The sequence below is a fragment of the Mya arenaria genome, chromosome 11, assembly GCF_026914265.1.
Source record: "Mya arenaria isolate MELC-2E11 chromosome 11, ASM2691426v1".
NCBI classification, from domain to species: Eukaryota; Metazoa; Mollusca; class Bivalvia; order Myida; family Myidae; genus Mya; species Mya arenaria.
The window spans coordinates 2,191,739-2,480,096 of record NC_069132.1 but is presented as its reverse complement, the minus strand read 5'-3'; the positions used below and the strand labels follow the sequence as shown (position 1 = coordinate 2,480,096).

General features: G+C 36.5%; 20 protein-coding genes and 1 non-coding gene across 50 annotated transcripts in view; 9 read left to right on the top strand and 12 right to left on the bottom strand.

Moving 5' to 3' along the window:
- Positions 1-12,756: 12,756 nt before the first annotated feature.
- LOC128207490 (uncharacterized) lies at positions 12,757-16,246 on the bottom strand. Its single transcript, XM_052910440.1, has 3 exons — positions 15,589-16,246; positions 14,623-14,842; positions 12,757-13,529 (listed from the first exon to the last, which is right to left on the bottom strand). Exons 1-3 carry the CDS (start codon positions 15,825-15,827, stop codon positions 13,122-13,124), a joined length of 867 nt encoding a protein of 288 aa, XP_052766400.1. The 5' UTR covers positions 15,828-16,246; the 3' UTR covers positions 12,757-13,121.
- A 3,717-nt stretch (positions 16,247-19,963) lies between these two features.
- LOC128209966 (uncharacterized) lies at positions 19,964-26,269 on the top strand. 3 transcript variants are annotated; one of them, XM_052914243.1, is made up of 2 exons: positions 19,964-20,011; positions 23,104-26,269. In XM_052914243.1, exon 2 carries the CDS (start codon positions 23,105-23,107, stop codon positions 25,577-25,579), a length of 2,475 nt encoding a protein of 824 aa, XP_052770203.1. In that variant the 5' UTR covers positions 19,964-20,011; position 23,104; the 3' UTR covers positions 25,580-26,269. The 3 variants fall into 3 exon arrangements, with proteins under 3 accessions (XP_052770203.1, XP_052770205.1, XP_052770204.1); XM_052914245.1 differs by having other exon boundaries at positions 19,991-20,006; XM_052914244.1 differs by lacking the exon at positions 19,964-20,011 and adding an exon at positions 22,181-22,238.
- Positions 26,270-34,355: 8,086 nt separating this feature from the next.
- Positions 34,356-50,056, top strand: LOC128208244 (uncharacterized). The gene is made up of 4 exons (XM_052911726.1): positions 34,356-34,456; positions 41,289-41,978; positions 43,206-43,308; positions 43,859-50,056. The coding sequence occupies exons 2-4, from the start codon at positions 41,297-41,299 to the stop codon at positions 43,941-43,943; spliced, it is 870 nt and encodes a 289-aa protein (XP_052767686.1). The 5' UTR covers positions 34,356-34,456; positions 41,289-41,296; the 3' UTR covers positions 43,944-50,056.
- A 4,187-nt stretch (positions 50,057-54,243) lies between these two features.
- Positions 54,244-66,363, bottom strand: LOC128207182 (dehydrogenase/reductase SDR family member 7-like). The gene is made up of 8 exons (XM_052909965.1): positions 66,212-66,363; positions 61,736-61,885; positions 61,260-61,366; positions 60,131-60,323; positions 58,974-59,020; positions 57,666-57,785; positions 57,277-57,443; positions 54,244-55,262 (listed from the first exon to the last, which is right to left on the bottom strand). Exons 1-8 carry the CDS (start codon positions 66,333-66,335, stop codon positions 55,208-55,210), a joined length of 963 nt encoding a protein of 320 aa, XP_052765925.1. The 5' UTR covers positions 66,336-66,363; the 3' UTR covers positions 54,244-55,207.
- A 2,118-nt stretch (positions 66,364-68,481) lies between these two features.
- On the top strand, positions 68,482-98,178 carry LOC128208259 (forkhead box protein N3-like). 4 transcript variants are annotated; one of them, XM_052911756.1, is made up of 9 exons: positions 68,548-68,570; positions 79,313-79,366; positions 85,176-85,782; positions 88,052-88,191; positions 90,594-90,646; positions 91,355-91,405; positions 92,045-92,098; positions 92,581-92,632; positions 93,812-98,178. In XM_052911756.1, the coding sequence occupies exons 3-9, from the start codon at positions 85,213-85,215 to the stop codon at positions 94,347-94,349; spliced, it is 1,458 nt and encodes a 485-aa protein (XP_052767716.1). In that variant the 5' UTR covers positions 68,548-68,570; positions 79,313-79,366; positions 85,176-85,212; the 3' UTR covers positions 94,350-98,178. The 4 variants fall into 4 exon arrangements, with proteins under 4 accessions (XP_052767715.1, XP_052767716.1, XP_052767717.1 ...); XM_052911755.1 differs by lacking the exon at positions 79,313-79,366 and having other exon boundaries at positions 68,482-68,570; XM_052911757.1 differs by lacking the exons at positions 68,548-68,570; positions 79,313-79,366 and adding an exon at positions 78,016-78,150.
- A 7,100-nt stretch (positions 98,179-105,278) lies between these two features.
- LOC128209374 (uncharacterized) lies at positions 105,279-120,536 on the bottom strand. 2 transcript variants are annotated; one of them, XM_052913394.1, is made up of 16 exons: positions 120,375-120,536; positions 117,276-117,367; positions 116,854-117,038; positions 116,443-116,519; positions 115,304-115,422; positions 114,949-115,013; positions 114,538-114,629; positions 114,153-114,246; positions 112,940-113,087; positions 111,446-111,728; positions 111,107-111,257; positions 110,568-110,801; positions 110,273-110,381; positions 109,575-109,685; positions 109,245-109,415; positions 105,279-107,453 (listed from the first exon to the last, which is right to left on the bottom strand). In XM_052913394.1, exons 1-16 carry the CDS (start codon positions 120,395-120,397, stop codon positions 107,362-107,364), a joined length of 2,046 nt encoding a protein of 681 aa, XP_052769354.1. In that variant the 5' UTR covers positions 120,398-120,536; the 3' UTR covers positions 105,279-107,361. The 2 variants fall into 2 exon arrangements, with proteins under 2 accessions (XP_052769354.1, XP_052769355.1); XM_052913395.1 differs by having other exon boundaries at positions 116,443-116,516.
- Positions 120,537-120,560: 24 nt separating this feature from the next.
- Positions 120,561-147,956, top strand: LOC128209371 (golgin subfamily A member 5-like). 2 transcript variants are annotated; one of them, XM_052913391.1, is made up of 16 exons: positions 120,561-120,641; positions 122,163-122,680; positions 123,405-123,467; positions 124,084-124,311; positions 124,543-124,762; positions 125,811-125,934; positions 126,092-126,188; positions 128,249-128,355; positions 141,167-141,334; positions 143,062-143,190; positions 143,424-143,522; positions 143,678-143,827; positions 144,222-144,297; positions 145,677-145,773; positions 146,095-146,158; positions 146,967-147,956. In XM_052913391.1, exons 2-16 carry the CDS (start codon positions 122,176-122,178, stop codon positions 147,069-147,071), a joined length of 2,232 nt encoding a protein of 743 aa, XP_052769351.1. In that variant the 5' UTR covers positions 120,561-120,641; positions 122,163-122,175; the 3' UTR covers positions 147,072-147,956. The 2 variants fall into 2 exon arrangements, with proteins under 2 accessions (XP_052769351.1, XP_052769352.1); XM_052913392.1 differs by lacking the exon at positions 123,405-123,467.
- Positions 130,273-138,039, bottom strand: LOC128209372 (uncharacterized). Of its 5 annotated transcripts, none has more exons than XR_008256984.1 (6): positions 137,902-137,977; positions 137,716-137,767; positions 132,136-137,519; positions 131,680-131,866; positions 131,318-131,456; positions 130,273-131,067 (listed from the first exon to the last, which is right to left on the bottom strand). XR_008256984.1 is itself a non-coding variant. In XM_052913393.1 (6 exons), the coding sequence occupies exons 3-6, from the start codon at positions 132,235-132,237 to the stop codon at positions 130,950-130,952; spliced, it is 546 nt and encodes a 181-aa protein (XP_052769353.1). In that variant the 5' UTR covers positions 132,238-132,626; positions 137,308-137,519; positions 137,716-137,940; the 3' UTR covers positions 130,273-130,949. The 5 variants fall into 5 exon arrangements, 1 of the variants encoding a protein (XP_052769353.1); XM_052913393.1 differs by having other exon boundaries at positions 132,136-132,626; positions 137,308-137,519; positions 137,716-137,940; XR_008256985.1 differs by lacking the exon at positions 137,716-137,767 and having other exon boundaries at positions 137,902-138,039.
- A 2,994-nt stretch (positions 147,957-150,950) lies between the features above and the next one.
- On the bottom strand, positions 150,951-183,253 carry LOC128207441 (uncharacterized). Of its 6 annotated transcripts, XR_008256700.1 has the most exons (6): positions 183,051-183,253; positions 176,896-176,986; positions 176,047-176,202; positions 152,794-152,874; positions 151,765-151,903; positions 150,951-151,452 (listed from the first exon to the last, which is right to left on the bottom strand). XR_008256700.1 is itself a non-coding variant. In XM_052910363.1 (4 exons), exon 4 carries the CDS (start codon positions 167,573-167,575, stop codon positions 165,446-165,448), a length of 2,130 nt encoding a protein of 709 aa, XP_052766323.1. In that variant the 5' UTR covers position 167,576; positions 176,047-176,202; positions 176,896-176,986; positions 183,051-183,253; the 3' UTR covers positions 158,268-165,445. The 6 variants fall into 6 exon arrangements, 4 of the variants coding, with proteins under 4 accessions (XP_052766323.1, XP_052766322.1, XP_052766324.1 ...); XR_008256701.1 differs by lacking the exons at positions 176,047-176,202; positions 176,896-176,986; positions 183,051-183,253 and adding an exon at positions 169,719-169,770; XM_052910363.1 differs by lacking the exons at positions 150,951-151,452; positions 151,765-151,903; positions 152,794-152,874 and adding an exon at positions 158,268-167,576.
- On the bottom strand, positions 152,884-158,042 carry LOC128207442 (uncharacterized). Its single transcript, XM_052910366.1, has 2 exons — positions 156,243-158,042; positions 152,884-155,909 (listed from the first exon to the last, which is right to left on the bottom strand). The coding sequence occupies exon 2, from the start codon at positions 155,155-155,157 to the stop codon at positions 153,772-153,774; it is 1,386 nt and encodes a 461-aa protein (XP_052766326.1). The 5' UTR covers positions 155,158-155,909; positions 156,243-158,042; the 3' UTR covers positions 152,884-153,771.
- Positions 173,777-182,879, top strand: LOC128207444 (bifunctional peptidase and (3S)-lysyl hydroxylase Jmjd7-like). Its single transcript, XM_052910368.1, has 8 exons — positions 173,777-173,975; positions 175,071-175,224; positions 175,540-175,793; positions 176,123-176,179; positions 176,580-176,675; positions 177,740-177,813; positions 178,254-178,413; positions 182,183-182,879. Exons 1-8 carry the CDS (start codon positions 173,912-173,914, stop codon positions 182,263-182,265), a joined length of 942 nt encoding a protein of 313 aa, XP_052766328.1. The 5' UTR covers positions 173,777-173,911; the 3' UTR covers positions 182,266-182,879.
- Positions 183,254-183,309: 56 nt separating the features above from the next.
- Positions 183,310-186,219, top strand: LOC128207443 (uncharacterized). The gene is made up of 3 exons (XM_052910367.1): positions 183,310-183,622; positions 184,287-184,434; positions 184,794-186,219. Exons 1-3 carry the CDS (start codon positions 183,568-183,570, stop codon positions 185,710-185,712), a joined length of 1,122 nt encoding a protein of 373 aa, XP_052766327.1. The 5' UTR covers positions 183,310-183,567; the 3' UTR covers positions 185,713-186,219.
- A 514-nt stretch (positions 186,220-186,733) lies between these two features.
- LOC128207440 (uncharacterized) lies at positions 186,734-193,370 on the bottom strand. The gene is made up of 11 exons (XM_052910360.1): positions 193,270-193,370; positions 192,863-192,951; positions 191,965-192,019; positions 190,950-191,331; positions 190,481-190,569; positions 189,907-190,141; positions 189,345-189,589; positions 188,955-189,081; positions 187,747-187,877; positions 187,053-187,468; positions 186,734-186,924 (listed from the first exon to the last, which is right to left on the bottom strand). Exons 4-11 carry the CDS (start codon positions 191,266-191,268, stop codon positions 186,879-186,881), a joined length of 1,608 nt encoding a protein of 535 aa, XP_052766320.1. The 5' UTR covers positions 191,269-191,331; positions 191,965-192,019; positions 192,863-192,951; positions 193,270-193,370; the 3' UTR covers positions 186,734-186,878.
- Positions 193,371-194,660: 1,290 nt separating this feature from the next.
- LOC128209407 (alpha-soluble NSF attachment protein-like) lies at positions 194,661-205,934 on the bottom strand. The gene is made up of 8 exons (XM_052913430.1): positions 205,754-205,934; positions 202,363-202,442; positions 201,415-201,531; positions 200,890-200,936; positions 199,724-199,857; positions 198,987-199,071; positions 197,637-197,810; positions 194,661-196,818 (listed from the first exon to the last, which is right to left on the bottom strand). The coding sequence occupies exons 1-8, from the start codon at positions 205,843-205,845 to the stop codon at positions 196,672-196,674; spliced, it is 876 nt and encodes a 291-aa protein (XP_052769390.1). The 5' UTR covers positions 205,846-205,934; the 3' UTR covers positions 194,661-196,671.
- Positions 205,935-215,175: 9,241 nt separating this feature from the next.
- Positions 215,176-217,238, bottom strand: LOC128207504 (uncharacterized). The gene has a single exon (XM_052910455.1). The coding sequence runs from the start codon at positions 217,156-217,158 to the stop codon at positions 216,019-216,021; it is 1,140 nt and encodes a 379-aa protein (XP_052766415.1). The 5' UTR covers positions 217,159-217,238; the 3' UTR covers positions 215,176-216,018.
- A 4,122-nt stretch (positions 217,239-221,360) lies between these two features.
- On the bottom strand, positions 221,361-247,529 carry LOC128208287 (ATP-binding cassette sub-family G member 8-like). Of its 7 annotated transcripts, none has more exons than XM_052911810.1 (15): positions 247,407-247,495; positions 235,174-235,236; positions 234,469-234,605; positions 232,439-232,606; positions 228,095-228,203; positions 227,598-227,764; positions 227,220-227,458; positions 226,489-226,621; positions 226,066-226,189; positions 225,338-225,483; positions 224,812-225,043; positions 224,339-224,538; positions 224,024-224,100; positions 223,455-223,722; positions 221,361-222,373 (listed from the first exon to the last, which is right to left on the bottom strand). In XM_052911810.1, exons 1-15 carry the CDS (start codon positions 247,478-247,480, stop codon positions 222,108-222,110), a joined length of 2,403 nt encoding a protein of 800 aa, XP_052767770.1. In that variant the 5' UTR covers positions 247,481-247,495; the 3' UTR covers positions 221,361-222,107. The 7 variants fall into 7 exon arrangements, with proteins under 7 accessions (XP_052767770.1, XP_052767774.1, XP_052767771.1 ...); XM_052911814.1 differs by lacking the exon at positions 247,407-247,495 and adding an exon at positions 246,665-247,040; XM_052911811.1 differs by lacking the exon at positions 247,407-247,495 and adding an exon at positions 235,847-235,993.
- LOC128208289 (ATP-binding cassette sub-family G member 5-like) lies at positions 231,593-257,633 on the top strand. 8 transcript variants are annotated; one of them, XM_052911821.1, is made up of 13 exons: positions 231,593-231,741; positions 249,329-249,613; positions 249,780-249,910; positions 250,500-250,601; positions 251,560-251,692; positions 251,822-251,976; positions 253,214-253,331; positions 253,491-253,722; positions 253,958-254,157; positions 254,627-254,765; positions 255,144-255,329; positions 256,059-256,180; positions 256,467-257,633. In XM_052911821.1, the coding sequence occupies exons 2-13, from the start codon at positions 249,358-249,360 to the stop codon at positions 256,628-256,630; spliced, it is 1,938 nt and encodes a 645-aa protein (XP_052767781.1). In that variant the 5' UTR covers positions 231,593-231,741; positions 249,329-249,357; the 3' UTR covers positions 256,631-257,633. The 8 variants fall into 8 exon arrangements, with proteins under 8 accessions (XP_052767781.1, XP_052767784.1, XP_052767780.1 ...); XM_052911824.1 differs by lacking the exon at positions 231,593-231,741 and adding an exon at positions 234,148-234,324; XM_052911820.1 differs by lacking the exon at positions 231,593-231,741 and adding an exon at positions 235,139-235,259.
- Positions 257,634-265,423: 7,790 nt separating this feature from the next.
- On the bottom strand, positions 265,424-265,496 carry Trnar-ucg (transfer RNA arginine (anticodon UCG)). Its single transcript has one exon. It is a non-coding gene; the product is annotated as a tRNA-Arg (tRNA).
- A 289-nt stretch (positions 265,497-265,785) lies between these two features.
- Positions 265,786-271,477, top strand: LOC128207246 (ATP-binding cassette sub-family G member 5-like). The gene is made up of 10 exons (XM_052910064.1): positions 265,786-266,795; positions 266,940-267,172; positions 267,365-267,497; positions 267,767-268,036; positions 268,379-268,592; positions 268,817-269,016; positions 269,297-269,435; positions 269,903-270,088; positions 270,348-270,481; positions 270,655-271,477. Exons 1-10 carry the CDS (start codon positions 266,483-266,485, stop codon positions 270,819-270,821), a joined length of 1,989 nt encoding a protein of 662 aa, XP_052766024.1. The 5' UTR covers positions 265,786-266,482; the 3' UTR covers positions 270,822-271,477.
- A 29-nt stretch (positions 271,478-271,506) lies between these two features.
- Positions 271,507-272,782, bottom strand: LOC128207248 (acylphosphatase-1-like). The gene is made up of 4 exons (XM_052910065.1): positions 272,599-272,782; positions 272,457-272,473; positions 272,071-272,180; positions 271,507-271,730 (listed from the first exon to the last, which is right to left on the bottom strand). Exons 1-4 carry the CDS (start codon positions 272,669-272,671, stop codon positions 271,607-271,609), a joined length of 324 nt encoding a protein of 107 aa, XP_052766025.1. The 5' UTR covers positions 272,672-272,782; the 3' UTR covers positions 271,507-271,606.
- A 13,473-nt stretch (positions 272,783-286,255) lies between these two features.
- Positions 286,256-288,358, top strand: part of LOC128209872 (MAD2L1-binding protein-like) — a 5,246-nt gene continuing 3,143 nt past the window's right edge. Inside the window, exon 1 of the mRNA XM_052914128.1 lies at positions 286,256-286,438. Within this exon, the coding sequence (XP_052770088.1) occupies positions 286,268-286,438 (171 nt within the window). The 5' untranslated portion in view covers positions 286,256-286,267. The remainder of the gene's footprint in view (positions 286,439-288,358) is intronic.

The following is a 288,358-nucleotide window of genomic DNA, read 5'->3' as shown; positions in this document are numbered from 1 at the left end:
GTTCAGTGTTTGTTGCCTTGTGACGGTGTGTCCTTCGTTCAGTGTTTGTTGCCTTGTGACGGTGTGTGTATCTTGTTCAGTGTTTGTTGCCGAGTGACGGTGTGTGTATCTCGTTCAGTGTTTGTTGCCATTTGACGGTGTGTGTCACTCGTTCAATGTGTGTTGCCTCGTGACGTTGTATGTCCCTCGTTCAGTGTTTGTTGCCTTTTGACGTTGTGTGTATCTCGTTCAGTGTTTGTTGCCTTGTGACGGTGTGTGTCTCTCGTTCAGTGCGTGTTACCTTGTAATTGGGTGTCCCTCGTTAAGTGTGTGTTGCCTTGTGACGGTGTGTCTCTCGTTCAGTGTATGTTGCCTCGTGACGTTGTGTTGCCCTCGTTTAGTGTTTGTTGCCTTGTGACGGTGTGTCCCTCGTTCAGTGTTTGTTGCCTTGTGACGGTGTGTCCTTCGTTCAGTGTTTGTTGCCGTGTGACGGTGTGTGTATCTCGTTCAGTGTTTGTTGTCATTTGACAGTGTGTGTCTCTCGTTCAGTGTTTGTTGCCTCGTGACGTTGTATGTCCCTCGTTCAGTGTTTGTTGCCTTGTGACGTTGTGCGTATCTCGTTCAGTGTGTGTTGCCTTGTGACGGTGTGTGTCTCTCGTTCAGTGCGTGTTACCTTGTAATTGTGTGTCCCTCGTTCAGGGTTTGTTGCCTTGTGACGGTGTGTCTCTCGTTCAGTGTGTGTTGCCTTGTGACGGTGTGTCTCTCGTTCAGTGTTTGTTGCCTTGTGACGTTGTATGTCCCTCGTTCAGTGTGTGTTGCATTGTGACGGTGTGTGTATCTCGTTCAGTGTTTGTTGCCATGTGACGGTGTGTATCTCGTTCAGTGTTTGTTGCCATATGACGGTGTGTGTATCTCGTTCAATGTTTGTTGCCATGTGACGGTGTGTGTATCTCGTTCAGTGTTTGCTGCCTTGTGACGTTGTATGTCCCTCGTTCAGTGTGTGTTGCCATGTGACGGTGTGTGTATCTCGTTCAGTGTGTGTTGCCTTGTGACGGTGTGTGTATCTCGTTCAGTGTTTGTTGCCATGTGACGGTGTGTGTATCTCGTTCAGTGTTTGTTGCCATGTGACGGTGTGTGTATCTCGTTCAGTGTGTGTTGCCTTGTGACGGTGTGTATATCTCGTTCAGTGTGTGTTGCCTTGTGACGGTGTGTGTATCTCGTTCAGTGTTTGTTGCCATGTGACGGTGTGTGTATCTCGTTCAGTGTTTGTTGCCCTGTGACGGTGTGTGTATCTCGTTCAGTGTTTGTTGCCTTGCGACGGTGTGAATATCTCGTTCAGTGTGTGTTGCCTTGTGACGTTGTGTGTATCTCGTTCAGTGTATGTTGCCTTGTGGCGTCGTGTGTCTTTCGTTCAGTGTGTGTTGCCTTGTGACGTTGTGTCTCGCGTTCAGTGTGTGTTGCCATGTGATGTTGTATGTCCCTCGTTCAGTGTGTGTTGCCTTGTGACGGTGTGTCTCTCGTTCAGTGTCTGTTGCCATGTGACGTTGTATGTCCCTCGGTCAGTGTGTGTTGCCTTGTGATGGTGTGTGTATCTCGTTCAGTGTTTGTTGCCTTGTAACGGTGTGTCTCTCGTTTAGTGTGTGTTGCCTTTTGACGTTATGTCTCTCGTTAAGTGTGTGTTGCCTTGTGACGGTGTGTGTCCCTCGTTTAGTGTGTGTTGCCTTGTGACGGTGTGTGTCCCTCGTTTAGTGTTTGATGCCTTGTGACGGTGTGTCTCTCGTTCAGTGTGTGTTTCAATGTGACGTTGTGTGTATCTCGTTCAGTGTGTGTTTCCTTGTGACGGTGTGTGTATCTCGTTCAGTGTTTGTTTCCATGTGACGGTGTGTGTATGACGTTAAGTGTTTGTTGCCATGTGATGGTGTGTGTTTATCTCGTTCAGTGTTTGTTGCCTTGTGATGTTGTATGTCCCTCGTTCAGTGTTTGTTGCCATGTGACGGTGTGTGTATCTCGTTCTGTGTTTGTTGCCTTGTGACAGTGTGTGTATCTCGTTCGGTGTTTGTTGCCTTGTGACGTTGTGTGTCTCTCGTTCAGTGTTTGTTGCCTTGTGACATTGTGTGTCTCTCGTTCAGTGTGTTGCCCTGTGACGTTGTGTGTCCCTCGTTCAGTGTGTGTTGCCTTGTGACAGTGTGTGTATCTCGTTCGGTGTTTGTTGCCTTGTGACGTTGTGTGTCTCTCGTTCAGTGTTTGTTGCCTTGTGACGTTGTGTGTCTCTCGTTCAGTGTGTTGCCCTGTGACGTTGTGTGTCCCTCGTTCAGTGTGTGTTGCCTTGTGACGGTGTGTGTCTCTCGTTCAGTGTGTGTTGCCATGTGACGGTGTATGTCCCTCGTTCAGTGTGTGTTGCCTTGTGACGTTGTGTGTCCCTCGTTCAGTGTGTGTTGCCTTGTGACGGTGTGTGTCCCTCGTTCAGTGTGTGTTGCCTTGTGACGGTTTGTGTCTCTCGTTCAGTGTGTTTTGCCTTGTGACGGTGTGTGTATCTCGTTTAGTGTATGTTGCCTTGTGACGGTGTGTGTCCCTCGTTCAGTGTTTGTTGCCATGTGACGGTGTATGTCCCTCGTTCAGTGTGTGTTGCCTTGTGACGTTGTGTGTCTCTCGTTCAGTGTTTGTTGCCTTGTGACGTTGTGTGTCTCTCGTTCAGTGTGTTGCCCTGTGACGTTGTGTGTCCCTCGTTCAGTGTGTGTTGCCTTGTGACGGTGTGTGTCTCTCGTTCAGTGTGTGTTGCCATGTGACGGTGTATGTCCCTCGTTCAGTGTGTGATGCCCTGTGACGTTGTGTGTCCCTCGTTCAGTGTGTGTTGCCTTGTGACGGTGTGTGTCCCTCGTTCAGTGTGTGTTGCCTTGTGACGGTGTGTGTCTCTCGTTCAGTGTGTGTTGCCTTGTGACGGTGTGTGTATCTCGTTCAGTGTATGTTGCCTTGTGACGGTGTGTGTCCCTCGTTCAGTGTGTATTGCCTTGTGACGTTGTGTGTCTCTCGTTCAGTGTGTGTTGCCTTGTGACGTTGTGTGTCTCTCGTTAGTGTGGTGTATCTCGTTCAGTGTGTGTTGCCTTGTGACGGTGTGTGTATCTTCAGGGCTTGTCCCTGTGGCTTGCATTATCTTTAAATGTTAAATGATATTGTTGCACGCAATATTATTTGACTTTAAACAAAACAAAAACATATATACCTTATTAGGAGGTACTTTACCACGTTCTTTACTATTAGTTTCTGCAAAAACCTCTCAAAACACACACGCAAAATAAATCTGTATTGCAAAGATCACATGCTATATACAGATTCTTTAATTGAATATCTTCATTTTTGCCATATACGGTTATTGATAGCATGCTACACTTAGCAGATACACTTACCACATTAAAAGGAATTTTGTAATCCATTTGTAAAACCATAAACGGAGTGGAGAAAATTGAGAGGGCGGACGTCATCAATAAAATTAAAAACATACAAACAAAATGGCTCTTAGAAGAAGAATAGTGCTGACGCCAATAGTGTTTCGATGCCGCTTACAGTGAGCTGCATCGCACTGATCAACAGCCTTTTTGGATATAGTTTGTGGTGCTGAAAGATCCACATTCAAGAATAATTTGGTAATTTTTTTCGCATGCTTCTAAACGTTTGTTCTGGGAAAGAATTTCCATGGATACATCATATCTACTAAGATTAACTAATTTCAGATAGACTTAATACTGTATTGGTACTGTTCGTCTTTACAATGTCATAATACAGAGTTTGTTGTATTCTTTTGATTACGGCTTAATTGTAATGACGACACAGAGAGGGCGCGAAACGCGTGTATATCAATCATCGAGTGCATGTATATCCTTCATTGTGTACATGTTTATCCATCATCGAGTGCATGTATGTCCATCATCGAGTGCATATATATCCATCATCGAGTGCCAATATATCCTTCACTGAGTTCATGTATATCCATCATCTCGTGCATGTATGTCTATCATCGAAAGCATGTTTATCCTTCATTGAGTACATATGTATATCCATCATCGAGTGCCAATATATCCTTCACTGAGTTCATGTATCTCCATCAACGCGTGCATGTATGTCTATCATCGTGTGCATGTATATCCTTCATCGGGTGCATATATATCCTTCAGCGAGTGCATTAATATCCATCATTGAGTGCATGTATATCCTTCATCCAGTGCATGTATATCCTTCATCCAGTGCATGTATATCCTTCATCGTGTGCATGTATATCCTTTATCGGGTGCCTGTATATCCATGATCGAGTGCGAGTATATCCTTCATCGTGTACATGTATATCCTTCATCGTGTACATATATATCCTTCATCGTGTACATGTATATCCTTCATCGTGTACATATATATCCTTCATCGAATGCATGTATACCATTCATCGTGTACATGTATATCCTTCATCGAGTGCATGGATATCCTTCATCGGGTGCATGTATACCCTTCATCGTGTGAATGTCTATCCTTCATCGAGTGCATGTATATCCTTCATATTTAATCGTGTGCATGTATATCCGTCATCGAGTGCATGTATATCCATCATCGAGTGCCAATATATCCTTCACTGAGTTCATGTATATTAATCATCGCGTCCATGTTTACCCTTCATTAAGTACAAATGTATATCCATCATCGAGTGCATGTATCATCGAGTGCATGTATATCCATCATCGAGTGCATGTATATCCATCATCGAGTGCCAATATATTCATTATCGAGTGCCAATATATCCTTTACTGAGTTCATGTCTATTAATCATCGCGCGCATGTATGTTTATCATCGTGTGCATGTATATCCTTGATCGGGTGCATATGTATCCATCAGCGAGTGCATGTATATCCTTTATCCAGTGCATGTATATCCTTCATCGAGTGCATGTATATCCTAAATCGGGTGCATATATATCCATCAGCGAGTGCATGTATATCCATCATCGAGTGCATGTGAATCCTTCATCCAGTGCATGTATATCCTTCATCGAATGCATGTTTATCCTTTATCGGGTGCCTGTGTACCCATGATAGAGTGCGAGTATATCCTTCATCGTGTACATGTTTATCCATAATCGTGTGCATGTATATCCTTCTTCGTGTACATATATATCCTTCATCGAGTGCATGTATACCCTTCATCGGGTGCATGTATACCCTTCATCGTGTACATGTTTATCCATAATCGTGTGCATGTATATCCTTCATCGATGCATGTATATCCATAATCGTGTGCATGTATACCCTTCATCGGGTGCATGTATATCCTTCATCGTGTGCATGTATATCCTTCATCGTGTGCATGTATATCCTTCATCGAGTGCATGTATATCCTTCATCGTGTGCATGTATATCCTTCATCGTGTGCATGTATATCCTTCATCGTGTGCATGTATATCCTTCATCGAGTACATGTATATCCTTCATCGTGTGCATGTATATCCTTCATCGTGTGCATGTCTATCCTTCAGCGAGTGCATGTATATCCTTCATCGTGTGCATGTATATCCTTCATCGTGTGCATGTCTATCCTTCAGCGAGTGCATGTATATCCTTCATCGTGTGCATGTATATCCTTCATCGTGTGCATGTCTATCCTTCAGCGAGTGCATGTATATCCTTCATCGTGTGCATGTATATCCTTCATCGTGTGCATGTTTATCCTTCATCGGGTGCCTGTATACACATGATCGAGTGCGAGTATATCCTTCATCGTGTGCATGTGTGTACGTAAATCCTTCATCGTGTACATTTATATTCTTCATAGTGTGCATGTGTGCAGGTATATCCTTCATCGTGTACATGTATACCCTTCATCGTGTACATCACTGTACATATCCGTCATCGTGTGCACGCATATCCTTCATCGAGTGGGTCTATATCCTTCATCCATCGAGTGCATGTAAATCCTTCATCAGGTACATGTTCATCTTTTATTGTGTGCATGTATATCCGTCATCGTGTGCATGTATATCCTTCATCGAGTGCATGTATATCCGTCATCGTGTGCATGTATATCCGTCATCGTGTGCATGTATATCCGTCATCGTGTGCATGTATATCCGTCATCGAGTGCATGTATATCCTTCATCGAGTGCATGTATATCCTTCATCGAGTGCATGTATATCCGTCATCGTGTGCATGTATATCCTTCATCGAGTGCATGTATATCCGTCATCGAGTGCATGTATATCCGTCATCGTGTGCATGTATATCCTTCATCGAGTGCATGTATATCCGTCATCGAGTGCATGTATATCCTTCATCGAGTGCATGTATATCCGTCATCGAGTGCATGTATATCCGTCATCGTGTGCATGTATATCCTTCATCGAGTGCATGTATATCCGTCATCGAGTGCATGTATATCCGTCATCGTGTGCATGTATATCCGTCATCGTGTGCATGTATATCCGTCATCGTGTGCATGTATATCCTTCATCGAGTGCATGTATATCCTTCATCAAGTGCATGTATATCATTCATAGAGTGCATGTATATCCTTCATCGTGTGCATGTATATCTTTTATTGTGTGCATATATATCCGTCATCGTGTGCATGTATATCCGTCAACGTGTGCATGTATATCCTTCATCGAGTCCATGTATATCCTTCATCGAGTGCATTTATATCCTTCACCGAGTGCATGTATACCCTTCATTGTGTGCATGTATATGCTTCATCGAGTGCATGTATATTCTTCATCGAGTGCATGTATACCCATCATCGTGTACATGTATATCTTTCATTATGTACATGTATCTCCTTCATCGTGTACATGCATATCCTTCTTCGAGTACATGTATATCCATCATCGTGTACATGTATATCTTTCATTATGTACATGTATATCCTTCATCGTCTGCATGCATATCCTTCATCGAGTACATGTATATCCTTCATCGTGTGCATGTATATCCTTTATCGAGTACATGTATATCCTTCATCGTGTACATGTATACCATACATCATGTACATGTATATCCTTCATCGTGTACATGTATACCATTCATTATGTATATGTATATCCTTCATCGTGTGCATGCATATCCTTCATGGAGTACATGTATATCCTTTAAATTGTTCATGTATATCCTTCATCGTTTGCATGTATATCCTTCATCGTGTGCATGTCTATCCTTAATCGTGTACACGTATATCTTTCATCGAGTGCATGTATATCCTTTATCGTGTACATGTATATCCTTCATCGGGTGCCTGTTTACGCTTAATCGTATGCATGTATATCCTTCATCGAGTGCATGTATATCCTTTATCGTGTAAATGTATGTCCATCATCGGGTGCCTGTATATGCTTAATCGTGTACATGTATAGCATTTATCGTGTGCATGTATATCCTTCATCGTGTATGTGTATATCCTTCATCGTGTACATGTATAGCCATCATCGAGTTCATGCATGTATCCTTCATTATGTTCATGTATATTCTTTATTGTGTGCCCTTCATCGTGTGCATGTATATCCTTCATCGTGTGTCTTTCATCGTGTACATGTATATCCTTCATCGTGTGTCCTTCATCGTGTCCATGTATATCCTTCATCGTGTGCCCTTCATCGTGTACATGTATATCCTTCATCGTGTGCCCTTCATCGTGTACATGTATATCCTTCATCGTGTGTCCTTCATCGTGTCCATGTATATCCTTCATCGTGTGTCCTTCATCGTGTGCATGTATATCCTTCATCGTGTGTCCTTCATCGTGTGCATGTATATCATTCATCGTGTGTCCTATATCGTGTGCATGTATATCCTTTATCGTGTGTCCTTCATCGTGTGCATGTATATCCTTCATCGTGTGTCCTTCATCGTGTGCATGTATATCCTTTATCGTGTACGTGTAAATTCTTCATTATTTACATGTATATCCTTCATCGTGTGCATGTATATCCTTTATCGTGTACATGTATATCCTTCACTGTGTACATGTATATCCTTTATCGTGTGCATGTATATCCTTCATCGTGTACATGTATATCCTTCATCGAGTGTCTACAGATGTTTAGAAAGTACAAGACACGAAGAGAATTGTCAGTCTTATTTTTGTTTGTGTAAAAACGGTGTAAGCCCTGCAATTTACCGATATATGAGCTGCGTTATGAATATGAGTGTTATTTATGGTGTTAACCATCTCAATTTTCAAGCAATCATATTAAATTACGGCAATCTTAAGTTTCCATATTTTAATTATTTTTGCTTGAAAATCTGGAACACCTGATAGTTCTCTTATCCAATACATGAAATTACCCCAAAGTACCCTAAACCATTACATGAGAAATGGCGGCAACTGTCCATGATCATTCAGATCACCGTTTGAACAAAGCTCAGACTCAGAAATGCATATTCTTTACTGATGTTACGATCATTTATTTTTACTACCATTTTAGAAGCAATGTGTAAACAGCAGTAACGTGCTGACAATTATACAACAGTGAGTTTCACCAAAATAAAGGTCTAGACCGTCAGGATAATTCAGTTTGTGTGTCGCCTCCATCACCACAGTATGCACTGATTTGGGCATTTTTCTAGATACATATTGTAGCATATAGATGTGCGTTCTTCCTGATCTGCGATGAGTTGAGTGTAACATTAACTACTTCCAGTAATTTTAGTAGCATTCAGAATTTTCGTTTCAGATACAACAGTGTTCCAGTTATCGAAATCAGTTTCACTGTCAAATATTGATTCTAGTACCAGCCAGTTCGTTTTGGCGTGTATATTTGTGCATGTGCAATGCTTGCAGCGGATTCTCCTTGGATGGTCGTCCATCTGCAATACGTCTAGAACAAACAAATAATAATAATAAAAAAATAACGTGACTGGGCCGAGAAAATCGGCCAACAAATCAATACCGATAAAGAAATAACCGACATTAACTAAAAGTTTTTTGCTGTAAAGGTGGGTCGGCATTGACAAGACTTACAACTTGGGCGATTTCCATTTTACATAAACTTTTTACAAAGACTTATCAGTTGTCAAGCACACCTCACAAGAACATCCAATCAGCTTCGGACCGACATATATCTGCAGTAGCTCAACAGCAAACACATACATTTCATTTTTACATGATATAGATGATTATCTCGCAGAACATGAAATAGAAAATCTGACGATAGGAACATATGAAGAACTGGCCATAAAAAAAATGCATTTAGACGCTGCCTTACTGTGACGCATGTGTTATGCACAAGACATCTAAAACAAAATCTGAACAAATATATGGAAGATCACGCAGGAAATCCCCTAAAAAGCAGAATGGTCATTGCGGAAAGCATCAGGACAAGAACACGCACGAATACAGATAAGCTGTAATAAAATAAGACAATAGATGAAGATGATGCTCAGGCTGGCGAAAAAAAGCTGCCGCCCAGATTTTTACAGATAAAAATGTTTCCGATGCTGACACGAAATGTAATAGATCCAATCAAGCGAGGGAAAATCATAAGAAATTGGACAATCAACAATTCTGAAAGTGTTAATCACGTATTCAAAACAGCCACTACGTACGTGAAAAAATACTGAACAAGTCGCATGTATACACACGTTAAATGATATTGTTGTAAATGCACACGAAGAAAGATGTCGCGAAATACATAGGAAGTATTTGCCTTCTTTAAAATTTCGGCAACACAACTGTTCGGTGGTGACAAGCCAACAATTCATATACTTAAAACTACTGAACAATGATCATTCGATTTCGACTTCCGAAACCACACACCCACTTCGGACATTTGTGGTCATACCTAGAGACTGGCAGAGTCCCCAGTCTAACACTAGTCAGCAATGTTCATCATCGGTTCTTTTACTAGCAATAATAAAACAAATGTTCAGCAGTTATTACACTGAACAGCATTGTTTATTAAGGGCCGGTGAACATTTCTAAGGCTATTTTGTATCATATTTAAATACATAACCACTAGTGGATCCAAGGCAAGGGGGTGCGCACCCCCCCCCCCCCCTTAAAACGACCATGCTTACTTTTTGTGTTATATCGGGAAAGGAAGTAATAAAGTACGCTTGATATGCACCATTTCGGACCAGACACTGTTAAAATGTTCTTGGGGGAGAACCCCCCCCCCCCCAACATTTTAAATATATCAAATTTCGGTTCTAAGGGAGGGGCAAATGTCAAAAGGCTGTACCCCTAAGCCACGCTCCCTCTAACGATAATGCCTGGACCCGCACCTGTTAACATTATCCTTTGAACAAACGAGGTGTAGGATCACCCTTCCTTGTATCAGACGTATCATGCTAAGCATTTTGTTATGTTACAGCCGAAATCGGGTCAGGAAACCGAGTCGGAAGTATAAGAACCGCCAAAATACAAGAATTGTTTATCAAAGTGAATCAGTCAGTTACCGAACCTGTACAATTAATCTTCAGTTGATCCAAATTGTGGTACTGGAACTGATACACGCTTGTTTACAGAAAATAAAACATGTCAAACCGAGAATCGAGCCGGGCAGAAAATAATTATAGACTAAATGGCCATGTCCGAATGAAATAAACGACAGCAATTATGTTATGGAAATAATTGCAGACGCTCTGGCCAAAGTATAGAAAGCCAACAACGAACATAACCTTCATCAAGTTAAAGAAGGCATTTAATAATTACTTCGATTTTCCGCGAGTGTTCTATACGAAGGGCACTGATCTAGCAATAACACAGGAATATGTGTCAACTACCTCGATACTCACTCCATCTTAACCTTTGTTTGTTTTCTTTACCTCTATAGAACTAATATTTTTATCCAATTAATGTTGCTTTCTGCTAATCCCGTGAATTACAAAAAAATGTTGCTCATTAGGTTTAGAGAAGGTGTTCAACCCGGTCTGTCCTGATTTAACATCTCGAACATTCGAACCTGTGGGAATATGATATAAATATTCCATTACTTAGGTACAAATGTTTGGCCCTACATATTAAGTTGACGAAACATGTGGATATTTCACTAGAATATATGTATATGTCGAATGATTGTAGTTTTAGACGAATAGTACATTGAAGACTACATGTACCACAGGGACTTGAATGTATGATGCAGATCCCAACAGCTGCCTCTGGCTTACTTTAAATAGTTGCCTGTGGCCTCAGCTGGGTCAAATCAGTCTTGATTCTGAAACAAATGAAAACAATACAACATTGTTTGGGCTGGTTATGACATCATAGCGTCGACAAATCATGATATATAGTTGTATTGTGTCCCATGATGTGATAAGCAACCAATAAAATGTTGTTGTTTTTTCATTTTCAGGATCAAGACTGATTTTACCCAGCCATGTGCAGCAGTTGGGATCTACATCATACATTCAAGTCTCTGTGACAGGGACAAGGCAACAGGAGGCAGCACAAATCATCAGTAGACGGAGTTAATTAATGAGCTCGTTTATCGCACATCAACGGTTTCAGTTGATATTGTATAAAATATTACTAAATTTAGAATGTCGGTGTCCAAATTGCGGCTATCTTCACATAGATTAAGCATTGAAACGGGACGATGGAGTAGACTGCAATCAACGCCCCTAAATGAACGTAAATGCATTGCTTGTTCCTTATTAGAAGATGACTACCATTTTCTTCTAGAGTGCACATTATTTAATGAACTAAGAATGAGATTTATACCTAGATATTATAGACAACATTAACCACCTATATACCATTCATTGTATTGTTAAAATTTTGATTATTGTAATTCTTGGTATGTTGTATGTTGTCTGAAGTGCACGAAAGTGCATATACATGTATATGTATGAATACCTACACATGTTTTGTACTTGTCGCCATTTTGTATGATATTCGGCCACATGGGTCTATGATCTTCTGGTCAATAAATGATCTGTTCTGTTCTATAAAATAATGAATATGGTGTCTCATTCAAGTATTGCTGTAGATTCATATAGCGTTACTTTCGGGAATGCAAATGATAACGTGCAAACATCACGGGTAGTTTTCACATCGTTAAATGGGGTAACGTCAAGAAACATTATAGTTTTATGTTATAAACACGGGAGTACAATAAAAAGACGTTTTATTTAATAACGGTTCATGACGGAAATCTATTTCATCGAGTGATCGCAGCAAGCAAAACGTTCACGGTTTCATTTGCTATTTTAAATAAATCGTGTTTATGTTTCCATGGAAACAGGAAACACAAAACCGATAGGAAGAAAATGCAAATGTGCTTTTGATTATCCTGCGGTAATTTACAATTCCAAGAACAAGATAATTGTCAAATACTTACATACAGTTGATATTGCTGTGTATACAACGCATTGAATCTTACTTACTGATGTATCACATCGCTTTCGACACGTGCATATTTCGCAGTTTTTGCGCATTTTTCCATTTCGAAATTTACTAGGGTTGTCTAACACGTAACTCCCAGTAAGTTATAAAAAATAGCTTCTGTATATGTATCTGTAGTCATAAACAAATATGATTTATGTTGGGAATCCATTTAAGCGCATTTTTAAACGGAGAAACACCGAAGAGACAGCAACATGGCTGTTGCATTCATTACTTTAACCATGTAATGTGATCGGCCTCCTTCTAACTCGCATTGACAATTCTATTGTTGTTGTTTAAGTACTATATTTGCCGAATTTTAAACCATCTGGTGTCTAGCCCCTTTAAGAATAAGGTTGTCAGAAGGACGTCGGCAGTAATCCTTAGGTTTGTAGATTAATAATTCATGTAGGGTTTCAGTAACATGACATTTTCGTATAAATTTATTTTCTGTTGTTGTTTTTCATATAACAAATTCTACAAAAAAATAGCAAGTACAACGTCCAATGGCATTATCGAAGATATAAAATGATGATTTTATTTATTAAAATGGCGTTTCACTTTCAGAAATTACCATATGCATTTCTTTTTGTGTGAACATCGAAATGCGATCGCCAACAGAAGATCCTTTGTCGACGAGTGTCCTCAAACTGGGCTCAGACAACTATGTAGAATAACTCACGTAGCATGCACATACAGGCTCAATATTAATTGTGTTGCCATTTGTAATTTTCTAAATGTAACTGAATTGAAGATCATGATAACGATTTGATTTACATGACGTCACTGACGCTAGGTGGCGTTCTCTGCACATATATCAACTTGCACTTGAGTATCGTCAACTGGAGCCACATCGTCCACTGAGGTAGCTTCGTCCGCTAAGGCTGTTTCGTCAACTGGGGTCGCTTTCTCCACTGGAGCTGTTTCTTCTATTGGGTCTTCGTCCAATGGGGCCGCTTCGTCTATTGGTGTCGCATCGTCCATCGCGATAGCCTTGTCATCTGGTATCGCTTCGTCAAGAGCAGCTTCTGTCCCCGGAGTTGTCTCGTCTATCGCTATTGGCTCATCCTCTTCTAGATATTTCGTCATTTCCTGTTGCACAAAGCCGAACAGCAGCTTAAAGTTTTCCTCTGTAGTTTCCGTAAACCGATCTGAGCCGAGGGTAATCCGAATAGTAGTAATAAAGGGTTCCCGGTAATCCTGAAAAAAGACGCCGTATTCAACCATACATTCAAACAGAACCAATGCAAGAAACGAAAACGTTATTGAAAGGGGATTTTCATTACATTGCAAGGAACACAAAACCGAATTTCAAGTAATAGTTTTTCATTATAGTTTTACTAAACCGTTACATCGACATTGGTCCGTCGGAGACTCTGTCGATATAAAGCAAAATAAAACAATAACTTCCTTTGTGCTGGCGCGAATGTCTTTATGTTAACCAGCGCGCATGTGCGAACCGTCGTTGAATAACCCACTTCTTTAATAAAACAAATGAAAGATTAAATGGAACATTGGAAGCGCAAGTGATAATTGCCATGAACGCTGGGTTATAAAAACTGTTTAAACTATGCTACATTATCAGTTTTTCAATAACTAATATTCAATTAAAATGAAACTAACTGAATCGTCAGATATTTCCAAATAATGGAACAAAGAGTGTGGCGCCGACAGGAGGGATTTGTGAGAAATTAATTGGAATCAAAGCACATTTTTGACACGATATACATTTATTTGAATTACAAATGTAAACACATTAAATACAATCCGTGAAATAAGTTCAAGTGGAAACTATTTGCATTCAAGATTGTGAAAAGGCTCCTGACAGTTTGAAGTATATGAATGAGTCCTCTTAATCACGACCTATAAATCATCGATTTCCTAATCGATGGACCTATATTGATCTTGTAGATCGTGACGAACAGATTCATGAATTCATGTATGAGCTTTTTATTTGAATATCATTCAAAATAATCAATTGAAAAAAACGAAATCCATATAATTTCTGCTAAATAGACCCAAACTAATGCAAAAAATAATGAATTCCAAAACATCGGGGTGCTATCTGCTGTCTGAACTTTCATTACTTTTTAAAGCAAATGTTTTCGTTGTTTTTTTTTTGCTTTTTTCTCAATGGCTGCAACGAAATGTATTTACATTAAATAACCGGCCAAGTTTTAACTCTTTTGGGCCTATGTGTGTCACATTTTTCGTCTATTACTAGAAATATTATTATATTCGCGGGATGTATTCTAAGCCTACATATTTAAACATTAATTAAAGACCTGCCCACCTCAAGCATCCTGGGTGTGAAGTTGGTGGCGGGGGCGTCATACTGTATCTCGTAAAGTGCCTTGTCTACCGCCTCAAGGTTGGTCACCAGGCCGTCTAACAGATTGTACATGTCCATGGATCGCTCCTGCATTGCCTCAGACTTCCGGTATTCGTCCTCGTCATCCACTTGTGGTACTTCCGGGAACCGCCGCTTATACTCAGGGTGGGCCTTTAACAGTCTAAAACATAAAACATGAATGCTGTCTTAAGCCGCAATAGGAAATAAACTGTAAGGTTTTGAACATGGTATCGCTTTCATCCTTTTCATTTCCGTGAGTAAAAAAATAGTTCGCCATTTGCTCCTTACTGACTTACATTCACGTTGGTGTCTGTACACGAGTGGTGGTTTCCGGAGATGTATACGGGAACCGATAACATCTAGTAATTTTGCACATCATCGTACAATGACTTCACACATACACATTTAATATAGACATTATTATTGATTTTAATATAATGTTCCATTAAACTTGTGTCGACCTTAGGGTGATTAAGAACTACGATCTCATAATCCATTAAAGCTTTTGTTACGAGCTATTGCATTGTAAAACTGGGAGCAAGCCGTACATATTAAAGCCTTAAGGATTTATTACTGTTTGTTTATGAATACCGCGGCCATATTATCTTACAATAAAATTGGCCATATCTGCTAACCTTAGCAAGTCGGAATATTGAGAGACGATGTTGTAAATGTTTCAATTTTGCTAACACATTCCACCTGCATCCCTCCCTATAATAAACGAGACTGTGACTACTAAGTTTTATTTTCAGTCAGCACTATATACAATATCTATATACATGAATTATACTCGACGCAAATAAGAATATAACAATTATTCGTCCCGGTTTATACTGATGATATACCTGGGGACAAATGAGGTGACGTTAAACGCGAGGTCTGACGTCAAAAATCGTCTGCACGCACCTGATCATGGTCTCCAAAGCACACTCATCCAAGGAGCGCTGGATGGCCTTCCAAGCGTTCCGGATGCTGAAGATCTGGCGGTAGTTGCTAAACGGAAGTCTTGCATCTACCGTCTTCCGCGCGGACTGGGATTCTGGGAGGTTAACGGCCCTTTTCGTCTTCTTTGACGTCTGTTTATCATCCTTTTGTCTCCGGGAAGGAGATTTTGAACGTCTAAACTTTGATTTAAGAGCACCCATATTGAGTCATCGACAGAAAATATCCAGCAAGTATCTTTAATAATTCTTTATATATCCATCTTTCCTTTTCTACAGTGCTCCTTCTCAGATAAGATTACAGTCATCATTCAGTGGCGAAACGATATTTTAAAGTCTGAATTACCTTCTTCGCAAAAAGATATTTGTCTACACTATAATCTCGGATATCCTTTTCAAATTCGCTTCGTTCCGAATACTAAACAAAATAAATATACCCTGCCGAATAGTGGCTTTGACTGCATATTGATCTCCAAATAGTAAATACACTTTAGAATTACAAAAGTAAGATTCACAAATGTAAGATTTAACGAATGGTAGACTTTAGGAGTTGAACTGTTATTGAATGTTGGAAGGATTAAACTAATAATTCAACTCTAGACGATAACACCGCGTTTACTTCTTAAGCAAAATAACTGTTATTACTGTGTGTACACAAAATACCATGTACAATGTCCTGATTATTAAGCATGGCAGTATATAATTAGCGGCATGTCAGGGTTAATTAATTTCATAGCAGCAAACTAGCCAACTAGTTGTATATCGTAAACTTAAGCAAATCAAAGCGCTGATGTGCTGGTGAAATGTGTGTTATATTATTCAATGAAATAGAGGCCTCCCCGCCCGTTATGTACGCGGTTTTCAGATGGGGATAAAGCAGTGTTCGGCAATCAAGAGAGAGTTTCGCAAAAAAGTGTTTGCGCTATTCGCATATATCTCAAAATAGTTCAATATTGTTTGTAACGCATGCAAGATCCGGGTTGGAAATGAATGAAGTCGTATTCAGTTCTAAAATCCGGGAATAACAGACTCTGATAAATCGCATTATACAAGGGAATCGTAATTGTGTGCAAGTATCCAATAACAAAGCACATTGTCTGAGCGAAGTAAAATTATTTACCCATCTCAAATATATATGTAGCATCACGAGATATGCTGTAAGATGACACGAAATGAAATAAAATGTTTGAACAGTTTTTTATTCAATGGTGCGGATAACAACGAGGGAATCTGTTTTTTATTTTTATTTTCATTTTTCATCGAATCTGTGAACGAGTGGCAACCCACACATTTTAATAAAGAATATATCAACAGCGCAGAAATATAATGGCTAATGAGTTGTAAGTTAATACTATCCATACTGAAAAAAACGAGCAGAGATTTATTTACGTGATTTTGATAGTAGAGAAAGAATGTTAAAGGTACTACAGCCATAAAATCATTAATATTTTGGATAATAGAAAATTCGCTTTAATTTAAACCATGTGCAGTTAATTTACTGTAAACGAATGCAATCAGCGAGTTCAGAATGGAAACGTAGTAAAATATATTGAATTGTTTAAGTTTTCAGATCATACTGTTCATAAAAGAAAATATATTTGATATTTATTACATGTGTCATTGTATGTGTAACAATAAACATACCACGTTTTAGCAGGCAATACTCTTAAAGGGCGAACATCCACGACAACGTCAACTAGTGTTCGAATCGAAATTTGAACTAATTGAGTTAAAGGGACTCGTCCAGGGTTTGTAAAATGCATTTTTTACGGATTTTTTTATTACGAAATAAAGTGTGGCAAAACATTAGGAGTGTTAAAACTAAAATACTGACGGCTGGAACCCTTCAACAAATGTTGATATATGCTCAAATATTGTTATTGAAGTTCACGATTTTTAAAAAACGTTTGCCGGCAAGTAACGTGATTGGTAGGTTGACATTGTCATGTGATGGTACCAGTGTTTTAAATTTCATTGTCGGTTTTCTAAAAGAAATGCCTGACTGTACCGGTGTGCGTTCGCTCCCAGCTTCAATCAGGTTTTCTTTTTTTATACTTTTCTGCAATGTCGGCTTCTGAGAGTGAGACAATTATAGCATAATAAGTGCTTTCAGATGCAAAATATGAGCGAGTCCCTTTAAAGAACATGCGATGATTTGAATGTTTACGGCGATTGTTTTGAAAAGTTACAAAATAAAATAAACATATCATTTTCGGAATATATGCTTAAATATGCTAAGAATCAGTTTTGTAACAAAAACCATTCGCGTTTTGAAAACATAGGTGTCTTTTAACATTAGCTTAACACAAACATACATGCATATATGTTGTAGATAAAAAGAAGGGAAAATGCAATGCGGTGGTAAAGTAATAGCATTCTTTATAGTATTGTTTATAGTTTACAGCTGAATTCCATTATCAATTATGTTACCATAGCAACAAGGTACAAAATAGGTAGACATTATTTTTTTTGCTTTTTGTTCACGATAATGTCATCCTTATATTATTTTATAAACTTATTAAATCAATCAATCAATCAATCAATCAATCAATCAATCAATCAACAATCAATCAATCAATCAATCAACCATAACTATTACAAATGTCATTAGTTTTCAAGGAAAGGATTCACACTAATATGAACTGTAAAGTACTTTAGCCTATCTAAGTTTTAAATCTGAAACTTTCTTTAGGTCAGATTTGCATTATTATAAAACTGGTTTAAGTATAATCAGTTTCAGTTTCATTATTTTAACAATATTAGCAAATATTTACATTCACACTTCATTCCTTAACGATGGTTGTTGTTTATCAATTGCACTTTATTTCTGTATAAAGTGCAATGGCATTTCCCATCGATATCACGTGCGTTTGTTCGATACTTCTGTCCTGTCATTGGGCGCAATAATACCAAGGGGCGGGGCATATTTACTACGGAACTATTTTTTTTTATGAAATCGTAGTACAATTATTGGCAACATGCAAAACTGTAATCTGCAGTAAAGCAGTTAAAACAAAATAAGCAACGATTATTTGATTAATTTTAATGTAGATAATTTCATGATGGATGGAACAGTTGAAGAAAAGTTTGTGTTTAAAAATGCTGTTAAATGTCACGAAAATGCAAAAACAGTTAGTTCAAAATAACCTCTATAATGGGTGCTTGTATGACGTAATGAGTGATGTCATTGAAAAAGTTTTACATTAAGCTCGATTCAGGCCGCAACATAACTCGGCAGCTGCATTTTGTTTCGACGCCATTTTTTGCAGTGTTCATTCGTTTTGAAAGTGTTGTTTTTCGAAAAGTGACTGGATTACTGGGATTATTTACACACAATACCTATTTGGTAATCAATTAATTACCTATGCAGTCCTACTTTAACCATTATTTGTTTTGATAACTAATTTAAGCCTTAAAATTTTGTAAACATGTTCTTGATAAAATGTATACAGCATCTTCACATCTGTTGTGATCTGGGAACCAGTCACATTATTCATTTATGATAACCAGTCTAATAGAAGCTGATGTAGGGAACCAGCTAGCAGAAAAACAGATAGACTTTGACTGACCACGACTGAGACCTGACGGACTTATTACTTCTTGACGATCATCTTATATCCATCATCATCCGATACATAGATTCGACGCTAGTGCTCATCTTTATCAGGTATGTTTGTATGGATATTAGTTATTATGTCGGGATCACAATAATGGCGCTGCGACTTAAACTGGTACATTTTACCTGCGTTTAAATTGTTGCCAAAAAGTCTCAATTTTGTGGTTGGCAGCCATCTTGAAAATTTGTGTTTCAAGATTTTCAAATCATTATATTGTAATTATTTCTCAATGACATGTTGAGAATACATTGGATGTATGTTATATTTATGAATTGCAATTGATTTGGACCAACTTTTGATATTTTGGTCCGTTATTTCAGGATTTAATATTCTGAATCTGATACTTTCACTTTCACTTTGAAATTTATCGGAACAGGCTTCCGTTTTATTTTCAATTGTAATATTGCAATAACTGTTCAGTGTAATGCTGAGATTACATTGAATCATTGAATTGTGTATAACATGCAATTGAAATAGACCAATTATTGGCCTTTTTGTATCATAATTTGGAATTTGAAATTTTGAAATTAGCCGGGAGATTTTCCGTTGAATATTTCTATTTCATCTATTTTGTTTGCACTAAAAATTGTTTACTGACATATTTTTTATGCATGTCTTGTAGAATTAGTGCGTATTTCATGCATATTACATTCCGACGTTAACCGGAAGTGACGTTTCATTGACCGGAAGTGGCGTGTTCATCGCCATAAGTTGGGGAATATTCAGCTCTCCTATACCTGAGGGCACCCGTTGCTGACTTTTGAAGGTGAAGTAAGTTAAAGTTAAACTAAACATCACATCCAAATTGTTGGATATTGGATGTCTGACAAATTAGAAATAATTGTCGGTGAATACTACTATGTTAAAGAATCCAACTATTGGATATAATAATTTTCACTAAATACTACTGTGTCAAAACAACGACAACAAGTGTCTGATATAATAATTGTCACCTATTAACTAGGGTGTACTTCTCTGTGTCAAAGAATCCAACTATTGGATATATAACAATTGTCACTTAATTCTAATGTGTAAAAACAACAACAACAAGTGTCGGATATAATAATTGTCTATCTATAAGTTTCCAAAGTGTTTGGAAGAGCTATTCTAAATTATTGATAATTTTGTGATATAAATATAGATTAAAGATTGAATTACCAAAAACTTGGTATATGTATTCTGTAGACAAATATTGCAAGCTGGGGAGAAAGAGTTTTACAGAGTGCTAGTTATTTATACCAATTATTTGGTAATAGTCATAATGGATGAATATAATAAATTGACAGTTTAACCATAAAAGAAAAAATTTCAAGAAGAAGTGGATTGTTCCTAAGTTCTTAGGAAACACATAGGTATTTTGAAATTGTGATTTTATAACAATGATAAATATAAGTAGTCAAACTGAATTAGGTTGTATTCTTTGAGAAAATAAAATCATAAAAAGGGTGTTAACTTGTGCAATCATTAATTATTTCCAATATTTTGGAAAATATTAATAAAAACTAATAAAGGTACTATATCTGCTTCTGGGAATAAGAATTTATTCCAAGAAATTGGATTTTCACCTTAAAAACAGCATTTGATTTAAGTTTGCTATCCGTTACAAGCATATCTATAATAAAGTTTCCAAGTAATTTGGAAAGTAATGAGATGAAATGAAAATAGCCAAAGGTTTAAATACAACTAAGAGTTTTAGGATAAGGTTTAAATTGGTGAAAAGGGGGAGATGTTTAGGGTTGTATTAAATTAGAGAACTATGAATGAAACAATTGAAAAAGTAAGGGAGGCAGAAAAGTTCAAAGCCACAAAGTTCTAATAATTAAACTATAGGAAACGCATAAAGGGACTCATGGCATATTCAGTTCCTCTTGTTGGTACATTACCACTAGTGTATCCACCAATGCAACCAACATGTGCGTACCAATTCCATCTACCATTTCAACCACCCAATCCATATCCAATGGGTTCATTTCCGACTATGATGCCGCCTTGGATGTATCCATATCCCATGAATTCATACATGACGCACCCACAAATACAACAAGGTCTGGGAATAAATGGCATGTGCCCAGGTTACATGGGTTATCAGCCAGGGTACCAATGTGTACCAAATGCTGGTTTCATGAATGGGGTTAGGAATAATGAACCTAATAATTTGAGCAGTGTACATGAGCAAATACCTCAAAGTAAAATTCAGAACCCGATTTCGGGTACGTTAAGGGATAGTGGAGAAAGTATTGGGGTTATGAATTATGAACCTAATAACTTAAGCAGTGTTCATGGGGAAATACTTCAGAGTAAAATTCAGAACCCGATTTCGGGTATGTTAAGGGGTAGTGGAGAAAGTACTTGTATAAGTGATGCCCAGGGTAGATTGGACGATTTAGATAGAGGGCCCCACTTTGACAATTTAGGTAGTTCTGGAGATAGAGAAAGTAACTCCCGACCAACAAATGGCAATGTCCGGGAAAGAAGGTCCCAATTTAATGATTTGGGTAGTTCTGGGGCTGTAGAGAGTGACTCTCGACCCACATATGGTAATGTTCGGGGAAGAAGGTCCCAGATTGATGATTTGGTTAGTTCTGGGGCTAGAGGAAGTGACTCCCAAATAACAAAAGGTAATATCTGGGAAAGAGGGTCCCAATGTGATGAATTGGGTAGATTAGGAGCTGGTGAAAGTAAATTCCGACTTTCGGAGAGAAATGGTCTGGACACAAAGTCCACGGGAGACAAACTATCACATCAGTTTAGGTACAAGGAAATAACCCAAGACCAAACATGTGATGAACGTGCCATAAGAGAGAGGCCAGCTACTGTGGCACAAGTAATGGACAAATTGACTTGCTTGTGCCGAGGGTCTAAACCCATAAAGAAGGTGTCAGCAGAGAAAAGCGTAGCTGCGGTCGCTCAAATGTCCCAAAGTAAGATGCTTGAACTCTCAAACATATCCAGACATATTGGACTAGATTATTGGAACTGGGAGAGAGTAAAATCAAAGGTACTGATGTTACACTCAATTCCAGCAAGTAAGCGATGTTTTCAATATGCACGAATGGGGCATTTCCAATCAGATTGTCCTGAACATCATCAGGTTAGGGTTAAAATAAAGTTGCAAGGAAAGCTTATGGCGTGAAAGCTAGAAAGAGTAGTTGGTAGTAGTTTTTATCTCAAGTGCAATATCGATATTTCATGAATACAACACAACAGTTCAGTTCAATGTTTTATCAACAGTATATGTTTTAATAACAATGTCCAACAAATAAACACATACAGTATACCAATTCAAGAGAAACACTATCAACAGTACATGTTTTCTCAACACTAAATGTCCAACAAATAAAAGCAGATACACCACTTCTAGAGCAACACCTTATTCAAAACATTCACCCATAATAAATGTCTAAATTAATAAAAAGGGGGAGAACTGTAAAGAATAACATTAAACAAATCAAAGCACTGAAGCACTTATAATAAGTTCAAGATTACCAAGCATGATATAAAGAATCATGATAAATTATTATACAGAAAGTTTATTATAAATGAACTTATATAACTAGAATTTATATTGCTGCAGACGCTATTGATAACGCTATATGATTAAAAGCGAAGTGTATTGAGTTGCAATTAGGTGTTCAGAATTATTTAAAATAAAAACCTGAAGACGTTATAATTGTTATATGACTTCATCACAAACAGAGATTAAATGTAGGATACACTGTGATAAATGTAAGGATATGTTTTTATGAGCGCTGTGTGAATGATAGAGGAGAGGAGTGGGTGACTTTGAGTATGTATGATTGTACGGCTTGCGAGAAGGAGAATAAGGGCATCTCAGGATAATGGAATTTGATTTAACTTTACAGGATGACAGATTCCGAGTCTTTGGAAGGGAGCCCAAAAAGGTCATGGAAAGAAACAGAACGGATAATTCCAATTAATCCCGATGATATTGTACGGGAAATGGAAACCTTATGTTCTCGCAAAGTACAGATGCCATCTGCCAAATTATTGATCTTTCAATTAGGTTTGGTCAAGGACCAAGAAAAGATTAATAGGATTGTTACAGAACAATGTCAGATTGCACAGAGTCGTAGAAATTTTAAGTTCATCCGTGAGGCCAAACGCTATGCAGATAATATTCTAACGACCGAATGTTTAAAATCATTGGAATCAATTTGGGGAAAGAGTAACCAACCTATTAAAAAGGGAAACTCCTGTTTATCAACAGACACGGGTAATGACGTTTTTTCTAGTAGGGATATTCGCTTTTTGGGAAATACTGTTAAAAGTGAACCGGTGGACTCTTTCAGTGTTCACTCTATTGTTACCCCAGATGAAGTTATCCCAAATCTTTTGGGTGATGAAGATGATATGGCAAATGACTCACTATTGAATTTAGAACCCAAAGACTTGGGTGGAACTCATACAACTGAATCAATTTCAAATGACTCACTTTTGGATTTAGAACCCAAAGACCTGGGTGGAATGCATACAACTGAATCAAGTTTAGATTTGGAACCCAATCTGTTGGGCGGTGACGAAAGAGTGGAAACTGAAATTAATACATCTGTTCCCATTTTGGATCTGGAACCCCAATTTTTGGGTGAAGAGGAGATGGTGGAAACTGAAATTAAAGACTCTATTGACATCTCGTCTAGTCAAATTAATGAGACAATACTACCTGTGAAATTAGAATCCAATATATTGGATGAAGCTATGGAGGTTGACATGAATAACAATATAAACTCAAACTCAAATGTAATAGTAATCTCAGATGATGAAACCAGTCAAGATCCACAACTTCTAAGAGATAGGACATTAAGACAGAGAGGACCCAATACTTCAGTTCCAAACAAAGGGTCAAAGGTGCGTATCAATGACCAATCGTGTCCACTGTCTTGTGGGGCTTTCAGAAATCTTCGTCAACACGTCGAGTATCATCATCTTCCAAAACAATTTCATCAAAAGAACATGAACAATTCCCAAATGCATAATTTTAGGCTTGAAAGTTTGTTTTGGCTCGCGGAGAAAATTGTTAGCAAACGTAGTATTGTCAAACTCTATCATTATTGTCAAAAAACAATTTGGATTTCCAGGAATGTTCCTATTACAGATGAAGTGAAGGAGTGGTTGGAATTATGGAAAGAACTTGAAAATTGGGATTGTCCCAAACATTTCCAGTTTAACCCAATTAATTCTTGGGCACTGGTTGGACATTGGAGGATCCTTTTAGAACTTATCCAAACTCTGTCAGTTGAAGATAGGCATCAATTTCGTAGAAACATGCCAGACACTCTGGAAGTTACTCTAACTGAAGGAAAAAGAACAGTGCATTCTACAAACACAGACGACGCTGCAGTCCAACTTTCTACTCGTTCGTCTACAGTACAACCAATTTCTATAAATACTTCAACGGCACCGGTTCAACAAGTCAGTTCCGTGCCAACAAATTCTGAAGCCATGGACAACAATTTTTCTGTTCAACAAGAGATTTCAGTGCCAACCAAACCTAAAGCCATGGATAGTCATTTCCATTTAGACCGCTCACTGTTCAAACTAAATTTAAACAAGTTCAGCTCTACCCAAGATTTGATAAATGTGTCTGTGGGTTCAATTCCAAGAAATGAAGTGGAAGTGGTAGGTGGAATAGCCAATTTTTGCGATCCCAAACACTTTTTGGGAGATTATACACATCTTGGGCACGGTTTTTCAGCCTCGGTAGGAATACATCCACGGAACGTTTCATCCATTGACAGTTTACCGTCAATTCTTTGTAAGTTAGATCAACAATTAAAACTTGCCAATGTTGTGGCTTTGGGTGAAGTAGGATTGGATCATACGGAACCAGAGGAGAAGTGGGAGAACCAAGAGAAGGTGTTGGTAGAAGTTTTAAGTTTGGTCTCAATCCGGACTCCCGTGATTCTACATATAAGAGATCAAAGGGACAAAGAACCTGGAGAATTATACCGAAGATGTTTGGATCTCATCAAAACTAGTGGGAACACTGCCAGAAATCAACCTTTTCATTTACACTGCTTTACTGGCACAACTGAGACCATGAGAAGTTGGCTGTCGGAATTTCCCAATACTTATTTTGGGTTTACTGGAATGGTCTGGTTCTTTGACAATTATCAGCAAGCAGCACTGCAGAAAGTACCACAGAATCGGTTATTAATTGAAACGGATTCTCCATATCTGAAAATGTCAAAAGCTGCTAGTATGAACAATCCCAAATTCATTGGGGATGTAGCTGCTGAAATAGCCAAATGTCGGAACTCGACTGTAAAAGACATATGTAGCATGACGATGGAAAATACCAGACGTTTATACAAATTATAAACGACAAGGAGATTGGAAGACAGATAATAAGCCATAACTCAGATTCGTTAAATAACATTCAATTTCTTTGTACTATAACCCAATGGTTGGGTCAAACTTTTACATTTTATTGCATACAGCTCCATAAGTGTGTGGACAGTTATGCATGGTAATTAGTAACCAATTTTATGTGATAACCCAATGGCTGGGTACTTTTCAAGTGAGTAATACTCAGTTGACATTCATTTATATATATATGTAGATATTTGTAAATATCAAACATTTCAGTTAATGGGGTATCATCCAATGGTTGGGTGTTTTTAAGTGATCTTTTTAATGAGAATTTGGGAAGTTTTCACAAATAATAATTTCCCAATTGGTTGGGTATATTTTAGCTTTGTCAAATTGACATAAGGCTTATTTACTATTTTCATATATCTAGATAGATAATGAAACATCTTAAAAAATAGAAGGGGGAGGTGTGTTGTGATCTGGGAACCAGTCACATTATTCATTTATGATAACCAGTCTAATAGAAGCTGATGTAGGGAACCAGCTAGCAGAAAAACAGATAGACTTTGACTGACCACGACTGAGACCTGACGGACTTATTACTTCTTGACGATCATCTTATATCCATCATCATCCGATACATAGATTCGACGCTAGTGCTCATCTTTATCAGGTATGTTTGTATGGATATTAGTTATTATGTCGGGATCACAATACATCAGAGAAAAAATATTTGAAATTTCTTTGTTCATTGCATACGACATAGTGGAATCATGTCCATATGAGTCGTATGTTCTGAATAAAATCGACAGAAATAACTTAAAGTTCGGAGGAGTTAGTCGTTTTAGACATATTTAGTGCTTTTAATAGTCAAAACAACTGCATAAAAAACTATTTGGTAAACACATCAGCTTGCCAGGAAAAGACAACTCAGCAGAAAATATGTAAGTTATATGACTTTTGTGGTTTATTTCCTGTTTTGGTATTTGTATGCAGCTACATTATATATTCTAAAGTATGTTTTTGTGCAAAAGTTTGCATCGTTGACCAACTTTCGGTCAGAAACCAGGTCGCTCAGCCTTCATTGTTATGATGCGGGCCCTGAAAGCGCATATGTAAAACAAAAACCGGGCATTAACGGCACGTGAATTTACTGAATAATGACCGTTTTCTACCGAAAACGCCCGGGTTTTTGCGTTTTAATACACCACGATAACGGACCGAAAACACACATTGTATGCAAAAATACGTATTCATAATATTCTTGACCTCGAAAAGATAGAAAATAAACATATAAATAAGGAACTATTTTATCTGTGCATTTATTGTCGTATACAATTAGGTTACGATAGCTGTTCTAATTTACCCACCGTTGAGAACAACGAAAGAAAGAAAAGAGAAAATGCTCTTGAATAATCAATTTATTTTAGCAGAAATGTAGATTTAAATGAATGTAAATATAAGTATTAAAATTCGACATGTTGCATTTTATCGGGGTATGGTAAGCAATGGCGCAGTTCAAAATGTTGGTGGAGTCCTTCGGCCAAACATAAACAGTATCATATATACACAAATGGCCACACAGAAGAATAATTAAACATATTTATATCTGACGAATATCTATAAAATATATGGATATCAATAAATAAAGCAATACATTGCATCAAATCAAGAAGCAACGATAGCGAGGCTTCAGTACATTTCTTCATAGCCTTAAATATATATTTTGAAAGATTTCTAATATTCCGACTGTTATTACTTGACATGATGGCTACAAATTTATTTATAGTATTAAAGGATATATTCAGGTTAAATTTAGTTCTCATGTCAATATATAGAGGACAAATACACAAAAAGTGGTACTCTGATTCAGCCGTATTAGTATCACATATTTTACATTTTCTGTTCCCTCTAACAATATTGTTGTATCTACCAGTTTCTATTTCCAGTGAATGTGAACTCAATCTAAATCTTGACAAAGCAGTTCGATGACACTCGTTATCAATGGTATCAATATATATTTCAAATACACACTCCTTTTTTAAATTTTACATAATATTCTAATTTACTTTGTGAATTAACAATATCAAACCATTGTTGAACATACTGATCTCTTAATCTTTGTTTAAGCATTGGGAAACAACTTGTTTCATTATTATAGTTTAACCAAATATTACTAAAACCAAATTCATCGAGTAAACCTTTTACCGCTTTTGCCCAATTTTGTTTAACATTTACCGTTACAAAGGAGTTGTCTCGAACAGTATTATAATAAACCGGTACAATTAAAGAATTTGGGGAGTTCATAACTGTACACCAAAACTTTAGAGCTCTCTCTTTACAAAGAACAGATAGTGGGAAGCGACCAAATTACCCCAGAACAGCAGCATACGATGTCTGCTGACGGACGCCTAAAATCTATTTACAAAATTTGTGATGTAACTTGTCAACTTCATTCAGATTATAAATTCCCCACACTTCAGATCCACATGTTATAATAGGCACAACTAAAGAGTCAAACAATAGCAGTTTAGTTTTAATATCCAGTTTTACTCTGCTAAATAAAGATAAAAGATTGCTAAAAGCTTTTAATGCTTGTTCATTTAGTGTTTTCACAGCGTCATTGAGAGTACCATTGTAGGTGAAATTAATTCCTAGGTACGTAAATCGGTCAACTTTTTCTATGTTGTCACTATTTAATGACCATACAAAATCCACTATTGACTTCCTTTTCTGGAAAATACAAATTTTAGTTTTATTAACATTGATTTTCAAACCCCATTTGCGAGAATAATTGTATATACAATTGAGCTGAGACTGTAAGCTTTGTGGATCTGTAGTGAATAGGGCTATGCCATCAGCAAACTTGAAGTATCATATATAAGGACAGCCTTCCAATATCATTATTAGTGAGGTTGTTAAATTTAAACTATCTCTTACATCGTTGATAAAAAAGAATAAACAACAGTGGGGAAAGTGGTTCTCCTTGTTTCACCCCTAGTGATATACACGATTTAACATTTCGGTAAATAGATTTTAACATAACTAGCATTTTACTACTTATGCCCGATTGAACTAATTTAATCCATAGCGCATCGTGAATGACCGTGTCAAACGCCTTTTCATAATCAATAATAGCACAATAAAGCTTCATTTTGTTTGCTAACACATTTTGTATGACAGAATGTAGGATAAAAATACAATCAACTGTACTACAATTGTCTCTAAAACCAAACTGCGCATCGTTAAATTTATTTTCGATTTCACACCAGCTATTTATTCGATCACGTAATGTTAACGAGAATATTTTGGCCATAATGATCATTGGTGTTATTCCTCGGTAGTTAGAGGGATTACGTTTATCCCTTTTTTATAAATTGGAATAATTACACCCTTAGTCCATGAATCGGGATAGACGCCTCTGTCAAAAATATAGTTAAAAATAATTGCAAGATATGGCGAAATAAAATCTTTGCAGTCAATAAAAAATCTGCAACATTTCCTGTTAGATTAGGGCTCTTATGTCTTGACATAGAAGAAATTGTTTTAATTATTTCACCAACAGTAATCGCACAATCTAAACAATCAATATGAACACCATCGGCTGAATCTTAGTTAATCTGATCTCGGAAACTATTATCATTCGGCGTAGAAGCCATATTCTTAAAATGATCTACAGATGCATTTATATCTACATCGTTAACATTAGGTTTTACGTCTTAATAAACTTCCAAAATATAAAGGGCTACGCGATTCCCAAGAGGTTGAGAATGAGTGTCATTTTGTATTTAAATGTACATCATATACACTAATACAAGAATTTCGTGCTTTGGTCCTGTGCTCTCTGAAGATCATTTTACTAATCTTACAGACGTTGGAAAATTAGCGTTTCTAATGAATAACAGGAGTGGATTATCGCCCTTGGTTAATGGCGGGCACGTGCTTTTTGCTCTAAGCAATTTTTTAATTACTTAGTGTACAACAGGATTATTCTAGTTTTTTTGTGTGTGGATTTATAACACAATGGCCAGCACTTCTAACAGGTTTTCTCCTTTGTGGCAAAATGAAAAGAAGCGCAAACGTAGAGGGACAAGTGCTTCATCATGCCCGGACACGTGTCCGGATATCGGCCAGTATGATGGCCAGCGTGGTCATCATGGTGGACGTGGCACCCCATCTGTATTCCCTGAGACGGCACCACCGCGTAGGGAGTTTACTTGTATGTCGTTGGACAACAAACTCGACTGTTTATTTGACCTCATCACTTACACAAGTCCAATTCACAATAAATTGGATAATATTGAGCAATGTTTGTTTCACACAAAGGCTACCACCGATGTCATTGAGAGCCGCCTTCGCCTTTTGGAGTACAAAAGTATAGATAACGAGGCCAGGATGTTGAAAGGGAACTTAATTTTCAATGGCATTGCCGACCCAAACGGGGCCGAGAACTGTGTTGACACCATCCGTAAGTTCCTTAGTGAACGTTTGTTTGAGGACGTGTCTAAAATCGGAATAGTGCAGGCGAACAGAATCGGCCGCCGGCGTGGTGGCCCGGGATCTCGCCCAAGAGGTGTGCTTGTAACATTTTCAGACCTCTGTGATGTCAATTTTATTATGAGCAACGTTGGGAAACTCAAGGGCTCCCCCTACAGTGTCATACGGGACTACCCGCTTGAAATTCGCACTGCCAGGCAGCAGCTTTGGCCGGATTTTAAGGACGCACAGAAAAGATGTGGTCCTAGAAATGTCCAATTGCTTTTTCCTGCCGCTCTTAAGGTCAATGGAGATGTCGTTCGTGATTTATTTCCTGGCTGGTACGATATCCTTCGTGGATCGAGGAATGCCAACAATGTTGCTCGTGTCGGTGAGCGTCTGTCCGCCCTCAAGATCGAGTCTGTGCAGCGACAAGTCAGGTTGGCGACATCGTATGCGTCCCAGCCCACCCCTAAACCGCCGATGGAGTCTTCACGAGTGACATCCGATGTGGACAGCAGTTCAGGCGACGAAACAGGATGCGAAGTCGACCTTGACCCGCAGGGAGGTACTACTAGACGTGCGATGCCTCGCGACGGCACAAGTCCTGTCCTTACAGCCCCCGGCTATCTCCTTAATGTCCATCCAGCCATGAACACACAGGGGAGCAAAGTGTCCACGTCGCATGTATCCAACCCCACGGAGACGGGCCTCAAAAGTAAAGCACCAAGTATCACTTCCGGTTCGAACCCCAATGGCTCCCCCGATATCGAGTTGGCTCAACCTAACAGTATTCCTCATACGGAGAGCTCCAAGCTCTAGGGTTGCGCGGGGAGTGTGGCATTCTGTGACGTTTGTGTAACACGCCCGTGCTCATCTTCGAAACTTCATTGTGCCCATATCTCTTCTGAAGAATTCCAATCTTTGATTAATTCCCATAACGAAACGATGAAAAGTGATTCTCGTAGTATACAGCATCCAGAAAATAGAAATAATAATTTGTTGAATGACCTCTTTTATGATGCTTTAGATTTAAATATTGGTTCACTCAACGTGTGTGGCCTAAAGACAAGGCTTAACTATCCAGAATTCGTTGATCTAATTAAGAATTTTAATATTTTCTGTGTCCAGGAGACTAAAATTGACATTTTGATATCATAAGTTTGGATAATTATCACTTTTATTCTAAACCAAGGTACTTTATAGTTTTTCATTTGATATCCCATAACTATATCGATTATATTGTATCCTATTTCAAATAAATGAATTTGTTTTGTTATAAAAAAATAAATAATAATAATATCTAAACTAACCACATTCCCCTTACTTACTAATTATATTTGTTTTGTATAATGATAAACTCTAAACCTGTTGTGTAGCCGCCATTAACCCACATATTTATACCTGTGTTAACATATATATATTGCGTTTTCACATGCTTTTACTTAAATGTAAACTGTGATATAATAAAAGAATATTGAGTTGAGTTGAGTTGAACAAAATAAGGCAGTTAGCGAAGTACACTGTTAAAGCTTATTCTCTAAGAAGTGCACTATATGCATAGCATTTATACTTGTTTCATTATGCATTGTCCCATTAAATTTTGTATTTAACATTTATATGTATTACTATTGTATAAACGACCAAGTATTCTCAATTAACAAAAGGAAGTTAGATAAACAGTAGTACACGTTGTTTATTGTTTGGTGTTCTGGGAAATATTATTCCTTTTATCATAATAAAACACACATGTTAAAACAACTTGAAGATATTTTAGAAGGAATACGAATACAAGTTTCGAAATGTTAATTGATTGTTTGATTGTTTTTACTCCTTAATTGTCACGATTATTTCATTTATCATGAGTGTGTATTCGAAGTACTGTTTCTCAGATAGCTGGAATAATCCAATTGATATAAACTTGAATTATTTCCATGACCAATTCAAGCAAAGGCTGTTGGATCAGTTCAAGCGGGCATGGTTTAATTCATTACTGATTAGTCCTGTTTTGTATTTGTTCAAAGAGTGTATCAATTTGTGTTCTCATTATATTTGGATAAAGTTCCGAAAACTTTCCGCATAGCAGTTACAAAACTAAGGCTATCCTCGCACTCCTTACGCATTGAAACTGGTAGATATGGCAATGATGGAATAGAGCATAAACAAGGATACTGTCTTATTTGTGATTCTGGGGATCTAGAAGATGAGTGTCACTTTGTATTTGTAAAACCTACGAAACTATTAAGAAAAATATCTTAAGAAAACTTAAACTTGTGACCAAGTGTTATGAAATTTATAGAATTCTGGCAAACAACGAACAATTATGTACTTGTACGGTTATGTAAATGAATACATGAAGCTTTTATTATACGTTCCAATATTGTTAATAATGTATAGTTGTTATAAACGATGGCACTCTTGATTGTTTTAAATGTACTTAATACCAGCCCAACCTCATATTATTTGTGATTACACTTTACTTACATGATACATAATTATATATGATATTTCTCCCACCTCAGATAAGTAGATCACAAAATTTGTCCATGCTCGAAATTCCTTTCTCCCACCTCAGACAAGTAGATCCAAAAAATTAAACATGCTAGAAATTCTTATCTTGCCCACGGGCAAAGATAAAACAAGAACCCGTATGGAACTCCTTTTTAATGGTCATCGCATTGTAATTACCTCCCTTGTTGAAGACTGTGGTCTGAAGTATCATAGAAACCTTGTCTTGTGGCAATATTTAGAATGCTAATTAATTATTTTTCGCTTAAAATGTCACCGTAAAAAAATTCACGCACCTTTCAAGAAATATTTTTTTCACTCTCCTCAGACTGACTATTTATAGACCGATTTGACTTAAAGCATAATCTGAATCACTGCACGCATATCCATGACAACCACGAATTATCACATATCCATACGCATTTATTTTCACTACGCACAAAAGAACTCCAGCAAAACTCATTTTTACTGAATTTTGTTTAACTGAGGTGTGAGAAAAAGCATTTACCATAGCCGCTTGTGTAAGATAGGTTCATCCCAACCTTCGCGCAGGGTGTTTTGCGGAAACTCTGTAAACCTCGTTTCCGCAACTCCCTATAATAAGTTCCTGGGGGGGGGGGAGGGGGTCTGTGTGCATGAAAGGTCCCCTCATTAGTATTGCTGATTTCGTTAGAGGAAGGAATCAGGTGCTAGAAAAGTGAAGGTGATCGTGTCGCATCATGGTCATAACCGACAAAATCAAGATGGCCGCCAAATTTTGAAGGACCAACATTAGCAACATTTCAGTAATTTACAAACGGATTTTCTGTACAGGTTAGGTTTATTTATAATTTTTCTTCAAGATAGTACATGGGGATAATAAATGAATCACACTTACAGTGGAAAAATACATTATTTCCTATTTTTCCCCCTTTTTTATCCAAAAATCTAAACTTATGGTTATTTTGGTTAATGTGATAAATTTAAATGTTGAGATTATATTAGTTCACATTTGATATAAATATCGTGATCAAATATGTAATTTAAATTAAAAAAAGTGGGTGGGGTAATTTGACATGAAAATGAGCCAAATTTTAATTAAGCGTAATTAGTGACAATCACGGTTTTAGGACATATTTTTCTAAACAAGTGTTTGTTTTGTTATTTTTTAACTTGATTTCCGGCATTTATTCATCCTTTTTAGAATAATAAAACAATAGTATTAATTGCGGTAAATTTTATGTGGGAGTAAGAGTGCATCTTTAAAATATATGTTTGAATCTTGAATCTTGTAAAGTTTTTACTGAACATCTATTCTCATTCATCAGAGGTTTGATAATGATAAATCAAACGCATAGTATCATCACTCTGGTGAACGAGAATAATATCTGGGAGCTCGCTAGGTTGTCGTAAACCATATCCACTTGCGGATTTAGAGGGGGCGCAACTGGCGCCCCCTCTAAAGTCGTCCAAGTTTACTTTTTATTTCAATATGGGAGGGAATAAAGTAATAAAACATGCTCAAAATGCACCTTTTTTTACTACAAATTGTTTTAATGGTCTTGAGGAAGTAGCCCCCAAAATAGTTTACCCCATATATTTTCGGTTCTTAGGAAGGGACGCATGTCAGAAGGTTGCGCCTCTAAGTTACACCCCCTCTACCGCCGCTTCCTGGATCCGCCCGCCTGAAATCAGCCAATAAATTTGACGTAAATCTTGATATATAAAACGGACTTATGCTGCCAAGTCTTTTCAAGCATTATATAGAGAAATTATATTGAAAATTAGTGAAAAGATCTTCAGCTGCCCTTTTACCTGCAACCTTAAAACCGGTTTAATCGAATATTTCGCAATAAATCCGAACAAGCACTCTAACACGGAAGTGATTCGAGAAAAATAAATTGGTAAACATATGTGTTCCAGGTAAATACTGTTTGATTTCTTTCCAATTTTTAAATAATTATGTATGTAGTTTATAGAATTTTAATTGTTATTACAATTTGCATTTGTTTAGAAGCTCAATAACTACGGTTATGAAAAGGATTACCATCGTTTTAAAAAAATGAAGAGACCAATATTTTTAGTTTAATCTTTGATTATCTAGTGATAAAAGTTCCATCTAATCAAAAATTGTGTTGTTGGTATACGTTTGACGAGTTGTGAGGAAAATCAGGAAAATATGGCGACTCAAACTGTGAATAACAAAGGGTGTGCTCAGTGCGACCTCACGTTTAAGAAAAGCCAGAAGTCTATGAACTGCAGTGTATGCCTACATTGGTTTTGCTTAGATTGTAGCCACATTTCCAACAAGCTATATGAAACTCTCAAAAACGAACCTTCAACAAAGAATCTTCCGTTCAATTGTGATGGTTGTACCCGTGTCCTGCCCAAGCTAACAGAGTTTGGAAGGGCTCTACTTGATCAGAAACAGCAGATCCAGAATTGTGAGCAGAAAGTTGAAGATCTGAAAAAATCTATGGATGTTGCTATTTGTGATAAGGTTGAGTTGGCGATTAAGAGTTACAGAGAAAGGGAGGAGAGGAAGTGCAATGTAATCATTCACAATGTACCCGAACCTGACGCAGGTAGTGAAAACAAAAAAGAAGATGATGAAATTTGTATCAAGAAAATAATGGAGGTGATAGATTGTCAAGATGTTAACATTGTAAAGTCTGTCAGACTTGGAGCACCAGGTACCAAACCAAGACTGATCAAAGTTCAGTTGGATTCTGTCTCTGATAAGCACCATGTTCTAGGGGGAACAAGACTTTTGAGAACCAAAAGAGGGGAAGAATATGCGCATGCATGGAATAAAGTGTTTATCACACCAGATTAGTCTAAGGAGGAAAGGGAGAAAAGCATGATGCTAAAACGAGAGTTAGAAAGGAGGAGGACGGATGAAGGAAATAAGAATTTGGTGATTTTCAGAGGGGAGATAATTGAAAGGGGGGCGAACAGGGGAGCAAGTGGGATCACAAATCTCATTGCTCCAGCACCTCGTTTTCAACGTTAGACCGGACCAGGAGGATGGTGTAAATATGTTAAATGTTCAAACAGTTAAAAGTTTTGAAGTTAATGTTATTTCAGTTGTTAGTGATGAAAATTCGATAAATAGTTATCGATCAGTTGATAACTGTGATATTACAGTAAATAGTGGACAAATGACCAGTGGCTCCCGAGTTAATGAGTCAATTGACAGTGATATTGAGGTGAGTGATATTTCTAGTCCAGAATCATCAGAGTCTAGTCAAGAATTTGAAGAATCATTGATTAATGAACATCGAAAGACTGAAATTGTTTTAAATAAGTGTAAATGTTTATATACTAATGCAGATCAGTTGCAAAATAAGATGAGTGAGTTGCAGGTACAGGTTACATTGATTAATCCGGATTTTATATTTGTAACTGAAGTTTTACCGAAGCTTAACCATGACAATGTGTCCTGCTCATCAGTAATTTATGCTCTTGATGGATAAACAGCATTTCCAAGCACAGATGATGGTAGAGGTGTGTTAATTTATGCAAAATCTGAGCTTAATATTTCACCAAATGCAAACTTAAACTTGATGTACCATGATGCTTCTTGGATAGACTGGATTGTTGAAGATGAGACTGTTGTAATTGGATGTATCTATAGAAGCCCTTCTGAAACGGACAATTGTGACATAATTATTGAATTGCTACGGGAAGCAGCTAGAATTTCTGAGAATTTGCTTGTAACCGGAGACTTTAACATGAAAGACATTGAGTGGGAAACATATACAACCATTCACAGTGAATCTCACCATGAATATATGTTTATTGAATGCTTGAGAGATAATTTTCTATTCCAGCATGTACAACAATTTACAAGATGTAGGAATGATCAGCCTTTGAATTTGCTGGATCTAGTACTGTCCAAGGATGAAAATAACGTTACCAATTTTGAGCATTTACCATCTATTGGGTTAAGTGATCATGTGACTTTAGTATTTGATTTTTGCTGTAACTATAAAGAAGTTTACACTGGGAATATGTCTTACAGCTACAGAAGATGTAATTTGCTTGCATTTATTCAAGATTGGGAGTCTGTCAACTGGAAAGAAACACTTTGTGATTGTGATGTCAATGAAATGTGGAGCTCCTTCTCCAAGAAGTATAAAGTTAGTGTTGATAAATATGTTCCAAAGTCGAAACCTAAAACGGGCTGTAAAACAAAGCCATTATGGATGTCTGGTGAAGTTCTGTCACATATTAAGAAAAAGCTTGGGACAAGTATTTGGCTACTAGAAGAAATGAAGACTATGAAGCATATAAAATAGTGAGAAATAGGGCAAATGACTTTGTAAAGAATAGTAAGAGACAATATGAAAGAAATATATCCCAGAAAGCTAAGAGTGAGCCGAAACAATTCTGGCGATATGTAAAGTCTAAAACAAAATCAAGAAGCAATATTTCTAATCTCAAACGTGAAAATGGGGAATTTGTAAGAAATGATAAAGAAAAGGTGGATGTACTGAATGAATTTTTTACTACTGTGTTTACAAAGGAAAATATTGACACCATACCTGATATTGAGGATAAAGATGTGAATAGTGAACTCAGTTCTCTTAATTTTTCTGAAGAAGAAGTTTTGAAGCTTTTGAAAGACATTGACCCTAGTAAATCCATGGGCCCTGATTGTGTACACCCATTCCTATTGAAAAGTATGCCAGATATTTTTGTTGAGCCATTAACTATAATATTTAACAAATCTGTAACTACAGGGAAAGTACCTTCAGATTGGAAAGATGCAAGAATTTCACCACTATTTAAGAAGGGAAAGAAAACTGACCCTGGGAACTATCGTCCTGTCAGTCTTACATCGGTTGTATGCAAACTTCTAGAGAAAATAGTTCGGCAACATATTATAAAGCATTTGAATGAAAATCAGTTACTGTCAAATGATCAATATGGTTTTAGATCAAAACGGTCATGTGCTCTTCAACTTTTAAATGTAATGGAAGATTGGACAGAATTTGTTGAAAACCATCAGAGTTGGGATAGTGTGTATCTGGATCTAGCAAAGGCCTTTGATAAGGTTCCACACAAAAGACTGTTAAAGAAAGTATCTTCTCTTGGAATCAGGGGCAATTTGCTGATGTGGATAGATGATTTCCTAGCGAATCGACGACAATGTGTATCGGTCAAGGGATGTACATCAGATTGGAGAAATGTTGATAGCGGTGTGCCTCAGGGTAGTGTTTTAGGACCTGTACTTTTTATCATTTACGTGAATGATATCACAGAGGTAGTTAACTCAAGTATCAAGGTGTTTGCTGATGACACGAAAGTGTATGCCCCAACAACAGATTCCGACAACCTTCAGGATGACCTGAATTCATTGTGTGATTGGGCTAAAAAGTGGGAGCTTACATTCAATGTTGATAAGTGCAAAATTATACACTATGGGTATAATAATCCTGAAAAGAAGTATTTAATGAACAATATACCTTTGGAATCTGCTACAGAAGAGAGTGATTTAGGAGTATTGTTTGAAAGGGACTTGAAATTTCATAAACACATATCTACAAAGATAAACAAGGCAAACAGTATATTATCTATAATCAACAGAACTTTTGATTTCATGGATAAGTACACTTTCATGAAGTTGTATACAGCTATGGTCCGACCCCATCTTGAGTTTGCGAATGTGGTTTGGCACCCATATATGAGAAAAGATATTGAAAGTTTAGAAAGACTACAAAAGAGGGCTACAAAATTGATTCCATCTCTAAAAGATATGTCATATGAAGAAAGGCTCAAGCAGTTAAAATTACCCACTCTTGCTCATAGAAGAATGCGTGGAGACGCTATACAGACTTTTAAGATTGTAAAAGGTATCGATGATTGTGACTTTGAAAGATTCTTTTGCTACGCTTCATCAACAAGAGGGCATAACTTAAAGCTTGAAAAACCCAGATTTAGGACCACTTTCTGCCAGCACCAGTTTTCTCGTCGTGTTATACAAGTGTGGAATGACTTGCCTCAACATGTGATAGATGCTGAAGATGTAGAATCATTTAAAGTAAGGTTGGACCGCCACTGGCAAGGAGACATGCTGTACCAGTTTTGAGACCTGTATCAACGTTGTCTATGGACAGCTGTAATTTAATCATATATACTCATAACTGTTACCAACAACCTTTACACGATAAGATTTTATGAGCTCCGAAGATAGATCGTGATGAAACAAGTTTAGACGAAGAGGGGTTTAAAAAGGGCACAAGTCCTTATACAGAACCCAAAATCATCCTACAGGTATCCTACAGGTTTTAAAAATTACAAAATATTTTCCAGGAAGTGGATTTAATTTTTTTTTAATGGCAGATATTTAGAAATTTACAAAAACAACAATTTACTGTTGCCATTTTAATTGATTGACATTTTTATTCTAACAAAAATAATTTTAATAGGGATATTTATTGATTTTCTGAGGCGTTTCAAGGAACGAGGCTTCCGAGGAACGCAGCGATCGTAATTCTTTGGTTGACTAATTAGCCCTCGGGGGCCAGAAAACCAAACCCAGCAGAATATAGACAGACTATACATTCATCGTTTTGCTTGCTTAAGTTAACTCTATGCAGAGAGAATTGGAAAGTGTGTCTAACTCAACGACTGCACTGTAGCTTACAAGTTACATGTACCTTCATATGTAGTGTTATTAAGTTCAATTAAGTCTGAAAATATGACAATGAACTCATTGATTCTCATCATATTGTAGTGCACACTTAGCATCATTACAATAGAATATACATCTGATCTCCAAATATCTTTCATTATAATTCTTCATCCAATATGAAGGGCCATGATTGTTACACTGTTGTGGTACCGTAATTCATATTGTTATGACTTGTGTTGGTACAACTCACTAATCATGTTCCTGATTAAAAGGCAATAGAATGATGGTAACAATAAAATGACACACTGTCAATAGGCATTTTCGGGATACTTACTTAAATGCACTTAGGTAATCCTAGGAGGAAAAGTACACTTTGTGTGGGGCTTGGACCCACGACGACCGGAACACTACCCTTGTGCCAATTGAAATAGTCAGGGGTCTAGATCGTACCCACAAACACCACACTCCTCCCCCATTTACTTTTTTACTTCTGACACTAGTAGGAAAAGTGCGCTCAGTGTGGGGCTTGAACCCACAATCGCTTGAACACAAGCATGGCGCTTAAACCGGGCGGCTGGTTTGTACCCACAAACACTACAGTGTTGCCATTATTCATGAAAATACTATTGGCATGTGCAATATCATTAATATCCCTACATATCCCAAACATATCCGATTGTTCAGAACTTTGTTAAAGTTAACAACTTGATTAATGACATTGTTTACTTTTAAGTGTGAAATATTTGATGATGTGCTCAAATATTTAACTATAAACAGTACAGCTGAAACAATTGTCTCAAATCCTGTTTGAAATACTGCAGATGTGTATTATAGGAACAAATTTATGTACAGATTTACAATCTTCTATGTTTCTGTGATACAGAACAATTTACCATTTCTGCATGTTGAACATTACTAAGTATTGACAAAGCCATTTTAACATATATACAACAGCTTCATGGTCACATCATCAAGTAGTGTTTATTAGTATGCTTACGCTTTCATTGACTGCTTAATGACCAAAAATAATCATAAATACCCGATCTTCATCAGTACATGTTCATCAGAAAGAAAAACAAATTATATGATGATGAAAAGTATCAAAACATCTAACGTTTACTTTTTGTATTCACAAGGAAAAATGTATTTGACATTAATGAATCAACTGCAAATTGAACATATAATACTATTTAGTGCTTGAGCTCATGTTGTTACAAATGCAATCTTGATTATTTTAATCTTTAAGGAGATAACATTGAATGAGGGTGAAACACAGCGAATGTCCTCATGCCTGGTTACAACAGGAAACAAAATAAATACAACCTGGTTGAATGGTTGTGTAATTTAACGATTAATTCAAATTTTAGCATGTACAGTTATTGCCAAATATATTTTGTGTTTATTTCAATGGCATTGCTTTGACCTAGGCTATGACTGAAACAAACATTAAATATATTCACATGTTAATTTATACACATCTTACCATTGACAAAGTACAAAATAATGTGTGCATATGTGCAGTAAGGCCATTATTTCTGGCTTTAACAAAACTATTGTTCAGTTATGCAAAGCTCTTGTTTCTGGCTTCAATTAATGTCCAGTTATATCTGACTAATAATTGTCTGATTATGCAAGGCTCATAGCTCTGACTGTTTGTTAAATTATGCTCGGAGCTTGGCTATAACTAAAAAGATATAAAAAAAATAGCTTGAGATTTAGCACTATATGACAAGGCTCTTGGTCATATCACAGTTAATTGTCAATCTATTAATTTGAAACGTAATACACCTGTTACCAGTGACAATACACACATTGGGAATAAGCTCAGGTGTTCTCATTGTCTTATTCTTCTTCTTCAGTAATGGCCCTCGTTGTCTAAATAAGACGTGTAAAGCATCATTCTTGATCTGGTTACTTAAATTTGGGTGAATCTTTGTACATATGTTACTAATCAGTGGCAGTATGCACATGTGTAGCAAGGCCCACAACTCTGGCTTTGATTGTTGTCTAATAGAACCCCGTGATAGACTAAAAAACAGACCAGTATTTGATATCTTGTTGACTAGTTTTATTTCCATGTTAACATGACTGAGGTATCTAATGGTTTACTTGCAGATAAAGAAATGAAGATGAAGACTCACATGCTGATGGTATCAACAACATATTTCCTTCTTTTGAACATGGCTGTAGTTGTTGAATCTGAGGTTGTTGGTCAAACAACAACAGAAGCAGCTTCAACAGCAGCAAAGATAACAACAACAACAAGTTCCAATCCTATCCCAAGTACAACCGCTGATGACAAAGGCACTAACAATGAAACCACTGTAATCCCAAGTACCACAAGTGTTACACCATCCAGTTCTAAATTTTCACAAAATAATTCAAGCACACCTGCTGTTGCTACAGCAACAAACACTTCTTCCACTGCTGCTACTACTTCAACAGCAGCACTAACTTCAACACCCACTACCTCTGTAAAAACTACTGCTAATTCAACAAGAGTAACTACAACAGCAAAACCTAATACAACTGTTACACCTGCCACTACAAAGAAAGATTATTCCACAGCCAGCACACCATCAGCTACAGCAGCAGCTACAACAATAGCAGCAATAACAACAACAACACCAACAACAACAATTAAAACTACTACCCCTAGAGTACAACCTACACCAAACGACAGTACTACAACAAAAGAGCCAAAATCAACAGTGCATTCAACAACAATCCACAGTTCTGTGACTCCAAGCCAGAATGCCTCAGCTACAACATCCCATGCATCAGCTAAAGACAACTCAAAGTCAAGTAAGTATCACTATGAGTTCAGCATCACTACTTTGATAACCAGTAATCTAATGCATTTTTGCAATCACTTGTCAAATCAGGAACAGGTATCTGCAATGGATGTTAAAATAAAGTCAATAAAACCAAAACATATTGTAGGTACATGTATGTGTATGTTTCAGCTGTTTCTGGTTATGGGCATTTTTGTAGGTGAAAATCCTACATTTCATTCAAATTTCTCAGCTTAAATTGCCGTAACAATAACTTCTGATCTTAGTTATTTTTTCTTGTTTATTTTCAACAAAGGTCAACTTTGCATAATTGGAATGTGGGACTTCAAACAAAGCCAACAGATCCCTTCAGAGAAAAGCATGCTTGACCCTGAAGGGGTCCATCCACTGGTCTTTATATATACAGTAAATTCTCTGGACCGTTACATTACTTTCCCCACCGAGAAGACCCGTCCCGAGCCTTGGTCTGGGAATCATATGGGTAAGGCAACTCCGTTCCGGCAGTTGTCAACATCCCACCGCTGCCACCATTTGTAACGTGTGATGTCAAACACGGCCAACAGATCCCTTCAGAGAAAAGCATGCTCAACCCTGAAGGGGTCCACTGGACAGTACAGTAAATTCTCAATCCACACAGAGCCAGAGCTATGCTGATTTGTATATCACCAACCAAGTAAACATACATACTATGAACGTACTTCCGTCTATGAATGTTATGAATGCACACCCGCCACCAGGACCTACAGCAGACCGTTGCATTATCATGAACGCACATCGGCTGCCTACAGCAAACTGTTACATTATTATGAACGCACATACGCAGCATACACCAAACCGTTACATTATTATGAACGCACATCCGCCACCTACAGCGGACCGTAACATTATCATGAGCGCACATCTGCCACCAACAGCGGACCGTTACATTATCATGAACGCACATCCGCCACCTACAGCGGACCGTTACATTATCATGAATCCACATCCGCCACCTACAGCAGATCGTTACATTATCATGAACGCACATCCACCGCCTACAGCAGATAGTTACATTATATCAAGAATATCTATGTATATATATACAGATGCATGCACGTACACCTTCCTCAATTAATGTTAGGTTGTGAATATTATTTTAACTTACCGGTATTATTATTTTGCATGCCGTTAAGCCTTACTTAGATTATCCTCACAGCAAAACAATTCATGTCTGTAACTTAATGATTTACATTTGCAGATATAAAGTTGACAGTTGCTGTCGTACTCACCTGTCTGGTGATCTTCCTCATCATCATTGTCATTGTATGCTTCGTCATTCGCAGAAAGAAAAAATACTTCAGGTAAGAGATTTCACAAAATTAAAGAGTTTTCTTATTTGGTATTATTATTCAAGAAAGGAAGCAAAAAAATATTTCGAAGGTAACTTATTGAATTTTAAATATGTCTTTCCATTCCATCCTTTAGAATTTTCTATGGTTTACAAACAATTCTGACCTTGTCGAGAAACATTATCATAATCGGGCTAATGTAGAAAAGTTTTAGCATGCAAAACCTTAAGGTTAGCCATAATTCAAACACTTTTCAAGATATTTAAATAAAACTTACCAGTACATGGTACAAATCTGTTTCACACAGAAATAGCGAGGCCCATAACTCTGGCATTAATTATTGTTGAGTTATTCTCTTTTTGTAACATCATATGATGAACTCCATCAGCATAAGTTGATACACGTATATGAATCAAGAATTTCAGTTGACTAATTCCAACACTTTTCCACACTATCATCAACCAATGCCTAGAAAATATTCTTGTTTGTTTCATTTTCTTAGGAATAAATATTAAGCTACAAGTAATTTAAAGAAAGTTACACATTTGTTCAACATTTACAGTCAGTTCCAGTTGACCCGTCTGCAGGAGGATGAGGATAATATCATGGATGAACAGGACCTCCAGGATTTCGATGGAGCAAGATAGATCAGATGGACTCAGGCAGAGAGACTTAGTCCAAGAAAAGGCAGGAATGGACAAAACGTCATCCCCATCAATGTTATCCAGAAAAAGAAATCTATGTCTTTCTTTTCAACAACTAGTTTTATTGATCAACATTAACAAATGTCTGGGAATTCCTTGTAGAATTAATTTAAAATGCATACCCAGTCTCCACACAGTGATCTCCCTTGACAAATGAACGAGATCTCCGCACCACGTACGAAAAAGAGCTGAACCGTAGCATTACACTTTCTTTTGGAAAAGGAATTTTACATACATGAATGTAATATTTTATCAAAGTTTTATTGAATAATGTTGTTTTCAATGTTAAACAATCAAAAATTATTTCAAATGAAAGAGAGCTTGAGCCGTTTGAATGATCTCATATTTTTTTTATAATTATGATCATAATCACATATGTGTGATGGCAGTGATTACTGAGTTAGTAACTACTGTATGGAGTTTCATGAATACTGTGTTATAGTTTCATGTTTATCATATCTTACCAGAGGTTCACCATCTTGCCTGTGTGGTCAGAATGTTAGCGCTTGCAAAGTGTAAGTTTATTGGGGCCATGTTATCTACGCACGTATTGTACGATCACTTTTTTAATTTAATATTTCTGAGTAAATAAGACCTATTTTGAATCTAAAAGCTTTCTTACTCATTTTAGGCAAAGACCATTTGATTTTGAAAGTAAAACCTTTAATTTTATTTGTGACATTCACGAAATGTTTAACTGTAATTCTTGATATTATGATGTTTGGTTGTATGCTCGTTGGTAATATTGACCCATTAATAAGCGAGGCGATTCATACCTTCATATCGTCAAGAAAATCCAACTACCTGACTGTACATTGTGTACATTCTCTGGTTTGATGTAAAATAATTTACCGTAATTACCCTTTCTATTAAGTATTCATTTAAAGCACAATTAAAGACAGTGTGGACACACAATTTATTTTTATTTTTTGCAGTGTGGTTTTCAGTATTTAGACTTGAAGTTAACCGTCCATAGATTAGAAGTGACCAGCAAATGTTACATGGTAATCATATAAACCTGACAATGTCTGCCATTTGGTCAGATATCTAACCAATCTCAGACATGGACCAGAGGCCACCTGATCTCATTGAGATACAGCACATATCTTAATTGGATCTTTATTGTTACTTTATTTTCTCCACAAAAAGTCTATCAAGTCTAAAATAAGTTCTTTCGTCTTCTTAAGGACACTATTGTGGTCACCTTCAATTATTCTTGGAGGACAATTTTGTGGTCACCTACATTTATTTATTTATTCATTCATTAAGGACAATTTCATGGTCACCTTCATTCATATCATTCATATTTGTTTTCTGTCAGGGTACTATAATTAAGTCCTGTAGTCATATTCATTTAGTTATTAATTTTCGATATGAACTTTTTAAAGTGCTCTTGAATTATTTTGCTTTGAGATTCATTCGTCACTATGGTAATAATAGATTCAACTGATTAGTGTTTTAAGTATTGGAGTTCATAGTGTTATCATGTGCAGTTTAAAAAAAAAACCTCACCGTATTATTGTACAATACTGGTACTAGTATTTCACAAAACTTCAGTTTGATATATAAAGATAACATGAAGCCTTTGTATGTATAATTATTATGTATTATGGGAATGGTATATAATATTATTTTTATTTAAAATGATGCCTCTTGTGTGTTTTCACATTCCATAATTATATCCAAGGTATTCAGATGTTATCAACATTGGCTGATGTACCAGTATGTCTTACCTGATCTGGCTGGGTATGACAAAAACAGTTCTGACTTGAAATTAATATGAAGATTAAAAAACATAAATAGGATTTCCCCTTGTAAATCCAGCTCTTAGTTATATGAAAAGTTTTCATATAACTAAGAGCTGCAAAACTCTTAATTTCTTTGAAATGGATTGACGAAATGCATCAAAACTTTAAGAATATCTTCTCCAAGATACTCAACAATAATTTTTTGCCTTTTTATTAAAAAGAAAATCGTCTCTTAATTTTCTGATTTTCAGTTACCAAAATGGCTAATAGCTTTAAAATCTGATTGTCAAAATGTACATAAAGAATTCTTATAGTATCAGATGTTAGATCCTCAAAATGGCCAAATGCATATTTTCTCCTAATGTCATTGAAATATAATGACATTTAGACAAACCTATCATTTCAATAATAGTAATATTTTCCCACCACATCATAATGTTATATGTTGATTATAGCAATAATATTTTTGTTTAAAGTACATATCATACTATTTTCACATATAGTTAATGTATCAAATGTTCAAACAAGCTGGTAATAATGTTAAATTTTATGCCGATACAATTTTAATACCATTTGGAACTGTATCATTTGCCAATTACCAATATCTAAAACTGTTAACTAATATACAAAATAAATGACCTAAAATTATAAAAAAAAAGTATAATTTTTCTACACCTTAAAGCTGCACTCTCACAGATTGAACGTTTTGACAGTTTTTTTTATTTTTTGTCTTGGATTAAGCCAGTTATGGGAAAATGCATGTAAACCCGTCAAATAAGTCTGCTGACAAAAAAATAAGATCGCAGATTCTTATATTGAAGTTTAAAAAATGGTGTTTGATGCATTTTTCCTAAACTGTCAGTAATGGTTTAAGCCATAAAACCTTAATTTTAGAACAGAAATATGAAAATTTGCAAACGGATCTTTTGTCAGCAGTCTTTTATCACTGGCTTGCAGATATTTACGCAAGAATTTGCTCATTCCAAGACAAAAAAATAAAAAAGAGTGCAGCTTTAACCTCTTGCCAATGATACCAACCTAATGTGGGGTCACCAAGCATCGAAAATTCACATAATTGTATATATGTTATATAACTTTAATACCTATAATTAATGATGTGTTGTAATATATACTTGGTAGATCTATATTTGTTACTATTATAGGGATCTCACACAAGTGTTTTATAATCCAGGGACCTACATATATATATATAAGAAGGCGCTGTTCTGTCATGGATTGTGCCATATGCTCACCGATATTTACCCACATTTTTGTATTGTTGTATGTACATTATACATTTGATTTTCTTGTTAATGTTCTGCGATCGGTATTTTATACAGATCTACCATATGGTGGTCATGATTAGTGTGTGTGTAAGCTTGGAATGCGTCTCTTTGTACATTTACATATTTCTTGTGTTACATATTTTATTGAATACAATGTTTGTAATGATGCTTTTGCCACTAAACTTGTGATTCTTTTTTATATTTTGTCTATTTTCAAGGCAGTATGTTTTTGTTAGTAGAATGTACATTGACAAAATGATTCATTTACAGTTACATGTAGTTTAGTGTTGTAGTGATCTGTGTATATAACCAAAAAATGTGGCAACACCAATATAAATTTATTGGGATGTGATTTGTCTGCATGTTTCGTGGATCAGATGGCTTCAGGGACAACCCCCCACCCCCCACCCCTTGCTTTATTTGTTGTAAAGTATTGACACCCCAATTTGCTTCAAATAAGCAAAGAAAGCCATCGAAAGAGGTTCTAAAAACACTTTTGACTCTGGGCAGGGTGCTTAACTATTGGCCATTGGAGACCTTGAGTGGCCCCTAAACCCCTTGCTGAAATGGTTTCAGCCATTCATCTGCCAGGTAACATCCCTGAATTATGGAATATGTATTCTCAATAACTAGTTGTAATGGAAGGCTCATTATGTGCTTTTTCTTTGTGTGTACATGCCGATTTGTTAAGTAATGGGACATATTCTCTACACATAATCAAAAAATAACAGATAAGCATAATGAGGCAGTTTTGGACAAGAAGTGTTAAGTGATTATGAAAAAAGGCATGATAATATTTAAGTTATATTCAAACATTTTTTAACCATCCCCAACGGATACTGCCACTCATTTTTCAAATATGGTCAACAGTGTACTTTACCATCCCTGATGGATATTGCCACCCATGTCTTAAACATGGTAAACAGTGTACCTTACCATCCCTGATGGTTGTTGCCACCCATGTTTCAATGACAGTAAACAGTGTACCTTACCATCCCCGATGGTTATTGCCACCCATGTTTCAAACACGGTAAACAGTGTACCGGGTACCTTACCATCCCTGATGGTTATTGCCACCCATGTTTCAAAACACAGTAAACAGTGTACCGGGTACCTTACCATCCCCGATGGTTATTGCCACCCATGTTTCAAAACACAGTAAACAGTGTACCGGGTACCTGACCATCCCTGATGGTTATTGCCACCCATGTTTCAAAACACAGTAAACAGTGTACCTTACCATTCCAGATGGTTATTGCCACCCATGTTTCAAACACGGTTAACAGTGTACCTTACCATCATTGATGGATATTGCGGCCCATGTTTCAAACACAGTTTACAGTGTACTTTACCATCATTGATGGATATTGCCGCCAATGTTTCAAACATGGTCAACAGTGTACCATACCATCCCTGAGTGATGGATGTTGTCACCCATGTTTCAAACACGGTTTACAGTGTACCTTACCATTCCTGATGGATATTGCCACCCATGTTTCAAACATGGTCAACAGTGTACCATACCATCCCTGAGCGATGGATATTGTCACTCATGTTTCAAACATGGTTTACAGTGTACCTTACCATTCCTGATGGATATTGCCACCCATGTTTCAAACACGGTTTACAGTGTACCTTACCATTCCTGATGGATATTGCCACCCATGTTACAAACATGGTCAACAGTATACCATACCATCCCCGAGTGATGGATATTGTCACTCATGTTTCAAACACGGTTTACAGTGTACCTTACCATTCCTGATGGATATTGCCACCCATGTTTCAAACACGGTTAACAGTGTACCTTACCATCTCTGATGGATATTGCCGCCCATGTTTCAAACACGGTTTACAGTGTACCTTACCATTCCTGATGGATATTGCCACCCATGTTTCAAACACGGTTAACAGTGTACCTTACCATCTCTGATGGATATTGCCGCCCATGTTTCAAACACGGTTTACAGTGTACTTTACCATCTCTGATGGATATTGCCGCCCATGTTTCAAACACGGTTTACAGTGTACCTTACCATCTCTGATGGATATTGCCACTCATGTTTCAAACACGGTTAACAGTGTACCTTACCATCTCTGATGGATATTGCCGCCCATGTTTCAAACACGGTTTACAGTGTACCTTACCATCTCTGATGGATATTGCCGCCCATGTTTCAAACATGGTTAACAGTGTACCTTACCATCTCTGATGGATATTGCCGCCCATGTTTCAAACATGGTTAACAGTGTACCATACCATCCCTGAGTGATGGATATTGCCACCCATGTTTCAAACACGGTTTACAGTGTACCTTACCATCTCTGATGGATATTGCCGCCCATGTTTCAAACATGGTTAACAGTGTACCATACCATCCCTGAGTGATGGATATTGCCACCCATGTTTCAAACACGGTTTACAGTGTACATGTATTAGTTTCTGAATCTGTGATATGTAGATGTCTTTCAGATTGCTGTTTGCACTTTCATATAGCATAGAAAATTAGTGTATTCATACACCATTTATGATAGGAAGATGTTTTATGTTTTCACATTGCTAGTCAAAACAACAGACATACTATACATGGTTCAGCTTGTCTGTTTTTTGTTTTACTTAAACCTTAGCAAGAATTCAAAAATCTTTCATGACATTCAAATGAATCTTGGTACTGATGGTGCCGGAGACAATACACACATGTATGGAGAGCCCTCTGTTTGACTGTAAAAACAACAGATAACCATGTGAATTAACTCGGCAGCGCCCCTGTTTCTTATTTCGATTTCTTCCATTTTCTGTTATTTTGTGCCATGCTATATGTGTTGATAGATCAATGTTTCTTTTATACAACTGTTAATTTTAAGTTTTGTTTATTTGTTTATTGTCACATATATGAGTTTTTCCTGTTGTTTTACATGTTGCTACATTTGCAGTATGATGTGTTTAACGGAAACCAATCTTGTTGTTTTAACAATATGCACATTGATGTTTAAGTGCCATAATTAAAACTACGCAAATCAGTGTTGTTTTGTTTTCATTCAATAGTTTTTTCGCTGTTATGTGTATAAGATTGGTTTTTACACTCTTTGTAATTTTGATTGTTGAAACATGGTGTTTTGTTTTAATTGCATGACAAGAAATATTCCGATGGTTAACTGCAACTCCATAGCAATATAACATGTTAATATTTACTGTTGACTTTATGAGTAGCTCTAATGTTTTAGTCAGTCAAGAGTTGAAATAACTGACCAAAACTAGAGCTATCACTGAAGGTGATTAATACTCCCGAACGCCGCCTCTCATTTATTTTTGTATGAAGTTTTATGAAATTCCATCTTGTAGTTTTCAAGTTACTGTACGGACAAAAGTTTGACAAAAAAACACACAGAAAAAGGCAATAACTCTGTCATTTGCTAAAATAGTGTAATGATTCATGTACACTGAACTCCTTCTCATTGTGCTGTACCATTGTATAAAGTTTTATTACATTCTTTCCGGTAGTTTTCAAGTTTTGATCAGGACAAGAAAAAAGTAACAAAGAGCAATAACTCTGTAATTGCCTGAAATAGAATTGTGGTTCCTGTACACTGCACTCCCTCTCATTATGACCTATCACTGCATGAAGATTTATTAAATTCCATCCAATAGTTTTCAAGTTATGCTCTGGACAAGAAAAAGTAACAAAGGGCAGTAACTCTGCAATTAGCTGAAATAGAATTGCGGTTCATGTACACTTCTTTCTCTCATTATGATCTATCACTGTATGAAGTTTTATTTAATTCCATCCAAGAGTTTTCAAGTTATGCTCCGGACAAGAAAAAGTAACGAAGGGCAGTAATTGGATGAAATAGAGTTATGGTTCTTGTGCACTGCACTTCCTATCATTGTGCTTTACCATTGTATTAAGTTTTAATAAATTCCATCTAGTAGTTTGCAAGTTAATGTCTGTAAAAATATTTGACAGCAAAAAAATAAAATAAAGGGCAATAACTCGGTAATTAGCTAAAGTAGAGTTATGGTTCTTGAACACTGCACTTCCTCTCATTGTGCTTTACCATTGTATGAAGTTCCAATGAATTCCATCCAGTACTTTTCAAGTTATACTCCGGACAAACAAAAGTAACAAAGGGCAATAACTCAATAATAAGCAAGAATATAGTTATGGTTATTGTACACTGCACTTCCTCTCATTATGCTCTATCATTGTATGAAGTTTAATCGCATTCCATCCAGTAGTTTTTAAGTTATGCTCCGAACAAGGTAAATTGCAACGGACCGACCGACCACAGGGTGACTCCAAAATACTCCCTTCAAACTTTGTTTGTCAAGGGTATAATTATATGTATAAATTGAAATTTGAAGTTGAGGGTAGGGGATGTGTACCATTATCATAATCCCAGTAATCACAGAATTTGAACATGGGCATAAGGGTGTTATACCATGTCCCATTCACAGGTAGGGGGTGTATCATAATCCTAGTGTCTCGGTTATCGCAGCAGTGATAGGGGAGATGAATAGTTATTGACATGTCCGAGTTATCACAACAGCTGTATTTGAGGGTAGGGAAAGTGTAACTTAATTGTCATGTCCCAGTTATCTCAGCAGCTGTTCTAGTCTTGAGGGTAGGTATGGTGTTATTTTATTGACATTTCAGTTATCTCAGCAGCTGTGCTTGAGGGTAGGAAAAGTGTAGCTTTATTGTCATGTCCCAGTTATCTCAGCAGCTGTACTTAAGAGTAGGGAAGGTGTTACTTTATTGTCATTTCCCACTTATGTCAGCAGCTGTACTTAAGGGTAGGAAAGGTGTTACTTTATTGTCATTTCCTAGTTATCTCAGCAGCTGTACTTAAGGGTAGGGAAGGTGTTACTTTATTGTCATTTCCTGGTTATCTCAGCAGCTGTACTTAAGGGTAGGAAAGGTGTTACTTTATTGTCATTTCCTAGTTATCTCAGCAGCTGTACTTAAGGGTAGGAAAGGTGTTACTTTATTGTCATTTCCTAGTTATCTCAGCAGCTGTACTTAAGGGTAGGAAAGGTGTTACTTTATTGTCATTTCCTAGTTATCTCAGCAGCTGTACTTAAGGGTAGGAAAGGTGTTACTTTATTGTCATTTCCTAGTTATCTCAGCAGCTGTACTTAAGGGTAGGAAAGGTGTTACTTTATTGTCATTTCCTAGTTATCTCAGCAGCTGTACTTAAGGGTAGGGAAGGTGTTACTTTATTGTCATTTCCTAGTTATCTCAGCAGCTGTACTTAAGGGTAGGAAAGGTGTTACTTTATTGTCATTTCCTAGTTATCTCAGCAGCTGTACTTAAGGGTAGGAAAGGTGTTACTTTATTGTCATTTCCTAGTTATCTCAGCAGCTGTACTTAAGGGTAGGGAAGGTGTTACTTTGTCATTTCCCAGTTATCTCAGTAGCTGTACTTAAGGGTAGGAGAGGTGTTACTTTATTGTCATTTCCCAGTTATCTCAGCAGCTGTACTTAAGGGTAGGAAAGGTGTTACTTTATTGTCATTTCCTAGTTATCTCAGCAGCTGTACTTAAGGGTAGGAAAGGTGTTACTTTATTGTCATTTCCTAGTTATCTCAGCAGCTGTACTTAAGGGTAGGGAAGGTGTTACTTTATTGTCATTTCCTAGTTATCTCAGCAGCTGTACTTAAGGGTAGGGAAGGTGTTACTTTATTGTCATTTCCCAGTTATCTCAGTAGCTGTACTTAAGGGTAGGAGAGGTGTAACTTGATTGTTATTTCCCAGTTATCTCAGCAGCTGTACTTAAGGGTAGGAGAGGTGTAACTTGATTGTTATTTCCCAGTTATCTCAGCAGCTGTACTTAAGGGTAGGAGAGGTGTAACTTGATTGTTATTTCCCAGTTATCTCAGCAGCTGTACTTAAGGGTAGGGAAGGTGTTCCATTTTCGTAGTGTCCCAGTAATCCCAGCAGCTGTACTTAAGGGTAGGGAAAGTGTACCATTTCCGTAGTGTCCCAGTAATCCCAGCAGCTGTACTTGAGGGTAGGGAAGATGTACCATTATCATTGTGTCCAAGATATCCCAGCAGCTGTACTTGAGAGTAGAGGAGCTGTACCATTATCGCAGTGTCCCATTTATCCCAGGAGCTGTATTTGAGGGTAGGGGTGGTGTACTGTTATCATAGTGTCCCAGTTATCCCAGAGCTGTATTTGAGGGCAGGGGAGGTGTACTGTTATCATAGTGTCCCAGTAATCCCAGGAGCAGTATTTGAGGGCAGGGAAGGTGTACTGTTATCATAGTGTCTCAGTTATCTCAGCAGCTGTACTTGAGGGCAGGGGAGGTGTGCCAATATCGTAGTGTCTCAGTTATCTCAGCAGCTGTACTTGAGGGCAGGGGAGGTGTGCCAATATCGTAGTGTCTCAGTTATCTCAGCAGCAGTTCTTGAGGACAGAAGAGGTGTACCATTATCCTGGTGTCTCAGTTATCTCAGCATTTGCAAGTCCCTTTCCAACTCTTCTATTTGCCTATTGAATAAAATTCTAATTTGCTTCCTGGGTAGAAACCAGTTTTAGATATCTTAAATGAGGTCAAAGAAGGCAACGACAAAGCGCAGTTGGTAAACTTCACACAGTAAAAGGGAACAAATCTGTTCAATGTTAAATGGCTGGTTTGAAAATCCTGCTTTGCTTGGGTCATGAAGAATAAGTGAGGTTGTTTCCGGTACTCAAGGTTCACTCACACAAGACCACATTCTCTCAACACTTTGCAAAAGTGCATTTTTGGTGTAGTATTGTTACAATTCAGACAATAGTAGAAACACGTCAGAATATCAGATTGGTCAAGATTTAGAACTAAAACAAGGTTCAAAAAGAGTTTAAGGCCTTGCTTTACATGTTTGTATTGTCTATATGGCAACACATTCACCAAGTTTTAATTCAATCTCTAATTGTTTTTGACTTATGGTCAAGGTTAAAGTATTAACAATACCTCAACCTTTTTCTTTGGAAACGGTTTCAACTTGTCTACGACCAATGGAGAACTTTCAACTAAAAGAACTCATTCCATACAGGCAAACATAGGAATGAATCTATCTCATTCCAAGAAGTCGATGTTTTGATTGCATTGGTATCAAGTCATTACAAAAAGTAGTTTTTTATTATTTTTTTTTATTCTTTAAACATCATAACATTATGTATTTGAGTTCTTTAACTAGAATAGAAATGTAAAATAGCAAATCCCAAAACAAACAATATACAAGTAATATAATTGTGCATTTTACGAACAAACAACCCATACAAAAATCTGAATAACATTTTTTGTTTTGACAAACTGCGGGCTAAGTGCATGATGAGAGTAACTCAATAATACATATAGAGTGTGTTACAACAGTCTTGCTTTAAGATAAAAAATATATATTATTATATGTAAAAGGAAATAAATACTTGCATTCATTTTATATACCTTTGAATACAAAATGGAAAACATATTCAAGATCAGTAACTTCGATAACTGTAGTAGTTTACTTACATTCATTGTCTATACATTTGTATATTTATTCAGTTATGTCAGTCAAACGTTATACATAGCCTATGTTACCCAGTCGCATAAGCACCCAATCAAATATAAATACTGACTTGACATTCTTTCGTATCTTTTACAACTCTGATTATAAGGCACAAGAAAAAAATACACGTACATACAAAAATCTGCAACAAATGATCGAATATTCTCTCCAACAATTACAAGTGCAAAATGTACATGTATATAATAAATAGTGCTCTGCAGAGAGAACACAAACACTTGGCCTGTTTTTAAAATAAGGGGCATAACTAATTCGTCAAACATGAACTATGCTATTCATGTGCTTATTATCTCTGGAAACTTGTATATCAAGTTCCATTTAAATATCTTGAACGCTTTAAATGTTTTGCGCAGAAATGCTGAGAGCAATGCCTGTGATCACGACATCAAGGCCATGAGAATACCTCAACTATTTCTTAGATAAACAGATGAGCTAAATATCAATATATAAAATATATTTAATTTAAAAAGTGGTAGATTAACTGTTACATAGGTCACAGACCCTTCCTATTGCATAATAATATAAAATGAACCTTTAAAAGAAGTTAAATAAATAACAGGTTGCGCAAGTCTCCTATCAATGGTGCTTCAGGTGCTGTAAACATAATCTATCCACAACTTTTTCTATTTTCCTTCCCTGAAACGGCTCACAACTTTGACTCCAACACGTTTCAAAAGCCTGGAAAAAGAAGCAAAGAATAAAAGTTGCAGGCTAAAAACAACATTGTAGAGATATAAAACTTACATTGTTAATACTTAGGCAACCAATATTTCATTGTTTTTTCTTCATTTTTCTTAAAAAAAGTGGAAATAAAGAGTATATATAACTCGAGGGCCATGATGGCCCTAAAACGCTAACCTAAGCAAAGGGCCGCAATCTGTGATAAAGCATTAATAACAAGAGCTGTCACAGAGACAGCGCGCTGGACTATTCCGCCACTTTTCAGTGTAAGGATTGAAAAGTTTTGGCCAAACATGCATGGATCACTGTTAAATTCGATTTCAATGCAATTCATGATGTGCTGAGATAGTAACATAAATGTGGTTACATGGAAAATTTCAACCAGATTTTTTTTAGTCTAATAATAAAGGGTAATTTTTTGCAAAATACAGTTATATATCTTGGTTATTCAATTACGTTGAAGTATAAAGTCTCAATTCAATACATCGAGTAGTTGCTTAGAAATTAACCTATGTGTGCTTACACGCAAAACCTTAACCAGAATTTCTATGTCGAATAATAAAGGGCAATTATTTGCATAAAATGAAACTAGAGTTATCTTACATGGTTAATTAATTAGGTTGGATGGTTGAGTACCATTGTATCAAGTCTCAATGCAATACCACAAGTAGTTGCAGAGATATTAACCTATGTGTGCTTGCACACAAAACCTTAACCAGAATTTCTAAGTCGAACAATAAAGGCCTATTATTTGAATTAAATGCAAACTAGAGTTATCTAACTTGGTTAATTAAGTAGGTTGGATGGTTGAGTACCATTGTATCAAGTCTCAATGCAATACCTCAAGTAGTTGCAGAGATATTAATCTATGTGTGCTTGCATGCAAAACCTTAACCAGAATTTCTAAGTCAAATAATAAAGGCCTATTATTTGCATTAAATGCAAACTAGAGTTATCTAACTTGTTAATTAAGTAGGTTGGATGGTTGAGTACCATTGTATCAAGTCTCAATGCAATACCACAAGTAGTTGCTGAGATATTAACCTATGTGTGCTTGAACGCAAAACCTTAACCAGAATTTCTAAGTCAAATAATAAAGGCCTATTATTGGCATTAAATGCAAAGGAGAGTTATCAAACTTGGTTAATTAAGTAGGTTGGATGGTTGAGTACCATTGTATAAAGTCTCAATGCAATACCTCAAGTAGTTGCTGAGATAATAACCTATGTGTGCTTGCATGCAAAACCTTAACCAAGGGGTGACGCCGACGCCGACGCTTGGGTGAGTAGTATAGCTCTCCATATTCTTCGAACAGTGGAGCTAAAAATGTTGCAATTTAAACATATCTTTACCAATGACTATGCCTGGATTTATATTTGTAAAGGGTTATGCAATGAAGCTACCTGTAAAGTTTTATTGAATTTAGCCTGGTAGTTTCAGATATTTTTTTAAAGCAAAACAGGAAGTCAGCCATTTTGTTGTTGTTGCTGTTGTTGTTGTTGTTGTTGATTAATCATTACCTCTTGTTGTATTTTTGTAAAGGGTCACCCAAGAAAGTTTCCTGTAAAGTTGCTTTGAATTTTCAGAGAAGATGTTTTTTAAGCAATTGTTGACAGACGGACGGATGGACGGACGAACGGACAAAGACCGATCACAATAGCTCACCTTGATCACTTCGTGCTCTGGTGAGTTAAAAATAAAATTCCCATTTAACTTTAATCTATAACTGACTAGAATGGGAACTTTAGTTATAAGAAAAATATTTTCATCTTTTTCTTATGAATTGCACTTGATCTTAAAAAAGTTTTGAGAAAAACAAGAAGGTCAAAGTGTACTCCTTGTACCCATCTCTCTACCATTTAATTATGTTTTCCATTTTGGCATTATCAGAGGCGATAAGAGACTACATACTATAGATTATGGTTGAAGATGGCTTTAACTTTGAGAGAATGTTCTTGCTAAATTCAAAATTTCTTAACATCACAATTTGGCATAAAACTGAGAAAACTACCATGTTCCAATAGTTGGCATGTACTGGCTTAAGTACACGCCGAGCAAAATTGGATGCTGGGAAATCCAGACTTCGTCCAGTCTGTTTGCTATGGCAACCGCACAAAGTCGGGCACAACGCTCTGTGGACATCCGTTTCTCTCCTTCCTTCATCTCAACATCTAAAACCTGTAGGGAATCCGTGTATGTTATTGAATTTATATGAAAATAAGAACACGAGTTCTGGAGCAGTAATAATGCCTGACATCAGAGCGCAATATATCTACACATCAAACACATCATATTTTTCTAACCTAATTCAAAACAAACAGTGCGAAAATTCGAACAATTTCATGATAAAGTAAAGTTTACCAAAACACTTAGACAACATACTACACTGACAATAGTTACCTCTCCTGTTTTTTCTGTGAAGCTCCCCTTCAGAAGGTTAGAAAATACGGGCCCTGGGCACAGGTTTGTTACAGAAATATTACGGCTGTACATTTCCATCCTCAACGCATTAAACCATCCCTGAAAAGAATAAATATTTAAGAAAAGAATAAACGTGGCATGTATTTCGAATTTAAAATATCTGGATGATACAAACATCTTGGTACTATTCCTTGACCATTATAGGTTCTGGGGACCGTTTAAATTAAGATCTGAGTCGACTTTAGTCATATATTGAATTTACTTTAGTGCCATAATTTCATTCTTTCGTGTAAAAACAACAAATTTGTTGAATTGATATCCCCCGCCTGATTAGGCAAAGTTCATGAATTGGAAATGAAAAGAAGGTGGAATATTAATATATTAACATGTAATATGGCTGCAGAGAAATGGACCGTTATGAACGTCGGATATAAGTTTGAGTTTGTTTAGAATTATCATCATGTGTTCAGTCATACATGTATGAACATAATCTGACCAATCACTACCATGAAATGGTTTCAGACAAGATTTTTGTAAGATTTCATCTAGTGACCTAATTTTTTATCACAAGTGACCCAGTTTTCTAATTTATTATCACATGTGACCCAGTTTAAACATGTCAAAGAGTTCATCAAGGAAAACATTCTGAATAAGTTTCATGAATATTAGACCATACATAATGCCTCTAATGTGTTCCAAAGATTTTTCTAAGATTTGAGCTAGTGACCTAGTTTTTGACCCCATGTGACCCACTTTTACAAGCGGTCCATATTTCATCAAGGGGTACATCCTGACCAAGTTTAAACATATTCTGACCAATCATTACCATGATATGGTTCCTGGCAAGATTTTTCTAAGATTTGACCTAGTGACCTAATTTTGATCATATGTGTTCCAGTTTTATATACGTCCAAGAGTTCATCAAGCAAAACATTTTGATTAAATTTCATGAATATTTGTCCATGTATAATGCCTCTAGTTTGTTCCAAAGATTTTTCTAAGATTTGACCTAGTGACCTAGTTTTTGACCCCACGTGACCCACTTTAACAAATGGTCCAGATTCGATCAAGGGGAACATTCTACCCAAGTTTAAAATTTTTCTGATCAATGCCTACCAAAATATGGTTATGGAAGGACGGACGGAATGATGGAAGGATGGACAATGCCAAAACAATATCCCCCTCCATTCACCTTAACCATACAGAAAGTGGTAGGTGGGAGGTGGAGTTGAGTTGAGTGTTTGTCTTTCAAAGGTTCGTTCAGTGATGTGTTAGAAATATGGTTACCTGAATAGCATGTTTGGCCCCTGTGTAAGATCCAGACAGTGGTGCACCTAAAATAAAACAAAAATGCATTTCATAAATAACTTGTATATTTAACTCTGTAAAATGTTTAGTTTTATATATGTAACCGTAATAAGCCATAAAATTTTATTCTATGTTTTGCATCAGGTTCCAATTTAATAACATACCTACACGGCAGGAAAATCCCTGAACAAGATGTGTCTTGAAAAAACAATGATCTTTTAGTGTCTAACTGTCTTAGACAACAAGCACTTAACACAGTTAACAATCAATTTCTAAATGCATTGTGTTAGGTATTTTATGCTTGATATTTAGTTTTTTGTCTACAAAATGACAAACCAGCGTGGGAAAATTCACAATATGAAAGAATTTATGGCCAAATATTTACATTCACACTCGATCTTCTTTACGATAAAATTTGCATTAATTTTGCATGAACCAGTTGAGCTTTGCTGACCTCTGGAGGTGGAGTTTTACAAAAAAGCAATCACCATGCATCTTACTACGATCTCCATTTCTTAATATAGCAACACACAATATATCATGTACTGTTAAATGCCAGCTTGTTTACATGTTTCCTTTGATGCTTACTCACCCAGGTCATGTATATGTAAGACACCAATTAAAAAATCAAGATTATAATGTAAATTTAAGGACTGATTCTTATTGTTTGTGTGTGAATACTGTATGAACGCTCAGCCATGATTTTGCAAATCCATGAAGCGCAGTAGTCTGTGTTACGGTACTTTTAAGCATTAAACTATTTCTTGATATTATAGTGGAAAAAAGGTACCATGTGACATATACTACAAGCATTGTCTTACATACTAAATGCTTAAAGGTGCCATCACACATGGTACCTTTATACCCTAAACAATTTTCATCATTCCACAAACATATTATTCAGTGCAAAAAGGTGCCATATGTCATATGGTACCCCTTTCCAACAATAGTTTTATGGTTTACCACTAGGCACTTTGTTTTTCATATTTCAGGTATAATTTATAAAATTTATATGTAGATATAATGCAACTGTATTGAAATATGCCAATTTTTATAATAATGTAACTGTATTAAAATATACACCTTTCTGCACTCAGGGTGGGAATTTTACAATTATTATCTATGGTCATGCCTACCCACTTTGCCAGCCACACTGCTCATGTTGACAATGTGACCTTGACCCCTGTCCAACATGCGGGGCAGCACCTGCTTGGTAAGTGAGAGGACGGACAGCACGTTTATCTCCAGCATCTCACGGTCAACCTGTAGGTCTGTCTTCTCCCAGGCCGCACGCTGAGATCTACCTGCATTGTTCACCAACACATCTATCTGAAAGAAAAACACAATATTCCTTCTGTTAAATAAAATGTACAAATTTTTAATGTAATTTATAAAATCTTATAATAGAGGAAATCTAAGTGTTTGTCTATTGCAACAATTGGCTAACAGTGATAACAGTGAATATTATTTGTTTTTTTATCTTATTAAGCTAGAAACTCAATGATAATATCTTTATATTAAAAAAAAAATGCAATACCATTTACATATATCCCTTTTAAACATTACAACGTATTCAAACTTATCAATAAACAATGAGAGGTAACCCTGATACAAAATTAATCTAAAACAAGAGGCTCACGAGGGCCTATGCTCACCTGGCATGAGTTTTTTGGTATTTTTTACCCAAAGCATGTACATAACCACATTCAAAGGGAAGCAATCAGTGGGCCATATGTATTTCTGCTTATTTGTAACAAAGGGTAAAGGGAAAAGAATACTACATCAATACACAACTCTATGTACAAGTTATCTCCCTTAGATCATACTAACCAATACAAGGGCCATAATCCAGTCATGCATTATAGGATTTGGCTGGTTTTAGAATGGAACCAAGCCCTCATGGATATTTAACAACTGTATTAGTTTGATTAAGATGCAATCAAAACTGAATACTTTATCGCGTTCACAAGCAATCACTATAGGCGCACAGACACTGTCTCATCACATAAGGTCTTCTGGCCTTTGGCCAATAGAGCTAAAAATCATACAGCATCCCCTTTGATAAAACCTTGTCTTTATATAAATTCAAGAATAATCATTAAATAGGATGCAATTTAAAGAATCCGAAAAATTTAAAACGTGAGACAGAGACCCTACTAGATGCTCTCTGATATGATCTCAAATCTCAAATCTTGTTCAGCAATGATGTGAATGACAGTCATGATTTTTTAATAAATTTTCATTGATATCTGCCAAAAAACTCACCTGTTTATATCTGGCAATGACCTCTTCAACAGCAGGCCGGTGTCGGTCAAACTGGAGAAGATCCAGGGGCAACACCAATATATCCTCATCCAGTAACGAGCCAAACGCTGCATGTAAATAGACATTGCAATAAAGTCAGGTCTACTTAATTGAGATATCTAGTTCATAACATGATGAGAATATTTGGAGTATGTCATTTGTGTTACATTTGTTAAGGAATATGTACTGTTTGTGTTACACATTACTTACCAAGTACTAAAATAATTGGAAAGCCAAACATTTACAGATATAAAAGCAGGGCAATACAATAATTTGATCTTCAGCTTCAAAGATATTCAGTATTATCATATTCATAATTGATTTACATACGTGAACGTGCTATAAGAAGAATAGTACTCTGTTAGTCAAACTGTTTAGTCCTGTTGCAAGTCTACTGCACTATAAAAGACAAAAATAAACACCACTACTGCACATACAAAGACACTGTTTTTTGACCCGCTGTAGTTCCTCCTCCCTGCGTGCAGTCAAGATTAGTCGGCACCCTGCCTTTGCCAGCTCATATGCGAGGTATTCCCCAATGCCACTGGATGCTCCTGTGATCCATACTACCTTGCGCGCTAAAACTCCTGAAGTAAAAAAATGCTTAATTTGTTTCAGTAAGGGTTTAAAAAGGACAGGGTGCTGCAGAAAAAGGACAGGGTGATGAAGAAAAAGGACAGGGTGATGCAGAAAAAGGACAGGGTGCTGCAGAAAAAGGACAGGGTGCTGCAGAAACAGGACAGGGTGCTGCAGAAAAGGGACAGGGTGCTGCAGAAACAGGACAGGGTGCTGCAGAAAAAGGACAGGGTGCTGCAGAAACAGGACAGGGTGCTGCAGAAAAAGCACAGGGTGCTGCAGAAAAGGGACAGGGTGCTGCAAAAACAGGACAGGGTGCTGCAGAGAAAGGACAGGGTGCTGCAGAAAAAGGACAGGGTGCTGCAGAAACAGGACAGGGTGCTGCAGAAACAGGACAGGGTGCTGCAGAAAAAGGACAGGGTGCTGCAGAAAAAGGACAGAGTGCTGCAGAAAAAGGACAGGGTGCTACAGAAACAGGACAGGGTGCTGCAGAAACAGGACAGGGTGCTACAGAAAGAGGACAGGGTGCTGCAGAAAAAGGTCAGGGTGCTGCAGAAACAGGACAGGGTGCTGCAGAAACAGGACAGGGTGCTGCAGAAAAAGGTCAGGGTGCTGCAGAAACAGGACAGGGTGCTGCAGAAAAAGGGTGGTAAGGGTAAAAAGGGCACATTGTTTGATATAATTTTAGCTTTCAACTGCCAGATATATAATTTTTTATTATTATGTTTGCAGTTTTTTTAATTAGTGATGTTCCAATGATCGATTATAATCAAATATTGATTGGTGGGGCTGAAATTGGCTATAATCGATTGTATTTGGTCAATTGAAAGTGTTCATTTGTTATCGTCAACAATATAGCCAAAAGCAGCAACAACAATAAATAATTTCAACCATACAAATAACATAAGCATAGTTAAGGATTACAAGTTACAGTACAAAAATTAAACTTCAATTCAGATGTTGTCAAATACTAAATGTACTATTGATAATCGGTTTCTTGAGTGGAACAGATTATCAATAGTCAAACTGGAACCAATTCCAAACACTATTTTTAATCATATCAAAACATTTTAAACAAAACATTATTACTTTATTACAGACTGATTGGTTTGTAGTCTAAAATAATAGACACTTTATATGGGATTCTTCCAATCTGAAGGATTTGCCATATCAAAAACATGCCAAGAAATACCAGCCAAATTTTCCACTTTTCATTTCTACACAAAGGTGAACTTTAGCTACACATTAATCCCTAATTGACCAAGAATCCAAGGTCAATTTCTCATGTTATCATGTCTTGGGATTTGCTAAGGTTTGGGTCAAGATTTGGAAGAACGTATGAAATTTTGCCAAGAAAAACATAAAGAAGTATTAAGAGTTATACATAATTATTGACAAGTTAAACTTAATATAAACTTATACATAAAATATGTTGTTGTTTTTTAATGAGTAACATTAAACTGTTTTAGACCATGTGGCAGCTGTTAGTGAAAATGGTATGCTTATTACAATCGTTTTATTTGGAATGTAAACGTAACCTGTATTGATTTATATGAATCTGGTCGATTCATAGATCGAATTGTATTTAGGGGTATGCTTTACTAAGCATATAGATATTGATTTTACAATGGAAGCTTGATTGATTTCGCATTCTATAAAAGATAAAAGATAAAAACACTCTTTTAATTATAACACTCTTTTAATTATTCATTTTAAAATCTTTGTTGTTCACTGAATTTTTTTTTATAAAATTCTCAAGTACAGTCGAACTCCATTGGCTCGAACTCAGGGACTGGTGAATATACCTCGAGCTTCAGAAAATTTGAACCAAGCGGCAATTCTTACCTTCAGTATAACGATACTGACCATATTGGTGAAACTGAAGTTCTCCGAATTTCAAATCTACTTCAATTGTGTTTACATCATCATGAACATTGGGCATTGTGAATTTTCGTATTACAAATGTATTTTGCATTGCATTCATACCGTGATCGGTGTAAGAACATAAAATCATTATCCTTTAGTGACTGATTCCCTGTATAATATTGAGCCCCCACCCCAACCCGCCAACTCTAAAAAGTAAAAGACATCCACCGAAAAAAAGACTACCCGGTTTCATTTTATTTCACGCACATGAGTCAAAATATTAGTTTAAACATATAAACACAACGATTGTGAAAAAAACATTATATCAATGACTCTTGTTGGCACGATTTTAAACGAGTGCGCTTACCAGTGCGCTTACCGGACAACCAACCCGGTAGTCGATAAAGTGTGACCCATGCGCCATTTTTTCTTAAGAATAATGACTGGGTCGTTATTCTATTTGGGTTAAAATACATCCTTACGCAGGCCAAATCTCAATAGCCTCTTAAACAACAATACCCTAATCAAGTTATTAAATTAGTCGACACAATCTTAGCTAAAGGTGCTATTTTAATACAATTAGATGTTAAGAAATATAGTAAGTTACATTTGTACTTGATATTTTCAATCTTTAAACATAACTCAAATGCTAGGGAGGGTTTAGAGAGTTAAACTCTGTTGTAATGGAGATTTTTAAACTACTGTAACGGTCCGCTGTATGGGGCAGATGTGCGTTCATAGTCTCCACTTCTATGCACTTGCTAAAAAGCTCAGCTGTCCTGTGAGGCATAGTAAGTTGGAACTTCAACAATCTTTAAAGCTCTGCTATCCTGATGGTTGAAGTGTAACGTCCCCTGTAGGCGGCAGAGGTCTACAGCAGCGGAGGTGCGTTTATAATAATGTTCCATATAAAACGAAGTATGTTCATACCGGATGTAAACTTGGTTGGTAATATGCAAATTAGCAAATCCCGGGCTATGTGAGAATAGAGAAGTTAGTGTATATAAAGACCAGTGGACCCCTTCAGGGTTGAGCATGCTTTTCCCTGAAGGGATCTGTTGGTGTTTGTTTCATTACGCCAGAAAGCTTGGCTATCTGGTGTTGATTTGATGGTCTTGCATGTTTCACTACATTCAGAAAATCATGTCTATATTCAGCTATAAACCATTATTGAAATGTTTGTGTTATGTTTGACAAGTATCGAAATATACAAATTGAAATGAAGCGTAAAACCTGAGAATCATGCACTATTCCAAATACTGACCAAAATCATTGCTCCCATGCAATTCTACAGTAGTCTAAAATAATAGACGTGTTATACGGGATTCTTCCAATCCCTAACGTCTACACAGGAATGTGCAAAAAAGGGGGGCGTTTTAAAAATATTGAAATTGTTTTAAGTGAAGTATTTTATGGTTGAAATTGATCATAAAGAGATTAATATTTTACCATGTAAGTGAAATGTTATTTTGCACTGAACAAGCATGTAATGCATTAAAACAAGTTGTTTACCTTTCCAATAAAACGAAAGTTGACAGACACAGACAACAATTATGTGAAGGGGAACAACTCGATACAATCTTAATAACTCGGCCTCCTCCGACAAAGCTTCGAGATAGACCTCGTTATACAATCGTAAAAACTCGGCCATGGCCGAAATGTTCCGGGTGATTTAAAACTGTGCCCTGAAGCCTTGCAGGTGCCCTTCATGTATATATCGTTATGTTTTGACAGAATGAAATGAAGAAAAGCCGTCAAACTCATAATTATAAGTTGGATATTTATTTTTTGTGTACGGAACTAATATAAAATAACATTATCTGGTAATATTTCTTGTTTTTATGATATTTTATAGACGCTATATGCTTTAACCCGGAATCCTGATCGGAACAACTACCCACTTTTGATACTAAGCAATTTGTACGTGAAGGATTTGCCATATCAAAAATCTAAAAAAAATCCGTCAACGTACAATTATTTGGACTACATGCAATTCATGCTGGGCGTAATGGCCATTAAATTTCGATGATTTAGCTATTAGCAGATAACTGATTAAAGTTGCCTGGAGAATCACAAAACCATGACTGGAATATCCTGCATATGCCAGGTATATGCAGGCATAGCCTCTGAAAACAAGGATTTCCTTCTTAATCGAAAATTGGATAGGCTTTCTTGGCATGTTGTAAAAAAAATTTGTAAATGTACAATTATTTGGACTAATTGGTTTTTAGTGAGGGAAGAAGTAATCTAAACAATTAGGGATTATAAACACAAGTATTACGCACTAAAAGTAATATCACCATGAAATTCTCACTACTTCCAGAACTTCATTTAATTAAAATACTCAATAAATCATTTAATAAAACAAATATATCCGTAAGGCTTATTAAACATGTATTGTACAGTACATGTCTGACCCAAAATCTTGTGTCGCGCCTCAAACTACCGGTAAGTATATACTGTAACGTTACCCGTTGATTGTCCAAACTTTTCTGCCCATTGCAGCTGAAGATCACAGTCAGTAAATATAAGCCTCAATATTTGAATTACAGCAACAGCAACAGCTAAAATTTCAATTGCAGTACAAAAATCCATTTTAATATGAAATTGAAAGTAGCGTCTTACTACGTACGCCGAAATGCTGAAAATACCAAAACAATAGAGTAACAACTTATAGAACTTACGGGCACATCTTATCAACAAGCGTACGATTTATCATTTCCTGCCGCACGAAATGTCTTTGCAGTAAATTTGAAATTGCTAATGTAAGACCGACATAAAATGCGATTGTTGATACTAAAAAGGTGTTTTAAATGATACAATACCTGATCTACCAGTAGCTCACGCGTTATCCGGTGGTGCTGAATGCGGATATACAAATGGCGTCACAGGAAATCTTATAATTGCACGCTGTAAACACTGAAAAACTAACCACAGCCTAGTGCTGTGTTTTGAGAAAGTCGGAGACCGTGATCGATTATGCGTTGCCCATGTTATAGTCCTTGATGTTCATGTTCTGTAACAGTAAGCAAGTCGTGGAGATAATATGCGCTGAAACGAACAGAGTAAGTCGTCAATCAGGTTATAGAATGGTTTCTCCAGGACTCATCTGCTACTAAATAGTGACTTACAAAAACATCTAATCTAGTCACAGGTTCTGCTATTTTGGACTCTCATTCTCGATTAACAAGTAGGCCGTTATTTTTTTCGAACTTTGTTAAAGTTAATATTGCTTAAAATGTCATCGTTGTATTAACGTTTAAATGTGAACGCTATGAATGATGTGCTGCGTCATAAACTTCAGTATAGCACGCAAGGCTAGTTGTGTTTTTTAATAAAGAAAGTCGCATTGTTATTTTGTACTGATACCGAGAGTGGTCAAACCATGCATCCAGACAAATGCCAAGTCATCAGCATCTCCCGGAAGAAAAAAATTAATTCACTATGACTATCGCCTTCACAACCAGTCTCTCCAGCATGTAGACTTAGCAAATATCCTGTAGTCGCCATCAACAAATCCCTGGGCTGGGGGAACACGGCCCATTTCCCAGTCTATCCCCAGTATACCCCCGGCCCTGGAGGCCGTGGTTACAATTGACTGGTGCATTAGCTTAGATTGTGTCGATTAATTTATCAACTTCATAACTGTATTGTTGAGGCTATTAGGATTTGGCCTGCGTAAGGATGTATTTAAACCCAAATAGAACTACGACCCAGTCATTATTCTTTAAACAAATGGCTCATGGGTCACACTTTATCGACTACCAGGTTGATTGTCCGGTTAGCGCACTGGTTAGCGCACTGGTAAGAGCGCTCGCTTCTCACCAAGACGACCCCACGTTCGATTCCCGGCGTAGGCGCATGTGCGTTTGTTATAGGGCCGGACATTTGGTTTATCACCGCGTTCTCCGATTTCCACCACTAAACAAGATAGTTAGTAGTTGGAGTCATAGCTGAAGCTGTAGAAGTGGCAACAATAACAGTATCAACAGCAGCGTCAGTGGTTTTAAGGGAAGCAACGTCATCACAATATCGGTGGTGGTGATGGTTGCGGTGGTAGTGGCGTCGGTGGTGTTGTGGCGGTGGTGATGATAGTGGCAACAGCAGAAACAGTAGTAATAGTAGGAACAGCAAAAACTGCAGCATTACCAGCTGTATTACTAAAATTTGAAGCGCACACATTAAATGACCAAACATGTTCACCTAATATATTTATTTAAACTTCAATAGAACATAGTCGGTTATGTTCGGGGTTTATATATACTTTTTACAGACACGATCGTGGTGAGTCATTTATTATTTTTTAGAGGTTACGGGGTGGGGGGTGGGGGGCTCAATATTATACAGAAAATGAGTCACTCAAGGATAATAATTTTATGTGGGCCAAAATTTGCTCTTACACCGATCAAGGTATGAAGACAATGCAAGCTGCATCTGTTACACGAAAATGAATTCACAATGCCCCAGAATGTGTTCATGGTGATGCCACGATTATAAATGTGATCGATTGATTGGACCAAGATGAAATCACGTAAATCAATTACATCAAATATTATTATGCTGGTGGTCCAACCCGATAAAAAGATCATAATGCATATATGCCAAAGTATAGACATGTATGTTGGATTTCCCAAAATTTATACCTTGGTATCATAGTCACTGCATGTTAACTGAGGATTAAAATGTACCGAAATAATAATATATTTGGTCAACTTGTGTTTGTTTGGTTTTGGTATTACCTCTCAAAACGAGGTAGCGTTATCACGTGATACTTATACACGACTTCCGCTTTCGTTTGATGACCAAACTTTTTCACCACGTTGCGATAATGTAAGTTATTACACTCATTTACCATTGATTCTATTATATGTGTGGTAGTTTTCCACGCATCCTATGTCTTCATTGGGTTGTCATTCAATTTTTCTGGCAGCAGACTTTAATGCGTCAATATGTTTTTCTTGTTGGTTTTTCGTCGTAATTAAAAACATCTGGGTGTATCTTGGCATTCCCGCGAAAAATGGGAAAAGGGTAAAGGTATAAGCATGGTAAAAAAAATAATTAAAATGCCATTATGTGTATTGACCATACACATTTTATATATAAATTGTATAAAATACGCCCACCTGCGCCATTATTTATTTTGAGCTTCCGAAGATATAAAGGTCCGGGTATTGTGATTATAGCCTTGGTTTCGATGTCATCTGTGTAATTGTACAAAACACTAATCTTAACAATAGCTGAAAGTATTGTAGATATTTACCATCGATACTTTAAAGGGACTCATTCAGTGTAAAATGCATTTTTTTTTTTTATGAAATAAAATGTGTTAAAAGTAAGATACTGATGGCTCGAATCCTTTAACAAATGTTGATAAATGCCAAAATATATTCTATGAAATCCACAATTTTGAAAACATGATTCAACAAAAGCTATTGCGTGATGCTACTAATGTTTTTACTTTTTATTTAAACTCAAAAGACAAGCCCCAACTTTTGCTCTGCTGACTCTTGTTTTTATTCTGGATGAGAATTTAAAAAATACACATCTCTGGTCAATGCAAACTGCACAGTTCATGTTGAAACCACATTCCTATTAAGCTTGTCAAACAACTTTTCTGTTGCAAAGGTGCTTGGCTGCCCTCTCAAAATTTTAGCTCATAATAGCTAACAGAAATCTATTTTTCATAATTTAACCCACAACTGTTTATCATGCATAGGCTCTAATTTAGCACTTCTTAAAAGTTCCTTATTGTTACATGAAAATACAATGTGAAGTTAAAACAACATTTCCCTAACTTCCCCATCTTGATTTCATTTATCTGTGAACTTGTGGAGATGAAAACATGACTGCTGCCAAAGTGGAAATAATTTTGAGTTGGACAATGTCAGTTATTGAGTTATTTTTTTTCAATTGGATATAATTTCTTAGGAACCACATGAAATTTTGGTTAAAGATGTTTAATTTTACTAAAAAATGTGAAGGAAATTGCTATAATAATCTAAACCAGAAAAATGGTCCTTAATTTCACCTCCAAAGTCTTAAAGTATTGGTATGAAAACCCAACACACACATGACAGGGCTTTTTCTATAGTAACCACGGGTCCGACTATACCAAAGCAAAATATAAGATATTTTTCCCAATCTTCAGAAAAAAATCATGATTTATTGCAATAGATATTTACACCCCAAGGATTGATATTTCAGCCATTGTGGGTCCTTTAAAGGGAAAATAAACTAATATTAAATCATTTCCTAATTCACAGGAAACTAGACAGCTTTCTCTTTTCACTGTAAAATATCCCAATTTCTGCATTTTCACGACGCAAAATTTCCCAAAATGTCTAGGGTCTTCTTCCCAAAATGGTCAGAAAAAGCCCTGCATGATCTCAAGGCTTAAGCACTCCAATTGGCCAATGACAAAGTAGAATCCTTATGCATGTCCATTACCAATGCACTCGCATCCATTACCAGTGTGCGCACAACTTCATACATATTCAACCCCTGATACTTAAGTTTTGGGTAACATCCTCAAAGCTACTAGGTAGGGTAAAGGGCTTTCAATTTATCCTTACATGATCTGAAACTGACACATTATAAATTTACAGTAAGTGTCAACCTTGACAAGGGGAAATTTCAGTGCAAGCATTGATCTATAAATTAAGTCATTTTTCAACATCACAGCAAGCTAATTAGTGTCTCGCTTTTACTGTTTTTTAGTCGCTTTTTTAACTGATACAAGTTAATCGCTACATGTCTTATAGTTGATTGACTACACCCTCTGTAGGCAGAGCTTAGAGCTGCAAAATGTTGGCATGTATTTATTGGCAAAAGTCAGCAATTTTGAGATCAACGGTTCAGCAAGCCATGTACTGAAAGTTTTTTTCTATTAAATCATAGTACATATTAACACATGTCAAGTGCAATTAATGCCCCAAGTGACAAGCTTTCAGTCATTGACTCTTGGGTTGCAGACCCGGTTGAAAGCCCTGTGGTAGATAGGAATTCCAACCAAGCTATTATTATAATTATCAAATTTGTCATAAAGTATTCAGCCCAAAAGATATGTCCCTGACAATCATTGAATCAAAATTATCTAACACATTTAGAATAATGTTTGTAGAACTTTTTTAACTGTTTGTGCTTGATTTGAGGTACTGATTTCTCAATGTATTTAGGCAAAATGCCATTATTATATTTTAAAAATCCACTTGACTTTTTCCATGATATTTTTTCATATGGAACACTTATATCCAAGTCACTGGAATCCTGAGTTATGCCCCATTCATATATAAAGATTGTGCCACCAGGAGTTAAATGGAACTAAATATTTAGGCACAACCAGTTAAAATCAAGTTTCCTTTCCTGAATGCAGGCGTCCCTCTGAAAGTTCTTTCTTTTATTTGTTTGTATGGTCTTTTATGCCCTTTTTACCAATCATTACTGGTATACATTATGGTTAAGAAGGTGTCTTGAAATATTTTTTTAAACTACCAGGGTTTATTTAAAAATAATTTTGAAAACAATCTTGTTAATTTTTAGTGCAAAATTGGAATTTTTTGGTTCAAGTCAAAAGAACACCTTTTCCCTAATTTGTGGGAAAACTCCAACTGATGGATGAAATGCAAAGAGTACAAATTGTGTGTATGAAACACATTATGCACGCAACAGGGTTTCATTGTTTGAATGTTTTGGGAATTGCATCTGAGAATGCAGATCAATTTCATCTATTAAACATGAAACAAGTTGACTAGCAAAATCAAAGGTTCTACAAAAAAAATATTTCGGCCTGTTGGGACGCCTGACTTAGAAGTTCAGGTGTCCCTCCATGATATTTGGTGTCCTCTGGATCCTGAGACACCATTAGTTTTAACACTGGTCTTGTTGAGACAACTACTAATGTATGTTTTATCCAATCATTATCAAACTTGGTGACAGTGTTTATGGGCATAATGTTTGGGTCAGGTTTAATCATGGGGTGAATGGACTCAGTAACTCGCACAGCTAAGTCCATGTTACATAAAAAGTGAAGAAAATAACTTTATTATCTAATCGATTACCCAATCAGGAAGAATATTAGTGATGACAATGTTTGTAGGGCCAAAAAAAAGAATGTTAGGTTCGGGTTACCCGACACCACCTATGAAATAGGCGCCGCCGACTATCGTTTTTATAGTCAGTTGGTTAAAAACAAAAAACAGAAATTATTAGAAGTTACTTTAACACCATTTTCGAATGATGACAAATACATTCCTCTGTCAAAGCATATTTTATTTTTTTAAAGCCTACCTATCCTACCTGTTTTTGAAAAGGATGTAACTCAAACCAAGCCATTTTTTTGGCCAAGGCATAATATCTTGTTGAAGATTATATGTTTTATAAATCACCTCAGTTATTCAATTACAGAGTTTTGCTCCTTTTATATTAAAATTTGACTTAGGCCAAGGTTAAATCCCTTGCAAAAACAGTTAGGGTAGGTACCGGTAGGCTTGTTTTGTTTTTTTGATTTTTTATTAGGCTATGTGTAAGAACATTATTGTCATCATTGGATAATGGTCACTGGTGTTAAAGTAATCATCTGGCCCCAATTTCTCGAAACTTCTTAAGCTTAACAGGCTTAAGTAGCTTATTTTAATTACCCAAAATACAGACTTTAATTGATTTTTGATAAATGAAAAATTGTTTATTGTGATTATCATAATTATAATCACTATCTAAAGTATAAACACTTCTAAAGAAGTTAATATTACACAATTTATAGAAAACCAAAAATAGTGAGCTTAGTTTCAACCTGTTATAAGGGACTTAAGAAGAGAAATCTGGGCCTGTATTAAGCTTATAAGGTTTAAAACTTCATATTAAAAGACTTATATATTTTTTTTACCAAATGACTACAAAAATTGGGAAGGTCGGCACCAATTTTGTAGGTAGGGTTGGGAAACCTGAACTTTTTTGTAGGCCTTATAATTGGTTTGACTATGTGATGGGCACTTAAAACAGGCGACACATTCAATTCTTCAATTTTTAGTATTTGTTATTAATGTTAATAATAAAAGCAAAATTATTTGTTGAATTCTTTAAAAAAGGAAAATAATCTTTGTCACTTGTCAAAACTGTGTCCGAGGAAAATTATTTTTATATCACAAAATTTGCAAATCATAGTTTCATAAGATTCAAACTGTGTATTGTGAAAATTATGATTTGCATGTCAAGGAGTGATTTTAAGAGCAAATTTAGTTTGAGGTGTATCGCTTCTTTAAACAAATTAGTTTCAACAGTTTGACTTTTCCTGTATGTCATGAAAGCATTCAATTTTTTTAAGATATTGTTTTAAGTACCCAGATCTTGCCAGAGAAGAGAGTTAAGTGAGAGAATTTGCTACAAATGTGAATAAAAACACTGTTCCAGAAAACCCCAATATTTCCCGTCTTCGATCTGTTCCAACTAAGCAGTAATTTGGAAGCTCTAGCCTGAGCTTTTATTTGATAAACCAGTCACTGCCATATAATATTGAATCCACAAATAGAGGTTGCTAAGTTACAGAGCAATACAAGCCTATGGTTACCATAGCAATGTCCCAACTTATGATTTTCATGAATACTGAGTGTTCCTCTTCGTAGCAGAAAAAAATGGGACATGCCTCTAAATTAATAATGTACTTGAGGCTTCACACGGGTCCAGGAAAATATTGTCCTATACAATTATTTTTGAATGAGTGTCACTGTTTAATGCTGGCAATGTTAATTAACTAGTGTTGTTTAAATGATTGAATATCAATTGTTATGGACATGTCATCTAGATCATCAAAAGTTATTTCGTTATAATTGAAAATTGAAAATATTTCCTGAAAATCTACTGCTCCATATGTGTATATTTCAGACATTCAGTAAAATAAATAAGCTTAAAAAATTTGCATTTTTTTAGCCTACACTTTGTAACTAATTCACAGAAATTAATAAAACTTGTAAAAATTGTGTATAACAATAGTGTGATAGTGCACATAAATTACAGCTTTCGCCAAGATCATACATGCCATATTCTCTGGAGACCATTCAGGGGGATTTGTTCAAAAGGCTGAAAATTCAGGGGGATTTGGGTTGTATTCAGGGGGATTTTTTTAGCAGGTCTAAGTTGACGAAATTTTAAAGTATTTTTAGACGCAAGTACGAAAAAATGTATTCACATATAGTTTGCTTTGAAAACCTCTTAACTTTTTCATTATACAGAATTATTTTATGGCATGATTTATAATATTCTTATGATACACTGTCATGTCATACTGTAATGCACTTGCAGAACAAAATATGTCATGGGAAAAATATGTTTTCGAGACAATTAAATTAAATTTACCTTTCTCCAAAGTCTTTTAAAAAATTGTGCTTAATTCTATCAGCTAAATGACTTTCAGACAATAAAAGAATAGAATAAATATTATTAATTTCTTTCTTCCAAAATTTCTTCCTTCCAAAATAGCAATATTTCTTTGCCTTTGATAATTACTACAAATTAATTGATCACTTGTTGTAAAAGTTTCCTTTTGGCATTTCACCCTTGTGGAGTTGTTAGTTGTTTCTTTACATTCGGTTTCACTCACATACTGTGGTTTCACTTACTTTGTCGTTATTGCCTGATGTAAAATTTCTAAAAAAAATATATATATTTTTTTTTTTATATGAATTCCGGGGGATTTTTATCTCCCGCCGGGAGACCGGGGGATGGATCGAAATTCCGGGGGATTTTTCCCCCCGCCGGGGGATATGGCATGTATGCAAGATTGGATCAGTACAATCAATCAATGAAATACCGTACTTTAAATTGTCCCTTTGAAGCTAAAGCTATGTTGATTTTAACTTGATGAAGCTAATTTACACCATTACAATGCAATTGTAACCTCACAACAGCAAATTTACACATGACAACTGAACTCAGGGCTTCCAAGTAAGTTTGGAAGTATATTAAAGGGACTAGACACCATATGGTCCCAAAACCTGCAAATACATATTTTCTCAAAACAAGCTAGTTAGTGGTCCACACCCGTCTAAATTCACTCACTGGTCGCTCAGATGTGGATACATTAAAGGCCACATTTTAAATAAGTAATCGTTTAAATTAACTTTTGTTGAGTTGGCATGTTTTAGTTGCAAATTATTTCATGTTTTGTTAAAAAAATTCGTACAATAAGGTGGGGTTTCTTTGTTTTTGAAACTTCCTCTGTCAATTCTTTAAAAATAGTAGACTTGTTAAAAATTGTACCCAAATCATATTCATAATAACTATTTCTTCTTTATTTATTATTAATACATGACTTTTTGTGGCATTTTGCCTACATGATGCATGTAAAGAGTTAGGAGCATGTTGAAGCAAATTAATTTGTCATAGAATAAACGCAGACTACTGTTCACAGGGTCCGAATTTAACTTTGAGAAGCACTCGCAAAATTTTGCGAGTGCATTTTGAGTCAACTCGCAAAATGAAAAATCAACTTGCAATTTTATTATTTGCTTTATTTATAATATTGTCTAATTAAAGTAGAAATTAACACCTAAGACATATTATGAATATTAAAAAAGTATCAATCTTGAGTGACTCGACTACTAGAACTTGTTGATGGCTTATTCTATTTTGGGGGTATGGAAAGACTCATCTGATGCTGGCAGCTTTTTGATAACAAAGCTGTCCAATAATTTGCCATTGTTCACTTTGTATATTTACCCTCGCCATCGGGTAATTTAATACCCATTCGACAAGCACGCTACAGATTTCATTAAGTCTATAAGTCTTAAAAACAATAAAATAATAAATTTAAAATAAAAAAGCAACAGTAAATGTAGCGTGGATACTTTGGACCATGAAATATATCGATCAACGAAGTCTATTCATTTTGACAGTTGGGCGGAAATATATTCAAAGGATGATTGGGTTTACATATAGTGCATGAAAGCGCTAAATTTAGCCAATGATTGAGCTAGGTGATTACGTCATTCGTATTAACTTTGAATTATGCATGCCTGGAGCATCCCGGAAAGATTCGAGATAAAACTCGGCCTTTTCCGTATTTGTTCTATTTTTGAAAACCTACTAGAGCGTGACTCCTTACTGTCTTCCTTATACCGGTAGTGTAAACATGCCACTTATAGAGCCTGCTGTTTACACTCGACTACGTAGCAGAATTAAGTTCATGTTTTTTCTACTTTCCTTTTAACATTTTGTGGTCAAAAAAAGCCACTCGCAGAATTTTGCGAGCTTGAATAAAAGTCACTCGCAATTTCCAAATGTCGCTCGCATTTTGCGAGTATGCGAGTCTAAATTCGAACCCTGGTTCAGAATTTTATCATTGCCATTAAAATGGCAATGTCAGGTGCCAATTGGATCTTCACTCCGTCTGGTGCAATTTTGAGCTTCACTCGTGTGATGCATAGTTAAGGTTCAGTCTGTCTGATGTGAATTAGGAGCTTCACTTTGTCAGGTGAAAATTGGAGCTTCATTCTGCCTGGTGCCTTTTGGAGCTTCCTTCTTCCTGATGCCAATTGGAGCTTCATTCTGTCTGATGCAAATTGGAGCTTCATTCTGTCTGATGCAAGTTGAAGCTTCATTCTGTTCGATGCAAATTGGAGCTTCACTCAGCTTGGTGCGAATTAAAACTTCACTCTGTATGTTGGGAATTGGAGCTTCACTCTGTCTGGTTACTGGTTATAGGTTATTGAACTCGTAATGTTATGTTTTTAACGAAATCCCTTTATTGGTCTATTGCAGTGGTCGAAATAAGCTCAAATTTCTTTTATAAGCACACCTTAGCAAGAGCTTTGCATGAGCTATTCTGATGGGGAGATTTTCCTTCATATGATGTCCATCTTCAACATTTTTCTTCAAACATCTACTCCCCCTAAACCACTGGGACAATTTTAACAAAACTTCACATGAATGTTCCATGGGTGGTCATCTTCCTGATTCCTAAAAGTGGTTCCATGCAGAAATGTGTTTACCATGGCTACCGCTGGCCCGACTTCAAAACAATTTCAGAGAAATTTTCCGTAGGTGACCCTGTATAAAAATACCTTCAACCCATGTTGATACCTTAAAACTTCAATTATCATTGTTTGTTGAATTTGGGTTTGTTTATCCAAAAGTCTAATTTTGACGACTGCAGTTGAATGATTGAATCAAAACCAGCTCATGTCCGTAGCATGCACGGTCACTGAAAGTAGTGAAAGTGCTCATGAACGTTTTGATTTAAAGTGGTTGTTTAATTCGCACTATTTTAAACCACATAACACCAATCATCCCATTTGGTAGCCCTGGCGCATTAATTCTTTTACATGTCATGTCAAAAAGAATATCTGATGATACCTGTTTTCAACTTGTGGTACTGAAGTCTGTAGGCCTGTGACATACAGCCTAAAAACTCTCTTCATCTATACTATATATCTAATGTGTTATTCCAATTTTTGATGAAATTATTAATATTGTTGCACCTAAATTTCTATTATTTTTTGCTCAGTCTTTATATAGTGTATTCATTACATCCGTAGTGTGCCTTTAAAAACATAACTAGGGATGTAGGAAAAGCTGTAAAAATTGAAGATAAAAGAAGAGGGTTAAAAGAAGACAGGAAGACAGAGTTTTAACCGAGGGTTAAAAGAAGACAGGAAGACAGAGTTTTAACCTTTCCTATGAGATTGCAGAAGTGCAATATAAAGACCTGGAAAATGCATCATTTCTTCATAGTTATAGTTACAATTGAGATTCTTTCTCATTAGCTCTTAAATCAGTCATCGATATCAGACTATAGGTGGACAAGTCTGAAATCTTACACTAGTGTTTGGCATCAATGAAACTCAACAATGTCTGCTTTATAAAAAAACGAGCAGGCCCCAGGAATGCACCATACCAGTGGAGGGTTTGCAAGCTTGTGCAAATTTCACCCACTGTTTAATAGATTTTTATTCTAACAAGTATTGTTAAATTTTTAAAAAAAGGTTCTGATTAATTTTGTTCTATTTACACATTTAAGTTCATTCTGATGAGTGAGTGACTGTACAAGTGATGGTTTGAAGAAGTTTTTGTTAAAGCTCTGCGTCCTCTTCAGCAGCTGTTCATGTTTTGTTAAGTAACCATAGTGATATATTGAGTATTCATTCTTATTTAAATGAAGCTTGTTTATATTTCGCAGTAGGGTGAAATCAAGCCATGCAAGCTCCGGCTGTTACACGCTTCATGATCAGGGACAAATTATACTGTGTATGGTTTCCATGGCGACTTGACAGCTATTGGTTAGCTTTATTTTCGCTTAACTTTTCTGCCCCAGGGCTTACATGTCGGACATTGACAAACTAGAAAATTGTCACTGCTCTACTGTGTGTATATTTGTCTTAGTGTTCAGTGGTATGCATGTGGATTTATTGACAACTGAAGGGTAAATTACTCTTGCATATATCTTTTACTAGTATTTGACATGTAAAATAACTAATTATGTACTTTTCTGACGAAAAAACTTAAAGGTTTAACACTACAGCTGAAGTTGTGGTTTTACTTCTTATACAAAGCAGGGTTAATGATGCTTTCAGATGTAGCTGGCGAGAAATTTGTTTCTTTTCTGTTTGGCTGTATAAAAATAAGTAATAAAATAAGTTGATGTTCATTTTACTTTTTCTTTTAACTTTGTAACAAACACATTCTTTCAAAGAAGGAAACAGAAGCCTTATTTACGGCTATTTAACTAATCTACTACAGTTTAGATAACCATCTTCTTGTGAAATTTGACCTGGGTTTTGACATACAGCCTTTCTGGCAACTTTGTTAAATTGTTCAGGAGCTAACTGGTATGGGACAGTGGCATTTAATTTGCTGCTGTTTTTACTTTGTTTAATTTCTCTATGTGACAATGTTGATTTGTTTGTAAATTTAGACATGAGATAAAGAGCAAGTCCTTTAAACATTAGACATATTTATGTTCACCACATTGATCAAGTATGTGTCTCACTCTGCCTTCTATTTATCATATTTCACTCAGAAATAATGTCAAGATACTAATTGTTATATAGGACTGCATATATAAATACCTATTTAACTGCTATCTATGTTTAATCACACCAGTAGCTGATACTGTAACTATTACAAGCAAGTGTCTTAAATTAGCCCATCATAGCATTAATTGTCCTCCATATCATTCACCGAAATCTCACACTGAAGGAAACCCCCTGAGGCTGAGACTGCTGTAATCGGCTGTTCTTGCTACATTCTTGTTATATTGGTTGCCTGGGTAACAGCGGTCTGTTGCCATGGCTATGATGCCTGTGTAGCTAAGATAGAGACTTCATTACATGTAATTGCCCCGCCAGTGTATGGGATAGTTGTGTTGTTATAGCGAGAGTCACTCAAGTTTGTCGGTGGTGTATCTGGTCCAGATAGGAAGGAAGTGTAACGTTTTAGTGTCCCACAATGCAGTTGCTGATGTGGATATTGTTAGGGAAGCCATCTTGACATGGGACATTAAAACTTAACCAAGTTTTCATACTCATATTGCCATTGTGATGTGACAAGTTTATTAATGTAGAGGGTTGGATTTTATGCTTCAGAGTCTCTTGGCTGTGAAAGAGGAATAATATTACAACTGATCAGAAATACCAAAAGTAAGTCTGTTTTAAGGGTAAGGGGGTGGCTTATAGTCCTAAGCAGCTAATCTAACTTGTTTTTGTTTCAATTATATTGTCAAAAACCTTCTGTTACATACAACATTTGGACATTAATTATAGTTGTGAATAACTGTTGTTTGACTTCAGCAGATTCCCTGATAACTTAAGAGGTGTAATAAATGAAATGACAAAGATTGGATGTGTTGGCAGTATTATTTAACTTCTGTTAAGAAAGGATGTTAAGTTGTTTCATGTGGATATTAAATTACTTCCCGACTTCAGCAAGCAGGAAATGGTCTGAACTGTTTATTTCCGTTTAATTGCTCAACTACTTATTCCACTGAATGGAAAATAAGAAGGGTATCAAATGTTTTCAGTTAAAGATTATTGTGCAGATACACATCAATTCTTCATTGATAGAGATTAGAGCAAATGGCAAAAGATTAAGTGGTGTACCTTATAGGTCTGTTACACTGTGCTGGCACTTAATTGAAGCACCTGTCAACACCGGCTAATCACTTAAGGCTTCCTGCCTTTGTGCTATTGACAGAGGATCAATTGGTGGTTAAATGATCATTACCCAGTCCAACATACTGATAATGCAAATAGGATTAAAATGGGTCTGGCTGCCTAACATTTCATCATAAGGCAAATCAGCGTTTTTACTCTTTTTTGGACTTTATAAGCACTCAAGAAGTAATTTGGGATTGAAATGCATAGAAGAACCTAACATTCTTCGAGTAGTTGGATAGACATATACGTAAGGAGATCTGATGCAAAAAAAAATGCATGCCCCCCCCCCCCCCCCCCCCCCCACCACCCAACAAAATTCCCCAACTCCTATTGTGTCCATAGGTTTACAAAAATAAATATGAAATTTAACCTCTTTAGCCATTGATCAAGGTTATTTACCATATGTATTGTAAAAAGTGTATAATATAATAGTTATAAAAAAATAAATAATGTTATTATATATTGCATGATATAATATAATTTAAATCAAGGGGGTGATTCTGTCGTTCTGGGAAAACTGGTAGGGGATTTTGTTTTTGGGAGTGGGGATTTTGTTGGGTGGGAGAGGGATTTTGTTCGGCGGGAGTGGGGATTTTGTTCAGTGGGAGAGGGGATTTTGTCTGGTGGGGATTTTGTTCTTAATTACTATCAAGAAAACCATTCTTAAATAACGGTGTCTTTGTGGTGTTTTATAGGCTCATTTATACCATGATTAAAATTTATTACGTTCAAAACTAGGACTTATTTGAACACAGAGGTGGTGTATTTGAACGTTAATGTTTCCTGCTTATAAAATAGCCAGTCACTTAATTGAACTTCATTTAAAAGAAACTTGTATAGTTTTTGTGTTTTTATGGGTGACTGATGTAATTTATGGTTATATTGGGGAACAGACTTTGTGCTTTATTGACACATGCTAATTTTCATTAATTTGAAAGGTTTATTTAGTTGGTCTATTTCATCTGCAAAACCAAATTATGTACTAAAATTGCAAACTGACAATCAACTAGCCAGGTTTTAAACATGGCAGAGTGCTGGACAAAAGGGACAGGGTGCTCAAGGAGAAAAGGGCACACATATTGTATATGGCTAGGACAAAGAAGGCAGAAGGGTGCCTATGGTAGTCCCTTTGAGGGCAGAAGGGTGCCTATGGTAGTCCCTTTGAGGGCAGAAGGGTGCCTATGGTAGTCCCTTTGAGGGCAGAAGGGTGCCTATGGTAGTCCTTTTGAGGGCAGAAGGGTGCTACTAAAAAGGACATGGTCAAAGTCTGAAGCATAATAACATTATATCAACAATATGTAAAAGAGAGTTATACTACAGAAAATTCATACATTAGCTGTTATTGAATAGCTTACCAGGTAATAGTAAAATTGTTGTAAATAAAAGAGTTTTCTCTAATTTTGTTTTTTCATTTCATTATTGACTAAAGCTACTTAGAAGTTGCGGTTATACCAGCTAAGGGATATTTTTTAGACTTTATTTTGCATTTGAGAAAAAATAATGATTTTTAATAGAATGCTCATAGTTTGTGTTGAAAAATACAATATGATGAAGTAAATCTTATGTACATGTGATATTAAATTTGTATTTCATTCCACTGTTATTCACTTTGATAGCGGCATTATGTTGCAGTAATTTCGGCAAAACAGTAAAGAAATATGTGTGTCTTTCAAAGGATATATTGTCATACTGACAGAAAACATTCAAACTGTATGTGTTCATATTTGCTTCATTCTAAAAACAAAATAAGAATCAAGAATATATGTTAAAGTTGATAACTTACAAAGTATTAGCTGAAATAGGAGTGCTATGACATATATTGAATATATTTGAAAGTTAGCTCTCCAGTGTGATACCATTTCAGTCTCTTCAAAGAAAGACCATACAGCTGAACTTGAAAACAAAAAGTCAATAACCATGGTATTTCAAACATTTCAGTCCTTTGTAGAAACAGTCTGCTGAGAAATTAAAAGAAAAGTTTTGTGAAATAAATAAAGTTTTATTTATAAGAATTTTTCTCTATGTTTTAAATGATTTACTTTAAAATCTGCGTAAATATCTGCCAAAATCAAAATACCTTTTGGGCTTATCAATACTTGCATTAATTTAAAAGCAGGAAATTATTCAAATAACCCCAGTGGCAAATTTACCCCACCTCCCTATTTGGGCGAGCCAATTTAGCCCTGTGAGTATTTGCGTTTATATCCTCATAATTGTTCCTGGGGTAAATATGCCCTCAACGGTAAATTTTGTCATATAACCATGACACATAATATTGTGATAAAGTGAGTGAGTTAATTGTACTATCTTAACTTTAAAAATGCATCGTTGAATAACTAAATGATTATGATAAAATGGCATGGTATAGGATTGTGCATACAACTGTGCTGATTGCCAAACAGATCTAATTTCTTCACAACTCCACCTTAGATGACATTGTGACACATCCCCCTCTGTTGCTAACAATGCATGTGATAGTTCCCTTCTGTAAAAACCAATTATTGGCGATCAGGTGAAAATATGAACAGGTATTTTCTCTGTCTGGGTTACCCTGACGACCATTTGTTTATCTTGGTTACAAGCTTGGTGTTGCTACATAGCTTACAATAGAATGGTGTGCTTTCACTTTCTGTCTTCTTAATATGTTTAAACATTCAATCATTACACGCGTGATGGGCAAGTAAAAATAACTAAGCTTTAGTACGGTATTAAAATTTGCCCTTTGTGTTCTGTGAAGTTTGAATAAAATTTAAATTAATTAAAACAGCAACTTTTGCATTGGCAGACAAGTTCCCTTTTTGATAGTCAACTTCTTATTTCTAAGTAAAACATAGTGAAATTGCATGGGACGGGGGAAATTTGTGGGCAGACTTTGTCAAGGGAGGTTTTATCCCATACTTGCGAAATAGAATAGAAACCCTACATTTTACTTTCGCCTGCTCCATTTTACTGTTTAAGTCACCTTTTGTCGCAAATGGTGAACCATTACTCATGTTCTGTACAATTACTAATACTAGTTACTGTGCTCTTACATCTGCATAGACCCTTGTTTAACACCTCTAGAGGAAGACTATTATAAGTGCTTATGGTGACACAGGGAAACAACTCTGGGAACCCTGGGTTGACAGCCAAGTGTCTTACCACTAGACCATAGATATGTCACTTGTTCATGCATTTCAATGAGTTATCATTACATTCATGTGAAACTGCCATAATGTAATGACTAGCCATCACAATACAATAACATACATATTCAGTTTGATGAGGTTGCAGAAGGATGAAATAACTTCCCACAGTTTAATCTTCTTACTGTCGACACATGGTCAAGTGGCTGCACATAGCAGGGTTATCAGTGGACTTTGCACTGTTGTGTTTAGGTTGACATTAAACCACTGGGCTTGAGACATGGGTTGCAGGGATGGCTATGTACATTCAACCCTATTATCTTAATCCCTACCACATACTGAAACTATATTAAATGACTTCACCATACTTGGGAAGAAAATTGTGTAACTTTAGTTGCAAGTCCTGTTATATAATTTAACCACCAGACCATAGACCAGCCTAATGAGATGAAAGTCTACTTGGCATTGTTGCTTAATATAGCAAAACAATGTAAGAAACACTAAGATTGTTAATAAATTATCAGAGATAAAATTATATGTTACTGATAGATGGCCACGTTTCCTGTGTCAGTGATTTCCTTAGGCAATGATTGGCCCAGCAAACACCAGATAAAACAGATAGGTAAAATGATGATACAAACAATAACATTAGCAGTTTCCTTTGGAGTGTGTGGAAGTTTTTGACACCTTTTGCACTGTGAAGAAACTTCAAAAGAAAGGAAGCCAGCTTGAAAGAGATTAAAGGCAATCAGGTGCTAATTGACAATTATTGTGACTTTGACTGGACAATGGTTTAACTGAGAACCCAGTTGGTTGCCCTTATGGCAGGTTCTCAGACTTCTTGACCAACCGGAAACTGCCTTGTGGGTGGAGTTGGCTGAGATCCATGAGAAAAAACACTATGTATTTAAACTGATTTTTTTCATAATTATGAGTGTGTAATTTCATCCCATAGAAAAAGAGTTAAAATTTAAATTATCAATAAAGTTCAAGAAAAATTGGAATTAAAAGGTATGTTTTAATTTTCAACTAATATTTATACCCAGTTAAGATAACATTTATATATTCATTATTATGGAAAAATTCAATCTACCTGTTTCAATGATAGTATGAAATAGGTGATATACATTTGCAGAACTGATACCATTTCAATATGATAAGGTGCCAGATACTGATGCTTTTAACAACTATTATCCATGCTCTCTGATGCCATGTGATGTCAGTTGTCATGGATACATATCAACAAATATGGCTTCCAAGAGACAGGAAGCATAGGTGATCTGTCTGCCTCTAAGCAAGTTAATTGCGGAATAAATCATCGATGTTTAAATGATGGACTTGTGCCCTGTTTGTGTTTATTTAATGATGCACAGCTTTTAGTACATGATTCTTAGCCATAAACAGTTTTTACTGAAGGATATTCTGTGATAATAATTCTGAGTGTAAGTCGTAAAATTAAGATGTTGTGATGCTACATCGACGCTCTTGTATTGACTGCAGTTCTGATAGTAACTGTTTTAGTTTTTCTGAATTGGCTTTTCGTTGTGAGTTAATAGGGATGCTGATATTGATTGACTTCAATGCTCGGAATTTTTTTTTTTCGTACCATCAAATTTTCTACTTCTATGATGGTAATGGTATAAATAGAAACTATGAGATATTTATGGGTATTAATCACACCAATCAATTGATCACCAGCCGATATGTTGTTGTAATGAGTGTATCTCTTTGACTCGTTGCATCTGAGGCATTACAAGAGTGACAAATAGGACCTTGATGGGGTTTTAATACGGTAATAGAAACTGAAAAAAAATTCCATTTACGGTGTTTCTGATGACTTTGTAATTAGTCATTATTTGTTTCAAATGGCAAGGCTGTTGTAATTAAATCCAGTCTATTTGATGACATTTAAATACAGACTGAAGGTGTGGTTTGAAATGAAAAACAATTGATGGAAGATGATATTTACCTTGTAATCTGATGTTAAATCACCTTTTTGAAATTCATTGTAAAATATCATTTACATTATACAATCTACTGTTTGAAGAATGTAGTATTTAAGGAATCATAATGTAGAAATTTGAGTCAGAAAAATGTGGAAGCCTTGATAACATGTATGGAAGTGTTAGATTCTAGCATGAACTGATTATGTTTCTTTCTCATTTCAGTTGCCAAATAGTATAGAGTCCTTAAACACCAAGCAAGATGCCGTGTCAAAGTACGGACGAGAGTGACGCGTCAATGCGACAGCGACTCGTGACCAGTCTCAGTCAGAGTTTTCCAGGAAGTGCTCTTTCAAAGGCTCTACAGTGTATGAATGATGATGAGGACATGTCAGACCCACTGAGCTCAAGCTGTTTTGCAGAACTGAGACTTGACAAAGAGGCTCCAGAAGAAGATGATGAACTCACGAGCCTCTCTTGGCTACAGGACGGCAACCTGCTGAAAGACATTCACTGTGGCGAGGACGAAAATGGTGACAGTTTAAAAGAAAACAGTGAAATCAAACAGGAATATGGTTTCCCTCACCCATCCCATGTGCCATACAACCCCCAAAAACACATAAACAGCAAACCACCATATTCTTTCAGCTGTCTGATCTTTATGGCCCTGGAAGAGTCGCCCACAAAGATGCTCCCTGTCAAGGACATTTACCAGTGGATCCTCAGTCACTTCCCATACTTCCAAAATGCGCCAACCGGCTGGAAAAACTCAGTCAGACATAATCTCTCCCTCAACAAGTGCTTCAAGAAGGTGGACAAGGACCGAGGACAGGTCAGTAAATGCATTCATATAAATTTGTGTTGTGATTAGCTCCTGTTTACTTTTTTCTTTGAAAAAACAGTTGTATTGTAGAAGCTGTCAGTGTCATACCCACAGCTCAGAAACATTAGCATGTTGTGGTGAAAAAGTATAGAAACTGACTTGAATGGTTTTAATATACAGAAAATAAAGCTTTTTTTTCTTAATTCATTTAAATTAAATCTTTTTCACTTTCTTTTGGGAAAGTGGCAATGATGCAACAGATTGTAATGGTCACTCCAGTGTTTTCATTTGATGTATAAAACTGTAGACATCAAAGTGTTTCGATGTTTGTTTTAAAGATTTATAACTGAGATTATTTATAAAGGGTGGTTTGTCCCCAGCTCCAAAAACAACTTCCCTCTTTGTCACGTTGAAACATACTAAGTGCAAAATGACATTGTTTACCAATTTGTATTGTGTGAAATGCATACATTAATAATTATGTGATGCTCTTAAGTCTAAAGCCCTCATTTTTGTATCAAAATAGCAACTTGTTTATTTTGCTAACTTGATTGCCCATAACCATGGTAACGAATATAAACTATTAGATTGTAGGTATCCAGCATGTGTATCTATACAAACTGTGCTCTGGTTAGATATGTAGGATAACATTTTATCTTGGTTTTTACATCTTTTCAAGCACATCAAGATTTTCTACTCCTCAAAATTTGTCATTTCTTTGGGTATGGGATTTCACTGTTAATTTCTGTAGTTATGGAAACCACTACAGGTAAAATTTCTTAAACATGATAATCATCTAATTTTGACATTAAGATGTAAAAATATACATTTGTTTTTTTTATTTCTTGAGTAATAAATCTGAAGTGGGTTAAGATTGGCCAGTAGAGTAATAAGTGTTAATACTATGGTGGCAGTCAGATGACGCCTAAAGTAGTCAATAACACAAAGCATACCCATCTTTCAAAATGATTTATTAATGATATGTGGTTCAGAGTGAAACTTTTAAAATATTGACACTGTAACATGGCGACAATATCCAGGAGTAAACTAAAATACTTATGATTAATATTTAATTTGATGGTCCTGATTCTTCCGTTGCTCTTGACTAGTTGTGCTCATTTCCTCATTCAGACTTGATAAGGTATTATATACATAGATACTTAGTTAAGTATATTTTCCTCCATGAAGTGGACTTGTTTATTATCATAACTTAATAAAGTGGTTGTTTAAAATCAGGTTAATATTGTATTTTTTGTCCAGTTGTATGATAAATTTGTACTTCCAAGTCAAAGCATGACACAAAATACTTCAGATACCCACTGTTTTCGTTACAAACAAGTTCAACTATACATCATTTTAAAGCTTGAAAGGTTTAAAGTATCTGTCAGAATAACAAATATCTATATGCACATTGGTGAAGCCCTCTTGTTCTGCGCTGTATATGTCTAAACAGGTCTGACGGGTGAGTCCCTGGATGCTCTGTCATCTAATCTCTGTATACTGGTCCAGCACCCCAGTCTCCAAGATAACAACTACTAATTAATGCTGCCCCATACCTGCCTACACAGCCTGCTCATGGCCAGTTCATGTTTATATCAAACATATTTAAACATGTCAAGCCCACATTCAGTTAAATATGAGCTGTACAAACTAGCTTAAATTTTTGCTTTTAGATATTGCGAAATAAATCGCTATAAAAATGTATAAATGACAGAAATTTGAATAAGACGCTTATTTTTTCTGCACATAATTAAGTGTTAAAAATATTAACTCTGCAGTAACTTAATAAATTCACCAATTAACAAGAACTACGGTAGATGTATCTGAAAACAGACCAACCCAAGTCATTATCCATATTGAGCAAATGTCATCAAAGAGCCTGGTTTGGGACCTATTTTGAGGTTACTAATGGTAATCTGTTACCATGGTAATGTGAGGCAACCCAATCAATAGCTCCACTTCTCTATTTGACAGACCTGATATTTTCAGGAATTTCTTCCTGTTCTTTTATTTAGACACCTAATTGTAACTGAAAGAGGGCTTATCATTTTACTTCCTCAGAGTCCTCAGATTTTAAAAATGTTTGAAAAGTTGATGCAGTGATTGTTTTTAGACATTGTTATAAAATGCATCTTATATTATTTAATTGGTATTCCTAACAATGCTTTCTCAAATGCATCAGCAACCTCCTGTTGGTATTGACAATTTGCGTTAGTATTACTGTTTCTGTTAAAAGTTTCAGTCATTGAATGTTACAAAAAAGTTCTCTGCATTACAGACTATTGGAAAGGGTTCGCTGTGGTGTGTGGATCCAGACTTTCGGCCGAATCTTTTGCAGGCCCTTCGGAAGACACCATATCATCCGTACCATCAGCTTCAAATGCTGGCCAGTCCACAACCCTCACGATACATTCAAGAGTATGTATTGTTTTTGTAGAGTATTATTAAATTAGTGTTACAAGTTCTCTCAACTCAGGACTGAGTGAACCATAAAATAAAGCAAAACTAATTGTACTTTTTTGCCAGAGGTGATCATAAATATTCAATTTATTTATTGATGTGGTTCATTTATGGTTTATCATATCATTAGAGTATTATTAAACTTAAATGCAAATTATATTGATGTATAAGGAAATAATATGTAAGGAAATAATAATGAATGGAATGTCATGGGAAAAGATGTTTGAGATGTATTTAAGTTTCATAAAAAAACTACTTTATAGACTTTGGTGGGAAGAAAAAAGCCATTTATAGAGGAAATGTGCTTTGTGCAAATTTATGAAGTTCTATATTTAACCAATTTCACCACCAGTAGCCTAGAAGGGCCCTCAGAGTACTTGAACATTGAAAAAAGATTGCAAAGTACACAAAAGCATGTGGCTTACAGTCTCAAGGTTGATAATACATGATTATGGCTGTAGTGTTTGTTGAAACAAAGACTGTTAAAAATGTTCAAAAAATGTTCAAAAGGGGGGAATTTAGGATGCTTTAAGGTTGTTGAGGGCCATCGGGTTATCTGATAGGGCTATCTGGCAGGCAGGTGGCTGGTTCTCATGAGAGAGTTTAGATCTTGAGAGTTGTTTTAACCATGGAAGTGTTTGATGTTACAGTGGTCGAAATTAGCACAAGCCCGCAAGCCCTGCACTGGTAAAATGTCTTTCGGGCTTGCTCAAATTTTGAATTTTATATAGCAGGGCTTGTTCAAAAATTTGATTCCAAGCAATAGTATAAGAATTCGGGCTTGTTCATCCAAAAGTCTAATTTCGATGACTGAATTGTTAGCATTGTTTAAAAGAGCTGCAGTTTTCTTCAAGTTAAATGTTCTTCCTGTTTTGCCTGCTCATGAAACATTGTCCTTGTCTTATTCATCTTTTAATTGTTCTGTGTAATGATTTTATAATGATGCTAGCACAGATAAGGCCTAAAAAAAAATACATTTGGTTCGGGTTACCCGACCCTACCTACGGAATAGGCGCCGACCCTACCGTTTTTATAGTCAGTTTGAAAAAAAAAATGAAAAATTAAAAAAAAAAAAAAAAAAAAAAAAAAAAAATCTCGTTTTTTTTAAAATTGCTTTTTAATATTAAGTTTAAACCTTAAATGCTTATACAGAAGATAGCTTTAACACCATTCTCCAATGATGAAAATTATTTTCTTATATAAAGCCTAATAAAAAAAAAAAATAAAAAAAAATAAAAAGCCTACCTACCCTACCTATTTTTTTTAAGGATGTAACCCTAACCAAACAATTTTTTTTTTTAGGCCTAAGGTCAAGATACAAATAAACTGGCCATTATAAAGTGTATGGTCATTCATAAATTATATTGGTCATTCATAAATTATATTGCTCTTAATTCTGATAAGATAAACATATGAACAATGATTATGATATATTTGTGTACATTTCATTGCCAAAAAGATAACATTGGTTTATGTTTATGTGAAATTTGTTTAGACCCAAGGTAAATTGAAGGAAATTTATGATTTAAAAAGCTTTGATGTAGTGTTGAACTGTCATAAATAATGAATGAGGCAAGACTTCCTGAAAGTATAGAAAATACAAGCATATTTTATGAACCGCCTTATGTACAATGTTCAATATATATATATTAGTTAATCATGTTACAATGAAGAATCTAATTACATTACAATGACTGTTCAAGTTAACACAGTTCATATCACTAAAGCAATGTGAATTTATAATAAGTAATAGCTAAGTCAGGAAGGAAATTAAATGAATTGCTTCAACTCATTCTGAAACAGTTATAGATGTTACATGCACATTATTCTGTCTATGTATATTTATGGACTGTCTATTAATAGATGATGGAAAAAAATTGCCAATTCAACACCTTTTTCTTCTATGTAATCCGATACTTATCATTGTCAGAAAGTAGATGTAACAGAAACTCAAATCACTTTTCACAATATGACTCCATAATTGCCATGGAAATTTCTTACTTATTTATTTGAAGTCTTATTTAAGCCATCCTTGTTTCATTGAATGCCATACTTACAGTGAGAGGGGATGGTCATAATTTGCTGTGAAAATATATATTTGTGGAAGAATTAAACATGTTATTATATATTATGAGATAAAATCAATGCCATATCTTCATGAATTAGTTGATAAGAGACAATTCTTTGTTATGATGCACATAATTTTACATTTAGTTTATACCCATTTCCATTTTGTTTTTGCCTTTTTTTAAAGACCTTGACCCTTGGCCTCTTTGGTGAAAGGCAGTCACCAATTAAATTTTCACTCTTAGAAATATTATACATTGAATGAAATAACAGTTGTTTTGTTTGATTTTCAGATTGCGACCACAGCCTCTGGCGCCGAGACTCGGTCCAAACTCTATCTCTCCTCGTAAGTACAGTCTGCAGTTTCAGTTGTATTGTATATGTATGCATACATTTTGTGGTTTTTAGTATGTTTATAGATCATTGATCACTCTACCGATAATAAGCCCTCAGAGTTAACTGTCAAGGCATTGAAATAAGGCATTTGAATTGTCAAGTCTGAATTCTAACTTACTATTTCTAGTAACTTGGCTGATGGATTTTCAACAAGCCATGCTGTATAAAGTTCAGAATTTGCGAACACATCAATTTACCAGAGCAGGCTTGTGGTAATTTCAACCAAGGAATTGTCTTGTTTTCTTTTTAAAAGGTTTTATTGTTTTGGGAATACATTAATAAGGTCCTGAGTTTAAATGATATTAGAACAAGTAAATGAATAAAAATTAAGATATTGTAAATTAAACAATCTTATTCCAGTGGGCGCCCCTTGCTTTTCTAGAATAGTTTAATTTGTAATACAGGGACTGCGACTTACAATATATATATATACAATACAATAATGTTTGTTTTTTTGTGACCAAATAAGGATTTCAATAAAAAAAACTCCAGAAATATGAGCACTTAATAGATATTAAGATGCATTTGGTAGTATTGCCATCTGAATTTGTGATGGGCAAATATTATTACGTCTACCGGAGGATTCCATGCTAATTATTTATACCGAAGACAGTTTAACAAGAACGTTCACAGCTATAATGTGATTGCTCTGTTGCAGATTTATTCCCATTCCTGAGTCGGCGACTTGGTGGGCCCAGCCTGGATATTGGTATGTATTCTGATAGTTTTGTTTGACTGATATTTTAAGATTTAAGTCTGATGTTCCTTTAAAATGTCCTGGAATTGTTAAATTGTTGGAGTCATCATCTGAGTCATCATGACAAATCTTCATTGGTGCTTAAGATATTGACATGCAACTTTTTATACACCTTTACATAATTGATGACAATACATGAAAAACGTGTGTACAGCAAGTTCTATCAATATTGCATATATGTTTTGTTTATCAATAGCTCAGACAAATTTTTGAAGGCTGTGCATCCCTTGTTACAAGTTCTTAATCCGAATAAGAATTTACAACATTTCCTGCATAGATTGCAGTTGGAGATTGATGTTAAGTGTCATTTATAAGTTATGCTGTAAACAACAAAGTAAAAAATCTTAATAATATTGACCTTTTGTTTGAGCAAAATATGAAACGTAACATTTATTATTAAGCTTACAATGTAACTATATTTCATATCCAAGAAATATAATTTACAATCTTAATGCTTATGCCTGAAATTAAAACAATGCATTTGGTTTCATTAAGATGCAGTACTTGAAACTTGAGGCAGATTTCAAGCATCTTGCATATTTGAGAAAGTGTTTCGCATAGCACATCAATTGTATTTTCCTTGTGTTTCAGACAGCGACATCAAGGATGTGGCCCAGACGCTCGTGTCCTTGAAGAGTTGGAGCCGTAAGTATTCTCTTCTCACATACAAAAACATGTATACAGTTTTCTGAAGAATGAAGTAAATAATGTGTTTTCCATCTGAAAAAAACAACAACCTTGATTCTTTTTACTATCTAGTGCTGACACTTTTGGTAGAACACTAAGAAAATTAAATAAAAAGAGTAATGATAGGGCTTCTTAAGTTCAAAAAGAACAGGGATCTTGACTTAATTGAGCAGGTTTCCATATACTATCACTACCACAAATGTCAAAATCAAGCTGAAAGAAACAAGACTAAGAACAGTTCATATTTAACAATATAAATGAACAGAACACAATTCTGTTTCTATCAAGACTTTAAGACCCATATGTACATATATATTGATATTAAGATACATAACAGTTCTGAATCAGGGTTTGTTTATCAATTTAGGAATCATATCTTGTGAAAAAGAGAGAATTCAATTTAAACAATTAAAATAACTTATATTCTTACTTTCTTTCAGAAGCAAAAGCAGACAATGCCAATTTTGCTCAAGGACTCAAGAGAAAAATAGGGTAGGTTCCTGACTTCACTGTAGAATGACGGTCTATTTGCATGATATTTAATTTCGAGCATGCACAAATTTATGTTAATATAATTACGCAACCAGCACTGACTTTAAAAGCTTTAGTTTATAGCAATGAGCGCAGCTTTTAACAAAGTTGGAAGAAAACATGGACATCTTACCTTTTATAGTCATTAAAAGTCAATTAAGGGAAAACGTTTAAATAATTGGCCATGTTAAGGTTCTTGTTATGATGTTCAGTATCTATTCTTTTTAAATGATAAACACTTTCTTATTTTTTTGTAACCAAAACTTGATACAAATGATTGCTTTGAATTTAGGATTTTTGTGCAGCGTATCTAGTAAGTTTCACAAGTTGTGGATTTCACAGATCTTTACAAGCAATTGTGTTTTGTTTTCACTATATAGTTTGCTGTTTGACTTCATAATGTGTGCATTCTAACAGACCTCTCCATTTAGTCGTTTCAACTTTCCTACAGCCATAGTCATTCATCAGTACATACATATTCTTAGTAGAATCTCCAGTAATCTTTGCCAGTAAACATTTTATGTGTTTATTATATCTAGTTTTAGGCTGTATTTTAAATATACAATTAAATTTTGTAAGCCATTATAATCTTAATATCATGATGATCCGACTACTAAAATTATACATGTCTTAGAGCTCACTGTTTCCACACCAGTACCACAAGAATGTGCATGTTTGCGTTTTTGCACAAAACATTTTAATATGTGCTTTGCAAACACTCATATTCATTGATTTAGCAATCATGGAATTTTTCTACATATGACAAGGCTATTATTCTCTAGCATTATTTATATACTCATACCTGTACAGTTTTTATCCTTGTATAACTATTGTTCACTTTTCTTTTTGGCTGGTTTGAATTTTAATTGATTTTACTAAAGTTTTATTTATCCAAGTGTTTGTGTATTTTAATTATCATGTTAGGTAATATGTTAATCATATGGACATCTATAATGTAGAAACTTTTAACAGTGATTTGTTGTTTCACTCCTCAATATGTGTCTATTGCCATCTTGGATAACAATTTTTTAAGAAATATATAAATAAAAAAAAGGAAATATATAAAAGTAGTCAAATTTACTACAAGCTATTTCCCTTTCATTCCAAATGTAATATAATAATTGTCTTTTTGCATTACAGACAGATGCCAAGCCCTAGGAAGCCTCGTGGACCAGTGATTTGTACGGACAACCCGAGCACTGACCACACATACAGCATTACCCGAGTGGAGGCTGACGAGGATGAATACATCCCAGGCTCCCCAGGTTCGTCTATCGATGATGAGTACGATTTCGGCTCCGACGATGATGTGGATGACTTAAGTGATGCTGAAGGGGTTGGTTCCAGGCCCCTGAAACGTAAAGGTGACAATCTGGACAGTGAGGGGGAAAGTGGTGTAGATGAGGTGGATGGCTGTGTAAGTAACAGTGATGGAAGTGTCAGGACTCCTATTAAACGTGCCAGGTTTCTGGATCAGGCAAAACGACACAGGTTTGAGGAGACGAGTGAGGAGGAGAAAAAGAAAATAGCTGAAGGAGCTGATGCGCTGCTGAATCTGGCTGGTATTTGCCTTTCCCGGCCCCGTGCTTTTGCATTTGGTGCTGAGAAATTGGACGGTACAAACGAGTACCCAGAGGATTCAGACCCAGGGAGTGACAGTTCCGCTGACGACAGCTAGTGTTCATGTAGTGTTTAGGTCTACACTGTTGTTATATGATTCTTGTTAACGCAAAACTCAACATTATGAGATTCATTGTTACTTCCCTCAGGTGTAGGGATAATTGTGTTTTTGATAAGATTTTAAATGGCAAATACTTGTTCGCAGGGCTAGCTCCTTGTACAGTGTGTAAATATTCTTAGATAATCGTACAGGTGATACATTTTAACAAGTGATAATGAGACTTGGGCTTCAATATTATTCTTCCATTATATGATTGTGTATTTCAAGGTGCGTGAATCTATGTAGATATGAATATTATGATTGGTTTTCTAGCCATTATAGAATGTCTTCCATAAAAATTCAGTAAGAGATCTCAAACTGTGATGCACTAAAACCACAATGAAGTCTGTACTACAAATAATGTTTAGACTTGTAGCAACTTGATATTGACAGTATGATACAGAAGATATCAATTAAAACCTCAGCATTGTTATTAGACTGATTGCTCTAGGAGATATCAATTGAAAACTCAACATTGCCATCAGACTGATTGTACTTTAATTAATAATAAATAGGCAAAATTTTGCCATCAGACTGATGGCACTAGATGATGACAATACAAAGGTCAACATTGCCATCAGACTGGTTGCACTAGAAGATATCAATAAAAGCTCAACCTAGCCATCAGACAAATAGCACTAGGAGATGTAAATTAAAAGCTCAACATAGCCATCAGACAGATTGCAATATTTCCATTCATGAATGCTGTGAAATAATGTGTACAATATAATCCTCTGCTACCTCGTCGATTAATGAATAGATATATCATTATACAATGATATTCTTGTTTAATAGTGATTTTTCCAGTCAAAGTTTTAAAACAAAAGTTTGGCAGGACCTTGTGTAAAGCAGATGAGTTTTGGCAATCAGTCATTGTGGTTAGTCTTCCGCTGTGCCAAGATCTCTTTTAATTGAATAATTATGTGTGCCATCCTGGACAAGGTGTACAGAACTGTTGTACTTTCATTTTCATCAAATTTGATGTTGACTGTTGATGAGTGACCGGAAAACTGTACCTAAGTAACATATAAGTGACATAGTTTAAGATTTACTGTTGACAGAAATAACCAGTTGTAAGAATAACTCAATATAATTGTCTTTATTTAAAGCAAAAGTTTGTTTACAATAATTAACTACATGTACACTTAAATCAAAGTAAATAATATTTTAAAGATTTGTCATTTCTACTGAGTATAAACGTTTATATGCTGTACAAATTTCAATATATAGCTATAATGCTGCTTGGTTTAAGAAATATTGAAGAAAACATATTAAGTATCAGTTCAGGAGTTTTAGATATGTCTTAAGTTGAGAGTGTTTTTACTTAATCACATTTAGTAGCAGGTTAAGAATTTTAGAAATTTTCTTAATTCATTGTGTTTTGGATCGTTCATGAAAAAAATGTTGTAACTAGTCAGTACATTCATCATGTTCCAATTAAATTTTACTCCCTGTTCCAATCAAACGTAACTCTTATGATGTGGTATGTGCAATTGTTACTTGTTTATGAAAGGGTATTCCCAGTTAATTGTGTTCAATCATTGGTTGCAATCGTAGTTAGAGTGAATGAACTTGCCTTTGCCATAGATATATATGTGTTTACAAGCTGATTTTGCCATGAGTTATTAATTTGCTGTAGTTCCTTGTCCTAAATCAATGATATTTTAATCATTTACAATCATCTTATATTGCTTGAATTTTTACAATCATTTTAAGCAATCTGTTAGATGCTTTTACTAGTGCTGCTAAATAAAATGAAATTAGAATCATTGACATAGATTTTTTTTGATTTTATTGAAAATAATAATAATATTAATTACTCACACTTTTTTTTACAGGGTGTTCATAAAAGTGTTCATGTGTCTGTTTAATATTGACAGTAATGATATTTAGCTTCAATTTGTTTTACCATGTCTACCAAATGTTGTTGTTTTCTTATACCTTGTTACTAGATGCAAAGGTTGCCATATCAACCAGAGAAGGTGAGCAAATATATATAATATAATGCAATGTTTGGAGCCACCTCTGGTTGGTACAGCCACCTATTCTTAGATGTTAATGAAATAACTTTCAAGATGACTTTATAAGTGCATCAATACACGATTTGATCCTGGACATTTTACTATTGGCCCCAGTTCCTCCAAAATAATTACTCGAGGATTGACTCGTTTGACCAATTTTCAGCCTAGCATGGTTCAAAATTTTAAATGTTTTTATTAGATTAAAATCATCGTCCCACAAAGATGAAATTGCTTAAGTTTTTTGTTAAAAAAAACAACCGTAAATAAGTGTTAAAAATTAACTTTCCTTTCCATGTACAATATGCACAGGATTTAAAAAGTGTACTTAGTTGAGTAAAAACTGACTGGGGCCAGATTTCCATGCTTGTTAAATTGCAATCACCAGATGGATTGTAGCAGTTCGATATTAGAATCACGGTCGCATATCGGTACATATAAAGTATCATTTGTTGATGAAATTGTGTGCATTTTAATCATTGACACCATTTTAATAGTTGTTGCTGTTTTGCCATGTTGTTAGTGCTATTTTACTGACTATGTCACACTCGGAGAAATGATGAATGGAACATTCAGCTTTTTAATATATTTGTTTGGGCATAAAAGTAAAACATTAAACATTCATTTATAAATGTAAATATTTTGTCAATGTGTTTCATATAATGTTTTGGGTAATGTGGAATCACTTCTTTCAAGCTGTTTAATTTGTTTTTATCTTTTTTTATGTTTAGTTCGATTTAAAATGTTTAGTTCGATTTAAAAAACTATTTTAAAGCTTTTATAAGAACTATGCAAGCATACATAGCTGAGTTTACTCTCGCATTTTAGGAATGAGGTGATTCCACAATACTTGTTGTTAACTATGGGACCAAGACTTTAATTCCAAACTCAACATGATTATGTATTTCCTTTCTTCAAAAGTAAAACTAAACTGTCTTGCTTGTTAGGATCTGGTTTTACATCATTGTTTTAAATTACCCACAAAAAGTTGGTGTAGGAATACATCATAGCACCTCTGTTCTGGTCACATTGTTAATGTTCAGATTTGTTCATCTCACATCGTCATGTTGAACCATTTTACATCAAACATCTTGTTCATTTTTTCTCATGTATCATAAGTGTTCAGTGTCAGGTCAGGGCATGTGAATTGAACTTCATTTTGACATTTATTATGCGCATTTAAATTGATTCTGATTTCATTGAAAGAATAAGTGTTTAAGTAAAGTTTTATAAATGTTGCCATAAATACTGTTTTTCTTAGGCATAATATCATTTTACTTCTCCTAGTTCTTTTCATAAGTTTTATCATATTAGTATGAAAGGAGTTTAGTGTACTTTTGAACAAAGTCATTACCTACAGGAACTTTGTGTAGATAAGTCACAACTTGCATATTCTAATTCTGATATAATTTTTCATAAGGTTTACCACACAATATATGGTGTTGTTAATCTCATAGCAAATTTAATTCTGAAAATAAATGCCCTGGCCTGATGAAGGGGTGATGGTATTATACAAGTCTTCCATTTGATTTTGTATGTGAACTGGCCAATAATCAACCATTATTTGTGATTTCTTACCATCTGTCTAAAAAATACTACATTTTAACTCTTGCTTTAATGTTCCTGATTCTTCATGTAACATTTATTTTCATATTTGGAACTTTGTTGATGTATTCTTTGGAAGAAGACACTTTGATATTTGTTTTGAAACCTCTGAAAGATGGTGCAATAATACATGTCTGTAATAAAGAAAATGTGTTCATGGGAAATGTGGTTTGTTATGTTTTTGCTCAAATTCAAAGTCACTTTCATAACCCATGGTCTCACGTTCCGTTCATGAATTCAATGTCACTTTCATAAACCAAGGTCTCGCGATCCGTTCATGAATTCAAGGTCACTTTCATAACCCAAGGTCAAACTTTCATAACTTTAAAATGAAATATTTGGATTGATATAACTGACTCAAGGAAATGCACTGATACCAGTACTTGTTTTTTCAAAGGGGCAATAAATTTGAAAATGATACACCTGTTTACAGAAGTCTTGGACAATGAACTAGACTAACCTACACAGCACAACACTTGAAATGACCAGCAATAAGCTTAAAAATGTAAACTTTGTCACCTTATAAAGAACACTGAGGATAATTGTTAGTTTTAATGCTAGATCGCATATATTTCACTAAGTGAGCTGCAGAAGTTGTATTTCAAAAGTGGCTGTCACAAGTTCAATATTCTCTTGTGTGCAATTGACAACTGTTTCAAGAAGATGACATATTGACATATATTTCACTAATTGCCAATCATGGTTCAAATATGAGCGAAGAGATATAGCAATGAACATGTTCATAGAATAGATATCATTTAACATCGCCATAGGGTTGCATAAACCTTGATTGGCCTTGACCCTTCAGTTGAAGCACCAATGTTACGCCTGGTGAATCGATGGAGTTCTACAATTGACGAAAAAGCAATACTACCAGGTCCAAGGGAATGGCTGTACACAAAAAAGCTTGAGTATTCAACATGTTCATATGGTTGCTTTACACACATGAGTAAATAGTATTGACATATTCAGGTGGTTGCTTTACACACATGAGAGAGTATTGACATATTCAGGCGGTTGCTTTACACACATGAGGGAGTATTGACATGTTCAGGTGGTTGCTGGACACACATGAGAGAGTATTGACATGTTCAGGTGGTTGCTGGACACACATGAGAGAGTATTGACATGTTCAGGTGGTTGGTGGACACACATGAGAGAGTATTGACATGTTCAGGTGGTTGCTTTACACACATGAGAGAGTATTGACATGTTCAGGTGGTTGCTGGACAGACATGAGCTAGAGTATTGACATGTTCAGGTGGTTGGTGGACACACATGAGAGAGTATTGGCATGTTCAGGTGGTTGCTTAACACACATGAGAGAGTATTGACATATTCAGGTGGTTGCTTTACACACATGAGAGAGTATTGACATATTCAGGTGGTTGCTTTACACACATGAGGGAGTATTGACATGTTCAGGTGGTTGCTTTACACACATGAGAGAGTATTGACATGTTCAGGTGGTTGCTGGACACACATGAGAGAGTATTGACATGTTCAGGTGGTTGCTTTACACACATGAGAGAGTAATGACATGTTCAGGTGGTTGCTGGACACACATGAGAGAGTATTGACATGTTCAGGTGGTTGCTGGACACACATGAGAGAGTATTGACATGTTCAGGTGGTTGCTTTACACACATGAGAGAGTATTGACATAGTCAGGTGGTTGCTTTACACACATGAGGGAGTATTGACAATTCAGGTGGTTGCTGGACACACATGAGAGAGTATTGACATGTTCAGGTGGTTGCTTTACACACATGAGAGAGTATTGACATAGTCAGGTGGTTGCTTTACACACATGAGAGAGTATTGACATAGTCAGGTGGTTGCTTTACACACATGAGAGAGTATTGACATGTTCAGGTGGTTGCTGGACACACATGAGAGAGTATTGACATGTTCAGGTGGTTGCTTTACAAACATGAGAGAGTATTGACATGTTCAGGTGGTTGCTTTACACACATGAGAGAGTATTGACATAATCAGGTGGTTGCTTTACACACATGAGGGAGTATTGACATGTTCAGGTGGTTGCTTTACACACATGAGAGAGTATTGACATGTTCAGGTGGTTGCTGGACACACATGAGAGAGTATTGACATGTTCAGGTGGTTGCTTTACACACATGAGAGAGTATTGACATATTCAGGTGGTTGCTTTACACACATGAGAGAGTATTGACATGTTCAGGTGGTTGCTGGACACACATGAGAGAGTATTGACATAGTCAGGTGGTTGCTTTACACACATGAGAGAGTATTGACATAGTCAGGTGGTTGCTTTACACACATGAGAGAGTATTGACATAGTCAGGTGGTTGCTTTACACACATGAGAGAGTATTGACATGTTCAGGTGGTTGCTTTACACACATGAGAGAGTATTGACATGTTCAGGTGGTTGCTGGACACACATGAGCTAGAGTATTGACATGTTCAGGTGGTTGCTTTACACACATGAGAGAGTATTGACATAGTCAGGTGGTTGCTTTACACACATGAGAGAGTATTAACATATTCAGGTGGTTGCTTTAAACACATGAGAGAGTATTGACATGTTCAGGTGGTTGCTTTACACACATGAGAGAGTATTGACATGTTCAGGTGGTTGCTGGACACACATTAGCTAGAGTATTGACATGTTCAGGTGGTTGCTGAACACACATGAGCTAGAGTATTGGCATGTTCAGGTGGTTGCTTTACACACATGAGAGAGTATTGACATGTTCAGGTGGTTGCTGGACACACATGAGCTAGAGTATTGACATGTTCAGGTGGTTGCTGGACACACATGAGAGAGTACTGACATGTTCAGGTGGTTGCTGGACACACATGAGCTAGAGTATTGACATGTTCAGGTGGTTGCTGGACACACATGAGAGAGTATTGACATGTTCAGGTGGTTGCTGGACACACATGAGCTAGAGTATTGACATGTTCAGGTGGTTGCTGGACACACATGAGAGAGTATTGACATGTTCAGGTGGTTGCTGGACACACATGAGCTAGAGTATTGACATGTTCAGGTGGTTGCTTTACACACATGAGAGAGTATTGACATGTTCAGGTGGTTGCTGGACACACATAAGCTAGAGTATTGACATTTTCAGATGGTTGATGGACACACATGAGAGAGTATTGACATGTTCAGGTGGTTGGTGGACACACATGAGCTAGGCTAATAACATGTTCAGATGGTTGCTGGACACACATGAGAGAGTATTGACATGTTCAGGTGGTTGCTGGACACACATGAGCTAGGGTAATGACATGTTCAGGTGGTTGGTGGACACACATGAGTTAGGGTAATGACATGTTCAGGTGGTTGGTGGACACACATGAGAGAATATTGACATATTCAGGTGGTTGCTGGACACACATGAGAGAGTATTGACATGTTCAGGTGGTTGCTTTACACACATGAGAGAGTATTGACATGTTCAGGTGGTTGCTGGACACACATGAGCTAGAGTATTAGCGTGTTCAGGGTGTTGCTGGACACAAATGAGCTAGGGTAATGACATGTTCAGGTGGTTGCTGGCCACACATAAGCTAGGGTAATGACATGTTCAGGTGGTTGCTGGACACACATGGGCTAGAGTATTGGCGAGTTCAGGTGGTTGCTTTACACACATGAGAGAGTATTGACATGTTCAGGTGGTTGCTTTACACACATGAGAGAGTATTGACATGTTCAGGTGGTTGCTGGACACCCATGAGAGAGTATTGACATGTTCAGGTGGTTGCTTTACACATTTGAGAGAGTATTGACATGTTCAGGTGGTTGCTGGACACACATGAGAGAGTATTGACATATTCAGGTGGTTGCTGGACACACATGAGAGAGTATTGACATGTTCAGGTGGTTGCTTTACACACATGAGAGAGTATTGACATATTCAGGTGGTTGCTGGACACACATGAGAGAGTAATGACATGTTCAGGTGGTTGCTGGCGACACATGAGCTAGGGTAATGACATGTTCAGGTGGTTGCTGGACACACATGGGCTAGAGTATTGGCGAGTTCAGGTGGTTGCTGGACACACATGAGAGAGTATTGACATATTCAGGTGGTTGCTGGACACACATGAGAGAGTATTGACATGTTCAGGTGGTTGCTTTACACACATGAGAGAGTATTGACATGTTCAGGTGGTTGCTGGACACACATGAGCTAGAGTATTAGCGTGTTCAGGGTGTTGCTGGACACAAATGAGCTAGGGTAATGACATGTTCAGGTGGTTGCTGGCCACACATAAGCTAGGGTAATGACATGTTCAAGTGGTTGCTGGAAACACATGGGCTAGAGTATTGGCGAGTTCAGGTGGTTGCTGGACACACATGAGAGAGTATTGACATGTTCAGGTGGTTGCTGGACACACATGAGAGAGTATTGACATATTCAGGTGGTTGGTGGACACACATGAGAGAGTATTGACATGTTCAGGTGGTTGCTGGACACACATGAGAGAGTATTGACATGTTCAGGTGGTTGCTTTACACACATGAGAGAGTATTGACATATTCAGGTGGTTGCTGGACACACATGAGAGAGTATTGACATGTTCAGGTGGTTGCTTTACACACATGAGAGAGTATTGACATGTTCAGGTGGTTGCTGGACACACATGAGCTAGAGTATTAGCGTGTTCAGGGTGTTGCTGGTAACAACTGAGCTAGGGTAATGACATGTTCAGGTGGTTGCTGGCCACACATAAGCTAGGGTAATGACATGTTCAAGTGGTTGCTGGAAACACATGGGCTAGAGTATTGGCGAGTTCAGGTGGTTGCTGGACACACATGAGAGAGTATTGACATGTTCAGGTGGTTGCTGGACACACATGAGAGAGTATTGACATATTCAGGTGGTTGGTGGACACACATGAGAGAGTATTGACATGTTCAGGTGGTTGCTTTACACACATGAGAGAGTATTGACATGTTCAGGTGGTTGCTTTACACACATGAGAGAGTATTGACATATTCAGGTGGTTGCTGGACACACATGAGCTAGAGTATTAGCGTGTTCAGGGTGTTGCTGGACACACATGAGAGAGTATTGACATGTTCAGGTGGTTGCTGGACACACATGGGCTAGAGTATTGACATGTTCAGGTGGTTGCTGGACACACATGAGCTAGAGTATTAGCGTGTTCAGGGTGTTGCTGGACACACATGAGCTAGGGTAATGACATGTTCAGGTGGTTGCTGGCCGCACATGAGCTAGAGTAATGACATGTTCAGGTGGTTGCTGGACACACATGGGCTAGAGTATTGGCGAGTTCAGGTGGTTGCTTTATATACATGAGAGAGTATTGACATGTTCAGGTGGTTGCTGGACAAACATGAGAGAGTATTGACATGTTCAGGTGGTTGCTTTACACACATGAGAGAGTATTGACATGTTCAGGTGGTTGCTGGACTCACATGAGAGAGTATTGACATGTTCAGGTGGTTGCTGGACATACATGGGCTAGAGTATTGGCGAGTTCATGTGGTTGCTTTACACACATAAGAGAGTATTGACATGTTCAGGTGGTTGCTGGACACACATGAGCTAGAGTATTAGCGTGTTCAGGGTGTTGCTGGACACACATGAGCTAGGGTAATGACATGTTCAGGTGGTTGCTGGCCGCACATGAGCTAGGGTAATGACATGTTCATATGGTTGGTGGACACACATGAGCTAGAGTAATGGCATGTTCAGGTGGTTGCTGGACACACATGAGCTAGGGTAATAACATGTTCAGGTGGTTGCTGGACACACATGAGCTAAAGTATTGACATGTTCAGGTCGTTGCTGGACACACATGAGCTAGAGTAATGGCGAGTTCAGGTGGTTGCTGGTCACACATGGGCTAGAGTATTGACATGTTCAGGTGGTTGCTGGACACACATGAGCTAGAGTAATGACATGTTCAGGTGGTTGCTGGACACACATGGGCTAGAGTAATGGCATGTTCAGGTGGTTGCTGGACACACATGGGCTAGAGTAATGGCATGTTCATATGGTTGGTGGACACACATGAGCTAGAGTATTGACATGTTAAGGTGGTTGGCGGACACACATGAGCTAGAGTATTGACATGTTCAGGTGTTTGCTGGACAAACATGAGCTAGAGTATTGACATGTTCAGGTGGTTGCTGGACACACATGAGCTAGGGTAATGGCATGTTCAGGTGGTTGTTGGACACACATGAGCTAGAATGTTGACATGTTCAGGTGGTTGCTGGACACACATGAGCTAAAGTATTGGCGAGTTCAGGTGGTTGCTGGACACACATGGGCTAGAGTATTGACATGTTCAGGTGGTTGCTGGACACACATGAGCTAGGGTAATGACATGTACAGGTGGTTGGTGGACACACATAAGCTAGAGTTTTGGCGTGTTCATGTGGTTGGTGAACAGACATGAGCTAGAGTTTTGGCATGTTCAGGTGGTTGGTGGACACACATGGGCTAGAGTATTGACATGTTCAGGTGGTTGGTGGACACACATGAGCTAGGGTATTGAAATGTTCAGGTGGTTGGTGGACACACATTAGCTAGAGTATTGACATGTTCAGGTGGTTGGTGGACACACATAGCTATAGTATTGGTGTGTTCAGGTGGTTGGTGGACACACATGAGCTATAGTATTGGTGTGTTCATGTGGTTGGTGGACACACGAGGTAGATTTTTTACAATATTGCATTAGGTACTCTGAATTGTATTCGTCTGTCTGCAGGTAGAGTTGGGATCTCTAATCACTGAGGAACTTGGGTTGTTTTATTACTAAGTTTCCTCAAATTAATGCATACTTTGATAAGATTTACCTTTTACGTTTTTTCTTTATTCAGGATTGTTGGGATATGAGTGTGGTTTGTGCATGTAAACTGGTTTAAACCCCCAGTACCAGTAAATTTACATTTAACTGTCCGTTCAAAGGCGGTACCCAACAATCCTTGATAAACGTACCTTGTTTTTTTATGTAGTATATATGCACTGTGCTGTTTGTGGAGTTTTGTGCTGTTGTTCCATGTTTCTTGTTTGTGATTTTTTGTTTTTGTGTTTTATGGCTCTGGCGTTTACCCAGTGCCATTAAACAGGGTTTTTGTTTACATTTTTGGCTATAGAGCTTGTTTCTGTAGTTTTTCACATAAGTAATGATCAAGATCAATGTGATTGGCCTTTGACAGAGAGCATGTTATGTTATGCACTACAATTATGATCGTTTTTTGTTGTTGTTTTTTAAAAATCAAATAAATAATATCGAAGTTAAGGCTTTATTGGAATTTTATAGGATACAACTTTCATTTCTTGAAACAATGTTTTACTATATGGCACAAGTATATATGTGCACATGAAGTTCTGACTAAAAACATATTTGGAAAACAATAGTTTGCACCAAAAGCCTGTTCTTTATTAATTACAAACAGAAAAGTTAAGTGCGATCAAAGCATAGCACAACTAGGTAGTAAACAAGGAGTCTTCATCAATAAATATAACAATATTGACACTTCATGACAAGATGACCACATGTCATGTTGCAGCCAGCATGAATGTAATATGTTATGTCGAGGCCAAGTCTGTATATCATGTCATGCTGAGGCCTGTATTGCAGATCATGTTGAGGCCAGGCCGGTATAGCACTTCATGTTGAGGCCAGGCCAGTGTAGCGCATCATGTTGAGGCCAGGCCGGTATAGCACGTCATGTTGAGGCCAGGCCGGTATAGCGCGTCATGTTGAGGCCAGGCCTGTATAGCGCGTCATGTCAAGGCCAGGCCGGTGTAGCGTATCATGTTGAGGCCAGGCCGGTGTAGCGCATCATGTTGAGGCCAGGCCGGTGTCGCACGTCATGTTGAGGCCAGGCCGGTGTAGCGCGTCATGTTGAGGCCAGGCCGGTATAGCACGTCATGTTGAGGCCAGGCCGGAATAGCACGTCATGTTGAGGCCAGGCGGGTGTAGCGCATCATGTTGAGGCCAGGCCGGTATAGCACGTCATGTTGAGGCCAGGCCGGTGTAGCGCATCATGTTGAGGCCAGGCCGGTATAGCACGTCATGTTGAGGCCAGGCCGGTGTAGCGCATCATGTTGAGGTCAGGCCGGTGTAGCGCATCATGTTGGGGCCAGGCCGGTGTAGCGCATCATGTTGAGGCCAGGCCGGTATAGCACGTCATGTTGAGGCCAGGCCGGTGTAGCGCATCATGTTGAGGCCAGGCCGGTATAGCACGTCATGTTGAGGCCAGGCCGGTGTAGCGCATCATGTTGAGGTCAGGCCGGTGTAGCGCATTATGTTGGGGCCAGGCCGGTATCACACGTCATGTTGAGGCCAGGCCGGTATAGCGCGTCATGTTGAGGCCAGGCCGGTGTAGCGCATCATGTTGAGGTCAGGCCGGTGTAGCGCATCATGTTGGGGCCAGGCCGGTATCGCACGTCATGTTGAGGCCAGGCCGGTATAGCGCGTCATGTTGAGGCCAGGCCCGTATAGCGCGTCATGTTGAGGCCAGGCCGGTATAGCGCATCATGTTGAGACCAGGCCGGTATAGCGCGTCATGTTGAGGCCAGGCCGGTATAGCACGTCATGTTGAGGCCAGGCCAGTGTAGCGCGTCATGTTGAGGCCAGGCCGGTATAGCATGTCATGTTGAGGCCAGGCCGGTATAGAACGTCATGTTGAGGCCAGGCCGGTATAGCAGGTCATGTTGAGGCCAGAGTGGTATAGCATGTCATGTTGAGGCCAAAGTGGTATAGCATATCATGTTGAGGCCTGTATTTGCAAGTCATGTTGAGGCCAAGCCGGAATAAAATAAAGTGTTGAGGCCAGGCCGGAATAGTGTATCATGATGAGGCCAGGCCGGAATAGCCCGTCATGGTGAGGCCAGGCCGGTATAGCGCGTCATGTTGAGGCCAGGATTGTACAGCACGTCATGTTGAGGTCAGGCCAGTATGTCATGTCAGGTTGAGGCCAGGCCTGTATAGCACTTTATGTTGAGGCTAGACCTGTATAGCATGTCATGTTGAGGCCCAGCCTTCATAACCCACAATATGTTCAGGGCATGTTTTCATGGACACACATGAGCTACAGTATTGACATATTCACTTGGTTGCTGGACACACATAAGCTAGAGTATTGGCGTGTTCCCATCGTTTCAAAGCACACATGAGCTAGAGTATTGACATATTCAAATCTGATGTATTGTAAGTACCATCAGTTCAAATCCATCAACTTGTTAGTCTATAAAAACCAAGTCCCAGACCAAATACTGGACTGTCAGACTACTGATGACTTCATGGAAAATACATTGCATGGTTTATTGTAAGAGTAATGCTTCTGAACTGGGCTGATGGATACCCTCATGTTGCTAGAGCCAATATAAGATTGCAGGTTTCCAATTGAGTCACAGGTACTAAGGAGAAGGGCTCTTCTTCAAAGTGTGATTTTAGAGCTGAAACAAATAAAATAAAAAAAATTAAATAATGACTGCTACATGTGTTTAAAATAAAATCTTATAAATGAACTTTTCTTAAATCAAAAGACATTATATAAAACTACGACAATAATTAAAGCTGTTTCCTTTAAATAGAATGTCAGTTTACAAAACCCTTTACAGACACACTGCTCTTATATCCATGTATCCAGACAAAAAAATGACCAGTCTTTAGCCTGACTTTCACAAAAGCTTATAGCTTAAATAATCACTCTTAAATAAGTTTCCTTGGTCAAAACCAGTACAAATAACCAGAGAGTCCATGAGAATGTTTCCCTGTTGGAAATTAAACTCACAACCTGGCGTGTGAGAGAGGGACACCAATACCATCATACATTGTTGTTTCAACCAAATATGGTCAGATGTTTTTTTTAGGGATGGAAGCGAATATCCGAGTATCCGGATATCCAGGTATCACGCAAGTACTAGTATTCGGATACCAAAATGGGTATTCGAATATTCGTTAAGAATTAAAATTTCAATGAAATAGCTTAATTTCAATGAAATAGCTTAGCAGAGATATAGCAATTGTTAGAAAACTTTTCAGATGAAATATTTCAGGTGATCAACAGTGTCTGTCGCGAAGCGGGTATGTGTCACAAATCGTCTGCTAATTGGGTGTTTGCACAAGGCGTAATATTGTGTCCTTGTGCAGCCCCATGTGAAGTTCTATGACCTTGTTTACAATGACAAGTGATGTTTTATGATCTCAGATGTGCTTAATTGACACTAATTAGCACTAGTTGATATTAAACGGATTGATCATAAATCCGTAGGAATTGATCGTCCAATCACAAGATAAGGGTCGTGCAATCAAAGCTATTAATGACCAATCGTATTTTTGATGAATATGCACGAAGAAATTATTAAGTATTCGAACATTTCGGACTTGAAAGTAGTGTGTGTACAGTGTTTAATTAAATTATCAAATATATAAATGATTTAATTCCTATTTAGTATTTATTCACGTTTTATTTTGTGAAGTGTATTTTATTTTTCATACGATATGTAAACATGTTTAGTTTATTGATAAATACAAAAAGTACACGCATGTAAATAAAGAAAAATCAGATCGTCTTTTTGTCTTTTTATCTTTTCCGCAATTATATTCTTCATTACAAAACACCGCAGAAATTGTAGGTATTGCATTAAATCAAACAATGTAATGAAATAAAATTACAATCGACTATCAAATAATCAAAGCGTCATTTAACATGAAACCTGCTGATAAATAACAAACTCGAAAGCATGTGGCAGTAAACAAGCAACCACCTTGGCCGAAGTGACTATCAAATTCGCGAGGTGTTTATGTGGTATTCATAATGAGTTTTATGACGTAAAATGAGTTGTTTAGCTTTGATTATAACATTATAAATTATTAAGACTGAGAAAGAATGAATGAAAAAGTGAAAATGCCATATGACGAATTATAAATTAAGTGGACAATTATGTCAAATAACAGAAGGTGGGTGACATATAATAGGAAATGTACTTACTATGAAAACAATTTGATACGAGTATCCGAATAGTATTCCAATACTTGATACGAATATCAGGATACCGATTTGGTATCCGGTTTCCATCCCTAGTTTTTTTTGTAATATATTGAAATGAAGTTCACCATCTCTGGTAGAAACATCAATCTTTGTCTATGACCAGATTGCTCTCACCCTCAAAGGCCAGCATTTGAATATATGCACTAAATCTGTATTATGTTTAAAAACACTTTGACACATAACTACTACTTACCTTCATACAACTGCTCATAGGCAAACAGAGATGCAGGGTAGAACACACGCCTGGAACCAATGAATGGTTCACACAGTGACTGGTTCTCGGTGTCTTGAACTGCAGCTTTCCAACAACTCAGTAACAAATCTACTGTTTCTTTTGGATCCAAATCACACTTGGTTCTCGAATCTAAAGTAAAAATAGCAATAGTTTTCAATTCCTTAAGCCATATTGATAACATAAGTTTTTACTTTGAAAATCTTTTTCAAATAAAAAAGTGTTATTTTTAACTTTTCAAAACAATTTAACAAAGTTATTGACTACATGATTGACAACTGTGATACATACACACATGTGCAGTGATGGAAATGCTTCCCGGGTGTCCATCCTCTGTGTGTGGGAGTTTGTGGGAGGTGAGTACACACTCCAGGGCACCCCGTGTCTTCATCTCCCTATGAACTGATTACAAATCATTGCTTAATACACTATTACAAATACACAAATCTGTCAAATAATTATATAAATATATTTATCAGTTAATACTGATATGCCCCAGCATATTGAGTCTTATGGTCAGAGTCCATGAAATTTAACTGCCATTGAGAGGTTTCGCTACCAGTACCTGAAGGGCAGTCAAAAGGCCAGCACCCCAAAATGCACAGTTTACAGCATCTTCCAACCACATACGCTAGGTCGTTACATATATAGCTTAACATGTACTGACTTAAAGTCTGTAAAACATTTCTGATGTACTTTGTTTGTATCGTAGACGAGGGAATCAAACAAATATCTAAATCACCAATCCTGTGGTATAACAATCAGTCATTGTGGTACATCAGTCATTGTGGTACATCAGTCATTGTGGTACATCAGTCATTGTGGTACATCAGTCATTGTGGTACATCAGTCATTGTGGTACATCAGTCATTGTGGTACATCAGTCATTGTGGTACATCAGTCATTGTGGTACATCAGTCATTGTGGTACATCAGTCATTGTGGTACATCAGTCATTCAAATTGAAGCCTAAAAAATATACAACCATACCTGTTGTCTTGTGACCGCCAGCTTCAATGTGGGCCACAACCTGCCACTCGATGAGGGCAGACTTGGGCAACACAGGGACTACCACATACAAGGGAGTACAGCATACGCCCTGCAGTCAAAAACATGATTGTTTAAAAGTTATGGAATATATAGAGGATACCACATGAGTTATCATTCAATACAAATTTATCAAACAAGTTTTCTAAAATGGGAGTGTTTATGAATTTTAATTTCAGTTTTCTAAGCAAAAATAATTAAGTATAAAATATCCCACACATGAAATATGTTCACAAACCTCTGGTGCAGTTCCTTGCAGTTCTTCCTTTGCCACAGATATGTAGCTGGAGTGTGTCAAATAGCAGACACAGGTGACCAGGTTGTCAAGACGATAGTTAGTTACCATGGCAGCCAGGACCCTCGCAACATGCCTGAGGGAGAGGCGGGCCTGGGCCCTCACCCCACCCTCTACCATTGCCAGGCTTGTGGGAACCATCCCTATCTGACCAGCTACATACAGTCTATTCTGAACCTGAAAATGAACGCTGACACGTTTTAATCAATTTTCAAATACCTTGATCTGATCTGAACTACTTACACTTATGTAAATTTAGCATATAATCAGTAGTCTTTCTTTGTCCAACAAGGGGCATAACTTTAAAATATATTTTCCTTATAAGTTTTCCATTGATTACAAATATAAAAGGTTTGCAAGATCAAGGCTATGAAAATATTTAAAAAAAAATCTTCAATAATAGGCATGCCTTTATCACTCACACAAACACAATAAAAGACATTTAATGAAGAGAGAGATGAACATATAGCATTGACTTGTACCCTAACACACTGGCTGTACGGGCCGATGTTTGCTGGAGCCCAGTGGGAGAGCCCCTGTACATGCATGGTGTCACGATCACTCTGATTACTGTTTCCATAGCAATCCATCATTAATGAAACATTATCTGGCAGGTCAGTCTGAACACAAACCCTGTAAATGAAAATAACAGATATGAAGACAAATTTTGGCCCATAAGCTGCTGTTTTGACCATGATAATAATGTCATGTGTAAAAAAATTCTTGTTTGATTCTCTGCATAACACAAGAGTCAAACATAGTTTGATATTTTTACTATGTTTTTAAGCTTTTATGACAATGAAAATGGCTATAATTCAAACCTGGCTGCAGGATTAAGCCCAAAGTACTTCTTGTAAACAGCATTTACAGCTGCAAAGTCTGCCATGTCCCGAACATACAGGTGCACAAGGACAAGGTCAGCAAGTGACCAGTGGTCATCCAGGCTAGTCAGTGTGTCCTGGAGGTTGACCATAAGAGTCTGGGTCTGGGAGGCTATATCTGGGCCATTGTCTATGTAGGCTATAAGATTTGTGAGCCAGAGGTGATTTCCCGATGTTTGAGAGGAGCTGTCCACCTGTAGGATGGATCTTACACTCAGTTTGTCTGAAAAGAGATAACAATACATTACATATAGGGATTCATAATTAGACTAAAATCACATTACATGAATATATTCGGATATAATCGGTCAAGCCATTTTGATAAAATAAATCATCAATCATGTGATTGACATTAAACATTAGGAAAAAAGCAATTGAAGCTTGACAGTTACATAAAAAGCTTGAACATTAGGGAGCAACTATCCCTTTCTTCAAGTTCAGTGAGCACTATATCAAGTATGTAGACGATACATGTGGTAAAATGGCATTCTTTTTGCAAACGCACAACAATTCAATGCTGAACAGTTTAAAACTATTTAAAACAATCACAGTGATATTGTGATTTTACATTGGTTTGTACCAGGTTTCATGCAGTGATGTATTTCAATCTGTATGTCAAATGATGTTTGGAACTTTTTATCTCAAATTAAGCCTATGATTGCAGATAGTATGTAAATATAGTATCACCTAATTCCATTACTCTTACCGGATGTGCAATAGTGATTGTCTTCGATATATTGGGACACACCTCGTATTTCAATTGCCGTATTTTCTCGACTATAAGACGGGGAAATTGGGTCCCGATTTTTACCCCCAAAGTAGGGGGCCCGTCTTATAAGCGAGTCGATAAAATATTAAAAAGAGATTCAAGTCAAAATCGGTAAAATTTTACATAGGGTAATCGTCTATCCAGTATATCGTCTGCTGATACAAGTATGGGGCAATTAAGTAAACAACAACACGAAATCTCTTCACCGCGCGTGCTCTGACGTCACACAGTGTACCGTTATATCTGCAACCCATTTTTTCTCATGGCGCGTGTCAGTATAATTAGTTTGACAGATATATCAAATCAATAAATTGGAATCTTAATATGATGTAGGTACCTAACTGTCAATTTGATTAAGCAAACAAATGACAATGCGAATATGAATCCTTTATGTTCGTCGCCAATCAAGGGACAATATTGCCTAAAGCATTATTGCTAAACAAACACCTATTCAGTTCCACAGGTACTTGACACAAACTTTTTTTAATGTTTTATATGGGCTATATACTATAATAAGATATATCTTAATAAACATATATAGGCCGATTTTTTTATTATGTGACTTGCGCCTGTGGGCCGTCTTATAAGCGAATCGCCTTATAGTCGAGAAAATACGGTGTGTTATTAATGGGATCTTATGGTTACAAAACAAAATTCAATCTCACCGCATATTGGAGCAGAATGTGAGGATTGCAGCTTCTGACATTCATCACATGACAGCTCTGATTGGCCCGGAAACATCTCCTGCATTAGGTCACTGCTTCGTTTCATAGGCAATCCCTCAAGTCTGCTCTGAGGTGAAGAACTTGGGTCCTGAAAGGCAATATATATATATATATATACATGTATATATTTGACCAAGAACACCACTGAGCGAATACCAATGCTCATCTATAATAAAAAAATCTTTCAGTTTGAAGAGGCATAACTCAACAATTATTAAAGCCAGAGTAATTTGCCTTACTGTACATGTGTATTAAATGTCTCTTGCAATATGTGTTTCAAGTTTCATTTGAGCTCCTTGTTTGGTTTTTGACTTATAGCCATTGTAAAATAATTTTGCATGCTGACAAGACCTCCAACAATCATCATAGAAGCTAATAACACAAAAAATATGATTCTCTTCTTTAAATTTATTGACACACAACAACCTTCATATTGTGGCTGTCCTATTAACATGCAAGTATTATGTGTCACACATTTACATGCAAATGAATATTTCCTTACCTAATCAGTCAACTAATCTATTTCAAAATACGCAGCAGTACAATCACTTATAAGAATTAGAAGTCTGCAAATTGGATCTGTCTCCTGTCAGAAGAGCTCCTCATTTGTCTAGTAAATGTCACTTTGACCTTGACCTTTGAACTTTGGACAACAAAATCAATAAGGTTCATCTATTGACCATGACCAATGTGCATACCAAGTTTTTGAAGAATCTAAACCAAGTTGTTTAAAATGAATTGATAAGAAACGGAATTGAGATGCAAACAACGACACCAGATAAAATAATCCCTTGGTGTCTGCCATGCCTCATAGGATAAGCTCGATAAGATGGGTACATTAGACAACTCAAGATAAAGTATAACATTGCAACTATTGGTAAATGTATCTATCAAAACTGAAGATGTTTCTGCTAAATTTTCAGAATCCTAGGGGTGATCAAAATAAATCATTAACTTTTTACGTCATACATGTTTCTGATATAGGTGCAAAATAAAAGAATACACAGGCCACAAGCAATGTCAATAAATATTGAACAATCAAAAGAAGAGAGAATAAAATACAAACCCACAAGAGAATATGAAACAAACACAATCTTAAAAACAATTAATGCGATGTATACAAGTGCTCTATAAACCTCAGGCATAAACTTACCAATGGCTTGTCTTCAAGATGTGCCTTCCGAATGTTAAGGTAACCAACAGGAGCAAAGGCGTCATCTGAGTGTATCACCGTCTCTACTTCATCACTGGAAGAGAAAACATGTGAATGTCATACATTGTCCTTATGTGTACTTTCCCAGTTCATTATATGCTATGAGCATTGTAAAATGTTTTTATGCGATAAGCTTACCATATTATATTGTATCATACATCAACAATGTGAATAATATATATTTTAACACTTTTTCATGGGCAAAACATTAAATCTTGAAACTGTAACTGGAATGTCCTTTCCTACTGAGAAGAAGAAAGCATTTCAATAAATTGGGATCCATATAACATTGTTTGTGTGAAAGTATAAGGTTGAATTTACATACAGAACGATGGCTTTGTTGAAGAGTGGGCAGTCTAGTGTGAAAGTCTCAAATTCTCCACCCTCTCCACATACATTAAGGTCAAACTCTGTAGACTGGAAAAGGTCACTGACATGAGTGAACTCACGCAATATCATTCAAAGACTGAGTGGTTGTATAAAAAAATGACCTCTAGCAATCATACATATAAAGTATTTCATACTATCTGTTACAATTAAAAAGAAACATAACTTATCTATGTCTAATATTTAACAAGTATTTTATATAATTTTAAGAAGAATACAATACACTTTTATAGTTAATTTAGTTTTAGAAACATTGACCAGAACAATGATTGGAACACATGTTGTGTAAGAAAAAAATCTTAATATGTGTATGTATGATTATCATAATAATTACACAAACACATTATACCTTTTTGAGAAGATAATCTTGCATTTCTGAAAGTGACTTGCCCAGATGCTTTTTCGGATAAAGACCTGTAAACAATTCAAACGCGTAGTTTTAGACCAACAGCAGACACACATGCACATGTAGGATACTATAGTCCAAGACATTCAAACATGTACTTGAAAAACAATAAGAAGTTTATTACATGTATGATTATGGAGCTGGATGCCATATTTTGTTAAATATGTTAAAACCTTGATTTTACACTGTTACATTATTATTTTCTGCTGAATTAGCCCAATAAGAATAGGACTCCATACCTGGAAACGTACACAATCAGGTACAAGTTGTTCTAGTGTTAATGCATGTAATTGTTTACCCATGGCAGCGACCTTGATGAGGACAGCATTGACGCGACACTGAATCATCTCTTCTAGCAGCTCGACCTGGTCACGTCGCCATAGAAATGCCAGCGCAGTCAACCCTAGACGACCACACCTGGTAGCAACAAAAATCTTTATTATTCATTCATAAACATAGTTTTTTCTCCCACCTCAGATAAGTAGATCCATTAATTTAACCATGCTAAAAATTCTTATCTTGCCCACGGGCGAAGATAAAATGCCCGTATGGAACTTCTTTTAATGGTCACCATATTGTAATTACCTCCCTTGTTGAAGACTGTTGTCTGTAGCGCATCATGGAAACCTTGTCTGGTGGCAATATTTAGAACACGAGTTAATTATTTCTCGCTTCAAATGTTACCAGAAAACAGTTTTCACGCACCTTTCAAGAAATAATGCTTCACTCTTCTTAGAACTATTTAAAGACCATTTACATACTCTGAATCACTGCGCGCATATCCATGAAAACCACGAATTATTGCATATCCGTACGAAATTATTTTCACTAAGCACAAAAGAGTTCCGGCAAAAAAATACATTTTTACTTAATTTTGTTTAACTGAGGTGGGAGAAAAAGCATCTACCATAGCCGCTCGTGTAAGATAGGTTCATCCCGACCCACGCGCAGGGTGTTTTGCGGAAACTCGGTAAACCTCGTTTCCGCAAAACACCCTACGCTCGGGTCGGAATGAACCTATCTTACACTCTCGGCCATGGAATATACTTATAATCTACATTTAATAAAAAGTGCACCAGACAAACACATATAACTATTATCAAATTTACATTTTCAATACGTTTTTTCAATATAATGTGATTAACCATGTTTGTTCTAATACAGGGTAGGCAACTTAAATGAACAGGCAGACTGGGTGATTACTATGGGGTGCCCTGTTATATTTTATCTCCTAATTATTATTGACACAATGTTGCTTAGTTTTTATTCGGGCAATATCATTGTTTGTACGAATCTATAAGAATTGGCCGTAAAACTATCTTTTCTCCACTAAGATGCAAAACTGCAGAATATCAGTGCAGGCAATTGAAGTCGTTACACCTTATTACCATGGCAACATGTTTGTTTTACAGAGCAGTCAAACAATGAAACGCTTACACGTTTTCCACCCTGACTCGCTGGTAGTTGGACAGGATGGCCCCAACTGCTACACCCTCAACATCTTGCTCAGCCTGCTAGCATTAAGCAACATATGACATTAACATGATTGGACTACAGTATAACATAATGCTTTGACTGCAGATTTTTCACATGAAATTTTTGACTTGTGTTAATTCAATTCTTAAAAGATTTCCAATAGAGAATAAAACATAAATAAACTTAGGTTAATTAGAAATTGTTTAGTCCTTTTTACGCACTTACAGATAATTCTGAGCCCAGAAATAAACACCTAACAGCCAAGGAATAAAAAAGATTCACATTTGAATATTTTAAATTCTGAATCAATAAATATATGACTACGGTAACATGTAAATTGTGGTATGTACTTAATAAAAGAAAATGGTTAACCTTGACAGTTTTCAGCAGTTCATACAAGTCCTCCACCTCATCATCATGTGTGGGCTGATAATCTCGCCCAGTTGCCTGAGACGAGCCCTCAATCTCTCGGCGGTACAGGGGCAGGCCCATTGCCTCAGCATACAGGTTGATGGCATGGTGACCGACTGTCTGATACATGTAGCTGTCTAGTTCATCTGAAATAATGTTTAAGCAATATATATTTTACCATTAAAAGCATGCATGATTCCTAGACAGGATAATGATAATAAAATAATGATAATTGCTTACGTCAATCTCAAAAATATTATTTTGGACTAGGAATAAAAAAAAATCTTATTAAAATAAAAATGATTTTGAAGCAAAACATTATCAACAGTAGTTCAGTTTTATAAAACCTGGCCTAAAGACTGTATCAGCCATTAAGCTCTCACCCTTGTGTTTTGGTTTGAGGTTTGCAATGGCTACAATCTGGTGACCTTCAGCCACACACTGCATCATGTTGTAGCAACTGTCCTTTCCTCCACTGAAATTTTAACAATTAAGAATCAACCTTCTATAGCTACAAGCAAATAATGAAACAAACATACAAGGTAATATGTTTTCATACGGCTGAAGTTGGTTTGTTAATAAAACCAGGGAGTGTGAGGAATGCCACTTCATTCTGGAAAACTACATGTATAGTTCATTTTCATGGAGTTTTGTAGTTCAACTTAAAATATTTTTATCCAAAATTCAGAAGGAGGCTTGTGATAACTGTCTTTACATTATCAGCTTCACAGACACTGACAAGTCATGCTAATCATTATATAAATGAAAACACAGTAAAGCAAATGCACTTGTCTGTTCTTTGTTGTCATAGAAATATGCTTATTGTCCCTGGCAACATGTAAACCAAAGTTCATTTAAATATCTTGAATGGTTTGGATAAAAACAAATAATTCTTATTCTTAACTTAAATTATGTGAATTTTTCATGTCGGAAAATAGCTCATTGAACTCATGTTTTTTTTTTGTTTTCAAATAAAGAACTTTAAATAAAGATTTTTGTATTGTGTATTTCACCAGTGTCATTGAGCATGCTCTGCTTCTTCTTGAACTGTCATATGTGCATTTAGTATTTTTTAATACCTTTGTCAAATTATGCATGTATTGTGAGTTACAAACCCTTACATTCAGCTCCAAACTCATTAGAAACATAGCCCAACAGCTTGAATATAGCAGACAATAATAACCTTTTTGGAAACTTATTGTTGAATACAGTACATGTATTGTTTAGTCTAAAATAATAGACATGTTATACGGGATTCTTCTAATCCCTTACATCCGAACGTGTTTGTGCAAAAACAGGGGGTTTTGAAAAATATTGAAATTGTATTTAGAGAAGTATTTTAATTTTGAAATAGATAATAAAGGTCTATTTACATATTTTACCACGTAAGTATAAAGATATTTTGCTCAAAACAAGCTTTAAATGCATTAAAACACGGGATTTACCTTTCCAATAAACGAAACTGGACTGACACAGACAACAATTATGCCAATCGTAACAACTTGGCCATCTCAAGAATGCTTCGGAATACAGACCTTGTAAATACAATGTAACAACTCGGCCATCTCCCATGTGTTCCGATTGTTGTAAAACACATCAAACTCATCATTATTTTTGTTGGGATATTTATTTTTTGTGTACGGAACTAATATAAAATAACATTATCTGGCGGATGTGCGTTCACAATAATGTAACGGTCCGCTGTAGGCGGCAGATGTGCGTTCATAGTATAACATTCCCTTATAGACGGAAGTACCTTCATAGAACGTATGTTGACTTGGTTGGTAATATGCAAATTAGAAAAGCCCGGGTTCTGTGTGGATAGAGAATTTAGTATATATAAAGACCAGCGCACCCCTTCAGGGTCGAGCATGCTTTTCTCTGAAGGGATCAGTTGGTGTTTGTTTGACGTCGCACGTTACAATGCTTTAACCCAGGGCTCTCACTAGGCTGAAAATTTTGGGAGAAGTGACTTCTCCCTTCAGTCAATTTAGGGAGAAGTGGGGAGACTTTAGGGAGAAGTGATACTTTTCATAACACCTGATACAAAAACTATGCCATACCACACACCTCAGTTTATATTCACATTCAAATTGATTGCTTTAACTAAATAAAATGCTCTTAAAATAATGTATCATTTTGGGCTCAGCAAAAGTGTATTTGTCAATGTCACATAGTTCATCTCCAAATAGCATCTAAAATGAAACAAAAACCAAGACAGCTAGGGATTTGAAACAATCAAAATGACCTTATAAATGAACTGTCAATATAGTAGGGGTACGAATCTTATTTTGGTACGTTCAGGATAGAGTACGAATGTCACATTCAGCTATGCTGTTATTTACTTGTCTCTAGCTAAATAATTTTCAATATGCTGACATTTAAGATGAAAAAGACATTTAAATCACTGTCCTTGATGAAAACTTTACCAATACATAATGGGAGGTTAAAAAAATTAACTCGGAAAATTGTTCTGACAAAATGGCGATCTCGCCGATTTTTTTGACATCGTAAACAGTAGAAAAATACTGTAAGTAAACTCTACATAAAGCAAAAAAAATATTTTTGTGATTACAATTCAATTTTTTATCATGAACATTTCACTAAAACCAATCAAATATTTGTTGATACGTCATGTTATTGATTTTCTTAGCGCCACTTTGCCGATGGCCAGAGGTGACTATGACCGTCTACTTCAAAAGCAACAATATTTAAACTGACTTGCTTTGTTTGTTCAATACATATATCAATTACTTTTTGACTTCATTAATGCTTGACAAGATTTTTCATCATTATGTCGCCTTTTCTATCTCATTTTAACGAACTTATATCATTTGATCAGGGTCTTCTTAATGTACATTCTGATTGGTTAACTTTCGGTTTCAATAGCTACGCCTACTGGCGATGTGTTGGTAATTGGATGATACGGTTCAATTATCGGATTAGGAGATTACCACATTTTATGAATGGCTAATTGCAATGTTTTGACTAATGGGAGTGTGGCCAAATACTCGTTTATTGACAGATTTACAATGTGCTAAAATTTTCGGCGAAGTCAATGTCGCTTTGATGATACAAATGGGCGAAGTCTAGGAATTTTAGGCGACTACTTCGCCCAAGTCGCCCCCTCGCGAAAGCCCTGTAACCCGGAATCCCGTTGGGATTAACTTCACACTTTTGGTTCAAAACAATTTGTATGTGAAGGATTTGCGGAAAAATCTTTAAAAAAAAATGTCAACATACAATTATTTGGACTAATGTATGGTTCAGTCATAGTAAAAATATGTACAGTACTGATATATCATTTATATATGTATCTGTTAATAATGTAATGAGGCTTACTAATATTGATTTCGGGAAAGAGAGCTTGGTTACAGAGACAGACAAATCAGAATCGCATACTTTTTTAACATTATGCCAACATTAAGACTAGTCAATTGATGTAAAACACCCAAAGGTAAACCTTGACATAGCCGATTTACCTGATCAAAGCAACGACCTTCATATGTAAAGGATAAATAGTCTTGCATAAATGTGAGGAAAATTCAGCGTATAATGTGCGCGAATTGTCAGCCACAAAAAAACAGAATAATCTATCAAATTTTAACACTGAAACTAAAAAATAAATACTGAGTACAACAGGAAGGCATGAAACTCATAGTCCGCATGCGCGAACAAGCATCTGTCAGACACGGACTTTTTCTTGTTTACTTGTCACATCACAAAATCTCTAAATAGTCCCGACGAATGTAAGTATGTTTGCATTTACGGTCATTTTTATCACAAACTATTTTTATTCTTGCCATTTAAGTAAATTCAAGTCCAATAGTTTTGTTGTGTGCTGCCGTACAGTGTATTTATTATATAGAGTATTTTTCGGACGACTCATTCGGATAAAGATATGTCGCAGAAGCATTATCAGTCATACAATGAGCGGCAAAATAAACCCCCTTATGATTGAGTACGTAACACACCTGCAATTTAAAAAAAAAATGATGTTAAACTGTATAGCGAATATCATAGAATATCCGTTTTTAATATCCTGCAATCTTCTTTCTATCCTCCAGTTAGCCACAATAATTTGCATTTAGGGAACATTTCTAACATTTGGATATTCATTATATTAACGCCACAAATTGACTGATTCATACCAATCTAAAATATATTCTTTGACTGTAACTCCACAATATTTAACACTGCATTGTTAAATAAAAACCCAAAAGTTATGCACCAGTCAATTGTAACCACGGCCCCTCCAGTTCTGGAGGTATATCGGGGATAGCCGGGGAAATGGGACATGTTTTAATCCTTCCAGGTGGCCCTGCAGTGCTGGGTGAATGAAGTGGTTTTGTCTTTGTGCAAAAAATAGCGGGGAATGGGCCTTACCAGGGGTGCGGGGGCATTTGGCGGGGATTTTACCAGCAGTTTGTTTCCACAGGGTGGAGATTTTACCCAGGCTGGGCTGGGCCTAAAGTTAAAGTTCCCGTTATTTCCTGGACCATGGGGGGCTGTGGTTACAATTGACTGGTGCATTACACATCAATCATTTTAAGCTAACACCTTTCACCTTTCTCTTATAACACTAGTGTTTCATGAAACACTTATTTATTTAGATTGGCTTCTGTCAACATTTTGGAACTATCTAGCATGCTGTGTCATTCTTGTCTAGGGAAACAACAAGTGGGATATGGACAAAAATTATCAAAGACTCTGAAGCGGCTGTTTTTATGGACTATTCTCAAGCTTACCAATTATTACGCCTGTTCTCTTAAACTTTTGATGTGTATTAAAACTAATAGGTGCTTTTGATTGTCAATCATGTCCACCAAATTGGTATAACACAAATTTTAGTTCAATCGGTAAATTGTCAACAGTCCAAAATGAATGTCTTTAAAGCAAATGATATTAAAATAGCACCCTATAAGATGTCTGGGATTTTTTTCCAAAGTGGTTTAAGCCGTAATATGAAATATCTCAATTCATTATGGGAAAATCTTTCATGATTGGTTGTTTTCAGGAAATTTGCTTTTCTTAAAATATACACCTAGATAATTTTTCTGTTGCTACAGTCTTAAATCTGTAAATCAAAAAAGCAATTTTGAAAGAAGTCATCCATAGTTTTAAACTATTCTGTTCATGTTATTCAATGATATAATAATTGTCTAGGTATGCCATACAGAAGTTCATGTATGTGGTATTAATAGGGCTCATTAATGAAATGTTTCAAATACATGCATTTAGCCACAGAAAGAATCATACCTTTGTTTCAGGTAAAGGAATAGAATGGCGTGGTTGTCTGGCATCACCGGAAAGGCTGAGAACTTTCTGAACAGCCTTGATCAAACAGCAGCCAAAGTTTTGCATGAAACTCCAGGACAAAATCAATCTAAATACCCCACAGCAGAAACAGCCCCTAAGGATCTCACTGACCACACACCTTACCTGAATCAGAAACCCAGCAGCATAACACCATCACAAAATGTCCCTTCAAAGTTTGAATATAAACAAGAAGACCAAAGTGCATCTGCTAATACTGATTTCATTGCCCAAAAGGCAAAATCTGACCCAACTGCTACAAAAAAGAAGATGGACAAAGATGAAGCCTTATTTGAATTTTTGAATAGTCCAGAGCCTGCTGAGCGTCGTAAGAGCACGCCAGCAAGCAGTACTAGACATTCACGGCAGTCAAGTGCATCCTCTGTGATATCCAATAAGGGAGGTCGAAGTGAAAACCTTCCATCATCCTCCTCCACCAGTGGCTCTTCAATGGTCCATGTTGAAATGCCGGGTGGGTATTTTTAGTTACAGGGATTTCTCCTGCAGATGATATTATTTTTTATATGCTTTCCAGACATTTATTAGTGAAATAAAATTGATATTTCACTGTTTCAAACTGTGAAATCATCAATTTTATATTGTTCACTGTTTTGACATTTTAGCCCCTCACGTCCAAATTACACTTCAGCCCGTACAGGGCTTGGACAAAATTTCAACGACCTCATTTCCGAAATGAAGTGAATATTTCACTCGTGGCGACACCATGCAAGAAATATAACTTTAGGCGATCACTAGTCAAAATATATTACCATCTTACACTGAAACAAACAGTTATCATCTAGTCTACATATTGTATATGATTTATTCTTTTTGTTGCTGAGAAACATCTTTGATTTATATTTTCACATCTTTTAAAGATATTTGTTATAAGGGATATATTAATTAAGTTTTCTGCCTTTATTTTTTTTTGTAATTTGCTTCTTAAAGTTTTGTTTTACACATTGAATTTTATGGTATTTTTTGCATGTTACCTGGTAGTATAAGATACATGTACTCTGTTTTACAGAGACTATTAATGTAGTGACTGTTGTTTAATGATTTGCTGTAGATGCACTTTAGTCTGATTATACATGTACAGCCCATATTGTAGTGATAATGTTCATTTTAAGCATTTTAATTTGAAAATATACAAATCATTATAATCTGACTATATGTCCGATTCATTGTATGAACAGAACCAGATGCCTCAAATGACCCAGAAGGTAATCAGGTCATTGACTACAAAGAAAATGTTGATGGTAAGAATCTATACCTAGAGAAACCTCTTAAAGCCAGTTCTCATATTACCCAATACCCTGCTTCATTCTGACTGAGAACAAATTTGGTTTGTGGTGACTGGTGAGTGATGCAAAACATATTACTGTAAGTCATGCATTCATTGTTCTCCCTCCACATTCCTGCAATAAACATTACTCAAAGCCTTTGCATCAGCATTTTAATTCTGAATAAAAATTGCTTGGTGTTGAATTTGTTTATTACCCTGCTGTGCACTTGTTTGCTTTAACTAAGTTGGTACATGTTTTATTGTCCAAAATTTAGACTAAATGATTGTATCAAATTACAAGTACTTACAAGGGACTGACAACATTTATAATTGGTAAGACCAGAAGTCACAAGTCAACATTAACAACTAGTACCAAATTAAAATACAAATAAAAGGCCTAAAAGTTGAATGATTTGATGAAAAGGTAGGTGGAACGTAGGTGAAACAGAATCTAACATACGTGTCAGAGAGTTTAAATGTCAGATAATGAAAGGCATAGTCATAATGCAATGTACAAGACTATTTTCTGTGTCATACATATATAATAAAATCCCATCAATACATTATAAGAGTGAGTTTTTTTCTTGTAGGCACAGACAGTCGGCACAGTCCAGATAACATGGACATGGCCGCCCTGGAGGATGCCATGCAGGACCAGTCTCCTAGCAACAGTGTCCATGGCAACCAGGAGCTTGAGTCACGAGATGTAATGTCTACATCTTCAATAGACCTAGAAAACAGGCTGCTGAAGAGTGAGGTGGCCTCGCTAAATGAGGAGATGGCAGCACTTGTGCAGAGAGCCAAGGACTCAGAAAGAGGTTAGCTTTTTGGGTCCCCTGTAAAGAATGGCAGACATATATTTGATAATATTCTATTGCGATTTTTTTATTGTCTGTAGAATTATCACCATACTTGACACGCTTTCACGAGAGGCTGCAGGACCAGTAGTGCTTGACCTGTCATTGTCAACATTGTATGTGGAAGTTCAGATGAAAGAGTTCTGACTTAGCTTTTTTTCATATATTTCATGTGCGTAAATATTTCTCCAGATTTGACTCGCCTTCGTGAGAGGCTTCAGGACCAGCAGCGCGCCACATCACGTGCCGAGGGTCAGGTGCGGGAGCTGCAGGGTCTGGAGTCAGACCTGGAAGAGGCGCTTCGTGCCAAGGACTCTCAGCTGGCCGTGCTTCGTGTACGCCTGGAGGAGGCTGACAGGGAAACAGAGGCAAGGCAGAAGTCCTTGGTGCAGCTCAAGTCAGAGAAAAGCAGGTTTGTTGTTCAGATGTGAAGTATTAAGTAATAGTTGTTAAAATGTTTTGAAAATATATCTCACTGCTTGATTCATAGTATGCATGTGTGTGAGCAAGACAAAAAAATATTTTTGTAACTAACAACGGAAGTGTTAGCTGTCCATATATAAGCAATACTTCAACACATTTAGTTGTACATGGAACAAAGTGCAAAAAAATGTTTAATTTATTGTTTGTGTGACATACTGTAGAAGCTAGTTTGTTCTAGATATCTCCTTTATCATTCATGGAAGTATTTATTATTATTAGATTCGCTACTGAAATTTTATGTATTCTTTAAAAAAATAACTCCATTAATGCTAAAGAGTGGAACGCATAACACACTGACAGATACAAGTCTTTAAATAGCATCTTCCTTGCTCTTGCTCATATTTATTTATACTGTTTACATTGAATATAATCCACCCCCATGATACTGCAGGAGCACAGTGACTCTAGCGGGATGCTCAGCCAGGCACTCCACTCACTGAAATTAAAACTCACTGGAGTGAAGGTCTGCAGGAATATATGAGTATAACTTGGGGCCTCTCTTTAGTCTCATTGTATTCATTTCACCCCCATGATCCTGCAGATGCATTGTAACTAGTGGGATGCACAGCCAGACACTCCGCTCACTGTGATATAATGCACCAAAGTGAAAGGATTATTAGGGTATAACATATGGATTCTCTTTACTTACACTGTATGATATTCCCCCTATAGGATCCTGCAGGATCACAGAGACTCCAGCCGAGCGGGATGCACGGCCAGGCAGTCCACTTGCTGAGATAAAATTCACCAACTTGATGGTCTGCAGGCTTATTTGGGTATAACTCATCAACTTGCTTTACTTACACTGTATGATATTCCCCCTACAGGATCCTGCAGGATCACACCGACTCCAGCGGGATGCATGGCCAGGCCCTCCACTTGCTGAGATAAAATTCACCGACTTGAAGGTCTGCAGGCTTATTTGGGTATAACTCATCAACTTGCTTTACTTACACTGTATGATATTCCCCCTACAGGATCCTGCAGGATCACACCGACTCCAGCGGGATGCACGGCCAGGCCCTGGATTCTCTGAGACAGAAACTGACAGAAGTGGAAGCCGCTTTACACAGGGAACAGGAAGCCAACAAGATGACACGGGTATGACCAAAAGGCATTACGTGGCTCATTCTTTTCGCAGTTGTCATGTTTTGTTAATCTTCAGATTCATTCCAAAAAATTCATACATCTGTCAAAAAATGTATTTCTTAGATGACTTGCTATTCTGTGTACTCTATGAGGGTTATTTTTCTCCCAGCAAGAGGTGTCAGACAGGCAGATTCGGTTGGAGGATGAACAAAGGAGTTTCACCGAGGCCCTCACAGTAGCTGAGAAAAAATACACTGATGAGAAAAGTATGTGTGCCAGGATGTGTATTACAGTAATCCTATAAGGCTATTATTTTTACATTCTGTTTATGGGATTGCTGGGTCAATTTTACTAAATATTTAAATTAAAATAAAAGTTATGAATTACTTTTATTTTTGTATTTTCCGCCAGCGTGAAATCAGCAGCATATTTCGTAAAGTGGAATCTCTGCGTATGTGCGTGGATTGTCATGATCTATTTGAGGTTTTACTGCTATTGCTTTGCATGGTTTTAATCATCAGCATATTACATGATAGATGATTATACTAGTGTTCAACCGGGGTCCCAGATGCACTGAACTGTAAAACCATAATTTTTGTCTTACCAGAATCCTTTGTGGCATTGACCAGTTACTATTTACTTCTGCATTCAATTTTCTAGTTAGCGAATGTAATTAATTTTAAAGGCAATACATTTCATAATACTTGTACATCCACCTAAATTGATTTCTGTTGGTATTTTTGCAGTATATTTTTATTCAATATCCACTGGATAACTGTCATTTTTCTCAACAAATAACAATATAGAATTTGTGATGTTTAATGATTGTTATAAATACTAGATTTTTAGCTTATCAGTTTATCGAAAAAAAAGTTGAGGTATTGTCAAAGCCTAGCCAGCATTTTTGTGATGTTTTTTAACCTTAGACATAACCTTTAACAGATCAAATGAAACTTGGTACACTTGTTGCCAGAGACAAACGCACATGTTTATCAAGGCCTATAACTTTGACATTAATAATTATCAAGTTATTCAGCTTTTTCAATTAAAAAACAACAACAAACCAGCATTGGAATTTGCTTCATGTGCTCTTCTTTAGCATCATGAAAGAACATTTCCATTGCTCTTGTCTTCAATTTGGTGTAAAACTGACATTTAAATTGCATGAACACACACTGTGACGATGTAATTGTTTATTTCATTGCCACACTCTTATTTGACCAGATCAACATCAATGGTCAATGACTTCGAAATGTCAGTCATTTATTTTTACAATTAAATGTATATGGCCGAGATCAAAGTTCTTTCATTACTCTTTATTATTCAATGCAAGTAGAATCAACAATATCAGGATTGACAATTCGTTTTGGTAGCATTTTTATGTTGAATGTCCAGCTTATTGACTGGCAATTTATCACGGGAATTCATGAAATAAATTTTAATACTTAATTGAATATTTATGCCTCCCATCGAAGGAGAGGGGTATATTGCTTTGCACATGTTGGTGGGTCGGTCGGTCCGTCGGTAGATTAAAGCTTGTCTGAGTGATAACTAAACAATTCCTTGATATGGTCATCAAACTTGACCTGAAGGTTGGGCCTGACCAGTAGATGACCCCTATTGATTTTAGGTCAAAGGTCAAGGTCACAGTGACTTTGAAGGCAAACTCCACAATTCCTGGACCTATGGTCATCAAACTTGACATGGAGGTAGGGCCTGACCAGTAGATGACAAGTATTGATTTTGGGGTTCATTGGGCCAAAGGTCAAGGTCAACAAAGCTTCTCCCAGTGATTTCTCAACAATGCCTTGACCCATGGCCCTCAAACTTGACTTGGGGGTTGAGCCTGACCTGTAGATGACCCCTTTTGATCATAGGGGTCATCGGGTCAGTGGTCAAGGCCACAGTGACATTGAACGCAAAAAGCTTGTCTGTGTGATAACTTGACAATGCCTGCACCCATGGCCCTCAAACTTGACATTTAGGTTCTGGGTGACCAGATGATGACTCCTATGGATTTTGAGGTCATAGAGTCAAAGGTCATGGTCATAACTCATATTCATCATTAAAATTTTGTCATATTTACTTATTCCCTGCTGCTTAGAGGATACATTTTATCTGCAAATGTCAGTCAACATTTGAACATGATTAAAAACTATACCTACTGTCCTCACACTTTGAATGGTCATAGTGGGTGGGGGCATAATGTTTGGCAAACATCTCTTGTTTATGATACATTGTAGTTCTTTGTCCTTAATAGTTTTATCATATTAAGTTTGATCTTTAACCTTATTAATTCTCACCACTACTGTTGTTGTTGTTGTAGGTCGTGTCGTAGAGTTAACAAGCCAGCTGAAGACACTAAGGACCAGCCTGGACTCTGCTAAACGAGAGCTGTCAGAGTACAAGGAGAAGGCCACCAGAATATTACAGGTATTAATAACACGTAACTTTCTGTAGTTTAAGCAAGTATTTAAAAAGGACAGTGTGCTACAGAAGAGGGACAGGGTGCTGCAGAAGGGGGACAGGGTGCTAAAGGAGAAAAGGGCACATTGTGTCAGGCTGTGAAGAACTTGACAATTATGAATTTTGTGGAAAAAATTAGGAATTGTTTTTAAATGAAGTAATATTATATTTCAACTGCCAAATATGTAAAGTTTATATGTGTATTCAAAATCATAACTATAATAACTTTTATTCAAAACAAAAGAAATATTTAACAGTCTTGAGCTAAAATTAAACTTTCTGAACAGCATTTTTGTCATATTTTCTAAAACTTTATGAAAACAAATTAAATAACTTGGCATTTAGCTCAGAGAATTAACATCAGACCAAATAAAATTAAGAAAATAGAGAGCTGAAATATTAGCAGATGTAGGTTGAGACTGATTTTGGGTTGGAAGAGTCATGGTCACTTCAAGTCAGTGTTTACAACAAATGATATAATAGTTGTTTATTCTGTCTGAAAGGGAAAGTATATTTGTCCGTGGAGTTGCTTTTATTTTGAGGACAAAGTAGTATGTTTATAATTTTTAGCCAGGTTTTCACAAAGTGAAACTTGGTATATTAAGAGACCTCTTATTTGATTGCATTTGGGGCCCCCAGGGTCAAAGTCAAGGTCACTGTAACTAAAAATAGAAAAACAGTTGGTACTGAATTAAGTTAGGGTCAACATATTGTGACCAAACTTGGTATGTAGGAAGAGTTTATGGAGGACTTTCATTGGTTTACACTTAGGCCTCAAGGGTCAAGGTCACTGTTTCTAAAAATTGAGAAAACAGTTAAACTGAATCTCACAACGAAGGTTGAAGTTCTCCAGTAAATTATTGAAAACCTGCTTTTGTCGCATGGCAGCATTTCTTGTTATTTATTATATGGAGGATAATTGTTTCTTTCAGTGTGATATATAATTGACAGAGTGAACATTATACAATTATTGCACTTCATTGAGGTCGATAAATCACCATATCGAACGAAACTGAAGTGCAACAATCGTTATACAGTGGAAACTCACTAAACCGGACAAGGTCCGGACTGAGCAAAATTTCCGGTTTAGTGAGGATTCCGGTTTAGTGAGGATTTGATGTACGGAGTAAGTTTACTAAAAATATTAACCTTTAAAGGGAAGTCGACGTTTAGACGGAGGTTGAGACATGACAAGTGATAAACATAATTAAACATTTCTGCGTTTTTACAATCATCTTTTTTCCAAGTCTTAAAATAAAACAACTCGCGTAATTTAATGTTTGTTAAGTATGTTTGATAGTTTAATTAACGCAACGCTCTAATTTGATTCAATCATAGAAGTCTTTAGATAAAACAACCCTCCAAAATGATCACTTAATAACCGTTTCTAGTTCTTTATTTCTGCAACAAACAAATTAATGTTTCAATCAATTTTCTTTTCACAAGTTTGATTATCGTTTGATTATTGCGCGGCAGTCAATCCACAGCGCAATCATCATTATCGATTATCGAGTTAACACAACATCACAGGTGCAATATTGAACGACGCACCGGCTGTCAAAACAAAGTGACAAAGTGACACGCGATTCGCAAATTCCTAATACACAAAATCATTTTGACATGTTTGAACAAATATATGTCCGGTTTTTTGAGGTAAAATTACGTTGACAACTAACAAATTTTCTCGATTTTTTGTTCGGTATCCGGAATTCCGAGGTTCCGGTTTTGTAGGGATTATTTTACATTGAAAATAGAAGGCGAAAACAGGGACTCTGAAAAAAAGTCCGGTATCCCGAGGATTCCGGTTTTGTGGAGATCCGGTTTAGTGAGTTTCCACTGTATTATTAAAATCCACAGTCTTAGATTAGTAACATAAACCAAGAGTAAATTTTTAAGAATTTATCATTGGTTTCAGCATAAACATAGAACTAAAACAGATATATCATGATTAATCTCGCCTGAACAAAACAGTATACAATTATCACATATGTGCAAATTATTAAAAAAACATTACTATCAACAATTGAACATAAAATTTACATTTTACTTGGTATAACTATCACAAATGTATCAAGATACATTTTTTCAAACAAAACGGAGCAATAATTCACAAAACAACAATCATAGACTTTGTCCTATTTAACAGTTTCTTACATACATAAATTATAGGCTATAATAAATAAAGATACTTTGTTTCTGCCCCCTATGGTTTCTTATATGAAGTGTTCATGAGATGTTGTAATTGAAACGGATGCAACTTTGTTGTTTAAAGACATATCTTTTAGAGATGAGCAGTCCACTGTTTTAATCAAAGCATTAACATTTTCCTGGTCGTGGTAGAAAGATTCTATTTCCTCCATCAAAGCCATAGACTGGGAAGCTGTCAATAGTTGGAGTTGTTCTAGGTATACACTTTCTATATTAGGGGTAGTTTCCTGATCACTTGCTTATGTTTTTGCACTTTTTGTTTCCGACATGAGTTTCCTTTTTGCTGTGCTTGTTTAACTGGAGTATGTCTTTAATGATGATTCACTTTTGTGGCCTGTAACTGTCATAATATGTCAAGATGGAATCTGGGCTTTATCTAAGATGTGAACCGTTGTAGCACGAAGACAGTGGTTGGTGTAGATTTTGGACAGTCCTGCCTCCTCACTGATAGTTCTCACAAAGTTTCCCAGTCTGGAATATAACTCATAAATATATGTTACATGTAGCATTGTGAAAATTACATGATATTATAATCATATCATTCAAAATTAATTTTATTTTTATTAATTAATGCAATTCATTATTTTATTAGTTGTAAATTTAAATAAGGAATAACATGGTACAAAAACAGGCACACCAAAAGGCTATAACGTAAACTAGTCTTTATGTTATAATATTGGACATCTAAAATTGTACAATTTCATATAAAACATGCTCTTACTTGTTGTTTCCTGGATGCACATTGTTGTAGAAGATGTTCTCAATTGGCTCTGGTCTGGGAACTTGGAAAAATGCTTGACATATTGGCTTGAGATGCCTCATGTATTTGACTAATGGCTTCAATGGAAATCTGTGACTGTCTGAAAGTTATTAGAACCTATTTTGAACAAAAAAGTGAGGATAATACACACAGGTAGAATGCATTTTCACTTGTGGAAGATTTTACGAAACACTTTGACATTCCCAATAATATAATTCCCAATTGCGATTTGCTGATATAAAGTTGATGAAACAAATAAAAATCATAACTGGCATTTATGAGTAACATTTGTACCTAGTATCAAATTACAGCATTAAGAATACCTTTTATTTGAAACATGTGTCCATCAGATGATTTGTTGTCTTGGTGGTTTTTCGTCTGGAAGTCTCTTGTCAGGTAAACATACATGATTTCATTATCATCTCTGGTCACTGCGAAATCCATCCCTCTTAACCCCGCAAGATTTTCCCACCCTCTTCTTCCAAAGGATAGCATAATGTTCAGGAACACCTTCAATAAGATTCCAAAAATGAGTGTTTCTTTAGCAAATTGCTTATCTACATAAAGTACAATAGGAAAATAGAACACTTCTGATATTTTGATTTTATTAGATATATATTATGGTAGTAGTGGATGGGGAATTAAATTTTTCTGAATATTAACTTTGCAAAAGAATGTGTCATGTAATGTTTTAATGAAACTGCCATACATTTAATCACTACATGTATTGTCATGTTTGTTAAGTTGTCGTACACACAATGTGAAAAACGAAAAAGTACCTTATACTGCAAATGTTTAGCTGAATCTTGGCTGGTAACAAACTCATACACCTGCTGTAAGTTGTCATCTGTGATTGCTTGGTGGTGCTCTACGGCTGACATGCCCTGTCTCTTCAGTTCTTTAGCCTCAGATTTAAACACATTATTTGAGATTTTAAAATCCTCTTCTTTCAAAATGTTCACCTTTTTAATTTTTAAATGTTTTAGATGACGCTGTAATCTGTGCCTGTATGCTTACAAGCGCTGACTTTTTGAATAGTTCACTGTTCTTGTTTCTTGCTTCTAAATAAAAGCCACTGATCAAGTGGTTCAAATCATCAGAGGGCAGCTCTTCAAATATGTGTGGCACATTTTTACTACGCAAGTAGTCTTTTAAGCATACTACAGCAGTTTTGGTTCCCCAGTTGGTTTTGCAGCATCCTTCTTTATTGGGATTTGCTGTTTTTACTGCTCTGTGAGCAAAACCTTGCCAGACGCAATTTTAGAGTACACTGAAGAAAAGTTATGACGGAACAGTTTTGTACCAGAATCGCACATGAGACAATTCACTCAAGTCAAGACGTGTTTAAGGCTCCGCCTTTGAGTCAACAGGGCAATTTATCGTTGGTCATGTGACCACGTTTGATCCAATGAAAATCACTTAATCAGTACAATTAAATGATTATAAAATTTATATTTCTTAAGTGGGTCAGCAATATTTTTCAATATTTATACCTCAACTTCCATTACTTAAATGAACTGCCTTTCGGCAATTTATCAATCGATGAAAGCAACATATTTGGATATGTTTGGATCGCAATTCATCGCATTACGAAATACATGAAAACTATTGATCTTGTTATTGTTTGTATAGAATATAAATCATTATTTAAGAAAGTGTTGATTTATTATATTTTAAAGTATTGTTGCCATAAATGTTTACTTTTAAAAGTGATTTCAAGTGGCTGATCTTTTCCCACGTTATTATGACGTCATTTGAAAAAGTATTTCCGGTTACAGTTGGGTCGTTCTATTTACAGAATGGGTAAGAAAGGATTACTTAAGGGTTTTCTTAAATGAAATGAAGTATTTTTAGCTCGACTATTCGAAGAATAGGTGGGCTATACTACTCTTTACACAGATTATGGCCCCTGATTGACTATGGAACTTAGGTTAAAGTCTTAGGGCAAGTTGGAATATTTATTAATAACTTCTATATCCTTTGTTCAATTGACTTAATACTTCTTACAGTTGTTCAGGACCATCACACAATGAGGTTACATAACTCCATATTTTCCTAAATACAAGTTATGGCCCCTGATTGACTTAGGTTAAAGTTTTAGGGCAGGTTAAAGTTTTAGGGCAAGTTGGGATTTTCACTTAAAACTCCAATACCATTCATTCATTTGACTTAATACTTCACACAGATGTTCAGAGCCATCACATAATGAGGTTAGATAACTCCATATGATCTTTTATACAACTTATGGCCCCTGATTGACTAAGGAACTTAGGTTAAAGTTTTAGGGCAGGTTTGGATATTGTTTAATAACTTCTATACCCTTCATTCAATTGACTTAATACTTCACACAATTGTTCAGGACCATCACCCAATGAGGTTACATAACTCCATATCCTTAATACAAATTATGGCCCCTGATTGACTTAGGTTAAAGTTTTAGGCAAGTTGGGATTTTAATAAAAAACTTCTATACCGTTCATTAAATGCACTTAATAAAATTTAAAATTATTTACGACCATCTTACAACAAGAAACATAACTCCGTTTTAAGCCTAAATACCGTAAATGACTGGGTATTAGACGTTTTTTTTCCCTCAGATTTCGATGCAAAAAAATGCCTGCGTATAATACCCAATAACAATTTTTTGAACTTTTTTCTGAGGTCAATTTCAAGCCGAGAGTTTGTTTAGATTTATGTAGAATGGGATGTTACTCGCGTCATATTGATCGAGTATATACGGGTTAAAACGGCAGTTGAAGATCGGGATACGGTATATCGTAAGACGTTTATAACTTCAAGTTATTCAATATTATTTTGAATAATAAATTGAATTGAACAATAATCAAACTTGCATATAAAAAAGCAAAGTTGGGCACTGTCAAAATATTTTTTGTCAGTTGTATGATAAGGTGCGAAAAACTTTACTGCCTTTAACCTGTTTAACATACCAATACTACAAACTGTTGCGATAATGGTCTTGTTTTTTGCACTTTGTCACGTTCTTTATTCTTTTCTGTAGGTGTTGACATTTTGAGAACAAACCCGTACAATATAAGGTTTTTGTATAGCTTAACTTTTCATTCTCAACAGTATGGTTGTATGGTTTTAAAGATAACCATCGCCATTGTCACTGTCAACAAACATGGTGGCCGAAAATGCCAGACGATTTTGACATTTTTCTATGCGTCTTTTAACCAAAAACATAGATTAAAAGTTTTTTTCTCGGACTTTTCACATATTTTTTTCCCTGCGTCTAATACCCCCTATCATCTTATACCCAGTCATTTACGGTACAAATTATGGCCCTTGAATTTTTTTTTATTTTTTTTAATTTCCTTTGAAAGGCATATTTGTATATTCTTAACCACATTTTCATAATGGGAAATCAAGTTATTTGCGTAATTGATTGGGCGGGCTGGTGGGAGGGCTGCATCAAAGTCACTTTATGTATCGAATAATTTTAGTTAGGTTTGACATAAAGAGACCAAACTTGGTATTATAACATCATTATTGTATTCTAAGTCAAAGCGGCGTAGTCGAGCGCGCTGTCTTACGACGGCTCTTGTTTTAACAATTCTTGAATGAAATAATGAACTATTGGTGTAAATATAAGGAATGAATTGCAGGGTTGATGTCATTATCTGGGATATGAACACAATTTGGCTGGTCAAAGTAAGCGTGGAGTCCTTCGGACTCAACACACTATGACCAGCCCATTGTGTTCATACCTAAATAATGACATCAACCTCGCAATTCCATCCTAAATTAAACCTCTGAAAAGCATGAGATAAAATATGTAAACCATCATTTTCATTTCAAATTGCATTGAAAACATTTAGTGTTTACACTGTCTCAATTGGAAAGCACATGTATTCACCTTTTGAAAAAAAATATTGGACATAATTATGTGTTTTGAACTCATACAGTAAACATTATACTGGAGCTTAATATTTCCCTCTTAATGTGCTATTTTGGAGGATTGTTAAGGTGTCATGACTGAATGGTCAATTCCAAGCTATTTTTTTGTAGAAAACAATCATTGGTTGACTTTTTTGTTCAACATAATGGCCATGTGCCAGATGGCTGCATTGTTGTTGGGCATGGCCTTAAGAGATTTTGAATATAACCCCCAAGCCAAGTCTAGACAGCCTTCTAATTCCATGCAGTGTCCAAGCATATGCAGTGATGTCTCCGTGTAGACATAAGCATTACTATTTTGGCTATGTAAGAAGAGTAGAAAGAGTTTCACTTTTGCTGCATTCTTTTTTTCATGTTTCCCAAGCTGTCTGTAAGTGAGATACTGCAGGTAGAAGAGGAAGGGAATGGAGTCAATGTTGGCTTTGTTTGTTAAGTGATGATCCTTTTTCTTGTTATGTAAATCGTCTGCATGTGTGAATGTTCTGTACATTTCGTAAACTAAATGTTTAGGCACGCAGTTCAGTTCCTGGCGGAGAAAAAATACACTCAAAGCCACTGATGATCTCAGAACTTCTGAAACAGGCTGGTCGAGGGCTTTGCATAAGAAGTTATCTGTAGGTTTAAACTGTATTGTACCTGGACACAACTGCAACACATCTGGATGCAGCGGCCCTTCAGTGTGATCCAACATTGCGGCTGCCTTCTCATACTGGCCAGTACAGTACAACATGGACGCAAACTTCAGTCTGCTTGAAGTCCGATCTGAATCCAGATTTGCTTGGTACCGGCTGTATATTTCTTGGCTGATTGGTTGGTTTGTTTCAATAAGCATGGAACTCTCGACAGAAGCTGAGGTACTACTGATTAACTTTACCATGAAACCATATGCATCTCTGAAGGATGCATTGTCATTTTGCATTAATCTTGTGTATTTTGTTACCAAAGAAGCAAATTTCTCCAACAGTCCCTTAACAGTTTCGTTTGTTTCAATCACCGCAAGTAATCGAAAAATAATTGCACAAAATATTTTGAAACATATTTGCCAAATGCCTAGTGTACTGTCACTGTATCTTGGTTTTGTTTGCGGCTGTGACAGCTTGATTCCAGTTACTGGTAATTCTAAGATTCTCTTTCCAATATCATCCATCTCAATTTTGACCACATAAACTGGAAGATTTTCTATCATGTCTGATAACATTGACGTGATACGGTCCATCTCAAACTTGCTTAGTTTTCCCAGAAACAAGTTCACATCAGAGATTGTGTAATGTGGACAGTAGGCAATTCTACACCAGCGCCTTAGTGTGGTAAGACAGTAGATGACACACTGTAGCAAGTTCATCTTTTTCCAGATCGAGGATGGATAGGTCTCCAATGTGAACAATAAGGCTGTTTTAAAGTGGAATGTGCTTAACCTGTCCTCAAAATCAGGATTGAAATATATTTTCCTTAATATTTTAAGGACTGTGTAGACCTTTATCTGATCAATATTCAAGTCAAACATTAGGAGTCTTTCCATATGTGAGGTAGAGAATCTCCACTCCAGTTGTGGGTAACTACTTTCAGCATGTCCTTGTGGAAGCAGAAATACTCCTTTCTTGCTTGCCTTTGACAGTATCTCAGGTCTTGGATAGTGTCCTGGCCGTGGTCTGTTGAACAGAAACTGACATTCCATGGGTAACTGTGCGCAATGAAAACCATTCACCATATCAAAATTCTTATTTATGGGTGTAATTGATGGACCCTTTTTGATAAAAATATCTCCCCATTTTTTTTTCGTATGACTGTAAAATATTAAGGAGCGCTCTGCCATCTTTATTCACGTCCACCATTTCTTGGAAAGCTTAACTTGTCCCAAATTGCTAGCATTTGACGAATGGCGTCCCCCAGTAGTTGGAGGTTGCAGTGTTGGGGTGGGGATTGTTTATTCTTTAGCACCAGGAGGTAACCACTTGGACTAGTTTGCCTTTCAGCTGAGTCAAGAAGAACAGGAAACTGTGTACAACATAAAAGATCAATATCTGAATTCATACCTAATGTCGTCGTTCCTTCGCTTTGGCTTCCAAAGTGGAAATAATCTCTTTTTATATTTTCGAAGATAGTACTGTGGACTGTATAATGTGTCTCATTCACCAACCAAGTTTGTCTCCTCAGTTCGACCATCTTTCTGTTGATCCCAATATCCTCGAGCACCCTGGACAGTCTGAGGGATTTAGCATACTGCTCCTCTTGATCACTGTCCATGCTGTCAAATAATAATGGTAAGATTACATAACATTAAAACAGGTTTTGGAAGAGGGGGACCTTAATTAAAAAGCACAGAATACATTCCAAGAATAAAAATTGCAGTCCATGCAAATGTCACACAGGACAAAAACAATATCCAATTTTCATAGAAATTATGATTGTGAAAGTAATATTCAAATTTTATATTGTCTTACCTGAGGAAATTTTTTTATGATGAGCGGCTTATATTCTTCAGTTCCAGAGAAACTTTAAAAAAAGTTGTACATTTTTGCTTAATTCCATTTTTCAGATTGTACAAAAATTCTGTTATATATATGATATATTGAAACAGATTAGAACGAAAGCAGAGCTTATAATATGAAAATATTTTCTGTTAAAACCTGCGTATGATGTTCATGCTGCACTTCACATTACAGGGAATCCCGTTGCAGTGAGTCAGAGGGTCATGTCTATCACTTATTTAAAGGCATATATCCTTGTTAATGTATCCGACCCACAAATAAGCATAGTGGCCTACAGCCTGAAAACCAATATCAGGGATAATTCCCTTTAATGTTTTTGTTTAACGAAGTGGAAAATATTTTGCTTAAAGATTGCGTAATATGATATTGTTACATTACACCATGTCTGGGTGAAGTCTATTGTGCATTGCATGTTTCAATATCCTAAATGATGGGGTCTTCTCTATTAGACACATCTTCCTGGTATGACATTATGTAAATTTGTCACATGCAATTGGGGTACTGAATACATATTTAGTGAAATAGAGACATTTATACACAAAAGCTTAAAAGTTTTAAATGTTTAAGAACCATTTTATAATAATATTATGTGACAGCAGAAAAAATAAGAAAAGGCATGTTTCACAAACAAGATATTTTTTTGAATGGCTTTCAATAAAGCCTTTTTGCTTCAACACAATGTAGGGCTAGTTACAACGTAATGGCATAGGAGGAGTGCGCTAGTCTCTTTTTTTTTGAAGTGTTCAGACCATTTTCCAGATGGTTCCAATCTTCCTCAGTTTTCACTAAAAAAGAGCATGAATTGACATGAAATTGTCTTATTAATCAGGGTGTATCTGCTCAGAGTGTTTTACAAGTCTCTTGTTTGTTTAATGTTTTAGCCAGTAACCTGTCACTAGTTTTTATGGCCAGCACCAGTCCCTAGACCAACTTGTAGAAAAAGATCAAGTTGTTCACTCTATGGCATTCTTGGATTGGAGATAATTCCTCTTTTTCAAGCGACTATGTTAGACAGACTGCGCCCCTGCTTATGAGGTCATTAGTAAGGAATCTTGTCTCTGGAAGCATTTAAGATTGTCTATGTCACCTTGGAGACATGGGTCCCAGATAGTAACTATGCTGTTTTTCTGTAATTGCATGAGCAGTTCTTCAAGTTTTTTTTTAGTAGATCCATGTTTGAATTTGCCTTTTTGGTTAGTTTTTAGCTTGACTACCTGAAGAATAAGAAGGGCTTTACTACTCACTCCGGCGTCAACTTCTGATTCAAGGTTTAGGGCAAGTTGGGATTTTTACTTATAACTCCAATACCCTTCATTCAATTCACTTAATACCTAACACAGTAGTTCAGGGCAATCACATAATGAGGTTTGATAACTCCAGATTATCCTGTATACAAATTATGGCCTCTGATTGACTATGGAACTTAGGTTAAAGTCATAGGGCAAGTTTATTATTAACTTCTATATCCTTCATTCAATTGACTAAATGGTAAATACTTCACACAGTTGTTCAGGACCATCACACAATGAGGTTAAATAATACCATATTACGGTATCCTTAATGCAAGTTATGGCCCCTGACTGACTTTTTTTTTACATTTTTTGACAGGCACATTTTTATATTCTTAATCAGGTTTTCACAAAGGGAAAACCAGTAATTAGAATGACTTGCATCATTGTTCGGGTTGGCTGGTGGGAGGGCAGCGTCAAAGTCATCTTATGTTTCGAATAATTTTAGCTAGGTTTGACATATAGTGACCAAACTTGGTACTGTATATATGAAGAGTTTATGGAGACCTTTTGAGGCTTTTAGGATCAAGGTCAAGGTCAATGCTTCTTTTAAGAGAAAAGTGGTTGGTATTGATTAACTCAAGTAAGGGTCAACATATTGCAACCAAACTTGAGTTTATAGAGACCTTTCATAAGATTGTGTTTTAGGCCCCGAGAGTTATGGTCTAGGTCTAGGTCACTGATGCTAAAAATAGAAATATTGTTAGTACTAAATAACTTAAGTAAGGGTTGACATAGCGTGACCCAACTTGGTATATAGGACAAGTTTATGGAGAGCTTTCATTGGATTGGATTTTGACCCCCTAGGGTCAAGGTCACTGTTACTAAAATAGATTACTGTTTTGAACTGGACAAATTTAGTTATGGTTGACATACTGTGACCAAACTTGATATGTAGGAAGAGTTTATGGAGGACTTCCATGGGATTGTGATTGGGGCCCCTAGGATCAAGGTCACTGTAACAAAAATTAAAAGAAAGCAGTTGAAACTGAATCCAGTTTTGTCACATCGCATCTCTTGTTTACTTTTTAATTTGATTTTTTTATTGCTTTTGACAGGCATATATTACATCATTATTGGCATTGTCGAGCTTGCTGTCTTACAACTGCACTTGTTTTATGTGAGGTGAACATTTGAGATTTTAAAAATGATTATTTCAAAAATGGGTTTTCTTCAACTCATTTCAATATAATTATGTCAACATTAAGTATAGAAATGAGAAGATTTGCAGTTTGAAGTAGGAATGTAACACTTTTTGGTGATGAACCTCATGCCCAAAGTTTCCCCCAAGTCTCAATTGGCTGGAGGTGTTTCTGTAGAGGTCCATAATATGGTGTTGTTCAGATGTGATCTATCTATATAGAAGACAGTCATCAGTGAATAGTCTGACCTGTGACCGGCTTTGCACCAACATCAGTTGTGTTTAAGTTTTAACACATAATGTATCGCCCTGTTTTCTAGTATAGTAAAATGACTAGTTATGACTGTCATTTCTAATAATATCAGTATACTTGAAAACAGGGTGATATTTTGTATATTGCATTTTGGTGTTTTGTTTATCAAATACCAATGATATCTAGAAGATTGCCATTGTTTAGTCCACAAACAACAAAACTGAAAATCAAAATCTTCTCTGAATGAAAGCAGTGCAAATCACAAATCCCCAAATGATGGAATTTGTGATTTGCAGGAATTTTATTATCTCTGGATTTATTCCCCTTGATTTTTCACATTTTAACTGCTCTCTCAATTCTCATAATATCTCAAATGAGCTTCACTCGTCATTCATGTGTAACTGTCCTTTAATTAACAAAGTTACAGAAACTTGGTGTGAAGCTTTAACCATTGTTCTTCTTCAAATTTAATGTCATCCCCTAGAATATGCCCAACACATATACGCTCATTAATATTTTGTCCTTCGAAGAAATTAATCATTTCGCAAAGAACACAGCCTTTAATTAACAAGGGTATATATGTTCTGTCAATATGAAATGTATAATATGTGGGCTGTTTTCTTGTCAAACAATATAAAAAACACTAAGATACAGCTTTCTTAGTGTACAAAATCTTATGATATTATTCTATAAATGTTTTGTATATTTCAACTTTTCTAGTCAAAAGAGCGGTTGATAGCAAGCCTTCGGGAGGGGTCTGGTGCATCAGGAGAGGCGGCGGGCGTGTCAAGTCTGGAGTATGATACGGTTAAACAGGAGCGTGACATGTTCAGGGAGGAAATACAGCAAGCCAGGATGAATATAGAGAACCTCAGGATGGAAATAACTGTAGGTGGTCTGAGAGAACCTCAGGATGGAAATAACTGTAGGTGGTCTGAGAGAACCTCAGGATGGAAATAACTGTAGGTGGTCTGTGATAATGTAGGCTTGAACATAATAGGATTTTCACTCTAGGTCTATCTAACAATGTTAGTATTCGAAAATAGATTCTAAAGTCTTCAATTTATGCCACCACTCTTTCATTGGGTGGGGGTGGCATGTAGGTCTGACTTTGTCCATCATTGCCTCTCAAAGTCACAAGTGTGATGAAACTTTACAGGCATGTCAAACATCATGTGAAGTTGTTCATCAGCGGATTGTGTGATTTAAGTAAATTTAGAGTTATGGTCTTTAACTTAAGTAGAAATTGACTATGGAGCATATCTTATAGATATATGTGAGCCAGACACAAACATTTTTAACAGAAGTGTTACCCAGCATGCAGTTATGCACCTAGAGCTTTGTGTGTTGCTACACCCAATAAATGCAGATTCAGGGCTTTTTCTGCCCGTTTTGGGAAAAAGACCCTGGACATTTTGGGAAATTTTGCATCGTGAAAATGCCGAAATTGGGAAATTTTACAGTTAAAAGAAAAAGCTGTGTAGTCTCCTGCGAATTAGGAAATGATTTAATATTAGTTTATTTTCCCTTTAAAGGACCCAAAATGGCTGAAATATCAATCCTTGGGGTGTAAATATCTATTGCAATAAATCATGACAGATAATATTTCATAGTGATCTCTGAATGTGATGAAAATCAATGATTTCCGAGATCTATTATTTAAAAAACTTTACATTACATGACTTATTAGGATGTTGCAAATGAACCAATACAGATAAAAAGACTTTCTAAAAAAAAACATTTTTTTTTTTTTATTGGTATTTTTTTCTGAAGATTGGGAAAAATACCGGAATGTTGACCAGCGTGTGAAGTTTTGCACCTGAGATTGTTCTTGGGCCTGCACCCAGTAACAGTAGAGTTGTGGCCCTTGACTCGGTTATAAATTATAGCATATAATGCATGGAATTTTATGTCGAGATTAGGGTAACTTAACTAAAATAGAAAAAAAGGTTTTTACTTGTTTTAACTAAAATGTATTGGGGCAAAACTCATCAAACATTACTATAAGGTTTAACAGCTTGTGAAATTTTTGCAAATTGGTAAATTTGATGCACATTTATCAACAGTTGGCAAAATAATTGCCCTAGCTTTTTTTTACATGCTGGTAGTAGGGTATCTGTGTGTTGGATTCATTTCTAGTTGAATATTAACTTTCTTTTCTTTAGTAGCAACTTTTTATATCACCATTTCCTATGAAACTCTAGTAAAACTAAAGTTATAGTTACATGTGTTTCTAGCTCATCTGTTCTTTGGGAAATATGTCAAGGTACCATATTGTAATTATGGTGTCATCAGGGTCATCGACGTTGTGCAAGAACTTTAACCATGGCGATAACTTAACAACTGTTCAAGGTATTCACATGAAACTAAGTACACATTATACCGATGGCAATATGCTCATGTGTATTAACAAGTAAGGTGAATAACAATTGTTTTAATGATAGTCAACCTAAGCTCCTTTATTGACTGGAATAACAACACCAATCATTGAGTACTGTTTGCAATGTTCTTTCTTGTGTTATGACAACAATTATCTCATTGTTTGAAGCTCATGTATCATGAAATGTATGTGCTTGTTGGTGTTAAAGTTATCTGATCAATTCAACTCTGTACAGGACCTCGAGGCCCAGATTCAGCAGGAGACTGAGACAGCGAGAGATGAGATTACCTCCCTTGAGGAGAGCATGGCAGAGGAGAAACGTCGACGGGAGGAGGCAGAGCAGGAACTACTCAAACACAAAAAGGTCTGAGATGGCTAAAATGTGGTCTTATTTTAGAGCAGGAATTGATCATACTTTGCTTTCGGTGCGACTTCCAAAAAATGATAAATGTTACCGTTCATTTTATAATGTAAACTTGAATAATTTTTAAGGTATTTTGTTGTCAATGAAACATTCAAATGTTTATACACATTCTAGAAAATTGAAAATGTATTAAAACACGGAACGCTTAGTAACTCAACAGTTTTATTTGTCAGGAGCTGCAATATGCAATCGAAGAAATCAACAAACAGAAGACCTCATTCCAGTCACAAATAGATGACCGAGAAAAAGAGACTGAAAGACTAAGGACTCAGGTATGAACAAAGGATTCCTCGAGAATAAGAAAATAGAACTTATGTCTACATAGGAAAGCTGGAATCGTTCAATTTCATCATTGAGTTGTTCAACATTTCAAAGCATATGGAATTTCAAATTATTCTGTTTCAATTACTTGTTTTACGTCCTTCAGCTATCAAAAAAATCTGCTAGCTCGCAGTCAGAGGTAGAGCTGGAGTCTCGTGTACGCGACCTCACGGAGAGCCTCATACACAAACAAACGATGGTTGAGGCCCTTTCCACAGAGAAAAACTCCCTTGGCCTCCAGCTTGAGAGATTACAGGTACCCTGGATATGATGTCGTTAAGATTAACTGACTTTACATAGATGTGCATATCCATTTCTTTGAGGAATCCAGTTATTAACAAAATATCTGCTACCCACTTAATTAAAAATAGGTTTGGGAAAAGTCAATGTAATAAAACAAAATATTGAAAGTTAAATCTTAAACACTAATCAACATTAATCCGGGTTTATGTGGTCAATATGATAGTTGACATAAAGAGAGTTGTATTGCAAGTTCGCTTTGGCCATAGTAATTGTTAACTTATTAGTATGACCCTTAAATAAAATTGAAATGAAAGAATCATAATCTTTGTACCAGAACTGTAGTGATGCTTAATAATACAAATCTAGTGTGTGTGAAGCTAACATTGTAATGTATTGGCTGTTCACAGCAGCAGTACCAGGATGTACAGGCATCATCAGTGCGGTCAAACACCACAGTGATCCCTGTACATGAGGAGGAAGAAGGTTAGTGAACAACATGTATTTGGGATTGTATCATATTTATCAGTCTCAGCTGATTGTTAAATGACAGTTCTGGTTTGTCTGATAAGTTAAAATATCTGCATACTTGCAAGTGAACTTGCTTAACTTGTAAAATGTATGTTGGACTTTTTTTACAAAGTCATATGGTTATTCTACTCAAAAGGAGGGCATATAGTCACCACTTTGTCTCTCCCTCTGGATGACCATCACACCCTTGTCTGGAGAATAACTTTAAAACTTCTATGTAATTTCATAGATTCAGTCATTGCTGAATCATCTCCCCCTTTTACTTTCTTAATAAAAATGTTGTGCTTCTGTCCACAACCAACTCCTTTGGCTCAAATATAGATGGTTTAAAAAAAAAATGAAATGTGCCAGGGAGCAAACATTGCTTCCAACAATAGCCTTTTATTTTGACTGTTAAACAATAGAGTTTGTGCCTAAAATAAAATATTAGATGTTTCTCTTTCTGTGACTGACCCAAAAAATTGGCCTGACATAATTTTATGGCTAAAAGTAAAATATTTAAATATCAGTTTGAACAACTAATATAGAAAAAATTAATAACATATCTGTATTTTTAGTAAAAAAAGAAAACTATCTTCAGATCAACTGATCCTCACTTCCCAGTAAATGTTCCTGGGTTGTAGGAGGGGAACATTAATTATTTTTTCAAATCTGGCTTTGTTTTCCTTTAATAAAAGCATTATGCACATGGCTTAACAATTGTAGTAAATTGTCCATTCACAATTTTTAGCAGCTTGGTTATGAATCAACAAATAAAATATTTGTTTTTGGTGTAGTGGGAGCTGCATTTCATACTTTTTCCTTATATTTTTGTAAAACACAAGAAAAGCATGAACTTCAATGTACACCATATCTGCCGATTTGTAGTTTACATCAAACATATTATTATACCCCTAGATGATTATTTAGGAGTTGTGTTCATCATGTCACATCAAGTCACATGGTGTCATTGAAAGATCTTGTCTCATATGTACCTCCAACCTACGCTCATGAAACTTAAAATGTTGGGCCGAATGGGCAGTTGCACTTGCGATTTCTTTGACATTTCACTTCCTTTTACAATAGTTTTGGCATTTGATTTGGTAAAAAATGGCCTGAATCTAGCCATTCCTGTGTCTAGGTGGCATCTGGGGGTATTCAACACTTCTGTGGTAGATCTAGTTTGGTTTACACTTGTAAATAAACTATGCCATTGAAAATAGTTAATAAAAATGAAAAGTACCTAAAGCATTCAATGAAAGATCATTCGGTAGATTTTGAGTAAAACATTTAGAACTAACAGATTATGTGCAGTTTTATTTATATTTGATAAGCTTTATTGTGTTGTTATATAGTGAGACACAGATTGCCAATGTTTATGAGAGAGACACACACAGATTCTGATGTCACCAGGAAAATGAAGCGAGCAGCCAACACCATCGACAGATTTAGGTAGTTCGACTAGCCAACCAGTATAATAGTTTTGGTGGACAAACTTGTGGCCAAATCCGTTTGGCTGTACTTTTTGATAACGTTAACCATGTTACCTTGCACTGCTTCCGTTTCTCTGTTGTTTTCTTCATCATATAATGTGTACATTAACCTTTATGCATAAAATAAAATTAATAACAGTTACAAATTAAAAAATGATAGATGAAATATTTTTTAAGCTTAGATTTTCATGATTTTGATGATATGAAATACCTTGTATATGATTGTCCGCCATATTATTTCATTCTGACATTAGTTCCCATTCTGTTCATTGTTTTCCAGTATCAGGCTGGGAGTTTTCCTGAGGAGATACCCAATAGCAAGAGTGTTTGTGATAGTTTACATGGTAAGTACCGGGTAATGTTTTGTTTGTATTTAACCTACTCAATGTTAAATAGTGTATGTTCTCTAACCCAAGCCCGTTCAAGATATTCACATGAAATCTAGTACACATGTTTCAAATGAAGTTTCGTCAATAATTGAATAATGCCTTATCATAAGGCTTATGGTTAACGGATAAAAATTGCCCATTGGCATTCTATCGCTGTACACTTTTTGGGCTATGACTAAAATTTGTTGTTGGTTACTATTGCTTTTTCTGTTTATGATTTCAGTTTTGTCTGACATGACTTTAAAGCTGCACTCTCACAGATTGAACCTTTTGACAACTTTTTTATTTTTTTGTCTTGGAACGAGACGATATTTGCAAAAATCCATTGAAACCAGTTATAAAGGACTGCTAACAAAAAATTTGATCACACATTTTTATATCTAAGTTAAAAAATTAATGTTTTATGCATTTTCTTAAACCGTTAGTAACGGTTTAAGCCATAAAACATTAATTTTCGAACGGAAATATGAAAATCTATGATCTTATTTTTAGTCAGCAATCTTATATATCATTGATTTGCAGATATTTACGCAAAAATCTGCTCTTTCCAAGACAAAAAATAAAAAAGTTGTAAAAATGGTAAATCTGTGAGAGTGCAGCTTTAATATGTTGAGTTTATGTTTAATAAAATGTTTTCAGCATAATAAGAGTCGATAACTAGTTAGTTTGATATTTTTATCAGTTACGTAAGCATCTTTGGGTTGGGTTAAAAAAAGTGAATCACCATTTCCCCTTTATAAATATACATTTGTTATATTTCCAGGCTGTGCTGCACCTCTGGGTGACGTTTGTGTTGTTGACGTACCAGCCCGAGATCCACGGGCCAACCATATCCGTCATGCCTGAGGCCCCAGCAGGGACCAACTGAATAGCTGAGGCTCTGTTTGGGGGTTGTGGAATATTATGATTCATATGAAATACTGGCAAAACAATGGAAACAGTCTTAATGACCTTCTAGTTTCCCCTACCAGTATCAGATTCTGGGTATCTAGTTAAGCTTCTATATGTGCACACGATTCCTATAGAAAATGTTTCTTTCTGCCAATAATTATATGTGCTAGAAAAGTGCAGTCAAAAGTAAGTAGACATTACTTAAATTGTGTCATGTCTATTGTTTAGCCTAAGTAGTTGTCATAAATTGTTTTGGTGGTGCGGTTTTGTTTGTCTGTTTTGGCCATGAACAGCTGTGATAGATGTTATGGACCAACATGAAACTTTTTAAGTTTTGTCAACTAGAAATTGTTGACCAATGCATTCTCATAAATATTTTGTAAACAAATAAAATGCTATGCCTTTCTTATGTTTGAGTTTTTGTTTGAAGGTGTTTTTTTCACTTCTTTAATTGAATGAGTTCTTATTTGAATGAGTGTCAATTCTACTGAGTAATTGTTATATTATTGCATACAATATTCACAAAACATATTCTCTATTTATTATTTTCTTGGTAGTTGTTGAAAGTAGGATCTAGTGTCCCGATGATAGAGTGGTCTGCATTTCTTTATTGGGTTAAATATGAATTTATGTTACACTTAACTTCACTGTGCATGCTCTTGTAGAAGTGTCCATTATTGTTTGTCTCTTGTAACCATAAAACATGGATTATTATGCACTCTGTTGTATGTTATTGACTGTTATATTTTTATAAATATATTAATATTATATCACCCACTTGTTAAATTGTACATATCTTATGCTGGTTGATGAGTAATGTACATTGTACATAATAATGGAGAAATAAAAGGTGTGAAATGGCTCTGTTCTCTTTCCTTGGTAAAACCAAGCAATACCAGCAATCAACTCATGGCCATGTCAACCCTATAATTAAAGGGACATGACTTGACAGATGATCAAGACAGAGTAGTTGGGCTTGCTTGGACATCTTGCTTGGTTGTCTACACGTGTGCATACCATTTTAGTGAACATGTATACTGACATACAGCTGATGCAGTCCTAATGAAACCGTAGTTCTTGGTACTTCATATAAAAGGAACTGGCATGTTGTTTCGAGAAATACTCACACTATCATGGATTAGCTGCATTAATCAGCTTGACTAGAATGCTACACATATGCATCGAATGTGGTCAGTAGGGGTCAATAACTAAATAGAAAAAATGGTTGTTTACACCATCTAAGGGGAAAGTATATCGAAGTGGGCTCTCCTGTCAGGCAGCTGATGGTTTCAATGATGTCTACCTATATTGTTTACTCAATTTGACCCTTTGTGTAAAGTAAGATTGGTAAAGACTCGGACCTTGGAGTTTGTTACTGCCCTCAGCTCAGACTCAGAAAACCATTTTTATGAAAGAACAAAACACTATCTTTATTGCATTTCTTTTACGAAAAAATATATGTAAATATTAATTAAACATTTAAATAGATATGTAATTTAGCCATTTTCATTATCAACGCTTGGCTAAAAGGAAAGTTACAATGATTATTTTTTATTGAACTCAGACTTGACACCGTTTGTAATCACTACACCTGCTGCTGTGTTTCTTAGGAGTTTACATGTATTTCTAACAAAAGTCATACTAGTCATAAATCATTAATGTTCGTGGGTATGAAATTTCGTGGTTTGCCGAAATAAAACAATTTCGTGGGTACTTGAATTCGTGGATTTTCAGTTTGAAAAAAAAAATCGAAGATGCGATCGGCCTAGATCGTCTGCATTATATCCACGCGCTGGCCCGTGATTTCCGTCTTCTACGTCACTCGGTTTATGACACTCGCTATTGTGGTACGACATGCCAATTAGTGCAAATACCCAAGTCACTTATCGATTTAATTGGGAATAAAGGTAATAAAAGAAGATGTACCCTGATCATAAATACAGATAGGGGAAGCCATTGAATGCCAATTAAGAATTTTGCAAACTGTGAAAACACCGAAAAGGTGCGTATATTGTCACGTTCGGTGCTTAGTAACCCTCAATGTACTAGTAATCGATTAATTATTTCATTAAATAAAAAAATCGAGTATGGACACTCATCACGCACATCTTGTAAACTTGGAGATTTTCATTAACAGCACACGTTTAACCACGTGCTTATAACTGTCATTTGCTGCATAAAACACATTTAATTGATTTGGTTCATTATTTGTTAAAGGCAGTTATAATATATTAACAGAATAATGAAGTTATACAGTGAGACAGGTTTTAACACTGTATACTGCGACCTCTGTAAATAATATACTAGAGTATGTACGTAACAAGGCAATTGAAAAAGTGAATAAAGGGTTTATATTTCGTGGGATCTTGAATTCGTGGATCACCCAACCCACGAAAACCACGAACATTAATGCCCCACGAACATTAATGATTTCACAGTATTACTGTAAACATCATTATATCTATGACGTTTATGTCGTTTAAAGATATTGTTTTCTCTAGAGTTATTTTGCAATTAAATATTGACCAAATAATGTACAGACATTAAAGATTATGTGGAATTGTATGTTGTTACATGGAAAATGAGCGAAGCCTGAGAATGATTTTTCTGTAATAAGTGTGATTCTGGTGCCATATATTGATAACTACCGAAATCGGGTAATGGGCATGGCTAGACATGTTTAGGATTGTGTGTATGACCCATCTGATTGATGTCCACAAGTTAAATTTTTAATTCATAATACCCTGACTATTTCGAGGTTAATACCAATATTAAATATAAACTAAGGCCCCATATAGAGGAGAAGAAGGAAAACTTACTGGAAACGGCATTAAAATACCAGCAGTCAATATGATATAACTGTCTGATTGGTAAACAAGCATACACAAATCTTATTTTAAGCAAATTTTATGTATTTTATAGTTTTCAGCGTTTATTGTTTAACTTCTAGTTATTTCAAAGGTAAAAATGAACTAAAACCAAATTGATAAAGTACACGGACATTTTAGGATGGTAAAGTACACGGTCATTTTAGTTTATGTTTGAAAGTAGTGTGCGGTTTACAAACTAATAGTTATATAAGCATTTTCTATTCGTGAAGTCAGAATGTATAGTGTTTAGTTTTTATTTAAGTTGTATCAATTATTTTTGCATTATAACGCACACCTAAATATTAAACTAAATATTTAGCAATCATATTTAATGTGGAGTTGAAAGATAGTCTATGGGATAATTTAAGAGAAAGTCTGCCATTATGAGTTCGATTACTTTTAAATATGCAGATCAATACATAATCATACATACATTTCTTCAAAAATCAGATAGTTTTACTTATAAATTATAATCTGGACTGATGGCGAATAAAACATCTCTGTAGTTAGCGGCCCGTTTGTGGTGATTATAAATTTCATGAATGCTCCTATTTTGATGTGATATAAAACAATAAAATAGGCACATCACAATAAGTTTATATATATTTCCACATTTAAAGCATATTGTTCATACCTTTCAGGTAACGCTGAATCTTTTATTTGGTTCAGTCTCAAATATTATCTGATCTACATCAGTAAAACTGCGGTCGTTCGAACAATACAGACAGGAACTCATTGTTAAGATGGAGGCTCGGAGTTAGATGGGAAACAGCAAGGAGGAATGAGAGCACACTATATTACCAACTAACAGGCTAGGACTAAGACTTGAACATCTAGATAAGAGCTGAGCATGGAATATTAGAATGTTCTAGACTAAAGGCTGAAATGTACAAAATAATTGTGTTTCAAAGCTTGCTGAATTATATAAGATACATACAGTTAAGAGTTTATAGGACATCAATGGGGAAATGACAACAATGCATCTCTTAACCTTAAGAAAATGTTTTATGCTCAATCCGTTGTCATACTAATTTAACACAGCAATTTTTTCAGTACTGTAAGACAAACGAACATTTTGAAAGAGCACCATTTGGTAACAGTACGTTTTGCTATTTATCTTAATAAAATGTTAAACTCATCAAAACGTAATTTTAACTCGGCAACATACTGGAATGCACTTCTAACTAGACCATTGTGATCTTTCAATGTGTCCTGATTAGGTGTGTTTCGCCTTAACGTGCCTGCTGAGTCCAGATTTGAACTTGAATGCTGAGCGACACTGTAGACATTTGTGACGTGTCATTCCCCTGTGTCTAGTAGAAATCTGGTCACTGAGATTGGTCGTGTCACCCAATTTGAATCCACACACATCACAGGTTAGCTTCATTTGGCCGCTTTCGCGTCTTTCGTGTATCTTCAAGTCTTGCAAGAGCAGTTTTGCCACAATATTTGCAAACTTGCAACTTTGTCTCGCCGTGATTGCTGCACCTATAAAAAAGACATGTACTGTCACAAGTTAGCGAGAAATGCTGGCAATGTCAGTACTTGAATATAATTTATAAAAAACACTATATTACTGCCACGCAATGAGTGTTTGATCGTGTAATCAGCATCATAAAATTAAACGACCCTGTCCACTGAAACGCCACATTATTATGTGAAAAAAGCAACCCCTAAAAAACGTTGAAAACACAGCCAGAAGACGGCAAATCTTAACCTCTACACGAGGGGAGTCACAATAAAAGTATAACTGTTAGTATATTCTTATTTCTCGGCGAAAAAATAAAGCTAAAAACTAACCTGTGTCTGTGTAAACGCTTTCCCACAAAAACGATGGCAATTGACCAGAATGCCTTCTATCGTGGTCTACTAGATGTTGTTTTGTTTTATTTTGAAATGCCATTCCGCATTCTTTGCGTAAAGTCGGAGTCTTCATATTCTGAAATGAAACAAATTTCACAAAATCATAAGTCTATCAAATCAGCTAGCAATCGAAGACATTAAAAGTACAAGAACACTTTTCTTTCTCAAAATTGACAAAATGAAGAGTTATTAAGCAGTTATGTGTTACTGTTTACCATGTATAATGACTACAAACACGTTTTACATATACGATAAGAAAAAGAAGTGGAACACCCTTCACAAAAACTTCAAGCCCTTTATATGTCAAATGCGAATATATTGTTAAAATAAGGGACTGAATTTTAGTGTGATAACACATGTGTCCATGATTCATGAAAATGAGCCCATCATTTAGGCGACTCCGTCGTTCTAACTGTTAAAACGCGTTCATTCTTCCATTGCATTTCCATTACAATGCGTCTTTTCAAACATGGAGCAATGTTCAATAATGAATTTGAAGAATAGAAATAATAAATAAATTTATAATAACTCGTTTTAGCACCAGTCAGTGAAATAATGAGTATATTCACTGAATGTTGTAAACGACCGTGTACTTTATCAAACCTAAAATGTCCGTGTACTTTATCAATTTGGTTTTAGTTCATTTTCGCCTATGAAATAACTATAAGAAGTTCAACAATACACGCTGAAAACTTTAAAATACATAAAATTTGCTTAAAATAAGATTTGTGTATGAATTATTTACGGCTAACATGAAGTACAGTAAGCGATAGATTTGTCAAAAGCCGTGTACTTTGCCTTAGATTTCAACTCTGAGAAATCAGTTGGTCAAGATTTTCAGGAAAACTTTAGAATATTAGAGAAAGTTCTTTATTACCGTGGATAGAGCTCTTAAATGCGGGGTTTATGGTCTTTATTTCACAAAAATTCTCCAAATATTAAGAAAGTTATCTTTAAAAACCTTACCTGAATCGAGACTTGTTGACATTTGTTGCCGTGCACTTTACCAAATAAGTCACGTGGGTTCTCCACCGTGATACAGAAAACCTGTGGACGACATTCAAGTTGTTTTTGTTTTCATTTGGCTGCAGGTTTTATTTCATGTAAAGAAAATAGTCAAAACATAAATGCTTAGAACATTCTTTTTTTTAATACGAGAGGGTAATGCAAAGTTCTTTGACACCGTCTGAAATTGGTTCTATTTTATGAGTAATATTCCTTTATTATAAAGAAATTATTATTTCTTTCCAAATAAAAGACATCAAATTGACCTGACACAGTAACTTTGATATTTTGTACATGTATTAAGAAAATGTAGACTTGTTCGAATTGTGTCTCCATTAGAAACAATAATTTATCACAAAACAGTTATGGTAAGTTGGAGAAATTATAACAAAATATCTTGAGATTGTTCCAGTTATCAGTTTGTCAAAGTAAGCATTGCAGAGATACACTGCACATGTACTGTAATTTGTGCTTTGGTGATTCTAGCGATACATTGTTATGGCTTTACCAGCAGTGCTGGGTTCGGCCTCATTACCCTTATGCAATTGTTTTTACATGCATTTTTTATTTAGCACAATATAGTAGCATGACATTTGGTGCAAAAATTTGCAAAACATACGTTCACATTGAGACAATATTCTATTTTTCTGCTCCATGCAGTCAGTACACAATACTGAATCCACAAACTTCTGGATAACCCTTGAAATATGCACTCATATCATGAAACCTTTACTTGTATAGTGTGTATACATAAGTATAAGATTTTTAATACAACAATACAATCAAAACTAATTAATTGTTCAATTTAATCATTATATAAGCGTATGTATGTTGCCCCTTACGCGCATGTTAATGGCATGTGGCATCAGTGATGGTAGAATAGCTTTTAAAAGTCATTTACATCTATTATTAACATTCATGTTTTTGTTTGAATAACATTCATTTGCTCAGTTTGTTGATCACTTTGTTCATTATAATTGCCATGTGCCAGACAGCTGCATTGTTGTTTGGCAGGTTTATCATCGTTGTAGCATATGCCCCCCAGGCAAGATCCAGCCTGTTCTCCGTTTCCATGCAATGTCCCAATACATTGAGAGCTGTCTCTATGTGGCCAGAAGGAATACCATGGTGGATATTAATATATTGTCCGAGTTTTTCCACTGATGTAACCTTTCTTTTATTTTGCACCAGCTTCCTGTGTGTTAAGTACTGCAGATAGTAGAGGAAGGGGATGGATTCTATAATGACTTTGTCTGTGAAATCATCATATACTTTTTGTCGTTGTTGAATGTCTGCATGTGTGAATGTTCTGTACATCTCATACACTAAATGTTTAGGTACACAGTGTATTTCCCCAGGGAGAAAAATTACAGTTAGTGCCACTGATGATTTCACAACCTCTGAAACAGGTTGGTCTAGGGCTTTGCATAAGAATTTGTTAACAGGGTCAAATTGTCGTCTTCCTGAACTTACACAAAACTGCCACACATCTGGGTGCAGCAGCCTTTCAGTGTGATCCAACTCTACTGCTGCCTCCTCATACTGTCCAGTACAGTACAACATGGAGGCAAACTTCAGTCGGCATGAGGTCAGGTCGAAGTCAAGATTCGCTCGGTACAGGTTGTAAATGTCTTGGGGGATAGGTTGGTGTGTTTGAATGTGCATGGAAGCCTGGACTGAGGCTGACATGGTATTGATTAATTTAACTAACATATTTGAGGTATCTCTTAAGAAGTCATTGTCATTAAGCATTAAAGACTTCATCAAATTTCCAAATGCAATCAGTAGTCCCTCGACGGTTCCATTTGCTTTTTTGCAAAAAAGTGTTGTATTTAGATATAAAACTTCTAGAAGATTTTTCAAACATGATTCCAATATACCCAAAGTGATGTCATACCTTGTTTTTGTTTGTCCGTGCGAAGGCTTAATTCCAGTTAATTTTAACATTCTGTTACCAATTTCATCCATCTCAATATTGAACACAAAATCTGTGAGGTTTTCTATCATGTCTGATAACATACGTGTGATTTGAGGCATCTCAAAATTGCTAAGTTTTCCAACAAATAAGTTCACCCCTGTGATCGTGTAATGTGGACAATAGTGCATCCTGCACCACCGCCTTAGTGTTGTTAGACAGAAAATGACACACTGAATCAGGTTGTTCTTCCTCCAAATCTCAGATGGATAGGACTCTTTGGTGAACAAAAAGGCTGTTTTGAAGTGGAATGTGCTTAGTCGATCACCAAAAACAGGCTTGAAATATGTTTTTCTTAGTACTTTGAGGAACGTGTAGACCCTTAACTCGTTAATAACCATGTCAAACATAAGCAGTCTTTCAATAAGTGGCGTAGAGAATCTCCACTCCAGTTGTGGACGACTACTTCCAGCATGTCCCTGTGGAACTAGAAATACCCCGGTCTGTTTTGCCTGTGACAGTATGTCTGGTCTGGGGTAGTGTCCAGGCCTTGGTCTGTCAAACAGAAACTGACACTCCTCCGGTAAATGTGCACAATAATAACCATCTACAACATCAACCTCCTTACTTCCACTTCTTGATGGGCCTTGTTTGATGTAAAAATCTCCCCATATAATTATGTTTTATGGTTGCGTCCTGGACCGTATTTTTAAGGAACACTCTGCCAGTCATATCCACCTCCAGATCTACTCCATCCCCGTACTTCGGATCCAGTAAGAGTGGGAGTGGAAGACCAGCCCTCATTACTTGTAGGTTACAGTGTTGTGGTGGGGAATACTCGTTCTTTAGTACCAGGAAAATACGGTATGGATTAGGCTGCCACTCAGCCATGTCAAGCAGGACAGGACAGTAATTGTCGATTCGAAATAAATCTATATCTGACTCCATTCCTATTGTTGTCGTGCCTTCACTTTGGCTGCCAAAGTGGAAATATGTTTGGTTCCTATTTTGAAAGACACTCGAGATAACTGCAGAATGTTTTTCCATCACCAGCAAAGTTCTTCTTCTCATTTTGACCACCCTCTTGTTGATCCCAATATCCCCGAGCACCCTGGACAGGCTCAATGACATCGCTTGTTGTCTGCCTGGATCACCGTCCATGCTGTCAAATAAGAGTGGCAGTGTTGCATGTAATGGATTTTGGAATGCTCGTCGTATTAAGTGTTAGGTTTCAAACTGTTTCAAATACTAATGGTTTATGATATGCTTTCTGGTGAAATATATAGACTTATCAGTGTAATAAAAATGAAACCCGTGAGCACCAAAAGTATATATTTCACTCACGGCTACACAACTCGTTAAATATAGCTTTTGGTGCTAACTCGGTAAAATAAATTACGATCTTACACTGAAACAAACAATTATCCTTTATTCATATTTACATTGTATTGTATTGAATTATAATAGTGAAAGAGAATAAATGTTTATTGCTTACCTGAGCAAACATCAGATGTGTGTATTTGTTTAACATACCTAGGAAGAATCTTTGGTCTATATAACTTTCAGTGGAAATACATCACATGATCAATACAGATATTGACAACAAACTGATATGCAACCTGATAATACGAAATTGAACAGCCGAAAGTTAACATTTAAATTGATCGGTTTACAAAGAGATAAAACTTCATAGCCATTGACAGATTTATATACAATGCCAAGTTTGGAGAAATCCAGTGTACAGAAAATGCCTATAGAGTTCTATAGGGGAAATGGTTCAACAGTTCTCGCGAATTTGTCTTTCAATCGATCATCTTAATTACATCCTACATATAAGTTAGGATAAATCTTGCCTTTTAAGATGATGTTTTGTTTTAATTTTGTTACTTTTTACATTTTGATCATTTTTATGGTTATGTTGGTCAACCCAAGCTACATTGAGTTAAAAAGGAGCCAAAATTTGTTTTGCTTTTTAAAGTCATTTAAATTTGTTTTGCTATTTAAAGCCATTTATAGACATCCGATTGCTTAGCTTAATTACGATCGAATGCAGGATTATTTTTGCTTTTAAATGTTCTTCTCGATTTTTTTTATATTGGTCCTTTTTAAACAATAACGTAAAATTAAGCGAAAATCGATGCTCAGGAACGGGAAAATTCCTGTGTATTCAACTTTGTTTCATGGTTTGATTTACCCTCCCGGTGTGTAATCTCAGTGGGGTAGTAATAATACATCGGCAAGTTATCCGGTATGACATGTGAATCGAAGTTTGTCATTTGTAGTTATAAACTTATTTCATAACTACTTCGCTATTTTGTTCGATTTGAAAATAATTTGACTGCATTTTTCCTTATCATTAGTGAATTCAACCTGATACTCGATGTAAGCCAGAACTTGATAATGTATTTTTTATCAATCAGGTGTTAATGTTTTTTAGATGTTTAAAAGTTAAATTTATCGAATTCTATCATTTATATATAGTTTTTGAACTAAAAGGTTTCATTTACAATTTTAAAGTTATATTGGCAATACTTATGAATAGTAAATCCTTTGATATGAAACATTATAAATAAGGGCCTTAAAAAGATAAATGCCAAACAATAATTGTGATAATTGCATCAAGTAATCAAAGCGCGAATGCGCTGAAAGACTATCTGCGGGCAAATATGTGACAGTTGCAAATGTTATTTGAACAAGGGGAATGGGTGAAGAGCACATAGATAAAAGTAAAAACTGTGTCGAGTACCAAGAGCGCTTTTGTCCAAATTGGGCGAGGAAACAAAAATATCTATATTTATTTTATGGCGTCTGGTGTCATTTTGTTTAATATGTTAAATTCACTGCAATCGTCGTAATCCCAAATCTTCATGTATTTAAAGTAACAATGCAGGCCCCTTTCAATCTTTTCTAAAGGATTTTCGTTGCTTTGATTAGATATCATACGACAAAGACGCTTACATCCACAGTCTGAGTAATCCGTTTTCTAAATAGCGCAAACCGTACAATGTTTCACAAAGTTAAAAGGCATCGGAAGGTTGCCACCACTATATTTTTAATCCAGAAATAGAACGAAGCAATTCTTATTAATAATGCGTAAAGTATATACCTTCGCACACAATATATCGGTAAAATTATGCATAATATTTTTCTCAAAATATGCAAGCACGTATCTTAGAAGATTTTTCTAGAATGGCTGACGCGGGAGGATAATGATAAGCTGACACCCACCACGTGACCACTGGTCACGGCTTGGAACGCTGATAAGCCAAGCACACACCACGTGACCACTGGTCACGGCGTGGAACGCTTATAAGCTACGCTTTAGATGAAACCGGTTCTAATACTAATAGCGATATTTTAAATACACCATGGAGGATCAACCAATCTCTATTTTATTTAATAATTTAATCAATCCTTGGCAACAATTACAACAGTTGGACACTTATATATACATGTATAACACACTTTTCTTTATTTTATTTTATTTTTATTAAATATCGCTGTTGTATTATAAACAAGAAAAAAAGAAAAGAAAAATAATTCACTCAAGAAAAAAATAAATCCAGGCAAACGCACTGAGGCTTAGTCCTCAGTGCAAACCAGCATATACCGCCCCCATCCCTGATGGGGGTGGTTAAGGAAACTAACTAGTGAGAAATCTGTCATTTAAAAAAAAGTTCTCACTAGCTAGTTGTTATAATGCCAAGGATACGTTGTATATATAAACACTTACTATTGTAAAGAATTTTAAAATTTAGACATCTTTTTAAAATGTAAGCTGAGCCTAAAATGTTTGTATAGGAAAAATTATAGCATAATTTCTATGATGTATTTGAAGTGTTTGATTTTAATGCGTATGTGATAGATTCTTAAGACATTATTAAAATATTGAATTTTTAACCAGAGATTTGTACATACTGTGTAGGAATATTTATATATATTCAGTCCAAAGCACCCACGCTACGATTAAAGACGAGATGTTAAAAATGTTATTAAATCTGTAGAAATACTGTAAAACGTAGCGTGCTCGCCGAATGGGTATAACCCGATGCGGAGGGTAAATAAGCTCCCCCCCAAAAAAAAACCGGTTCAACCCGCACATTTAGCAAGGGGTGATTCAGTTCAACCCGCAGATCCATAAAACATTTTATGTCGGCATAAAATTATATTAATGTTAACGCTACTTTTGCATAGAGAGGAGAAATCGATCAGCTCTAAAGTTAACTAAGTTGTATAAGTTTTAAACGTTCTCCATTAAGCAGTTCCAACTTGTTGTTCTTTTAGGCGTAATTAACACAATTCCTTTTTAAAAATGCAAACAAAATGTTTGCAGACTTTTTTAAAGTTTTTTTTTGAAAGATTACCGAAATAACTTAAATTGAATAAAGCAAAACATCATTTTATAAAAAAATATATGTATCTGACTACAACTTCGGTAAGACTGAAACAGTTATAAATAAAATGTAAAACATTTCGTGGAACTTACAATACACAATCACGAATTAAACGATAAAGTTGCGAATGTTGGACACTTTTACACTTTTATGGCGACGATCGGAAATGAAATGAGTATGCGCATGCGCGGCGCAATCATCCTTATGCCTTATCGATAAACGTTCTCAAAAATGCTTTAACTTTGTACATTTGTTTCTCTTTTAAATACTGTATACTGATACCTATCGATTCATTTTTTAGGAAATGTTATACAGTGGAAACTCACTAAACCGGACAAGGTCCGGACTCGGCAAAATTTCCGGTTTAGTGAGGATTCCGGTTTAGTGAGGATTTGATGTACGGAGTAAGTTTACTCAAAAAAACTTCGACGTTTAGACGGAGGTTGAGACATGATTAAAGCACATGCAAAAGTGATAAACATAATTAAACATTTCTGTGTTTTTATAATCATCTGTTTTTCGAGTCTTAAAATAAAACAACTCGCGTAATTTAATGCTTGTTAAGTATGTTTGATAGTTTAATTAACGCACCGCTCTAATTTGATTCAATCATAGAAGTTAAGATAAAACAACCCTGCAAAATGATCACTTAATAACCGTTTCTAGTTCTTTATTTTCTGCAACAAACAAAATAATGTTTCAATCAATTTTCTTTTCACAAGTTTGATAATCGCTTGATTACCGCGCGGCAGTCAATCCACAGCGCAATCATCATTATCGATTATCGAGTTAACACAACATCACATGTGCAATATTTAACGACGCACCGGCTGTCAAAACAAAGTGACACGCGATTCGCGAAATCCTAATACACAAAATCATTTTGACATGTTTGAACAAATATACGTCCGGTTTTGTGAGGTAAAATTACGTTGACAACTAACAAATTTTCTCGATTTTTTGTCCGGTATCCGAAATTCCGAGGTTCCGGTTTTGTAGGGATTATTTTACATTGAAAATAGAAGGGGAAAATCGGGACTCTAAAAAAAGTCCGGTTTCCCGAGAATTCCGGTTTTGTGGAGATCCGGTTTAGTGAGTTTCCACTGTATTATTTATGAAGAAATTACGGCGATTTTGGTCATATTTTCACCCACTAAGTAATATTAATTACATTTCCCATAAATGAGGGTGTCTTTCGGCTCGACTATTGTTAAGTCGTGTTTTTATTTCAAGTTTGTAGTTAAATTGGAATGTGCTTAGTCGGTCACCAAAACAGGCTTGAATCTTTTTTTTAAATACTTTTTAGAACGTGTAGACCCTTAATTAACTCGTTAATAACCAAGTCACACATAAGCAGTCTTTCAATAAGTGCAAGCAAGCATAAGCATTCTTTCAATTTATAAGTGGCGTTGAGAATCTCCACTCTAGTTGTGTCGATGTGGAACTAGAAATACCCCGAACTGGTTTTCTATACATGGACCGTGTGTTTAAGGAACACCCTGCCAGTCCTAATAAGGATTGTAAAAGACAATATTTGTTTTGTTAACCTGAGCACACAGCATAAATTAATATATGTCTACCACACCTTGGACGAAACTTCGGTCTATATAACTTTGTAATGGAAATATTTACCACCACATGATCAATACAGATATTGATAACAAAATATATTGGCTGATAAATTAATTATTCCATTTCACAGCTAGTGCTTTTTTTCTTTTAAAAATAATAAAGTCCGTCATCTTAAATTTCTAGGTATCCTAAATATAAACCATTAAATAATATATTCAAGTTTAAAATGATTCGACATTTTAAAAACTTGTTTATTTATTTCTCTGTCGTCTGTATTCCAAAGTGCTACACTTTAAAAAATATTCTGAAATCAATTAAATTATAAATGGTTTACAAAGTTAAACATAAATGTTGATCGGTTTTTAAAAAGATGGTACAATTTCATAGTTATTGACAGATCCATAGCAACAAATTGATAGAAAAATCTGAAGAAAAAAGGAACAAGTTCATTACATATGGTCAGAAGTTTTAAAGTTCCTATTTTTCATTAAGGCGACACCAACATGATGTCTCGTTCAGCGGATTGAATGCACCTTTTTTCATAAAATGCAAACAAATGTTGCTTTTATAGCGACCGCTCCTATTTTTCTACAAAAAATAAAGATGACAAAAATAACTTTTTTTGTGAAGCCATGTTGCACGGAACAATGCAAAAACAGGACTTTATATGTTTCTGACTACACCTCCCGGAAGACTTCTTATAAACAAGAGCTGTCGCAGGAACTTGACAAATGCCCCCGAAAGACCTCGTTGGTCTTAGGATTCATCTGCTGGTCATGACCAACCTACCTATCAAGTTTGATGTCGCTATGTCTAAGCTTTATTGGGAAACCGTGGTACGCGTGGTGACAGACGGTCCAATTACAATATGCCGCCCTTAGGGAGCATAAATAAAAAATATGTCGAATATTTACTAAAATATACCATTAGAAGAGATACTACCATTATTCTTAGTCATTCTAAAAAAATAGTATGTATGAAAAAATGGTTCCGCCTTCGACCGCTCATGATTTAAAGATCCATTCTTACTCCCAAATAAGATTTACCACAAGTAAAGATATTATTTTATTATTCCAAAAAGGATGAATGCATGTTGAAAACAATGGTTTTTATGAAGGATACTGAGTTGTATTTGAAAGAAATGAGCATAAAACATGGTATTTCTACCCTATAAAACTATAGAAGACCACAGTAAATATTTTAGCATTCACCAATTATTTAATATTTTTGCGCTTTCTGCTATTAAATACACGGTTACAATATTGTTACCAGTAATTAATATTTTCACTTAATGCATTATTTAGTAAGTAGTTAAATGTGTATCACTCAAAATATATGTCTGTTATACATGTGTATGTATTGATTTTGAATAAGAGAGTCACTTTAACAGAAATTCTTGTTCGCTCAAAACTACGTAGAACCAAAAACTTTAATCGACGTGTACCATCAATATTTTGGGATTTGAGTCATTACGTAGTGGAAAATATGTTTTACATAAAAAGGTAAGTTTTTTCTTCCATTTCCCTAATAATTACATCCTCTATTTGAACCATGAGATTATGTTGACATTTTAAGTTATATGTCATAAAAATGAAACAAATCCTTTTCTCTGTACATCAGCGTACAAGGTTTAATGCCTTTTAATGAAATGAAAGTGCGTTTAAAAAAGCATAACTCATACCACATGTGTACTCAAAATTAGTTTAGGATCACATAAAGAAGCGGTTTATATATCTCAACTGGTATATAAGGTTTTTCGTTAAATTTAGTTAATCAAGCACATTTAGCATTTAAAAACAATTTGAATACTTTAAATGATATTGAGCCAGTCGATCTAAATAGAATGATTTTAACATCTGAAGAAATATTTATTAGGATCCTGAACAAGCGCAACCCAGCAGACAACGTGAGCGTTCATGGTAAAATGTCAAAAACAGTGAACACTTGAAACAGTGAGTTTATAATGTTATAGTCCACCGTTAAAGCTGCACTCTCACAGATATACCATTTTTACAACTTTTTATTTTTTGTCTTGGAAAGAGCATTTTTTTGCGTAAATATCTGCAAACCAATGATAAAAGATTGCTGACCGTTTCTAACAGTGTAAGAAAGATGCATAAAACATCAATTTTTGAACTTAAATATTAAAATCTGCGATCTAATTTTTGTCAGCAGTCTTGTGTGACTGGTTTCCATGGATTTTCGCAAACATTGGCTCGTTTCAATACCAAAAATAAAAAAGTTTTTAAAACGTTCAATCTGTGCGAGTGTAGCTTTAATTTTCAATAAAAAGCATGACAATAATAAAATATATCATTTATCGTTTTCCTCAAATTTGAAATAGGCCATTTTTGTGTTTAAATGGTTTCAATCGAAAAGTATCTAGCTTTTTTTTATTTATTGTATCAGAATAAAATCAGGACATATACGTTTTAACTTGTTATTGCATACACACGAACTGTGCATGCATACATTCAGAAGTCCAAAATGCATTGGTAATCGAAATTTATAAATATTTTTTTCACTGCAACATTGTAATATATTTTACCGAGTGAGCACCAAACCAGTGAACTAGTGTACACTTTTGGTGTTTACGAGGTGAAATATACAGTGCTATATATTATTGATTTTTTTTCACAAAAGTGCACCACACTGTTAAATAAAAAATAAAAAGTTAAACATATTTTATATTTCACTGATACTTCTCTATAAACCACCGATAAGCATATAATAAAGCAATGATCATCCATTATTGTCTTTACTAAATTGTTCAATATCATGATATCATACAATTAAATATGACACACTAAGGCTGTGCTATATTGCAGTTCTTGCGGGGTCGTGAGATCAGCATTAAAGGTCAGTTTAAGGATAAAGAATTACGCATTTTTGCGTGGAAAACATTCATAGGTTGACAGTTTTGTTCATCATAATGGCCATGTGCCAGACGGCTGCATTGTTGTTGGGAAAGGCCTGTAAAGATTTTGAATATAACATCCAGGCAGTGTCCAGCCGGTTTTCTAGCCCCATGCAGTGTCCCATCAAATTTGTTGCTGTCTCTTTATAGCCAGGCGCCTTACTTTCTTTGTGTAAGCATAGACTTAGTTTCACCATTGCTGTCACTTTTCCCCAAAATTTTGCCCAAGCTGGTTGTACGTGAGATACTGTAGGTAGTAGAGAAAGGGGAAAGAGTCAATGGTGGCAAAATCCATAAAGTCGTCACACCATTTTCGTCGTCGTAGAATGTCTGCATGTGTGAATGTTCTGTACATTTCATACACTAAATGTTAAGATACACAGTGTAGTTCCTGGCGGAGAAATATTACACTAAAAGCCACTGATGATTTTACAACTTCTGAAACAGGCTGGTCGAGAGCTTTGCATAAGAAGTTATAAGTAGGTTCAAACTGTTTTATTTTTCTGGACTTAAACAAAATTGCCACACATCTGGATGCAGCAACCCTTCAGTGTGATCCAACATTGCCGCTGCCTCCTCACACTGGCCAGTACAGTACAACATTGAAGCAAACTTCAGTCTGCTTGAGCTAAGATCTGAGTCCAGATTTGCTTGGTACATGTTGTAAATACCTTGGCTGATTGGTTGGCATGATTGAATGTGCATGGAAATCTGGACAGAAGCTGAGATACCACTGATCAATTTAACTATGAGACCAGATACATCCCTGAAGTAGTCAATGCCATCTTGCATAAATGTTGCGTACATCTTTAATACATTGTCATATTGAATCAACAGTCTCTCTGCCTCGACAGTTGCGTTTGCTATTTTGAACACAAATAATGTATACAATCTATCTAGAAGGTTGTTCAAACAGGCTTTCAAAATGTCCAAAGTGTTGCCACGGAATCTTGTTTTTGTTTGCACATGTGAAAGCTCGAGTTCAGTCAATTCTATCATTCTCTTACTAATGTCATCCATCTTGATATTGACCACAAAATCTGAAATATTTTCTATCATGTCTGATAACATTGACGAGATATGGTCCATCTCAAACTTGCTTAGTTTTCCCAGAAACAAGTTCACATCAGAGATGGTTTAATGTGGACAGTAGGCAATTCTACACCAGCGCCTAAGTGTGGTAAGACAGTAGATGACACACTGCAGCAAGTTCTTCTTTTTCCAGATCGAGGATGGATAGGTATCCAATGTGAACATCAAGGCTGTTCTAAAGTGGAAAGTGCTTATTCTGTCACCAAAAATAGGCTTGAAATATGTTTTTCTTATTATTTTAAGGAAAGTGACCTTTATCTGATTAATATCCAAGTCAAACATTAGCAGTTTTTCAATAAGTGAGGTAAAGAATCTCCACTCCAGTTGTGGGTGACTACTTTCAGCAAGTCCTTGTGGAATAAGAAATGCTGTGTTTTTTCTTGCCTGTGACAGTATCTCAGATCTTGGATAATGTCCTGGCCGTTGTCTGTTGAACAGAAACTGACATTCCTCCGGTAATTTTGTGCAGGGATAACTCATCACCATATCAAGATTCTTATGCATGGTCCTTGATGGACCTTGTTTGGTATAATCATCTCCCCATAGCTCTTCTTACATACTTGATTCCCAGACAGTGATTTGAGAAGCACTGTATTAATACCATTAAATAGTACACACTAAGGTTGAATTGTTTCCCAGTGTTACATTGCAGTGTTGTTGTGGGGTCGTGAGAATAGCATTAAAGGTCAGCTCCAGAATTACACATTTTTGTATGGAAAGCATTCATTGGTTGACCGTTTTGTTCAATATAATGGCCATGTGCCAGACGGCTGCATTGTTGTTAGGAAAGGCCTGTAAAGATTTTGCATATAACCTCCAGGCAGTGTCCAGTCGGTTTTCTAGCTCCATGCAGTGTGCCATCAAATTCGTTGTTGTCTCTTTGTAGCCAGGCGCCTTACTTTCTTTTTGTAAGCAAAAACTTAGGTTCACCATTGCTATCACTTTTCTAACATTATTCCCAAGTTGTTTGTACGTGAGATACTGTAGGTAGTAGAGAAAGGGGAAAGAGTCAATGGTGGCTAAATTCATAAAGTCGTCACACCATTTTCGTCGTCGTAGAATGTCTTCATGTGTGAATGTTCTGTACATTTCATATACTAAATGTTTTGGCACACAGCGTAGTTCCTGACGGAGAAATATAACGCTCAAAGCCACTGATGATCTCACAACTTCTGAAACAGGCTGGTCGAGAGCTTTGCATAAGAAGTTATAAGTAGGTTCAAACTGTACTCTTTCTGGACTTAAACAAAACTGCCACACATCTGGATGATGCAGCAACCCATCAGTGTGATCCAACATTGTCGCTGCCTCCTCATACTGGCCAGTACAGTACAACATGGAAGCAAACTTCAGTCTGCTTGAGCTAAGATCTGAGTCCAGATTTGCTTGGTACATGTTGTAAATACCTTGGCTGATTGGTTGGCATGATTGAATGTGCATGGAAATCTGGACAGAAGCTGAGGTACTACTGATCAGCTTAACTATGAGACCAGATACATCTCTGAAGGAGTCAATGCCTTCTTGCATAAATGTTGCGTACATCTTTAATACATTGTCATATTCAATCAACAGTCCCTCTGCCTCGACAGTTGCGCTTGCTATTTTGAACACAAATAATGTATATAAGCTATCTAGAAGGTTGTTCAAACAGGCTTTCAAAATGTCCAAAGTGTTGCCACGGAATCTTGTTTTTGTTTGCACCTGTGAAAGCTCGAGTCCCGTTAATTCTAACATTCTCTTACTAATGTCATCCATCTTGATATTGACCACAAAATCTAAAATATTTTCTATCATGTCTGATAACATTGACGATATATGGTCCATCTCAAACTTGCTTAGTTTTCCCAGAAACAAGTTCACATCAGAGATGGTGTAATGTGGACAGTAGGCAATTCTACACCAGCGCCTCAGTGTGGTAAGACAGTAGATGACACACTGTAGCAAGTTGTTCTTATTCCAGATCGAGGATGGGTAGGTCTCCAATGTGAACATTAAGGCTGTTTTAAAGTGGAATGTGCTTAATCTGTCACCAAAAACAGGCTTGAAATATGTTATTCTTATTATTTTAAGGAACGTGTAGACCTTTATCTGATTAATATCCAAGTCAAACATTAGCAGTCTTTCAATAAGTGAGGTAGAGAATCTCCACTCCAGTTGTGGGCGACTACTTTCAGCATGTCCTTGTGGAATAATAAATGCTGTGGTTTGTCTTGCCTGTGAGAGTATCTCAGGTCTTGGATAATGTCCTGGCCGTGGTCTGTTGAACAGAAACAGACATTCCTCCGGAAAATGTGTGCAGGGAAAACTCATCACTATATCAAGATCCTTATTCATGGTCCTTGATGGACCTTGTTTGTTATAATCATCTCCCCATCGCTTTTTCATACTTGATTCCCCGACAGTGTTTTTGAGGAGCACTCTGCCAGCCATGTCCACCTCTAAATCTATCCGTCTGTCCATCAATATCTCCTTGACTGACTGTGAAATATCGGTCTCCAGTAGCTGAAGATTGCAGTGTTGGGGTGGGGTATGTTCATTCTTGATAACACATAGGGACTCCTTCCCTGGCTCCCACTCAGACATGTCAAGCAGGACAGGATTGTTAACATCCAATCGTAACAAATCTACATCTGACTTCATCCCTATTGTCGTCGTGCCTTCACTTTGGCTTCCAAAGTTGAAAAAAGTTTGTATTTTATTATGGAAGGCAGTGAAAGTGATTGTAAATTGTTTCTCAATCAGCAGCCAAGTTCTCCTCCTCAAACTGACCATCTTTTTGTTGATCCCAATATCCCCGAGCACCCTGGATAGTCTCAGGGACATAGCATACTGCTCCCCTTGATCACGGCCCATGCTGTCAAATGATAGAATCTGGATAAGTTGTTTTAAGCAAACGGTACATAGTCTCAAGATTTAGATGCATAAACTATGATAAAATACATTTTTAAAATGTTACTTCACAGAAGCTGAATTTCCTGTTGATGTGATATTAATTTATTACTTCTCCTATTTCCTTCTTTGGCAAATCAGGCATACACATTCTATATTTCTATATTTAAATATATATACTTATAGAATAGTTTATTTACAGAACACAAAACATGTTCAGCCATTTACATTCATACTCCAACTTAATTAATAACTATGGGAACATTTTCGTTATCACATGTACAAGAGATTCAGTTCTAAATTTACTTACAAACTGACAGCCATAGCAAGATCTACAGAACAGCTCTACTTGTTCTTCAATACCAGACCATAGTACATTAATTTGTATGAATCATCATATCATAAACCACATGAGCTGGTGTTTACACTGCACCACTCATGTTCATATATTGCTTTTATTGCCTGTTTTTACGAGTTATCTGTTTGGTGTTTACCGTGACAATTTAACCAAATATTCACAGCAGTTAAAGATCTGTTAACAGTCCTTTTATATTAAATAGAATTCTAGTAAAGGCCATGGCATGGAAAGAAAAAAATCCTTAGTGAGGCACATTGAGGCGAATTGATGCATGGTTCTGAGGTAAGAAATGTAACAACATATAACATACATGACATATGAATCTTACAAATGAACCAGTATGTATTGTAAAGGTCCGCTGATATAGCACGCACTACACTTATGTCCTTGTATAAATGCCAAGTGTTTTGAGAGCTAAGAAAATTTAATTAAAGAGATTTTGACAAATGTTAGCTCAAAAAAGCATTTGCATTTGCATTTTAGCACATTGTTTCATGGGCCAAACTATTTGATATTATTCAGTCAACATAAAATATTGTATGGCTTTGTACGTGTTGTTTTTATATTTGCGCTCTCACATCCGAATTATTTATGGGACAGTAAATACTAACACCCGATTGGATTGAAAAGGGCTGATGCATATTGCATCTGCCGGAATTTATTTTGAAAAGGACTGGTGCATTTGCAACCCAGTCCGCCTGTCCAAACTGTTATCAATTCAATTCAATCAACATATACACATGCACAATATAAATCAATTTATATCTCCTTTGTCATATAACTGTTTTTCTTTTGTTTTAACCAGGAAGTTAATATTAGTTACTTATTTCACTATCTTATAGAATATCTTTATTTATCTGAAATCATGACAGCATGAACAGGCCACCAGACAACGTTGATTAGATTGTCTAGACAATTTTGACACAATAAATTGTTCATATATTGAAAGATTTCCAAAAATAAATAAATGAAAATATATTATAACAAATCACCGTTATAAAGTATTCCTTGGTAAATTATGCTTGAAACTCATTATTGAAAAAATGTGTTGCATTTAATTAAAGGATGTAAGTCCTTTCTTGCAAAAGTTATACCTCAAAACTAAATCAATTTAAAGATTTAAAGGATCTGACCTCCAAATACTAGTGATGGCACACACACACACACACACACACACACACACGCGCGCGCGCGTACGCACGCACGCAACCCCCCCCCCCCCCACACACACACACACATGAATCTTGTATTAAAGCATGTGCAACTATGCAACTATATATAACACACTCGGGTAGAATTCTTCAATATGGTACGAGCGCCTTCATTGTAATGCTAATTTTTAATAACTAAACTAGTCTACCAAATGTACATATCATACATAAAGTTAATACAGGTTTATTTCAACTTAAATTTGAAGTTAAATTACGTATTTTTGCAAGGCCAAGAAAGATTTTGTTTTAATGTTTTCGTTAGAAATACAGCATGTTGTCTACCCACAAAACCCTTTTCTAAGAAACCAAAATTGTATGAGGCCACCAGGCATCTACCATTGACATATTTGTGGGTCGGATAACTAAACATGTTTCAAAAGTTGGCCTACTCCACCCTCTGTTTTTTGGTTTTGTGAAATGCATTTAATGTTCAATAATATTCTTTTCACATTGTCATTTGACAAAAAAAAATGTTTAATATACTTTATTTTTTATATCTAAAATTCTTCTATACAACAACAACAAAAGTTAAGCATACCTTGATCGAAACTTAATCTTCAGTCATTTTCTGCGTTATCAACTAGAGAAAGCACCTATTCAACTGTGTTATTGAAAACCGGATGTCTATTTATGTCACAATAACAGAATGATAACAGAATGTAGGCTGAATACGTTATATCATAATCCACCCAAAATGAAGGTATATACTTGGCAGAGTACGCCAAAACTACATAAACAGGTTAAAATAATAAGAAACACCAACTTATTCGAGACCTCTTAAAATGAATTGAAGACCTCTTTTATTGATGACCTCTTTAATTCACATGAAGAGGCCTCTGATAATTAGTTGCTGTCATTACATAATTACTGTTTGCAAAAATTCAATTGTTTGTCTCACAAATTGAATTACAGAGCTCTTGAAATCAATTGAAGTGAGCTGTTATTCAATAATAAGGCAACAAATGATTTGTATATTGATCCAAGTCTAACAAACCCGCACTAAACCATAATTGAGTTGTAGATAGCTCTTGTTGAGAGCTTTGAGTTCGGCTAGATTTTAAACAGCACAATATATTGTTTTATTGGTGTATTCCTTGGATTGGCTGTGAGATGTACAGAGACACAAAGAAGGCTAGTGAACTGCATGTGCTTCCATTAGTCAAAAATGTGTTTTAAAACATTCGAGGCGTCTTGTAAGTTAATTTGTCATACTTCACAAATCCAACCGCTCAGTTTTCCTGGTTTGGCTTCCAGACCTTCTACGATTAGCATTATCAATGGCTGTGCTGTCATTGAACTGATTGATTATTTCTGCTGTTTGCGATGATGTACCATTAGTTGATGGTATTTGACCAGGTAATGTTGTTTAGGAATGTTCGAACTGGGAGACTCTTTATCTTGAGGTTTTGATGTATATGCACCGAATATTTATATGAAAAACTACAGAAACATGCACAGTAGTCGAAAGTTTAAACATAAACCCCGTTTAATGGCACAGGGTCATCGCCAAAGACATAGAACACAAAACAAACAATCACCAACAAGAAACATGGAACAACAGAACAAAACTCCACAAACAACACAGTACATATATACTTATATAAAAAGGGGGTTTAAACCAGTTTGTGTGCACAACCTCACTCTTATCCCAACAACCCGAATAAAGTAAAAACGTAAATCGTAAATCTTATAAAGTATGCATTAACTTTAGGAAACTTAATAATAAAACAAATAATAATACACTTATTTCAATGATAATGGATCCCGACTCTATCTGCAGACGAAGGAATAGAATTCGGAGTACCTAATGCATAGGGGTACATCACGTAAAGGGTTTGGGTGGTGTGGGGGTATTGGTACCCCTATATGTAGACCCCATGACCACTCAAAACCTTTATGTGATGTACCCGCAAAACTTTTTTAAGATATGATGCATTTATTGTTTGAAACTACGATTTAAATGCCACACAGTCTGTCTTAGTATAAAAGGTTTAAAACTGTGTGATCGTAGTGTTTCATAATAAAAAAGCACCATTGTGCTTAAACTGGGAACAGACAAAGAACACATTAGTGAAAATACAACATATAATTTCTATCATTGGAAATGACTTTTCATTGGACATAAGCAAGTTTCTTCGATTTTTTTTATATATGATCATCCTCCGGCATTCTCTTTAAAGTGCGATTTACCGTCAACTTATTTCCTTACAGTAGCTGGTTCTATTTGTTTTACCTAGTCTTAGGCGTATAGCTTCACCGTTGGATAGTATTGCTGAACGATCCATTCAGACTTTTAAAGGCATCCTCACAAAAGCCAGAATGGAGAAAAAAGATCCATACATAGACATACTTGAGTACTACAACTCACCAATTTAATTTGGAAGTAGCCCTGCCGAACTATTGATGTCTCGCTAACTAAAGTATGGATCGTTCGGCTACAGCACTTCCTTGTGAGTACAATGGTAAAGATGTAATGAGCTCAAAATCACATAATTTTGAAAAAATATTCAAACTCTTTGCTAGTGTATGCTCCGGCATTACCAGATATGAGTAGTGGATACCATGTGTTGCAAGATCCTTGAATATGGGGCTACTATGTAGTCTTCGTCATTCCAATGAAATATGCATGTCAGTGGCATTTCGCATATTGGCATATTTGCAGTGATCCAATGACCTCATTTTTTTATCATTCTGTCGAGCTCCTTTATTTATTTTGCTTTGGTTAGCATTTGGAACACGTCACACAGGATGTATGACAGGTTTAGTGTCATGTTTCAGATTAATTTCAAATTCACCTGGTAGCTTATCTAACCCAGTAAATACGTCTTTGTATTTTGACAATACTTGTTCTGTTGTATATGGTTCATGGTTTGGTTGCACTGAATGCACCAACTTCACAATGTTGAGTGAAAGACATGTACCGAGTTCTTATATCTATAGGGCTTGATGTTGTATGAACAAGGTAAAACTCAGCTTGATGTGTTTAACTGTTGTATGTGACTTTCATGTTGATTTGACCTTCAACCTTGACCTCAGACCCATTGTAGGTATTTAGTGTGGATTGTTACTTTAAACAATTGGACCTTTGACCCTGAGCGTCGGGTATGTGTTCTTTGGTATCACATTGTCGTGGGCTCCCGAATATTGAAATTACCTGGAATTTCTTTCGGTCCAACAGCGCAACATTCGCAAATGCCTGCGATTTATTTCAGTCAGCTGACATAATATCTACAAAATATTGATCTGTGCTATCTGAATCCGAATTGCTGTCACTGAAATATTGTCAAGAAACCAATTGTTTATCTTTAAAAGAGCTTTTGTCCACATTTCTTTGATCTGAATACCGCACTGAAGTGGTTTAGTGTTTTGCATGAAAGGCATGTCCCCTTCGCTGGACAGATTGCTTGGTACCCAAGTTGATTACCGCATTTTTGCCAGCTCCTTGTAGAGTTCTGTTTGTCAAGGCTCCTCGTGTGATTAGGCGTTGTTGGTTCATGTTTCATCTGTTATTGACTAAGTTCATAGGTTCTAACCATGGCCATTGCCTCTTGTAGAGTTGAGCCTATACATTAGGCTCAACTGATGAATTTTCCCGGATCTTGGATGACTATTCTCCGAAAACAATATTTTCTAACACAATTTCGTCGATAAGTTTTAACTGTTTCACTTTCAGCACAATCCTTTATAAAATATGTTCAAAACTCTCATCTGCGTTTTGAGTGCGTTATTTGAAAAGGAATTGGTTGAATTTTGTGTTTGACCTTGATTTGCAACATGGTTCAAACTTTTGGTAGAATGTCTGGTTCAGTTTCCGCTCAACATCTGTTAATGTCCAAGTTGAGTTTATTTGACGATCTTTGACCCCAGTCCAAAGCATTAACTTGTTGCACTTGATCTGCTTCTCCTGGTCATGGAGTGGTCCATTGAACATATTTATACTTTTAGACTATATTTCAACCGCTTCTGACACGAAGTTATATTCCTTGTGATAGGTGTGAGATGTACAAGGACACAATGTTTTGATAACATGTTTACTGTGTTAAAAATGCAACTTCCATTGTATGTATACAATGAAAATGCAGAAGGGCAATCATTAAGTACTAGGCTTAATCATCAAGAACTTCAATTTTCGCGGGTGTTTAAAGGTCCGCCTACTCCCAATCATCCGATACACAACCCCTGCGTCACAGTCTGCGTTGACAATGTGTAAGCCAATGAGATAGTATTTTTAGACATATGTAGTTATATGACCTGAAGTAACATTTTAATGATTAAGAATGGCTCGTTCGCTTAGCACACCCAGCCCATTCTTATCATTAAAATTATACTTCATTCCATCTCAAAATTACAAAGTCCGAATACAAGAGGTGCTATTAAAGTTTATAATAAACAATACATGCAATATGATTGAAGGGAAGAAATGCAATTTAAATAGCTCTATTGTGGTGTTTGAGTTGAGTTAGGTACTGTAGATAATACAACATTTATAACGGTTTGAATCGGAGATATATTCAACTGAATTAGAGAGCTCTAATTCAATTTATAACCGCTACAATTCATTTATTGATTTTTAGAGTTCACTCCAAATCATTTGACCAGAGATTTGTAAAATATGGTGTGGTGTAATCTTTTGACCTTTTTTCACAAACATTATTAATTCAATATAGATAGAAAAATGAAAGTGAAAGTAGAAAGTGACAGCCGGTACTAGTAAATAAATTAAATGCATCAATGGAATCGAAGATAAAGAATGACATCAACGATTGTTTAAATAATCTGTCAAATGAAGCAAGAGGTAATGTTTTTAGCCATGCTCTGTCCATTTTTACCACCAAACCGAGGGAACCAGGGTGATGCAGAGCCAAATATTTGGGCTGTAATGGTTGAGTTTGTAAATCCGAACAGTTTTGTAAACATTTATCACGTCATGGGACATAAATAGTAAAAAATAATAAACTTTCGAAACAGGATTCCTACTAATCCCTTTGACATAGTGGCATAATCATATAAAATATTGTAAATAAATATGTCCTTTTTTTTGGACTACGGACATAATACAATAGGGTTATTAGTACTGGGTTTTGATCAGGGAGGTTTTATTTGACTCAAGTGGATTTTTGCAGATTCGATTTCATGAGGCGCAAGCCAAGTGATATCAAAATCTGCAAAAATTGACGAGAGTCAAATACGACATTCCGGATCAAAACGCAGTACTAATAACCCTTTTATTATATACATTACTGGTTAGATCACTTAAAAGCCACATAATAAATGTGATTTTAACAACGCACTATTTTGTTTTATGACGTCATTTTAGCATCGCGCAATGATATTTATTATGACGTTTTTATTGCAACGCAGTTGTGGTGTCAAATGCGTGTTGAAAGGTACAGGGTTCAAACCCCCATTCAGACATTCACTTCAACACATTCTAGCAAAGCGAAATATTTTTGAGGGTTTTTTATGTGGCGCATGAAGAACAAGTAACATACATGAAAGCTCTGTTTATATTTTTTTTATACTGTTTTAAAATATTCTGTATAGTTTAATTTATAAATACTGTTAACCATTCCCCAGTAATATAAACAGTAATTAATCTAAAATCAATTAACAAGGCTTTGAGTAGTGGAGATCAAACAAGTGGACCCTCTGATTCCGAGACATGCTAACTAACCACTTGGCCATTGCAACACTGGGGATATAAACCAGCCGACCTGATAGTTCAATTGGTTAGAGCGATTTGCTAGTGTTCCGGTTGTCATGGATATGAGCCCCATACCGGGGCACTTTTGCTTCAAGGCATACTTTGCTCATCTGTGGCACAAACTTAATAGGTATTTATAAGCTAATCTTTACTTATTAGTTCCTATCTTGATTCCATTATTTTCAGAACTCTACCTAGATCGCCAAATACCTGTGTTGGCCAACCCCCCTTCTCCACTGGAGTTTTACCGTGACTATGTCTCTGCAAACAAACCTGTTCTAATAAATAATGCCATTAACCACTGGCCTGCGTTGACAAAATGGAACAATGACTACCTGAGGTAAAAACTTAGTACATGTATTTCAAATAGAAAAATACATTTAATTGGAACTACCACAGATAAGTGATTAAAAAAGAAACTAAAAACCTCATATTTATTTCAAAGTTAACTCTTCTTATAAATGCAAAAAACAGACAAACTGCGAAGATAAAAAAATACTGCATGTATAATAACAATAATCAGTGCAAATTGCATGTTGCTGTTAAGACATTGATATGGTACAAAGAAGAGTGCAGTGATCAATTTTTGCATTACCGGTATATGATACTGTACCAAAGAAGTATCATTTTAATATTTGTTTGTTCCCTAATGTAGGAAAAACATTGGCGACCGAGAGGTGACCGTGGCAGTCACTCCCAACGGCTATGCTGATGCCATCACTGACCAAAAGTTTGTGCTGCCAGAGCAGCGCCAACTGAAATTTTCCCACTTCCTCGATATTATTGAGAAGCCAAAGGCAGAGAATGGTGTTCTCTATGTACAGAAACAAAACTCAAATCTTACTGATGAGTTTGTATCTATCATCGGTGATGTGGACACCCAGATTTCATGGGGATCTGAGGCATTCAGTAAGTTGGAAAGTGTGTTTATGTAAGTCTATCTACACCTTTTGTTTAGTTCAATTAATTTCTATTCATTTTAAAATGGTTAAGGGCCATTACAGATTAGAAGCTGGCTCATGTTACAGGGGTTGTGGGTTTGAACCCCACATTGTGAACATTTTCAGTATTCTAACCCCATTAATTCTTAAAATAAATCACTTCGAAAGAAACATTGTATTGTAATTGCCAACAAAAAATAGATGTGAAAATTGTTGAGTACCTATTACTTGAAGTAATATTGTTAACCTTCTGCAGCCTTTGTCAGAGAAAATATCTCCAATGTCTGTTCTTTGCAGATAAGAGGCCTGATGCAGTGAACTTCTGGATGGGAGATGAAAGAGCCATCACTTCTAGTAGGTCTTCTTAGATGTTTGTTCTTGTTTAATAAAGTAACATTTGTAAAGTGTCCTTTAATAGTCACAATTCTCTTTCAAGGTGCATAACAGTTTAAGCCACCAAAATATCAAATTGTAAATGACATTATAAATTTTGATTAGATCTAGTAGTAAATTTTTATTTCGCGTGAATTCCCCGTATTTATAGCATCTCAAGTTCTGGATCAGTGTGTCCAGTGTTTGATCTCAACTCTTTGCTGTGTAGTTTGTTGCTAGTTAGTATTGGTTATCACCAAGGCATGGTAGATGGTTCTAAAACCCATGATTTTTTAGTAGTATACAGTTTTTATATTCTCCTCTTCATGAGTCAGTGTGACATGATATCAGTCTTACCTTACCTCAACAATAATAATTTCAGTGCACCGTGACCATTACGAGAACCTGTATTGTGTGGTCCGTGGCAGTAAGACCTTCACACTCCTTCCACCCACAGACTTACCACATGTACCGTATGGTGGGTGTTTCCTTGTTCATAAAAATAGGATCTGTCAGGAGTCGTCATATAATATACAATTTTGTTCAATGAGTTCAGGAAATGTGTAAGAAAGCCATTTGTAAACTTACTTACATATTTCCTGGATGTGTTGAATTAAATTGTGTATTATAAGATTACAATGGTCATATTCTTTTGATCACATGCTTTTTTCTGGTAAAAAATAACAAAAAAGACCAACCTGTTTCAAGTGCGCTGATGATGAGCCAAATACCAAAATCTGACAAAGCAATGCTATTTCCCGTGCTACATGCATTTCAGAAATGTAGTACCTGGAAAAATAAGTAAAAATGAGCGCTGAGACAATATCCAGAAAAAATCACAACCCAAACATCCCACTTTTTACAAAATTTGCTTTCTTGTTATTGGCGACAATTGGTTATATGACGTCATAACTTTGTTATATGATTTAAATGGAATTGAAATACTTTATTCACATAAATCTAATCATCAAAACAAAATTAGATATAAAAGTATGACTTGCTTGAATATTCCCAATGATTGTTTACAAACATGCAGAGTGATATTGTTATATTACACATGTGTAATACAGGGTATAGTATGTGATAAGGTATTGTTATTCCACAAAGTGAACTGAAGTATTTTCCTGAATTAGTTAAATATATGTCAAAGAAAAGCTAGACATAGTGGTCATTTTGTGAATTATATTTGATATCCGCATTCTTTGAAACAAGGCATAATAAGCTAATTTCTGGTTTTATATTTCTTACAATTCATAATATGGATTTCATATAACTTATATGTGTTCGTTTTAAGTCTCTTTCTCTTCTCAGCCCTGAAAGCTGTTCTTTAATTGTGACATAGAAATTTACCTTTTACGCTTCTTCAGTTATTAAAAAGGCCCTATGATGGAGGCCATTATAGAGCAAAATGTAGTTTTATAATTACCTGTATTCCGAAATAGATCAGACCATTTAGCTAATATACATTAATTATCTGTTGTAAGCCTGTAAGCAGCCAAGGATATTTCAAAATATTTTTTTGGACATATTGACTGTTTGCAGAGCTGTTTGATGTAGGGACTTTCAAGGAGGTAGATGGTAGATTCATTATTGAGCCAAATGAAGACATGGACAAGGTAAGCTGGTTGAAAATAGTTATTTAGAATGTTTACAAGGCTGGCATTCAAGTGCAATCTGGGGAACATGATAATTGGGACCTGGGTGTTAAGAGCATTTATGTATCACACTTCAGAAAAGATGGGCATGAACTACATTTGTATTGATAAGTCTCAATTCATGAACATTTATAACAAAAAAAGATCTAATCTAAAATCTCAAATGCTACAGTAATACATGCTATTGATCAATCTATTGTTTGAAGTTCATGTCATACAGCATGTTGATTCCTTGATTCATCAGAAGATCTGATATCCATTACTTCTTTGGATGGCAGAAATTCTTGTTATAACCTTAATATCCCAATAAAGAATTGAATTTTGTCTATTAACATTTTACACAAATTTGCCATTAATAAATTATTTTTGTTACGAGTTCTTTAATTGTCCAATGCATCCAGGTCCCGTGGATAGCTATAGATCCCTTGAGCCCAGACTATGCCCGATACCCGAAGTACCGGAGGGCTGAGCCCATAGAGGTTACTGTTAAAGCAGGACAGCTGCTGTACCTCCCGTCATTATGGTTTCACCACGTCAGACAGTCACATGCATGTATAGCAGGTAGGTTTCTCGGAATCATGTATAGCTAGCTGGTAGATTTCTGGGAATTAGTGTAAAAAATGTCAATTTAAAGATGTTATAAGTTAAGCATTACTGCTTAAATCAAATGTAGCAGAAAAACAAAACAGAATAGTTACAAAGGTAATTTAATAGTCCTCAAGATAGAAAATGTGTTGTTTTCTCATGTATAATTCCATTTAAAAAAAGAAAGAAAAATATTTCTCCCACCTAAGATAAGTAGATCCAATAATTTAACCATGCTAGAAATTCTTATCTTGTCCACGGGCGAAGATAAAATGCCCGTATGGAACTCCTTTTTAATGGTCACCACATTGTAATTACCCCCCTTGTTAAAGACTGTCGTCTGTAGCATCATGGAAACCTTGTGTTGCGGCAATATTTAGAACGCTAATTAATTATTTTTTGCTTCAAATGTCACCATAAAACAGTTTTCACGCACCTTTCAAGAAATAATGCTTCACTCTTCTTAGAACTATTTAAAGACCGATTTGACTATTAACATAATCTGAATCACTGCACGCATATCCATGACAACCACGAATTATCGCATATCCAAACGCAATTTTTTTCACTAAGCACAATGACCGAGAGTGTAAGATAGGTTCATCCCGACCCTCGCGCAGGGTGTTTTGCGGAAACTCTGTAAACCTCGTTTCCGCAAAACACCCTACGCTCGGGTCGGAATGAACCTATCTTACACTCTCGGCCATGGCAGATACTTATAATCATCTTTTCATTCACAAAACTAGATTCCAAGCACTGTTGAGAAAGTACTGTACAGGACTAATTATATGGGAAGAATTCTAACTAAATATCACCATGGCATTGTACATGACAGTGATTCTATGAGAACTTCTCTGACTAAATATCACCATGATATTGTACATGACAGTGAATCTATGAGAACATTTCTGACTGAATATCACCATGGTATTGTACATGACAGTGATTCTATGAGAACTTCTCTGGCTGAATATCACCATGGTAATGTTCATGACTATGATTCTATGAGAACGTTACTGACTGAATATCACCATGGTATTGTACATGACTGTGTTTCTATGAGAACTTCTCTGACTGAATATCACCATGGTATTGTACATGACAGTGATTCTATGAGAATTCTTCTGACTGAATATCAACATGGTATTGTACATGACAGTGATTCTATGAGAATTCTTCTGACTGAATATCACCATGGTATTGTACATGGCAGTGATTCTATGAGAACATTTCTGACTGAATATCACCATGGTATTGAACATGACAGTGATTCTATGAGAACATTTCTGACTGAATATCACCATGGTATTGTACATGACAGTGATTCTATGAGAATTTTTCTGACTGAATATCACCATGGTATTGTACATGACAGTGATTCTATGAGAACTTATCTGACTGAATATCACCATGGTAGTGTTCATGACTATGATTCTATGAGAACATTTCTGACTGAATATCACCATGGTATTGTACATGACTGGAATTCTATGAGAATGTTCTGACTGAATATCACCATGGTAGTGTTCATGACTATGATTCTATGAGAACGTTTCTGACTGAATATCACCATGGTATTGTACATGACTGGAATTCTGTGAAAATGTTCTGACTGAATATCACCATGGTAGTGTTCATGACTATGATTCTATGAAACATTTCTGACTGAATATCACCATAGTATTGTACTTGACTGTGATTCTATGAGAACTTGTCTGACTGAATATCACCATGGTATTGTACATGACTATGATTCTATGAGAACATTTCTGACTGAATATCACCATGGTATTGTACATGACTGGAATTCTATGAGAATGTTCTGACTGAATATCACCATGGTAGTGTTCATGACTATGATTCTATGAGAACGTTTCTGACTGAATATCACCATGGTATTGTACATGACTGGAATTCTATGAGAATGTTCTGACTGAATATCACCATGGTAGTGTTCATGACTATGATTCTATGAAACATTTCTGACTGAATATCACCATAGTATTGTACATGACTGTGATTCTATGAGAACTTCTCTGACTGAATATCACCATGGTATTGTACATGACTATGATTCTATGAGAACATTTCTGACTGAATATCACCATGGCATTGTACACGACTGTGATTTTATGAGAACATTTCTGACTGAATATCACCATGGTATTGTACATGACTGTGAATCTATGAGAACGTTTCTGACTGAATACCACCATGGCATTGTACACGACTGTGATTCTATGAGAACGTTTCTGACTGAATATCACCATGGTATTGTACATGACTGTGAATCTATGAGAACGTTTCTGACTGAATATCACCATGGTATTGTACATGACTGTGAATCTATGAGAACGTTTCTGACTGAATACCACCATGGCATTGTACATGACTGTGATTCTATGAGAACATTTCTGACTGAATATCACCATGGTATTGTACATGACAGTGAATCTATGAGAACTTATCTGACTGAATATCACCATGGTAGTGTTCATGACTATGATTCTATGAGAACATTTCTGACTGAATATCACCATGGCATTGTACATGACAGTGATTCTATGAGAACGTTTCTGACTGAATATCACCATGGTATTGTACATGACAGTGAATCTATGAGAACGTTTCTGACTGAATATCACCATGGTATTGTACATGACAGTGATTCTATGAGAACGTTTCTGACTGAATATCACCATGGTATTGTACATGACAGTGAATCTATGAGAACGTTTCTGACTGAATATCACCATGGTATTGTACATGACAGTGAATCTATGAGAACGTTTTTGACTGAATATCACCATGGTATTGTACATGACAGTGATACTATGAGAATTTTTCTGACTGAATATCACCATGGTATTGTACATGACTGTGACTCTATGAGAACGTTTCTGACTGAATATCACCATGGTATTGTACATGACTGTGATTCTATGAGAACGTTTCTGACTGAATATCACCATGGTATTGTACATGACAGTGAATCTATGAGAACGTTTCTGACTGAATATCACCATGGTATTGTACATGACAGTGAATCTATGAGAACGTTTCTGACTGAATATCACCATGGTATTGTACATGACAGTGAATCTATGAGAACGTTTCTGACTGAATATCACCATGGTATTGTACATGACTGTGATTCTATGAGAACATTTCTGACGGAATATCACCATGGTATTGTACATGACAGTGAATCTATGAGAACGTTTCTGACTGAATATCACCATGGTATTGTACATGACAGTGATACTATGAGAATTTTTCTGACTGAATATCACCATGGTATTGTATATTGCAGTGATTCTATGAGAATTTTTCTGACTGAATATCACCATGGTATTGTACATGGCAGTGATTCTATAAGAACATTTCTGACTGAATATCACCATGGTAGTGTACATGACAGTGATTCTATGAGAATATTTCTGACTGAATATCACCATAGTATTGTACATGACAGTGATTCTATGAGAATTTTTCTGACTGAATATCACCATGGTATTGTACATGACAGTGATTCTATGAGAATTTTTCTGACTGAATATCACCATGGTATTGTACATGGCAGTGATTCTATGAGAACATTTCTGACTGAATATCACCATGGTATTGTACATGACTGTGATTCTATGAAAATTTTTCTGACTGAATATCACCATGGTATTGTACATGACTGTGATTCTATGAGAACATTTCTGACTGAATATCACCATGGTATTGTACATTTCAGTGAACTACTGGTATGATATGGAGTTTGACATCAAGTATAACTACTACAAGTGTGTGGAGGCCCTCGTGGACATTGTTAAGTGAACTGTTCTTACAGGGATATACAAGTCCTGTATGACTCATAGACAGCAATACGAGCATATGGACATAAGTAACATCATAAGCAAAAAGTATGAAATAAATTGAGTGCCAAAAATATGCAAAAATTGTATACTGTTGATGGCAATGTTAATACAGTCGAAACCCATTGGCTCAATATCGCTTGGCTCAATTTCCTCGTTGTACATGATGTAAAGTATTTTTACTACTTTCTGCTTGGCTCGATATTTGTTAGGCCTGTATTTTGGCTGGTCCCTGCGAGTTCAAGCCAACGGGGTGCGACTGTATGATGCCTTTAATTCCAAAGATGGGCCCCTTGATTGCATGAATGGATAGCTGCCATTACAACTTCATGTACCCCACTCAACAGCAAGGTTATTACAAGTATGATCATTATACATCTCAGAAATTCTGAAAGGAGCAGGAACAGGTGGCTTTGTGGCCTCGTGGCTTGGAAGTGTGAAGGAAAAATGTTTAGAAACCCAGAGTAATAATCTGCTAAGTGTATCTCTTGCATTGTTGCTTTTCCATGTAAAAGCTGTTCTTATAATCACAGTTGGATGTTGTGTAATAAACAGATAAATAATAAAATTTCTATGAAGTTTGTCATGCATTATAAAAACAGAATATCTCTTGAACTTTAAAGAAATTCACATGAAACTTGCATTATTTTAAATGGGTGTTTCTCTGAAACATTAAAACAATATTTTCCATATTCATTTTAATTAAAATTGCAATACCTGCATATATTTGACAAATTTTAACCTCACCTGCTAACTGAAGTTAAATGTTGACGCAAGAAATCATATGCTCTCAAATACAATTTGTTCCCAACCAATCTGATTAAAATCCTGATAATCTGATTAAAATCCTGATCTTCTGTACTGATTAAAATCCTGATAATCTGATTAAAATCCTGATCTTCTGTACACGAAGATCTGACCGTCACCAGTTTCAAACCGTTTTCATTACATTTCGGATTTCCAATATCGCTAAAAATAGATCAGCCAATGAAATCGCCTGTTACGGAATGAATGTAGGCGCGATCATCAAAATGGCGATACCCATGGCTATCCGGAAAGTTGTTGGTGAAATGGAATTTATAACGGCCTTAAAACACAATCAAATGGAAATTCTAATGGAAATACTGAACGGAAATGATTGTTTTGCAATACTGCCAACTGGGTATGGTAAATCATTGCCGTACCAAATGTTCTTACCAGTAAAAAGAGCTCTTAATCCTGAAATCATGACACGGTGTTGGTATGCTGTCCCCTCATCTCCCTTATGGAAGACCAAGTCAGACGAGTGCAGCAGTTTGGAGTAACAGCTGCCTTGAGAGGTTTGTTTAAAGTCAACATTCTGTCCTTTTTCTTACTTTGTAGCATAGATTTATATTACTGATCAACTGAGTTATTCAGGTTATTGCTGTTTATTTCGGGTGTCGGAGGTTTCGTCACACTACCAGTTCGTCACACTGATTTTATATAGTAAATTCAAAGAGGTTTCGTCACACTTAATTTATATGGGAGATAATAGATATTACCAATGTGTGAACAAACAATGGATAATAAATGTGCCACTGATTAGTTGTTTGCATTCATCAGTAATCAAATTAAACTCAATATTAATAATTAATATCATAATTTTTTAATGGCCAGCTGACTTATTTAATTAATCACAATCATGAAATTTCAAAGATTTTATTACCTTATAAAATATGTGTGAAATACAATATCATTAATTTGGACTATCTCTTTTTCAATAACTATGTAAAAAGTGTGACGAAACCTCTTTTGTATTACTATATAAAATCAGTGTGACGAACTGGTAGTGTGACAAAACCTCCGTAATTCTTTATTTCCATAATGGACCAATTAATTGGTCAGACATCTGTGGACTAGCTATAAAATTAAAAAAAAACATTAGAAACCAATATGTCAAATTTAAACTCGGGTGCAAGAATTTTAGTTTACTGAATTATTGAAATAAATTGTGCTTTTCAGGCACAGACCAAGACGCCAATGAGGCAATTGACGATGGGACGATCAGTGTGATATTTGCTTCACCAGAGGCACTTGCAGAAGAGTGGGTCAGGCAAATTAAAGATGTATCATTGATAGTTGTTGACGAGTGTCACACAATTTCAATGTGGTAGGTTTTGTAAAATATAATTACAATTTACAAAACAACAAGAAAGAACCTAGACTAAATGTAAACCATGTTCCTGTGTATCTGGTTATGTGAATATAATAGTGATATTTTGTCATGCACTTTATAAGCATGTGTAACATTTACAATGGTTGTGCTTTGTACATGGTATGGTATGCAAACACTTGGGAGTCTGATACAACCGATACAAATTATTTTCAGTCATTTATAACTTTTAAAGAATTCCAAGTTTTATCAGACTGACTGAATATTTACAAGACGGCATTCTTACAAAATGACTGTAATTTACAAATAACTATAAATATGTATTTTTTATTAAACAAACTTTTTTATTTATTTAGGGGTGGTCTAGATGTTGACGAGGAGAAGGCCTTTCGGAAGTATTTCCGCTATATTGGAACATTACGCTCAATATTTCCAGACGCAACAGTGTTAGCCCTGAGTGCTACTTGTACTTTGAAAATGAAAACGCAGATAATGAGCAATTTGAATCTTAGTGGAAAGGCCCGAGTTATTGAAACCTCTCCAAACAGAGCCAATATCAAATATGTTGTAAAAAGAACACCAATTGCCATTGAGGAAACCTTTTTTTGGTTAATAGATAAATTGTGTGAATTGAAAAAAGACTTCCCAAGGATTTTGATATACTGTAATTCCATCAAAGATGTATGCCAACTTTTTAACTATGTTGTTACTGAAACAAATTTAATGGATCAAAATGTGGTTGAAATGTACCATTCTGAAACGCCGCAAGAAAAAAAAGAACACATTGTGCAAAATTTAGGGCTTGACTCCCAAATGAAAGTAGTTATTGCAACAACAGCTTTAGGCTTGGGTGTTGATGTCAAGAACTGCCATGGGGTGATTTTATTTGGACCACCAAAAGATGTTGTTGATCTGTTACAGGAAAGTGGACGATGTGGTCGTAATGATGAGCCCTCAGTCTGTGTTATTTTTTGTAATCGGTATCAATTAAATCATATTTCAAAAGAAGTGAAGGAAGTAATAGGTTCTGTGGAATGTAGGAGGAGGTGTTTGTTGAAAAACTTTACCAGTGAAGAGGTTGTCTCAGACCCAGCACATATGTGCTGTGATCTCTGCGTTTCTCACTGCAACTGTGGTTCCTGTACACCCCATCCCATAGAAGTTTTAGTAGGTACTTTTTCCGCTAAAGCAGAAGATGCATTGGTCAGTAGTGACAGTGATACTATTTCCTACGAATATGAATCTGATGTCAGTTTCGATGGTGACTTTGAATGAAAATTATAAAAGACAACAAAAACATATCTTAGAATTTAAATTATAAGATTTAATTTCAAAAATGATGTAGTATCTAATAAAATACAATCATGTACTAATATTTTGCCTCACCACATATTAAAAAACAATTGTTATAGTCAATGGCTATAATTCACTATATACCTTATGCAAGAAGAAAAATGAACAGTATAATGAATATAGCATTTTAATGAAGAATAAAGTTAAAATTAAATTATAAAATGTTGTAGATTTTATCTTGTTTAGCTTTTTATGTGAAGCACAATTAAACTTCACACAAATGTTTCATGCGCAAGAAGCAGCTCCTTTGCTCATAGGTCAAGGTCACTCTTCTGAGGTTAAAGGTCAAATTTAACCACATCCTGAGTTTTTATAGAGTTTATAATTGAATGCAGCAGAAACTAACATCTTCAGTCTGATTGTGCCTCACCACATTATGCATATTTTATATTGACCTAAAAACGATTGAATATATTTACTACAAACAGGCGTATTTTGTTGCTATTGCACCCTTGTTTACATGTACAGTTGTACTTCAAAACACAAAACGAAAAGACATTGGAAAGATTACATGTTCTTATTCCGCAAACGTCTGAATGGCAATTCTGGCTTGTGTCTGGCAATCATTACTGGCAAACCAACAAAACAGTCACTGAAAGGATTGCTGCTTTTTTGCACAATTTTACGGCAATGAAGTGTGCGGCCAGGACGAACTTCTAAACCATTAATAGACAGCAAATCTATCAAAACCTTTTTGACATCCTCCTTGTATGAAGGAAGTTTGTGAAACCCTTTTCTTTTTTTTTACTTCACACATAGCATCAAAATGTTTAACTGCATGAACAAGATGGGGAAATTCTTTTGAATGTTGCACAATACTGTCTTTTGTTTGAAAGCCATGTGTTGCATTTTTGGTGTCTCTGTTTAAAATTTCAACAAATTCATCCAAAGACAAATTATTGTTCTTCCCACCTGAAATATTGATAAATCTGTTTGCAATTAAGCGCTTTGATTGGTGAGCCGGTAATGTGCCAGACACAAGTGCTGTAAGATGTACACTTCCTATCAAATATTTAACTTTGTTGGTCCTGTTGTATATAGGCGTTTCAAATTTGGCACTCCTTACTACTCTGTAGCCATCACCCATATCAACAGCACTGTTTAAGTTTTGGTGAAGAGCTGTTAGACGGAAAACTGAAACAAGATAGTCATTCAGTTCATCTGTTTGCCTAAGCAATGAGTTTGTTGTTTGGACCTTGGCAGACATGTTAACTTGATGTTTAGTTTTTTCATGCATTTTCAAAGATGTTACATATTTATACCTTGAATTACAGAAGTGGCACTTGAAATTGTCATTTTCAATAGAATTAACCCAGTAATTTTCCTCGTGATCAGGATCTGCGAGCACATTCTGCAATTCTGCAAATAAATCATGAGGAAAAATCTCTTTTACAATTTCACCACACTTGTCATTTAGCCATTGTAACTGTTGATCTGCTTCCCAATCTTTTATGCCTTGTGGTACTGGAATAGTTGAATCACAGCTATCCAATTCAAATTTCTTAAGGAACAGCACACAGCAAATGGCATCAAACAATGTGTAATATAGCTGCTTATATGCCCGGTAAGAGTTTTTTACTTCGCCCTTGACATTTCGCGCATTCAGTAAGTTTCTGTAATAATGTACAGTTCCCCTATCTCTGGAAGACTGTGTATTGTATGACAGCCTGTGGATTGCCTATAAAACAATGCAAAAGGATGAGTTAACCTCACAATAATCAACTGCAGTTATATTTAAAATGTTTCAGGATATATATATTACACTTGACCTGTACCATAGAGGACAGTAATACATATTCAAATTACATTATATCAGTCTATCCATATTATTGTATTAAGATATCTGTCTGACTGAAGGATCGAACCACCTTGCAAACCAGCTGAGATTGGTTGAAAGTGTATGATATATGTTTTACCAACTAAAAAGAAAAGTAGACAAATGTTTCGTGACTATACCTCCAGAAAATTCATTAAGCGATGAAAATCCTCTATCTTTGAAATGAAGCCTTCTAACCTCTCTAAGCCACTGTCAGCATTTCTCATTGCTTGCTGAGCAACCTGAATTTTTTCATCAGTCAGTCTGTCTCCTTAAATATAAAATAAAAAGTTTAGCATGCTTGATGAAAATTAGACACCAATTTATACTATAGAAAAGGTCAAGTATTAAATAAACAAGAGATGTTAGTGAAACATTTATGCCCCCTTGGGAGCCAAATTGTTAGTAGGATTTGGACACTTAAATAAAATATGGACAATCAGAAAACCTTTTTTCAGCTTACAGTCACACTGACCTTGACCTTTGACCCACTGACCTCAAAATCAATAGGGTTCATCTGCTGGTCATGACCAATAAGCCTACCTAGTATGAGGTCCCTGGGTCAAAGCGTTCTCAAGTTATTGATCGGAAACCGTTTTTCATGTTAAGGTCACACTGACCTTGACCTTTGACCCACTGACCTCAAAATCAATAGGGTTCATCTGCTGGTCATGACCAATACACCTACCAAGTATGAGGTTCCTGGGTCAAAGCGTTCTCAAGTTATTGATCGGAAACCGTTTTTCATGTAAAGGTCACACTGACCTTGACCTTTGACCCACTGACCTCAAAATCAATAGGGTTCATCTGCTGGTGATGACCAATACACATACCAAGTATGAGGTCCCTCGGTCAAAGCGTTCTCAAGTTATTGATCGGAAACCATTTGGTATTCCGACCGACCGACAGACAGACAGACCGACCGACCGACCGACCGACCGACCGACATGTGCAAAACAATATACCCCACTTTTTTCAAAAGGGGGCATAAATATTCTTTTGCTTAAAGAACTTGTTCACTGTTATTCTTTTGATATAGAAAGTATTACTTATAATTTATAAAGACTGGCATTTTGAAGTGTAAGCAAGTATAAACCAGTGTCATATACATCTTAAGACTAAATTACACTTAGAAAAAGATTCCTGTATAGATGTATAATATATATCTAGTAAAGGTACATACTTTAAAGAGACGAATGTATTTAAATAGTCTATTGTATATCATTTTGATATTGGCAAAAGATTTTTTTCAATCAGTAACGAAGCCACAAAAATGGCTTAAAATAGCTGATTTACTCAATTTTTACTTTTATGTAAAATCTTAAGCATAAAAAATACATGAAATAACCTCCAAAAAAAACTTCTTCAACAATCTCCCCATCCTTCTTGGGAACGTATTTCTCTGTCAAGTTTTGCAACAACCTTATGACATCTGCTGTTTTCTTTTCATCACAATCAAAAAGACCAAGAGAATACTGTAAATAAAAACAAGATATTTAACTTAAATGCTTTCAAAACATAATAAGAAATGTTTATGCTCTTTAAGTAAAATCTTCACAACGTTAATTAAGGTTTCTTCACAACAGTACAATGAAAAGTAATACAAGGTTTGCAATATATATGTATCAATTGGTATTTAAATGAATTCTTTCTAAATTAATCAAAGAAATGAACTAAAACCACATATATGACGGGATTATATGTAAAATAAATGACCTTATTAAATCACAAGATTTACCTGCGAAGTTTTCATTCCAGCTTCATTACTGTGGATATGCTCCAGATGGCCAGGGTAAATTTTCCCAAACAAATCTTCCATTTGTTTAATATTTTGGATAACAGATCTGGCCACAAGGAACGTTAGTTCTTTTTGTAGACTGTCAATGTCCCCTTCAGATGGTATAAAGTCAACGGCTGTCATGCTGTCCACTGTCCTAACAGGAGTGCCTTCTTCCTTCTTTATTACAATCCGGTCAATGACGCCTGGAAAGTATAATATTTTGTGCCATGTCTTACGTGCCCAAGAGAGGTTAAAAGTTGTCAGACAAAATAAATGCCTTGTACATATATTGGTGGGCAAATCAGGTCATTCGAAAAAGGTTATTTCTAGCTATGCCAACTGTGAATCCATACTCTTTCTGTTACTTAAAAGTATGAGTTCCACAACATATAAAATTCTGTTTTTTGGCAAAATCATTGAAAATATACACGTTATGTTTCAATTGATATTTTAATGGTTACTGTAATACTCGATTAACCAAAAATAGTTTTCACTGATGTAATGGACAAAAAAATCTTACCAATAACGTTAAAAAGATGTATTGACTGTGTTGAATTTTTAGAAGTCCTGTAAGAGGGTACTATATTTTTATCCCAGTTATCGCCAACAAGTTGATATGTCATACTGTCACCCTTGCACCATTTTTCCTTCACTTCTAACAGTTTTTCATCAAGATTACTTTGCCAGGACTGCAGTTTATTTCTGACTGTCTCAGGAAAGACACATACACCTAACTTAGCCAAGCGTTTCATGTCCTGAAAAACAAGGGAACTTTTAACTTATTCATGTACATTAACAGGACATCACAGAGAATCTTGGCACCCTCTATCGAATAAGCTTTTTGAGTATCTTAATTATAACTCTTGTTCATAAACATTAGAAAATTAAGCCAGTATCCTTCTTTCAAACAAAACTTAAAAGAAAGGTGACCATGACCTTGACCTAGTCTCATCATTCTTAGTAAGCACAATTGCTGCACAAGTAAAGCACTTGGGGATCATCCTGGCCAAGTTTCATTGAAATCCTGCTTATAGTTCCAGATAGAATCAACAAATGCCAAAATATCAGGATGTTTGTGATTAAGTCTAGCTTACCTGATGTGTACACCCTCCATGAAGAAGTACCATTCCATTCAGATACTGCAATGTAGTTGCTTCCCTGTTTCGTCCATGTAATATTATACCTATTATATTATAACAATTTACAGTTGTCATACATAATAACATATTTCTTACATCAAGTAATAATAATTAAAAGAATTCAACTAGAACAAGTCAATGTCATTATGATTTAGCTCTCAATGTGTGATACAATTAGCTTTTCAGGCATAGCCATAACATAACTAAACTGCATTACCAGAGTAAGATAATACAGTACACACATTATTTGTTGTTGTATGGCAACATCTACAGTATTTTATTATATTTTAATCAAGATTGATCTCTTCAAATAGTTTAAAAAAGATGCCATATTCATATGTTATAATTATCCTTCAATCTTGTCTTACTATCTTTTATAGAATCAGACAGGATACATACAGATGGTGCGCTAATATACTCTTACCTATTGCAAAAAGGGCATGGTGAAATTCCTTGCTTGGTACTGGCATTGGGATGCTACTGGTTACCATGGATGACACAATGCGTAAAGTGTTTGGAGCTCCAAGTAATAGGTCTTGGTATAAGTGGTCCCAGGAGAATTCCATTATCCCTTCATAAGTTTTATCAGTCAATGCGAAGTCCGAGTGCCGTTTACAAATAGTTTCACATTCATTCTTTACTATCTTTGCAGCATAAGCAGCAAATTGATCTTTGCTGGTTGTTTCTAAAATCTCCATAAGTCCCTTTTCAACATTTTTTTGGTAGAATATGACTTTACACATTTTTATATGGTCTTTGTTTTCAATGACAACTGTCCTCTTTCCACTTTCATAGTATACTGTTATCTATAAATCAAATAATTAGATTTTTTAATATCATGGAAAAAAATGTGATATATCATGTTGGAGCATTTGCTACATGTATTAGCATGACAATTAACTGAATTTAGAAATATTTGGTAGAAACTTTTATATGTAAATCAACATTTTTCCCAAGAATTGCATTAGAAAATACAAACTAATTACAAGCTAAATCTTTGAAAAAGGACTCTTAAAAATCTAAATTATCACAATGACAAGTTATTGTATCTTTTTATACACTTGAAAATTCAGATCTGCAGTATACACTGTACATTATACAGTTCCTATAACCAGACAATTGCTGTAATTTGTGTGAACACCCCTGCTAAAAATCTTTAAAAACAACATTTATTACTTTATTACAAGAATGGAACTCTTTGGAAATTAAAAGGGATCATGTAACAGCACAAAAGTTAGCTGTTTTAATCAAATTTAAAGGAAATGTTGCAATTAATGAGAAACAAAGCCTCATTTACATCAGAATCTTGTTCTTCATGAGTGAAGGTCAGGGGTCTTGATATACTGTATGTGTTAACCTTGAACAATTACTTGCTTGACAAGTAAGAAATTACTGACAAGATTTTTCACTTGACAAGCTTGACAAGATTTTTCACTTACCACCAATGGTTATTTCTTTCTGTGATACAGGGTGAACTTTAAAATCCTGGAAACTCTGCAAGGAAAATAGCATAACACAAAGATAACGTGAACTATTAACAACCTCTTACCTATTCCTTCAATGATCTAACAAATCATGCAAACAACATGCAATTAAGTTAAAGATGTCAAATAATACATTCAAAGATATAAGTTGGATAATAAAAGAGTGTTATTTACTGGTTGAAAAAATATCGTTATTCATTCTATTTTTTTATAGGTAGATAAATATTTATTTGCAAGTGAGCATTATGTTCAATCATTGTACACATTTCTGATCCAAAAAGAATTAATACTGTCAGTAAATCATAATAATGACAGATTTCAATAAATAAAATTTGACATCTTTAGCTTGCATTGTCAATAAATCAAAGGAAGAAACCAAGACAGGGTTTCTATTTTTAATAACTCAATATTTTTTTAAAGTGTGGTCTAACAAAATACTGTACAAAAAATTGAAAGATACATATTACTATTACGCATTGAAATTCTCAGGCTGGCTGCCAAAGGTTTTTAAATACTTTATGAAACAAATCAGCTAGTATATTTGTTTTCTATCATTAAGTGTATCCAAATATGGAATAACATGTAATACAATATTTAGTTAGACCACCTGTAATGAAAATTGAAAGAAAAAAAACAGGGTTCAACTTCAAACTGAACTTTAGCCTTTTACAGGTGACCCTTGTAAGAAACTACTTAATTATTTTTTTGTTTTCCATTTCAGAATTATATAAATATACCATCATATTGACGCCAAACAGATATTATCTGCATAATTAGTCGTTAACATTTGATAAACAAACAAGGGTCTCTGCATAAGCTTAACAATGCAACAATTAATTTGTCCTTTCTTTACCTCTACTTTGGGTCCTTTTTTATCAGTTGCTTGTCCAGAGACAGGGGAGAACAGCGACTTTCTTGCTTTCGTTTGCTTGTCGGATGTTTCTGTAAAGAAGTTACTATGTACGTTTGTATTTGTGGAAACTTCTTTTTAAATCTAGATATTAAGTAACACTTAATAACTAAATTTGCACTGTTGTATTTCCTTTGATAAAAACATAACTGGTAATCATTTCATTAACAAAGCAAAAATATTCTTTTTTCAATTAAGTACAAAAAATATAACATAAATTCGAACAAAATACTGCTTATATGAAACTGTTGAAGAATCTAGTTAGGCTAAACAAGTCAGTCGCTCTTCACTTAATCTCTCAATAGAAAGAAAGTATCTTTTTTTCTATGGACTTGAGATAAAAAACTTACCTGTAATAACATTTGGGATGTTTGGTTGTTCTGAAATGGCTGGCAATATAGGTCTGTGAAACTGCAGCAATGCCTCAGTTGTTGTTGCCATCTGCCTTACTGCAAAAAACATAAGCAAATTAACTAAACTACACAATTTATAATAGTACATGTATAAATTATTAGTGTTCACCTTTGAAATTTGTAAACATTTAAAAAACATAAATTTAAACCAAACGATTGTGAATATACTGTTACATGTAGCCTAGGTCTATCTTCTTACACAAAAGACTCAATGACACAGCAATATAGGGGATATGATTTTAATCAGATTTGTTCCCAACAAACCTAGTATGTGGAATATATGAGCAAATGCCTTCTACACAGATCATCATGTTTCATGAATGGCATGGCATACACAGGAATTGGTTTGTCAGGCATTGTCTGGGTTATAACATTATCCTGCAGACGGGATGTTGTGATAACTTTGCATATATGGTACATACTTCCACTGTGGATGTCACATAAGATTGGTAACCCTAGCTCAAAGGTCACAATGCTTTCTCAGAATAATGGACTGAAATCTTATTTCAGTATAAGGTATTTAGCCAACTTGTGATTGACCATCTAGTAATCATTAAGATTGTTGAAACAATTTTGTAAAGCATTATGCATCTTGAGTGCTGCTTTATCAGAAACATTTGCTAAACTTCATGAAGGTGTTTTTGAAAGAATTACGTTCTGACCCCACAATTAATAAGGGTCATCCAACTTCAACTTACCAAATAAGTTTCATGGTCCTAAGTGAATATTATGCAGACAAAGTTTTCCAAACAGGTTTGGCTGTGACCTTGACCTTTGAACAACTGACATAAAAAACAATATGATTCCTTACTGGTCAAGGGCGATCTATCACTGAAGTTTCACGGACCTAGTTCGAACTGTTCCAATGTTATTCTGCATTTTTCGAAAAATATTTGCGGTGACCTCGACTTCTGATCTGCAAACACTAAAATCAGTAGAGTTCCGCCAATGGTCAGAGCAATCTACCTCTGGAAGTGCATGATCATTGGTCAAACCATTGTTATTTGCAGATAAAGTTTTAACAGATCATTGAAGGTGATCTTTAACAACTAACAGGAATCACTTTCATCTACTGGTCAACGGCAACCTACCCCTAAAGTGCATGGTTCTAGATCAAACTGTTTTGACAAAGATTTTTTAACACCGTTGATGATGATTTTACCTTCTACTTACTGACCCCAAAAGCAAGCAATAACAATCATCTACTGGTCAAGGGCAACCTACCCCTAAGGGCAGACAAGACACCCAGGAAAAGCTGGACTTGTACAAATGAGCACACAAATACAGATAATCACCTGACAATGCAATCTACTAAAACAAACTCTAAATACCACTCTAACATTTATTCAAAGTAAATGTGAAATAATTTGCATAACAAAACATACAATATATATGTAATAATATATGAAAAGGGTAAAAAATGAACAATTAGCAATGAAGAAGACGAACAGTTGGAAGAGCATATGGCCAAATGCTTAAAAATACATGTACCGGTATTAAGAAGATATGTTGATTAGGGTGCAAAATCAAATTCCATTTTCACCTGTTATAACAGAAAAGTTGTCAAAATGTATATTTGTTTTGAGCTTTCACCAAATTTATTTTTTCAAAAATGTACAGGTTACTTTTTTTTAAAGGTCGTTTATTACAAAAATTAGCATAAAACCTTATACTGTGTTGTCATTTCATTGATGTTAATCTGTTCTAGTGAGTATTATTCAACCAAAATGCTTTCTTCAATCTATACAACAATATGTTACAAGTCACACAAAAAAGTAAGAAAGGGAGGATTTCAAGGTTTCTTGAAATCTATTGAAAAAAATCACAACAATTCAATAGCGACAAATGATAGTTAAACTTGGCAAACATTCATCAGTCTCTTGCAAACTGTAGCAATATGGCTTATATATGGACCATTCAATTTATAAATTACTTGCAACAAAGAGTCTCAGTATTTGGTTCACAAGCAGACTCTATGAAAAGCTCAGTGAAACACCATCGACATAGCATAATGACAATTCTTGAAAGCTGTACTACCAACATGTAGTCCAAACAGAGGGACCATACATGTACCATACCAGTAGGGGCGTAGATCTCGGACAGCTGTAGACCTCAAACAGCCATGATTTACATACCATACAATATCTTGGATAAAAACATTAAAGAACTGAACCTTATCAAAATATATTCAATTTTCGGCCATCTACAACCATTTCTAAATGCTTTTAACTGTAATTTAAATATACATGTGTAAATTTCTGCTGAAGGCATAGTAGTTAATCATTTGCACACATGATAACACAATTTACAGTATTTTGCACGCAACAAGATTACAAAAATTAAATTCTGATTTTCTAATCAATATTATTTTTATATATGTTGGTATTATTTAGTAAAATCTACATGAATCATTTTCTTTATTATTTGTAGCACAATTCAGCTGTGAAACCATAAAATGGCATGCCTATTTGTGAGAATAATGTTAGAACTGATTTTACTTTCCAGATTATTAAAAAGAACAATTCAGATAGTTAACACAGAAATGCAGTGTTAATTTACATTTGAACTTCTATTCTACATGCTGGAATGTAAAAAAGGTGATTTAATCTTAGCATTATACGCATACATGATAGTGTAAACAAAAAGACGAAAACAAATCTTTCATAAACAAAAAAATTCTGACAGTGACTATGTATGTTTGGACCTATGGATATTCCCTTTATTAGTCTCAACTTGCATTCCATTCTCAGCAACTCAAATTCTGAATTCAAAATGCTAACTTTTCACAATAAAAATATCAACTTTAACATTAAAGTTAATTTACTTACTAGTATAGTATAAATATATTGCACATCTTGTTACTAGCCCATACAAAATTTACTCCAATCATATAGATTGAAACAATTTACTAGACACAAATGGGAGCTTCTGTGCACCTGGTTAATTGTTGGAGATTGTTTGTCAGATGGGTCAACATAACACATTGTATTACACATACACATGCTATTATGTATTGACAAAATTGAATCACTTAATTGGTCAATTGAATGATAAATGAGAACAAGTGTCGTGTTAATTGTCTTGGGACCATGCACCAGTTTTTAAATACCTAACTGGCAGCCATAAGTTAACAAAACATAAATATTGAAAGAATATTATATTTGGCTTGAATAGAGGTTTATCTTAAACCATAACTGCTAGTAACTGACACCGCTAACATGTAGTAGATAGCTATTTATTTTCAACACTGGACTAGCCAACAAGATTCCCACATCTGAGGGCAGCAAAATGTTTACAATTAATAAAAGTCCTACAACACTTTGTGCTACATTTCCCGTTTTATTTGAGGTCATCTTGGTTAATTCTTTTCTTGACACGTAGCAGCATAGTGGTTGTCCATTGGTCAAGACGGGAGATGGAATCATACTCCTTGATGGCGTCCGTGAACGCATCAGCATCTTCGTCTTCACACGCCTGTACCAGGCTCTGTACGGAAATAGAAGGATTACATTAAACAGGGAACAACAAACTATTTGCAGTTTTCATGCCATACTTTAAAGCTGCACTCTCACAGATTTACCGTTTGACAACTTTTTTATTTTTTTGTCTTGGAAAGAGAAATTTTTTGCGTAAATATCTGCAAACCAATGATAAAAGATTGCTGACAAAAGATCAGATCGTACATTTTCATATTTCTGTTCGAAAATTAATGTTTTATGGCTTAAACCATAACTAACGGTTTAAGAAAAATGCATAAAATATCAATTTTTGAATTTAAATATAAAATACAAAAATCAGCAATCTAATTTTTTGTCAGCAGTCATATATAACTGGTTTCTATGGATTTTCACAAAAATTGGCACGTTCCAAGTCAAAAAATAAGAAAGTTGTCAAAACGTTCAACCTGTGAGAGTGCAGCTTTATCCCAAAGATGTACTGTTTATAACATTTTATATAGTATAATTTAAACGTGTTACTTTTCATATTAATTGCAGAAGGCATGAAGCCTGAACGTGAAGTTTGTCACTTGCCATTGTCCTTTTGATATGTAAAACAACATTTTGAACAAGGCAAGTGTTTTATTCAAAAGTTATACTCATTAATCTGCAGTTCAATCTACTATCAGACTCAACAAACATGAGAACACTTATGATGGATCTCTTATTAATTTCATAGATCAGCAAATGCATAAATATCAATCCAATAAAATGTGCATGCTAAAAAGAGAAACCATGCGTAAGTTTTTTTATAAAAATGTTTTATACTAGTTGATAATGTACAAAATGGGCAGTCCCGTTACTTACCTTGAGCAGTTTACACTCGCGCGCGTCAGCGAACTGTGGAAAGAGTTCCTCATATCTCTGCAGGGCCTGTTGACAGTTAAGCGTGTCCACACATAGGTGGCTCACTGCCGCGCGGAAAAAATGGTCCTTTGCACTGTACTTGAGCAGTGAACTGTCCATACAAGACATTGCAATCTGAAATACACAGTAATACCCTGTCATTAAGGGATTATTCTTTAGTACTTTTTGGACCCTTGAGTGAGTTTTCAGGCAAACTAATAAGACATGTTTTGGTCAGTTTTTTACAAAATAGTTTTATGAGCATATTCAATTGATAGGACGCTTAAATCTGGTAATAACTGCCATGTGCGGTGCACTTGCACACTGTTAAACATGAAAATATAATGAATCAATGTGATTTGTTAGTCCAGGGTTTCCTCCATTTGTAATATCTATATCAGAGTGGTTTGGCATCATGTTAAATCTAACGTTGCTGCGGCAAACGCTTTAACTGATGCACTGTATAAAAGCATCAACCAGAATAAGAGCTATGCAGAGCAAATGCCAATGCTTTTCTGTTGATGATTTTTGTTTTCAGGCAAACAATGGACATTATTAGCTAATTTATTATTAAAGCAAGAGATCTTGTCTCTGGCACCATGTGTACCAAGTTTTAATTGAGTATCTAAGGTTTTAAGTTGGAGCCAGGGTTTAAGTTCTTACACATTGACCCAGATGTTGTTGACCAGGGCTTCATAAAATGGACTATTTATCAGTCTGGACTGATTTCGACCACAACCGACTGATTTCAGGAACAGAAAATTGTTTAAAAGTTACAAACTGATTGATGGCTTGCCTATTGGACCTACCCTAACACTCCAATGAAAGTGACAAGATCATAACCATCAGATTAACGTGACTATCTGCTTTGTTTCCGTTCAATGAACACTCAATATCTTCTAATTGGGAGATATCTTTTAATAGGCAGACACTTGTAATTGGTCCAAACACGTGGTAGAGCGCAGGAGACACATTTTACTGACTATATAATGCATATATATTGGATATTGTTCGCCGTGTTATTTTTTTCAATGTCCGAATTAGAACCTACTTTTTTTCTTACGATTAGACTTTGTGTATATACAGGCTAAATGGCAATTTTGACAATGATGTCTTTGACGGTGATGACCATGACACAAAGGCTACGATAAAACCTACTTTTTTTCTTACGATTAGGCTTTGTGTATATACAGGCTAAATGGCAATGTTGACAATGATGTCTTTGACGGTGATGACATTGACACAAAGGCTATAGCTATACCTTAATTTGTCATTTTCAAAAATCAAATGAGCTGAATATTTATGATTTACCTCCTCATATATTTGTATAGCCTGGTCATATCTCTCGAGCTGAGCTGCATACTGGGCTACCTTCAGCAGACATTTATTAGCTGAACTGAAATTATAAAACAGCATAAATTGTGTAAATATTCTGATATCTATGCCAGCTTTAACACTAACACTTATAATTATAGGTTTCGGAATCTAAATTGTCTAATGGCTCTAAACACAAAGGTGAGGCATTATGTCAATCGCATGAACAAATTTTGAGATATGACCAAGTGCTCACTTGCCGAAAAACTTAAACCAAACCTTACTCGTTCAATCAAGGGCCATAACTTGTTCTGAGATTCAATTAGATTTAAATAACTTTCTGAGTGCCCTCAACACTTTGTTCAAATATAATGACAATTGCATAAACAATTTTTGAGATTGATCATAAGACACAACATGCTGAAAAACTTGTCAATCAGGGAATAATTGTTTTGTTGAAGATCATAAAGAGTTGTCAAACTTAATTGTCTGATAACCCTGAACATCTGTGTGCAGTATCAAGTCAATTAAATGAACATGTTTTAAAATATGAATAATAACCCAACTTGCTGAAAAAGAGTCGCCACAGGAGTTAAATATCCCTTCTTATTATTTGAATAGTCAGACTAAAACTGATGCAAATGCAAAAACATGACTCGCAGAGATGAGAGAATGACAAAAGAAGGTATTTAGAAGTGTGGGTTACATAACACCATTACATCCTACTGTGGTACCTGTTTGACTCCTCCCCTTTATAGTAGTCTGCAGCCTGCTGGTAGCTGGAGATGGCCTTGTCCATATCAGCAAGTTCATTCTCATAAATCTCTGCTATCGAAACATGATGCTTTGCAGCAATGGTGAACCGACCCTTAACAATGACAAGGTATATCATAAGATTTTCCAGCAAGTTTTTATTAAGTACTTATATGTACTTCATGTCAATTTTTCATTTATCAAAAATTCAACTTAAATTAAATATCATTGTTTTTATTGTACAAAAAACTTCAACTATAAGCTATATACAGTGGAAACTCACTAAACCGGACAAGGTCCGGACTGGGCAAAATTTCCAGTTTAGTAAGGAATCCAGTTTAGTGAGGATTTGATGTACGGAGCAAGTTTACTCAAAATATTAACTGGGTTAACCTTTAAAGGCTTTTGTCCTCTAGGGACAGTTCAATTCTCCGACGTTTAGACGGAGGTTGAGACATGATTAAAACACTTGCAAAAGTGATAAGCATAATTAAACATTTCTGCGTTTTTATAATCATCTTTTTTCCAAGTCTTGAAATAAAACAATTCGCATAATTTAATGCTTGTTTAGTATGTTTGATAGTTTAATTAACGCACCGCTCTAATTTGATTCAATCATAGAAGTCTTTAGATAAAACAACCCTCCAAAATGATCACTAAATAACCGTTTCTAGTTCTTTATTTTCTACAACAAACAAATTAATGTTTCAATCAATTTTCTTTTCACAAGTTTGATTATCGTTTGATTATCCCGCGACAGTCAATCCACAGCGCAATCATCATTATCGATTATTGAGTTAACACAACATCACAGGTGTAATATTTAACGACGCACCGACTGTCAAAACAAAGTGACACGCGATTCGCGAGTTCCTAATACACACAATTATTTTGACATGTTTGAACAAATAAACGTCCGGTTTTGTGAGGTACAATTACGTTGACAGCTAACAAATTATTATTCGATTTTTTGTTCGGTATCCGGAATTCCGGTTTTGTAGGGATTTTTTTACATTGAAAATAGAAGGGTAAAACCGGGACTCTGAAAAAAGTCCGGTATCCCGAGGATTCCGGTTTTGTGGAGATCCGGTTTAGTGAGTTTCCAGTGTATATATCTGTTCTTGTTAATATAATAATGATATCTTACCATATCTGTGTATATTTCTATTGCTTTTCCTAAGCAGTTTACTGCCTCTAGAAAACAAAAAAGTTTCCATTCAACAAATATCAGAGCAGATGTTACATGGGAATCTTGGCATATTTTTTTGTAGTTAAACATTCAATAATGTCAATTGGTACAATTGGACTTGATGGAAATAGGTTACCAAACTATATAATTGATCTTCATTGAAAATGTAATTGGAATTAATGGAAATAGGGCACCAAACTATATACATTGTATGATAGGCACCTAAATGGCAGTTATCACAATTTGAGAATAAAACGAAGAAGATATTGCATCAGTGGTGGAAATTAGCACAAGCCCACAGGTCCTGCACTGGTAGAATGTTTAAAGGCTTATTCATTTAAATATCAAGGTTTCATGATTTATTCTTTTTAGTACTAGTGTAGAATTTCGGACTATTTCTTCCAAAGTTCTTATTTTGATATCAGTTGCATTGCAGAAACCCCTAGAGAAATCTCAAAATATTTTTGTCAACAATTAGTTTACCTTGAGGGTCTGCCTTCTTGTATGCTCCACCGGCATCTACATAGTGTGTGGCTGCCTCATGTTTACTACCTAGTTGCAGCTGCAGCTCTGATGCACGGCAGAAACATTCACCAGCACCTAAAACAGAACAATTTAAATGTGTATCAATTAATTGGTTAATCAATGTTTTACATTAACAGTCTTAAATCAATAAAAAGATTAGTCACATGCTTTACTGGAATTTACGGTATTGGTTAACCAAATGATATGACCAGTTTAAACCCATGACATTTGACATTGAGACAGATGGAGTGGACTGTGGGTGCTGTGTCAATGAGGTGACTATAACTTTCCTTCATGGTCTTTTGGAGATAGGCAGCTGACATTAAATCTGTGGCTCAAACCTTTGAACTTAAACCTTGACCTTGAACAGCCTTGGCAAATCTGGAGTGTGGGTTCTTCATGTTATGTTGTCAACATTTTACCCAAGTTTCATGAAAATCCTTGAACGGGTTTGGAGTTACAAAGCGGACATGAAATCTATGACTCGAACCTTTAACTGTGACCCTGACCATGAGCCAGCAAGTCTGTTATGTGGGTTCTGTATGTCATCTCGATGCGGTGAACATTTTATATAAGTTTCATGAAAAAAGTCATGAAAATCGTTCATAGCATATTAATGAGATATGGAGCAGACCCAAAATCTATGACTCAAAGCTTTGACATTGGATTGTGATCTTGACCCAGCATGCCTGGAATGCAGGTTATGCACGTCATCACCATGTGGTGAACATGTTACATTTGATGAAAGATAGGGATTGAACACGAAAGTGTGACAAACAGACAGACATACGGACAGACATTCGCGCTAAAGATAAAAATATGAATGTATACTGGTATTGTAGTATGAATCTCAAAAACAACAAAGATGTTAAACCAATAAATGCATTTGTGTCAACCAATCTCAACCTGGCCATTTCTTTGCCATTTTGAAGGAGTTTGCTGCTCGTACATACAGATCTGCAGCATCCTCTACCTTCGTGGACCCACTGAAAGAAAAAGAGTAATGTTTGGTGATGAGACAAAAAACAAGTGCTGAAGTAGGACATCCCGTTCACCTTTTCGCCGCTTCGTCTTAGAAATGAATACAATAATGATTTTATATATATATATATGCCTGTCATAAGCAATAAAAAAGTCAAATTTAAAAGTAAACAAAAAATTCCACAATGCAAAAAAACAAACAGATTTTCAATGACTGACAAAAGAATATAAGCCTTCGTTGTGATATTCAGTTTCAACTGTTTTTTCTTTTTTTTAGTAACAGTGACCGTGACCCTAGGGGCCCCGCATGCAATCCTATGGCAGTCCTCCATAAACTCATGAATCCTACATACCAAGTTTGGTCACAATATGTCACCATTATTAAATTTATTCAGTACCAAATGGTAATCTATTATTAGTAAGTTAACATAGACCTTTACCCTAGGGGCCCTAAACATAATCCCAAGAAAGGGCTCAATAAACTTTTCCTATATACAAAGTATGTTCGCATTATAACAACCCGTACTCATTTATACATTGAGTACCAGCTTTTCTATATTTTTTGTAACATAAACCTTGATCCTAGGGCCCCAAATGCAATCCCATAAAAAGTCTCCATAAACTTATTCAGTACTAGCCATTTTTCTATTTGTTGTAACAGTGACCTTGACCATGACTCTAGGGGCTTCAAACACAGTCCTATGAAAAGTCTCTGTTAACTCTTTCTATATACCAAGTTTGGTCGCAATATGTCAACCCTAACTAGTCATTCAGTACCAACAATTCTTTCTTTTTTAGTATCAGTGACCTTGACCTTTATCTAAGGGGCCCCAGATGCAATCCTATGAAAGGTCACCATAAATTCTTCCTATATTCCAAGTTTGGTCACTATATGTCAAACCTAACTTAAATTATTTGATATTATAGGTGAGTTTGACACTGCCCTCCTATCTTGGGAAGGCGTGCACAATGGTATATGTCATTCTAATAACCAGGTTTTACTTTCTAGAACCTGGTTAAAAATATAAAAATGTGCCTGTCAAAAGCAATAAAATAAAAAGTACAAAAGAGTAAGAAACAACTTGAACCAAACTTTTTAAGTTGATCAAGGGCCATAATTTGGATTAAGTCCATATGGACTTATGTAACCTTAAATTGTGTGTAGCCTTACACAACTGTGTTAAGTATTATTATGTCAATTAAATGGAGGGTATACATAGAACTGAAGTAATTAGTGAAGATCCCAACTTGCCTTAAAACTTAGACCCGACACAATACGCCCTTAAACTTAAACCTCAGATCGTGAGCCAATCAGGGATCATAACTTTTATTCAAGAAAATATGGAGTTACATGTATGTTACCTCACGTGTGATAGTCCTGAACATCTGTACGAAGTATTAAGTGAATTGAAAGAAGGGTATTGGAGTTATAAGAGAAACTGCCATCTGGCCCTTAAACCTAAAACGACACCGGGGGACAAGCAGAAATATCACAAAAAAAATAAGAAGGAGTTAAATATATAGCCTGTCTGGGGCTCAAACTACAGTACATTCAATTTTGGTGTTCGGACATATTTGTGGGCCAATGACAATCAAGGATATATCCCATTTACTTCAGCACCATATAATGTAGAGCAGATTTGACAGAGAATACAAACATTTATTTTTGTAGACTGTATATTGTAGGATTACATGATTGGTATGTCCTCTGTTATACATAATTTGCTGCTTCCTCTGCACATGAGCAATTCACTTTAACTGACAACTAAGGGTGCCATTGTCATGAGTGTCAGATGTCTAATCAGCTATTGAATTATATTGACAAATATTCAGTTCACATTTTAAATATTTTTGTGAAAATGTTCAAATGAATATTGAGCATTCACATTAGAGGTACAACCAAGTCTACTTCTGTTATTATTTTCTTTCTAACAAGCAACCAAGCAAGCACAATTTAGTAACAAAATGTGCTTTTTGGTATTCATTCTAATATGTAAAAGATCAGAATAGTGTAATTGAAAAGAGCATAACAACATTATGAATGACAAAATTAACGATGTCATCCAAGTAACTGTATGATGCAAATGTACCAAGGTTATAACATTAATCCTAATATCTACATTTTGTTAATTTCAAATATAAAAAATACTGTCACAGTAAACATTCATTTTTTCAGTGCTTTTTCCTTTTTGTACAACCAGAATAAATCTAATTTCTTTTATGAAATATTCAAAAAATGTGGCAATTTATCATGGCATGACATTCATTTACTGATATAATTAAGATTTAACTACTGGGCAATTTAACTTTTTAAATTGCCCAGTAGTTAAATCTTAAATAAATCAACATATTTGATTCACAAGCTCCCTACTCCATGTGGTAACCACATGACTGCATGGAGTGTGGAGCAAGTGAGTCAAATATGTACAAACATTGATAAATTTAAGAGTCCAATTTGGTGTTCTTCAGAAAATGATGCAATCTTTCTCTGCCTGCGGCCTCAGTGCGGTCACTCCATTTTTGTTATAAATTGCTAAAATCTTACATATACTATAAGTATCCAAAACCTTCTCTATTTACAATAGTATTCAATGTAGAACTGCAGATCAGCATCTTTCATCTATCATTTTAATTCTTTTGATACCGACGTTCTCTTTTCAATTATGCACCAGTCAATTGTAACCACCCCTCTCCCCCCTGTCCGGGGGTATACCGGGGATAGTCGGGGAAATGAGCAGTGTTTTTACCTTTCTGGTGGCCCCGCAGTATCGGGTGAATGTGGTGATTTTGTCTTTGTGCCAAATACAGCGGGGAAAGGGCCTTACCTAGGCGTTCTTGGGGTGCGGGGGCATTTGGCGGGGAATTTTACCAACAGATTGTCTCCGCAGAACCGGGATCTAACCAGGGCTTGGCTGGACCGAAAGTCAAAGTCCCTGCTATTCCCAGGACCTGGAGGGGCTGTGGTTACAAATGACTGGTGCATTAAAAGCAGGTGTGTCATCACTCCACAAGATATTCTAGGATTTGGCATGGTAACGACAAAGTATACTTTGAACGCATAGAGTCGCCCAAACAAAAAATGGTGAAGAATCTGTTAATACATTAATGTATTAAGTACATGTATGATCAATATGTTATAAATGTTAAAGAATACATTTCAGCTGTCGGCAGATTTTCAAGATGTGACACATAGATTGGTGCCTTGTGTATATGGTCATATTTTAATAAACTGCTGACAGAATCACTGCACAGCACTGTCAGCATTACTGTGACTGTGGGAATCATCCGCTCATTTAAGTTTTTACCATTTACCTACCCAAACATTGAACCAAAAAAACTTTTGGAAGATTTCAACTTCTTTTCCGCTTCCTCCATATATTGAGAAGCTTTTTGCTCGTTGTCTGCCATTGTTAATATGGTGAAATATTGTTTGGATTTAAAATAAATATGACATGTCACTAAAACCACCTCATTATTTACAAACTGTTGCACATGCGTAGTAGCTATTTCCTGATGCAATTTTAACAAACAAAGATATTTTAGTACCGCACCTAAGTAACAGTAAACAAAAAATAAAATTGAAAAGTGTTGTGTGCTACCTAAAGTCCATGTCTAAAAAAAAATGCCAGCTGATGGAGAACTGCGCTTCACTGATTTAGTTGTATGTTCCACTCATATGCTTTATAGGTCATATTCAGTACATGTCACTCCAGACCATTAGGTCCACCAGGGCTTATAAAGTGAAACAGTTTTAGCTCAAGATTTCAAGATTTGTTTGTATAATCAAGGGTATTACAATTTACATGAATCATTTTTTGAATGTCATTCGATGTTATTATAATATATGAACAAAAGTGTAGTTAAAACATAAAAAAAACATACAATATACATTATGGATATTCATTTCAAGACCTCCGACTCTACAGACATCTGCACGAGCTCGGCCTCTCGGCGAAGAACTGGCACGAGTCTGTACGTAGAATCCCAGTCCACTCCCTCCGACTTTCTGATTAAGACAGTTGTGCCACCCTGGAAATATAGAAAATATATGTAGGGCCACAGCATCCTTCGAAGTTGAATACGCCGACTCTATGACGATAAGTCTCAGCTAGCCCCATGCTCTGTACATGCCGCCAAACCGCCTGGGACCAATGAAAGGCACACCCTTTCATCATCTTTCCAGGAAATACCTCCCTGACAGCCAGCCAGGCAGCCCGCTTAAACAAAGATTTCTTTGGACATGCCACGTCATCTGGGTCACGGTGCTCGAGAAGAACTTCTTCCGCAATTGTCATTGCCGGCCATTTATCCCTATATATAAAAATTTTAAAATATTTTATTTAATTTTTTTTCGCTATATATTTAACTCACCGTCCGTTCTAGCGTCGGCATGTAGGCATCTTCATCTTCAACTGTAGTGGATGGCTGCAGACACAGACGGCACACAAAAGTCAACCCCGCCTCATTATTTGTCGCCTCCCGATACATAGCAAGGGAAATTCCTGAATAAAACATTTTCGTGAATTGAAAACACGAGATTAAAATACATTATCAAAATTTCTATTTTCTAAAACATGTTGTTTTGTGTATTACTTACCACATATCTCCAAGGTGACCATATATACCATACAGTCAAACATTAACACCTTTACTGAAATGTGTGAAATGCGTGTCAATGGACCCTATGGCATACATGTCATAGGGACTTATAATAAACACCCAATAAACAATACCAAATACAGAACTTTGTAATATTTCTCTACATTACATACGTCTTTTCATGATATATCTACATTTAAGTGAAAAGTGATTTTTTACATGCTTCATAAAAATTGAACGCAATATACCTGTTCGGCTATACATAGATTGGCAATTTATAAACGACGTATACCGTTAAAGCCTGTATATTAAGCCTTTTACTGCAATATTCTGACTTCCAATATACAAGTTACTTAAAAAATAAAATTGATCCACCACTTCTCAAATTCCTCATAAATTGTCCAACAGGTTTTACAATATGTATTATCTCAAAGTCTTACCTGTTCCGCAAATGCGGTGTTGCCAGCGATGGCAGGTATCACATTCCACAGCATGCTGTCGCGGCCTTACTTCCTTAGAACACAATATGCACGGAAAACTCATTACTAAAGACATATGTAGGACTAATAAACTCATCTGGAACATAGTTCTTTAATTTATACATTTGAACTTGATTTACTCTATTTTGAGTATATTATTAAAGATGTCACACATACATAGTATGAATATATCTTTTTCACCCTTCTTCTGCCTAACACTACTTACCGTGAAATATCAAAGACACACCGCAACTGATAATGTGAAACGATAATTATCACCTCATTAAAGACAAATATCAAAGTACCACACCCTCAAACACAATACAGGTATTTCCTTTTATTTAAATGTAGGCCTTTCTGGACCAGACCTTTCTAGACCGGCCCTTTCTTGTACTGGGCCTTTTTGACCCGACTCCTAACAGCTGTATAGCTAGATAGCTAAAATAGCCTATTTTCGCGAAAATAACATTTGTCTACCAAAATAGCAAATGAAATACGTGTTGCGCTAGTTGAAACATTTAAATCAAACTGATATTGTAGATATGTATAAATACGATGAAAGTATGTTTCTTGGTTGGATATCATGACGACAAAATCAACATTTATTCAAATAATGAATATGAGGTGACGAAAACTCTTATGAAAACAACAAAACACTTACGAAAATAGCAAATAATATATGTTTAACGCTAGTAAAAATAATTAAATCGACATTATATTGTAGATATGTATAAAAATGATGAAAAAGATGTTTCTGTGTTTGATATTATGACGACTGTAGACATCCTGACACCCTTAAATTTGCTTCAACATGCCTTATTAGGCCAATACAGGCGACAGGTCATACAACTTTTGAACGCTGGCTACAAGTGACAATAATTCACATCGTCATACATGTCCTGTAAGACACACATGTATTGAGGACCATGCACAGGAAATGAGAACTGTTTCCGCAAACCCTTTAAAACCTGTTCTATTTGAAGATCAGATATGTAGAGTCATAAATGGGTAATTGTCTAAGCTTGTCACAATTACCAATCAGCTGAAAGGTGGGGGGAGTCAAAGCCCCGACTGGCTAATCAGCAATCAGTATCTGCAACAGCATTGCTGCAGTAATTTTGTTCTTGGAAAAATTGTGGTATTTTTTCATGCTGGTGCTAAATTTACTTATCACTGGTCATAGAGGCTCCTGTAATGCGTTTTTTTTTATTACTTTCTTTTAAAACACAACCATCAGATTTCAATCACTTACACTAAGGAATGTGTTTTTGAAAATCTCCATGTTATTATAGGTCCATTCTAGGCTTTGGTTAGTTCATTTCCAAATTAAAAAATAGTGAACAGAGCCAGGGTATATTAACTAAAGACTCCTGAATACTGCTCATTACCCTATAATTACAGCATAAATGTTGGCAAAATGATGGCTTTGTATTGAAATATAACCTAAAATTAAAACAATCTTTTTCTTTTTTTAAATGTTGTCAAATTCTGTGGCAAGTATAAAGTCTGTTTATATGCAATAAACTATTTTGGTATATGCCCCCAGTGGCATGAGCGATAAGGTCACTGTGTACAGACCAAGAGGTACAAAGTTTGAATGTTACTTTTTCTGTGTTATCTTTCTATCTTTGTTTATTAAAATATTTTACATTTGATAAAAGCATAAATATAACTTATGGGGTTTTAAAACATGTATGTTGATCTTAGTGGTATGATTTATTTCAGAATGTGGCATGTATGGGCAATATTGACAGTGTGTGTAACTGAAGTTTTGTGTATGTTTTCAGAGGGAAAGTGTGCACAATCAAGTTGGATCCTTGCCACAAAGGCCTTGTGTAAGAGATGGGATTTGGAACGCCCTGTTAGCTGGGTTTTTTATTGGAGGCGGGACATATTTTGTCAAAGGTATATGACATGATTTTTAGCTTCACTATTCGGAGAATAAGGAGAGCTACATGTATACTACTCACCCTAGCATCTGTGTCACACCATGGCATGGTAAAGGTTTTGCATGTACATGTCAGCATCTTTATGTCATAATCTCACCAAATACATCATGTATTGCATTGAAACTTAAGACATGTGTTCCCAACTATCCAACCTTCTTGATTAGTCAAGTTAGATAACTCTATCTTGAATATAATACAAATTATTGCCTATAATTTTTCCACTTAGAAATTCTGTTTAAGGTTTTGCCTGTAGTCTTATCTGATCCATGCATGATTCACTAAACTTTTCAATCCTTAAATTAATAAGCAGCATAAGTCGAGGGCACTTGGCTCTGTAACAGCTCTTGTTAGGCCTAAAAAAAAAAATTAATTTTAATTTTAATTGCTTTTTAATATGTAGTTTAAAACCTTAAATACTTATACAGAAGATAACTTTAACACCATTCTCCAATGATGAAAATAACATTCTTATATAAAGCCTTATAAAAAAAAAATAAAAAAAATAAAAAGCCTACCTACCCTACCTATTTTTGAAAAGGATGTAACCCTAACCAAACAATTTATTTTTTTAGGCCTTATCAATAAAAACTGTTAATCATTTTCAAATTCAATTGAATTGGCCCTGACAGTACACATATATCATACTTATTATAATTGCATTTGTAATTTTTATCATATTGAATTTATTTGTCCATTTTAAGCTTGTATGTTATTAAAAATAAGTTGAAGTAAACATGTTGGCAGTGGCATCATTGTGCAAAAACTTTTATGTTGACCGAAACGCAAATGCAAAAACCTTAAATGATATTATAATGAAACAATTGTATGCATATTGCCAGAAAAAAGAAGCATAATGTAAAGCTAAAAATCAGATTTTTATAATTTAGTTAAGCCCCTTGTACGACTGAAAAAAACGTGCAACCAGCATTTTTTTTCTTCCTGACATTTTAAAGCATCTTTACAAATTTGAGTTTTTATTGTTTGTCTTAATTTTCCTCTTATTTGTTTTTTGTAAAGGGAACTATAGAAGTGCACGATTTGGATTTCTGACATCATCTCTTTTGGCATTTGCTGCAACGACGTAAGTAATTTGGCTGTTCTTAATGTTTTTCATAAAACTGAATATAGAATCTGACTCGTATTTATTAGGTCACACCATATTTATGTTTGATTAATATGTCACAGACTTGCTCCAATTTAGTTCAGCTAAAATCTGTAGAACAAAAAGCATAAATTGGGATGGCCTAATGTTACTGGCTTATTGTATGTATAAATAATTGAATATACACCAGCAATTTGCACATATCTTGTTTTATATCTGCTGTAGTTCATTTCAATAATTTACTAAATCATAACAACTTGATCTTAAAAGATCCATCTTAATATGTTTTAGTTGCTAATACCTTATTATCAAATATAATGGGGTTTTATTTTGAAATTTACAAACTTCATTAAAATGTTTTGATTAAATCATCATTCCTATTTTTCAGCTCCATCTGTGTGATGATGGGACAGAAAGAAAAGAATTAAAGGACACTTCATTGAAATAGTAAAGCCCAAATTGTCTTCACCATAGTGGATTGTAAGGAATGCTTTGTGTTGAAAACTGATCATAGTTTTTACCATGGTTTTAAAGGGAAAAGACACCAGATGATACAACTGCAAGAAAAAAAGAAAATTGTCAAAATCTTACATAAAAATGATATTGTTGTGTACAATGTATTGAATCTTACTTAATCTTAGGAGCTGATCATAATGAAGAACATCATAGTAAAAAAGGGGGCTTCTGAATGGGAACTGGTCATAATGAAGAACATCATGGTAAAAAAAGAGGCTTCTGAATGGGAACTGGTCATAATGAAGAACATCATGGTAAAAAAAGAGGCTTCTGAATGGGAACTGGTCATAATGAAGAACATAATGGTAATAGTACCAGCTTCTATGGGAACTGATCATAATGAAGAACATTATGGTAAAAATACCGGCTTCTATGGGAACTGATCATAAAGAAGAACATTATGCTAAAAGGACCGGCTTCTGTGGAAACTGATTATTATTTTAGAAGTTGAACACCGCTCATAGTAGATAATGGAGTAAACTGTTGTTGTTTATCATTATAACCTTTTATTCAGTCATTAAGGAATAAAGCCATCAAGAACATAATTCATTATTTATCAGTGTCTGAGGCCTAAAAAAAAAATTGTTTGGTTAGGGTTACATCCTTTTCAAAAATAGGTAGGGCAGGTAGGCTTTTTTTATTTATTTTTTATTAGGCTTTATATAAGAATATCATTTTCATCATTGGAGAATGGTGTTAAAGCTATCTTCTGTATAAGCGTTTAAGGTTTAAACTACATATTGAAAAGCAATTTAAAAAAAAACGAAAAAAAAATATTTTTTTTTTTTTTTTTTTTAGTTTTTCAATTTTTTTTCAAACTGACTATAAAAACGGTAGGGTCGGTGCCTATTCCGTAGGTAGGGTCGGGTAACCCAAACCAAATGTATTTTTTTAGGCCTGATATAAATCTTGGAAATAGCCTATTTGTTTATGTATACAATGTATACTTTAATTTTGAATTTTGACTTCTTTGTATTCTTTGTATTTCTTCAGTTTCAAATGTTGATTTTAGACAGAGATAAGCATTTTGCAAATGTGAATAAATATGTCTATAACTTTTATGCTAAATAAAACCTGATACAGCTAACATTTTGTGCGGTGCAGAGGTTATATCATTGACTGCAGATTCAAAGAAACTGAGTTTGAAATTGGCCGACAATGGATTAAGTTTTTCTTGTTATCTTTATAATTTTTTCAGAAAACCCCTTAAGTACTTCTTTAGAAAATTTGCTAAATCTTGACCAAGCGATTTAACTGTATTAACACATGGAAAATATAAATCAAGCCTTAAATATATGAAGTCTGTTTAAGTTGTTTTAAGTATAAGAAATTAAGGAGGGTGGGAGGGGGGGGGGATTTGTTATCCACACTTAACGCCTGTGAAAAGAAACATTGGCTATTGTAAGCAATGGTCCAACTTTATGCAGAAGATGTCGCGCTTGTCCAGTCAGACGGCAGCAATGAAAATAAAGCAGACTGGCTCATTTGAAATGAACCCAAGTTTTTCCATAAAGGAAATTCTGGGTCAATGTAAAAATGATAAAATGAATTTCACTAAAAAAATAAGTTTTATATTTCATGATGATCACTTTACCATTGTAGCTTATTGGCCTTTAGATCTCAACTACCTCTACTTTGTCTTCAATTTGAGTGTTCATTTTACACCAATATATATCAAAATAACAAAAATATGTCGCCACGAAAGTTTCAATTTATGATATCCTAGCCTAAGGTTAATGAATAAATTTATTACAATTGTCATTTTTAGTTTTACTTATTTTTTGAATGAGCATTTGCATTTATTTTCAAATTTTCCTTTTTACTCACATGATACATATACTTCGCTTCTAAGTAAGACTGATTACCATTCTGTTGTCAATTTTTGTTGAAGCACATTTCGAAGACACCGTCCCATTTTATGTAAACCAGTTGTTAAACAAATTCAAAGTTAACATTTTTGTGGTTTCCATGGCATTTGAATGCATTAACTTTTGAGAGTGAGGTTGTCTAGTGCTACGTTCTCATATGGTCTTAAAATGGACATCTGTACTGTTTTCTACACAGGAAAAAAACTCAAGATGTGATTCATTTTAGCTTATATATGAATCTGTCTTCACATTTCAGCAAAAATGAAATGTCTATGAACTAACTACTATTGGAAAAGTATTAATTATACTCAAAGTGAAGTGGGGGCTTTGTAGGAATTCTTCACATCGTCACTTTTATCTGTTGGTCTGTCCCATTTTTATCCCCCCCCCCCCCCCCCCACCCCATTTAGCTTAAAAAAACTATTTTTGAAACAGGTTGAACTATTATTTCTTTGCATGTTTTATAAATTGGACATATACAAAAATGTACTGGTATTACCCATGAAATATTATTGAGATGTCTTGAAAAAAGGTTGATAACCAGCCTGTTGGCTTCTTAAACTCCTGAGTTATTGCTTCAGTCATCAAAATGAGATGATTTTGTTAACGGGCTCTGATATTAGATAAACAAGAGATGCACGTAAAACATAATGCCCCACAAATGGCAACCATTTAATTTCTGTGGGTAATTTAAGGTTATAACCAACATTCTGTCCAAGTTATAGAATAGTAGGTATAGTTATAAAAATCATGTATGCATTCTCCTGACAGCAGTGCACTAGCAAAATGGATGATAGCAACTTAGAGGATTGTCAATGCAAGGTATACAGATTGTTGCTTAACGGTCAATTAAGGTTGTAACCAACATGTTTATAATAATATGACAATTGTTAATTTCTTGCAACTTGCAAGCAAAACATTTCAGTTCATTAATCATTTAAAAAAGCACACACCTGTTTTTAAAGATAACCGTGACTGGTCATTTCAATCTGGTGACTTTGATCTAAAAATCAATCGAAGTTAACAATATGGATATACAGGTCACGATAAACCTCCCCCACTAAGTTAAAGGATCGTAGGTCAAGCATTCTTTAATCTGATAAGATTTTTGTGTTCCAGGTCACTTGACCTACTGACCTCTAAATCAATAGGGGTAATTTTCAGGTTATAACTTCCATACCAAGTTTGAGGAGCTTGGGCCCAAACATACTCTTATCAATTAATCAGAAAAGCTGTTTTTGTTCAAGGTCTTTTTGACCTTCTGACCTCAAAATCAGGTTGTGTCATCTGCTGATCATTACCAACCTCCCTTCCAAGTTTTAGGGCCTAAGCATATGCTCGTTATCAATCCGACAAGAGATTTGTGTTCAATGTCACTGTCACCTTTGACCTTTAGACTTAAAAATCAATAGGGGATATCTGCAGGCCATGACCAACTTCCCTACCAAGTTTGAGGTCATAGGCCCAAGAATTCTCTGATTCGATCTGGCAAGATATGGCCTACCGATCTACTGACATGAGCAAAGCAATCTATCTCATCTTTTTCAAAGGAGAGTTTTATTATTGCATTGTTGTTCACACCTGGATGCAAGTATTATATAGTATAAGATAAAGATTTAAGGCTTGGGCAAGCAGGTTATTTTAAACAAAGACTGTTAGTATTGTCTAGTTTTGTTGATGTGATTGACCTGTCTGATGAAGGGCTGAAACCATTTCTGTGTTTGGTTTTGGGGTTGCTTTAGGCTACCAACAGCGGTTAAAGCACCCAGCCGCAGGAACAAAACCGGCTTTTGAGAAGCCCTTTTGAGGGCTCTCCTGACTTTTGAAGCAAAATGGAGTCAATACGAACAACAAATGAAATTACAACTTAAACCAACCGCTTTATCAATAGGTTAAAAATACCCTAAAAAACTCTTTTTGGGGTCCCTGGAGCCATGAATCTGTGAAACTGCACACAATTCACAGTTCTGTTTTCTTAAATCAATGTCCGGTGGATATTAGGTCTAGTTGCCTATAAAAGATATATAATGAAGTTTTGTCACCTTATTTTAGCACATTATCTTTCTTGCAGGGACGTAAATTGACTTGAGGCTGTGATTTTAAGCAAATTTGGATGTAATTAAGTTTTTGCCAGACAATGACATAAACAAATCATCATGACAAATTGCAAGCCAACCCTATAATTTTTCAATGGAACAAAAGTGACTGTTACAAAACACAGTAAATCAATCGTGACAGAACACATTTTATTCAATGACAAGATAACAATTTTCCAACAGTAGATTATAGTGTATAACTTAACATTCACCAGAGTGCATGTAGTAATAGATTGGCATATAAAAACAGATGTCCAAACTTAAAACTTGTCAATATCAACTTGAAATATAAAGTTCAATGAAAAAAAACTATAGCTTAAATTAAGTAGTATTGAATATGTGCCCCATAATACAGATTCTGTAGGAACCAAAATATAAGCTGTAAACATTGTTTTGACAATAATATAAAACATAGCTATTTAATCCCAACATTATTCGATAGTACTTACAACAAATCTGGATAGTCAGATTTGGTCAATCATACATTTTAGGCAATAGTGCTTTCTTAAGTAATTATATACTAATTCAGAAATCAATTCTAAAGCAGATAGCCTTTAGTGAATAATTTTCAATCAGTTTTAAAGTTATAATGGTCCATCTTTTCCTATTGAAAAAATGCATAATATTTGCCCGATACACGTAAGGGAAAATATTGATTTCAACACTACTAAGACTATGCTTTAAGCTGATAAAAAAAATTGTCTAACATTTATAATGAATATTATAAATGTTAATTCCCCCAGAGCATTTTTTCAATAGTGAATTACTCACGAAATACATTTTTTTGCCATATCATTTAAGCATTTAAACTCATTCTGATGATGCAAATAGCAATACCAAATAATTTCCGGTCATGTGATTTTGAAATGAAGTATTGTACATTAAAAGTTTTATTTATAAGATGTTTGCAAATATTCCTTTGCTGGGCAACACAGTCTTCACTTGTGGTAGCAACAATGTTGCTCTCCGGTTTTAGCCACTTGGTTCAATCCAGCTTGGTTTGTTTGCCAAGAAATGGATCTTTACTTTCAGGGAGTCATCCTTTATATAGCCATTCACTGGATTCAGAACTTTTTCCATTTTCTCAAAAGCCCCAAATCCCCAATCAAATTGTTCTGGTGTGAAGGTGTGTGAGATTTTCAAGCACCTGTTGTTCTTGTCCGATGCTCCTGAATGCTTTTTCATTATCAAAATGCCTTTCACAACACATGACCAATTTTCTATTCCATCCGGAGGTTCACACTGAAGAAAGAAACCAAAGTTTTCTGGAGAGATTTTCAGGAATGCATTGAACTTGAAGTTCCAAAGAGTTATTTGTTTGCTTTTTTGCCATTTCAGCTTAGACACATTTGTGACTGTGTGTCTGATAGTTGCTCCTACGGCATTTTCAAAACCCGCCAACTCTTGCGTATTAAACCCTTTTGACATGTCAATCAATATGTACGATTTTACTAAATTTGTATGAAGTGCAGTATTTGCAGCTTGTTGTTTTTCGACTACTTCTTTTAACACCATTGCCATTATTTCATCAGAAACAAGACCACTAGGAATGTTAACAAGGTCTGATGGATTCTTATCAAGTAATCTGGTAATGCAACTATCTCTGACAGAATTCAGATTGTGAAGCGTAACTTCGGTAAGACACACAAGTATTTTTTCTGTGGACACATCAGCACTCATAACAAAGCGCTGAAGGAATTTCTCGCATTTTTTCTTCAACGATTTCACCTGGTATTCATCTGCTAGTGGCAAAACTTTGTACACATTTTCTATGGTGATTGGCTTTTTGATGTTTGGGTAGAGGCAGCACAAAAACTCGTGAAAACTTTCAAATTGCTTGCCAGGAAGTTCCACTTCATTCTGGTACCGCTCTGTAAACTCTGAACCAAACATTGCTTCAAAAACAGGAGATGCCAGTGCAAGCACCACTTTTGCTGCGTACATTTGTTTCTTTTCGACGACGAACGCGACATCATCTTTCCATGTTTTGACAGTAAAATCAAGAACAGGGTTTGCCTTTTCCGCCTCGTCCATACTGGACTCCATTTCGTCGTTCGAGTCAGTTTCTACCGCTTGAGCAACATGCTGGTCTTTTCGAAAAAGTTCACTCATAATAACACTCAAGAAATATATTTCACTGAATTCAAAGAAAGTAGATCAACTTCCCTTTCCAAATATTTTTCGGTCCATGTAAAAAGTTTAACTAAGGGAGGTAAAATGACAAATAAGTTCAACTTCCGGATGCGGGTTACAACATACTATTATAACATCTCTGCAACTCTTAAGCCGGAATCAGGTGCAGCTCCATGATTTGATACTAGGAGTAAGATTTGTTATTAGTCCCAGTTTGATATAAGAGGCAGGAGATATGTTACACCCTCCCCTTTCATCCAAATTATTTTAATACCGACTCTAAGTGTGGTGTTTGGGCTGGGGATTCATGTCCTGCTGGTCCCGATTCACGGTGAATTTGATCTGGCTGCTTCAACAAATGCTAGTCTTTAAGAGAGCCCAATACTTCCCTGAAAGTCAACGTATTACTAGTATTACGTTATTTTTCAAACGTTAAAGTAAACAGCTTTTCGGTGATTAATAAAGATTTATCAGTAACTGAAAATGAAAGTTCACTGGTTCAAACATCTGTGAGTTGCATAGCGCGATTTTGGGCCCGGCTTTGAACATGCATTGTGCTTTATTTTTTATTTGTTACTTGAATGGTATTTTAGGAAGCAGCACTGAAAAGAAAGATTCTAAGACGATAAAGGCTCCAAAATGGCGCATGATATGTTTATACAAGGAAGACCACGTATTGAGTATTTCTAATATTAAGTTTAGCGTACGTTGGTCACACACTGACGACATAATAAAAGTAAACTTAATATACTTCTTGGAATGACAAACATAATTCATGTATAATTATTCCAGCTAGCTTATTAGTTTCTGTTTTTTATACCAGTTTATTTTCTGTCTAAAATATGTGTATGATCTAAATGTTAATTACGGATTTCCTGATTGCGAATCAAACATAGAAATAGCGCACATGAGAAAATTACTTCCGTTACATTACGCAAAAGAAATAGGACGCTTGTTCTCGAATTTAAATGTGTTTTTTTTATCCCACGACACTGCTATTGTTGTTTTCATTTTATAATTAATTTTCATCCATTAAAGCATGAAATTAACAAAATATTATATAAATTGCCTGTTCTGTGGATTGTGTAACGTGCGAGCCAATGAAACAAACACCAGCAGATCCCTTCTGGGAAAAGCATGCACGACCTTGAAGGGGTCCACTGGTCTTTATATACACTAACTTCTCTATGCTCACATAGCCCGGGCTTTGCTTATTTGCATATTACCAACCAAGTTTACATCCGGTATGAACGTACTTCTGTTTTATACGGAATATTAATCATTATGAACGCACCTCCGCCGCTGTAGACCTTCGCCGCCTACAGGGGACCGTTACACTTCAACCATACTTCAGCTTATACATTCAATAACGTTTTTGATAAGGCCTCTAGAAACATAGGTTTAACAACAGAGAGGGGCTTACACGTCTGGCCTCCGGGTTGATAAAGGTGATATAAACTTACTTACCAGATCAAAATTTCCTCCGAACACACCAAAATACTCAAAGAATCCGCCATTTTGTTCCGCATTGAATATGTCCCTCGCTTAATATTCCCCAAAATTAAATTACGTTGGATCCCCTGCCTTTGGTCCCATGAGATATGAACTTGACACAAGCAACTCGAAGTGATACAACCCACAGGTCTACCAACTTACATTACATTCCCTATGCATGCATCCTAACACAGACTAGGTCACTAGGTCAGATTTTAGGAAATATTTTCCCTATGTCATTAATTTATTTCTTTTTTTCTGGAAACTTTTTACAGTTTTTTTTCTGCATAATACATAAAGTCAAATAAAATTGTATTTAAAAAAATGCATGACATTTATCAAATCTTCATGAAACTTGTTCCGAAAAAATGCCTGCATTGTATTTTAAGCTATTGTGAATATGAGTCATCTTGGGTAAAATACTAAGGCATTAGGTAAAAATTTTAGAAACTTTTTCCTTGTCCTAGATTTAAATTCTAATTTACTCTTAAAAAATATTTGTGTGCATGAAATCTAAAATGATGAAGTGTGTCATCTGGGGTTAAAAACTAGGTCTCTGGAACTGAAATTACATTGTGAAAAAAAAACTGATGCATTTATAAAATGTTATTTTTTCCTTACTCAAATGGAATAGTTTCTGTTGATCTTCTTGGAATTTGACGCAAATTCTGCGGAGGAATTAAACTATAATTTTGATATATTATGCGAGAAGTGCAACCCTAAAAATCAGTATAATTAAAACAAAAGTATTAATGTTCAGGAAAGGCTAAATATTAAGTACCTAGAGCATTAGAGTTTGTAGATGACGGTAGTGAATAATCGTTCTTACTTAGGGATAGGTTTTATAAATAGGAGGTCCCTTTATCCCATCAACAAAACCCTAGCTGTTCAAGACAATAAACAAATTAAACATATTATAGTAAATGTGCTAATTTTCTCCTGAACATTAAACTGAACTCATCGCTAAGCTTACTAAAGCAACAACATGTAGAATGTATAGGTCTGAAATATGGGACTTTATCAAAATAATCTATATAGAAAGAATACATGCGCAATATTTGACCAAATATATACTATCTTAAAACAACTAGTTAACAATTGTATTTTAGCATTTTGACGAACACTTTGCTTGCTAGTCTAAAGGTTCGCCTCTACGTATAGTTTAACATTTATTTAGACGTGCACAAAAAGATACGTAATTCAGTTTCATTAAAGGTTTAAAGTCCTTTAATAATAACTGGGCGAAACAAGTAAAATTTGTTCTAATTTCATTGGGATTACATCATGTTTGGTTACCTCGGAGTGTTGGAGATTACTCTAAATTTTTGATACTTTTAAAACAAAGACTAACAGTTAATCAGTTAAAATCTCCATGGTAGACTAAACTAGTCTGCTAGGGTTTTGTTTTGTAGCAATATAAATTTTTTCAGTTTGATATTTAAAGTGAATTAATGTTGAGAAATATGAGAATGTTCTCGACATATTGAGATTTTCATCTCATAATAATTATATTAGTATTAGCACTTGTAGATGGAATATGGTTTCTGGACTTGTCCATCTTGTAACACGTTCTATGTGTTACACTTCCTTTCCGAAAGTAGACTAAAATACAAGCTTGATATTATTGCGTTTTTATAGCTAAGAATGATTATATGATTAGACATGGATGGCCCTGGGGTATTTTCTGTTATGTACTGTTGTAGCTGTCTATATGGTTGTCTCCTGACGGAGACTGCATAGATAGGGTGCCAACACACTATATACTGTTTTTTAGTATTTCATAGCTAGGTGCCAACTGTCTTTCCAGCGTTACCAAACTTTCTCGGTTGTCAGCCAGCCTTCCTTGATGTCATGAAATGTTTTAAAGGCACAGATGTACTGCTTAACATACACGTCCTCGGCCCATCTGTCACTTGGTGTTTGCCCCTTATCTCGGTACACCCTTTAGATGGTGGGGCAGATAGTGGTGGGCAATCAATACCTCGTCTATGTTGGCTTCCAAGTTCACCGCGGTGTAGCCAAGGAACTGCAAAGTTTGAGTAGCCAGGATGAGGTTGAACATTACTTTCGGGAAACTCATTCTGATCCACACCGAAGCGAAACCCTGGGAGAATGTGATAGAAGAGGTCAAAGCAGTGATGAAAACACACGTTCATGGTCAGCTCCATGTCCCAGTGGTATTCCATACAAGGTTTACAAAAATGCCCAAAACTTCTAGGGACACTGTGGTCTCTCTTGGTGTTGTCTGGAGGAAAGGTACTATACCAGAGTGCTGGCAACTGCATGGCGGTCTGTATGGTCCTAAAGGAGAACAACTCGTCAAGCGATTTCAAACTATCCAATTGCTGAGCGTGGATGGAAATATATTTTCTTCATTCTTGCCAAGGGAATGACAACCTACATGATAAGCGTTATGACCACACTTAAGTCCACCTCAATGGTCGTTATTGAGTCTTTTGACGATACTTGCACATGACAGTCTGTTTACAGGGATATATAACAAACGTCAAACTGATGTAAAAAAAAGTATCTCTGAACGCTCATATCTGTGGCTAATACTTACTTCAACACGATAGACCCATCATGCCGAGATAGACCAATCATGCCGTCATGCCGAGATAGACCCATCGTGCCGAGATAGACCCTCATGCCGTTGTTTGATTGAATATACATTTCAGTCGTTGAAGCCTACTTTACCATATTTATTATGTTCTCAATAATACATAACAAGCAACGATAACATTAATCATGTAGACATATTTCGAGCTGTCTTAATTTTACTGGATCAACCAGTAAATACATTTGAAAAGAAATCGGATTTCAAAAGGATACAAAACCGACCAATTATTTAAGTCAGTTGTATACTAAGTATCTACTATTAACACAGCTAGAAAATATATGACACATTTGCATTGACGTGTGCATTGACTTCAAGGGTTACAAACCCTCTTCCTTCAGATGAAAATGAGAAAGAAATGAAGAAAAAAAATGACAATTTCTATAACATCCGGAGAAAAACAGAAATACATCAAATAAAACATAACATGAATAGTGTGGAAATATTGCACATTAAAATAAATGTTGCAAAAGAGAAATAATTCATACTATAAAACATTGATGAATTAGAACTCCAATGAAGTTAAGTAATCTACTGCAACATAATCATTATAATAACTTCTGACTTATCTCCATCTAGCCAAATGTCCCCTCAAACTTAGGATACTCATGCTAAACATTGACAACTATTATATTTAAAAAAATCCATTTCACTCTATAGCCATTTCAGATATTTTCAACCAATGAAAATGAAACCATAAATTAATGGGAACAAATACATGTATCAGAGATCCACCTCAAAGCACTTCCTTTAAGGGGCTTTGACATTTACATTATATGTCACTGTCACATGGTCCCGTCTATATCATATGACGTCATCAAATCTCGTGCGGTTTTTGTGGAACGAATCTCATTCCTATAAAGAACAGTATAAGATACACGATACACGAGGACCCCATCACAGCGCACGCCTCCCACACGGAGTTGCCCTCCAGGGAGTAGCTCTCGAGCGCCTGTTCGCCTGTCCGTATACACGAGCCGGGGAGGGCGTCATCGCAAGTGAACGAGAGCCCGAGAATCTGGACCTGACATAGCGCCTGGAAACCCCACTTGAGATAGGAGACCGAGGAGACCCACTTCAGACCTGTAACATGGTAAAGAGCTGTTCATACCAAGAATGATGTGAGTGTAACAAAACAGGTGGAAACAGCGCTGATCCCAATAAATTTGGTAGAGGGTCATCATATGATGCTGTATAACAAATATCTAAGGTCTCGGCCTTGTGGCTTTAGACAAGAGGAGATTTAAAGTTGTTCTTGTGCAAATCTATAGGAAACTTGTGACCCATAGGGCGGGGCCGGTTTTAACCCCAGGGGCATAAATTGAACACACTTAGCAGAGGACCACTATACTGATGCTACATACCAAATATCAACGATAAGGGCCCAACTGTTTCGGACATTTTTAATTGTTTTCCTAATAATTTTTTATGTAAACCAGGTGACCCCAGTGCGTGGTCAATTTTGATCCCAGATGCAGCTTAAACAATCTTGTTAGAAGACAAACAGTCAATGTAATGCACCAGTCAATTGTAACCACGGCCCCCAGGTCCGGGGAATAGCGGGGACTTTGACTTTCGGTCCAGCCAACCCCGGCTAAAATCCCCGCCCTGCGGGAACGAACAGATGGTAAAATCCCCGCCAAATGCCCCCGCGCCCAAGGGACCCTAGGTAAGGCCCATTACCCGCTATATCTAAAGCGAAGACAAAACCACCGCATTCACCCGGCACTGCGGGGCCACCTGAAAGGTAAAAACACGCGGCCCATTTCCCCGGTATACCCCCGGACCTGGGGGGGGGGGGGGGGGGCGTGGTTACAATTGACTGGTGCATAACACATCCTCATACATCAAGTTTTTGGCTTTTTGTTTTTTGGATTTTCTTTTCGGTCGCCGTTTCAAGCAGAGTTCTGCATTGGATTCATTTTAAACCAATTTGAAAGGTCACCACCCAATGAATATCCCTGGGAAGTTCAAAATTGTTCAAGCCGTATAGAAGCTGTTGTTTAAAGAATCAAACGCAATACATACGTAAGGAAGGGTTGTGTTTTATGAGCATATGTACTGAATTTCTAATTACATGCATGAACAAGATTAAACAAACCATCAAAACAATATTATCTTTAATTAAGACTTTGCACACTGACCACTCTTATATAGCACTCACCATCAAATATATTATCGAGGTTGATAAAGAAGCCCGCGGACATGATGTACATGGAGAAGAACGTCTGAGCAAAGAAACATGAGAGCTGGAATGTGGGCATCACGGTGGCGGAGAACATGGCGAGGGTACGACTACAATACACCAGCAGGAACAGGATGGCGAACACCGTCAGGAAGTCGTACACGTTCATCTTGAGGGCCGCTATGAAGTAGACCGGCACCGCGTACACCGCAACGTAGAATGTGTGGAATGGTAACTCGCTAAAGATCTACGGGTGGAAAATTTGAAGCACTTCAAGCATTTTGCCTGGGCTGCTCCTTATATCACATTGAAAGCACGGTTGTTGTTGTTCATAGGATATTTTAAATTGATCGGATTTGAATAAATCAACCATATATTATTAAAGAGATGCTTGAGCGTTTAGTTATTCTGGTTAAGTTTCCATTTAAGTATATTTGCACGTACGTCATGTACTTATTAAAAATGGAGGACAATCCGAGAAAAGCTATTCTTTTAATAATTACAAAAACATCGTTTATGTATTTTAGTTGTTGAGCACCTGTACCAACCTTAGCAAAGTAGTACGGACCAACCCCATACAGCCTGTCTTCTAGTTCGAAGTAAAGGAATGACCGTTCTTTATGATCTGAAGAAAGTACGAAACTGAATATTCAGCTCTTTATTTTCTCGTTGTTTTATCTAGAATAATTGTCATTACGTAAAGAAGAAAAATTGATATAAATCAACGTTAAACAGATCTGTTGCCGCGTACACATCACCATAGATTATGTAACTAGGACCTATACAATCCCTTTTGTATAAAAAGCTTACAACAATTCCAGTACATTTCGAACACCATGTATCACCTCACAAGTAATACGTACAGACGCCGATGAGATCCAGGACCACCATGTAGGGGTAGAGGGCGCCCAGGATGTACATCATGCCGAACCTGTCCCGCATGGACGACTGGTCTTTGGCAAGGTTAAAGTAGACGAGCCCTACCACCACCGACATGGCCGCCGCCTGGATGAACTGGGTTGCTAGGTAACCGTAGTCTTCGACGATGTTCCGGGTGGACCGTCTTCGGGAGTAAAAAAAAGTGAAATTAAATGTTTTGAGCATTGAAGTATATATAGTCTATCGGGGACAACGAGGTTTGAAATGTGAAACCTCAAAATGGCGTAGTTTAAGGACTTATAGATATACAGAAATATTGATTCTGTTATGCCTCGAAAGCGATGATACATAACAAGTAGCGGAAACGCAACGCCACATTGATGGGCGGAATATAATTTATTACCTTTACAAAAGCAAGAGTTTCGAAACAAATGAACTTCTCACTGTCGCCAAATACCTGTAGAGTATCCAGAACTGTTTTAGAGAGCCAGGCAGGTGGTCCAGGTTCCGGAACATGGCGAGGACGGGCCACTGTTCTTTTCGCTTGTCATCCTCATTTTGCGAGCCACCGGAAGTGACGTCAGACAGCTCTTTCTCCTGCCGCTTGTGGTTGTCCATGAGCGCTCGCACTGTGGTGGTACTGGTCACTTCCGTTTCCTCGCTCGTCGGATCGATTGTTGCGAGGTCCACTGCAGAGCAATGTGAAGCACGTCACCATCGTGTTTTGCGTTAGGACTTATTCATATAATATGACTCTTACCCACAAGCTTTTCTTGCAAACAGATTGAAGGCATACTCCAAAAATCAGGTAATAAAGTGACAAATAAGTTATTGCTCGTGCATCTAGTGGCTAGAGGAAAGGGTTATCAGACTGAAAAGGACGGGGATGAGGGCCAACAGCTATTCTTGGACATTTGACCGTCCAATATTACGTTGTTATTGTTCATAGTAGGATTTGTGCTTCCCAAATCTACTGAACTTACCATAAAAGTCACACGGGTTCGTGAACTCCGGGCAAGGATATCCGAGGTCGCTGAAGTACGGGACCATGCTTTGGGCCTGACCACAGTATACCATCTCACCCTTGGACAATATTAATACGCGGTCAAACAGCTCGAAGATGTCAGACCTGAAACGCAGGTTAAAATTGTGGAGGATTTTCAGGTAATGATAAGAGGGTTTAAAGCAGGCTTTACACGAGAGGAAACTGGAGGCCCCAATTTCTCGAAACTTCTTAAGTCTCTTATAACAGGATTAAGCTAAACCCATTATTTTTGTCTTTCAATATTTTGCGTTTTGTATATTACGATATGAATTATCGTTACTATTATCACAAGTAATCATTTTTCATTTATATAAATTCACTATAAATATGTATTTTGGCTAATTGAAATAAGCAACTTAAGCCTGTTAAGCTTAAGAAGTTTCGAGAAATTGGGGCCAGTATATAAACTTCCGAATTCGTTAGAATTATAAAAGATATTCCGACTTGATAGTGTTCAGTTAAAAGCAAACTTGTCATAAAGAGTTCTATTTGGGAAAATATTAACACAACATTAAAGGGGACTGTTTGTGAATTGCATCCAAATCACTTAATGAGAACATTCCTATGGAAATTTTGTTCATTTGCTAGCATGATCAACCTTTCTGAAAATATTCTTTCCAGGAATATGTCGACTACGTCCATGTTTAATGCAAAACTCTATTTTACCTGGGCTGGTGGATTGACAGAAGGACTGCCCGGTTGTTGCGCGCCAACTTGGCCAACGTCTCCACCAGGTGGTGAGCCGTGAACGAGTCTAGACCGGAAGTAGGCTCGTCCAGGAACAATACGCCTGGAAGAATCTTAGATGGATAACCAAACGCAATTTCATGATATCGCTTCATCATGGCTCCAAACTATTATCTATACCGTAAATGGTTTTAAGAAATATTTTTTAAGGAAGATCGAAATGTTTGACGTATGCATGGGACTACCAAAATGCACTGAGTCAACAAACAGATCCAGGTGGATTTAAAGTGAATGATTTTCGTTTTGGACGAATTAATAGCGTTTTTTCTTGATCATCAAATTATGACAGTTTAAGTCCATATATTGCAAAACAAGTATGACTACGAGTTACTTTGCACTCACTAGGATCTAACAGCAGCTGGACACCGATGCTGACCCGGCGGCGCTCCCCACCAGAAACACCCCTGTCCTCTGCCCCGCCCACCTTGCTGTCCGACACGTGCGAGAGGCCCAGCTCCATGATTACGCTGTCAACCTGAAACCAGAAACAGAAAACATGCTCAATGGATATTTTCATTATGTGGATGTCGCGACAATCTTTTTTTCTAAATGTATGTTTTATATGATTTTAATAGCATCATCACATCAATAAAATATGCACTAATAATGGAAATTACTTCCGCTTTAGTTTAATTATTAATGTAATTATTTGATAATAATACTAATAGAGTTTATTTGATGGGTAGTAGATTAAGCCATAAGAATATTAAATGAACCACATTTGATATTCATGTATATCAGTTCTCACTTGTGTCCATTCAAGACTAGAATTTCGTGAATCGGATGGGTCGCCGGTCAGGAGCGCCCTACCTTTTCTAGCCAAGGTCACAATGACCATAAGCATTTACCTATTCAACCCAAAATGGGGTCATCTACTGATCACAATGCATTCTAAGTCTCACGTGTGATGCCGACGCGAACGACGACGCAAGACGCAGGCGACATAAAGATCACACTTGAGATGTATTAGCTTGCCGATTTAAATGAAATCTCACCCTGCCACCTTACTGTCTTCCTAGTTCATGTTTTTCCTATTTAATATATACAAAATAACATAGAGCAGTTCAACTCACTCTTTTCTCAATTTGGCTACTGGTGAAGGTGGTTGGCAGCTTAAGCTGAGCCACAAACATGAGGGTCTCCTTGACGGTGAGGTGAGGCAGCAGGCGGTCATCCTGACGGACGTATGCGGAGCAGCCCCGCACCATGGCGCTTGTGCGCTGGTGGTTATTCAGGTACACGTCGCCATCAATCAACCCGCTGCCCTCCGTCCGGCACGCAATCACGTCCAGCAGGGTGGTCTTTCCGCTGCCTGTTGTTATCAGAACAGGCTGAGTATAAACTTTCAATTTTAAAAAAAAAAACATCAAAATAATTAACAAACATCTTTGTTCCTTCAATTCATTATAAAGATATAAATTATTTAGGAAATAATTATCATAGTCAGTTACCTGAGTTTCCCATTATGGCCAACATCTGACCGCTCTTGACGCTAAATGAGACGTTTTTGAGGACCTGCTGCGGCTCGCTGGCGTCCACCCACTCCCACGGAAGCTGCATCGTAGACAGCTTCTGCCACCATGACAGGGACTGGGGATTTACTGTGTACGATAGGTTCCTGTAGTAAATGGAAGGTTTAACTGATATCACACTAAAAACCTCGAAAACGTTACAATTTAGCACCAGAAGAAATGTAGGACAGAGTCAATGACAACTTTACAATGTTTACAAGTACAACATTAAATTATTAAAGTAACTGATGACTTCTTCAAAAAAAGTCACGTTCACGCAGGGTAAGAGCACAATGGTGTAAGAAAGGGTAATTACATTAAGGTACACGTAACCGCTCTACGGAACGTGTAGCGCTGTATTTTGCTGTGAACGAAGTTGAACATTTACCTTTATAGTACGCGTTTATTTTACTTTAAAAACTACATGTGTCACTTACTTGACTTTGACATCCACGGCCGGCCGTTTGGTGAAGGAGGCCTCCGGAATGCAGTAGATGGAAGACGGGTTCGTGGCTCGTGCCGCCATGACGTCATCTGGCGTCAACACTGTATATATGACGTCAACGCGGTTTAATATTGGCATTGGTGTAAAATGTACCAAAGAACACTTTCCACCTGATTCCAAGTAAGTCACATCATGAGTAAAAGTTGAATGATGATCATGTGTGTCAGTTCTGAGACAAATATTCGTCATTCAACCTTATTACCTGTGGCTGACCTGGAACTTTGTGCTTTCATGAGCTTTTAAAACAACATTAAACCATTCGTAAACAAATCATCACATGCTTGCCATAGTCTTAGTAACATATTTTTTAAAGTCCAAGTAAAAGGTGAACATTATAATAAAATTACATCAATGAAACAGGACTAAGTTAAAAATTGATTCATATTAGTTATTTAGTCCAATTTTTAAACGTCATCCTGATAATAGATCAAAGATACATAAGCCTGTGTTTACTTTATTACAAATATCGTCGTTACCTTACAGCAAAACATTTTGAAATTTCCTACAAAATGACAACTGGTCTGATAGTTGGTCCAAGAACCTGAACCCCTGCAGATCAAGGCCGTTATCGACCAATAACGGCTTAAGTCGGCCTCTCAAAGAGTTGAGTATTGAATGTTATCTCAGCAATATTAAATATGAATTTATATCTATATATCGAATTTTAGAGATTTCAATTTTTAATAAACATTATTAACAACAGGAAACAAACACAATACGTGACATTCATGATGGTGATCGTTTGGATGCCTTACAACGGATGACGCAAAAAGGTTTCAAAATTTCATTTCATGTTTGTTAATTTGTTGTATAATAATTAAATATCTCTGAAAAACACTGGCTTACCTTTAAACCAAAGAACCACAAGTATAACTCTCTGAGATGATTGGATTACGTGTATAACAAGTTTTTTTAATGGAATTTAATTGATGACCATGGTATTTCTTTTGTCTAACACTTAACCGAGTATTTACACACACAACTAAAACTGGAAAGTTTATCATTCGTTATCTTCATTGTTTGTTTGCTGTACGGTAGAGAATAAGTCATGGTTGTATTTCGGTTGCGCCCCTTAGACTGCCTGAATCAAGAGTGTGTCGGAGAGTGGCGAGCACAGGACTTGACCTTATCTCGAGGGTGTGCAACTTAAGGGCGCGTCATGGGGACGTAACTTAAGTTTGCACCCCTCCGACACGAACCATAACTATAGACTGTTAACGTATATTGGGAAAGGGCCTGGGGATCCCCTTGCCAAAGTGTGGTCAATATCGGTGCATTCTGGTGTAATTTATACGTGCATCTTCTTGTTCTACCTGGAGATATGGACGCTCATTGATGCTCAAAGCCACCCTTACTCTATCTTGAGTGTAGAATGATATCTCTCTGAATACTATAATAACGATACTTTTTACAAATATTATTGATTAAGACCAATGCAGACAAACAAAAGGTCATAATTTTGCAATAGCGGCTATCTTATAAACGATTGCGTGTCTGAAACAAGGAAGTCAGACCAAATTTCTCAGGTAAGACACTTTTAATGAATTGAAAGAACTTTCCTGATTTAAATATTTCAACCATTTAACATAACCGCAGTGGCCGTATTTCAAAAGCAACTTAATATGGGTATTGTATAAATGTTTTGTTTCTTGGGGAAAGTTACTCCATAAATTACTAGAAATATCAGTTTCTTCATTTTAACTTGAAAGTATTTGTTTTTCATAACTATTTCTTTGTAAAGAATAAAACAGTTAAAGAAACTGTCATATTCGAGGGAAATCAATTATTCTAAGGAACTTTTATAGTCCGACAACTCGGATGCGTTCTAGTAATTACACTAAAAATAAATTATATATGCACAACTTGGTGAAATTCATAACCATGGTTCACACGTCGGAAAGTGCATTGATTAGTGGTATAAAGTGATATATTATCATAGATATATCTTTGTTATCACAATTGTTTTGCCCATTTGACCAGACAAAATAAACATTTGAACAGAATGATGCAATGTCTAGGTCTGTCACCATCACGGGTTGACAGTCATCATATCCTGTTATCTTCTATAAAGTCAGCTGTTATCAGTGATGAACTTTACTTTCATGAAATTAGTGTGAAGCAACAGTAAACAACAACAACACCAATGACAACACAATACTCTGTGTTGCATTTATGTCCCTTACACTGTATAGATCAACATCGATCTTAAAGACATTAGCACTTAGTCATTTTGAATGTCGATCTCAATGACATCAGGACTTTGCCATTTTGCATGTCAAGCTAAAGGATTTTAGGACATTGTCATTTTTAATGTTGAGCTGTCTGTTATAAAGACTTTGTAAATTTGAATGTCGAACTGAAGGACATTTGGGCTTTGTCATTTTGAATGTCGAGCTAAGGATTTTAGGACTTTGTAATTTTTAATGTTGAGTTTTATGAAATTAGGACTTTGTAAATTTGCATGTCGAGCTAAAGACATTTGGGGTTTGTCATTTTGAATGCCGAGCTAAATGAAATTAAGATTTTGTCATTTTGAATGTCGAGCTGAATGAAACTAAGAGTTTGTCTTTTTGAATGTCGAGCTGAATAAAATTAAGACTTTGTCATTTTGAATGTCAGGCTGAATACAATTAGGACTTTTTCACTTTGAATATTGAGCTTAAAGACATTCGGACTTGGTCATTTTAAAATGTCGAGCTAAAGGACATTATGATTTTGTCATTTTGAATGTAGAGCTAAAATATTAGGATTTTGTCATTTTGAATGTCGAGCTGAATGAAATTAGGAACTCGTAATTTTGAATGTCGAGCTAAAGGCCATAAGTACTTTGTCATTTTGAATATTGAGCTAAAGGTCATTAGGACTTTGCAATTTTGAATGTCGAGCAAAAGGACATTATGACATTGTAATTATGACTTTATGAGTGTCGAGCTGAATAGAATTAGGACTTATTCATATTGAATGTTGAACGGAATAGAATCAGGATTAAGTCTTTTGAATGTCGAGATAAAGTGCATATTAAGTCATTTATCATTTTAAATATTGAGCTAAAGGACATTAGGACTTTGTCACTTTGAATGTTGAGCTTAAGGACATTAGTACTTTGTCATTTTGAATGTTGAGCTTAAGGAAATTAGGGTTTAGTCATTTTGAATGTCGAACTAAACGAATTTAGTACCTTGTCATTTTGAATGTCGAGCTGAATGAAATTAGGACATTCAACTTAACTTTCAGAATAAAAAAAGTCCTTATTAGGACATTCAACTCAACAAAGTCCTTACCGTTTAATTATAAATAAATAAGCGATTTACGACATCGCAGTCACATACGGACGGGCAGACAAATGGTCTGTATGCCACAGTAATGTTATCAGATACTCAACTCAACCATTGATAATATCGCTGTTTTCCATTCAGCTATAGTTGAAATCAATCCCGTCGATATCAGATTAGGAAACTCAAATTTGCATTTTTTCTTACATAATTGTTTTGAACAAAATGTTAAGTGTGTGTTTTGTATTCATCATAAGAAAGGATTGAGGGTTTCTTCCAAGACATTTCTTCAACGTTTGATGATTTGGTAAGTTTGTTTTCACTGTTCACAAATTGTTGTAGCATTTACATATCATGTGTACAAGTTATGTTTAATTTCGTTCCTTGCTAGTTCAAGTGTTGCTTTGTTGTTCGTTTGTGGTTGATGTTGATTGTGGCAGTGGTGGTGATGTTGTTGTTGGGGTTATTGTGGCAGTGGTGGTGATGTTGTTGTTGGGGTGATTGTGGCAGTGGTGGTGATGTTGTTGTTGGGGTGATTGTGGCAGTGGTGGTGATGTTGTTGTTGTGGTGATTGTGGCAGTGGTGGTGATGTTGTTGTTGGGGTTATTGTGGCAGTGGTGGTGATGTTGTTGTTGGGGTGATTGTGGCAGTGGTGGTGATGTTGTTGTTGTGGTGATTGTGGCAGTGGTGGTGATGTTGTTATTGTTGTTGTTGTTGTCGTTAACAAAAAGGTAAACATTATGTTGTCTTGACCGCAAGTCATCTGCTCATACAGTGAATCAGACAGAATATTGGTTTGTTTTGGAATTATTATTCAAAACCCTAGTTGAAATTTTCAGTCATACCTTGCTAACGGAATAAATGATTGTATACAATATTATTAGCCGTTTATCCTGAGCTCTTACCATTTCTTTTGATGAGAATAGCCTTGGTGTCATCCTTGTATGTTGTCTAAAACATTGTATTAGGTGAAGAGCGGTGTATATGGTATAGAGCATGCTTACCATTAGTTTTGACGAGGGTGGCCTTGGCCTTATCCTTATATGTAGTATAGAGCACACCCTTGGCCGTATTGGACCGCCCCAGCAGGCCATTTCTATGACCGGCTGACTCCTCGTCCGGATCTCCAACGCAGTACAGATTGGATGGACAAGATGCCATTTCCTCGAAATCTAAAAAAGGTTTATGAAGAATGAGTGCCCTTGAACGTTGCATGCGTGACACCTGGTCCCAGGTCCGCACATACCTAGGCAGTTAAGCTGTACGTTACTTCCTAAAACTCTGAAAATGAGACGAGCTAATATTGAAACGAACTTTACAAGTGTTCAAACCCCATACAGGATAGTGTGTGTTCTGCCGCTTCGTTATTCGTGTAACCCGGCACTCGGTAAAGATCGGAAGGATAAAATCTCGAAATCTAGTATGACTGCTCCATTAACAATAATCGCATGGCCGGCCATCCTCTTTTCACCATATGTGATTATCATTTGTGTGACGATTGATTACACAAGTAAATGAGCTAAAAGACACAAGTCTGTATATGGAAAATGGTTATATAGACATAATGGTAACACTAGTTTTACTTTCATTACTCATGCATCCATATTAACTGCTAATAGAGAAAAACAACAGTATCTTTAATCAGACCTTTCGACGACAAAATTATTTCTAGTTGTAAAATCTCATTTGTTCCCAAGTAAAAATTATGCTTATCGCCTATTGCAATTGTTAGCATTGTCTAAAATAGAAAGGACTTTTTTCCGCTAACATCAAAGCTTTATTTACCAAAGGGTTTCGCTTGATAATTGAGCTAAAAGTTCGCTTTTCATTGAAGATTGGCACTAACGTTTGTTACATAAGAGTCTTTCATTTCAAGAGATTATTGTTTCAAACCAGACAATGCATTACACAAGGAAAAGTTATCAATGGATTGGTAGAGATTTAAATCTAACTTAAGAAACCTCCAGCGTCTACCGTGTGCTTCTATGTACTTACGGGACTCCAGGTTACTGTGAAGATCCTTAATCGTATATCAGAATACTGTCCATTAGTTTTGATGCACGTAAGTTAATTTAAGAAGCAAATTTATCATTCGTGTGTTTATTTTCTGTGCCATATAGTTTGTAAATCTCTGAAACAAAATCATAAGATTCCGTATACAAAATACTAACCTAAATTGAGAGGAAATCCCAGATTGATCATTATACATTCAATCGACGTAATACTTTAATTAATTATCTTCTGCAGAAATTATTAACCGACCGTCTACATATAGTGCCGCAGTTGCAGATACTATCGATCTGTTGGAGCCAAATATGCGTAAACTCGGGGTGGGGAAATATTCAAAACAATACCGTCCATCATTCACGAAAAACAACAACACCAAACCATGATACTCCTCTTGCTTAACCTTCTTGCTTCACTTCTGTCTCACTATTCTCCTCCATGTTAGTTACACACAAGACAAGAGGACAAGACAAGAGGGCTTAGTTGACACAATGTGTCTCTTTTATGATTATTCCAGAAATCACATCAACTTAAGGAAATAAATCCGACAGTGACACATTTCTGGATAGTACCAATTATGAAAGTAACCATAGCAATAGTTAGGAACGTGCTTGAGTGTGTGTAAGACTCCAGTGTGAAGAAACACCGCAAGAGACTTGTATTGATTGGAACCACAACTCAGCATCGATTGGACGCTTACTGGCCAAATACATGGTAGTGAAACACGCCACTGACTGTAGAAATGATTGTCATTCCTTACAAATAAAGGTCCATATTCATGTGGTGTAATAAAACGACAAGGTTGGATTATAATGTGAACAATGTTGCTGAACTAAGTCATCACTTGGATGAACCAGCTCTTAAACAATGTCTTTACACTGAGGTACACTTTCATTTGCCTTTTTATCTGTGCATGATGATATTTTTCGTTTTATTAGATCTAGCATTCATTACTTCATCACGCAAATGTCGAAGTGATAATATTGCGTCTATGTGCAGCCATCACTGAATTCATCCTATAGATTACCTTTGCCCGAGCGTTTCTTTCTAAGCGGCGTCGTTTCTGACTCATACATTGGTGCAGTGTCATCGTCTTCGCTGTCCTCGCTCTGTGGAGGTACCACCATCTTGACCCACACGTCCTCCACACTCTCTACTTCGCTCCTGAAAAAGATGTGTGTGTCTGTGGTGTATGTGGGAAGGGAGGGGGTGGTGGTTGGCGGGGGTAACGCACAATTATATAAATCATAAATCGGTCATAAAAAGCTTTAAAGGAATACAACCCTGACTTCAAATCCCTATACAGGGGGAACATAGCTTCAGTGGCCCTGTCAAGGGTAGATAATCGTTACATGAACCTCATCAGAAACACGCATCAAACTTTCGCCAACTCCGGTTTCATAACACCCATGCCCCAATAATGATTTTTTATTCAAACCATGTAAATGAAGACTGTAAGAACTAGTTCATCTTTTTTGAAGAGGGACACAATAACAGAATGCTCGAGCCAATAAATGTCACAATCATTTTTTTTTCTTTTTTTTTGGGGGGGGGGGGGTGGGTGGGCATTTCTGTATTCAGATCCATGAAACGATCACAGCTGCCTTCGATAGCCTTTGTTACATCATGTGTGTAATATGTGCAGTGGATTAGCCTAGAACGCTCTATGTCAACTTGGTATACGTGTACTAATAAGATCTCTTGTACACATATAATAGTGCAGTGAACTTACTCTAGATAATCGATAGTGGAGTACTTCGTGGGGCCAATGTGCCCGTTCTCTTTGCCTGTGTCCCTAGGAAGAACATTATACATTAGGTAAATATTTACTTTCATGTTTTAAGAAATCGTGGCTATCAAAGCTCGCCATGATACAATGCATAATATTAAACTCTTTTAACCAGACGGCCAGTAAGTCCATGTATTTTCATTTTTCTGTCTCATAAATGTTTTAAGCTATGATAACGTTGAATTAGTGGCAAATATTTTAATGATTTTTTTTATATTATGAATTAAAGTTGTATTTACAAGTAAATATACATGACATGCACATTGAACAATGTAATAATGACATATTTGTATGTGAAACATATCTAGACATTCATTAATAGTAATGCTATTTTAACCCGCTTGTTCCGACCTGGAACAGTTGATACCACTTAAATATTTAAACAAATGTTAAAAAAATAAATATTTGATATATCTGTGTAAACTATCTTTCATTAAAACGTTAACCACATAAAAAACTCTAACGGCAAAAAGTGTACTAGTATATGATTTGATCCGGATACTAGTTTGAATCGTACACACTCTACTGCATATATACATGTTTAAGCATACTGCATTTTTTCACGACATACATTAACATTGTCAATTCTCGAATGAATAAATCTCATTATTCTGACCTTGATGTCTCCATTTTCAAGCCCATCCTTATAAACACATAATCCCTTCCTTTAACACTATAAAAGGCAAAATTAAACCAAAAATACTAATTGACGAGAATACATTTTAACACGCTACTTCACCCAGCCGATCTGAAGGCCAAGTGTGTCGAGTTTATCTCCGCCAATATTGATTTAAATGAAATATCAATGAGCTTTTTAAACAAAACAAATTGAGGAATCGACAGATTGGCATGTAAATTAACAGGCTTTATGACGTTTAGTCTTTTTTGAATAATTTGCAATATCTTTTTCTTTATAGGATAAACATGAAAAACAGTATTTTGTCTGCTATGAACCTTATTTTTTTTCAATTTGAATAGTTAAACTATATATTTGAAAGAATCTATTCGTATTTGGAATCATTCGAAGAAATACCAGGAATAGTGTACACGGGGAATATCGAATAGTTCTGATAAAAGGAATAAACAGCCATACAGTAAGTTACATAATTATTTCTCAGCAATGGCCATGATACGAAACCACTATGTATATGAAACATTTGAAAGTAAATTTCCGCTACATACTAATATACACTCGGGCAACTGAATTATTCCTAATACTATTAATATCTTAATAATAATACTGGGAATTCTCCAAACCAACATAACTGAATAATTAATAGATAATTAACATAAACAAAGCTGCACTTTATATAGCTGGTAGAGAAGATTACCCAAGGGTTCAGACACACTTATTGAACAGTTCATTTTGCCTAACTCTGTAGAAATTATGTCACTATAGTCTGCTTTACAGTCTACTTTGCATACAAACGTTTAGAATTTTGCAAATTTTGGTTTTAGGCAAGTAAGTTGTATAAAATGTCGACTTAATGTGCATGCATCTAAAGGTGCATATATGATCACATGTATGGTACATGTATTAGTGCAAGTATGTGTGTATATATGGGTGTATATATGGTTGTTTGTATGGGTGTATGTATGGGTGTATGTATTGTTGTATGTATGGGTGTATGTATGGTTGTATGTATGGGTATATATATATATATATGGTGTATGTATGGGTGTATATATGGGTGTATGTATGGGTGTGTATATGGGTGTATGTATGGGTGTATATATTGTTGTATGTATGGGTGTATATATGGGTGTATGTATGGGTGTATATATTGTTGTATGTATGGGTGTATGTATTGTTGTATGTATGGGTGTATGTATGGTTGCATGTATGGGTGTATATATGGTTGTATGTATGGTTGTATATATGGTTGTATGTATGGTTGTATATATGGTTGTATGTGTGGGTGTATATATTGTTGTATGTATGGTTGTATATATGGTTGTATGTATGGTTGTATATATGGTTGTATGTGTGGGTGTATATATTGTTCTATGTATTGGTGTATGTATGGGTGAATGTATTGTTGTATGTATGGGTGTATGTATGGGTGCATGTATGGGTGTATATATGGTTGTATGTATGGTTGTATGTATGGGTGTATATATGGGTGTATGTATTGTTGTATGTATGGGTGTATGTATGGTTGTATGTATGGGTGTATGTATGGGTGTATATATGGTTGTATGTATGGTTGTATGTATGGGTGTATATATGGTTGTATGTATTGTTGTATGTATGGGTGTATGTATGGGTGCATGTATGGGTGTATATATGGTTGTATGTATGGTTGTATGTATGGGTGTATATATGGGTGTATATATTGTTGTATGTACGGGTGTATGTATGGTTGTATGTATGGGTGTATATATTGTTGTATGTATGTGTGTATGTATGGGTGTATGTATGGGTGTATATATGGGTGTATATATGGGTGTATGTATGGGTGTATGTATTGTTGTATGTATGGGTGTATGTATGGGTGTATATATGGGTGTATATATTGTTGTATGTATGTGTGTATGTATGGGTGTATGTATGGGTGTATATATGGGTGTATATATGGGTGTATGTATGGGTGTATGTATTGTTGTATGTATGGGTGTATGTATGGTTGCATGTATGGGTGTATATATTGTTGTATGTATGGGTGTATATATGGGTGTATGTATGGGTGTATATATTGTTGTATGTATGGGTGTATGTATTGTTGTATGTATGGGTGTATGTATGGTTGCATGTATGGGTGTATATATGGTTGTATGTATGGTTGTATATATGGTTGTATGTATGGTTGTATATATGGTTGTATGTGTGGGTGTATATATTGTTGTATGTATGGGTGTATGTATGGGTGAATGTATTGTTGTATGTATGGGTGTATGTATGGGTGTATGTATGGGTGTATGTATGGGTGCATGTATGGGTGTATATATGGTTGTATGTATGGTTGTATGTATGGGTGTATATATGGGTGTATGTATGGGTGTATGTATGGTTGTATATATGGGTGTATATATGGGTGTATGTATGGTTGTATATATGGGTGTATATATTGTTGTATGTATGTGTGTATGTATGGGTGTATGTATGGGTGTATATATGGGTGTATATATGGGTGTATGTATGGGTGTATATATTGTTGTATGTATGGGTGTATGTATGGTTGTATGTATGGGTGTATATATTGTTGTATGTATGTGTGTATGTATGGGTGTATGTATGGGTGTATATATGGGTGTATATATGGGTGTATGTATGGGTGTATGTATTGTTGTATGTATGGGTGTATGTATGGGTGTATATATGGGTGTATATATTGTTGTATGTATGTGTGTATGTATGGGTGTATGTATGGGTGTATATATGGGTGTATATATGGGTGTATGTATGGGTGTATGTATTGTTGTATGTATGGGTGTATGTATGGGTGTATGTATGGGTGTATATATGGGTGTATATATGGGTGTATGTATGGGTGTATGTATTGTTGTATGTATGGGTGTATGTATGGTTGTATGTATGGGTGTATATATTGTTGTATGTATGGGTGTATATATTGGTGTATGTATGGGTGTGTGTATGGGTGTGTGTATGGGTGTATATATGGGTGTATGTATGGGTGTATATATTGTTGTATGTATGGGTGTATATATTGTTGTATGTATGGGTGTATGTATGGGTGTATGTATGGGCGTATGTATGGGTGTATGTATGGTTTCATATATGGTGTATGTATGGGTGTATGTATGGGTGTATATATTGTTGTAAGTATGGTTGTATGTATGGGTGTATGTTTGGGTGCATGTATGAGTGTATGTTTTGGTGTATATATGGTTGTATGTAAGGGTGTATGTATGGTTGCTATATGGTACATATATAAGTGCAAGAATGGGTATATTGATGGGTGTATGTACGGGTGTAAGTATGGTTGTATATATGGTGTATATATGGGTGTATGTATGGGTGTATATATATGGTGTATATATGGGTGCATGTATGGGTGTATGTATGGGTGTATATATGGTTGTATGTATGGGTGTATGTTTTGGTGTATATATGGTTGTATGTAAGGGTGTATGTATGGTTGCTATATGGTACATATATAAGTGCAAGTATGGGTATATTGATGGGTGTATGTACGGGTGTAAGTATGGGTGTATATATGGTGTATATATGGGTGCATGTATGGGTGTATATATGGTTGTATATATGGGTGTATGTATGGGTGTATATATGGTTGTATGTATGGGTGTATATATGGTTGTATATATGGGTGTATGTATGGGTGTATATATGGTTGTATATATGGGTGTATGTATGGTTGTATATATGGTTGTATATATGGGTGTATATATGGTGTATATATGGGTGTATGTATGGTGTATATATGGGTGTATGTATGGGTGTATATATATGGTGTATATATGGGTGTATATATGGGTGTATGTATGGGTGTATATATGGTTGTATGTATGGGTGTATGTTTTGGTGTATATATGGTTGTATGTAAGGGTGTATGTATGGTTGCTATATGGTACATATATAAGTGCAAGTATGGGTATATTGATGGGTGTATGTACGGGTGTAAGTATGGGTGTATATATGGTGTATATATGGGTGCATGTATGGGTGTATATATGGTTGTATATATGGGTGTATGTATGGGTGCATGTATGGGTGTATGTATGGGTGCAAGTATGGTACATTTATAAGTAAAAGTATTGGTGTATATATGGGTGTATGTATGTCTTTATGTATGGGTGTATATATGGGTGTATGTATGGGTGTATATATGGTTGTATGTATGGGTGTATGTATGGGTGCATGTATGGTTCATCTATTAGTAAAAGTATTGGTGTATATATGGGTGTATGTAAGGGTGTATATATGGTGTAAATATGTGTGCATGTATGGTACATGTATTAGTGCAAGTATGGGTGTATGTATGGGTGTAAGTTTGGGTGTATATATGGTGTATATATGGGTGTATGTATGGTACATATATAAGTGCAAGTATGGGTGTATGTACGGGTGTAAGTATGGGTGTATATATGGTGTATATATGGGTGCATGTATGGTACATATATAAGTGCAAGTATGGTGTATGTATGGCTGTATAGATGGGTACATGTATGGTTCATATATTAGTTACGTATGGGTGTCGTATGGGTGTATATATGGGTGCATGCATGGGTGTATGTACGGGTGCATGTATGTGTGTATATATGGGTGTATGTATAGGTGTATGTACGGGTGCATGTATGGTACATATATAAGTGCAAGTATGTGTGTATGTATGGGTGTATATATGGGTGCATGTATGGTACATATATTAGTGCAAGTATGGGTGTATGTATGGGTGTATATATGGGTGTATGTATGGGTGTATATATGGGTGCATGTATGGTACATATATTAGTGCAAGTATGGGTATATGTATGGGTGTATATATGGGTGTATGTATGGGTGTATGTATGGTAGTATGTTAAGGTGTATATATGGTGTATATATGGTTGCATGTATGGAACATGTATTAGTGCAATTATGGGTAGATACATTAGTGCATGTATGGGTGGATGTATTAGTGCAAGTATGGATGTATGTATGGGCGGATGTTTTAGTGCATGCATGGGTGTATGTATGGTTGCATGAAGTGGTGTATGTATGGATGTAAATATGATTGCATGTATGTGTTCCTCTATGTGTGTATGTACGGTTGTATGTATGGCAGCATGTATGGCTGTATGTATGGCTGTATGAATGGGTTCATGTTTGTGTGCATGTATGTGTGTGTGTGCGTTTATGGGTCATATGTACGGGTGCATGTATGTGATTATGTAAGGGTGCGTGTATGTGTGTGTGCGTGTATAGATGTATGTACGGGTGCATGTATGGATGTATGTACGGGTGCATGTATGTAAGGGTGCATGTATGTATGTATGTATGTATGTATGTATGTATGTATGTATGTATGTATGTATGTATGTATGTATGTATGTATGTATGTATGTATGTGTGTATGTGTGTATGTGTGTATGTGTGTATGTAAGGGTGCATGTATGTGTGTATGTAAGGGTGCATGTATGTGTGTGTGTGCGTTTATGGATCATATGTAAGGGTGCATGTATGTGTGTATTTAAGGGTACATGTATGGATGTAAGGGTGCATGTATGTATGTAAGGGTGCATGTATGGATGTAAGGGTGCATGTATGTATGAAAGGGTGCATGTATGGATGTAAAGGTGCATGTATGTATGTAAGGGTGCATGTATGGATGTAAGGGTGCATGTATGTATGTAAGGGTACATGTATGGATGTAAGGGTGCATGTATGTATGTAAGGGTACATGTATGGATGTATGTACGGGTGTATGTATGTGTGTATGTAAGGGTGCATGTATGGATGTAAAGGTACATGTATGGATGTATGTATGTGTGTATGTTAGGGTACATGTATGTGTGTATGTAAGGGTACATGTATGGATGTAAGGGTGCATGTATGGATGTATGTAAGGGTACATGTATGGATGTAAGGGTGCATGTATGGGTGCATGTATGGATGTAAGGGTGCATGTATGGATGTAAGGGTGCCTGTATGGATGTAAAGGTGCATGTATGGATGTAAGGGTGCATGTATGGATGTAAGGGTGCATGTATGGATGTAAGGGTACATGTATGGATGTAAGGGTGCATGTATGGATGTAAGGGTGCATGTATGGATGTAAGGGTGCATGTATGGATGTAAGGGTGCATGTATGGATGTAAGGGTGCATGTATGGATGTAAGTGTGCATGTATGGATGTAAGGGTTCATGTATGGATGTAAGGGTGCATGTATGGATGTATGTATGTATGTATGTATGTATGTATGTATGTATGTATGTATGTATGTATGTAAGGGTGCATGTATGTATGTAAGGGTGCATGTAAGGGTGTATGTATGGATGTAAGGGTGCATGTATGTATGTATGTAAGGGTGCATGTATGGATGTAAGGGTGCATGTATGGATGTAAGGGTGCATGTATGGATGTAAGGGTGCATGTATGGATGTAAGGGTGCATGTATGGATGTAAGGGTGCATGTATGGATGTAAGGGTGCATGTATGGATGTAAGGGTGCATGTATGTATGTAAGGGTGCATGTATGGATGTAAGGGTTCATGTATGGATGTAAGGGTGCATGTATGTATGTAAGGGTGCATGTATGGATGTAAGGGTACATGTATGGATGTAAGGGTGCATGTATGGATGTAAAGGTGCATGTATGGATGTAAGGGTGCATGTATGGATGTATGTATGTATGTATGTAAGGGTGCATGTATGTATGTAAGGGTGCATGTAAGGGTGTATGTATGTGTGTATGTAAGGGTACATGTATGGATGTAAGGGTACATGTATGGATGTAAGGGTGCATGTATGGATGTAAGGGTGCATGTATGGATGTAAAGGTGCATGTATGGATGTAAGGGTGCATGTATGGATGTATGTATGTATGTATGTATGTATGTATGTATGTAAGGGTGCATGTATGTATGTAAGGGTACATGTATGGATGTAAGGGTGCATGTATGGATGTAAGGGTGCATGTATGTATGAAAGGGTGCATGTATGGATGTAAAGGTGCATGTATGTATGTAAGGGTGCATGTATGGATGTAAGGGTGCATGTATGTATGTAAGGGTACATGTATGGATGTATGTACGGGTGTATGTATGTGTGTATGTAAGGGTGCATGTATGGATGTAAAGGTACATGTATGGATGTATGTATGTGTGTATGTTAGGGTACATGTATGTGTGTATGTAAGGGTACATGTATGTATGTAAGGGTGCATGTATGGATGTAAGGGTACATGTATGGATGTAAGGGTGCATGTATGGATGTAAGGGTGCATGTATGGATGTAAGGGTGCATGTATGGATGTAAGGGTGCATGTATGGATGTATGTGTGTGTGCGTGTATGTGTGTGTGTAAGGGTACATGTATGGATGTAAGGGTGCATGTATGGATGTAAAGGTACATGTATGGATGTATGTATGTGTGTATGTTAGGGTACATGTATGTGTGTATGTAAGGGTACATGTATGGATGTAAGGGTGCATGTATGGATGTATGTGTGTGTGCGTGTATGGATGTAGGTACGGGTACATGTATGGATGTATGTAAGGGTGCATGTATGTGTGTATGTTAGGGTACATGTATGTGTGTATGTAAGGGTGCATGTATGGATGTAAGGGTGCATGTATGGATGTATGTAAGGGTACATGTATGGATGTATGTATGTGTGTATGTTAGGGTACATGTATGTGTGTATGTAAGGGTACATGTATGGATGTAAGGGTGCATGTATGGATGTATGTGTGTGTGCGTGTATGGATGTAGGTACGGGTACATGTATGGATGTATGTAAGGGTGCATGTATGTGTGTATGTAAGGGTACATGTATGTGTGTATGTAAGGGTACATGTATGTGTGTATGTAAGGGTGCATGTATGTGTGTATGCAAGGGTACATGTATGTGTGTATGCAAGGGTACATGTATGTGTGTATGTAAGGGTGCATGTATGTGTGTATGCAAGGGTACATGTATGTGTGTATGTTAGGGTACATGTATGTGTGTGTGTAAGGGTACATGTATGGATGTATGTAAGGGTACATGTATGTGTGTATGTTAGGGTACATGTATGTGTGTATGTAAGGGTGCATGTATGTGTGTATGTAAGGGTGCATGTATGTGTGTATGTAAGGGTACATGTATGTGTGTATGTAAGGGTGCATGTATCTGTGTATGCAAGGGTACATGTATGTGTGTATGTAAGGGTGCATGTATGGGTGCATGTATGTGTGTATGTTAGAGTATATGTATGTGTGTATGTAAGGGTGCACGTATGTGTGTGTGCGTGACACGGATGTATGTAAGGGTGCATGTATGGATGTATGTACGGGTGTATGTATGTGTGTATGTATGGGTGCATGTATGTGTGTGTGTGTGGATGGATGTATGTACGGGTGCATGTATGGATGTATGTATGGGTGTATGTATGGGTGCATGTATGCTTGTGTGTGCGTGTCACGGATGTATGTAAGGGTGCATGTATGTGTGTATGTATGGGTGTATGTAAGGGTGCATGTCATGTGTGTGTGCGTGTATGGATGTATGCCAGCTGTCTTACCAGGCGTATGTGTGTATGTTAGGGTACATGTATGGATGTAAGGGTGCATGTATGGATGTATGTAAGGGTACATGTATGGATGTAAGGGTGCATGTATGGATGTATGTAAGGGTACATGTATGGATGTAAGGGTGCATGTATGGATGTATGTAAGGGTACATGTATGGATGTAAGGGTGCATGTATGGATGTAAGGGTACATGTATGTATGTAAGGGTACATGTATGGATGTAAGGGTACATGTATGGGTGTAAGGGTACATGTATGGATGTATGTGTGTGTGCGTGTATGGATGTAGGTACGGGTACATGTATGGATGTATGTAAGGGTGCATGTATGTGTGTGTGTAAGGGTACATGTATGTAAGGGTACATGTATGTGTGTATGTTAGGGTACATGTATGTGTGTATGTAAAGGTGCATGTATGTGTGTATGTAAGGGTGCATGTATGTGTGTATGTAAGGGTACATGTATGTGTGTATGTAAGGGTGCATGTATGTGTGTATGCAAGGGTACATGTATGTGTGTATGTAAGGGTGCATGTATGGGTGCATGTATGTGTGTATGTTAGAGTATATGTATGTGTGTATGTAAGGGTGCACGTATGTGTGTGTGCGTGTCACGGATGTATGTAAGGGTGCATGTATGGATGTATGTACGGGTGTATGTATGTGTGTATGTATGGGTGCATGTATGTGTGTGTGTGTGGATGGATGTATGTACGGGTGCATGTATGGATGTATGTATGGGTGTATGTATGGGTGCATGTATGCTTGTGTGTGCGTGTCACGGATGTATGTAAGGGTGCATGTATGTGTGTATGTATGGGTGTATGTAAGGGTGCATGTCATGTGTGTGTGCGTGTATGGATGTATGCCAGCTGTCTTACCAGGCGTATGTGTGTATGTTAGGGTACATGTATGGATGTAAGGGTGCATGTATGGATGTATGTAAGGGTACATGTATGGATGTAAGGGTGCATGTATGGATGTATGTAAGGGTACATGTATGGATGTAAGGGTGCATGTATGGATGTATGTAAGGGTACATGTATGGATGTAAGGGTGCATGTATGGATGTAAGGGTACATGTATGTATGTAAGGGTACATGTATGGATGTAAGGGTACATGTATGGATGTAAGGGTACATGTATGGATGTATGTGTGTGTGCGTGTATGGATGTAGGTACGGGTACATGTATGGATGTATGTAAGGGTGCATGTATGTGTGTGTGTAAGGGTACATGTATGGATGTATGTAAGGGTACATGTATGTGTGTATGTTAGGGTACATGTATGTGTGTATGTAAGGGTGCATGTATGTGTGTATGTAAGGGTGCATGTATGTGTGTATGTAAGGTTACATGTATGTGTGTATGTAAGGGTGCATGTATGTGTGTATGCAAGGGTGCACGTATGTGTGTGTGCGTGTCACGGATGTATGTAAGGGTGCATGTATGGATGTATGTACGGGTGTATGTATGTGTGTATGTATGGGTGCATGTATGTGTGTGTGTGTGTGGATGGATGTATGTACGGGTGCATGTATGGATGTATGTATGGGTGTATGTAAGTGTGTATGTATGGGTGCATGTATGCGTGTGTGTGCGTGTCACGGATGTATGTAAGGGTGCATGTATGTGTGTATGTATGGGTGTATGTAAGAGTGCATGTCATGTGTGTGTGCGTGTATGGATGTATGTACCGGTGTAAGTAGTAGTGCGTAAAAGGGTGTGTGGATGGATGTATGTGTGTATGTATGGGTGCATGTATGTGTGTATGAATGGCTGCATGTAATGGTTCATGTATTGGTGCATATATGGATATAAATCAAGCGGAAGCTTGGAGTACATTAGAGCTAATATAAAGTGCATTTACAATGTGCTATGTGCACAAGCATAGGCAAGGAAGAAGGAACTTAAAAAGTCAACATACCGGGGATATTGCCAATTGTTTATCGGAATATTTGATTATTACTTACACAAGTTAAACACAGTTCTGACTCCATTTAATGAATACATCTGAAGCCAAACATCCGTAATTTGGGAGATTATAACATAAACAATACAGACTCAGGTTCAGCATGAAAGAATAAGCAATTGTTAGAGGATGATGTGAACTTTTGGTGTGTTTGTTTATTGTCCGAATGTATAATACAGCGATTTTTTACATTAAGATAATTATACATGTTTAATACTGGTACGGAAGATGGAGTTGAAATGTTATAGAAATACAAGATATGCATTACCTTGAAGTTCGATCTCTATATATATATATTCCAATAGTTACTTTTGAACACGATTTCTTATCCTAGCTCATATGCGCCTGGTAAGACAGCTGGCATTTCCAATAAAGACCACCTGATCTTTTCACAGTGAGCCCCTGTGTGTCATAACAGGATTCAGCACCTGCATGTTTGCTAATTTCTTTGTGCGGATCGATGTTATTGACTGTACTGACAGGCTCCGAAACCCCCGCGCCTCTTTTGTCAATATAATATCTGTGTTTCCGATCGATTGAACGGCAGCCCTTGTATCACAAGGCATGTTTGTCATTTAAAACCAGCGGTTAGTTTGTAAAGCTAAACAATGATTTGAAACACTTACAAATATAGCACACGAAACAAAACAGGCATTGTTGTCTAAGGATTTTCCTTAACCGTTCTCAAGTTGGATTACATAGCCATGAAGCTCTCATGTAAGTTCGAAATTTATTTTTATTTTACGAATGTGTAATGTGGTTGTGATTCAGTTGCTGGTCTTAACGTTAAGTTCACTTACAAGGATATATATATAAATAGACTTCCGCCTACAGGTATATATAGCATGACACTTAAACTGTGTAATATCGCCTCTATATACGTAAAATAGTTACCGTAGTTTGTCAACATGTACATGAGGTCATTTAATACAGATATAGACTGAAACGTATTTGTTTTATTGTAAAAGCTATTAGAGTTAAATGTGAAGAAAAAACAAAAACAACATTACCTTGGTGTTTTCAGTTGAACCAAGTAGGGCATGGAGATATGAGCTTGAACATTTTCCAGCTGTGCAATCGGCATTTATATTAAACTACATGTTCAACCACCCGTAATATTTACGTATGTGTATATCATTAACGCTCGATTATCTAAGGTTAATAGAGCCTGAGTCGTTACATGGACACATTTTGTTGTTATGCCAGAAAATTATACTGAGAGATTACGTATTTATAGCGAGATTGTGTATGTGTCCGCCTGTCAAACGAGAGGTCGGGGGTCGTAACTCACCAGGGAAACGTTCACTTGTCCCCACTCAAAAAGAAAGCCATGGAGTACTGGTTTCTACGCAGGAAAAGGACAAGATAATGTTAAACAAATCACCTTAAAGCTGTCAGCATGTGCACAGTCGAGCTTAAATAAATCAACTAGATATTTTTTGGTAAAAAAGTCGATCAATCTCTGGGAATTTGCATCACTATTGATCAATATGAATGGTATAAAGCATCAAAAGGAAATGTATAAAGACAATAATTGGTTGATAACTCGAAAATATTCTATTTCTATCATACTAGTATTCCAATATGCAATGCATCTTACTTGTAATGCTTGATACGGAATAGTTTTGGCTCTTTGGCACCCCGATGGCTTGCGCCATCGTAAGAGGAAAAATGCCAGTTTAGCAGCTGTGACCATTGGTTAGCTTCTTAAACGCTTCGGGCAAAACAGTCATGGATACAATTATCTAAGAAGCTATCGTTGCCTTCGTTGTTCATATTTAGAGCCAAAAGGGGCTTGTGCCACGGTTAAGCCTAATGTTTACCACACACCAGAAAGGGTCACATCTGTAGTTCCGTAGCCAAGGATATTCCAGTAGCATGTGCGCATTGAATATAATATTATAGATGTGAACTTGATAATGTGTCGAATGGACAATTTATTGATGTTTTCTAAGTTGGTTTATTGTATGGTACAAACAGAGTATGGTGCATCGCCCACTCTGGTTGTCACGCATTTATCTTATTGAGACAAGTAACAGTATCTATTCGGAACAGAGAAAGTACTTTCCACACGCACACACACACACACACGCGCGCGCGCGCACGCACACGCACGCGCGCACACGCTAACTCACGCTTACTCGCGCGCACACGCTAACTCGCGCGCGCTTACTCGCCCACGCTTGCACACACACAGGCATTTTGGTTAACAACATGACGGAAAATATAAATACAAATTAAGGGAATCATAGTAAACTACCGGGTACAGCGACAAAATTTTAAAAGGCTAGTTTCATGACTTTAAAAGGTAATCAATTTAACACAAAGCTTTACACCGTTTATTAAGAACACAGTAAAACGTATTTACTCGAAATTGAGACAAGTACTTTCCATAGAAAACAGTGATCTTCTCGGGATGGAAGTTGTTGAAAATCAATGTTTTGGTACTAGACGTTTCCGGTTAATTAATCATCACCAGAGCTGGCTCTGTCGTATCCTGATATATGGAGTGTGTCTAACAGATACCGCTGGTCTCTAGAAACTGCATCATAAGATAAAACACAGATTGAATATTGACTGCAATCATATTTAAGTGATTTTTTAATCAAATTAATGGCGGAGTCTTTATTCTAACTTTGTATCAATGTAGTTATTGTCGACCATCAGTCTGTGGATGGATTCGAAATCGATCTTAATGTTGTCTTTTTCGACGATATGTCTTTTAAACTAATGATGTGTTGTGTGGTTTCAGTTAACCGTTTATAAAACATTTTACATAAAACAACTAGTTAGTTAAGAATCAACTATCAGGATCGATTTGCAAATTATCATCAGGAAGCCGCCTTAAGCGACGGTTCGTCGGACTCATGAAAAGTCCGCTGTGACTAATTATCTACTAGTATTTTACTTGTGCATCTGGTGTGTTCCGCAGGCTTGAGTAAGGGCGCCCCTTAAACCGTCATGGAGACGACGACGAGCGCCCTTGATATCCCTGTCAACTACATCCTGGGCCGTTGCACGTTCGCCAATTGGGATGAGGAGGACGAGCCGGCAAACACCACGTTGAGCATCCTTAACGTTTCCTACGTGGTGAAGGAGCGCGTGGGGCCCTGGTGGAAGGGGGCTTGTCTTCGGAGAATACGTCACAAGCTCGTGCTCCGTGACGTATGCATGCACATGCGTAGTGGACAAATTAACGCGATACTCGGCGGCTCCGGTATGTATGTGTATTATGTATTTTGTAATACTATTTATTTGCTCGCATACTCCTCAAAAGAACGATTAGCGTTTCTGCTTCATTTATAAAAGAACAATAACATAACAAAGCAAAGCCTCCGTATCATATGTATTTCATTACAACCGATAATTATTTGTTTTCTTAGGCTCGGGCAAGACGTCACTGTTGGACTGTATTGCCCAGCGGGCGGAAGGGACGATGTCCGGCAAGGTATACTACAACAATTCCGAGTGTACGCCCGACCTCGCCCAGAACTTCATGAGTTACGTCATGCAGGTAAACAAGTTCGCCAGGGAGCGAGCGGAAGTCATTTGTCAAACAAGAACTATATATATATATATATATATATATATATATATATATATATGCGGTGTAAGGATGCTCTTTCGCCTCATATATGTCGTTGCAAGAACTGTATAAATCATTGTTCGTGGTGAAATTTGTGCACGCCGACGAACTGTTTGCGGCTCGACAATTATTAATATAAATATTTTCCTTTGAAAAGTCTGGTTCAAGGTCAATGTCAAACGGTAGAGGACACAATCAATAAAGAAATCAACATGGTTCTTTACACGAGCTGGCTCTGTCGTATCCTGATATATGGACAAAGTTTAATCTCTGTGCATGATAGCGGAAGTCGGACTGTCTGTTACCAAGACCAGTGTCGTGTATAGGTATTTTGCGGCAACCAGTCCTTTATGACGCCACCGAGATGATCCCGTCTCTCCGTGTGATGTTTCATTAGAGCGCCACGTATTTCCACAAATTTCTAAATCATGCCTTTTATAATTTGACATTCATAATACCTCGTCATATCGCCCAGTTATCACATCCTACTGAGCATGTTTTTTGCTGGTCCCTGTAGGCTGACCGGCTGCTGCCAAACCTGACGGTCCGGGAGGCGCTCAGATACAGCGCCCAGCTCCGCCTGCCCGGAAACGCCTCTAACTTCGACATCGAGGAGAAGGTACTTTCAAGCTGCAACTGCGATTAAGGTCTATTATCGGCATAGCATTAAATTTGTACTTGGAGGCGCTTTCGGATACATTCCGTGAATTTGGTGAACACGGGAACGCTTGGCCAGCGTATGCGGACGATGATTTGACGGCATATTCGGTCATTTCTCCTTACGTAGTTCTCTTCACGATATCTTGTTCACATACATAATGTAATAAGTATTATGACAAAGCACGAAAAATTGTCTTCTAAGATAAAATTCGTTGTCCATGCAGACTGTGTAATTGCAATAAATAGTTTATATAAACGAGTCAATACGAATCTTAATATATAGTTTTACAGTACAAACATTTCGTGACCAATATACCTAACAGAACGGAAATGAAACAAAACCAATCATGACCAAAACGGCTCCTTTTGGAAACGACTTTATTTATAGATTTTCCCATTATTATTTTCTCCTGATGCGAAGAATTCAGCAACCAAATTAATCGAGCTTGCCTTCCAGACATAGTATTGGGGTTCTAAATCCTTACACCTATACTGTTCTTTGAAGATAAAACTTTGTGCAATAAAATTTCCATTACAACTTCGCATGGTTCCTGAAAATAGTAAACATTTATTAAATAATTTAAGCTAAAGTTATTCATAGTTTAGACTTTGGCTTATATAAAACTAGATCTGGCAAATTCAAGTGTTCCAAGCACGCGATAACACAGTTTTGTATTTATAGTCGCAACCGAGACGTTTCATCGGTCTGTAGGGGAACAAATAATTTAGGATATCGCAGCCACAACACAAAACGGGATCAAAAGTCCTATTTTCGCAAATGTAATGTTTCCGTTATCAGGGGCATTCTGAGCAATGTTATAAACACAAAGCCCATATTACATATGATTATTTTAGACATAATATCTATTTCTAGAGACTCAATAATCTTTTTTACTTACCATACCTGACACTTTCAGGTGAGTAAGGTGATCATTGAGATGGGTCTGAAGAACGTGGCGGACCATCGGATAGGCGGAAGCGTCATCCGGGGCATTTCCGGCGGGGAGAAGCGCCGCGTCACCATCGCCACACAGCTCCTGCAAAATCCGAGTAAGAATTAGTTCGAGCAGGATATTGTTATGCCATCAAGTTCAACTGTTCATGGTTTAATTCAATTTTGTTTTTCTTTGGCATTCTGTTTATGTTCGTGTTTTACCGGATAACCATTACCATTTGCAGAGATTCTGTTACTGGACGAACCTACGTCCGGTCTGGACTCGTTTACGGCGCGCAGCCTAATGGCGTCCCTGGCGAACCTTGCGCACCAGGGCGGCAAGATTGTCCTCCTTACCATCCACCAGCCTCGCTCTGAGATCTTCAGAATGTTTGACCAGGTATGACATGACATGTGGGCTTGATGGTGATGACGTCAAACTTGTTGTTAAGTTGTTGCAAATACAAGGTCATCAAACTTGCTGTTTAATAGGAGTCTAATTATCAAATCATGAAAAAAGCGAATGTGTGCATGGACATCAATCACAGCTTGTTACATTGGGAATTAAATTAATTTATTTTTATCATCGATTTTTTTAGTTTTGATATTTTTGTTTAAATATGTTTGAAATACATAGGAAGGTTTATTGCAAAATGTTACCGATACCAAATACTTATCAATCAATTTTACGAAGGTAATTGATCTTGACAATACATTTGCAATGACCCATGTATACATTGTTCGTCTAGGTACATTTTGAAATACTTTTGCAAGTACAATATTTCGTCATACTAATTTAATTGACTATCCGAAAATGTTTATCTTAGGGGCGTAATAAGATTATAGTTACTGTAACCAGACCAATAGACTTAATGTGAGGATATTTTATTGCAAGAAGATACATCTACACAATCACACACACGCTATATTTGCGAGAAAGGTTGTTTCTAATTTACTATGAGGGTAATGTAATAGATAATAATACGTAAGGGGTGACCTGCCCCTACCACTTTGTGTTCTATTTGTCATACCAGACACATAGATAGATTACTCGCGTACAGAGAAAATCAATATAGTGATGCAAAGTACTCCAATGTTTAAATACAGAACTGAAATTTAATTTAATTTAATACATGTAATCCTCTTCACATCCATAAAGACATTAATTTCCTTGTTAATTATAAGCTAGTGCCCCTTCCTGAGGTCGTGCAAGCCGGACATTTTGTCATGAATAGAGCAAATGAATAAGAATGAGCTTAAAGTTGCACTCTAACCGATTGAACCTTTTGACAACTTTTTATTTTTTGTCTTGGAACGAGCCAATTTTTGCCAAAATCCATGGAAACCAGTTATATAAGACTGTTGACAAAAAATAAGATCGCAGATTTTTATATTTAAGTTCAAAAATTGATGTCTGCATTTTTTTAAACGGTTAGTAGCCATAAAACATCAATTTTCGAACGAAAATATGAAAATCTACGATCTGATCTTTTGTCAGCAATCTTACATCATTGGTTTGCAGTTATCTAAGGAAAAAAATTGCCCTTTCCAAGACAAAAAATAAAGAAGTTGTAAAAATGGTAAATCTGTGAGAGTGCAGCTTCAAATACCATTGAAACATTGTGTTACCTATTCAGGTGTCGTTATTGTCTCGTGGCCAGCTCGTTTATTATGGGGCAGGGGAACGGATGGTTGACTACTTCAAGGAGCTCGGCTACCCTTGCCCAACTTACACCAACCCCACAGACTTCTATGGTGGGTAGTTATTTTAGTGACTTTGGAATTTATCCTCATGATTAATGGCGAACTGAATATTGTACAATTGGTGTTTGCCGGTTGTTGGCTGTTGACCCATTAATACCTATTTGGGACGCTTGGACATTACTTTTTTGCATTCGTTTTGTAATGTTACAGTGGACATGGCAAGTGTCGACCGGCGCGACAACGAACGTAACGAGGAGAGTTCCGGTCGCGTGAAGGAGCTGACGGATGCGTACGCGGCGTCCATGGTGCACAAGGACGTGGTATATGAGATAATTGAGGATACCATGAAACCCACCACCGGAAGGCAGCTTTTCGCACAGAAGTTCACGCACTATAGACCCCAGAAATCAAGCTTCTTTAGGACGCTCTTTACGTTGCTCGGGTACTTTGATATTATTTCATGTTTGTTGCAGTTTGAAAAAAAAATACTTCAATAGTAAATGTGAATCCAAAGAAATCCTAATGACACGCGCAGAGTAATATATACCGAGGATTATGGTCCATGCGACTACGTTAATATTACTGTTGCTGGAGAAGTTCGTACATAGCTAAAGAAAGACTTTAGTCTTGATGTACTTTGCACGTATGATTATTAAAAGTACTGTCTTTCTGCGCAGGCGGATGACGTTAAACGTGTTCCGTGACCGGGCGAGCTACCTGTCGCGCGTCTTTCTCCTATCCCTGTTCGTGCCCTTCATCTGCGTCTTCCTAGGGCGGCTGGGTACCAACCAAACAAGCGTGCAGGACCGAATCGGTCTCCTGTACCAGAGCTCCCAAGTGCCGACCTTCGTCGCCGCCCTCAACGCCATCGGCCTCTGTGAGTAGCAACACAATATAAGAACTACGTTTTGATTGGAAATATTTCAAAACTAACCGTTCGATGCTCACATACATTCTAATCGGCCCCAACGGTAACACATGATGTATCCCCTATTTCGGACAAATCAGGAAAATAATTTGTTTATGCTCTCCCGTAAAGGAAATAGGTTAACCCCACATCTTATTATGTACGGCAAGTATTGTTTCCGTCTCAAAAATATCTGTTCGTACCCCCCAACTCACCGGAAAATGTACTGGCGGGAGAGTCGGTACGGGTTGTATGAATTCGCCACTTTTGTTGCTCACTTAGTTTTGCCTAACATACTGCTTCCTGTCCTTAATGCATATGGCTATGTTAGTTTCCCATTTTAGTCCTCCGCTGATGCACCACTGACCCGCTAGCTTAGTTTTTGCGTATAATAACGTGTTTCTTATATTAAATGCATCTATGGAATGTTCCGTTTCAGTCCCCCCGCTGCGAGACCTGTACTACAGGGAGGGCCGGGACGGGCTGTACGGATGCACCACGTTCTTGCTCGCCTACATCCTCCATATCCTGCCCTTCACCGTCATCTCCACAGCTATCTTCTGCTCCGTCGTCTACTGGTAAGACACTCTCATCTGCCTGCATAATAATATTTATTTAAGTGATAACTGAAAAAAAACCACCACACAAAACCCGTATGCTAAAATAATATTTGATAGCTATTCTCTTGTTCCTTATTTACATAATCTTTCACTTGATTGAATACAAAATTGTAATTGGAAGAAGAATATTTTTATTTAATTTAATACTATTTTATTCCATGAAAACGAATGTTACAATGAGAATTTTAATGCAAATTTAACAAAACATTTCAAACCAACATTATACAATCAAACAAGCAAGGGAAATGAGCTACGAGTTTTGCCAACATCAGTTACGGCCCTTTCCCAAATGAGTACTAGGTAGTAATATAAATTTCCCATACATCTCCGTTCCAGGGTGACGGGTCTGCAGCCCCACACAGACCACTTCCTTCACTACTGTATCATCATCCTGTTTATGCACCTGTTCGGGGAGATCATGAGCGTTCTCCTTATGGGCGCCTTCATGAACACCGCCCTCGCCACCAGCAACGCATCCATCATTCTCTCAGCTTCCGGTCTCATGGCTTCTGGTTTCCTGAGGTAACAGTAGTGTATACTCGTTAATTGGATAATGCATCAAAGAGACGTGACAGTCTTGCTTATTGAGCATGCGTCCCCGATGACTATTTGAATAAAAGATTTTAATCGAAACTTCAATCATCTTAAATCTGTATAATCGTCACAAATGGTACATATTTTTTTTTTATTTCCTCAACTTAGCGTATATTTTTGATATTGACAAAAGTTCGATCCACTCCAACGTAACGTTGTAGCAAAATACTGAATATATGACATCAAGAATTTATGACATCAAGAATTTATGACTAAGATCGACTAAGATCGAGTAAGATCTTAACTGATTCGTTCCCTAGTATGTGTGTATACTGTCTAGTTGATACGAATCAGTAAGGTGGCAATTAGCAGCAGAGGTTCAGTACAAACTGGAAATAGTATTTATCTCCTAACAACGATATACCCATGGATTCTGTATTTATAATCAAATTTTCGATCTAGCTCTGTCTCTAACATATATATATATATATATCAGTACAAATGCAAGGATCGGTCCGGTGACATGCCAACACGTTCTATTATCGGCCGTTAACATAGAAAAGAAATTTTCCATAAGAACGTTACTCGAAGGTTCAATTACTCGTACGTCAGTAATTTTCGCCAGTAATTGTATCGTATTTATTCCATTGTCGAAGCATTGAATGATTGATTATCACAGTAATGCACCATATTTATATTTTTTGTCATCCAATGCAGAAACTTGGAGAAGATGCTGCCGGTGTTCCAGTGGGCGGCCTGGGGTAATATTTTCAAGTACGCCGGGGAGATCCTCGCCGCAAACGAGTTCCACAACCTCAAACTTAACTGCAAGAACAACGGTATGCATCATTTACGGCACTGAGCTAGGGACATTAAGATACAATTGTCATCTATTGTTTTCATCCAAGAACTCATTTGCATCACTTGCATTAAAAACGTTACTAGGTTTATTTTTCGAATACTCATACATATATTCCGTTGTATGTAGATGGGGTTTTTTTATAAACTAATTCGATTTTTGGAAATTTGTTGTTGATGTAAATTAATATACTAATACTTAAAGAATTACTATGTGGTAAAGAAACACTGTTTCACTTTCATTTAACAATTTTGTCTTCATTTCAGGAACGTTCTGTTTCACGAGCGGGGATGCGTACCTTGCGCTAGTGTACCCGGAGGCTGTGGACAACATGACGCGCAACTTCTGGGCCGTGACCGGCTTCACCAGTGCCACCTTCATCTGCGTTATAGCCGTGTTTAAGATCCGGGGTATACCCAATCTGAGCTGATGACGTCATTGATTAAAGAGCGTGAGGACAAACGTTGTGCAGTGTTCCTCACATTGGGCTGTCCACGTGGTGACACTGTGATTGTTTAACCTCGGTTCTATTCTCAGGTCTAGTCAGTGAAAGAATGTTTGTACAATTTATTTATGAACATTGTGTTTAGGGATACATCCGGAGCAATCACCTTTAAGTGGTGTATATCATTACGTCATTCGTGAACTACACATCACTGAAGCAATCAAAATGTCACATCGAGGTGGATAATTCGTAAGAGTATGTGTTATTTTAAAAGGCAGTGTTTGCACCTTGTAACGCAGGTTGTAAACGCCGACAAAACTGTGATAATAATGACGTTGGCATGGCGGTTTGCGATGACGTCACTGTGTTTCACAACCACAGAGACTGATGCGACCTCTACGCTAAGCTACGCCTCGCTTTGGAACGAATTTTTATTGTCAACCAATCGTTTAGTAGATCTCGTATTTTTATTGATAATATGTTAATGATGTTGAAACCTGATGCGAAGTGTTCATGATATACAATACATTGTTATCAGCATGTGTTTGAATTTGCACGCATTTATTTTAGCATTTAATCAAAAACATTTCTCTTTGATTGCCAAAGGAAGTACATGTACGTAATTTTGTATTACTGTTTAAGTTGTAAGTTGTGTTGTAATCTGTTTATTTTCTTACTCGTCTGATTTCGCAAAACATTGGAACAGATGTGAAAATTGAAACAAATTTCCTGTAAGGCGAACTTATTGTTTATCTTATTTAACAGAAGTAGTCAAAGAATTAGCAGTTGTGCGTGTTTCCATATCTTGAAATCCTTCATTTGTACTGCCCACTTGCAAATACATGTAATGTTTCTTAATGTTCATGTAATCTAGTCAAGCATTCCTGTGGGGTTTCCCTGTCTGTTATTGTAAAGAACGTTTTCTTGTTATTATTGTTGAAATAATAATTGATTGTTGATAAAAAGAGGAATAAATTCATCAAAAATACTGTGTTGCAATTATGGTTATGTGCGTCATACAGTGTGTTTGAGTCACAAGTGGTAGATAAAGAAAACAATTTATTGTATACAGTGCAGCATTTTTTAAACTGACATCATATCAGTTATGAGATATTGCAATGAATTTATAATATCATATCTCCATCATATTGACCGTCAAGACAACGTGTTGTGACAAAACTGTCGGCCTGTATCAGTCAACCTTGTCACTGACCCTGTTATACACCCAGTCTGTTATATACCCAGTCTATTATTTTCATACACCCAGTTCGTTAAACACTGTTATACACCGAGTCTGTTATACACCCAGTCTGTTAAACACCCAAACACCCAGTCTGTCAAACACCTAGTCTGTTATACACCCAGTCTGTCATACACCAAGTCTGTCATACACCCAGTCTGTTATACACCCAGTCTGTTATACACCCAGTCTGTCATACACCCAGTCTGTTATACACCCAGTCTGTTATACACCCAGTCTGTCATACACCCAGTCTGTTATACACCCAGTCTGTCAAACACCTAGTCTGTTATACACCCAGTCTGTTATACACCCAGTCTGTCATACACCCAGTCTGTTATACACCCAGTCTGTTATACACCCAGTCTGTTATACACCCAATCTGTTAGACAACCAGTCTGTCATACACCCAGTCTGTTATACACCCAGTCTGTTATACAACCAGTCTGTTATACACCCAGTCTGTTATACACCCAGTCTGTCATACACCCAGTCTGTTATACACCCAGTCTGTTATACACCCAGTCTGTCATACACCCAGTCTGTTATACACCCAGTCTGTTATACAACCAGTCTGTCATACACCCAGTCTGTTATACACCCAGTCTGTCATACACCCAGTCTGTTATACACCCAGTCTGTCATACACCCAGTCTGTTATACACCCAGTCTGTTATACAACCAGTCTGTCATACACCCAGTCTGTTATACACCAAGTCTGCTATACACTCAGTCTGTTAACACCCAGTCTGTTATACACCCAGTCTGTTATACACCCAGCCTGTCATACACTCAGTCTGTTATACACCCAGTCTGTTATACACCAAATCTGTTAACACCCAGCCTGTCATACACTCAGTCTGTTATTTGTTATACATTCATAATACACTCAGTCTGTTATACACTCAGTCTGTTATACACCCAGTCTGTCATACACCCAGTCTGTCATACACCCAGTCTGTCATACACTCAGTCTGTTATACACCCAATCTGTTAACACATAGTCTGTCATACACCTAGTCTGTCATACACCCAGCTTGTCATACACCCAGTCTGTCATACATCCACTCTGTCATACACTCAGTCTGTCATACACCCAGTCTGTTAACACCCAGTCTGTTAACACCCAATCTGGTATACACCAAGTCTGTCATACACCCAGTCTGTCATACACCCAGTCTGTCTTACACCCAGTCTGTCATACACCCAGTCTGTCTTACACCCAGTCTGTCATACTACTAGTCTGGCATACACCCACTCTTTCATACACTCAGTCTGTCATACACCCAGTCTGTTTACACTCAGTCTGTTATACACCCAATCTGTTAACACCCAGTCTGTCATACACCTAGTCTGTCATACACCCAGCTTGTCATACACCCAGTCTGTCATACATCCACTCTGTCGTACACTCAGTCTGTCATACACCCAGTCTGTTAACACCCAGTGTGTTATAAACACCTAGTCTGTTAGACACCCAGTCTGTTATACACCAAGTTTATTATACACTGTTATACACCCAGTCTGTTTTACACCCTTTTGTTATACAACCAGTCTGTCATACACCAAGTCTGTCATACACCCAGTCTGTTAACACCCAGTCTGTTAACACCCAATCTGGTATACACCCAGTTTGTAATACACTGTTATACACCAAGTCTATCATACAACTAGTCTGTTATTCAACCAGTCTGTCATACACCAAGTCTGTTGAACACCCAGTCTGCAATACACGCAGTCTGTTTACACCCAATCTGTTGAACACCCAGTCTGTTTTACACCCAGTCTGTTATACACACAGTGTGTCATACACCCAGTCTGTTAGACACCCAGTCTGTTATACACCCATTTTATTATACACTGTTATACACCCAGTCTGTTTTACACCCAGTCTGTCATACACCCAGTCTGTTATACACCCAGTCAGTTTTACACCCAGTCTGTTAGACACCCAGTCTGTTATACACCCATTTTATTATACACTGTTATACAACCAGTCTGTCATACACCCAGTCTGTCATACACCCAGTCTGTCATATACCCAGTCTGTCATACACTCAGTCCGTTATACACCCAATCTGTTAACACCCAGTCTGTCATACACCTAGTCTGTCATACACCCAGCTTGTCATACACCCAGTCTGTCATACATCCAGTCTGTCATACACCTAGTCTGTCATACACCCAGCTTGTCATACACCCAGCTTGTCATACACCCAGTCTGTTATACACCCAGTCTGTCATACACCTAGTCTGTTAACACCCAGTCTGTCATACACCCAGTCTGTCATATACCCAGTCTGTCATACACTCAGTCCGTTATACACCCAATCTGTTAACACCCAGTCTGTCATACACCTAGTCTGTCATACACCCAGCTTGTCATACACCCAGTCTGTCATACATCCAGTCTGTCATACACCTAGTCTGTCATACACCCAGCTTGTCATACACCCAGCTTGTCATACACCCAGTCTGTCATACACCCAGTCTGTCATACATCCACTCTGTCATACACTCAGTCTGTCATACACCCAGTCTGTCATACACCCAGTCTGTTAACACCCAGTCTGTTATACACCCAGTCTGTTATACACTCAGTCTGTCATACATCCAGTCTGTCATACACCTAGTCTGTCATACACCCAGCTTGTCATACACCCAGCTTGTCATACACCCAGTCTGTCATACACCCAGTCTGTCATACATCCAGTCTGTCATACACCCAGTTTGTTATACACCCAGTCTGTCATACACTCAGTCTGTTAACACCCAGTCTGTTATACACCCAGTCTGTTATACACTCAGTCTGTCATACATCCAGTCTGTCATACACCTAGTCTGTCATACACCCAGCTTGTCATACACCCAGCTTGTCATACACCCAGTCTGTCATACACCCAGTCTGTCATACATCCACTCTGTCATACACTCAGTCTGTCATACACCCAGTCTGTCATACACCTAGTCTGTTAACACCCAGTCTGTTATACACCCAGTCTGTTATACACTCAGTCTGTCATACATCCAGTCTGTCATACACCTAGTCTGTCATACACCCAGCTTGTCATACACCCAGCTTGTCATACACCCAGTCTGTCATACACTCAGTCTGTCATACACCCAGCTTGTCATACACCCAGCTTGTCATACACCCAGTCTGTCATACACCCAGTCTGTCATACACCCAGTCTGTCATACACCCAGTCTGTCATACATCCACTCTGTCATACACTCAGTCTGTCATACACCCAGTCTGTCATACACCTAGTCTGTTAACACCTAGTCTGTTATACACCTAGTCTGTTATACACCCAGTCTGTCATACACCTAGTCTGTTAACACCCAGTCTGTTATACACCCAGTCTGTTAACACCCAGTCTGTTATACACCTAGTCTGTCATACACCCAGCTTGTCATACACCCAGCTTGTCATACACCCAGTCTGTCATACACCCAGTCTGTCATACATTCACTCTGTCATACATCCAGTCTGTTAACACCCAGTCTGTCATACACCTAGTCTGTTAACACCCAGTCTGTTATACACGCAGTCTGTTAACACCCAGTCTGTTATACACCTAGTCTGTCATACACCCAGCCTGTCATACACCCAGCTTGTCATACACCCAGTCTGTCATACACCCAGTCTGTCATACATCCACTCTGTCATACACCCAGTCTGTTAACACCCAGTCTGTTATACACCCAGTCTGTCATACACCCAGTCTGTCATACATCCAGTCTGTTAACACCCAGTCTGTTAACACCCAGTCTGTTATACATCCAGTCTGTCATACATCCACTCTGTCATACACCCAGTCTGTTAACACCCAGTCTGTTATACACCCAGTCTGTTAACACCCAGTCTGTCATACACCCAGTCTGTCATACATCCACTCAGTCATACATCCAGTCTGTTAACACCCAGTCTGTCATACACCTAGTCTGTTAACACCCAGTCTGTTAACACCCAGTCTGTCATACACCTAGTCTGTTAACACCCAGTCTGTTAACACCCAGTCTGTTAACACCCAGTCTGTCATACACCCAGTCTGTTATACACCTAGTCTGTCATACACCCAGCTTGTCATACACCCAGTCTGTCATACACCCAGTCTGTCATACATCCACTCTGTCATACACCCAGTCTGTTAACACCCAGTCTGTTATACACCCAGTCTGTTAACACCCAGTTTATTATACACTGTTATGCACCCAGTCAGTTTGACACCCAGTTTGTTATACAACCAGTCCGTCATACACCGAGTCTGTCATATACCCAGTTTGTCATACAATCAGTCTGTTATACACCCAATCTGTTAACACCAAGTCTAGCATACACCCGGTCTGTTATACACTCAGTCGGTAAACACCCAGTCTGTCATACACCCAGTCTGTTAACACCTAGTCTGTTAACACCCAATCTGGTATACACCCAGTTTGTGATGCACTATTATACACCAAGTCTAGCATACACCCAGTCTGTTATACACTCAGTCGGTAAACACCCAGTCTGTCATACACCCAGTCTGTTAACACCTAGTCTGTTAACACCCAATCTGGTATACACCCAGTTTGTGATGCACTATTATACACCAAGTCTGTTTTATACCCAGTTTGTTATACAAACAGTCTGTCATACACTCAGTCTGTCATACACCAAGTCTGTCATACACTAAGTCTGTTATACACCCAGTCTGTCATACACCCAGTCTGTTATACACCCAGTCTGTCATACACCCAGCTTGTCATACACCCAGTCTGTCATACATCCATTCTGTCATACACTAAGTCTGTTATACACCCAATCTGTTAAAACCCAGTCTGTCATACAATCAGTCTGTCATACACCCAGCTTTTCATACACCCAGTCTGTCATACATCCACTCTGTCATACACTCAGTCTGTTATACACTCAGTCTGTCATACACCTAGTCTGTTAACACCCAGTCTGTTATACACCTAGTCTGTTAACACCCAATCTGGTATACACCCAGTTTGTAATACACTGTTATACACCAAGTCTATCATACAACTAGTCTGTTATACAACCAGTCTGTCATACACCCAGTCTGTCATACACCCAGTCTGTCATACACCCAGTCTGATATATATCAAGTATATCATACAACTAGTCTGTTATACACCCAGTCTGTCATACACCCAGTCTGTCATACACCCAGTCTGTCATACATCCAGTCTGTCATACACCCAGTCTGATATATATCCAGTCTATCATACAACTAGTCTGTTATTCAACCAGTCTGTCATACACCAAGTCTGTTGAACACGCAGTCTGTCATACACGCAGTCTGTTTACACCCAATCTGTTGAACACCCAGTCTGCCATACACTCAGTCTGTTATACACCCAGTCTGTCATACACCCAGTCTGTTTACACCCAGTCTGTTAACAACCAGTCCAAAGTAAACATTCAAAATTACAAAGTCCTAATGTCGAGCTGACTCGTCATTCAGTTCAATATTCAAAATCACGGACTCCTAATATGGACTAGCCCAAGGCTAGCTCGCCATTTACAGTGTGTGTATACCACGTGATAATTTGCGTCATAAATGCTACGTCGGAAGGCAATGTTTTGATTTGAAAAAAAGACTTTAAACAAAGATATCTTCACTTTTTATTTACCATTTTAAATGAAACATAGCGCAGTCTACGCAGCTTACGGAGCCCTGCCTTCGATCTTTTACCAGATTTTGATTGAGAGTTTAGTTTCTTTAAACACTTAATACTTCACGCAGTTGTTCAGGGCCATCACTTGATGAGGTTAGATAACTCTATATTATTCTTTACACAGATTATGGCCCCTGATTGACTATGAAACTTATGTTAAAGTTTTAGGGCAAGTTGGAATATTTATTAATAACTTCTATATCCTTTGTTTAATTGACTTAATATTTCACACAGTTGTTCAGGACCATCACACAATGAGGTTACATAACTCCATATTATCCTAAATACAAGTTATGGCCCCTGAATGACTTAGGTTAAAGTTTTAGGGCAGGTTAAAGTTTTAGGGCAAGTTGGGATTTTCACTTAAAACTCCAATACCATTCATTCAATTGACTAAATACTTCACACAGATGTTTAGAGCCATCACATAATGAGGTTAGATAACTCCATATTATCTTTTATACAAGTAATTGCCCCTGATTGACTATGGAACTTAGGTTAAAGTTTTAGGGCAGGTTGGGATATTGTTTAATAACTTCTATACCCTTCATTCAATTGACTTAATAATTCGCACAATTGTTCAGGACCATCACCCAATGAGGTTGCATAACTCCATATCCTTAATACAGGTTGTGGCCCCTGATTGACTAAAGGCTAAAGTTTTAGGCAAGTAAAAGTTAAGGGCAAGTTGGGATTTTAATAAAAAAAACTTCTATACCGTTCATTAAATGCACTTAATAAAATTCAAAATTTACGACCATCTTACAACAAGAAACACAACAACTCTGTTTTAAGCCTAAATACAAATTATGGCCCTTGATTTTTTTTTGGATTTTTTTTTAAATTACCTTTGAATGGCATATTTGTATATTCTTAGCCACATTTTCATAATGGGAAATCAAGTTATTTGAATGACTTTCGTCATTGTTTGGGCGGGCTGGTGGGAGAGCAGCATCAAAGTCACCTTATGTATCGAATAATTTTAGTTAGGTTTGACATAAAGAGACCAAACTTGGTATTATTACATCGTTATTGTACCGGGAAGCATGGACGCACCTGACATTACTGCCCTTGAATACGGCCGTCTGACGGAGCACTGTCAAAACATTATTTGGAAACAGGTTTGTCGAAGTGTTTGATGAAACTAATGACTGTATCAAATTTCGGTAATAAAACAAATGCGGAGCTCTTTAAGCGGCATAGTCTGCCCTTTGTTTCATTTAAAATGGTGTTGTGAAACAAAAGTTATCTTTGATTTCAGACTTCATTTTAAGCAAAATGTTGCCTTCCGACGTAGCATATAATTATGACGTAATTTATCACGTGGTATACACAGACTGATTTAGCTCGACGATAAACTGAAATACAAGTACTCCCAATATTGATCTGGCTCGTCGTTCAGCTCGGGATTCGATAATTTTGCGCATTTAGGTTAAAATCTACTAATTGATTTGGCTATATTTTTCAATGTAAACAGGCAACACCATTTCTAGCGTTCCACGTATACGACAATCATTCATTTCATTGAGTTCAACCCCAATTGATTTTTAAAGTTTGAATTTAAAGTATAAGAACTTTAAATAATGTGCATCACACAGACTTAAATAAACAAACTATCAATCTGAAGTAACGTTCTCAAACTTAAATATACAGCCGATCCTCGTTGGCTCGAACTCGTCTGGCTCGTTGTAAGACTCGATATATTGCCGGTCCATTGATGTTCATGTCGGCAGTGTTCGACTGTCAAGAAGGTACCCAGGACCACATCGTACTAAGCATTTAGTTATAACGTGCCTCGAAAGCTTAGAACATAAACTATTTGAGCAACAAGGAAGAAAAAAGTACGACCCCGGCAGGACTCGAACCTGCAATCTTCTGATTCGAAGTCAGACGCCTTATCCATTAGGCCACGAGGCCGGTCGCTTTAAGGCTCAGAAAACAAGTCTAAGTATTTAGTAAAACAAACTTAATAAACACGCTTTCGAATGGTCCGCGTTATGTTTACTTTAATAAAATACGCTTTTAGCATATTGACCTAGCATGTTATTATCAACTTTTAATGAAATGTACAGCGCCACAACCCCCAAAGGTCATCTACAGATGAAACTCGAACGGAGTGATCTCCCCTGGCTAGTCTGGCGCAGTACTTAGCTCTAGATCTTCCATTAGTGTGTATATTGTTTAATACCTGGGAGTAGGCTTATTAGTTCCAGATGATATTCTCCGTTTTTAATAAATTCATATACATAATAGAAGGGTCTCTTTTAACTGTTTGCACATAAACGTACATCGATGAGTAAATGTGTACACAGTGATAATATGAATCGGTGTACTGTAACCGTCGTTAAGGATCAGTGAAACAAATATTTTTGAAAGTCAGCGTTCTAAATCTTAACCGTACTGTATCTGTTATGGACTGTTAACAAATACAGTACTGAGTACTTATTGAAATATTACCGCGTACCCGGAAATGAGTTGATCTCGACATTGTAGTAGGACGCATTGTCGACATTGTATGACAGACTGTGGACATTGTATGACAGTTTGTCGACATTGTATGACAGACTCTGGGCATTGTATGACAGTTTGTCGACATTTTTCAGGTGTTGTCACATGGTTATATTAAGATGAAGAATAGTTCCATGTAAACTAGCAACCGTTCGTACATTCTGCGTTTGTTAAAACTTGGACAATCAATTCGCTGCAGTTTAAATGTTCGATGAAATTATATCTACGAGTTTGTCCTAAACGCACAAGTGAACTCAGTGCTTGTGTACTTAAATACGAGATATCAAATGAAATAGCTCTAGACGTAATGTTCATTGAACTGTTTACCTGTGTGAATTGTTATCACCTACCTAAACTAAAACGTTTAAAAAGTTTAGTTAATGTAGGTAAAAAATATGCACCTTAATATAGCTGAGGAAGGTAGACTGAAAAACTACGGTGCAACTTCAGTTGGATATCAAAATGGCGGATATTCAGGAACCGAATACACCACAAGTGAATTTACAGACCAAATACCGAAGCCAGAACACTCGGTAAAAGACACATTTAAATATTTGGATGTGTACAACGTGAACTATGAGGTGAAAGAGTGGGTGGGGCCGTGGTGGAAGGGTGCCTGCTTCCGGAAAATACGTCACAAGCAAGTGCTCAATAACGTCACGTTACGATTGAAATCAGGGGAAATAACAGCGATATTAGGAAACTCAGGTATTCGTTGATAAAAAATGTATTCCAAAAGGCATACACATGTATACGTTTCAGGTTAGCCAGGTATGAAATAAAATAGCGATGATAAAAATGCATTTTTACAATATCGTTACAAATTTTAAGCTCTTTAATAATTTTCAACAGGATCTGGAAAGACCTCTCTGTTAGACGTCATAACATGCCGATCGTCCGGCAAGGTAACGGGTGGTGTCTATTATAACGGCGCGCGGTGCACCCGTGACGTCATTCAAAACCACGCGACGTACGTCATGCAGGCGGACCGTCTGCTTCCCAACCTCACTGTCAGGGAGACGCTTAGGTACACGGCAAGTCTGAAACTCCCCGGACACACCAGCAACGCGGTGATAGACAGAAAGGTTGAACAGCTTATACATGTAGTATTTTGTTGGAACGTTTCAAATAATCATAAAGAATTGTCACTCATTGTGTCCAAGAAACATGGACTCTTTCACTGAAGGATAATTACGTATATGTATATATTTATATTTTCATCATACAATTACAGCTAAACTGGAATAAACATATGTATCCTACATCCTCCGTTGCAGGTTGCGCAAGTGATCACGGAAATGGGGCTGAAAGAAGTGGCGGACTCTCGAGTGGGCGGCCATATCATTCGGGGGATCTCAGGAGGAGAACAGAGGCGGGTTACCATAGCCATACAGCTCCTCAAGGACCCGGGTAAGCAGTTAATTGTTGTTCTATGTTTCAGATAATACGAATAAAATGTATATTTAAATGTATTCGCGCGTGAACTACACTATGCGATCATTAGTTTGAGAAGGGAAACTCAGAGACCCACAAATATATTAAACCTCGCAGTTCTGGCTTAGCTCGAAAAAAGTTGCCGCATGTTCACCAGTTATCATATTTGAAGTTTGGGGAAAGTACATGTCGTTCAAAGAGCTTTCATTGATTTATGTTTTATATTCGGCAAAAATACTTCACAGACATGATATTCTTGGATGAGCCCACGTCGGGTCTTGACAGCTACACGGCGCGATATCTCGTCTCCAACCTCCGAGATCTTGCGAGACGCGGGAAAATCGTGCTTCTCACCATCCATCAGCCGAGCTCTGAGATTTTTACCCTGTTGGACAACATCGGCATCATGTCTAGGGGAGAGATGGTGTACTGCGGTGCTGCTGAGAACGTGGTGGAATATTTTACCGTCCTTGGATACCCTTGTGACAAGTACACCAACCCGTTGGACAAATACGGTACGATGTTTGTTGCCGGCATCTTGAAACAACTGCTAATTTATTAAACAATGTACCGACAGGGTATTGCCTAAATAGTTAAGAAGTACTTTATGAATTCTTATAAAAATCAGCAAGCATTCTTCCGACAACTCCAACTACAATATTTTTACCATCCCTCAAAGCTACTACATGCACATGTATGTCGTGCGCCGGTAATTCAGGCTCGCGCTCGGACAGATTACCAGCAAAAACATAGGCAAAAATAATATACCCTAATTAAATCCTGAAACTTTATAGTACTAATAATTTCAGACAAACTTTTAGGAAAAACGTTTTGAGATAATCAGTTTTATAATCTAGTGGACGTGGCGAGTATAGACCGGCGAGACAAGGATAGTGAGGAAAGTAGCGTGAAACGTGTTGACAGCCTTGTCCGCGCCTACCGGAACTCCCGTCTGCACGCCGACACCGCCGCCGCCATCACCAAGTACACCCAGGGCCGTTCAGCTACATGGAAGAAGGAGCAGAAGGATCCAGGACCGAGCTACCCACGCGTGTTTATCACCATTCTAAAGTAATATTCAGAACATTTGAAACACGCAAATCTCGAGACTTGCATTCTTTAAAAAAAATCAGTTTTCCGGTTTCGTTGTATTTTTTAAATTTACGAAAAATGCCGTTTTGTTTTGTTCAGCTGTTTTAGGGTATAATCATTAAATGTACATATATATGCAAGAAACCGGTGGCTGATCGGTATTTTCACCTCAGTCTACTGTTACACGAGCGGTTTTGTTACAGTCGAATGTACCGTAACTTGTTCCGGGACCGGAAGGACTACGTTGCGCGGCTGCTGTTACTTCCGCTGTTCTTCCTGTTTATTCTGATCTTCCTGGGGCGACTGAAACACAACCAGAAGAGCATCCAGGACCGCGTGGGCCTCCTGTACCAGTCCGCTACCGTCCCGCCCTTCATGGGTATCATCAACTCTATACCGTTGTGTGCGTAGCTTTTTTTTAATTAAACCACTCAAGTACTAGTAATTTAAACTCTGTAACTTAATAGTCGTTGGAAAAGGTATGGAGAAGGGGAATTCTATTTTAAGCCATACAATACACTACCTATACCGCCACGGATCCCCCCTAAACCACCCATCGAGAATGACCATTGCTTGGCAAGGGATTTTGCATGTTGTTCAAGGGCGTTTTGTACATAACTCGCCTAAATTAAAGTAGATATTTTGAAAATATACAATATAAATTTTCGATTCGTCTCTTGCAGTCCCTTGTTTCCGTGACCTGTACTTTCGGGAGAGCCGGGACGGTCTGTATGGCACGGCCACGTTCCTGTCCGCGTACTCACTGCACGTGCTACCCTTCCATGCCATCTCCAGCGTCATCTTCAGTTCCATGGTCTACTGGTACGTACACAGACTTTGTCAGTCGACCTCCCCTATCCGGGGTTATTATATATTGCCCGGTACAGTTGAGTTTCTTAATCGTGCAATATTTGCCATTCGCTATACATCCTCTAAATACTAATGTCGTTTGCTTTTCAAAGAAAAACAATCGTGTGTTGTGCGAAAACATTACTGTTAGCCATAACTGGGACACCATTTAGGTTGTTAGTATGAACCTAGTTCACAGTGCCGATAAATTACATATATGTTTAGCTAATATACTAGTATCTGCTACCATCATTCTGGCTGAAATATTTGTATAGTAATGCCCTCTTTTTAACTGTGATAGAAACACGAGTTGTGCCATCAGCTTGCGTGGTTCATGTGTTCAGTAAGTTTAATAAATGTCAGTTTGTTGAGCATTATACATTTTCAAAGTATGATTTGTTTTTTACCAACATGTTACAACTATGTGTAACTGTATCCAGGGTGACGGGCATGCACCCAGGCGCGGACCATTTCGGACTGTACACGCTGGAAATTTTCCTGCTGCATTACTGGGGTGAGGTGACGGCGGTCGCCATGATGGGGCTCTTTATGAATGCCAACCTCGCGCAGAGCGTCACCGCCCTCCTTCAGGCCGCCCACGTTATCATCGCTTCAGGCTTCCTCAAGTAAGCACTGGTCGAAGTGGCGGTGTTGGTTTCATTAATCATTAACCCGTAATATATGAAATACATTCATAGCATAGTGAGATATTAAATTGTGCGTGTTTGGGGTGTAATTGGGTTTCAACGGTTCATGGTATTAGAATTGCAATAAAATCGGTGTAACCCTATAAAACATTAGAATTTATTCATATGAAACTGAATAACACCAGGTAACACTTTGTGTCGTGTTAGAGTCAGGGTGATGAAATGTGTATTTTTTCAGAAACGTGAAGACCCTTGTCAAGCCCTTCCAGTGGCTCAGCTGGGCCCTTATACATCGGTACTCGGCCGAAATATTCGTCGCCAACGAGTTTAAGGGCCTCAAGTTCGACTGTGACACGCCTACTGCACCAAACGGTAAAAAAATTATCATATTGGTAGACCAATTATCCTATTGGTGAGAGTTTTAGGCTCCGATGGTACGTGTATTTCAAAATGTGTTTCCATGTGGACTGAAATGCCCAAATGTGTGTGTGTTCGGTAAAATAAACGTTGATATAAAGCTGTTCAGTCCTGCGTTTTGTTTTCAGTGACCACCCAGTGCATAGAGTCCGGTGACGACTATATCGACGCCTATTACCCGGGAAGTACCGAACACATCGCACGGAACTTCGGCATCCTCGTCGCTTACGACATTGGCACTCTTATTATCGCAATCATGTGCTTTAAGATAAAGGGCACCAAAAATCTCCACTAGAGTTGAAAACTGAAGTCGGTTAAACAGCTTATTACAGCTAGTAGTTTAGAAGTTGACAATATTCTGTGAATGCATTATTTTTTTATTTGATAAATCTATTTAATCGATATTCTCTATTGCTTTACATATTTCAACCCAAAAATAGCACACACATCAATACTGTATAAAGATTTGCTGTGTTAACTTGCAGTAAAAAACTTTCTGTTTTTGTTATTGTTTTCTTCATCACACATTGTGTAAATGTATCGTCATGAAATAAGATATGATTAAATAAAAAAGTACAGACTTAAATATATATATTAATGATCATTAATGATCTCATGAGCTGAGGAACTCGTATTTCGAGTCAATGCAATAGTGTCTATGCAAAAGATTTTTGCTCACGCGTTTTATGTGTAATATGATTTATAAGTCGTGGCTAATAATAATTAAGTGTATGTTCTGTTCATGACAATAATTACTTATTTATGTTTTGTTGTTGGTGGTTTTACTTTTATATATATTAATGCAAATACAATGTTGACAATACTATTGTTTAATGTGTTGTATTTTTCTATGTATACACTGTTGAAAATATCAGTGCAATTTTGTCTTTACAAAAAACAATGCAAATATTGTGTTATTTTGTTTTCTATTATTCTGTCAGTATAATTATTATAATTCTGAAATAAATTATAATATATACTATTTTTTTTCTCTTTTATTAAGGTAAACATAAAAAGTTGCATGAAGACACTTAGAAAAACAATACTGTAGGGTAAATGTTTGATTTCGACGTATGGCCATCACCAGTCACTGGGGGAAATAGTGAACTGCGGGAAATCCAAGTTGATGAGTTCGTGTTCGTTTCTGAACACACAACCCTGAATCAGGCACCGTGGACTCCCTTCTTTATATAGCCAATCTTTCCTGAAATCGTAAAACGGAGAAATACACTGCTTACTGATGATATATAAAATAAACCAGTTCGAAAGGACTTCTTGTGTTTAAGGGTATACCACTATTCAACTAATTTTACTGTTATTTTCAAACGCCTCAACGGTTCAAGAATCGTGACAGCTAGTGTCATGGCGAATGACTAGAAATAGTCGTGTATTTTTTTGCGGAACAATAGTGAAATCAGTTCATATAGACAAATCAGTTCATATAGACAATAATGCGTGTTTTAAGTAGTTGTTGTATAGTGCGTGTATGGCCATTGGTGTACACATGGCATAATCCCACTGCACATTATCCAAATGATACGTACATGAGGGCGACCCCCGCCTTGTTCCCCTGGATGGTACCTGCGACACTTCCGGTAGGCGTCTTCTTTACCCAACCCGTGACCCCTAGCTTATTCGCCGCCTGTAGGACGTACTGCAAGAGAAACCAGCGCAACAGGTGCAATAGAATAGTAGGGGCATTGGTACGGTGCATGACAAAATATTGACGCAAATATTTACGTGAATTGTATTTTGATAAAATTTGTAACTCAAATTAATACCTGTTTATGTAGGAATGTAAACATGAACTAATGATGTTGTCCTAAATTGCTCTAACTTTTCAATGGAGTACATGTACACTCATTTTTACTATACATGGTCTTACATGCATTCCTACGGCATGTGTACATACATTATTAAAACGACATACCTTTCTGAAGAACACGCCTGCAATGAAACAAAAATAATAGATTAGATCGTGCTTATACTTAACTTGCATAAATACTCATTATAAACGAGGAGCCATATCTGGAATGTAAGTTGACTGATGAAACGACAGCCACGGTACGTACCATGTACAAGTCCAAGGACTTCAAAATCCACAGATAACATTCGAGAATCATCAGTATAGTTAGGGTATTCCATATTGCGGAGCAATTTAAAGCTAACACTTATTTATAACTGCAGTAAAGTAGAGAAAGCTTTTGCAATAGAATAACAGTCTGTATTTTTATTGACTGAGTAGGTAAGGTAAGTGTGTATCGATCTGTATATCTCCTTTGATCCGTAATCAATAAACTGGCAATCACTAAACAATTTGCATTTTGCAGACATTAACCGTCTGCTTTACTGGAGGGTTTACGCCTTAAACTGCATTGTATGTTTAAATACTAGCTAGCACATACCTAACATGTGTGTTATAATACAAACAAGGCAGTCCAAAGGCCGGTGTAACGTTGTAAAGTGACCCCCATAGAATAATGACCCCCCGGTCATTATTTTATATAAAATAATGACCCCCGGTCATTATTTTATATAAAATATTGACCGGGGGGTCATTATATTATGACTGGGGGGTCATTATATTATGACTCCTCACACGTAGAAAAATGACCCCTCACGTAGAAATGTGACCCCCTATAGAATAAGGACCCCCCCCCCAATCCAAACCTTGACCTAACCTATCTAAGGTACACTTGCACAACATAATTATCTTCATCCATAGACATCGGAGGAGAGATGGCACCCGTCCGTGCATGCGTCCATACTGCACGTTTTTTTTTGACCGCAGTTAGATGGAATTGATCCAAGCTTCAGGGATTACCACTACCGATGCCTATTTGTGTGGAAAGAAAAAATGGTTAAAGTCTCCGACCGAGAATCACTTGCCCCTCACCGTTGTGAGTTCGACGCCTACCAGGGTCGTGTATGGGTGACAGGCATACAAACTGTGCGCTGCTCAGTTTATCATTTAAAACATAGGCGATGGACTGCATAGGAACGTTCCATCAACAAAATACGCAACTACTTGTTGTAATTTACGGCCTGTTTGAATATCAACAATCAAAAATATTTATAATCACAGAACTAGCTAGTTTTCAGGGGGCGAGGGTGGCTGGATTTCAATCTAGTATCGTTGGACTTCTTACCAGAACTCGTCTAATCCTGATCTGATGTAACATACTTCGATAGCTTCCTCGCCTAAGAATCGAATCTGTGCAACTGGATTAGGAGTCAACTATATAAACCTCTCTGCGATTGAAATTAAATAATTATTAATTATACAAGCAGAATCACTGTAAGTGCACTGTAAGTGACAAGTGTTTGTTAGTGATTTGAATCATTTTCGTAGTCATCAAAGTTGTATAGTGATTAAACGTCCCACACAGATTAATGGAACTAGCAATGATGAATGACTTAAAAATATTATCCCTTTTTTTCTTTTCATGACCATTCGAAAAGTGGTTTTAGAAATCATTTAGCACAAAAAGGATAAGCAATTCATGCAAAAGATCTGAGTTACAGGTTAATTACAGCAACCTCTTATTATCATAAATGTTCTTTCTTCCCCAGGACTGTGTACCATTGGAACAACCTACCACTTACTGTTGCCCTCCTCCCTACCCCTGAGCAGTTCAGTGCAGCTATATTTAAGAAATGAACGCCTTCTCGCGTCGGTTCACGATTATATGAATACAACAAGTCTCGTGCATAGTTCGTAAACCCCGAAGGGGTTTACGTTAACTATGCACGCTACTTGTTGTATTCATATACCCGTTGAACTATAGCGAGAAGGCGTTCATTTCTTATATTTATATTATCATTTATATTATTTCTACTTATATCAAAAGAATAATAGTCGATTTATTGGATTATCTTCTAAGAAAATCGATTGCATCTTATTAACACGACGATCGCGTCCGTTATTCGGAAGAGCGGTGGCCAGCCCATATGACGTCACGGAGACTTGTTTATTTCGTATGTGCCAATCAGATTGCGTGACGAAATATCTCGCTCATTTTTTGAAGGAATTTAACATTAACTTGAGATATATTTTAACCTTAATTAGAAGACGTGTCGCGCACACCACCCAGATCCGCTCGTCAAAGGTCAAGGTCACACTTGGAGTCGGCGCAAAATCCGTGTCCGGAGCATAACTTCTATATGGATGGAGGGATTTTAATATAATTTGGCATAAATGTTCTCCATGGCAAGGCGGTGTGTCGCGCGAAAAAATTATGTCTCTGTGGCAAAGGTCAAGGTCACACTTAGAGGTCAAATGTCAAATAACAAGTTCAAGGTTACATAGACCTTAAAACTGAAAACGGTTTCCGCTCAATAACTTAATTATTGTTCAACCTTCAGCTGCCAAACCTGATAGGATGATCACCCATATTGAGTAAATGACCCCTATTGTTTTTGGGGTCACAATATCAAAGGTCAAGGTCATTATCATTCTTTCATCTTCACAAATGTCCATTATGAATCTTTCTGTGAAAATTTAAACCTACAAAGCGGGCTCGACATCTGCCCGTGGGCATGCAGAATGTATTTCTAGTTAACCCTTTTAAACATTCTTTTAAATCTTTTTAAACTACTCTTTAAACCTTCTTGCGATTTTGACGCGCAACCATGTCTACGTCCCCGGGGGTGTTTGACATTACCGGAAGACAGACAGACAGACGGACGGACGGACAAACGGACAGACGGACGGACATACTTCTAATTTTGACCTAATATGACTCAGTTTTAAACTCACTCGAATTAACTAGCATTCTGACCAAATTTTATAAAGATTCATATAAAAATGTGGCCTCTAGAGTGTTTTTACTTTTGTGTGAATATAGATACGGGTCTTGGTAGCATTATCGTTGAATTTGCTAGATCTGATTTTATCACATGACATCGCTTGTTTTTCATGTAATATAATCATTACGAATTTCTTTATATTTAACACGTGTAATATAACTTTGACGTGACTCATTTCCGCCAATACATTCCATATAGAAAAAAGGCGTGAAAAGCGTGCGTACTCATAGCGTTAAAAAGGGTTTATTTTATATGTTTTATTTTTATGTTTTAAGTCATGTGATAAAACGAATCTCACATTCGTTGTCAAAAAATATAATATTTTATTAAACTCGTTCAAGAAAATGTTATAAAGCTCGCCCGAGGCTCGCTATGTAACATTTTCTTGAGCTCGTTTAATAAAATCTTATATCATATGACAACTCATGTGAGATCCTATATATCCGTGGTTCGGGAGTGTTGTTCGGTATATAATAAGGACAATTTCATAAACGAAAGGACTTTTTATTTAAAACTGTATGGAATATAGAGGCGAATCCAACAAAACGTCCCAGGGTGTTGACCTGTGCTTTGGTAAAACTACATGTCACATATGTTTATATCTTAAGCTATTATTTTAGTTAGTAAATCACACAAGGTATATTTAGCACGCATTGTTATGCTCATCAGATGCAATATGTTAAACCAAATTTAGCATAAATTGTATCGTTCTCCACTGAGTTGTTGATTTATTCTTGCACGTGTCACTTATCAATTAAGTATGTTTTCGACATCGCTCCAGTCACATACTATATTGAAAATATTTGCATCCACCTCGTCAGATAACCCACGCAGCCCTTCTACATTGTAAGGCGTGTTAGTAAAAGCCTTCACATATACAGTCTTTACACTTTTGTCAAGTTTTAATAGCAAGGCTTCGTCTGCGTAACAATTCACTAAAGCAGCATCTAATATGTCATCACTTATAAGGGCGTGGTATCTTTCTGGAATGTGGTTCCGAATTCGTTTGTATGGCTTTCTTGAGAACTCTTCGCCATCTACCTCTAGCACCGGGACAAAATGGTCGCTGGAATTCTGAATGTACACTGCTCGACCCCTTAAATTACCACCAATGAGGCCTAACGGTTTGTATTCTAACCAACGCCACTGTTCCTTACTGCCATACTGTGAATAAACATACACAACGCTTCTGGTGAGAGTTGCAAAAGCAAATATCTCCACTTCTGTTCCCCAAGTGTTTTCGGAGGCCATCATTGACGTGTCTAGATATCTGGAAACCGAATCACGTGTAATGCCTTTCATTAGAGTTTCGTTTTCTTTCATGAAGTCAACAATCGCTTGCCTTATCAAGCTATGGTGTGTTTGTACGCCAAAAACTAAATAACTGAATGTTCTAAACAAACAATTGCCATCCCCACGCATGTTTACAGTTTTAGTAGGTTTGGCGTCTCGTCGTATATATTTGTCTGGACCGGATGCATACGTGTTTTTGACTGCCGACTTAAATACACTCGAGATTTGTTCCTGCCATTCTTGATTAGATGGTCTGAATTGAAATGGTTGGGGTTCTTGATTAGTAGATTCTGTAGAATTGGTAGGTTGTGTTGCAACATCTTCTCGCGATACTCTTCTCTTTTTTGGAGGGAGATTGCAGTCGTCAGATTTATCGTTTCTTTTTGCAGGTCTTTCAAACGCTTTCTCGTTTGCTTGGGTTCCTGTTTCTTTGTTTATTAGACTGTGGTCATCTTTTGGACCTTCAGTTGGTCGCTTTTCTGTGTTATCTGTAGCAGCATCGTCATTACTCTGCCTATAGCGATTCAGTCTGTTCCCACTTACACTTGTTTTCATTCCTTCTAGGAAATAAGTGCCTTTTCCAGTTACTTTTGTTATTTTGAATGGTCCTTTCCATTTTAGACCCAATTTCCCTCCTTTTCTCGTCAATTTTCTGGTGTTATGAAGAAGGACTTGGTCGCCGACTTCAAAACCTGCTGTATCGTCTTTAGGTAGTGAAGAATCGTAATATTTCTTCTGCTTCGATTGTGCCGTTTTAATATTGGACGATGCTTCTTTTCTGTTGCACGACAGTTTAATGAACGAGTCTATTCTTTCCTTTAGTGACAATTCAGAGTCTTGGTTATCATCCGATTGCATTGCTAAGTCTAGTTCTATTGGTAAGCGTGCGTGCCTTCCAAACACAAGATAGAATGGTGTTTGTTTCGTCGACTCATGTTTAGACGTTCTATAGGCAAACAGTACGTATGGTAACTTAATGTCCCAATTTTTCTGCGACAAATCTACACTGTGCACAAGCATATCGCACAAAGTCCTGTTAAATCTTTCAGTATGTCCTCCTGTTTGTGGGTGATATGCTGATGCAATTCTATGTTCTATCCCAAACTGCTTGCAAAACTTTTCATTCAAGTCGTTGCAGAATTCTCTCCCCTGATCCGTTATTAATACGCTGGGGCAACCATGTGTCGTGACAAACTTTGTGAATACTGATAGTACAGTTTCAGATGACTTGTCTGGAATCCCTTCTGCCTCTACCCATTTTGTCAAATATTCTGTTATAACGACAATGTACTTGTTTCCTGAAATGTATAAATGTAAGCATTTTACAATACTTATTTTAATCAACGATGCATTGTCAAAGACAATACTAGTATATCCCCAGCCGATAGATGTTTCTTTTCAAGTTTGAGTTTGCATAGAAACTAGAATTTCATTCTGCATGTCTACGGGCCAGCATCGCAGTTTTAAGATGTTGCATAAAAATTCCCTCATGCATATAGGATATCCTCTAGAAAAGCACTTCTAATGACCTCTGTTATCTTTACCTTTAACTGGAGACCTGGTTGATGCGTGCGACACTAGATCTCATGGTAGTTAACATTTGTGTGAAGTTATAGTAAAAAAAATCTCTTCATGCAGTTACCAGATATGCCCTGCACAAGCATTTATCAGTGATCTCTAAGAAGACCTTTACCTTTGACCCATAAACCCAGTTCATGCGCGCAGAACTAGAACTCATGGAGGTGATCACTTGTGTGAAGTTTTTACAGAAATTCCTCCATTTTCATTCAAATTGGAGTTATGGTCCGTAAAAATCAGGACGGACACATGCACGCACATATAGCGAACATCAAAACCTGGCGACTAAGGGTCGAGTTCACCGAAGGTGGGCTCGACAAAAATGGAAGGAAAATAAAAAAGCACTACTCTGTTTCTTAATAATATCTTTCTCAAGTTTACAGTTGATATGTTCTATACAAACTACTTTAAGAAAAAAATCCCCCATTCATTTCGCTTGAAAATTGCAAATTGCTAGTCAAATGCTATAACTCTTAAAAAAAATAATTGAAATCTGGCCAATAGTCTTCAAGAAATAGCCCGGAAACAAAATTTGGACGGACGGACAGACGGGACAGACGGACGGAGGGCAATCCTATCTCGGTTACACCGGTAGGGGAGTTCCATAAAAAAATTCAATGTACTTTTGGAGATATAGTGGAATCCAGTTAGGTTAAAGATGTGTTGAATGTTTTTTAAAGCAGACAGACAGACGGACGCAAAAACGAAAAAAATAAATAAATAAAAAGACGTGCATAATCTCCATATTGCCCTTTATCACTATTCCAAGTTTCATGAATTTTTTTTAAGTATTTTGAAGATATCGCGGGATCCAGATTTTCGGACGGACGGACGGACAGACGGACGGACGGACAGACTGACGGAGGGCATTCCTATAGTCCTCGTAGGGGACTAATAAGCCTGATCATATTTGACTGACAGGTCATAAACAGCTGGTACATTGACATATCAGCTGGCAACCGTCGACGGCGTTTAAGTTACAGAACTATCAAAATTTAATTTAATAAACTATGGTTTTCCCGTAAAAATACAGAACTATCAAAATTTAATTTAATAAACTATGGTTTTCCCGTAAAAATACGACATATATTTACAGTGCTTAAAAAGAAATGCAGTTGCTTTCGCACATGGCCCTGTTTCACATGGGCGGTCGCTTTGCTTGTAACTAATCGTAAACTGCGTAAAATCTATTTCAGTTTACCACCACTCAACAGGTGCATTACCGATACGTCTCTACCGCTCCAGTAACTAAAAATCTCAAGTTAAACTGACTACAATGTATTACAACGTTTCAAATGAGTACGGTGGTACAGAGGTGAAATACCCAGTAGGTTGTTTTCCACCATCATTTAGCATTAACTTCACCGTCAAACCACGTGAAGACTGGACATGGTGATTTTATCAATATAAGTATATTGTAACTTAGCAAACTGATCCTTATAGAAATATGAGTCGCATCATTACTTTTATGCATAATAGTGACTAAAAATGAGCAGTGCAACCGTTGGTACTATGTGAAGGGCGTTTTCTATGTGTAGGGGAGATGTAAAATTATGACCCCCAGTCACAGTTTATGACCGGGGGCACAATATTATGACTCTGCCTCACACAGAAAATAACCCTCATATAGTGGTTTGTGTGAGACTCATTTTCCTATGTGTGGAGGAGTCGTAATATTATGACCCCCGGTCACAGTATTATGACCCCCCGGTCATAGTATTATGACCCCCGGTCACAGTATTATGACCCCCGGTCATAGTATTATGACCCCCGGTCATAGTATTATGACCCCCAGTCATAGTATTATTACGGGGGTCATAACATTATTATGCCCTGTGGTGCCGCATAGCGGTGTTGCCGCATAAAGGTGGTCGGACTCGTTTATGCGGTGATTTTCAACGCATATAGAGGGTGACCACCTTTATGCGGCGACATGCCACGCATAAAACAACTAGATATGTGTCCATAGGACACTGGTGCACCCCTACATGATGCTTAGTAACATGTTATATCATTTGATCTTTAGCGCATATTAAGTTTGTCTTAAAAAGGTTGTTGTGCTCAAGCATGAAGAAAACTAATAAATAAATAGCAAAGTTTTAGTCACTTTTGGGAAATTTCAAACTTTAAAGTCCCATAAGGCTTTTATTTTTATGTTAAAAATGGGTTTAACATTTGTCTAAATAGGGAATGTCAACAATAAAACGTAAAGAAACACTCACTTTTAATTATCCTACATGTAAACATATAGTAAAAAGAATTAAGGGAGGTAATAAAATATTTTGTTTTCCTTATAATGCTTATTGGATATACAAATCTGTTAAAAAGCTTTAAGAAAACAGTTATTTCTTATATAATTTAACTTGAAAAATATATAATTTCTTTAGTATACTTTAGTCACAAAAATAGTGGCAGCCACTCCAAACACAAAGGCCTTATGAGGCTTTAAATTTGAAGGTCAAGGTCATTCAGAGGCCAAGGTTATCTTCATATTAATTTTTTGAAGGTCCAGTTCAAAGCTTTGTTGTGTTCAAATATGAAATTAATAAGTATATTAATACCAAAATTATTACTTCACAAATATTTCCTTATATAATGTATAGTGAATAAAACAACAAAGGGCCATAATTCTGCTAAGACTAAACGCAGCAAAAATTCCTGTCTGTACGATCATCAACATATTAAGGTTGATCATCTGTGAAAGTTTGAACAAAATCCCCCAAGCGGTGTAGGAGGAGTTGCGTTCACAATTTTTTTTCCATATATAATGTATAGTGAATAAAACATCAAAAGGCCATAATTTTGCTAAAACCAATCACAGCCAAAATTCCTGTCTTTACGATCATCTACACATTAAGGTTGATCATCTGTGAAAGTTTGAACAAAATCCACCAAGCGGTGTAGGAGAAGTTGCGTTCACAATTTTTTTCCCTATATAATGTATAGTGAATAAAATATGCCCCCACTTAAGATGGAATGACCTTCGGAACTTAAGACTTTTTCAGAGGAAGAGAGAGTGAGTACATAAAACTAGATCCTGGTCTGGTTGAAACTTCATAGAAGTAACTAGTAATTATCGTTTATGTTTTAATGGGTTTCTTTATGCGGCGAAAGGGGGCCTTTCTGCCGCCTAAACATGCCCTCTGCATGCGTTGAAAATCGCCGCATAATTTTGTTTGACCATCTTTATGCAGCAACACCGCTATGCGGCACCACAATGCCCCGACATATATTGTCTACGAGTCAAAGTCACCAGGGTCTACCAAAGCAGCCCAACAAACCGACAGACAAAACTTACCCTGATAAGAGGTTTCTAGAGGACCTATAAGGTCCATGCCCACTTGCTTGAAAGCCTCGGCGGGAACTGTGATAGGTCGCAGTGGCTTCTTTGCTTTCTTCAGGTTCACCTTTCTTTGACAGTTGTCGCAGTTCTGTATAAACGTGTGTACATCTTCGAAACATCCTTTCCAGTAAAACCTAGTCGAAATCTTTTCCCATCTGAAACAAAGCAAACATAACTATTAGTCCAGATAAGTTACCAAAATACAGTCAACCTTGCCTTAGCGACTCACTGATTTAGACAACTTCCTGCCGTATACGACCCTGTTTACGACCGCCTGACGTAAAAAAATCTATATAAAGTCACTGACTGAATTAAAAGACTCCCTGTCTGACGCCACAAACGACCGTAATGTTTGCACCCCGTGATGATAATATGGCTTAATTAAACGAATTTCATGCATTTTTCAGTCATTAACATATAGCGCTTCGGATCTTGGATTTCTTACCAGCGTGTTAACTTTACTGTGTGCTATGGCAAAAATGTTTATTTTTCTCTTTTATTATCTGAGTTAAGTCAATTTAACCATAACTTCTAATATGTCCAAAATTGGACGATCTGTGGATGCACGAGTTCATTTTATATAATCCGTACGAACAACTTTTCTTGTGAGAAAATCGAATTGGAGCTACCAACCTAATTAAAATTTCGAAATTTCAAAATCCCTGCTCCTTTTAGTATTACCAAACAATAATAAAATATGATGGAAATATAATCTCATATAAACCTATCCATTACCCGATGAATAAACGCGGGATTTGAAAACTCAACCGATGTGCAGTAATATGATATCACGGCAGACAAAATGGCTTGCAAAACAAGTAAAAAGGAATTAGACAAATAATAATGCAAATACGTATACATATTCTAAATAGGGAATATCTTATATCAATTTAAATACCATAATCCAAGAAAAAGACAGGCATCAGGATTTACAAGAACAAATAATAAATTGAAACACTTGACGTTAGTGGACCTGAATTAAAAGACTCCCAGTCATACGTGACCTTTTTGTTAAGGTCTCACGGAAAGTCACCTATTACAAGTTTCACTGTAGTATCATTACTAAAAATAAAGCTAGCCATGGATGCACCTGAGACAAGTTGAAATCCAATACATGTTGTTCTAAATGTTCTAAATGACGATAGAATTATTAGAATTAGTTTTGAGTTTACATAAGCAACTTTCAATGACTGTGGCGTAGTGGTATAATGGAAGAATGCGGAACACTACACATGTTATGATCATGGGTTCGATCCTCATAAGTGCACAGATACAACCTTTTCCTTTTCGGCGGAATTCAAATACTTTCCTGGCATTCTTATAGTTTACTTGGAGGATACTGTCTACTTATTATGTGTACTCGGACCTTATTTGAATTATACATGCAAAATCGAGATAAGTGAGGTTCTCGTGATTTAGATTTTTACATAACATTACTAAATACAAACTATGTAATTCTTTCCAAAAATGAAATAACAAGAGCTGTCACTGTAAGAGACAAATGCCCCCCTAGCACATTGACCTTAATTTGACCTTTGACCTTGAAGGATGACCTTGACCTTGAAATGTTTGAACTCAAAATTTGCAATTCTGTGAAGTTTGATTCAAATCCATTCAATAGTAAAGAAGTTATGGCTGAGACACGAAAAAATTGAACTTTGACCTTTAAGTGTGACCTTGACCTTGGACCTGGGGGACCCGAGAGTTGGATGCGACACACCGTCTCATGGTGCTTTACAATTCTGTGAAGTTTGATTCAAATCCATTCAATAGTAAAGAAGTTATGGCCAAGACACGAAAGATTTGAACTTTGACCTTTAAGTGTGACCTTGACCTTGGACCTGGGGAACTGAGAGTTGGACGCGACACACCTTCTCATGGTGCTTTACAATTCTGTGAAGTTTGATTCGAATCCATTCAACAGTTAAGAAGTTATGACGAAGACACGAAACGGGACGGACGGACGGACGAACGAACGAACGGACGAACGGACAGACAGTGCAATCACTATATGCCTCCCACTTTGTGGGGGGGGGGGGGGCATAAAAAAAACTTCCTCACTTGAGGTTCGAACCCACAACCGCTATCGTCATAGATCTGAACGATACCACTGGGCCAGCGACTCTATATGAGAAATTAATATCTGTAATTTCATTAAGTACAGAGCATTTTAGAGGACAATTAAATTAAAGTGAATATGCTAATGCATCAAGTAAATAAAATACTTATCAAAACAATAACATTTACCTGGAGTCATCCGATCATTACACCCCTATTTATTGACAATAAACTCGTATCTCATAATCAGCTTTTTTAAACGGACTATACTTTAATATTGCACACTGCATATCAAAATAAACCAGTATCATTTACTATTGGCATGAAAAGCGGACAATATATAGACAAAACACTTTATTTCAGTTTTATCTAATAATGGAATGATCCAAAGACCTGTTCACCTATATTATAAACTTTAAAATCAAGTACCGTTATATATTCTTTACCTTTTTCAGTATAATGGTTTTGTCAGCGAAAACCAAAATATTGCGTTCGGACTGTTCTCACAATATATTTACAGTTATTATAATCGAAAATTAATCATAACTGATACAAAGATCTAGAGCTTAATGTTAGTTTGTAAAACGACTCATCTGATACGCCTTATTTATACATACATGACTGTTTTAAAGCATGAAATAACTTTGAGAGTATCCCCTGCCTGTCGGTTGTTCGCTCTCAGTGTCCGTGTCCGTCATAATCCGTACAAGTCTAATAACAAGATAGTTGTCTCGTTATAACGAGATACTTAGTCGTTTTTACGAGATATTTATCTCGTTATTACGAGTTCAGTCACGTTTTGACGCTTTTGTTATTCAGCTTTCGTACTAATTTAAATAATCTTAAATGTCATATCTAACACAGGCTCACAGGAATCACAAGTTCCTTTTTGGTCATGATAATGAAATCATTATATCAAACTTACGTTTTTGAAACTCCCAAATGTCCTCCGTGATCTGATGCATGCATGCTCTGAATGATGTCATCTGTCTTCCCTTTCTTAACAACTTGCAAACGTTTTGATGAGCTGGTTTTCTTATAATACAACCCGTCATCAAAAATAAAAGGTTTGCACTTTCTACGAAAATTCCTCTTTTTGTTCTTGTCTTTTACAGAAACGGGATACTTCCCATTTTTTACAAACTCTACAACATCTGTGTAATCTTTCTCGTCCATGCTGCAAGGTTGGACTGACTGCTTACCACAGACCTTTATATATACACGCGTTTACGTAGAACTGCTTTCGGTGTCGCTGTCGTTTTCTTTGATGTTGAACGAGCGGCTTTTCTGAGGTAAATCAAAGGAACTATTTTTAGAAATGATGCAGTCTGCATAAAACATAAAAAACACCGCTCAGTGACATCATGGACTTTGATGTAAGTCATGGCACGAACAGTGACTGCTTAAATAGCTCCTCAAAGCCTTGCATTTTTAACACATTCGTTTTAAGCAATGCCTCCACGGTATGAACAAAGGCTATCTAACGTCAGATGAAGTAGAACAATGTTGTCTTTGAAGTTGAATCATATACAGCTACGTTAAAGCGACTTATGTATATTGTATTACATTGATGATAATTTAAATGAAATTCAAATGGAAGCAATTTTATATTTCATTTCAATAGATGTAGACACAGCAGCTTCTGCAGCAGTAACATGCAGCGGCTCCAGAAGCAAAAACAACAACAACAAATATAAAAGCCATAGAAACACGACAGTGACTTGAATTGATATAGATATGTTAGTAACAGGCTAAGTGGGGGGGGGGGGGGGTCAATATTTTACAGATAAAATCGGGGGGTCATTATTTTATAAGGGGAGTCAGTATTTTATAGAAAATGGTCATTATTTTATATAAAATAATGACCGGGGGGTCATTATTCTATGGGGGTCACTTTACAACGTTACACCGGCTATATCCCTCGCCGTTGTTTTTTAGTATTTTTTTTTGTTTTTCTCGCAACCTGACTGGTACATGTACATTGAATCTGACCAAAATTGTACACAACCATGCACTGGTCAAGAGTGGGAATATAGGAAATACAAGTTGTTTGATCGCCGGTAACCTAAATATTCTTGGATATATGAACATATTTTAAAAGGATATTTGTTAAAGCTATTCATAGTGTGTGTAGTGTAGGTAAGATCAATGTCAATGTTATTTTTGCTAAAAAAAGAAGGAAAATGAGTCCTAGATTTATAACATCGATGAAATAGCAAGCCTTAAGTATTTTCGATAAAGTAATATGGTAATCCATCAATACGTAAGTAAGTTATAGCGCGGACACGAGCATGTGTACTCTGACCTTTAAATGTCTCGTATGACCTTGACCTTTGAGGTATGGTCTCGGGTCAAGGTCACTTCACATCGTCTCAATGAGGACAACATTTGTATCAAGTAATATGGTAATCCATCAATGCATAAGTAAGTTATAGCCCGGACACGAAATGTTACGGACAGATAAACAGACAGACTGACAGACGGACGAAGTGCATTCCTACAATCCCCTCCCCACTCCGTGGCAGGGGATTAATATATATATATAAATAGATGTGGATCTAAATAATATTTGAATCTCAAATATTTATTATAGTTGTATATAGCCTTAATCGATTAAAATCACTGTTAGAACAATCAAGCTCGCCAAATTGGAGTTCAAAATGTTGAAGACTTGTAAACATCCCAATGTTTCAATTCCAGTTACGTTTGAAGGTGGTTTAGAGTCACGTGTTCGTGCTGAAATAATCAATGAGTTATTCAAGTATATACTGTATGAAAGACAGCAGATTCCATTGCCATTTGATCAAATTAAACGGGAACTGAAACAATCGGTTAGTAACTTGTATGTATTTCGGTCAAAATTTTCGGACATGAATATATTGTTATGTATTGTTATCATCTATAGTAGGCAACTATTTGTTAGTGCCCTTTCTAGAATTGATCTACTAAAGTAAGCTGATTATAAGCCAAGCCCACGGAAATCATGTCGATAATGATATAGATATTGATAATCAAATACAATTGTGGACAGTGAACTAGTCTAAAATAATAGACGTGTTATACGGGATTCTTCCAATCCCTAACGTCTAAACGGGAATGTGCAAAAAAACGGGGGTGTTGAAAAATTGAAATTGTTTTAAGTGAAGTATTTTATGGTTGAAATTGATCATAAAGAGTTATATTCATATTTTACCATGTAAGTGAAATGTTATTTTGCACTAAACAAGCATTTAATGTATTAACCATTTAGCGCATGTATACGAGATAGGCCGACATAGTTCATTAGCAGATGTAAACGCATCTGGCCGACCCTATCCACTACTGGATGTATACGCATCTCCCGCATATTTCAATAGGGTCATTTCAATACTTCAATTTTGCATCTTTCTATTTGTAAACAATATCCCGGATGTTTATAAAAATGAAGCTTAACCTTTTGTGTATTGATTTTCCCTCGAAAATGTTGTCTGCTAAAACTTGAAGGTTATTATTTATACTGCCAATCACAGGTGTGAGATCCCACTGTGACGTAATAAAACCTCGAGGAATGGCAGTACTGTACAGTATGGAATTTCCCCCAAAACATTGATACGTAAATCATTGAATATATTATGTCAGTTTAATTTACCATTAAAATCAAAAAAGATTATAATTATTTGTAGATAATAGTTCGTGTTACAAACAATAGAGACAATAAGTAGCTGAGAAAATGATGAGTAAATTTTCTGCTGAGCTAATCGATGGCCAGCATGGTTCCGGTCGTAAAATAGGTCAAGTAAACAACATTTGTGCATGCGTTTGATGATTAAAATCTTTTTATTCATTACTTGGAAAACATTTATCGGCTTTCTTTTTGTAAAGAATTTTATTTGGGGGTAATAAAGTTAAACAGACACTCTGGACTGCATCTCTCAGCTGGATGACACTGGATATTCCTGCCACATTTCTGTGTATTATACACAAGAACATCAATTGTCTGCTTTATAATCCAGATGGGTCTTTTTTTATGATAGGGGTAATAAAATTTAGATCGATCCCAGCATTTTATTACCCTTTGATTTAATGCAATTATGACATTTCAAAGAAATGTTACAATTCCATCTTGGAAATGCATTCACAGATGAAATAGAATAATTTAATATTTCATCATTGACACCATTTATTAGATAATTTAATTATCTATAAAAAATGTATTCACATAAAAAAGATTTGGAAACAATTATTTGGAGTAATATTGATTTTAAGGTCATACTGCTGTATTCATTTGCTTATTTTCAACTATCCTGAAAAGTACCTATACAGATAAGGACTGCTTATCAGTAAGATGGCTATTGACTGGGAGGTGTAATCTGGCCATTTGTCTATGTGCTAAAGGGTTAAAACAAGTTGTTTACCTTTCCAATAAAACGAAAGTTGACTGACACAGAAAACAATTATGCGAAGGGGAACAACTCGATACAATCGTAATAACTCGGCCTCCTCCGACAAAGCTTCGAGATAGACCTCGTTGCACAATCGTAACAACTCGACCATGGCCGAAATGTTCCGAGCGATTTAAAACTGCCCTGAAGCCTTGCAGGTGCCGATCATGTATATATCGTTCTGTTTTGACAGAATGAAATGAAGAAAAGCCGTCAAACTCATAATTATAAGTTGGATATTTATTTTTATTGTACGGAACTAATGTAAAATAACATTATCTGGTAATATTTCTTGTTTTTATGATATTTTGTAGACGCTATATGCTTTAA

Excerpts from the sequence above, each read along its gene's own strand:
- LOC128207490 (XM_052910440.1), bottom strand. The coding sequence starts at position 15,827 with ATGGGTGCTCTTAAATCAAAGTTTAGACGTTCAAAATCTCCTTCCCGG. Across the intron at positions 14,843-15,588 it reads GCTTTGGAGACCATGATCAG|ACTGTTAAAGGCCCACCCTG; the intron begins GTGCGTGCAGAC and ends TTTATGTTTTAG. Across the intron at positions 13,530-14,622 it reads TCACACCCAGGATGCTTGAG|GATTACCGGGAACCCTTTAT; the intron begins GTGGGCAGGTCT and ends GTCTTTTTTCAG.
- LOC128209966 (XM_052914243.1), top strand. The coding sequence starts at position 23,105 with ATGACAGATTCCGAGTCTTTGGAAGGGAGCCCAAAAAGGTCATGGAAA.
- LOC128208244 (XM_052911726.1), top strand. The coding sequence starts at position 41,297 with ATGAAGATGAAGACTCACATGCTGATGGTATCAACAACATATTTCCTT. Across the intron at positions 41,979-43,205 it reads TAAAGACAACTCAAAGTCAA|ATATAAAGTTGACAGTTGCT; the intron begins GTAAGTATCACT and ends TTACATTTGCAG. Across the intron at positions 43,309-43,858 it reads AGAAAGAAAAAATACTTCAG|TCAGTTCCAGTTGACCCGTC; the intron begins GTAAGAGATTTC and ends CAACATTTACAG.
- LOC128207182 (XM_052909965.1), bottom strand. The coding sequence starts at position 66,335 with ATGGATTTTTGTACTGCAATTGAAATTTTAGCTGTTGCTGTTGCTGTA. Across the intron at positions 57,444-57,665 it reads TCACAGAAAAAACAGGAGAG|GTTTTAGATGTTGAGATGAA; the intron begins GTAACTATTGTC and ends GATTCCCTACAG. Across the intron at positions 55,263-57,276 it reads ATGCCAACTATTGGAACATG|GCTTTTGAAACGTGTTGGAG; the intron begins GTAGTTTTCTCA and ends TTCTTTTTCCAG.
- LOC128208259 (XM_052911755.1), top strand. The coding sequence starts at position 85,213 with ATGCCGTGTCAAAGTACGGACGAGAGTGACGCGTCAATGCGACAGCGA. Across the intron at positions 90,647-91,354 it reads TCCAAACTCTATCTCTCCTC|ATTTATTCCCATTCCTGAGT; the intron begins GTAAGTACAGTC and ends GCTCTGTTGCAG. Across the intron at positions 92,099-92,580 it reads GTCCTTGAAGAGTTGGAGCC|AAGCAAAAGCAGACAATGCC; the intron begins GTAAGTATTCTC and ends ACTTTCTTTCAG.
- LOC128209374 (XM_052913394.1), bottom strand. The coding sequence starts at position 120,397 with ATGAAGGTCGTTGCTTTGATCAG. Across the intron at positions 111,258-111,445 it reads GGGCTTAATCCTGCAGCCAG|GGTTTGTGTTCAGACTGACC; the intron begins GTTTGAATTATA and ends TTTCATTTACAG. Across the intron at positions 109,416-109,574 it reads TTCCATCACTGCACATGTGT|ATTCGAGAACCAAGTGTGAT; the intron begins GTATGTATCACA and ends TTTTTACTTTAG.
- LOC128209371 (XM_052913391.1), top strand. The coding sequence starts at position 122,176 with ATGGCGTGGTTGTCTGGCATCACCGGAAAGGCTGAGAACTTTCTGAAC. Across the intron at positions 123,468-124,083 it reads CTACAAAGAAAATGTTGATG|GCACAGACAGTCGGCACAGT; the intron begins GTAAGAATCTAT and ends TTTTTCTTGTAG. Across the intron at positions 143,523-143,677 it reads CTGAAAGACTAAGGACTCAG|CTATCAAAAAAATCTGCTAG; the intron begins GTATGAACAAAG and ends TACGTCCTTCAG.
- LOC128209372 (XM_052913393.1), bottom strand. The coding sequence starts at position 132,237 with ATGTCAGCCGTAGAGCACCACCAAGCAATCACAGATGACAACTTACAG. Across the intron at positions 131,867-132,135 it reads CTAAACATTTGCAGTATAAG|GTGTTCCTGAACATTATGCT; the intron begins GTACTTTTTCGT and ends ATCTTATTGAAG. Across the intron at positions 131,068-131,317 it reads GTGCATCCAGGAAACAACAA|ACTGGGAAACTTTGTGAGAA; the intron begins GTAAGAGCATGT and ends GTTATATTCCAG.
- LOC128207442 (XM_052910366.1), bottom strand. The coding sequence starts at position 155,157 with ATGTTTGACATGGTTATTAACGAGTTAAGGGTCTACACGTTCCTCAAA.
- LOC128207444 (XM_052910368.1), top strand. The coding sequence starts at position 173,912 with ATGGAATCGAAGATAAAGAATGACATCAACGATTGTTTAAATAATCTG. Across the intron at positions 175,794-176,122 it reads ATGGGGATCTGAGGCATTCA|ATAAGAGGCCTGATGCAGTG; the intron begins GTAAGTTGGAAA and ends TGTTCTTTGCAG. Across the intron at positions 178,414-182,182 it reads GTCACATGCATGTATAGCAG|TGAACTACTGGTATGATATG; the intron begins GTAGGTTTCTCG and ends TGTACATTTCAG.
- LOC128207443 (XM_052910367.1), top strand. The coding sequence starts at position 183,568 with ATGGAAGACCAAGTCAGACGAGTGCAGCAGTTTGGAGTAACAGCTGCC. Across the intron at positions 183,623-184,286 it reads AGTAACAGCTGCCTTGAGAG|GCACAGACCAAGACGCCAAT; the intron begins GTTTGTTTAAAG and ends TGTGCTTTTCAG. Across the intron at positions 184,435-184,793 it reads TGTCACACAATTTCAATGTG|GGGTGGTCTAGATGTTGACG; the intron begins GTAGGTTTTGTA and ends TTATTTATTTAG.
- LOC128207440 (XM_052910360.1), bottom strand. The coding sequence starts at position 191,268 with ATGTGTAAAGTCATATTCTACCAAAAAAATGTTGAAAAGGGACTTATG. Across the intron at positions 190,142-190,480 it reads ATGGAGGGTGTACACATCAG|GACATGAAACGCTTGGCTAA; the intron begins GTAAGCTAGACT and ends CTTGTTTTTCAG. Across the intron at positions 189,590-189,906 it reads ACATCTTTTTAACGTTATTG|GCGTCATTGACCGGATTGTA; the intron begins GTAAGATTTTTT and ends TATACTTTCCAG.
- LOC128209407 (XM_052913430.1), bottom strand. The coding sequence starts at position 205,845 with ATGGCAGACAACGAGCAAAAAGCTTCTCAATATATGGAGGAAGCGGAA. Across the intron at positions 199,072-199,723 it reads AAAGGGGAGGAGTCAAACAG|TTCAGCTAATAAATGTCTGC; the intron begins GTACCACAGTAG and ends TTATAATTTCAG. Across the intron at positions 197,811-198,986 it reads CTATACAAATATATGAGGAG|ATTGCAATGTCTTGTATGGA; the intron begins GTAAATCATAAA and ends TGTGTATTTCAG.
- LOC128207504 (XM_052910455.1), bottom strand. The coding sequence starts at position 217,158 with ATGAGTGAACTTTTTCGAAAAGACCAGCATGTTGCTCAAGCGGTAGAA.
- LOC128208287 (XM_052911810.1), bottom strand. The coding sequence starts at position 247,480 with ATGCCGATTGCACAGCTGGAAAATGTTCAAGCTCATATCTCCATGCCC. Across the intron at positions 228,204-232,438 it reads CACCCTCGTCAAAACTAATG|TGTTGACGCCAGATGACGTC; the intron begins GTAAGCATGCTC and ends TCATATATACAG. Across the intron at positions 224,539-224,811 it reads CAGTTCTGGATACTCTACAG|ACGGTCCACCCGGAACATCG; the intron begins GTATTTGGCGAC and ends TTACTCCCGAAG.
- LOC128208289 (XM_052911821.1), top strand. The coding sequence starts at position 249,358 with ATGGAGACGACGACGAGCGCCCTTGATATCCCTGTCAACTACATCCTG. Across the intron at positions 251,693-251,821 it reads ACAGCTCCTGCAAAATCCGA|AGATTCTGTTACTGGACGAA; the intron begins GTAAGAATTAGT and ends TACCATTTGCAG. Across the intron at positions 253,332-253,490 it reads CAACCCCACAGACTTCTATG|TGGACATGGCAAGTGTCGAC; the intron begins GTGGGTAGTTAT and ends GTAATGTTACAG.
- LOC128207246 (XM_052910064.1), top strand. The coding sequence starts at position 266,483 with ATGCACCTTAATATAGCTGAGGAAGGTAGACTGAAAAACTACGGTGCA. Across the intron at positions 266,796-266,939 it reads AGCGATATTAGGAAACTCAG|GATCTGGAAAGACCTCTCTG; the intron begins GTATTCGTTGAT and ends AATTTTCAACAG. Across the intron at positions 270,482-270,654 it reads CACGCCTACTGCACCAAACG|TGACCACCCAGTGCATAGAG; the intron begins GTAAAAAAATTA and ends TTTTGTTTTCAG.
- LOC128207248 (XM_052910065.1), bottom strand. The coding sequence starts at position 272,671 with ATGGAATACCCTAACTATACTGATGATTCTCGAATGTTATCTGTGGAT. Across the intron at positions 271,731-272,070 it reads AAGGCGGGGGTCGCCCTCAT|GAAAGATTGGCTATATAAAG; the intron begins GTACGTATCATT and ends TTACGATTTCAG.